Genomic DNA, 278,918 nt, shown 5'->3' with positions numbered 1-278,918 from the left:
TGGTAATGATCATTGTAGTTTTAAGTTTGTTTTGTCCCTGTCATAGGCCTACTGAGAAATAGAGTAGCTCAAATATGGAGTGCATATGCTCCTCGTAGGTGTGGTATATCTGAAGACCTCCCCCCATAGCAACAGTCAATCCACGGTGGATTTGCACTTGTTAAAGAACTAGTTCGGCAACACATTGTCTCCTTCAGATATAATATATACACTGGAGCTTCATTGATCCAAGCGCTGTTCATTCAACGTCCTTTGCAAGTTCCTCGTCAAGAAAGTATGCTGACCACGCCTATTTACCCCTCTCAAGGCATACTCATAATTATTGTTGGAGAGCTGTGCTTTGTAGTTGTAGTACCGCTTGTTACTGTCGAGAATGGCTTCATTCTGTTTGCTTACTTTCTGGACAAATAAAAGAGCTTGTATCTTGTATGACACATTGCAATACGTACATGCCCTAAGGACTGTAGGTTATGCTGCTATATATCCTACGGCTGTTGACCAATGATGTTGGTGTCGTATTAATTGCCTTGGCATCACAGACATGCCTTTTTTTCTATAATCACCAGAAAAAATAATTGCAGCAATGCGGTTGGCACTTACTTTAGGACCTCGAAAATTGTGTTCATTCCAAACCTGCGCTTTAATTATGGTAGCACTTAATTCACATTTGTAATTACTAATTATGCCTCGGTGCGCATGCGCAAGCAAGGTATATGGTAGTGTGTGTGTGGCGTGTGTAGCCTACTGATCAAATGTAGTGCAAGTAAGAGCTTCTAGTAACATTTTCTTGTCAAAATAATGCTTTGTTCTTGAGTTACATTTGCTGCCAGATTCCTAGATTATAGTAATTATGCCTCGGTGCGCATGCGCATGCGCAAGTGAGGTATATGGTAGTGTGTCTGTCTCTGTGTAGACTGCTACAGCTGCTCAATGATCAATGAAGTGCAAGTAAGAGTTTATATAGCTTCTAGTCATGTTTTCTTGGATTTCAATTCGTGGACTTGCAAAATAATGCTTTGTTCTCGAGTTATGCCTAGTTTTGCTTACTTGGAATACCATTGCAGCCTTTTTAGAAGAGTGCGTAGCAAAACTTGTTCACCGAGTGTGCTACTCTACTTAGTAGTTAGCTCTGCACTAGAACGCTAGCTATTAATTGGTAGCTGCAAGAGTGAGAAGAGAGCTGCAAGGCTCTACTGATGCAGCTTTGAACTTTGGCATCGATCGTTTTCATGATCGATCATTACCCACTCTTTGAGTTTGAATGCAGCAAAAATGTTCATCATGATAATTATAATAAGCTATTAGCTTTGGCATCTCCACCTCGGCATCAGCACCCGCAGTGTTTTCATTATATTATAGTCTGTGCTGTTACAGTAATGTTGCATGCAATTGTACAAATGCTTCCACCGATGCATCAGCACCCATGGTGCTTTCATTGTACATTGTATACCGTATTACTAGTCAGTTAATAAAAATATTTTGCTAGTTAAAAACCTAAGATTATTTACGTGTATGCTCTATCGCACAAAATAATGTTGTACATTAATTTTACATCATAATTTCTTGTTCATGATGGCAATCACCAATTCCTCATTGCCTTAAACTCTCAGTATGAGCCTGGCCGAGCCGTACAGTCAAGCCAGTCTGACCTTTGTGGACGACATAGGACTGGGTTATGGAGCGGACACTCAGGGACTGACTGACTTTAACGACTATGAGTTCACTCTACCCAGTCAGACGCAGGCCACACAGAGCCAGGCATCGCAGCAACCTGAACCAGGTGAATAAGGCCCTAAAAGTGGTGTTTCTACATGCACACACTTTACTTACGATGTATCGGTGTATTGTGGTCACTAAAGTGCTGTAATAGTGTGGCCAATGGCGCTGCTGCAGTATCCCGAATGCAATAATTATGGTCTTGATAAAGCTAAAATGCTGTATGATTTCAAATTAAAGAAACTGCTGGTTGCGAGATGTTATAATAATTTTACAACTGTAAATGGTGTGGCATTTCAGTGCTCTAGTTGCACCTTAGGTACATGTATGTAAAGAGAATTCTTTTGAGATTAAAAAGGTCGGTCAGGAAGGTACAGTCAGGAGTGCATGGTGGTACTAGTCGAAAAGTACTGTAGTTCTCAAACCTACTGTATAGTGTGCTCATAGGGTTTTACAGTGTACATGTACATGCATGTACTACATTGTACAATGTACATGTACCCTAATTATGCCTCGGTGCGCATGCACAAGCGAGGTATACGGTAATGTGTTTGTGTGTCTGTGTGTCTGTGTGTCTGTGTCTGTGTGTAGACTGCTACAGCTGCTCAAGGATGAATCAAGTGCAAGTATTTTAATTCGTGGATTTGCAAAATAATGCTTTGTTCTCGAGTTATGCCTAGTTTTGCTTACTTGGAATGCCATTGCAGCCTTTTCAGAAGAGCACGTAGCCAAACTTATTTACCGAGTGTTACTACTCTACTTAGTAGTTAGCTCTGCACTAGAACGCTAGCTATTGGTAGCTGCAAGAGTGAGAAGAGAGCTGCAAGGCTCTGCTGATGGCAGCCATTAATTATAGACTTGAACGTTTGGCATCGATCGTTTCTAACAACAATCATGGTCGATCGTTACCCACTCTTTGAGTTTGCATGCAGTAAAATATTGTAAAAATAAGCTATTAGTAGCTTTATGTTATGTAGCTTTGGCATCTCCACCGAGGCATCAGCACCTGTGGTGCTTTCATTTTCACGGTTTTCGTGTGTTGGCTTCGAATCTCGAAAATTACTGCCACAGAATCATCATTCATTTTCCATACCTACATTACACAGACCCCAAGCCACCCACTAACTTGGCTGCCTCCCTTCTCTCTGGGCTCACTTTAGAGGACAACGTGTCAGAGGACGAGGGGGAAGGAGTGGGGGAAGCACAAGAGCTCCCAGAACACGCCTGTCGCTACTGTGGCATACATGACCCATCCTCTGTGGTTATGTGCAGGGCTACCAGAAAGTGGTTCTGTAACGGACGCGGAAATACGTCAGGGAGGTGGGTGTCTGTATAGTGTACAATGTTATGTACATGTACATGCATGTATAAGTGTATGTAGCTGCACTCTGTACCAGACTGTGTGTGAATACGAGTTCCAAAAAGTCAATCTCCACCTACTACATTTGTATGCTTTTTCTTGACATGATCCTACGTAAGATACAGTGAGAAACGCTTTAAAGCTTCGTAAATGAAGAAGTTTTCTGTTTTTAACTTTTACCTACATTGTACATGTATCAACAGCCAGTCATTTTCTTTATACATTTGTATCCGCTGAGCTTTGTATCCCGAAAGTAACATTGTCTTAGACTTACTATCGAGTGCCCCTCCTCCACAGCCACATTATCAACCACCTTGTGCGGTCCCAGTGCCGAGAGGTCTCCTTGCACAAAGACAGCCCATTGGGAGATCCAGTGCTAGAGTGCTACAGTTGTGGTACCAGGAATGTGTTCACGCTCGGCTTCATCTCTGCCAAGGAGGAGAGTGTTGTTATTCTCCTTTGTAGGAACCCCTGTCTTAGGGAGAACAGCCTCAAGGAGGAATGGTGAGGACATACATGTACATGTAGACTTAAAAATGGAACACCAGGAATTTTTAGTGCCCAATTGTTAGGCAACAATTTCAGTACCTGGTCTAGTTAAGTGTACTCTAAAACGTACATATACAGTACAATTTTCATGTGACAGGTTTCATGTACAATGTAGATGTACATGTGTAGCTTTGTTAAGACAATTCATAGATTTTACCACCACACGTTAGTGGTTGTCTTTACTGGTTCCTAGCCATTCTCACCTACAGTGTATTTGCACTCCATCAGGAATCCTGCTAACTGGCAGCCTCTGATCCAGGAACGAATGTTCCTGAGCTGGTTGGTGAAGGTGCCCTCCGACAAAGAGCAGACCAGGGCCAGACAGATCTCTGCCACTCAGATCAACAAGTTGGAGGAGCTGTGGAAGGATGACTCCAATGCCACCCTGGAGGACCTGCAGAGGCCAGGGGTGGACGAGGAACCAGCTGTGGTTGCTCTCAGGTGAGTCAATGGGTGTACAACTTGTTGTCATGTCTTATCAGAGTTTTGTGTGCGTACCTGTAGTTACAAATTTGGTACGCACATTTTTGAGGGAAGGACACACATTTATGTACAATGTATGTGTCAATGTGTGTATTACAATGTACATGTGTACATGCATCATTCACCTCACTCCGTTTCCCAGGTACCAGGATGCGTACCAGTATCAGAACATTTTTGGCCCCCTGGTGAAGCTTGAGGCTGACTATGACCGCAAGCTCAAGGAGAGTCAGACATTTGACAACATCACAGTACGTTGGGACCAAGGCCTCAACCAGAAGAGGGTGGCCTACTTCAACTTCCCCAGAAAGGACAGCGGTATGTGCAAATGTTTCACCATAAAAGCTTTAATATCATCATCACATCATCATCACCACTGTACCAGGAGTACGTTAATGTACTCTTGACTGCACTGATAGGCAAGATCAGCGAGATTATTAGTTTTGATCATCATGGTGCATGTACGTTGTACTGTAGCTAGTGCCAAATTTTAACAGTATCAAGCAACAGCATGTAGAAGCAAACTTCAGTGCTTGTATGTAAGTTTAAGCCATCCTTTGCAGCAGGCTCAGTCAGTGCTTGCACTCGAAACTGTTTGGCAGTTCCTATACATAGCAACCCCGTGGTATTCGAGACAGTATCGTTTGCAATAAACAGTACGGATCGTTTACGGTGCACAGCGTTTTTACTACGTTTTAATTGGATGGTAAACTACAGAAACAGTACGGGAACTTTTTATTGACCACTACTGTAAATAATTGTGTGACTGACTAGACTGTCGATGCAATTTTCATGGTAGTGCATGCGTGGATGCTTCGCGTTTTAAACTGTGCATGGCAGTGATATTTACCCTTTTCATCACATTTCTATGCAGACATTCGCCTAATGCAAGGAGATGAGCTGAGACTGCGCTATGTGGGCAAGGCTCGGGCACCCTGGGAGGGGGTGGGCCACGTGGTCAAGGGCCCTCAGAGTATCCTAACATACTTTGCATGTACTTATACCTGTGCTGTGCTGTGCTGTGTAAGTACGTACACTCTACAGTCACTTATTTTGTGATTTAATTAAGGTACGATTATGTAGCTCTTTCATGTATGTTCATAATTTCATGTCCTCTAATAAGCACAAGTCATACGTGTACATTGTACACTAGTTTTGTTCTCCCTCTTGTATGCATTTGAGCTTATTTCATGTCAGCCCCCTCCATGCACTGCATAAGCACCTGTCTTGTACACAACAATGTGTCCCTTAACTGATAGTTCAGACTTTGTAGAGGAGGTGGCTCTGGAACTCAAATCCAACGTTGGTGTACCCCACGATCAGAGCATTCCCTTTAAAGTTGACTTTGTGTGGAAGTCGACATCTTTTGACCGTATGCAGAACGCTATGAAGATGTTTGCAGTGTCTGAGAATGCAGTCTCGGTCTACCTCTACCACAAACTCTTGGGTCACGATGTGCAGGATCAGGTCAATAGCAAAGTTCCCCTGCCCAAACAGTAAGTGCTGTAACACTAATGCTAGCAACAATATCTGACAAGATTTGACAACCACTGGCAGCGAATACGAGACTACAAATGTAACAATTTATCTGACAATCTACGAGTAATCTAAATGAGTAATAGTATCGTGTCATTCGCTGTAATACACTGCTCCCTCCCTTCCCTATCACAGTCTGTCAGCCCCCAACCTGCCCAAGTTGAATAGCTCCCAGATGCATGCCATCAAGATGGTGTTACAACGTCCATTGGGACTAATTCAGGGACCCCCTGGCACTGGCAAGACTGTCACCTCCGCCTCCATTGTATATCATCTTGCAAAAATCTACACCCCAGCGTTAGTGAAGTTCATGTACATGTAGTGTGGCAAACTTACAAAGTCATGTATTTCAATTTTTGTAAGGTTATCAGATGATTAGTAATTGCGGTTATGTGTTCATTTTATAGCGTACACTTAATAATAAATTGGGTCAGTGCTGCTTTCTGGCCTGCTACATGTTAGCAATAAACGCTTACTTGCACTTCATGACCTTGAGCAGCTGTAGCAGTCTACACACACACACACACACTACGCTACACCTCGCTTGTGCGTGCACACCGAGACATAAATGTATTACATTTATGTCTCGGTGTGCACGCGCAATCGAGGTGTATCGTAGTGTGTGGTGTGCACGCGCAAGCGAGGTGTAGCGTAGTGTGTGTGTGTGTGTAGACTGCTACAGCTGCTCAAGGATCATGAAGTGCAAGTAAGCGTTTCTATAGGCTTCTAGTAACCTTTTCTTGGATTTCAATTTGTGGATTTGCAAATCAATGCTTCGTTCTCTAGTTTTGCTTGCTTGGAATGCCATTGCAGCCTTTTCAGAAGAGTGCGTAGCAAAACTTGTATATGGAGTGTTGCTTACTCTACATGTATGTACTAGAACGCTATAGCTGTTGGTAGCTGCAAAGGCTCTACTGATGTAGTAGCCATTATTTTAGACTTTGTACTTTTTGTCATCTTTTTTAGCATCAATCATGGTCGATCATTTCCCACCCTTCGAGTTTCCCTGTAATTACAGATTAGCTGCATGCAGCAAAATTAATGCAAAAATAATATAATTGTTCATCATGACATCTGTGTGTATTAGCAATAGCTTGTTGCTCTGTTATGTGGCTTTGACACATCCACCGACGTAATTCTTTCGTTCTACAGTGTACAGTACATGCATTTTGGTCTACTAAGTATCACTGTTGCCCTCCCCATACAGCCAAGTGCTAGTGTGTGCCCCAAGCAACATAGCAGTAGATCAGCTGACTGAGAAGATTCACCGCACAGGGTTGAAAGTGGTAAGGGTGTGTGCCAAATCAAGAGAGGCCATTGACTCTCCCGTCTCGTTCCTCGCACTGCACAACCAAGTCAGGGCTTTCAAAGGGTGAGTACTAGTGTTTGGTATTTGCTATGATTGGTATCCACTGCCGTATCTGAGAGTACCTAATAATGGATTGATGATATTTGCACTTGTTGTAAAGCTCACTGATCTTTGAATGTTTGAACCTACATGTATACGTACCTTACCCTCGCTGTTGTATTGTGTGCGTACATGTACATGTCAGTGTATTCCTGTAATTCCCCCAGCCCTAGTAGTGCCGAGCTGCGTAAACTACAACAACTCAAAGACGACCAGGGGGAGTTGAGTGCCTCTGATGAGAAGAGATACCGCACCCTCAAGAGGCAGTGTGAGAGAGAGTTGCTGCAGGTGGGTTCGTCTAAATGTACATGCACATGTACTTCAGCTGCTTGTTCTGTACATGTACATGTACAGTAGCAGTAGTACGTGTGTGTACTTCATGTGCAGGCTTTTGTTTGCATTCTTGTACTGTAGCATGGATGGACTATAGCATCTGCACATGTATATACATGTTGTATTATGAAGCTTACACAGTAGTATTGGTACTAGAATGTACACTTTGTATACTGGTTTGTGTATGACGTGTCCACATGCTCAACATAATTTGTACAATAATTATAATATCACCCTAATTTATCTACCACCACTCTTACAGAATGCTGATGTGATATGCTCGACTTGTGTGGGAGCTGGTGATCCCAGACTGGCAAAGTTTAGGTTCAGCATTGTACTCATTGATGAGTCCACACAGGTAAGTGTGCTTGAGTTGGGAATGGGCTCATAGTTAACTTGAGCCCTTGCTTGAGATTTGGCTTATGGTACAACCGATACGTAGTACTCATAACATGAATGTGCTGGCTAGCTTCAATTATGTTAAACCATGCATGCATTTCAAGTAATGAGACAGATTAGCCAGGAAGGCATAAAACTTCATCACATTTTCAGCACAATATCAAATAAACGTGTTTGTCATACTGACCTGTGTCGCCCTATAGGCTACTGAGCCTGAGTGCATGGTGCCTATCGTGCTTGGAGCCAAGCAGGTGATCCTGGTGGGAGATCACTGTCAGCTCGGACCTGTCATCATGTGCAAGAAAGCAGCCAAGTTAGTCATGCAGCACAATTGCAGTGTAGTACGTTATATACATGTACATGTACAGGCTCACAGTCCTGGTGCATGCACTATTGATAATACATGTACATGTAGCTCGATCTGTACACGTACATCAACAATTATTTTTTCAGTGCTGGATTATCTCAAAGTCTGTTTGAGCGACTCGTGTGTCTCGGAGTGACTCCAATTCGATTGGTCGTTCAGTACCGCATGCATCCAGCCCTCTCGGAATTTCCGTCTAGGTAAAACATTCTCGTTTTGATCCAATTACATAATTATTATGTGTACATATGCTACTACATGTACATTGTACGTATCTGTAAAGGGTTCCTTTGGTACATGTACATTAAACCCTAGCCTCGATTCCAGGCCACAAAGAAAGGAGAAAAAGGCCTGTTTGTGCATGCTTACCAAGAATTTTGGTAATCGTACGTATTATACAGTTTCGTATGTTTTGTACAACTCGATAACCGTTTCGTTTATAATTATGCAAAAAGAATAGTGCTAAATTATAGCCACATGTACAAACTGTAGCTACATGTACATGTATACCGTATTTTGTCAAGTTACTTGTTGTGATTTACCCTCTCTTATGCTTTATGCCTTCTCTGTGATTGAGATGCACAATTATGGCGATCAGAGGAACTAGATCATCAGCAATAATTTGTGATTTGTACAGTCGATTACACTGTCAGCTTCTCCAAGTTGATTTTGATTACCCTCTCTTATGCTTTATGCCTTCTCTGTGATTGAGATGCACAATTATGGCTATCAGAGGAACTAGATCATCAGCAATAATTTGTGATTTGTACAGTCGATTACACTGTCAGCTTCTCCAAGTTGATTTTGAATAAGTGCTACTGATAAGGACGATTGAAGGATACGCTAAACTTGCATTAGCTCATGATGTGTCCCTCCCCCCATGCAGTGTGTTCTATGATGGGACGCTCCAGAACGCAGTGTCAGAGGCAGAGCGTAAGATGAAGGGTCTGGAGTCATTGTGGCCGACTGCAGACAAGCCCGTGTTCTTCTGGTGTCACTCTGGACAAGAGGAGATCTCTAGCAGTGGGACATCTTATCTTAACAGGTCTGTGTGAACTTACGCAGTGTGGTAGACTGTAAACAGTGTTAACCTACGTGTATACAATACAAATCCAAGCAAGGTTACGCCAATAATGGCTAACAAGTTAAGTGCTCAAGCTTCCTTTTATAGCGACTGTTGTAAGCTCTTCTTTGCTTGGTTTCACAAATTGTATTGTACAGTAAAGTCTCTTAAGTTACATGTACACCTTTAAGCCAAGTTCAATTTTTGGCTGTACATTGTAGGACTGAGGCCGAGGGTATAGAGAAGCTGGTAACTAAGCTGATGAAGAATGGGATAAAGCCAGATCAGATTGGAATCATTACCCCCTATGAGGGGCAGAGGGCGCATGTGGTCCAGCACATGCAGTACCACGGCTCAATGTCTCAGAGGCTCTACCAGGTACAGTGAGAAGTCGAACTTTATCTGCTGTACATGCACATTGTTTGTAATTCCTTTTTTATCTCTGTTCGGATGTTTTGTGTACATGTGCGTGTACAGGTACATGCATGATTTATAGATTTTCGCAGTGGTAAAAAGTTAATGTCTGTCTGTCTGTCACATCCATTATAGGAGATAGAAGTGGCCAGTGTGGATGCATTTCAGGGCAGAGAGAAAGACCTAATTTTGCTGTCCTGTGTCAGGGCTAACGAACACCAAGGCATCGGGTTTCTGAATGATGCCCGTCGCCTCAACGTCGCCCTTACCAGAGCCAAGTTTGGACTGGTAGTGATCGGTAATGCCAAGGTCTTGAGCAAGGTGGGGAAATGGTGTCTTGGAATCAATGACAGCTATATAGCATGTACAGAAAGTATATCAGTACATGTACATGTACATGTAATAGCGGGTTATTTTCGAGGCACTAAATTTTCGCGGATTGCCCAAACTACATGTAAGAGGATTTTATTTTCGAGGATAGAGGTTCAAATGACCACACCCCTACGGTAGAGAGGTTTCAATACCGGATGTAAACCAAGAATTTTTGTGTTTCAGAGTCAATCCTCGAAAACCTCAAAAATTTCGTGCCCCAACTATACGGTACATTGTCTAAGCTTGCACAAGACAGCTACTTTGCAAGAACTGCATGTACATGTACATGTACATGTACAGTACATGGAGCTAAATTATGCCACGAAAATTTGGGTGGGGGAGTACGGCAACTCTTACGGATTAAGCGTATACATTTAGCTTTACTATAGTCACCAAAAAATAGCAAATTCTATGCACGGCCAAAGCGTACTTCTCAGCATGTACATGTACTTGTAGCATTCCGTTAGAGAAAATCGGCGTGGTGATGAGTCTAGTCAAGAAACATTTTACATGTACATGTGTGTTACAGTGGACTAACGTAAGCTTATTATACTAACATGTACATGTATCTACCTCCCCCGTGCAGCACCCTCTGTGGAATCGTCTGATCAAGGACCACCAGGACATGGGTGTGCTAGTGGAAGGGCCACTCAACAACCTCAGGAAGAACGAGATGCATGTAACAAAGCCGCTCAAGCTTTACAACAAGAGGAACCCGGTACTTATAGTGTTGAGTATTATTGTCATTGTATGTGCCTTACAAATTGGCTGCTACTGTTATCACGAGCACACTAGATCGAATGTGGCTAAGTACTATGTTAGTATGTTGTATTCCCTACTGAACATTATCTTGTACATGTACATGTATAGCCATTTGAAAGTCCACCCACTATTATAGTACATGTATCTCCAAGGCATTGCGTGTTATACTTATTTTCTATCTAAACCGACGTACCAGTACATGTATAATATATACTCTGTATTAAAAGTGCACACACTCGCACGCACATACAGGGAGCCCACTTCATGTCTCACGCCATGTACAGTGCTAGAGACTCGTTCCCTCCTACCAATCCAGGGGGTGGTGGGCGCTACGACGGTAGGACCACCTTCCCTCATGAGCCAAGATGTGAGTACATGTACATGTATACGTTGAACATGTACACATGTAGCTGTACCTAATGTACATGTACAGTGTCACTGTGTGTAGATGTGCATGTACACTTGAATGTAATGTACTGTACATGTACATGTACATGTACATGTACATGTAGACCGTGATGCTGTCTTTCTGCGTGCTGTGCGTGTGTGTTTAATGGTAAACTAATTCACTGTTTAACTTCCTGTAGTCTCTTTTGATGACTACTACCAGACCCACGACCCGCTTGGCTACATTGGAGGAGACCCCAACGCTGCAATGGCTGCACACAGCATGTACGTCCCTCCCTCCATGTTCACTATGCCTGTGCCTCCCCCACAGCACTACCCCATGGTGAGTCTTTTGTCTTGTACTACTGTACATGTACGTACAATATACAATGTAGGTTTACAGAAAATGAGCATTCAATTGGTATTCAGTGTTATCACTCATAGAACTTTGGTCAACGATGCCTGTCCTGCAACTACATGTACATGTACTTCACATTGTTTGTTTTAATTATAGACGTTGTGTCCATATTAAAACAAACAATGTGAAGCACTGTTACATATAGTTACTGTACATGACATTGTATGTAACACCCGCCTTATAGTAGTCTCTCCGCCTTTGGCCCATTCACTCTGATACAGTATCCCACTGTCAAAACAAAAAAAGAATTCTGTTTCACAATATTTGGCATGCTGTATGATGTTGAACTTTCATGTACATGTATCCCTCGCCATAATTATAGCCAGTCACTGTTTCTGGCCTACATGTAACTACAAACGTTGCACAGTATGCATCATGAATTTCTCCTCCTGTATGGTAGTTTAACGCACATCCACACACACAGCCCCCCGCTGGACCAAGTGGCAAGGCATCGTTTGCTCAGAACTTGCTCAACAGTCAGGCCAGTCAAGATAACACAGCTGCCCCTGCTTCCCAACCACTCACCCAGAACCCCCTCTCCATGACTCAGCCCTCACAGCCACTCTCTCAAGACCTGTCACAGGTGCGCTTATGCTTGCAGTCTGGGTACTTGTCGACTTGATTAGAGGCATGATTTGAATATATATATACATGTAATAATTATGCTTATGCTTGTAGTCTGGGTACTTGTCGACTTGTTTAGAGGCATGATTTATACTTCCCTGATGTACATCAGTTTCAGAATACATCATACCAGGCATGTGCAACATGAATGCACTGGTAATGCACTGGTGACATTGTGGTACGACTTGAATTGTGCCATTGCAAATTTGCTTTTGAAATGATTGTAAATTTGGGGCTGCTTCCAACGCCTCTCAGCTTTGGTTTATCACCCATGCACATTACGGTATACATGCTGTATGCATCCTCTCTTCAACATGCCAAGTATAGTATATTCTTGTATTTTGTTGCGTTGGTGTACCTGCATTGTACATGTACATGTATTATACTGTACATGCATCCTTTCCTTCAATATTGTGTTTGCACTGTGTGAAACGTGTACTCTCATTAAAAGCCCTTTCTTCCACATGCACAGGATTTCCTTGAGTTCAACTCTCAGGATGCGACCCTCTCCCAGGACTCAGTGCACGGTGAGGTGGGCGGAGCCAAGAAGCGTGCCCCCATCATGGACTATAACCATCCTGTCTATCAGCTCTACTGAGTGGCAACGCGCTTATAAGGGACACTTCTGTCATTATGACATTTTAGTCGGATGTGAATGGATATTGGTTGGTTACCATGCAGAACATGAGAAACTATACGTAGAGCTACTGTAGGTATACATATTATTTTTTTGCAATTATGGTACCAGTCCTAGTTAGTGGTTGGATGTGCTCAATTGATGTTGACAAAATTATGGTCATAATGATAATTACGTTGTAGCGTCAAAGGTTATATTCCTCAACTCTTCCTCTGAACCTCAGGTGATTATGCACGGACAGCCTCTAGTTACAATGTTTATGTAGTAAAGAATTGAAACCTCAGTCACAAGAATAAAAATTAATGTTGACTAGTATGCGCTGGTGCAATTAATTACAAGTCTGGACGTACGCTGAATATGAAGAGTTTTGTTTGTTCATACATGTGCATGTACTTCCAGAGGGACAGATACAGTAATAAGCTTCAGACCAAGCCCTGATAAATTATGCTCGGAATAATTAGGCAACTTACAATGTTTATTTTTGGTAAAGAACATTACATTATAAACGGCTGAATGTGAATATTATGGATCAGTTAACACTGATATAATAATGTTTTGTGTCAGTGTGCTGGTTTATGTCTACGTCTCACTTTTGTCTATCACATTTTTGGATTTTTTATGAGAATAAATAGGCATGCACATTTTCAAGAATGATGAAAAACTTTTATCAGGGCCTAGTCCCAGCTGTGTATATACTCATAAAATTTAAATAAGCGTGCAGAAACAGCCCCGCCATAAACCTTTACACTTATGTACGCATGTATTGCACATACATGTAGATATAGAAAACTGTTATTTCAATCTTCTTCATCAGCCAAAAAGGCCAAAAGCCATTAATGCAACGGTTTACAATACCCTACCCTTTTTACGTATGTTGCGAGGTTTATAACTATTGTACATTATAATTATGCGGTACGTGTACGTTGCAGTTGATGAGTATTATTACAACGATAATTCTGATACTGTAACAATAAAAGTTTAATAGAAGAATTTGCAATAGAAAAACAATTAGTCTCGTTCATCTACAGCTAGTGTAGTATCAGAGACAAGTCCGACTTGGGTCAAAGTTTTCCCTCTGTCAGTGAGGGGGCACCGAGGCAGAAGGATGGTGAGCTGGTAGTCCTCGTGAGAGTAGCCGAGACCAGCCAGCCAGCTGTACAGGGACTATACAAGAAAAAATCAATAATGCACCCCAATGGCAATGCCTCTTGCAGCTGCATCTTGATTTCATGTAATTTTATACTTTTAACACAGCCTCGATTAAACCGCGGGGAAAACACGGACTGCACCTCGAGGTAGCCTTGTTTCCAATCCTTTTCTCTTGTACGTACATTATTTATGCACAAAAGTAACTTGCACTAGTCTACTAGCTGAGCTAATGGCAATATCCATGCATGCATGCAAGCTAGGGCTGTCCCAATTATTCTACATAATTTTGAGAATATTAGGTGAGGCTAAAAAAATTAGAGGTTGAAAAGGTCATAGAGGTCAATAATATCATGTAAGTGCAGTAAACATATGTCAGTTGTTTAGTTTTATATGGCGGCAATTCAGGTTTATGTTCATGTTGTCTTTTCAATGAGAATAATATATCTGGGAATAATAGGAAGAAAAATTGAGAAATTCTAATAGGCAAATTTTTGGGGCATGCAGCCCTAATGCAAGCACGAGAGGCACTGGTAAATACTATCTGTAAACAATACCTGCATGCCTGAATAGTCGTCTCTTATAACTGAGTTAAACGCTACCAGCCACACAATTAAAAAGCGAAACACGGATTGAGATCAAACTACAAGCATCAAGTCTATGCATGTACCGTTGAGGACGTGATCTGCTACCATTTCCAATCCTTATGCTTTAATTGTGAGGCATTTTAGAGGTATGAATTATGATTATGCCTCGGTGCGCATGCGCAAGCAAGGTACATCAGTAGACTCTCGTTATTTCGCTCTCTAAAGTACGGGTACCTTGATATACCGGCCATTTGGTATGGCACGGATTGCTAGCTTGATGTTGTGACTGTTAAATTAATGCTTCATTATTGAGTTATGTATGCCTAGTTTTGGAATGCCATTACAGCTTTTTCAGGAGTGCGTGCGTATAATATAGCAAAACAAGCTTTGTCCATGGAGTGTTGCTACTGTACTCTACTTAGTACACACAGTTAACTCTGCACTAGTAGCTGCAAGAGTGAGAAGAGAGCTATATACAAGCTCTACTGATACAGTAACCATACTTTTGGCAACCTTTTTAGCATCAAATCATTTCCTGAGTTTCCCTGTGTTTACAGATTTATAGCCTGCATGCAGCAAAATTACCGTAAGAACAATAATTATGATACAATAGTTAGTTTTATGTTATGTATACACAGCTTTGATACATCCACCGAGGCATCAGCACCCACAGTGCTTTCATATTAAAATGAACCCTAACAGATCGATTCACAAAACAAGAAGTATTGTACGTACATTCTCACCTTGACTTTCTGACTTGTTCTGAACTTTCTCTTTGCAGACCCATCAGGCAGTCTGAGGTTAATGGTCACCCACCCCCCACTCTCATCTTCCTCGTCACTCTCATCTTGACTATCATGTGACTGCTGCAGTAATCGTGAGGACCTGGTCGATCCTCCGAGAGGTGTACCCTCATCTTTTAGTCCACGAATTGATTTCATTTTGTCGTCCAATTCCCTAAGTTTCTGTTCTCTTCTTGGACCTGCAATCTGACGCTCATAATCATCAGCCTGCATGCATGTGGTTGCATACAAAATAGTGTGCAGCGAATATAAATTATAGACCAGTCTGTCAATTGAGTACACTGCATGTGAATTACACGAGGACTCTCATGCTTTTAATTATGTGTTTTACAGTATCACGATGACCCCTTACCAAATCATGCCTCAAGGCTACGCGACCGTGTAATATAACACGGAGGACTTTTATTACACCCTTGTAACTTTGACAACGTGTTATAATTACAGTATAGTGGACAAAGTAGCTGTGTCCTTAGAGAATGCAGTACAGTTTCTAAATGCATGCAAAACTGTGTCCATACCCTCTCGTCTTGTTTCTCCTGAGCCTTGCTCACTGCTTCTTTCCTCGCCTGGTCATAAGACGGTGAATGGACGACACCTGAGCACAATAGGTGAGGAGCGCCAATAATAATTATATACTGGGGTGTCCGAAAATACTGCAAATGGAGCATGTCCAAACTATTTGTGGTTTCGTCGTTGTGACATTATCCTACTTCCTAACGTCAGCAAAGCAGAGTTACTTGTAACTCCCTATAGCCTGCTAATGCTATTTCCTAGGACTGACATGTTTTCTACTAAAATACATAATTATCGTACTTACATGTATGTTTGCATGCAAGACCACTGTACGCAAAACTGATAAATAATGGTGCTATAATTTTTATGGGCGAAATGGCACATAATTAATTTGAACAAGTATGGTATGAAGAATAAAATTTCAATAATTACAGCGCTACCCTAAATTATAGAAGCACCAATTCGAGATTGTACTCCAAATTGAGGGCCAAGTAATTTATGGCATTATTTTTTGCTGGCGCTTAGGTTTATACAATTATATAAAAAACACAGCCTGAAATCGAGGCTACACGTACTGTGTAAAATCAATCCATTATACATGTAGTCTCAATCGTGGAACGGCTACTATAACTAGAGCACTAAAGTGCAAACCCTCGGCTGGTGACATGATTACAAAGAAACGAGAAGAATGATATAATATACAGTGCATGTAGTGATGTTATCATGTATGACTTAACTGTCCTAGCACAGAAACTCAGGAACAATAAAACTAAACCAGACTGGAGGCATGCTGAAACATTTGAGAACAGGGTTTCAGTGGCACATAGATAATATGCACTGTGGACTAGGATCACAACAAAGAAGCCTGGAGTCTCAGAGAAGTATGACTCCTGCATGGATCCCAGAGTCAGCTAACAGGGCCAGGGACAACAAACCAGTCACAATTCTATTGTAGTGACCCTTTTCCATTGTTCTTGTAACGAGATCAACTCAGTTGTAAATACGTAGGGTGCCTCGAATAAAGGCCGCGTGCAGTTTGCTAGCTGCCACGTGCAAGTTCAAGCTTTTCTTAGCTTTTGAAGCTTTAACATCGAAATCTGCCACTATTTAAAGCAAAATATTGTTGTGTGAAGGCTATCTATGCTGCAAACGCAGCGCTATGGCATCCAGGTGAGTAGATATACTCGTGACAAACAAACAAACAAACAAACCAACAGATTACTATACCCGTGACCACCCACGCGCGCCTCGGGTAATTATTATATACTATAATTATGTGAAACGCCATACTATAATTGTTCTATTGTAATTGAATAACGACAGCAACTAGGGCTTTATGTTTCACCAAGAGTACATTCATGTACTCTTGGTTTCACGTGATTATACATAATTATTAAACATTAATAGTAAGTAGTGCTGTACTACCATCTTTATTCTAACTATAGTCTCAAAAATTTATTATGATTTTCCAGGCACACAAATAGAACGAGAAAAAGCAATAATTCTAGTTTGGTGCTTAGCAATAGAACGTAGAGTACTAGTAGCTGTTTCCATGAGGCTATCATAGATCAATTGTATATACAACCTCGATTAAAGGCCGCGCTATAATTTATTTACCTAAGCGCTAAGCGTCAGCAATATTAAAACATTATACGTACATGTAGCTAGAATTTACTTAGGAGAAAAATAAAAATTCTCTTGCAGTGGTACTGATTAATACGGTGCGGGCAGGCCATTTATTAATAGTGCGACAAACCTGGATTGACATCCTCCTCTTTGGCTTTGCTCTTCCAACGAGAATACACAATCTTCCAAAGGTGTTTGAGCATGACAAAAACCATAAAGGATACAAACACACCAAACAGTATCTGGAAGAGTTTCTTCGGTTCCCGGCGATACAGAAACAGGGAAACAGCTACAGGAACAACCACAGCCATGGTCAACAGGGTTGAGTCACATATGGTCTCACTCCGTCTTTTTGGAGACATGATCTCTGGTCTAACGTAAAGGAGTTAAGGATACAGCTACACAGCTGTCTACCATGTGTACCATGTATGTACCAATATAAATGGCTCTGGACAATGGTAGCAGAATGGTTGGTGACAAATTTTGGTAGCTGAGTGTGTACGTGTACAAGGTACGTATCGTCGTATGGCTTGTGCAAGCACGACCCATACCGATTTTACTAAAAGTCTCTTACATGCTGCTATATAGCATAATTATTTCTGAAGATCTAGGATGGTGCGAGGAAGTGTGTCTCTCTGTAAGAGGCGTTTTCATGGCATGATGCGAGCCATGAAATTGAAGAGCAGTGTCAGAATGTCAAGAAAGTCTTCATCAAGTGAGTTGCAGCATACCGTACCGTAAGACCTCGATTTAAGGCGACCCTCCAAATATGCGACACCCAGGCCGCAATTTTTTGACCTCTAAAAGTAGCGACAGCTGCGTTGACATTTTTTTTAATGTCGTGTTCTAAATGTAGCCACTCCCTAGCCTCGATTGTAGCCACTGGAAAATCAGTGTTTTTAAGCGGCCTGAAATCGAGGCAAGTAGACTCTGTAAAGTTACCTCCAATTAGATGCGACCCTCTAAATATGCGACACCAGGACTTTAATATAATTTTTCAACCTCCAAAAGAAACGACCTCTGGCTTCGTACTTATTAAAAAGTGTCGCTTTAAATCGAGGTCTTACGGTGCTTATAATTATTTTCTGTTGACACAAGGCACTTTTGCTAGTACCCAGATCTCGGTGACATTTTTATAATTACAATTCCATGCAGAGGTCACTTCTGTCTGGCCAATAAAATAATAATGACACTTACGACATCACTAATTGATTGGTCTTGAGTACCGTAATCTGTAATTGATCTAATTACATCGCCCCGGCCACGTCAGCATCAGCATCATTGAGGCCCTAAAAGAAGCGCCTACCGTTACTGTAATTTATTTTTTCTGGCGCTTATAAAAAAGCTTGTTTGAGACATCAAGACCATGCATCATCCTGCATCTTCGACTTCCATCGCACTACTGAACAATTGTCTGACCCATAATTATACTGATAGCTATAGTCAATGAATATGGAACGCCACCTGGGTCAAAAATAGAGTATCAGTATCAAGGACCAGACTTTCAGCAATCAGTGATTCCAGGAAATCATATACTAGCAATCAGTAATTCTAGGAAATCATGTACTAGCAATCAGTGATTCCAGGAAATTGATTCAGCAATCAGTGATTCTAGGAAATGGATGGGCCTGCAATTGATTACCAGTACAGTACTGTGATCCTGTAAATCGATGCACACCTGCACCGGCAGTGGCTAGTGATGTCGCAATGCTTGCAGCTTTGCAGTCACGTGACCCATTGCCAAGGTGGTCAGGTACGTGTTGACATGATACTTAACTAACTACTACTTACACAGAAATCCCTTCCTGCAGCGTTTTTGCTTGGTCTTCTGTGAAGGACATTGTTGTAGGGTAGAACCGTGCAACTGCCACATGGCCGTGGCTTGTCTTGCAATAACTTTGTCATGTGACTAGACTAATCTGCCATGAGGCCCATGACTGGAGGAGCACCGATTACCTGAAATCACTGGTTTGCTGGGTGCATGCATCAGTTACCTGGAATCAGTTGCTGGCGCATCGATTCACTAGGTCTAGATGTTGTATCATCTAATCTAATAACTAAAAATACAGAACCATTAATTCATTGTAACCATGCAGATTACCTATTACTGAACTTGGTTCGCTCAATTATTGTTGCAACTCATCAGTTCTCCTCTCCCCGTGCTTGCAGGTCCCACGTGCATGTCCGAGATGACTGCAGTGATGAGCTGTTGGAAGGTCAATACATTTGACGATGTGTCCTGCACTAGTGAGATCAAGAGGTTTTTGGAGTGTGTGGAGAAAGCAGTGAGTCAACCCATAGTTTTTTGGTTTAAAGCTGCCATGTACTCTTAGGCACCGGTGATGAAAACCCAAGCTTACTATAGTTCATCAGGGGCGGATCTAGAAGATATAGCAGAGGGTCCTCAAGCACCCCCCTGACTTTGGAGAATTTAATCAGTTATCTGGTTGAAGACTGAAGTACTCCTAGACTTGATGAGTAGCTGTAGACCTAATACAGTTTTGTCTTTTAAAAGCTTGACTAACAATGACTAGCACTGCAGTGCAGACTATGAGCAGTAGAAAATAGACGTTTTACTGCAAACCACACCAAAATCACTCACGTGCAACCGGAAATTACGCAAAAGGGTGCGTGTTTTTCCTTTCCTTTCCTTCTGCATCAGATCCGTTCCTGGGTACATATATATATATATATATATAGTGTGGGGATCTGGGCTCCTTCCTCAGGCTTACACATGACGTGATGTGTAAATTATGCTGCATGTGAAGTATGAAAGATTCGTGCGTATAATAAATAATCTATAAATTATGACCTCATGCAAAGATAATAATTATTTCTGAATAGCAGGCCTCCTTATATGGTCAATCATTTGCATAAGCATATAATTATGCCTCGGTGCGCATGCGCAAGCGAGGTATACGGTAGTGTGTTTGTGTGTCTGTGTCTGTGTAGACTGCTACAGCTGCTCAAGGATGAATCAAGTGCAAGTAGAGTTTCTATAGGCTTTTAGTTATGTTTACTTGGATTTTAATTCGTGGATTTGCGCTTCGTTCTCGAGTTTTGCCTAGTTTTGCTTACTTGGAATGCCATTATGCATTGCAGCCTTTTCAGAAGAGCACGTAGCCAAACTTGTTTACCGAGTGTTGCTACTCTACTTAGTAGTTAGCTCTGCACTAGAACGCTAGCTATTGGTAGCTGCAAGAGTGAGAAAAGAGCTGCAAGGCTCTAGCTCTGAGTTCTGCCATTAATTTTAGACTTGAACTTTTGGCATCGATCGTTTCACAACAATCATGGTCAATCAGTACCCACTCTTTGAGTGTGCATGCAGCTAGCTATTGCAAAAATCATAGATCTATATAATTATTATGCAAAAATGTTCATCATGTGTATAAAAGCAGCTTTGTAACTTTGGCATCTCCAGAGGCATCAGCACCTGCGGTGCTTTCATTATATAGCCAGTGGGGGAGTTCATGGGCTAAATGGTACCCTAATCTTCTAACCCTGGCGACTGCATGCTGCATGGTGGCCTCCCTAGTTACAAGTGATACTATATTAACCTTAATTCACATGTACACGCATCATACGCATCATCACTTGTTCCTACCACGTACCACCCTTCCCCCTTCCTGTAGGGCCAAGAGCCAGCCGAGTCCAGAGTGACTACTGGGTATAGGTGGCCAACTGAAGAAGTGAACAAACAACTGAGGCATTTCGTATGGGCTCAGTAGAACTGGCTGCATAATACTATAATCATAATAATACTTCATCTACTTCACCTTGAAAACAGCCAAAATGGCTGCATGCGCTTATTGTTTATTCTACATGCATACCTGTAAATTGTAGCTATAATTAATTATCAAGCCACACTCACTTAATTATACTGTAGTCTGGGGTCTTATTCAAAATGTATGTTACCATGCAACTGCATGCTTGTGCTGGTCATGCAGCTTATAACAAACACACTTATAAGACGTAGCGTTGATTGTTTCAACGAGTGGTGCAAGCTGTGCTGTGCTAATGCCTCTCGCCATTCAGTGCTGGTCATGCAGCTTATAACAAACACACTTAGATGTAGCGTTAATCGTTTCAATAACAGTATCACAATCATGTACAAACAATTATTATGAAATGTGCAAGAGAAATTCTCTCTCTTGTTCGGGAATCGTCAATGAGCAGATAATTTGATGACCTCTCTTGCCGATGATGAAAATATTTATGATATATATAGGAGATGAGTGAGTGATATAATAATAGAATTGGGTTTATATATGCCATTGCTATACGGTCTATCCTGAACCACAGCCGCAAGTTTTGATAAGAGGAACTTTTATTTGTATACCCTTCGCATCAGTAAACACCTCCTTTGTACTACTAGTAGACACACAGTGGGATGGTCTTGGCTGAAGTTCCCAGACACAATTGTCAGGGTCCCTGCATGAATAGAAACGAGTTATTTACACATGTCTCTGGTGAAAAAACATATTGCAAAGGAAATTGACTGCCCATAAAAACATTCTCACATGCACGTAAATGCATGCATGGTATAAAACCTAATAGCCAAGACACAAGCCTCAATTCCAGGCCGCAGGGAAGGGAAAAAAGTTTCTCAGGGGGCCTGAAATCGAGGCTAGGTAGAGGTGGTAACTGTTTGAACAAAAGACTATTATGGTATGCAAACTCACGGAAAGCATTGGGCCGGCAAAGTAATTCCAGGACAAGATCCAACACATCGTCCCACATTCAACACCTGTACGTGTGAATTATAATTATGATGTTTAATTCACAAAAAAGTTTTAATCACCAACGAAACATGCAGGTCTGACAGAAGACAAAGTGCATGGCTGATATTGCATGGCAGGGTGTTTTCATTTCTCTAGCATCTAAACAAACCTTTTCTGGATTACTTGCGTTGTTTGTCGTGTATGACTCAAAGTAGTCGCTTCGATAGCAGTTAGTGTTGCCACAAGAACACTCTTTGACAATGTCTAGTGTTACAAAGCCTGCAAGAATGATAATTGTTATTATGCATGTCGCGCATTCGTTCACTATCTTGGTAAGAGATTGTACAAGTTAAGATTTAAACATGATGACAGACTGTACACCAGTAAACATACGTACCATTTGGTCCTTCAAATGCTTCAGTGACATTTCTTGTTGATACACACTGTATCCGAGGATCTGCAGTGGAAAAATTGATATAATGGGATGTCACTCTGCACAGTTTCGAGTGACACAGTCATTATAGCTAGCTATTATGGCATACGTACAAGCAATTAATTACTAACCTGTCTCCTGACAAGGTCCAACACATCTCCCCACATCAACTCGCTGGTGATATTTTGATCCAGAGAACAAGTGCACAAAGGACCGTTTCAGCTCACACTTATTGAGACAACTATGGTTTGGTCTGTAGCAAGATTTGATTGCTATTTCTATCTGTGGTCCGTCTCTGTTGTGGTATCGCTGTATCTCGAGTGCACGAGGTTGGCATACACGGTCGCAATCTTGTGCAGGAGGTATCTCACAGCCTTCTTCTACTGTATAGTTCGATTGACATTTTCCTTTGTCTATAAACATCGGTACCTTGGAATTGTCTGCAAACAGTATTCAAAACCAACATTAATGTCAAAAACTATATCAATAATGGCAACCACATAGAGACAAAATCATTACTACAAACCATGAGCAACAGCTTGTCAATAATGCAACACACAATAATGCAAAACAAGAAATTGGAACTCACCAAAGCCAACGTTTTTCAATTCCGAAACTCTAGTGCACGCTACTTCACAGAACTTCGTCTCAACATATACGCTGGAGATAGCTATGTAAGAAAATAGAGTGAATAGACTGTTCAAAGTATATCCTATAGTTAGTTGTTGAATAATAGAAGCTAGGCATGCATCCATGCAATGACTGCAATCTATAATTTTATTACACTGCATGTCAAACGTACTTGCAAATAATACAGCAGCGATGATATGCGAAGAATGAGTTCTCTTCATACTTGCAACGAGTGGATGTATATTGGTATACTTTTTGCCTTGAGATGAATGAAGATCTTGAATCGAGTGACTATTACTGGCATTCTGGCTAAATTTATAGCAAAGCTGTGACCACAACAGTTATTTGATTCCTCTCCCCAGGAGACACATGATATGCCAATCATGTGTTGTTAACAAATAAATTAGTGTGTACAGACGTTGGCATGCAGTAAAACGAATAATCTGTCATAACTTGATTTAAGATCACAGCAATTCTTCCCATTCCTGGATTTCGCAGAGGGGTAGGGTTTACACTCAACTGAATATAGAATTTAAGAGATGCTATCTATCATATTACTTTGATACACAGGTTACAAAGTAATTATGTATGCGTGTATTACACAATACCGTGTTTATCAGCTGTATACAGTATAGAAATCTAAAACCGGAAAATTTTAAATTTTTGTGGCTTAAGTTGCTTTCCTTGTTTGCATACAGAGTGTATGCGCTGGGTCCAATACAGTCTAGGAATTTTTGACTAAAGAACAAACGTCTACTATTTAATTTAATTTTGCACGGGAAATAAATAAATATTTGGAGGCCTATAATTATAGCCTATTAATTTAACACCAGCATCACATGCATGATAATGGGATAGGTAAAGTACGCACAATATTATTTATTAAATACACTAAATATCTTGCAAATAATTATTAGCATCACCACGAACAAATTATAAAGTGTGGGTTACAAAATTACACAATCACTGTCCTAAAGCTGTAAACTTTTTGGACACAATTACACAATTAAAAACATTTAATTCAGCTAGTGTTTAAACATCTTGTTGAATGCTCTCCCGAGCACAATCCTTCTAATCTCACTCGTACCTGCACCAATCTCGTAGAGCTTAGCGTCTCTTAGGAACCTTCCCGTGGGGTATTCGTTTATGTATCCGTTCCCCCCTGCATTGGTAAGTGTGGATAAAGAACTCACGCAAGTACCTCAAACAACCCAGAAGGCCTGACTCACTGTATGCTAATTAGTGCCAGTCCTTATACCACTAACAGGACAAATAACTTAGTTACAAGATCACACGTGCATATACATGTATGACCTGTTAGAAACCCACGAACTGGATTTCCACACACACACACACACACAGACAAAAGAACCAAGAGAGGAAAACAATGTACCTCCTCGTCATGTTTCTATCATCACAGAATGGTACTAGCTCAGCTAGGTTGTTCAGAAATCAGTCTGTCAACAATATTAACTCTAGCACATTCAATCTGGGTATTGGTTATAACTACAACATTCAAATTATAACAATCTCGAATTGGAATGTCTAAAAGAAGAAGTTATAGCCAGTATCAGAACACAATACCGTACTGTTGTGGAGATGAATGTAGATGAATGTACCTTAATTATACACTATACCGGTGTAACATATCGTCTGCTAAAATGATATTACTGTGACTACGAGCAGTTCGTTTTAGACGTCAGTTATCTCGAGCAATTCTACATGTACTAAGTACCGCGGATTAGCAATAAAATGTGCATCTGCCAGCGATTGATTACACACCAAACATGTGTGGCTGCCAAACAAGCTTGTCAGGTTAACAGTATATGCACTATCACTAGTTGTCAGGGAGAACAATTATGAATAATTAATTGAAGCAAACAGAAGAGGTAACAAGATCTCTGGGTGCCTACGCATGTTTTCATGTTTTGCAACACGTGTTCAGCAAGAATGAAAGAAAACTGCCGACATGCCAACAAAAACATAATAACAATCTGAACGTACACAGCTAGTATCTACTGCCAACAGAGTAATTGGTACTTTACATACATATACCTTGCACAATCAAAATGAGCCTCCTCCTAGAAGCAGACAAAAGCAAATTCAGGAATATACATTAACAGTAGAACCTCGATTATCTGGACAACATTCCAGAGGCAGGCCGCATAACTGAACATGACGGATAATCGAATAAATAAACTACGCCTTTATCCACCCATAAACAGCAGTGTCACATGGTTGTCTGCGCATGTGCAAAAGATAAGCAGACATGTCTCCATGGTAACAGCTGCAATGCGCATGCGCATTTAAGGGACACGCCCCTTTTCTGGAGAAAATCGCCAAGCCAGATAGATAATGGAGGTTCCGGATAAACGGAGGTTCTATTGTAAAATAATTACATGTACCATATATGTACTACTACGTACATGTAGATGGAGTCATGAATATACTGTAAAGACTGTGCAAGAGCGATTGGCAACATGTTTGTACCTGAACTAAGTGAATGTTTCATAACACACAAATACAGAGGCACTGCCATGCACTTACAGTGTTTATATGCAGTAGATAAATCTGTCTACGATTGTTTCCCTTCATAAATTAAAAATCACATCAGCCCGAAATTATAGACACAACAATCACACGTATAGCAAGCACAACACGTTACATATAGCTCAAACATCATTCTCCTAAATCAGTCAATCATCATAATTAGACGGTACGGCAGACAATTGTCAGGCACACCCAAAGGTTGTTAATTAGAAGGGGGATGAGGATGCAAGAAAATGTACACACTATATATAGACATGAGTACGTACGTATGACAAACATTACAGTACACATGATCTAGGTTTGAGACAATTGTTGTACTTTGAATTTTGTTGTGATGAAAGGAAATTGGCAGGGTTGAATTAGAGACCCATTTGTGTATCCTTGTTCTTCACTACAAATGATCTTAAAAAGTCCCCAAATCCTACTGCCACAGTATTCAGAACATATAGACACACTTACCTCAGACAATACTATACGTAATACTTATTATAAGAGGCAAAGAGACTTAGGATGGTCCTTGGAGTTACGGTGTTACAGTTTCATATTGTCTACAGATAACTATTAAATCCCTTACTTTAAGGGAAGTGACTGTAAACACCCCACCCTCATTGCTTGACCATGAGACAGTTATGTAAGACTTGTTTTGGGGAGCAGTTAATTTTAAACTTTATCGTTTCAATAGATTGTCTACGAACGTACATGTATATCCGTTGAAGACTTCTACGTAGGGCTATAGCAACTGTAAACACCCTGTTGCTTGACCATAACAACAGTATACGCAGGATGGGCTGAGACGTGCTTTGGCGGTATAGCAGCTTATTAGTACAAATATTGTACATGTATGGTATCATCTTGTAGTTGCATAAAAGATGAATTATAATTACGTGACGGACAAAACAAATTACATGGATATATAAGTATGTACATGTAGACACCTCATTCACAAACCAGATGTTAGTTGTTTACATATACACAGTTGATTACAGCTGCTATGGGGCCAACCTCCGCAAGACCTTCAAACCAAATCTGTCTCCCAATGTAAGACTAACTGTAATACCAGTCCGAGAGTATCAGCATGCCCACCTACCCATAGTTGGGTCCGCAGATACAACATGCCCTCAGGGCAAACCAACTATCCCAGACACTTGCCAAGAAAGCATTATTATGTAACACAAGCTCAATTAATTATCTACAAAGCAAATGAGAGGTCAATTCACTTAACGAAACAGATACTACAATTGGGCGACGTTGCTTTGTCTGCTTGTGTGAGACACACGCGCTATGGAATAATTATCAGAGTGATGCTAAGTATCTAGATCAAAGTAAAACATACCACATGACATCAAATACCAATGTTTATCCAACATAGGGTAGAATTAGTAAAGACAACCACAATTAAATTAAAACTTTTGTAAGAGTACATGCAGATGCAATTGTGCTGGCTATTACACCATAAATTGCAGTCAAACAACTTTGAACAAAGCATACTTCACAAGCCACTCGCCACGGAGTGAGAAAATTAACAGAGGTATGAGCACCATAGTTACACAATGCACACACATTCGCCCTCAAGGCAATTGAGAGATTAACACCAGCACAAACAATAATCCAATAAACACACAAAACTGCAGCATGAGAAAACACCTAGCGATCAATGACAAAATTGAATGATCCCTACACATTCTGGCAATTGTCCTATTGGACAGTTCCCATGTAATTACAAGTCTCTATACACCCACATGAAATACACACGGACCCAGAATGTGAGAATGTGCTGCATAATCATGCATACTAAACCTTCTACATATAGAGTATGCACTCACCGAGACATTGAATTGCGTCAAGGGCTACTTGAGTGGCAGCCTCAGCAGTATACAGGATCACACCTACAACAGTGACCGTGTAACCAAATCAAAAGTATTGCAACAAAGCATGTGGGATCTTTCATACGTGGCTATACTGACATCGAATATGACAACAGACTCATATATGTTACATGATTGTATGTACACGTACGTACGTATTAGCCATTGAGTTGGCCTTATGTTGATTGATATACCTACATGTACCTTGTACGTAGGACTGAAAAGAAATTGCCTGACACATAATTCTCACTCCCACTACACCCACTCACCTGCACAGTCTTTGGAGGGGTCGGCGTGTCCCCTGTCACATGCTCTGGCCACAGAGTAAACGTAGGAGCGACAAGCTGAGAGACGTGTGTACATGTCTGCCATCTTGCCTTGCATCAACTGCACAGAGTTCCATAGAGTCAACATTCATTAATGGGCTCTTACTGTCATTCAAGACAGGAGGTAATATCGATCTACACGTATATAGTGGAGATGTTACAGCAGAAGGGTGCAAATGGGGATCAATAAGTACATTGTGCATACATGCACTCGAGGTTTATTCCAAATGTATTATAGTGGAGATGTGACCTTCTGTTCAATAAGGGCCCGGTGCATATAGGGATCAATTACATAATTATAGGGATCAATAAGCACATTGTGCATGCATGCACTCGATAACTACAAACATACATTTTTCATAATTATCAGAACAAGTGCATTAGGAAAAGCTGGTTTGCAATAACACTTTGTTGATAAATTTTCCGCTTTGTAGTTTTTTCGGGAAAATTTTTCTGTTGCTAATGCACTACAGGGCCTTGCATGTTCTGGTTTCTGGGCGGAGGACTGGCGTACAATACACAATGGAGGAGTAATCTCAACACATCAGTGATCTAATTTCTTATTGCACCAGCCCAGTTGTCGAGGAATTCTGTTTACAACACTCCACTGCCGTAGCTTCCTTTTTAACACACAAGAACATACACATACTATGGAACTAAAGTCAATAGCAGCGTTGAATGTGCTGGCAACTATCTAGCCAGGGCAAACCAGCTTTTCCTAATGTACGTACATTCACCTACCTACGTTTTCACCATTCTGTCTGGCCATACTATTGTTCAAGTACATGTATCACTTTGTTAGTGCTACAATTTGCAGTTCGCTCACAATCGAAGGAACCATGCAGGGATATGAGACTGGTACATGCACACAGTGACAAGAAATAATGGAAACGGCTCAATTGTGGTACATGTTCATCTACATGTACATACTTAAATATTACATGCATATCGATCAGCTTGTAACGAGAGCTATGCATACGTACGCACTAAAACAGATGAGCTTGCATGGATTCATTTATCAACAGATAGCAAGTCATACGATTACCTTAAGGTGACATTATTTTCACAGGTAGAATTTGTTTGCGTTTTTACAGTTTTGTACATTTTGCTGGTATAATTTTTTGCGAAATGTCGATCTGAACAAGAGGGCGGCCAAATATTTGCGAGTACTAATTTTTGCGATTTTGCTCTCATTCACAGAAATAGCAGAAATGATAATACATGCGAAAATATGTCACCTTAAGGTATACCATACAAAATACATCAAATCGTTACAGATTAGTTTAACAATTTTATCCATGCATGATACACATTTGGTAGGCAGTGGGATGACTAATCAGATCAAGAAACTCCCTAATCGATCTTTCACACATGGTTGTGTCTAAATAAAAAGGTATGTATGACTTGCACCTACCTTAAGGTAACATATTATTTTCGTGAGTATTAATTTCTGCTATTTCTGCGAATGAGGGTAAAATCGTAAAATTTATACTCAGATAATTGGAAATTACAATGAATCTCATTAAAACCACTTGCGAGTAATTAGAAATGTCACAACTTGAGCAAGAATTAGCAGAATTTAATACCAGCTAAACAAGTGAAATCGCAAACAAATCTACCTGTGAAAATATGTCACCTTAAGGTATTCTGCCTCCGTACAGGGGAGTTACAATTATGGGATCGACTTGTAGCAAACAAAACAGAGGAGGCACGATTGTTTCCACACATATACCGACCCACATTTTACGTAATTGTTAACGGACTACTCCCTATAATAATGACACAAGAACAATAAACACCAGATGTTTGGGTCATGCAATCTCATTCCAGGTGCCACTACGCAGAGTGTAAGAATTAACTCTTCAAGAATTAATTTACAAATACCTAAATATTTTTAAGCATGCAAAATAGTTGTGTGCAAATTAACCACTACATAAAGGTCAACAAAGGTTTAACATGTACAGTGTACATCGATCATTACAGAGTCCAACACATATATGTGGATGTAAGTTACATGTACCTATACCCCCGAAAACCACTTACCTGAAAGTGTCCAATTTTTTCGCCGAACTGTTCCCTCTGATGAAGGTAAGGGAATGCAGTGTCCACACACGCCTGCATGATCCCCACGGGGCCAGCCGCTAGAATCAGCCTCTCAAAGTCCAACCCACTCATGAGCACGTACACTCCTCTGTTCACCTCACCAAGTACGTTCTTAGCTGGGGTGTATGTGTAGTAAGTGGGTGCATGTGTTTCATTTAGGATGTTGACACATTTTTCAAGATTGGTCTAAATGTACAGTCATGCACATAATACTTAATACCCGGTCCTATGTGGGCTTCAAATAAAGGACACTGTGGGAGTTAAACTCATGTCATCATTGTCCCTCATAAACCTATTATTTGTATAAACTGTGGGTGGAAGCATTGTTGTTTGTAAGAGGTGTTTCCTGCAGTGTGTTTTACACGGCTCTCTCTATTGAGGCTTCATTCACTGAAAACGTTCATTTGTACTAATACTGAGTTGACAGATGGCACGCCCGTATTGCTACCGTATTATTAGATATAATTATTGAGGTCATTACTGAGTGGGTAGAAAGTTGGTAGGTAGCTAGGCATTACTTGTAACTGAAGCTGAGTCTGTGGGAGCAAGTACATTACATTCTTAGACTACTATTGTACACGTCACTGCAACTAGCATCAAGCCACAATGACAAATACATACCCGTTACTACACGTTGTGTCAAGAAGCTAGTTACACATTTGGCAACTAGTACAAGTGATTAATCCAATGTTGCTAGGCGACAAACAGGGAGGCAGTGTTATGGGTTACGCACGCTTCGTGTGGGTATGGGCGTGTTGAACGGAGATTGCAAATATTACATGATTCGTGTAATTAAGACAAATTTTGTTTTTGAGATACTGAAAACACCAATTAATTTCCAATTAAGCCATTAAGCCATAAAAAAATTGCTCGATACCTTACGTACATCCATGTTATCTACAGAAAGAGGATGCATGCAACAACTCTATAATTACTTAATAGTGTTGAGCGGAGATTACGTATTATACGAATCGTGTAATTTCCAAACTGCTACAACAAGAAAACACCAAATAGATTTCCAATTAAGCCATTAAGCCATTAAAAAATTTGCTTGATACTTTACGTACATGTACATGCATGTTGTCTACAGAAAGAGAATGCATGCAACCACACATGTGTCTGTCTATAATCACTTGATATGTACATAATTATTTATATATGTGGGCAGTGACCGAATACTGTATTTCGATTCTCAGAATTATTCTTCTCACTGACAGTAATATGGCGTATCATCGTATCAGCTGGCTGATTACTTCACACATAGTCAAATTTCTGCCGTACATTATACCGTACAGTCATGTATGTACACGTACACTGCTACTACACATTCCTCTCTACGAACCTGGTACCCGAACATTGTCGAAGATCAGCTCGCTGGTGCTGGAACCCCTCATGCCCAACTTGTCCAGTTTCGGGCCCGTTGTGAACCCTTCCCACGCCTGTGAGGGTTGTCATAGCAATATCAAAACACCAAAATGATTATTAGTAAAAAATATATGGTATATTTTGGCACTCTAGTTACGGGAAAATTGGCTCATCAAAGCAATTTATTCTCTACCACTCGTACTAGTTGGATCAATATTATTGTGAACACCTGCACTTCAAAGTGATTTCATCGTGTTGCTAAGATATTTACTTCAATGGCAGATTGAAATACGTACAGTATTACATTTCGTATCACAGCGATTAATAGGACACCTGGAAAAATTGCTTAAAATGCATGTACAATTTCTGTCACCGAAGACGGTCTTGTTTTCACTCCTTAATATATCGCATTACACTGTTTTGCAACGCACGAGAGGCAGACTACTTGTGCGACACCGTGCAGTGTTTACACAACGTATATACGTCTTATTGATTTGTGACAGTGTACAGTACTTACATGTATTCATTTCAAGGAAAGACTTCGTTAACATCAGGGTTTTCATGTACATGTATGAAAATTGCAAAGTCTTCCTTATGAAATATAATTACAACTACACGAGCGTAGCAACCCAACCATGCAGTAGAAGAATTACGTGGTCAAGTTTAGCCGAAAAATTACAATCAACACTTTGAACTTTTAAACTAATCCGTGTATGTGCACATTCAAAAGAAACGTGACGACAAGAAATGTCGATAATTGCACCCTTACACTCAAGCATTTAGGCAATCCGAACAATGATAATTGAACCCAGTATGGCTTTAGGGAATCTAAATTTAACCAAAAGGAGAAAAGAACGTGTGCACTTCTCCCCCCCCCCCCCCCCCAGGCCAGCTAGTGTACATTAGAATGAACCTTCTCCACAAGGAAAGCAGTGATACCCTTCTCATTGGCTTCAGGTTCTGTCTTGGCATACACAATAACTAAATCGGACTCAGGCCCGTTGGTGATCCAGAACTTGCTGCCATTTAGTAAGTAGCCATCGCCGTCCTTCTCTGCCCTCAGTTTCATGGAGACTACGTCAGAGCCAGACGAGTGCTCACTCATTGCCAAGGCACCCACCCACTCCCCACTGATCAGCTGTGGTGTGTGTGTGTGTGTGTGTGTGTGTGTGTGTGTGTGTGTGTGTGTGTGATATGAAGATGTGCAGGGGGTAGATAAAAGAACATGTGAGGAGGTTGTGGTGTAATGTTAAAACGAACATGTAACAATGCTGAGTATGCAAAACGTTTTGATGAGGGGGCTATCCAACGAAACTCCTTTCAGATTGTAAGCATTCTCAATCCTTTGATGATCTATATGCCACCCAGATGCCATGATACCAGATAATTCAATTGGAATGAGTTTCAAAGTAGTATCAGTTACAGCAACCATGGATACCCAGGTTCCCTCCCAATGTAAGACAGAACTAAATAATAATAATTAATTACCATTGTCAAATAAACAATTTTTGCGTGATGTACATTGTACTAATAATAATGATTTAATAACTCCCACCAAATTGCTGATTCAATGAACGGTAGCTTTGACCAATCAGTGTACCGTATAGCGAGTAATTTTCGTGGGGTAAAAAAATATTCGTTATTTTCGTGGGCAAGCTGACCTCCACAAAATGTTAACGTAGGCGTGGCTTACCGGAATGTATGAATGCAGTGCAGGCAATGAAATTTTTACTCATGAAAACAACCGTTTTCGAGTTGAACGAACTTTTTACCCCACGAAAAATTACCCGCTATACGGTATGTGAAATGATTAAATGGGTAAAGATCGCTATCTATAACATCAGAAACAACACATGGGAAGCGGTCAGCCACGTTAGTCACAAGGTATAGATATTCAGTTATTCAGTAGCGGATCCAGGAAATAGGAAAAGCGGCTTAAAGTAAACACATTTTTTAAACCCACGCACAGTGGCAAGAATTATGGCTAAGGAGGAAATTGCTGAGCAGGGTTTCATACAGAGGGGTGGGAGCCCTGAGCCGTCGTCATTTCCCCCCCTGGCTAAAAATCCTGTATGAAACCCTGCTGAGTGTGTAAAAATAATACATTTTTGGCTAACCTTAGCGTTGCTAGCTATAGCTAGCTAGCAGTCAGCAGGGAAAGATCATAATTTATCTAGAAACTGATTGCGCTCTATTCTTGTGCTTTTCAGGTATGTGATGTTTAGTTGACTAAGTTGTTGATCTCTTAAAAGGGGGTTTCATTTGAAACCACTGAAACTCCCCTGGACCCGCTGATATTCACTATATTCACTAGGAGCATGCAGAGCATGTTTGGAGCAAGCGAGCGACTTGTGTATACAGTAGAACCTCGATTATCCAGAACCTCAATTATCGGCTTGGCAATTTTCTTTTTAATAATCAGAAAATGGGCGCGTCCCTTAAATGTGCATGCGCGTTGCAGCTGTTACTACGGAAACAGGCCTGCTTGTCTTCTGCGCATGCGCAGACAACCATGTTGGCACTGCTGTTTATTAATAAAGTGGCTGGATCAAGGCGTGGTTTATCTATTCTACTATCCGGCATATTCAGTTATCCGGCCTGCCTCTGGAACCAATGTGTCCGGATAATCAAGGTTGTACTGTAACATTTTTGTTGTTAAATTAATGATTAAGTGGTTGTGCATGGAACACGAGCGCGTCGTTTTCCTAGAGGGAACGTCTGGTCACTATTGCACTGATTCTGTGGCCCTTGCCCGAATGTGGGCAGTACCAATCGGATTTGACTATGTGTTTAGAGGGCGCTAACACCCCGTAATTTTAGCATAAAAATTAATGAAGGAAGATATAGATCTAATACATAATTATTAGCTCTATAAAAAATAAGAAAGCTTTCCTTCATTGCGTTGGTTCATGTTTCAGTACATCGTTTACTATCTATGACTACATATACACGCGCACTGACTGATAGGTAAGGATCACGATACCCAAAAACTAAAATAAATGATTATATGCGCACTGACCGATAGGTAAAGATCACGATGCCCAGAAACTAAAATCTATAAGCACTGACTGATAGGTAAAGGTCAGGATTCCCAAAAACTCTAAAACTATACAGACTTACTGAAGATTTCACGATGCCCAAAAACTAATTTCTCTAACTAGGAGAAACCTTAAGTATATTATGTGCACTGACTGTAGGTAAGAATCACGGTGCCCAAAAAAGAATCGTGGCGTACGGTCTACCAAACACAGACAGACAGACAGAATTGCAATGTTGATGACTAGGTAGAGACTAACATCGCTCACCCCAATAAGAGCTACACTGACCATGCAGTGTCAACAACCTATTGTCTGGAATTGTACAGAATCAGTGTACTTAGATGCTACATGTAAATTAACTGTGAGCAGGTACTACATAAACATGTTATTGTACATTGTTCACAGAACGCTAACAAAAAGACGTTCCTGGCAAGACAGAAAATTGGTTAATTAGCATGGAGTACACACAGACAAGACAAACTTGAAAAATAAAAGACCAGACTTAAACAATCGTCTAGCTTAAAAAACGGGCCCCACCTTAGGCAAGTACTTGGTTTTTTGCTCTTCGTTGCCGTTTCTCACAATCTGGTTGATGCAGAGATTGGAGTGATCACCGTAACTGAGTCCAATGGCCCCGCTGGCTCGGGTAACCTCCTCTATTGCTAATATGTTCTCCAAGTAGCCGAGACCCGAGCCCCCGTACTGCTCTATGGGGGTGAGTAGAGGGAGGGGGCGGGGCAGAGGCAAAATTAAAAGCAGAGCACAGAGTAATTTGACTAGTGATTTCTACCTACTATGAATAGAGGTCAACACATACATGTACATCATCAGAGAGTCACATAAATGTTGCCTTCAGTCTCCTCCAATGACCGTGCAACATCAGCTAAAATTTACATCATAGAATATCATTGTCAATAAGCTGTGCCAGCATAGCTATATCCCAAATATTTGTCCCCAAACACTAACTCTACTGTGTACCTGGTGCAGTGATTCCGAGCATGCCCAGATCTCCCAGCTTCCGCCAAAACTCCCTGAACTGGTCAAACCCGTTCTCCTGGTCAATCCGGTCGGCATGCGGAGCTAACTCTGCATCACAGAACTTGCGAATGGTGTCTCGGAACTAGAAAATGAATGGATATAATATTTATGTACATAATTATGTACATGTACGTATTGGTAGATATATACAACTGTACCTCAAAATGAGGCTCGAATGCACGTTTGATACTTACTTGTATCTGTTCCTCTGTCAAGCCACTGATCAGGTCGTCTACAGGGACAAAGCTGAGCGCCCTCACATGAGAAATAGGGAGTCTTGAGGGGAGACAGCGTCCAAGAAGAGTAGATGACCTTCTGACAAACCCAAACAGAGCCATCTTGATTTTGTTTATGGGGGTGTGGCTCGAACCTGACAACCAGTATGAGTGTATAGGAAAGAATCGTTAATACTCTTAGTGCAAATCAAGCTGCTACTTATTTTTGTGTCCAGATTTGTGACAAAAATGAAAAATGTGTAAGCTGCATGCTCTAGCCAGAGCTCTACCTATGTTATCTTACTTCATTCCCATGCAGACTTGCTGCAGTTCCAATGACCAGTACAATGGGGGAATCGCTTATAACTTATAACATATAAAGGTCGACCCTGCTCTTTGGCTCGTACCAGGAGTGCACTCCTGCTCCGACAATGAATGTATCATACAATGATGTATCACAAGACAAAATGCAAGATCTATGTGAGGTGCCTTAAAATTGATGTACAGTTGGCCTCTAGATTGTGCCTCACATTTCAAGTGAGGAAAACGTAGACTATGTTTATTTTGCAGCTCGGTCTGGAGGCTACATTTAATTTTAATTCTAGTTACTGGATGTGTGTAATTGATTTAAACACCTCTGACATCTTTAACAGCCTAAACTTCCTGTTGTGCTGACATTCTTGTGCCAGCATTTTGCCAACAAAAGCCCTTGACAGTGCTAATGTATGGCTTCAGCATGTGCATTGCAGAGTATAGATCTACTGTTGATATATGAATTTCATGTTAGAGCTAGAGCTATAGCATCAGTTAATAGTACATCCTAAAAGCTTTGTGTTGATAATTATTTTGTCAAGCTGACAATGGGCTCCAGGATCAGTCAGTCGAGTGGACACACAGGATCAGAAACGTATGAAAATCTAGTAGTGATAGTTTATACATGACTTGTATTACTCCTTATAGCTAGTAGCTATTCATAGTGAATAGTGATTTTTCATAGTGACTTTTCAATGGAGCATATAATTATGCATGCCAGCTCTAAATTGGTAAGGAAAATGTGTAACTTTCTATACTGTAACAGTGTGTATACTATACCGTATATAGCGGGTATAATTATTTCGAGGGTGTAAATGTTCGCAGTTTTCGCTGATCAAGCATGTACTGACAACATTTATACCTACGAATTTAATATCGCATGCATGCATGCTGCAAAAAGGCTGCTATTCCGCGAAAACACGCAAAAACCTTTCTAACGGTCATTCATTCATCTGCGAAAGTTTATACCTTCGAAATATACGGTATACTCGTTCTTTCTGTTGTTAGTATTGCACTAGCCTCGTTCCCAGCCGAGTTGTCTAGTTAGGTCACCAACTTCATTCCATTAAAGAAGAATCGGCCTGGGACCGAGGCTAGTATATATTGCACAGGAATAATACAAATATGTCAATGTGAAAAGTATCAACAATAAACCTTTGTTCACCAATTAGTACATGTTTTCTTTTGTTGAAAAGTGCTCCTCGGGCCCGTTATATTATCAATTATTGATGAAAGGATTTTTAAGGGTTCCACCCAAACATATTTTTATGTTGTGGTGTGTCCAACCCTTGTTTGCAGAGTGTTGGTAGCCATTATGTACAAACACACCCTGTGGAAATTGAATTGTGTCCTTGTAATACAAGTTCAATAAAGTGCCAGCGCACACACCTTGGTAAATGACCCACACGGAGACAATAGATATTTTAAGTGATCAAACAATGGATTATTCAAAAGTTGTGATCAGATGTGGGTTCCGGAAATGCGTGACCACTGTAAGTTCTTAAAAGTAGTGCCAATCCTACAATAATATTATTGCTGTTTTAGCTAACAGTCCAGAGTCAATTTTTTAACACATTAACTAATTTCGGGTGGTGCTTGGTGCCTTAGATTAACTTCGTGCATGCAGCTCATCCACTTTTAAGCTGAAATCATCCTTTAATGTGTTTATGACACTAGCTTCCACAGTGTCAACATGGACTGTTGTTGTGTAACTATTTGCACCATGTTGTAAACAAATGGAAGCTGTTGATTGAACCATATTTGTTGTTGATATACCACACACGCCACATCATTATCAATTATTATACAGATAAATTATACTGTGACACAATCAATAACTTAAAGATTGAGTGGGCTGGATTGGTTTCCGAGTGCAATAATTATAATAGAGTGAATGTTGATAATTATATACACATTAATTAAAAGCATGTATGATATTAGTTCGCTTGAGATGCAACGGAGCATGTATAATTATACTGTTTATAGGCTCCGTTGTTAACTTCGAAGTCAATGTCAGAGAATATGCATATGGCATTGCAATGCTTACTGCAATGCTTATACTGAAATTATAAGTCTTTGTTCAGCTTCTTCATGCAAAGTTTAAACATGGCTGTGTTTAACAGCTAGTTACTGTTTTCATTTGGAGGCTGTGTTGATGCCATAGAAGCCACTGGTAGTTATGGCTCTCACACAGTTGTTGACAAGATGCCCACTATTGCCTGGCTGCATGCTCTGTACAGCCCCCTCCCACACCTTCTAAACAACTGCTCTAGACTAAACACAGTGGGTACTCCTAGCACAACAAATTGCATGGGATATATTAATTGTTGCATTGTATAGTACGTGTTCCTTTTTCTGTTCAGTAAACCATCCTTGGCCTCAGGGCTTCGCTCATCCTTGGATCGAGGTTTACTATCATACATTCTGATGTAGTGGACAATAAGTATAACTTAATTTTGTGTATGTCATATTTACAACATTAATGCGAAACCAAATGTGACAATCTACCGATCTATTGAGAATGGTATAGCTGTAGTGTATAGGATGACAATAAACAGTGTTCAGCTCATTTCCCTCCCCATGCATACACTTTTAGCAACAGAAACTCCTTTTTTGCGGTTAACCTTTATCGCTCGTTCAGACAGACTGTGGAAAGAAGGAGACAAAGGTCACGATTAGGTGAGTTGAAAATATAACTATAAGAAACTTAGATACTATCGTATACTATTCATTCGTGTGATCTGAGCAAGAAACTCATGCATAGAAAATGCATGGACACATAGGAGAGCCTAAAAGCAACTTGCTGTTGTACCAATGACTTGTCTCCCATGCAGCATTTGTAACTCAAAATTAATTATGCAACATAATTATAGGACATGGACAGCCTCTTACTCAGAGGAAGCGAAGTTCTATGAACCGACCTGTTCTAAGGCTGCAAGTAAAATCGGACACTCTGGAAAGACATAAAAAGAAGATGTCCGGACTTCACCTCATTTCAAAGGAGAAATTGGAGACACTAGCTAGAGAGTCTGGAATGTATGGTACGTGAGTGGACAATAAAATTTAACATAGAGACATGCATGTTAAAGAATGCGAATGTCGGCCTGTGATATTTTGTGTTTCCCCATCACACACACATGTACACACACACACACACACACACACACACTATCTTCTACAGAGAATATTTTCCCCACCAGCCCCCCACCATTCACGAGGAACCACAGCAGGGGCCAGAATCACTTTCGTCAATCCACGGCGTCGCGTGAATCAATGGTCATCATTCAGTTTGTTGATGATGGGCCAATCAACTTGGCAGACGGTGGTAAACATGAAAACGATTATGACAGATTGTTGCCTAGGGGAGATTTTGATCACCTTTGTACCCTACAATACGGCAGAGTGAATTCTAATATCAGCTCCAGCACCACACAAGTTGAGGACAGTGACGACCACTTGACCACTGTCAACATGTAAGTGTTCTTTAAACCACTGTTTAAAGATCATGGCCTTATCGATGTAGCTAAAGAGAGTTCTTTTAGGGGTTGAGGTTCAGCTGAAATATAATGCCTATGCCTTAACTTACCCACACGTATACCCATGCATCTTAATTATCACGATCACAAAGTAATTTTCTGCTGCTGATGTTGATTCAATGTGTCAATATCAATATATGAGCTATGTTCCCATCTCCAGAGGTAGACGCAACTCCCAGCCCTCTCGAGTGGACGAGTCACTTAAGATGGAGCAGCTGAGGGAGAGAATCATTGAGCACCTTGAACCGTACGAATCTGACCCTTTATTTCAGCGCTCCAACTCAATGAGTGCTCTCTCCTCACTCAGAATCAACGACAACCACATGAGGAGGCAGTAAGTCGACGAAATTGATTACTCTAACACAGTTGTCTCTAGATTAGTGCAGCAATAAATACTAAACTTACTAATTACACTGATTGTAGATACCATTGTTTTCGCTTTTATAACGGTTAGATAAACATCTAGCTCAGTTCCATTCTCTTTGCGGTTTGTAAGTAATAATAATTATCTATTCACTTTCAGTCAAAGCACTGGTCACCTTGAGAATGACCTTGGTGATTGGAGTCTAGGGGAGTCCATCATGAGGACACTGTCCAAAGGAAACATTTTACTCTTTGACATCAACAATCCACAACATGAAAGGTGATGGTCTATAAAATTAATAACTAAAACAGTTGAGGGATAGTTATTATTATTATAACTTTGTTGCCTTATTGCTTGAGATCGTACCCAGTAAGCTGATAGTGACTTAAGAGGTGCATGGCATACTACCGTAGAAACTGGATTATTAGCGCTTACTAGACTATAAGCGTATCTTTATTTTCAGCGCATGCTCAACTGCAGGCTTTTTATACTCGAATTGAAGCGCTCTTCCAATTATGCGACGGTTATTAGTGACTATTCTAGTTGCTATAAATTATGCATCAGGGTTCAGTGTACACTGATTTTTTTGCAGTGAAAAGGAAGTGAATCGTGCTTGGCCTGGTCTGCAGCAGAAGCTTGCAAAATGGCGTCAATCCCAAGAAAGTTTGAACAATCTAGAACATGACTCTGATGGTGAAATGTTCTCTAATAGTGGGCGTGTATCCACCCCTCCTATTAGCAGTCCGTCAAAGGTGTGCCTTCCAAGAAAATCTTCTAAGGAGCACCTAGTGTAGTCAGTCACTTTTACCAACTATTTTTACCAGCCGCTGCCACTATAAGTTAATTGTTTACAAGTGTAATTTTATGTATGCAAGTCTGTGTTTATCAATTTGACTATCATAGCGGGTATATTTCAAGGGTATAAACTTTCGTGGAATGACAGTTTGCGGAATAGCAGCCTTTCGATCTGCAGTGCATGCATGTGATATTAAATTCGTGGGTATACATGTTCGCGGTAGATGCTTAATCAGTGAAAACCACGAGCATTATACCTTTTGATTTAGCATTAAATTTTAGCAATTATTATTCATCATGATTAATGCTAAATGCTGAGAGATGCATGTATCGATCATCTCTACACTATTATAGTTAATTCTCTCATGCACATCTGTGTGCACAATATACTGTGGAACAGCACGTGCATGATATGCGCAGTGAAACAGCAAATCTGCACATGATTATAACTATAGGGTACTATAGATATGACATCATATGTAGCTGGCATGGGTGGGTGGCTTCACATAAAACCTTGAACATGCAGTAAGTCAGTATACATTAGCACACTTCACTTGAAGGTCAGTTAAATCATGCGGGTTGATGCCATCAGGCAAGGCAATTCAACTTAATTAATTAACACATTTATAAAAACACAACCATACGATATGTATAAATACAAAACAAAAATCTCTTAATTGGGTGGAGGGGGGAAAGTGACGCAGTTTTGTATATTAATTTTTATACTATGTTAAGTAGATCTAGTACACGAACAAGCATACCTATATATAAAGCGTGTGTTCTAACTGGTCTTGCACAGTGATGTATTTAGTTAATTAGTGTAATGTCATCAGCATAAACTGGGTTGCTGTTCTCGTAATCACGACGAGCAATCACATCGTAACCTTCACTGTCAATAACACTAACATGATCATTATTTTCCATGGGATCATCAAAATCCTCTTCAGAGCTGTCAACCACCTCATCATAGTACTGTTTAATGTTATCAATGGGGCGGCCATAGTTTTTCTTGTCTCCATAATCTTCTTTAACATTGTCAATGGGATCGTACCCATCATCGTCAAGATCGTGTTGACTATACTCAGTGACATTCTCGTAACCGTGTAAATCTTCTCCATACAATGGATTCTCGACTGTCATAACATTTCCCTCGGCTTGAATGTGATTATATGCTGGGTTCAACTTGGCAACCACCGGCTCGTAACTATTATCATCTACACGTTCAGGGTCGTTGTTAAATCGTTGTGGGCGGCTGTTTTTGTGTGCATGCAACAGTGAAATTAACCAGGATGCATGTGGCAATAGGAAAAAGTCGGGATGGGAATGAGGCTATAGTGCATGGCAACCATATTAGAGGCCATATTTAAGACTACATAATCATTAACTTACAAATCATCCTTTCCTTTTCGACGCTTGTAGACAATCAGAGCAGGCACTATCACCAAGATAGCCACTATGGCGATGATGATGAGTAGGCTACCACTCACGCCACCTCCAATAGTAGCTCTCTGTTCACTCACATCTAGTACAGCTGTTGGGAAGTAAGTGTAACAATTTAAATGCTAGGGAGTGGCACACGCTCAGGTATACACTGGCTATATATATACATACCTTGGCAAGAGGGTGCAGTCCCATTCCATTTCCCTGAGCTTCCAGTTGCACCAACACATTTCCTTACAGTGTCACCCTCGGACAGCCCAAAGCCAGAGTTGCAGCTGTATGTGGCTGTACTCACAAAGCCCATGGCATTCTCAGAATAGGTTATCACTCCACTTATGGGGAGAGATAATTTGAGACACGAAAAAGCTGAAGAAAATGAGAGGTGAAGTAACTACACTTTGATTTTCAACACAACACCTGTGCAAACTGGAGTTGAACCACCGCTCCAAAGGCCATTAACACTGCTCCCATCACCACTACATCTTTGCTCGTTGTTTCCTAGCAACAGAAATCCCTCGTTGCATGAATAGGTGGCAACTGTACTAAAGGTAAAGGTGGTTGTAGTGTCACGGCTATACACTATGTTTCCGTTAGTGACAGAGCTCAGGGGTGAGCAGGTGATTGCTGCAAATAAGAGAATATGCAATTTACATAAACGTATGTTACACATGTAGACAGATTTCACTACGTATAAAGTTATGTATACATTTCCAGGTTTACCAGGTACACATGCTTGCATGTTGCTATCAATAACAACCACATACAGACAGACCAATACATCTCAACAATCATGCTGCTTGCACAAACTTGAGCACTTTATTCTCACGTTCGCATGCTGGGACTGCTCCAATCCAAGTACCAAATGGATCAGAGCCATCCCCTCCACATGTTGTCATCATATCCCCCCCACTCAGTCCGTAGCCCACATCACAAGAGAAGGTAGCCATTGTACCGTGAGTTAGGAGAAAGTCAGTGGAGAAGCCAACTCGTCCATTGATAGGTGGGGACTGGGAGGGGCAAGTGATGGCTGGAGGGGAAGTGAGTAGCCAAACGCATTAATTTAACACAGACAAAGTATAATTATATGAACCAGCATGAGATCTGACTGGTCACACCACTATGAGTACTGTACTGCATTGGGATATTGCGCTCCATAAAAACAAGACATGCTCACATTTTGATTTGTACGCTTATAGCCCATGCAATGAGCAACTATGTATCCATGCAATGTACGTCGATCAGCTACATGTATTAATTTCTATGAGATGTAGAAGCCTCAGGTATTTTTTTAATCAGAACAATGCATCCGCCATTTGGGTTTTATTCCCATAAGTTATATAGTACATCGTTGTCTAACTTCTAAGCATCATTGTAACAAGGTTTCAGCAAATGCAATCGATTATCCCCGTAAGCACTCACTTTCACACATTGGAGCAATCCCAGACCACTGTTCAATGTTAGCACTTCCTGAAATACACTGTCTAGTCCTATCTCCACCAAATAGTCCGTATCCTTCAATACAGACGTAGGTAGCAGTTGTTTGATAGTCATACGGAGAAGTTGTATCCGGTCCAAATGAAATAAATCCATTAGTTGGAGGAGCCAAGCTGGTGCACACAGTAGCTGTACAGGTATCAAAAGAAGTCAATCACAGATAGCAGTGACAACACTGTATCTCCACACTAAAATGCAATGCTCCAGCACACTCACCGATGCATACTGGTTGTTCTCCCTCCCAGAAACTGGTGGCTCCAGATCCATTACAAATTCTAATAGAGCTATGACCGCTCACGTAGAACCCCTCGTTGCAGAAGAAGGAGGCAGTCGTGCCAAATTGAAATGGATTTGATCTATCAGGGTCGTACGTGATCACTCCATTGGGAAATGGCGGCAGCATTGTACAGGTATAAGCTGCAAGAGAGTAATAACAGTTAGCAGTTCACTTTTTATAAACTGCATATAATTTCTATTTACAGTGCCACTCTTTAAATGTTTGCTCCAATTGAGCGCCAACTACAGTAGCTTTTTATGCTACTTCAAATTGTTAATGGCTGGCGTATATATATATAATAGGCTAGAATGTAAAAATAGCCTCATGGATTGGTTATCTACGTTCTAACGCTAAACGCCATTTAAGCGCCAATCTGATTACAGAATTTCTTGTATGTATGTGCCACCGGAAAATCGTTAGTTTTTTGGGCGCTATAATATCTGCATGCTTAAAAATATAATACATGTAATGTGCATTGGCAAATTTATAACTCACCAAGGCAGATTGGAGAAAACCCATTCCATACTCCATTTGGAGTAGCTCCATCTCCTAGACAGGTTATTGTGGTATCTCCACTCACTCCATACCCAGTAATGCAAGTGAAAGTAGCTACTGTTTCATAGCTGTAACTGGAATCTGTGTCAGACCCTAAGTCAGTGGAGTAGCTAACTTTACCACTTGAAGGAGGAGAGAGGGGAGGGCAAGTGATGGCTGTACAAAGAAATAATAATTATTATTGGTATATACTCAGGAACAATGCACACATGCACATGCAAACACAGGCAAACTTACTGTACGTAGTTTGATCTGTATGTTGTAATTTTAGAACGTAAAGTGTGTAATACACCATATATCGGGTTGCTTAATCGATAGCTGATTGCATTTTGAATTGCATGAATGCAGAGCATGGGAAATTGCATGCGCATGCTCAGTCTTTGCACTTCTTCCGATTGCAAAAACTCGGCAATTCATAATCAATAGAACATTGCATTCAACCCGATATACGGTATTCAACCAGACTATTATTTCTACATGTAGTCTTACCTTGACAAGTGGGTGCAACCCCGGTCCACTCGCCAGAGCTTCCAGCTGCACCAACACAGGTCCTCACAGTGTCTCCCCCGGACAGCCCAAAGCCAGGGTTGCAGCTGTACGTAGCCGTCTCCATAAAATCAAGGGAGGAGCTAGAGTCCTCAGAGTACATTATCACACTGTTCTCAGGGTAGGTCAGCACAGGGCACATTATAGCTGTATGAAGAGAGCACAAAGTGAGATGATGCACCAAAAATGTTCATTGGCACAGTTAATACGAAATGACATACTAAATCACAATAAGCCCTGTTTATTAGCTGTGTATACAATATGCTAATATGTATAAGCTCCCTATTTAGGTTTTGTTGATCTTCATGCATGTGCTCATAAACGGTACCTGCACAGACTGGAGGTGAATCACTCCAAGATCCACCCACGCTTGACCCATCTCCACCACATGTTTGAGCAGTACTTCCTGTAAGGTAGAATCCCTCATTGCACGTATAGGTAGCCGTTCCTCCAAAGTCGATAGAGCTTGTGGCGATTGGACTGTACGCTATGACTCCATTGTTGATTGGACTCAATGAAGGGCAAGTGATGGCTGCATGTTTATCAAAATAGTATGATAATTATGATAAATTAATAAACTTTGCAATAAAAGAACGTGCAACCTACAGTAGCTATCTGTACACTTGCTAATCAAGATTCTTAAAGAGAGGGGAAAAGACAATTGAGGATTGTTTTCAAAGTTAAACTTGGCACAATGTTAACGTAACCTACGTATCATGCATTACGTACGTCCACAGCTGACAACTGGCCCACTCCATACTCCAATCTGACTGGAACCATCTCCTCCACATGTTCTTGTTGTCTCTCCCTCACTCAGTCCAAAGCCACTCACACAGCTGTAGGTAGCCACCACCCCAAACGAGTAAGGTGGTGTAGAAGAGAAAGCAATCATCCCATTGGTCGGAAGTATCAGAGCAGTACAGGTGATAGCTGCAACCAAGCATTAAAGAGTGATAAATCGTTACCTATAGGACCTACACACCTTCACAAATAGGAACCACTCTACTCCAGGCACCGTTTGGACTAGAATCATCTCCTCCACAAGTTAGCATCCCGTCTCCGTCACTCAGCCCGTAGCCTTCATTGCAAGAGAAGGAAGCCATAGTACCAGATGAATAAGGTGAAGCAGAGGAAAATGTAACTCGTCCATTGGTAGGAGGAGATAAGCTAGGACAAATAACGGCTGCAAAGGAGATATAAATGTACGCATGGCGTGATTGTGCTGAACAAGCTAAGTACCATACTTTTACATGGTAATGGTGGGTTTACCCAACAGTCATACAGTACAGTAACTCTCTATTAACGGACGCTCCGAATAGCGAACTGACACTGTTACAGTATAATTATAAACGGATACAGCTCAAGGTACAGATCGACATCATATCAACTGCACCAACTACACTCCTGAATAACGAATTCTCCCATTTCCGGACTACAGACATGCATGGTTGCTGGTTCCATTAAATTTCCAGGAACACGTTCTTGGCTAACGGACAGTGGGCGGGTCACTCTCGGGTATGATCTGGAGTGATGTCATGGAGACTGCCGGAATTTACTACTGAAGCAGCCTGGTTCGAGGATAATTATTGTACAACTATATACATACATCTGTCCTTTTCATGGTAAAAAATCAATGTAACTAATCAATGCTGGATAGCCTTTCTCAATATAACACATAATCATCTTACGTTTTTATGCTCATAGTTACACATTGCAAACATCATTCAATACACTCTACAATACAAAAATTGATTGTAAGCTTTTAACTGAGTGACACTCTCCGAACAAAGGACAGAGATTTTGGTGCTAACGTGTCCGCTATTCGGAGAGTACACTGTACATGTACACACATAGACAATGAACTTCAACCGTGGAACTTTGAGAAAATGTAATCTTCCCCCTTTTGATCAATCAACCAGCTGGTATAAATGTTGGTAGACTTACTTTCACAAGTGGGAGTAGTTCCACTCCACCCTCCATCCCCTGGACTTGAACTATCACACTGTCTAGCCCTATCCCCACCAAACAGTCCGTATCCTTCATTACAGCTGTAGGTAGCAGTTGTTTGATAGTCATATGGAGAAGCTGTGTCTGGTCCATAAGAAAGTAATCCATTATTTAGAGGAGCCAGACTGGTACACACAATAGCTGCATATAAATATAGGTATCAAAAGAAGTCCAGATATAGGGCTTTGAACGAAGTACTCTCGCTGACATTACAATAGACGCTTTTCATGGCACTCAATACTATATACGTACATATATGCTGTATAATAATCATAATAAATATGTATATTACGTCAATGGACAGTGCTCTTTTCTCAAAGCCTGATCGTCTTACTTATAGCATCAATAAGCTAACCTGCACATTCTGGTTCTTGTCCCAACCAGTAACCTTGTACAAGTGAGCCTGACCCACTGCAACTTCTCATTGACAACTCCATGAGGTAGAAGCCACCATTACAAGAGTATGTGGCTATAGTCCCGTAATCAAATGGACTTGAACTGTCAGGGCTGTAACTGATCAATCCATTGGAGATTTGAGGCAGTGAACTACACATGTATGCTGCAATGAAGACATATTAGACATTATACATATTTAGCCAGATAACAAAAGTCTGTGCTTTGCATGGTCTGTAGAAAATATTTTGACAGTGACCGATTGAGATCACATGCAAAAAGCTAACTTGTTTATTTTGTCAATTCTATACGTGGTAACAATTATATGTGGTGTCACCTCTCTTTTCGGGAACACTTTCAATTTAGATTTATGTTGGCAGTGCTAATCATACACCATTGTGCGCCATACGCAGCATATGTAGGTTGTTGCTCACCACTACAAGTTGGAGATGACCCACTCCACACTCCACTAGTAGTTGTCCCATCTCCCTCACACATTCTTGTGGTGTCTCCCCTCAGGGCAAAACCAGCAGCACAAGTGAACGTAGCCACCGTCCCAAAGACATGAGGGGGAGTGGTATCCGTAGAGAAACTAATTCTTCCATCGGTGGGAGGAGAGAGAGCAGAGCAAGTAATAGCTGGAGGAAAGATGTAATAGTATTGCAGCAATGTAATTTGAGTGAGCAAACTATCCATATTCAGGAGAAATAAATTAAGCTAGCGTGTTCATATAATTATATCCCTGTTTGTCTTAGAGCCCCTTTTCTGTTAACTTGACTGCATTATACCTTGACAAGTGGGTGCAGTTCCGGTCCACTCGCCAGAGCTTCCAGCTGCACCAACACAGGTCCTCACAGTGTCTCCCCCGGACAGCCCAAAGCCAGGGTTGCAGCTGTACGTAGCCGTCTCCATGAATCCAGCAGCAGGAATGGAGTCCTCGGAATACGTTATCACACCGTTATCAGGATAGAGCAATACAAGGCACATGACAGCTGTAGACGAAACAAGACATAACTTATACAATTGCGACACAGCTTATTGTCCAGCACAACGAGTTGATAATAAATGTACGTACCAGCACAAACTGGGGCTGGGTCACTCCATACTCCGTTCACACTGAGACCATCCCCACCACAAGTTAATATACTTTCTCCTTCCAAAAAGAATCCTTCGTTGCATGTGTAGGTGGCCGTTGTCCCAAAATCAGAGGGGCTTGTGGTGGTTGGACTGTACTCTATGACTCCATTGTTACTCAGACCCAATGAAGGGCAAGTAATGGCTGCAAGTAATTAGAATGAAATACATGTATGTATGCTCACCCACTCAAATAACCTCCCTTATTTTTGGAGAAGACAAAACAAAAAGGACTTGAAGTAAATACACACTTACATAAATACCTAGTGGTATTTTCATGGGGTCAAAACATTTGTGTATTTGTGGATACATTTTCGTGGTTGTGTGCACTGCAGGCTGATGAATGGGCTTACAAAACTAGATGGGCGTGGTCAATGATCGCTTTGTTCTTGAGTAAAATATTTGTGTTCATGCAGGGATTCAAACGAAACTAAAATATGTTTTGCCCCTTGTAAATTAGCCGCTATACAGTACACATGGCTTATAATTACACTTAAAAAGAGCACATTTCTGGATGATTATAATAGTACGTACGTATGTACCTACATAATAATTATTCCAAAGATAGCTTACCTCCACAGTTGACAGGTGGCCCACTCCATACTCCCTGACTGGAACCATCTCCTCCACATGTTCTTGTTCGCCCTCCCCCACTCAGTCCAAAGCCACTCACACAGCTGTAGGTAGCCACCGTCCCAAACGAGTAAGGTGGCGTAGAAGAGAAAGCAATCAGCCCATTGGTCGGAAAAATCAGATCAGGGCAAGAAATGGCTGCACCAAAAATATGTGTCAAATGATACTTACAACAGTGTACGTTTTACATACTGTTGATACATGTATGTGCGGTATTTAGACTATAGACAACATTGTCAGTAATAAACATAAACGTAAACAATGATTTGGAAGGAATGTGCATGTATAATGTATGCATCAGCAACTGTTTAACATACCTGTACAAGATGGAGCCTCTCCACTCCACACTCCGCTAGTGCTTAAGCCTTCTCCTCCACATGTTCGAGGTATGTTTACACTGATTGTGTAACCCTCATTACAAGAGTATGTGGCTATTGTGCCATAAATGAAGGGTGGTCCAGCAATGAAAGCCACTTGACCATTGCTTGGGGGTGACAAGTTGGGGCAGGTGATGCCTGAAATTATGGATGAGTGTAATTATTTCGACTGGCTCCTTTTGCATAAGTTACTACATGTATGTACATCTAATTCTTGCGATCGAAAGTTCATTACTGTTTTGTCAGCCTAAAAGTAGCCTCATCCCCACCCCACATTCACTCCTTATTAATTGGGTCGAAGGAGGCTACATAATTTTACTAATACTCCCAAAATTGCATGCTCTTTCTTACGGTTAAAGAGTTAGGGATACTTCTGTAATCAACTCACTTCCGCAAGTGGGAGTGGTTCCACTCCATCCCCCGCCTCCCAAACTAGACACTACACACTCTCTTGTCCTACTTCCACCAAACAGTCCAAAGCCAGTGGTACAGATGTATGTAGCAGTTGTACCAAACTCGTATGGAGCAGTCAAATCAGGGTCGTAGGAGACAAGTCCATTAGCAGGAGCATTCAGAGTCGAGCATGTAATTGCTGTATGTAAAGCAAAGAGTAACAACAGAGAGGGTGAGTGGTAATAACAATCGGGTTTCAAGTAAAATACTGCAATATAATAATAATACAATTTATACAATAATTATATACAAACAATAATTATAATATTATAATTATTGTTCTACAGCTTGTAATCGAGTGAAAGCAAAAATTACACATGCAGATCTATGGTCTTCGAATCAATTAATTCGATCTTGACTAAAGCCACAATTTCCGCGAAGTGAGGTACGTATCATTGTCAACATGGTATCTAAAAATTTCTTGACAATAATTATTAATAACTAACCTAAACATTGAGATGCTGATCCATCCCAAATGCCCATTGTTCCAGACCTAGTACAGCTCCTAGTGGAGCCCCCACTCAAGTAAAACCTACCACTACAAGAGTAGGTGGCAGTAGTTCCAATATCATAGCGATTGGACGTGCTCTCCTGGCTATAAGTGATGGCTCCATTGGGAATAGAAAGCAGCGAAGAGCAGGTGTATGCTATGTATAAAACAAGTAGGGAACACTGACATACTGAATCTGCATTCTAGCCATGCAGAGTTGTCCCTACATACAGACCATGCAGGCAATATAGCTACTGTATACCATGCATTTAACAGTGATGTTATAATAAATTATTATTATACTGATCTGATCTGATCTTATACAGGCACACAAATAATTATTGGTTTAGAAAAAAATGCGGCGACTGAAGTACTCCTTACTCACCTGTGCAGATGAGGAAGAAGTCTTCACAGCAGTCCTGTAGGATGACACAGGAGATGTCACAGAAACAGCTTCTGGGCAAGCCCTGGCAGTCTCCCCCTAGACAGCAGTCAGTGAACCCAGCATTGCGGCATGAGCCTGTAAAATACGTACAGTAGGTTTATGTAGGTGGATCACATTCCACAGCAACAACAACAATCACCCTTGTGAGCTTGAAAACCGTTCACAAGCAATCTATACGTATACTATACACAGTAAAGAAAATTATCCGTTTAACTAGTACCATATTGAATTGGAGTTGTAGGGGAAGGAGGTGTCACGGTAGTGATAACATCTGTGGAATAATTGTAATCTGTCGGCTACACGTTGCATGATCGATAGAGTAAAATTGACTACGTACATTGCAATAAAAGTACTAGATATCCATTCAGTATATACATGTACAGTATGAGCTAGATGGCTTACTGCAAGTTCTTCCATTACTATCCAGAGTGTATCCCTCCACACAGCGGCAGGAGGCTGCCCTACCAGCACTAAGCAGACACAGCTGATCACAGTTACCATTGGCAGCGTCACATGGATTCGAAACTAGTATATAAGAGAATACCTCAGGTTATTAAGTGAATGAAATTGTCTTTCACAGATGACCACGTCTCCTGACTACGTCCCTACTGAAGTACTAGGTGATGTGTTTTACCATTCATCCGTGCAGGTACAGGTACATTTCATTCATAGATAGGGAGACTTTAATATTGGACAGTGTTTACATTAACCTTACGGAACTAAAGCAAACTTTAATGTACCAGAGACTGGAATCATGTATGTATAGACTATTTGAAGCGAGGGCTCCACTCACCGAGTCTTTGTCTACTTGTGGAGACAGCCTCAATCCCCATTGGCTCCGTGCCAAGGCGATTGTACACAATACTTGCAGTACTGGAGTCAGTGGTCTTCATATACACTGCATCAGACTAGAAACACATTAACATATCATAGCAAGTGTGTTCTTCATCAGACATTTCATTCAGTATTAACATGTAAGTGTATTATGTATCTGCATGCTCCTGTATATAATAGGCTATGACCCTAATTTAAAAGTAAACAGTACGATGATTGCAACTCCTGCCCCTCACCTGCCAGTCAGTCCAATAGAGAGCATTCTCGTGGAAGGTGATTGAGAACGGGTGAAGTACACCAGAGGATATCAGCAGCTGTCTATTGGATCCGTCGTATCCAGCACTCTCAACTTTATCAAGACTAGCATCAAGCCAGTAGAGGGTCTGGGACTGCCACCAAAGAACAATGTAGTTATCTTAGTACGTGCATTAATCTCTTTCCAGTACCTCATAGTCAATGGTGATGTCATTGGGCCACACCAGATTAGTGTCTGCAATAGTGGTCCTACCGGTACCATCCATGTACGCCCTCTCCACTTTACCAGGACTACCCCAATCAGTCCAGAACATATAGCTGCATGAATACGTACATACAAATATGACAGCTGAGAAACAGGGAATGCATTGCTAAAATATGGATTTACCACAGTGTATACAGCTGGCTTTGGTGCTATAGGCTGTTTATAACGATTGATCATTATAGAACCGAAGTTCCCATTGAAAAGTCACAAAGTCGGATACATGTAGCTGACTTATTTCATAAGACGGCCAAAGAACAGTTGTGCACAACAATGTATTACGTTGTGGACATGAGCACATTTTAATGCTGGAATTGATGACCAAAGATCAGAAATTTCCCTAGGTACACGGTATAAATGTAAGCTATATCCATATGGGACACCGACTCATGAATACATTATAAGAATAGTCACAACATACAATGTATTCGCTATTGCAACATAAGCATAGACAGATTGGAATTCAATCCTGCAACGTCCTTAATCAATATAGGCCCATGATTAAAGGTTAAGGGGGTATTGAATATCAGGTGTAATGAATCCGTGTAGTTCGTGAAATATGCATAATTATACGTACATTGTACATGTACCACAGGGATCGACATTATATATGTGTATATGTGTCCTTGCTCACCCATTAGCTGGGTCGAGTGCTATCCCTCTAGGTACACTAGATGATGACAGAGTGAAGAGTGTGAGGCGATGTCCACTGTCCAGATCAAGCACTGAGATAGTGTCTGGGGTGGCCTCAGTCCAGTACAGCTTGTTTGTGATCCAGTCAATCGCCAAACCATCTTTTACGAGAGGGGTATAATTATAGAGTGTTCAATCAAAAATCAGTTAGTTGCATGGAGTTGTACAGAAAGTGAGCCGATATATATATATATATTTCTTATACTTCCCTTTTACAGTATAATGAAGAACATTATGTCATAAATAGATGGACATGCACACTTTGGTAATGACGACTGTACCTGGCACTTGCAGAGATCCACTTATGACTGAGGTCACTCTCCCTCCCTCTAGATTGCTCTTGAAAATACTCCCAGAGCCTACATCAGTCCAATACAGGAAATCACGCCTAATTAATGTTGCAAAAGGGGGTCAAAGTCAGAGTAAAGTGCATTAAATTGGCTATAATTAAGAAGCAACTGTACATGACACAATGATGCAAATCCGATGACATAACATCCTGAATAATTACTGCATGCATGTCCAACTGCAGAGTACTTACCTGTAGTCATAGTCAAATGCGATAAAGTTTCTGGTAACGTCAGTGTAGAGAGTTCTCAAACTGTAGGTGCCCAGTTCCAAACGTTGGATGAATTGACGATTTGCAAACACAAGATAATCTGTAAATGTAATAAGTACGAGTCACAAGCTCACAGCTACATGTAATAACATGTACATACGCTACTGATTCACAACACACACATACTTGTCAGTGGTCAATTCATTCATTCTGATTTTAGCCATGCCTCGGTGCGCATGCTCAGGCGAAGTATACAGTAGTGTGTTTGTGTATGTGTACTACCGGTGCAATGTAGGCGTCAGTGTGTGTACTACCGGTGCAATGTACATGTAGGCGCCAGCAATAGCTTCTAGCCAGTTTTTCCTCGTGTTATAGATTCATGGATTTGCAAACCAAAGCTTTGTTCGAGTTACGACTTGTTTTTTGCTTACTCTGAAGGCTACTCCAATCTGTCAAGACTTGCGCATCAGCACCCGATTCATTATCAATCATTATTGTGTACCTTGAACTGCAGTACAGGTCCTTCCATTGCTGGTTAGAGTGTATCCATTCACACACGCACACGTGGCTGTCCTACCAGCGCCAAGCAGGCACAGCTGCTCACAGTTACCATTAGCAGTATCACATGGAGTAGAAACTATATGAGAAAATAGATAAAACATTAATTATGCATGCTCCTAATTGTCAGGAATATTGTAATACACTCCTAATGTGCTTTGTGAGTCCTACCGTATAGCGGGTAATTTTCGGGGGACAAAATATTTGTGGTTCAGCAATATTGAGACATTTCGTGGGTAATATTTTCGTGGTTGCTTAGCTTGCACTACAGGTAAAGGTAGGCAAGGTCGCTTCATTCGTGGGTAAAATATTCGTAGTCAGACCTCCAACCACGAAAACCACGAATATTTTGCCCCACGAAAATTAGCCGCTATACGGTATGGTATATTATACACGTAGTTCTTAAGGTATCGTATTATTCTGTGTTAACACATAATATTCATGCACTCTTGGTACTACATATACAATCATAATAATACATAATTATCTTGTTCACCAATTTCTTGTCTGTTTGGAGATATTGCCTCAATGCCCATTGGTTCTGTAGTGAGTCCACTGAAGACAATACTAGGTATGTTGGTCCCCACAGCCATGGCATACACAGCATCCACCTGTTAACGTGAACATCACAACAAAAGCCTTGATCAAGGATCGAAGTTTAGATGCACACACTTTAAAGCTACTACAGCTTACAACTAATTTTAAAACTACGATCTCGATGAATGCTTATCCTCAGCAAGTTAACAATAAATCTAAGCTGCTCTACAGGACATGCTCTGGCTTTGTTCTCACCTGCCAGTCTGTCCAGTAGAGGGTGCCATCGAAAAAGGTGATTGAGAACGGGTGGAACACACCAGAGGACACCAGGAGTTGTCTATTAGATCCATCGTATCCAGCACTCTCAACGTTGTCAAGATTAGCATCAATCCAGTAGAGGGTCTGGGACTGTTAAGTAAACAGTTAGTATATAGACAGCCTTCATACCGATACTTCAGTCTAAATTAAACTGTTTTCAAGTTCACAATTGTAAGCACAGTAGCTAGCACAGAAGGCAAACAACAGGAAAGAAGTATGTACTTGGATGTTGAAAGTTGAACAAACCTCATAGTCAATGGTGATGTCATTGGGCCACACCAGATTAGTGTCTGCAATAGTGATCCTACCAGTACCATCCATGTACGCCCTCTCCACTTTACCAGGACTACCCCAATCAGTCCAGAACATATAGCTGCATTGGTTCAATAGTGACGCACGTTGTATTCTATGAAACGTTTACGTGCAAGTTTATAATGTGTCATGCTAAAGTCTGTGTTTTGTGTAAAGTGCAAATTTGCTCATGTAGACTATTCATATACGTGTACATACTTATGTTTAAGCAGTATAGAGCAACACAACACAGCACGGTATAATATACCAACAGTTATGTACTAGATGGACATAATTATATAGGCAACCATAAAATACGTAAATACTAGGTTTGGGACTCACCCATTAGCTGGGTCGAGTGCTATTCCTCTAGGTATACTGGACTCCGGCAGATTGAAGAGTATGAGACGATGTCCACTGTCCAGATCAAGCACTGAGATGGTTTCTGGGGTGGCCTCAGTCCAGTACAGCTTGTTTGTCAGCCAGTCAATCGCCAAACCATCTGCAGGGAAGTAACTAACAATTAACGATCAATAAGAGCCAGCGATACTTATACGTATGACTCAAATCTCAAACTGTCAGCACAAAAATTTTTTTAGTTCAACACCATTTGGTACACCGTGATATTCATGATCGATGTTGGGAGAATAAAATATTATTGGTAACCGATTTCTCTCCTATAATTGTACCTGGCACATCTAGTGAGCCGCTAATGATAAGATGAACATCTTCTCCTTGTAGATTGCTCCTATAAATACTACTTATGGGTGTGGAGTAGGTTTCAGTCCAGTACTGGTACTTACGCCTACGAACAAGATAAAAAGTTTATCATCATGTAGCATTCAAAATACCAGAGAAGGAAGATATCAAATTAAAGCCATACACGGGTACGTAATTATACTAACACTGGCTCGTACCTGTAGTCATAGTCAAAGGCAATGTAGTTGTTATTCAAACCAGTGACGAGCGTTTGCAGGCTGAAAGTGCTGAGATCCAGTCGATGAATGAAATAGCGATTAGCAAATCCCAAATAGGCTATAGGGGTGAACGAAAATATTATGAGTTGATGAACATTTTGTTCATTCGATGCATGGAATAGAATGAAAACATCATTCTGTAAGAGGCTGCATTAAACTAACGTGCATGCGTATATAATTATCGTATATCGGTAATGATAGTTGCGCTGCATTTACCTGGAGTCTCGCAGGTCCTTCCATCACTGGCTAGGGTGTATTCCTCCACACACGCGCACGTGGCTGTCCTACCAGCACCGAGCAGGCACAGCTGCTCACAGTTACCATTGGCAGTGTCACATGGAGTAGAAACTGTTTGTGAACAAATTGTTAGCACCAACAACTTCATCAATGATTTCATAAGATAATTAAAGAGCGAAAAAATTTAGACTGAAAAACAATACGTACTGTTGGCTTGTATAGTCCGGAAAGGAAGATGTATATATTATAATTATTATATAGCACGAACTAGTCTTACCGATTTCCTGCCTACTAGCAGAGATCGCCTCGATGCCCGTTGGTTGTGTACTGAGTCCACTGAATACAATGCTGAGCGTGTTGGACTCAAGAGAATTTGCTGTGACGACCAAATCCTGTAAATAAACAAACACAGTTAAAGCAAAGGTTCAATTCATGTGTACCACACTGTAAAAAATGAAGTGTGCTGAGCACATTAAAATGTTGCGTATAGCACACTTTTTTGAAAAGCGTGTTACATGTATATGCGACATTTTAGTGTGCTCAGCGCATTTCAGTGCAACCAATGGGTACTTTCATTGCTGCACTACCAATCATGCATGCACACCATTTGAGACAGTGCCAAACTTGGGTGCAAATAGACTAGCGCTGGTACCTGATGGACTGGTTTTCTCAATACATGTATCATGCAGGGAAGTCTTTACCTCTACTGCACATGCACACACAAAAATGGACAACTGATGAAGCTACTATATACATGTACCTGCCAGTCTGTCCAGTAGAGTGTCCCATCATAGAAGGTGATTGAGAAGGGATGATACACACCCGGTCCACTAGATACCAGCAGCTGTCTATTGGATCCATCATATCCAGCACTCTCAACTTTATCAAGACTAGCATCAACCCAGTAGAGGGTCTGGGACTGCGGTATGCAAGTCATGAATCATGATTAAACTCAATTTGCATGAGCATGAAAACACATGCAATAGTTATGTATCCTAAATTCATGACTATATACTGCATGCTGTAAAATCAGTGGGGGGTATAAATAATTATGCATTGACTATTAAATACTTGTGTAACTACGTATGCAGGATAGCTGTCAATCAAGTGACAACTACGTACTATAGAACGAGCCAATCCACAAACCTGTTATACATGTATAATTTTAGGAGGAGTTTGATGTGACAAGGAGACCAACATTACTTAAATTACGTACCTCATAGTCAATGGTGATGTCATTGGGCCACACCAGATTAGTGTCTGCAATAGTGATCCTACCGGTACCATCCATGTACGCCCTCTCCACTTTACCAGGACTACCCCAATCAGTCCAGAACATGTAGCTGTCAACAATGAAACGCATCATTTTATGTTAATGTTTGCAGGTAAATCATAGTCACCACAAACAATTTATTGTATGTATATTGGGTTTCGAATGCGACGTTCTTTCGGTGCGAGTATTCGCAAAAAGAAAGAAAAGCAAAGAGTGAGCATGTGCATGCAATTCGCAATAAAAAAAATGCAGTGTCACGGCATGCCAGCAATCAAACTAACCTCGCATATTCGAAACCTAATCTGTGATATATGGTATAAGGTTCCTCCAGATCATGCAAGTTCTATAGGCAATAATTAAGGTGTGAAGATACAATGTAGTTGCTAGGTGGCCTGCCCTGTACGACGCGAGCAATTGAATGTGGTTCGAGCTTAATTGTCCCTTAGCCATAGTCAACTATCTTGGAATTAGGGTAGCTTGACCATTCCAAACTTCACCTATGCTTATAATTGGAGCTAGCAATCATGCAGCCCTTCATCTCTTCTCATTTGGTTCTCATTGCTCACCCATTAGCTGGATCTAGTGCTATCCCTCTAGGTATACTGGACTCTGGCAGAGTGAAGAGTGTGAGACGGTGTCCACTGTCCAGATCAAGCACTGAGATGGTTTCTGGGGTGGCCTCAGACCAGTACAGCTTGTTTGTCAGCCAGTCAATTGCCAAACCATCTGCAACAAATGTAGTATGAGAATCTGTATGCAGCCTTTATCGTAACTGCTTAAAATTTAATACAGCAGAATATATAGTTGGTAAAAAGCAGGCCTGCACGCGCAATCACTGGAATCAGACAATGTACAAAAAATGTAGCTGTACTTCACAAAGACACTTTTCAAAACATTAGCTCCACGAAACTACTCTCACACCTTTACACGCATGTATAGCAAAATTAAATGTACCTGGTACATCTAGCGATACACTGATAACAGTAGTGAATCCTCCACCGTCCAGGTTGGTCTTGTAGATACTACCAGTCGGACCAGAGGTAACATCCGTCCAATACTGGAGATTACGCCTTTAGAGATAGAGACATAAGCACAACTCACATACAATGTAGATTTGTAACCCAAAGATATGATTAAAAATTAATTACGAAGCAAGCAATAGACAACTTTAATGAGAGTTAAATAAATCTCAGCTCATACTATAATACCTGTAGTCGTAGTCAAAAGCGATAAAGTTCCCACTATTGTCAGTGTAGAGAGTGCTCAAACTGTAGGTGCCCAGTTCCAATCGATGGATAAATTGACGATTCGCAAAAGCTAGATAGTCTGTAGTAAAAACAAAATGTTAATAGGTGTTTGTTAGACAAGTGTACAATAGAAAGCAGCAAATAAACTGACTAGATAATGCAAACTCATTAAGTAGAGCTACATGTACGTACCTTGGGCATTCACAATTTGCAGTTCAGGTGACAGTAGGGATAAAACAAAAGCAATAAAAGCGATCTTGTATAAACCCATGGCCATTTTGTACAGTATGGTGTAAATGACTATATAATAGCGCTGCAGCTACAAGAGCGATGTTCCAGCAGGTCACAGGTAGAATTTATGGTAGAGGGGTATTAAACTGGTCTATGTCAGATCTAAATTAAACAGTCTTGCATCTTGTACAAATGCTACTCTGTTACAAAAAATCTATGGCTATAGCTATATAGCTAGACACTTTTCTGGCTATTGTTTATCCGCTGGTGCCATGAATGCAGTTAGCTATATTCACCTCTTCAAGTTCAATTATATTCATAAACATATCTCAAAATTTCTTTACATGCTTTGAATGCCTTGGCAAAATTTAATGGTTCTTTGTTGTCTGTTGCAGAGCTAATAACATTCACGAGGGCACTGGGCAACACCATGCAATTTGCAAAACTATGATATAGTACCTCGATCATTTTACAAAACAATGCTTTAGGTGATTGCATGTACTTAAATCGTCTCTCCTGGGGGAGTAACATGGGGGATTTGACCATAAACGGGTGCCCTGTACTGCGTCCACCCTATAAGCAGTTGCACACATTAAAACAACTTGCATCAGGCCGATTTTTCTTAATTTGGCTTGGGAACAAGTCCACGCAAAGTTATGGCGCAAGGCAAAGTCCCAAAACTTCAGTATCAAATTTCTTACATATAAGGGGGGGGGGGGGCGTCTATAGTGGAGTAGGAACATCTAAAAAATTGGGGAGGCCAAGAGTTAGGGTTTGGTAGATTATGCTCGAGATATTACATATTATGCTATTCTTTTATGCTCAAGTAAACAGCCTATCAAATTGCCTATTATTCTTTTCAAGTAACATAAAACTATAAATAATTGCCACATGACTCTATCTATAATAACACTATAATAGAATTTCAAGGAGATAATTAACTACCAATACTTCCAAATGTTTATACTGTGACTCATACTGACCTGTATTTCTGTGAAACCTGCCTATTATTCTCATAATTGTTATAAATGTGCCTATTATGCCAGCATAATTCTCACCCAAAAAATGTACCTATTATGCTCGAAATTATGCTAGCATAATCTACCAACCCCTACCAAGAGTTGCGCTTGAGTGCTGAAAATGTTTGAGTTATATACACCCTCCTCTTGTCTTACGAGTCCCTCCTAATTATTTACCCGTTGCAACTTAAAGAATGTCGTATAACAATTTATATCTGTTTGTCAACTGACACTGATCCCTAGTAAGTACATAATTATTATAACAATAGCATTGCAAATAGACTTAAAGTATGACTATACCGTCTTAATTCTTCTAATTACAGCGCCACCCTATTAATGAAGCGCCAAGTCTAAAATACATATAGTTGAGCGCAATGTAATTATTTTTTTGCTGCACTTAGGTAATTAGAAGAGAAATTATAATGAGGCCTGAAATCGAAATACCGTATAGCGGGTAATTTTCGGAGGACAAACTATTCGTGGTTCAGCAATATTGTGGGTAATATTTTTATGGTTGGAGCTTGCACTTGCACTGCAGGTAAAGGTATAGGCAAGGTCGGTTCATTCGTGGGTAAAACATTCGTGGTCAGAGCTTCAACAACGAAAACCACAAATATTTTGCCCTACGAAAATTACCCGCTATACGGTGCATGCAATTGATAAGTATTATACGTAGTACAACTGTTATCGCTAACTTTCTATTTGTGCACCATTGGAAAATTAATTTTTGTGGCATTGTATTAGAAAAAGGTGGTATAGTTATTAACCCCCCCCCCCCCCCCGTTTTAATGTTGCGGGGAGTGCCTTGAATCACAGCACAACAGCTAGCAATTAACGTGTATATAATTAACTAACTGTTTCAGAGCTTGTTGAGTTTGTTTGAGAGCATCAGATACCAAGCCATGCATGGAGTTGGGATTCCTTGGGTCCAGTATACAGTAGATATATAAATATATCTATATAAAACTCATGATTAATACCAAATAATGTGTACAAATAAAACAGGCTTACATCAATTTCGGCATTGTATTGACCAACTACGTCTATACAGTCACAAAAATCTAGTGCAGCTCCACTTTTGCTACTCGTAGACGAATTCTATCACAGTGCAAAATTTCTTGAGTTAATCGCCAATTTGCCAAGAATTTTGAAAGACCATTTGGAGCATTGCATATGCATTCTAAGGGTTGTATAACGTTCTTTAAACTGATAAAAGTGTGAAATACCCATTTTCTTGAAATACAGTTATAAATATGAAAATGAATTGTTGCCTTGAGTGGCCATCGAAGCTTGTCATCGTATTCTCCTCTCATGATGCACAAGTGTACTGAAAGGTGAGTGTTGAATCCTGCTCCCTCACCGTTGGGAAATATCTGAAGAAACATTTTGTAACCACCAAGATGAGAATAAAAAGAAGGGCTAGTGATTTCATAGTTAATGTTCTTGTAATGCTCGAAATTAACAATAGTGAAGTAGAAAGGAGGCACTGACGTAGGTGGACTATGAATTTCAACTTGTTTCATAAGTGATGAAACTTGTGCTTCCAACCCCAAATTTCTTTTTTGGATATCTCGATTCTCCTGTTGAAGCACTTTAATATCTTTTTTGAATGAAAGATTTTCAGTGGCCAAACTGTTTAAGTGTTCACGAAGCAAAGCCATTTCATCCTGCACTAAAGATGTCTTTGCAGGTCGTTTTGAACACCCCTCAGCCTCATGATTTCGAATCAAACCACGTCTAAATTGTCTACCACATTGGAACATGCAATCGACAATGACAAAGGAGCACCCTATTTCTCCTGACCCAGGAGCTGGGTTGAGATGTTGTTTCACCTGTCCTAACTCCCCCTGCCAATCGCAACCCTGCGTCTTCTCAGGGCAATACACTTTCATAGCCTTGATCTCTCTTGCCACACCTTTGTGTAGGAAGGTTGTAAAACTACTTTCATTGCACAGCGGGCAAGGTTTGTCGTCCTGTTGGATACGGTTGATACAAACGTAACAAAATTGGTTGCCACAGCAACTACTGACATGCGGATCACGAACAGTCAATAGGCAGATTGAGCACTCTAACGACTTTGTTGTACAAGAAACAAATACATAGTCATAACCGCCGTCTAATGAAGCCATCAGTTTTATACCAATTCTTTGGCACAATCACGAGCAGTACAAAGTTAGCAACCTGGTGGATGTATGAGGGTATTTATATAGACTGACATTCAGAGGTCTAGTAAGGCCAACTAGACGTATTACTGGTATTAATACCTGCCCATACTGTACCGTATTTATTCGATTTAAGGCAACCTTTAAAAAATAATTACAAAGCCAGAGGTCGTTTCTTTTGGAGTTGACAAATTATGTTGAAGTCCTGGTGTCGCATATTTAGAGGGTCGCATCTAATTGGAGGTAGGTCGAGGTTACTCGATTACAGGCTGCTTAAATTACATTCTAGCGGTTTGGAATCGAGGCTATGGTTTGACCTTTTAATTGAGGACACGATATAAAAAAATACAAACAAAATAATTGTCAATGCAGTAGTCGCTACTTTTAGAGGACAGAAAATTGCCAAAGATCGAGGGTGTCGCATATTTGGAGGGTCGCCTTAAATCGAATAAGTAGTCCAACAGTCAATATTAATGCACCTATCAATGCAAATCCCCACCCACCCCCTCACGGGAGAGGGTGGGGATTTGTAAGTCATTTGCAAAATAACTTCCTACTTGGGGGCAGGGCTTTTGTCAATCCGTATATTCAAGGATACAAGAATCAGTATACTACAATATGTGTTTCTTCTTTTTCTTTGTGACCTCCAATGCCACATGGACTATAGCAGGTATATAGAGCTATAGTGTGTATACGCATATGCATATGCTAGTCATTGTTCTTGGATATAGGCCCTAGTTTGTGCTTAATAGTATGGAGAAGAAGGTGGTTGTGTCTACTAGTGGTAGTATAGAAGTGCACATTGTGAACCATTCTTTTTATTAATACTTTTTATTAATATTGTTGAATCCCCTGTGTGGGGGGAGAGTCGTTTGTAGTGCTATGGACATGCATTTGTACAAAGAGGTGTTCCCTGGGGGAGTGTCTTTGTAACTCCCCTATTGACAAATCCCCACCCTATCCTGTGAGGGGGGGGGGTGGGGGGTGGGGATTTGCATTGATAGGTGCATAATTAAGGCAGATGAAGCACTCCCAATGCAATGACTTTAGTTGTACGATATAAATTATAGAAGGTTTATCTTTAGACTGACTCACCTTAACCTTGGTATCAGTGACTGAGTCGGACTGAGTGCACTGCAGCATGCATAGACTGTAGATAGAACACTTGTAGTACCCTAGCAGCACCTGATAATAGCCATGTGGGTCCGCGGGTTGGTAAAGGTTGCCAGACCACGCCCGTAATCATTAACTGGGTGGAGCTCGTTGTGACATGGGCCCGCCCAGCTAATCTCTGGATCAGCGCATGTGCTTGGCATTGTCAGAGCAGAGATTATCGAGTTCAGGTTTGACTGGTCTACCAAATTCTGTTGTGTGAAGAAAGGTGAAGGATGTCTGAAGGGCAAAGTAAGTAGTAACAATGAGATTGCACGCAATCGTGAATGAGACCTGACTCAAACGGAGTCAAGTTTTGAGATAATGTGTAGTGGGCTCTATTTAAGATGTATATGTATTTATGTCCATATCTACCGTAAGACCTCGATTTAAGGCGACCCTCCAAATATGCGACACCCAGGAGCTTCAGCAATATTCTGACCTCTAAAAATAGTGACAGCTGTGTTGACAATTTTTTTGCGTTCTAAATAGAGGTTCATGTAAATGTAGCCACTCCCTAGCCTCGATTGTAGCCCACTGGAAAATCATAAGCGGCCTGAAATCGAGGCAAGTAGACTCTGTAAAGTTACCTCCAATTAGATGCGACCCTCTAAATATGCGACACCATAACTTCTTTTCAACCTCCAAAAGAAGCGACCTCAGGCTTCGTAATTATTAAAAAGTGCCGCTTTAAATCGAAGTCTTACAGTAGCTAGCTAGCTAACCTACTATTAATGTACCCCCCCCCCCCCCCGCTAATTACAGTATTACAGTGGCTTCAAAGTTGGCAAATATTTTATTTAAAATGACACTTACGAAGCCAGAGGTTGCTTTTTTTGTAGGTTGAAAAGTTATGTTGAAGTCCAAGTGTCGCATCTAATTAGATGTAGCTCTGCGTGCCTCGATTTATGTTGTGCATTACTGGATCGAGTTGCTAGCTCTGCAGTATGTTAGTTTTCTATGTATATCATAATCTCATTGGTCAACAGCGTATGATACATGTAACATGTATCATATGCTGTTGACCAATGAGATCGATTAGTGGTGAGTGTGAGGTATAAACTTGCTTAACAATTTTCTCTAAAAATGGGCGTGTCCCTTGATACGCATACGCAATTAACAGCTGTTACCATGGACACAGCATGGTAATAGGTATGTATATCTTTAGCCTCCTTCACAAAGCCTCACTGACCGCTTGTGCATGCGCAAAATTATTGGATAATTTCTCTGTAAAGTTTCCCATTAAATTGAAATTTTACCAGAAAAATATCCTGTACAGACAAAGAATACAAATACATAATATTAAAGCTGTATAGCTAGCTAGCTAGAGACAGAGCTGTATGTTTGGTTGCAGCAGCTATTTCTTTCTGATAGAGTGACATCTACACTTAGGTTAGTATCAGATGGACATGGCCTATCCATAGGCTATTGTCAGCCTTCCCTCCATTCAGACGATTGTCATCCACACTGTTGCAGGCTGTGAGTCTTTTGTTAACATAGCAGGCTAAGGGTAGCTATTAGAATGCTATCAGACAGGCTAGAAACCTTCACAATCGAACTTCTATCTACTTTATTCTATCCACTTCCGTTTGTTGTGATGTTATTATTTTACTAAGCATATGTGGTGCATGCGCAAACAGTCGATACCAGGCCCATCTTCAGTGCGGCCTGTAATCGAGGCTAGTATATCTTCTGCGCATGCGCTGACCCCCACGTGCACTAAATTGCACAAATAGGTGGGTAGATCAAGGCATGGTGTATCTATTCGATTATCTGTCGTGCCTCTGGAATCAATGTGTCCGGATAATCGAGGTTCTACGTACATGTATCTGATAGTTGCATGCACGTATTCATCATAATTATATACAATGTTCAGATGATAGAAAACGTTCAAGTGAAGATGGCTACCAAGGTGATAGTGTCCATGGTGACTTGAAGAAACCCCGTACTGAGAAACCACCTGCAACACTCAGACTTCTCGTAAGAAACAGAGACGCAGGAGGAATCATTGGGAAGGTACATGTACATGTGTGGTGGTGAAAGAGAAACAAATTAATGATGCTATTAATTTTTATGCGAATGGCTATAATGTCGCTCCCACATTTAATCGGTATTTTAGTCTCTTTGAAAATCGTGTCGTTAAAGTTTAACTGTTTTCAAAGCACTACAGTTGTCGAAAAAACATAATTTTATGGTCATGATTGTAATTATGTTTGTAGCACTGCAATTATAATTGCACCTTTCTTCCTGACTACAGGGTGGAGACACCATCAAGAGGCTGCGTAGGGAGGTAAGTCTGCCAATTTGCCTGTCTTGTGTGGCTGCAGTTGTACTGTACAGTTTATGCAATTCTTGGACTTTCTCTCATAATACAAATGTCATTGGTACTACCCAGTATACATGTAACTCAAACTTACAATTGTTCTATGTTGCCACCATGTGTTAATTTTGTATCCTTACAATTACGCATTAAAACGTAGAGAAATTGAGCGGTAAGTACAACATTGTACACGTACAGTATTTTGCAATAATAATTACTTATTTTTGACTGTAAATTTTGCTGACCTGTCTAAATTCTGTCCAATGTTTCGCTGACCTGTTTTACTAACCTGTGTCTTTATTGTCCTGTCCCTGCCATTCAATGCCTCCCTCCCACGTCCTGCCCCCGTCCAGTTTGATTGTCATGTGATGTTACCTGACACATCAGGGTCGCCCGAGCGGTATGTCCCCTTGGAAACAGTTACCATGGAAATAGCATCCATTACCATGTACCCTAGTCCATTCTAATTATTTTATACTGTAGGTGTAATGTATGTCAGGGTTCTCCCTCATAATAGAAGAGATACATTATTTGCGGATTCATCACGTTTCATGTTTTGTTTTATTTTGCTATACATGTACATGTACATGTACTTATGGCGGCAAGATTTTTTTATATGGGGAGAACCCTGCATGCATGGCTCATCACTATGTATTGTGTTCTACCCGTGCATGTGCAAGGCATGTGACCGTATTGGAATGCATGACCCTCTGTGTGGTCGTTGTTGTGATGGGTGTGTGTGGTGTGACTGTGTGCTTGCGTTTGTAGGGTGCTCACTGTCATGGGTGAGATTGAACACTGTGTGAGTGTCCTCGGAGAAGTTCTCAAGATACTGCCAGAACAGGTTTTGTTTCGTACATGTATACAATTGTCACGCTTGATCTCCAATTTCTCTGTGTTTCTTAACTAATTGTTATAATCAATAGTGGTACATGTACTGTAAGTTTTGACGAGATATCTCCTTTTATGTGTAAGTGTTTCCAGAGCTAGCAGATCATAATTCTAACCTCTTATAACAATGATTACATGTACAACCATTTATTTGTGCGGGGCCATACATGTAGGTACTCTAATTTTCAGTATACCTACTGAACCAGTAGCCTACTGTAATTGTGCAGTGTTGTTTGTGTTCTCACCCATGCCTATTTCACAGGAGGGCTCTCGTAGTAGTGAGAGAGAGACACAGATACTCATTCCCCAGCCATTCATGGGTACTCTTATTGGCACGGGGGGCTCCAAGATCAACGAGCTGCGGAGGGTAAGACTCGTGTGTTTGGTCCTTACTATATAGATGCTTGCACGTTACCATGTAGATTTGCATGCACTATCAAGTAAATTACTGTACAGTTTACCCTTTGGTTTTGTCCTGCTGTACAGTACATGTTAACGTTCATGTGTACGTATAATGTACATACATGTAGCATGAACAGGAAACTGAAGATCAAAGCTATCCTAGTTCGTATAAACGCCATTATGGTGACGTAGTGTGTGTGCACATGTAAACGTTGGATACATTTCTCTAAATGTAACGTGTCTTTTTACCGATTATTTGTGCTGTACATACACCTCCAACCGCTTTCTCTATCTCCCAATACACACACCATGCAGAGAGTGACTGCCACCATCAAGATATTCTCAGAGCCTATGCCAGGATCCAATGAGCGCAGTATTCAAGTGACGGGGGAGGTGGATCAAGTGTGCGAGTGTGCTCGCTCATTCCTGGATGACATCAGTAAGGTGGGTGGATCCTACATGTACAAGTGGGTGTGGTGTAGTGTAGCAAAGCACTAAGCTGCTGTAACTATGTACCGCAAGTACAGTAGTTGGTGTGTCAATATGGTACCTGATACCACATAGCAGGAAATTTTCGTGGGTTCTATAATATTCGCAGTTCAATGCCAGGAAACCACACCTACCAATAGCTTTGCATGTGAAATACTAGTGTGTGGTATTTTCGCGTTAGCTGCTCTGCCCTCGAAAAAACGCGAAATTTTGCACCACGAAAACTTCCCGGTGTACGTGGAATATTGCTACCATGTTGCATCGTATACATACTTATAGTAACTAGCAGGTATTTGTGTGTCCTTTATCTCCACTCACGTGAACAATAGTTTGCGTCAGTTACTAATTTATGTATTACTGCAATGTTTTCGAGCAGTTTTTATGCTGGCTTTGATACCAGTGCTTGTATATTGACATCACAATTCTGTCAGATTGAATGGTAAAAATGTATGCAAGATTTTTATCTTCGAAACAATACGGCACAGTTGTACGATCTGCAGAAGGAGTCTCGAGAGCCTATTTACCTGTATGAGCCGGGTGCTGGGGGAGACTTCCAATCACCGGCATTCTTCAATGACTTCAGAGGTGGTCGTGGCGGGCCAAGAGGCAGGGGAGGGTTCAGGTAAGCAGGGAGGAGAAATCCACATATTTATACATGTGTGTTTTTTGGGTGTCAAGTACAAGTTGTCGTAAGATTCATGCATGATTCATTGTGTGTGTCTCTCTGTTACTTGTACAGGGGTCGAGGACGAGGATTTGCTCCGAGAGGTCGCGGAGGACCACCACCCTTCAACCCACCACCACCGTATGTTGTTGTTATTGTTGTTGTGCTTTTAAGCAGAATGTGTATCGCACATGTGATTGAGTTGTCATGAATTTTATTTTAGTCAGTGCCTTCATGTACGTGTTAGCACTGTGCATTAATTTTACACAGTGCGTTCAAACCTCCTGGCCCTGGTCCTACAATGGGTGGCCCTCGTCCTGCAATGGGTGGTGGTCCTGGTCCTGCAATGGGTGGGCCTCGTCCTGTAATGGGTGGTCCTGGTCCTGCCATGGGTGGCCCTGGTCCTGTTATGGGTGGCCCTGGTCCTGCAATGGGTGGCCCCGGTTCTGCAATTGGTGGCCCTGGTCCTGGTGTACCCCGGTCTCAGTACAACAACGCACCTCCTACAATGCCTAACCCCACACCACGTGCCGCTCCATTGGTGAGTCTATGATTGTGCAGTACATGTCAAGTCCATTAATTAATTAGGACAGTATCGTAGTACTGTACAGTACGTACATACTATGCAATTATGGAGTCAATATTAATGTGTGTTCATCGTTGCAGTTTTGCACCTAAATTGTTGCCTAACCTTTTAGGATTAGCACTTAGTGATGTATATCCCCTCCCAGGTTCCACAACAAGTTCCTCCGACTATGCCTCCCCCCAATTCTGTAGGGTACCCCCCGAGGGTGGGCTATGGTGCTCCTACTAGCACCTATCCACCACAGTCAAACCCCCCACCTGTGCCACAGCAACCACAGTCAGTATACACATACCTATACTATTTTGTGTGGACTGCATTAATTTTGTTTTTGTGACCATGCACATTTACATGTTGTTTCTTCCCAGCAGATATGCCCCCCAAGTGCATCCAAACGCACCTGTTCATCAGTTTACAGCCCCTCCCCCATCACACATGGCCACCCCCCCTGTTCCCCTCGTGCAGCAGTCTTCTCAGCAGGTCACCATTCCCTTGGAGGTGTGTGGAATATAAATCTTGTACATGTATGTGAACCTTATTTAAGTGAGTAAAGAACAACGAGCCCTACAGTGAAATGTTTAAATATCTCATAAAATCAAGTCAGTCATTCACAGCCTTAAGTGAAGGCTAGTCCATGTTCCTGTCAGTAACCCCCCCCCCTCACACACACACACACACAGTTCACTGATGCAATTCTTGGTCCTAATGGCTCTCGACTAGCTGGTATAAAGGCCCAGTCCTCATGTGAGATCACACTCAATCCTCCCACTCCTGGTACCAGTGAGAGGATAATCAGCATAATGGGCTCCAGTCAGGGAATTCAGATAGCCCAGCAACTCATGCAGAACAGGTGGGCTGCATGAATTATTGGAATAGGTCAGGTTATGTGAGTAATTTCAGTGCCCTGGCTTATACTTGTGTAAGGAAGTACGGACTATGGAACTTGAAATCATGTTAATTAAAATACTGTAAAAGCTAATTATCACTTCTGTACATAGCACATAAATTACTTTCCTTCTCTCAACACACACACACACACAGCGTTCGCCAGTACCACCCCAATGTGTGAGCAAGTCTTCCTTATTCTAACACTGATGCAACATTTTGCTTCTGAACTTTGAGCGAAAACATTCTCTACTGAATCACATTCCTTAAATTAGCCTCTCCCTTTGATTGACATTGTACCCTGTGTAATTATATTTATAGATAAAAAGTGTTTGCCAATTATTGACTAATAGTGATCATGCATGTGCAACTATGGTCTGCATGAGGGACATATAGAATATAAATTAAACTCACTGGAGAATTAAGGGCTGCATGATAGAAAAGCACCAAATGTATAAAAATCAGGCAAGCACATATATACATATTTATATGCAGCCCCTAGCTCGAGCAATCCCTCTTAGGCTCTCTATATAACACTTCTCAACAGATCCATGACACAAGATAACATCACTTGCGCATGCGCACACTAGGCATAGATCTAATTACCATCATGTGATGGTTGACATGTGACTTGATTCTTCTGCAAATGTAGAAACGCTTTCTGTTTTTCTCTCCGGTGAGTCTGTTTGTGTTCGCATTTTGTGGTTATGCATATATGCATGTACACTGCATAATGTTTTATACTCAACTCATTCTTGTGCTGAAGTGATTTGTCAATTTTCTGCTCTAATCTTTATCTTGTAGTAGATCTACAACATAATTATTGTTCTCACTATTCCACAGCATTTATTAAGTTAACTGAGCTCATCTGTCAGAATGAAGGTACTTGTTCTTCTAGCCCTGGTCGGGTTTGCTACTGCCTTTGACTTCCCAGAACAGTGGGAGGCATGGAAATCAGTGAGTCTCTAGCATCTCGATCCATGCATTTGCAACGGGACCATTTAATAAAATAAAATTCTCTCACATCCGTACGTTTTAAGTATAAAGTGACTGTTTAGTATTGAATCATTAACTGCACTTACCATCGCTACTGTGTAGCTTATTAGATCTACATGTATATACCCACCTGTATAATTACATGAATAGTACCGTATAATTTTATGTTCTAAATTCGTGGTTTGAGCAGTATCTTTTATTTGTGGCATTCGTGTGCTCAGGGATTCAACCATGAAAAAACCACATCCCCAGAAAATTAACCGCTATTAAAAGTCACCTGATCCCCCTGAAACACCAACACACTTCCTGCACGTATGTATGGCCTGACTAGCCATGGCAGACAAGGAAGATGTAAAGTGCATGACTGGACTAGCAATTTACTGATGCCATGCACCAATGCAACTCTATCACCTTCACTTACAATCAATGTACTGCACTATGGGACAGTTGCTAAAAGCTACATAGTACTTGTCTTTTATTGCATAATCTACAGTGTACTTGTTTGATGCAACCTCCCCCCCCCCCTTCAGACTCACAAGAAGGTATACGGGTCATTGGAGGAGGAGCTCCAACGTCACACCACCTGGCAGTCCAACAAGAAGTACATTGATGAGCACAACCAGCATGTCGATGTGCACGGATTCACTCTGGGTATGAACGAGTATGGAGACATGGTACGTATCAATATTAATTCTGTATTTTGTGTTTGCAATTATGGACCCTCTGAGTGTATGGCTGAGTGTATATTCACAAAGATCTATTATATTTTTCATTTTAAATTTCATTTTCCTTCATGTATCTGTATTCCAGCAAATTAAGGTCACCTTTTTTGCTCTCATGTGATTATGTGGTAATCAATTGATCAGTTGACCTCTACCCTTGTACCAATCAGGACCCAGCTGAATTTGCCAAGACTTTCAATGGATATCGCGGCGCCAACCCGACAGCTTTCCCGACAGCCCCCTGCACTGAGTATTCCCCCATGGGCAGCAGCTCTAATGGAACAGATTGGAGGAAGTTGGGCTACGTCACTCCGATTAAGAACCAGGTACATGTATGTTTCCTCCTATGTATACTCTTGCGCGAGAGCTGTATTTACATTTAGCTGTATGGCATTACGTCATTACATACTTATAGCCACAGCTATAATGAGATCCATTCTTTCTGCATTTCTTAGTAGACCAAATTTGATGATATCGTACCTGATATCATAACATAATTGTAACCACATAAAGTTCCAAATGCCCTTTTTGGTGGGTGGTGCTTTAGGTGAAAATCACCTGCTTGGGGATATTGCTATCCTGGTATTAATATCAGCTGTAGAAATACAGAGGAGGAATACCATGCAGGTCAAATTTTCATTAATTAACACCACGTGGTCTTATGTAAAACTGAGTTCACCCTTGCGCCCTGGGTTTATACGCCACCAATAGCTTGATCCTCTTTATAACCACAACAGAAATCGTTTGAGCTATCGCGCCCCAAACGAACCAGTTTGAGAGAGAAGATTTAAGTTTTTGACCTATTATTGCATTCTTCGAAATCACAAGATATAGAAAATTAGCCTTAGGATATAAATATTGGTGTACTGGCTTGCTACACCGGATAGATATAGCTTTCCAAGCACAAGCAAATAAACAACGAAAGTGCTATATAGCTGCTATAATTATGCAGCAAAGGTCAAAAACCCAAAACTTAATGAAAGATTCAAACGTGACCTTTTGACCCTGGAATTCCTCCTCTAGAAATATCATGATCTAGAACCTTTGATGTGGTCTGCCAGTATACGTGTAGGCTATAAGAAATTCTTGCTGCTATTTTTAGTCTTTTTGTCCGGCATAAATGCAGTCTTAAGTGCTCTTGCTCTGCTTAATTGCGCATTGTTGAATTCTGTGTATGCTGCATGTATACATGTAGTATGTCCGTGAATTTTGCCTAGTACATGTACTTTGCATATATCGAGTCATTGCATGGTTACACTCAATTTATACAGGACTTAAATATTTGACTAAACTTCTATATATGCCCTGGCTCTCATTCTAATTTGTTGGGTTTGTACAGGGCCAGTGTGGCTCTTGCTGGTCCTTCAGTACGACTGGCTCACTTGAGGGTCAACACTTTAAGGCCACTGGATCACTGGTCTCCCTCAGCGAACAAGACCTCATGGACTGCTCCAGTATGTAACTTGGCCTGTTTGTGTAAACAGTTTAAATTTATTGACCCCGAGTAATTGCTTAATTGCCTTTATATACTGTTAAAATGTTCACTTTTCCATGATTGTTTTCTCTTGCACAGCTGCTGAGGGTAATCAGGGGTGCAACGGTGGATTGATGACCCAAGCCTTTGATTACATCATCAAGAATGGTGGTGACGACACTGAGGCCTCCTACCCCTACAAGGCTCATGTAAGTTCACTCCATGAAGGTGTCTTCATTGGGTGTCTCGAAATTCTACAGTCTTATGCAACGGCTGAAAGATACCGTATAGCTGGTATATTTCAAAGGTATAAAAACTTTCAATGATCAATTAGAAAAGTTTTTGCAGATTTAATGTTTGTGGAATAGCAGCCTTTCTGTAGCATGCATGCATGCTATATTAAATTCGTGGGTATAAATGTTCGCGTTAGATGCTTGATCAGTGAAAACCACGAACATTTATACCCTCGAAATATACTCGCTATACGGTACTCTGTTCTGGGACTGTTGTACATGTATATATAATACCCACAATTTTGTGCCCATGACCTTAAAAACATTTAAATAATGGATTGCACAGGATGAGACCTGTAGCTTCAACAAGGCCAATGTTGGCGCTACAATGAAATCTTGCCAGTACATCAAGTCGGAATCTGAGGCTGACCTCTTGGATGCTGTGGAACACATTGGACCCATCTCTGTGGCCATTGATGCCTCTCACCTCAGCTTTCAGGTGATAGCCTATAGATGAGTATGTATGTCACTGCATGACTTAAAGTAATGGAGTATTTGACAACATGTAGGAGGGGAAATGTCGTGTGCAAGGGTGGCAAAGCGTATTAATTAGTACATGTACATGTATACGTACACATCAATAAAAAGTTCCCGTTCCGTTTGCGTAAAACGCACCGTTCCCATTTAAACGCATAAAAAACGCGCAATGAACGCATTGTAATATGCAAAAACGCTACCGTTTTCACGCATGTGCAGAAAAGTTACTGAGCAAGCAGATTCATTAACTTGTGATCGTGTAGCTACATGTAGCTAGCTAGCTTGTGTACTACAGTTTAGTATAGATTGTGTAGCGCTTTAATCCTCTTATAGATGCTAGTGTACCAGTTGTTCTCAGTCTCGCATCAGCCCCAAGACTAAGTTACTAAGTTGCCCTCCATGCAAATCCTGTGATATGGAATGACCGCTTTTGAAGACCGTCGTCTCTTCTCCAGTGCTGTATCAGTATGTATGGTTGCCATGGTAGTGATGCAACATGCCATATACTGAGCACTTGATTGTTTTGATCTGCCCACTCACTGGGCAACAAACGGCATTTATACGTTGGAATGTGTGGCTCTAGGTGCACTGAATGTGCATACTGAGGTATCTTACTCTCATTACAACCTCTCTCCATGCAGATGTACAGGAGCGGAGTGTACCACTCCTTTCTCTGCTCTCAAACCAAGCTGGACCACGGTGTGCTGGTGGTGGGCTATGGCACTTATGAGGGCAAAGATTACTGGCTTGTCAAGAACAGGTGACAATACCATTGTTGTGTACAGATGATATGCATACAGTTACTTCCCGCTAGAACTCACACATGTACACCAATTTTAACCCCCCCCCACACACACACACACACACACACACACACACACACACACACACACACACACGAACAGCTGGGGCACTAGTTGGGGAATGGAGGGCTATATCATGATGAGCCGTAACAGGGACAACAACTGTGGAATTTCCAGCTCTGCTAGCTTCCCCGTTGTCTAACTTGTGTGGTTGCTACGACAACATGAACTTGAGAAACTTTATATATACATAATAATTGTTATGGACATTGAATTAGTTAAGTGTGATATATACATGATTAATTAGTGTAAAATAAAAACTTTTTGCATTACCGTATAATGCTTGATCAGGAGCCGCGTCTCTATTATCTATGCTGCCACGTGCAGAAATGCTAGAGTCAAAGTTCACTGAGGCTACTATTTGAGAGCGGCTACTAAATGTTTCATTTTGCTAGCAAGGGAGGCTACTATTTGAGTGCGGCCTTTATACAAGAGCGGCCTCTGATCGAGCATATACGGTATGTTATGAATATTTATATTCCCTAAAATAATATTATGCATTATGACTGTACGATCAATAATTAAGTGTGCATTGAATCTTTAATCTATGATTGAACACTACTATATTAATTATATAATTATAATATGCAGCAAAGTATATAATTATGTTATATTATATCGGAGGAGGTACGTATAGAAAAAAGCATGCAATATGTTTAAAACAGGTATATAATGTTAAGGAATTAAGTAACTCAGTGTTGGTGAAGTGTTCATAATTATAGTCGTAGCTCTACTTTACACGGGACGTCATCTTTGGGCTGAAGGGTGCCACGGCTAACGACAACCAGCTTGTAGTTCTCGGGAAGGGTGAGCTTGAACGTCTGGATCAATCTAGCAAGGATCATCTTGGCCTCCATCTGTGGACAGACGGACAGATAGATAGATAAATAGATAGATAGATAGATAGATAGATAGATAGATAGATAGATACGTAGATGGATATATCAATAATTTAATATAACTATATTTGGCGAGTGAGCCATTTGAACCGACTTGGCGGTTTTTAATTTGGCGTCTCAGGCGTGGCTATATATACTACATGTATAGCAATGATGTTGTGTCCACCGGAAAACTTTGGTGATCTTTGGTAAAATCTGCCAAATTACCAAAACACACACCAAATGTTCCAGCTATACGGTAATTATATAGCTATAGTCAACGAAAGGGTAGCCTCGGCAAATGAGGGAGGGGTTTTTAGTCTATACACTATTATACAGTGAGCCTCTGAATTCGGGACACTTTTTACTACAGAGGGTGGGGAATTTGTGGGGAATTTTCCCTTTGTAGATGGTTTTCCCCATTCAGAGACTTAGTAGGAAAGAACAATATTTGTGAAAGGTCAAAGCAAAGTCATTAAAATGTTGAAAAACAGAGGCAGAAGTGTCCCTTATATTCAGAGAATTCTGCAGTTTGGACATACCATTGCAAAGTGTTTTCCAATGCATGCGCGATGACCAAGTCCAAATGGAAAGTAGACGAAAGAACTGGGTCTGGGATTGAACAAGAGCCCTCAGTAACTTGAATATATACACGTACATGCAACTCAATGTTCACTTACTGTTTGTTTTCCTGGTCAAATCTGCTTGGATTGAAAATGTCTGGATCATCAAAATACTCGGGCATTTGAGAAGACAATATGGTGCCCATCTGCAAGTGTGTACATGTACATGTACATCATGGGATCATGGCATCTAGCATAAACAAAATATCAAAACATAACGTACAAAGACCATAGTTCCAGCAGGAAGTGTGATGTCACCCAGGGTGGTATCAGTACATAGTTCTTTTGTGATTCCGCCTACTGGTGGATGCATTCGCAATGTCTCTAAAAGAACCTGAGAAAATTTAACAGCTTTTTGAAAACAATTTATACAAATAATATGTAGCAGCAATTACGTATAAAAGAACAAAATCGAAAAGCACGTCTTAACGCAATGCAATTCTTACCTGTTCTGTGTATTGAAGCCTTTCAAGGTCTTCTCCAGTGACTTCTGCTTTAGTGCCAAGCACATCATCAACCTCCATTTGTACTCTGTGGGAGTCACATGAACACGGAGTGCAAGTACATGTACACAATTATGTATATCACACATCACATGCATGTGTACAATGTACCTAGCCAGAATGTCCGGGTGTAGATGGAGCTGGGCTACAGCGAACGTGAGAAGGTTACCAGTTGTCTCTTGTCCTGTTGGGAAATAATATGTAAGAATTGAGAGGGACTACACAACTGACTGCAAGAATACACAAATAGTATTTATAATAGCTTACCAGCAATGTAGAAGGTAGCAAAGTCGTCCACTAGGTCCTCAATACTTACAGTCTCTTTAGTAGCTGAAAAAATAGTACATTGAGTACTTGTATTTGTGCTGACACATTTACACATTGATATACATTGAAAGTATCTATACCCATACATTGTGTGCTTGACATAGTCGAATCACACACTCTCCTGTTCTCTATACATTTGTAATACTTAACGTAAGGATGGAATTCAGAGAGAATTACGAATAGACACGAAACCTAAAAGAGTTTCTCAGGCATAGGGCATGCACAGACTATTATGTGAATGCTTACTTGTCAATTAAAGGGACAACCTCTCAATAAGGGACACTCTATATTGCACCATTTCTATTCAATTAAGGACATCCCTAATCAATTAAATCAGCTGAGTGAGAAAATGTTTTGTTTGGACTATTATTATTTGCTTGAACTCACAGGCTAGCCCGAGGATATGTGTGAGTATATCGTTGGGTACCTCCACTCCTCTCTCCACCATGGCTATCCTCTTCTTGATGCAGTCTCTACCAATGGTCCTGATGGCCCTCACTGTCTCTCTGTACGCCTCAGCCTCAAAAGGGTGAATATACTGTGGGGAGAGCGAACAAACTCGTACCATTGCAGCCAATAATTACAGTCAGTGAAATGAACCGAGAAGAGTAAGTACTGACAACAACACAATTATGAATGTAAGGAGTACAGGAACATGCAGGTGCGCCCCATTGGAAAATAGGGCTTCGATGAATTTTACCAGTAGTGCATGATTTTACCTATGTGCAGCTTAAATGCAAAGCGGTCGCTAATTATAAAGGTGACTAAAATGTAACTGAACTGATTTTGTGCTAAGGTTCCTGTATGTTGTGATGGCAGTTATACCTGAAAGAAAGGTGACTTCTGTCTCTTCATGAGTCCTTTGAAAACATTTGATATTAGAAATGTCAGTTTTCCTGTTCCCTTGGCTCGTTTCAGACCAAGTGACTTGTCATCCCACTGATCAGAAAAGTCTGAGCCAAAAGCAACCTGAAAATGAAGACCAAACAATGTTTCACGAGGAATTCTACAGACTACCGTATAGCATGTATATTTTGAAGGTATAAATGTTCGCTGTTTTCGCTAATCAAGCATGTATCGCAAACATTTATACCCACGGATTTAATATCGCATGCATGCATGCTGCAGAAAGGCTGCTATTCCGCGAAAATTAAATCCGCGAAAGTTTATACTCTCGAAATATACCCGCTATAATATGCATGGTACTTTGAATACACTATCATACGTGTTCACTGTTTAGTACAATGCACAAAGCTGGAGGGCTAACATTCTACCATTGATGAACGACTAAGACTAATCATATAAGACTAGATCTCATATTATTATTATACGCCTCACACAAATAATGACATGAATTTATGTACTTTAGTAATCTAACAGCAGGTATGTATAGTACAAGGGCTGCATGTACAGCAAAAGAGCATGACGTATGTTATATCATCACTGTATTTGTATACTTGGTAGCTCGATCAGTCTACTGTTAGCATGTTCAGTTGTCAATATCTCTAGCCGGTATTTCTATGGCTGTGTTTTTCTTCACTTTCAAGTTTTCTACCCTTTCCTGTTTATGGAACACTCATTTGTATACTTCCTGGGTGATTATTGTTACGTGAAACACCTTGATGTACCATTGACCCTAAGGTGATGCAATAGCGTACATGTACATGCTGAATTAACACTGCATCCCTGGAAATACAGCAGCAAAATTCGAACCATTGACCCAAAGGTGATGCAATAGTGTACGAGACTACTCACTTTGCTGATGACATAGAGTGTACATTCTGCAAGGTGTTGCTTCATGGGAACATCTGTTTCCCCGTCAGCCAATGGTCTAATACTATCCAGCAACACATCCACACACTTGTTGAAGGATGGCAGTAGACTCTTCAGGTAGCTGTAAGCAATACAATCTGGTAACATTAACACTTCACGGACTCTAACCTTTTATTGAAAGCTGGATCATAGAGCTTTCTCCTTGGCTTCCAAGTGTCATAGTCAGGAACAGATACGAGACCATTACCTAAAAACCTGCAGAGGAAAAAGCAAACAGTATAGGCCATTAGCATCGATCGAGATGTTGTAGACAGATAGGCTAATCACCTTTCTCCAAACAATTGGTTTACGAGGTCGGCCTGATCCTTTGGCTTGTTGTTCTTCACTTGCACAATAATTTCCTAATAAAACCATTAATGATTGATACTAACATGGCACGTACGTTCATAATTACCTTGGTATAACTCGGATCAATGACAACAACAAAAGCTTTCCAAAAGAAAAAAATGACATAAACTTTTGAGTCAGTCTCTTGGTACCTGGAGAGAAGCAAAATCAATACAAGTAGCTAGACTATAGCTTTAGATTATGGTTGACACACCATTTGAAGAACAGATCGAGAACAAACACTTCCTCGTCTCCTTTCTGAGAATCGATCATTTGTTGCATGTGGCCCTTGTAGAAGCTGTGGATTGTAAGTAAAAACTTATTAAAGTATGTACTTATAATCATGTAGGGTACGTACGTAGTGTGTCATATCATCTACTAGCCTCGATTCCAGGGAAAGGCGGCCTGGTATACTTTGTATGTACATGCGTGAAATAATTGACAGCAATTTCATCATACAAGTTGAAAAAAAACAGACAAAGTTAAGAATACGTATGACAAAGTGACCACAATGGCAGCTTTCAGAGACACTAATCAAAGTAGAATAATTATGCTGCAGCAGTGTTGTTCTTCTAGCTCTGTTTATCAAAGAGACAGTTCAAGAAGGCCTCCCAGACAGCTAGAGCTGCCAGCTAGGAAGAGTGGTGGACTCTTTAATACATCAGTATATAGATGAGTGAATAACTTCCTGAGTGTCGAGTTAAAGCTTATTAAAAGCTTTCAGGAGTGATCTTGTCGAACATAAAGGCAAGATTTGGTAGCAGAAGACTTGCCTGGTCCATATTACCATGCACAGCCTCATCAGGAGACCCACAGGAACACATCATGACTTTCCTATAACATCTGTAGCCTTACAGTGTAGGGTGTCGTTAAGTAGAGACTTGGCTTGATACAATAAAGGGTGTAAGACATCTTTGCACAAATACTTCTAAATAAGTTCTATGAACTTCAGAATACAAATTAAGTACATGTATACGGTTTATTTTACTGACAGTATCCACAAATACACGGATTACCTCCTTTTTGGGGTAATGTACGCGCATGCGCATACAAGGTATACCAGGCCGCCTTTCTCTTCGCGGCCTGGAATCGAGGCTAATCATCTACTATCTATGGTCATATTTAGGGCCCCAAATGGCATCAGAATGTATATAGAAAGTACCCACCCATCCTGTGATGGAGGTGGTCACCAAAATATTGTTTTGATTGGTTTAATCATAATCTAGATCTACTTTGCTACGTACCTGGCACCTATAAAATTGTGAAATTGGATAAGCTCTAATTTTCCCATACCAGTGTAGATATATCTATGTATAAACAAGCGGGTTGTACTAACCTGGAGTATTTAGGAGTAGGGATGTGGGAGTACTTGTTGTGGACATGGTAGACATAGCCAGTGAATGCCAGGAAGCACAGACACACAATGAGGACAAAAGCACCGAGTAGTAGCAACAGCACATTCATATCTCCTTTATCAGATGGTTCTTAAGGAACAGCCAGTTGACACTGTCAGAGTGATGAGAGTAGATCTAGATCTTACTGATTAAATACTCAGCATGCACTGCAGCCCCACCCTTCCACCACACACGATGTGGGTGGATCTAGCAAATATAGGTGGGTATCTAAAACCACAAATACATGCATGCAGGAATGATGATGTATACAGTGATTGAGCAAACTTGACTACAGATCTACTTGTGTAATAAAATAATGAAGATAATTATGCATACACGCCTGGTGTTAGCCTCGTCTCCACGCCCCAACTTCCTCAGGCCTGCGTATGAGGTCATGAAGCTATTAAAGGCCTGGTCACAACGACAGTCTACTCTCACTACACATGAATTTCACACACGTATCGTACATATAATTATTATCTCGACAATAATTATCAGTGTATTAATTGATTTGGCTATGAATGACAAAACAAAAGCTAAACAGGAAACATTAGGATTTGATCTTGGACGTAATCAGTTAAAAAAATAGTCGTATGACTGTAAACGGCAATAGAATCAGTGGTAACAAACGGCAGATCCTATAAAATCTTGCACCTCAAATGATCGAACAATAATATTTATCCCCAGACTATGCCAGTTGCTGTGAACACAGACACATGACTTACTGCTTGAATAGATATACACTACACCGTCACTGGCCGCAATGCCTTTCAGTTGACCAGTATCATTGTCAGAGGAGCCAAACATGCGCACAAAATTCCCCTCAGCAGTGAACACATGTACTTGATGATCTGCATCAGCGATGTACACATATCCTGAGTCATCGCAATACACAAGTCTTTGAAAAAGCTCATTTGAAAACTGTGGTGGAAGAAAAGGTCATATATGTGAACACTTTCCAAGTACGCTAACATAAACCAAATCAGTGTTTTGTTGTGGGCTATACTTGCAGGGTGATCAGTGTAACGCAAGCCTTTCACCACCTATAGAGCCGACTGCTGACAGGAAAATTGACCCTCTGATGAAAACTTCTGAATGCAACGATTATTGCATCGAGAACGTACATATTATCTTTCTATCAACAGCAATTAACACCTAATGTATATTGGGCGGTGAAATTATCCTTTACCAGTCGAACCTTTACTCCAGTTGTTTCGAACACACTGATTTGGGGACAACCCATCTCACTATAACAACAATCTGACCTTTGCTGTTGATAGCTACACCACTCGGACCTTTCACTCCACTGATCATGCACGTATGCTGGCTTCACATACACGGCTGACTATTTCAGGAGCCGTTTTGAACTCAGTTGACTTTAGCTGTGACCCTCTTTTAATTAAAGGAAGTATACCTATTATAAAAGCATATAACGCTGTGTATATAGATATGGGGTGCCGTTTGTGTCAAAATGTTAATTTTATCCACTTAATTATGCATATTAAGTGCATTGACTTAATTATACACGTAAGTGCTGACTATATAATACACACTACCCTGACTTATACATAATAACCTGACTTGTATACAAGTACTTTCACTTATACACAATTAAATGCCCTGACCTATTATACACATGCAAGTATGTTAACTTATATCGCACAAGTGCCCTGACTTATACGCAAGTATGCTGTAAATTCCAACGACCTTTTGAGAAAATGAGCAAATTTCATTATCATTTTCCATCGAGTCCAATACTCCGTTTAGATGGTAAACTACATGTATGTGGCATTAATTGATGAGGAGGAGAGCTATACGTGCATGACCAATTTTACTATGGAATATAAAATGAGATGAAGTTAAATGACGGTGTGCCATTGTTTTCATACATACGTATTAATGACTATAATTATAACTGAGTGCTTTGCACGATACAGCCAGCTTTTATGCTCATAATAGCATGCACTGACTAGAGTGTTGTAAAAATTAATGTCAGCACCACATTTGTACACAAGGCTATTAATGAGACAAGAGCTAGAGGCGTTGCAATCATGCATGGCTGGTTGAGAATGCTGTACTCTTTAGTTCATATAATTATACACTGATCTGCACTATGGTATCCCAATTCTCAAAACACATGGTAATGTCTGTTGCACTATTATAACTTTATCCCAGCGGTCTGAGGTACATGCGCAACTTTAAATTTTAAATTTATAGCTGAGTACAATTAGATACTTAGCCAATTACCATGCATGGAAGCTTGTGTTGAATATTTTTCAGTTGAGAAGTTTCCAACCACAAACACGTTTGTGGTTATGACGTTTTAAGACACATTTCATATACCACCTAAGTTGAATCAGAAGCAAATGAGGATATGGAGCGTCTTTCCATGTTATAAACACGTACAGAACTTGCATGCAGCCATGCACAGGGGAGCAGACGTGCCTCGGATTAATAAATTCCACGTAAAAAAACACAGATGCCCACAGGTGTAGAATACATACAGTTTATAACGATATCACCCCATATCTGGAGTACAGCCTCTGGCTTGGGGACGGCAATTTCATTGTGACAACAGGAGATAGAATATAGTATCTTCGAAGATCTTCTTTAAACCAATCTCCCACAAAAAACGCACATGCATGCATGGATGTGCTCCACATGGTATATGTATGGGTAGCACGAGACAGTTTTGATGGGTCAGCCAAATAATTATATATAGCTAGCGCCAACGTTCGAGTTCAAAGTTCTTAGCTTTTACACTTAATACTTGCCATCTCAACTTTTCAAGTAATAATATTATTAAAGCAGAGTGTCCGTTGTATTAGAACAACGAAAATTGCCCAAAAGAGTGTCCGGGGTAATTAGAAGTGGTTGATAAATTAAATTAGAAGATATGCGGTAGTTGTGATAGGCATGCAACCACAAAATAAGTACCTTATTGTTACTTTTATAAACGGGTACTAATTGAATTTTTAGCGAATTTTAGCGAATTTGTAATTAACGCTAAATTAAGTTGTTGTTTTTTTTTGGGGGGGGGGGCAAAACTACTGAGTTACTGAGTACATAAATTACTGAGTACTAAATGAAACCATGTACATGTATATAATATAATGATGAATTAGTTGCTACAAAACAAAAAGTGAAAATAAAAATTAATGTTGAAACATTTAGTTACGTTCTAGGTGTCCCTCGACAACCTTGGACCTCGATTGGCTCAAGAAGTACATCCTTAGCTGGTCTGTTTCTTGATGACCTGGCACCCCTAATTGCCATAATGGATGCCCTCAGTAGAGCGAAGCTCAACTGGCATCTTATCCACCCTATCATTGTATTGTAGGGTACATCTCTCTTCTCACTGAGCATCGACGACAGTCTCTTGTAGAATGTTGTCGCAGCTCTTCCCATGCCTCCAGTAGACGAGAGGACTAGTGGTGTGAAAGTCGAGTGTTCCACTTCCCGAATACACTGTTCATAGTGGTGTTTCTTTTCTAGCTCATGTCGTCTGTATGTAGATGCTAGAGAGGTTCGCTAAATTAAGTGCGCGCTAATAATAAAACACAATTAAAAATCATTTAAAAACATTTTTTTCTTTTTTTGTAATGTACTTTTGAGAGTAAGCTAAGCAAGGTAGCCTTTTTGTCATCTGTACTTGCATCTTTTGAGACATAATTATTGTGGTAATGAATTTGCACAAATCCACCAAAATTAGTCCCTAAAAACAGAGAAAAATCTGAAAACGCTAAAATTACTACCCGTCTATAATAGTAACATTAAGGTACGTAGACTCTATATAGTTTTTAAGAGCTATAATTAGGCCTCGAGACATAGCTGCACAAGGGATACGGTAAAGCTGACTGTGTGCTGTGTGGGTGTGTGTGTCTGTCTGCATGTGTGTCTGTTCCAGCTGTCGCATGCCGTACCTCCTCTGTCTGGTGACAGAACCTTAGCTGTACTCACATGGCAGAGGAGGTACGACAGGCGTGGTGCAGCTCAAGTAATTAGCCTTTGATTGAGCAATAATTATCCGCCCACATCTGCTGAGAGTAATTAAGGCTTAAGCTGCACCGCGCCTGTCGGACCTCCTCAAGAAAAAGAAGTAAGTTGATTCTGCCACTCTATGGCGCTTACTTTCCATCAGCTGAATGTCGTCATTGGAATGCATTTTTAACGACTTCTTTGTCTTTCTTGCCTTCGATCAAGAAATAGCAGCCACGTGAGCTTAACATAAAACATTAACTACAGTGGAACCCCTTTAAAGCGGACACCTTTGGGGAACAATGTTATACAAAGGTGGCCTTTGTTGAGAGGTTGTTTTGTACACAAACTGTTCATTTGGGACCTGGGTGCCTGGCCGTTATATAGCAGCTGGCCTTTATTTGGAGGTGGTTGCAGAGGTTCCACTGTGTATCACTAACTTTGTATTTTCTTCATGTGTGTATTTTCTTCATGTGCATAATGTTGTAATGTTAGATTCTGAGTTTACCAGGTCGACAGCTGTAGGGATTATTACTGCGTGCCCACACGAGGATCTGGCTCCTCTAATGGACATGATTGACCACTGTACGGTAGTTATGTACTTAAAGCTACATGTATATACTCACACAAATGCCACACCGGAGGAGAGAGAACGATAGTCGGCATCTTAGCCAACACATCGTACTATTGTAGGGATTATTCCATTTGGTTGCCAGTAGTGATGCCAGTCATTCGTAAAATGTGTTAGCCTCATTACCTAACCCCCCTGTGGCAGAGAGTACCAGTTAGCATGTTCAATCTCTCTTATTCCTTGTTCATAGGCCCGCTTTTTGGTCCGGAGGAGAGTTGGGTGTGGGGCTAAATGGGATCCCGGATGGATGTCACAGGTAATTAATTAGTGCTGATTAAATTCCTTGCTGCTTTATCTAGAAACCCTCTGGCTGTACACTCTCCAGTCACTAATCAGAGGAAGTCCGACATGCATGCATGAATCACTACAAGTTCAGTGCATTTGGCCTGGACATCATCACGTGACCGCAATGACATCAGTACACTGAACTTGTAGTGATTCGTGCACGCATGTCGAACCTTTTTCTGGTCGCTAATAACAAATTATAGCACATCATACGATTATGAGCCTAATCATGATAATTATGTATACTACTACGGTACATCTACTCCCTTTTATAAGGCTGAATCCGGTCAGGGACAATAAAAATCACTCTATGTTTGCGCATGCGCACATAGTATAGGAAATTTAGGATTGGACAACATGCATTCTCTGGGACACATTAATGGCTGGAAGTACCAAACCAACGTACTGCTCCAAAGTCATTCAGCTTCCCACACCTCAACACCTCTGGCCTAGAAGAGTATGAAATCAAAAAAATCGCAAAGATGAGATTTGCTACTAATTTTCTCAAAGGTCCAACGGATCCCTTTGGAAGAGATAAAGATTCAATTCTCAGCCTCAAAGCTTTCAAGGGATTAACTGGAATGAAAGTACTTGATCAAGAGAACGATTCAAAATGCAAAAAGTTTGTCCGAAGTGTTTATCAATCTACGTGATTACATATCCTTCTTCAATTAGTACCTCATTGAGCTGTTGGGATCACCTATATAGTGACCAAGAACAACTGCGTGAGTACTCTTCTACAGTTCTGTCAGCGAAATGTGTATAAAAGTTCCCAGTGACATTATATTTTCCTCACGATCTCGTAATCAAACAGCTGTACTAATTCTCAAGTGCACAAGAGCATTACACCACACTAGAGTGTGTACAAGAGCTGAAGTGAAGAATTGCTGAAACACTTGGTGTACGAGCAGCAGCGCTACAACTATGTTCAATCAGACAATTCAAGGCTGTGTGGAGTTACACTTTCTCATCTCAACGACTGTTGCTAAACATATCTACCCAGTGTCCTCTACTGTACAAACGACTCTCAGTGGGATGAGGGTCAAAGTTCTTTCTCTACTAGTTGATTGTGACATGAGCAAATGTATGGTGGTGAGGTTGAATCCTGCTGGACGTGCTTCCAGAAATATATTTGTAATTTAACTGGAACCACTAAAAGTTTGTCCTTGATTGTTCTGAATTTTTTGTACTTCTGCATGTGGGTATAGTCATGAACCATTTTCTCTACTTCTAGTCTGTCAATAGGACCAGATACTTGCCCAGTTGAGAATATGTTGCTTGCTCTTCAGTGCTTGAACCATGATATTCAGATCAGTGCACTTTCGATGATCTGTAATCTCTTGAACGCGTTGACCAACAGCGATAGAAATGTTTTCAGATGAGGGTACTGTGTATATACAACTCCTTGAACTGTCCCAAAATCATAACCAGCAACAACGAGAGAGACAGTACTGTAAACAGCTCTACTGCATAGCGAGGTGGTAGTTGTCTGACGTTTGCACATTCGGGAACACCATGCTCATTACACAAACACACTCGTGAAGGGTTAGAGGTCACGGAGGAAAGACCGAAATTTGCAATGATTATTTTAAATTGTAGAACCAGAGAAGTTGTAACTGTATCTTGACATCTACGTTGCAGTGCACTCCCATATATATTGTCTCCTCCATTACTTGCATAGTTGCTCATAAATGTACCAATTGGTGGATCTTGTCAACCATAATGGAACCTGTTCTTGTAAAGCATTTGTATGATGCTTTTACATTCTCCTCCACATAATTATGGCACCACCCACTTGGTTAGCTCTATTGTTAGAAAAATATAGTGAAAAGAAATTGCCCATGTAAATCCTTGATAAATGCAAAGCCATTGCACCTCCCCTTATACCTGTGTTGTTGATAAATACATTCCTACCATGAAACACTATGCTACTTGACACGGAAGCAATAGCAGTTTTTCCGTTATCAATAAAAGTACATCCATTAATAATACATGCCTTGATTTCAACAACATTTACAATCCCGTCTAAATCCTGATAAGGCTGATTGCCGATGAACACTGATCTCTCCAGCAATAATACAACCACTGACGTTACTTCATCTCTCCCAAACAAAACGTCATATTGTCTTGTCCCTCTCAATCTTCACCACATATTTATTTTCCCTGAATGTTGAATTTACAATGTTGATGTTCACAGCGGCATTTATTTGAGTTGGCACTAAATGCAATGCAACCTATCCTCAAGAAGTGTGTTTGTAATGTTCACAGTGTACTGTGATCTGCAAAAACAGCTTGGGCATCAATATACGTACCGGTGACAGAATCACTGCTTACTGGGAAATAGAACAACACCCTCTTTCTTCCAACAACGGACGAGTTTGTAAGTATCACGATATAGAGCAATGAATATAACTCATATGCTTAAAGTTAACAAATGTTCCATTTCTTTGTGCAAGTTTCGTGTCAGCCCTCACATTATTCAAATGGATATTTGTGGATACAGTGCTGTAAACATTTTAGTAGATTGCTGGCAGATCTATGATTGTCATAATTATATTGGTCAGATTCAAGTGTTTCCCAAAGTTATAGTTTGAAGTCACTGCAAATAGTCACTATATACTGCTTAGTATATCATTTCACTTTGAATTCTGCAAAATCAATACCTTTCCCCCAATAACATTATCCACAGCATGCATATTCAGCTAAGCAAACACAATGAGTACATGACTTTTGTACATGACTTTTGTACGTATTATAATATATATAGGTTTTAAATTCTCATGGGCAGGTCTCTGAGGCATCTGGCCTCATTAAATTAGGAATAAATCTAATGAAGCTATAGCACTCCATGCACCAGGTTGACCGTTCTGTTGATTTTATTACTACAAAATAGTAGTTGTCCTGCTAACTATATACACCTGGTCTTTATTCAAGGTATACGTATTTACAGCTGAAGGAACAACAGACCCAGCAGAAAAGAGCAATGACACTCGCTTCGGAAAGAGGAGCTTCAAACTGGCTAACCACACTACCCATTGAAGAATTTGGATTCACCCTGCACAAAGGTGCGTTTCACGATGCATTGGCCCTGAGATATGGCTGGAAACTAAATCGTACTCCCTCAAATTGCTCGTGTGGAAGCTCCTTCTCAGTGAACATGCTCTCTCGTGCCGGAAAGGTGGATTCCCCTATCACCCGACACATTACCGCAAATTTATTAACAGAAGTGTACCATGAGGTTAACATCGAGCCAGACCTGCAACCTGTCACAGGAGAAACGTTTCAGGAAGCCTCTGCCATCACACAAGATGGGGCATGACTATAGAAGTTGCCATGAGCGGATTCTGGGGAGGTAGGCACGCGGAAAGAACCTTCTGTGATGTGAGTGTTCAACCCACATGCTCGCTCAAACAGAAACACTAATCTCACGTCTTCAAGTGCTATCGGAAACACGAAAGGAAGAACGCCTATATATACGAACGAAGAGTCAAGGAGATAGAGCATTCCTCGTTCACACCCCTGGTTTTCTCGGCAACAGGCGGACTCGGAACTGAGGCAAACTACAAGCGCTTCGCCTGTCTCCTGGCATCCGAGAGAGATGATCCCTATACCTCGACTATGTCCTGGCTGAGATGTCGCCTCACCTTCTCTCTGTTAAGATCATCAATACAATCCACCAGGGGAGTACACTTGCACCCAGGATGTTTCCTTAGATCTCCAGGGGCGACTTTGGAGAATCCATCAGATTTTCTTCGTTAGCGGGTTGTTTATCAGCAATTAGCGAATCTGTGCTCACAAAATTGATGCTTGACTCAAGTGACAAACTATCTTTAACTCATAAATCATAGATATTCTCAAATATCTCTGCATAAATGAGAGGTACGGAAACTTTGTGGACTTCGGACAAACATTCCATATAGTGCTGCCACTACTTCACTGCATTTAAAATGTGCTGGGAAATATGCTTTGTTCCATACAGTTGTAATTATTATGAAACCAATTTGGTGTTTTTTCACACAAATCAAAAAACTATAATTTATATAGTTCTGACTATAATTATATACATGCATGTGCATGCATGTACTCTCTCTAGAGCTATAGCACTATATCTGTGTTCAAAAAGTATATAGTATCCTTGACGTTGTGTCTGCTTAAAACAGTGAGGCCAAAGCCGCAATAAGTCCAGTGAGCACCATCATTGGCACGGCAACAGTAGACGCAGCATCATTAGTACCAGCGCTAGTACCGCCGGGGCAAACTGAGAAGAAGGTGGTATTAAGAGACATAATAATTATATATGTCACAACAACCATGCATGGATGGTCAATAGTATAGCCTCCAGACCAGACCATTCTCATTGAGAAAGAACAGGCATGCATGCACCTATAGCGTTATTTTAGAGACAACCTGCTGGGAACGAGGCTATACTATAATTGTAGCTTTGCATGCAAATTGTTTTATACCAGTAAACATTTTTATACTACTATAATTTTATTATATGTAAAAAGACGTACATTGTGTTATGCTGTTTGGTAATTGACAAGTGGTGAAAAGTGCTGCAAGATCGTTGATACAGGGCAGTTGACAAAAAGCCTCAAGGTTGGTGGCAGCGGTCTGTATGCATGATACATATAGTATAGTTGCATGCATTCATGCATGGGTCGAGAAAATAAGTTAATAACAAACTTGTCAATTTGTTGCTTGAATGCATGCAGTATAGTGAACACTGAGCTTACAGCTAACATGGTGTTGCATTCTTGAAGGTTTGCATTATCTCGCAATCCATTACTCAAGCAAAGAGCATCTTGACAATTGACTGCAGCAAAGCAAGCCACCAGTACGACTACGACAAGCACAATCTTCATTGTCTAACAAAAGAAAAAGGTTGAATCACATGCATGCATGCATGCATGCAGTATTAACATTGTGTTGACAAAATAATGTCAAAGACAAGACATAGTATGATTGCCATGTAACTATACATGAATGCATGCATGCATGTATACAACAGTATATAGATGGTGAATACATTTTTTTTTATATATTATGTATATGTATTTCTTACCATTATAGAGTGTTCAATTTGGGCTATTTCTTCTTGACTGATGGAAAGATAAGCTGGTTAGTCTTCTTACTTGATGTTGCATGGAGTTGCTGGCTTGTTATAACTTGTCAATCAAATCGCTCCTTTTATACTCTATAGGAGCTGGAATCGAAAGCTTTTTGATTGATATTCATCAGATTGACTATTCTTTGCTGGAATATGGGATTGGAATCAGACTTTCCGCTGCATGCGTATGTATAGATAATTCATTATTAAGAATTGTTATTCTTGCGCTGGTGGGAGAGCATCTGGCACAATGCATACCCATTGAGTGTCGCATCTTGTAACCATGCACACATCCTGTGTGGGCCGTAAGTCCCAAAAGCAGATTTCTTTCCCAAAATCTACTGCATTTACACACAGTGCAAGTGCATATAATCCCCCTCAGTGCATTACTGTGTGTAAATGCAGTGGATTGTGGGAAAGAATGTGTGGGTGAACTATAGTTGCTGTACTCTTATAGGATATTTATTGCATTTTGTAACCACACCAGTGCATGTTTCACATCCTGTGTAGTCTAGTAGCTCTATTAAAGTCTATAAGTCTTCAGCTATATACATATTAAGTGTGCATGGGTGAAGTCCTAATTGCTGTACTCTTATCAATTGCCGGAAGTGTGTGAGAGCCCATATGAAATAATCGTACTTCTATGCAAACACAAGACTAGTATTAGGCCCTGAAAAAGTATACTCAGAATATAATTTTAGCAAAATACCGTATAGCGGGTAATTTTCTTGGAACAAAATATTCGTGGTTCAGCAATATTGAGACATTTCGTGGGTAATATTTTCGTGGTTGCTGCTTGGATTGTAGGTAAAGGTAGGCAAGGTCGCTTCATTCGTGGGTAAATATTCGTGGTCAGACCTCCAACCACGAAAACCACGAATATTTTGCCCCACGAAAATTACCCACTATACGTAGGTGTCTAAAGAATAATTGGGAATAATAGGCAATGTCCATTTTTGGTAAATATCATTACATTAAGTTTTGCATAACGACGTTTTCATGGCAAACAACAATGCTGAAGTTGAGGATCAGTTCAAGTCAGCAAGATAACAAGATAACACTGAGAATCATTAATTATTACGTTGTGTGTCAGTTATGTGCTGTGTCTACGTCTTAATTTTAATATGTCACATTTTTGGGCTTTTTATGAGAATAATCGGATTTTTTATGAGAATAATAGGCACATTTTTCAAGAATTAATAATGGGTGAGAATTTATCAGGGCCTAACTAGTATACATCATTGCACTTTTTAACCTTGGTATGCAAACACAAGTATTATATATAGCCTCGATCCCAGGCCGAGTTTTCGGCCTGGGATCGAGGCTAACACATAGTGTGCATTTGCAGCCTACACATTTTTACGGTGGCCCTGAGTGCTACTCCTAGTTGGTAGTTGGCAGTTGCTAGTTGGCAGTTGGTAGTGGCAGTTGGTAGTTGGCAATTGGTTATTTGTGACCTTTAAACTTTGCAACGAACTAATGCCAGGAATTATACTCTAGATCTGCAAAACCTGTTTCTCTAAGCCTTCATTGATGGGGGCAAGCGAACACACGTTAGTGCAGTCTAATTGCCAGCAAAGACTACATCTTCTACGCCAGTTAGCAAATGTTGTATATATAGATCTTTGCACTGCCTCTAATCTTTTAACCATAACTTTAAACGGCCTCAATAGAATCTAAGATATTATAAGTGCCATGCAAAACCTGTTTCTATAATGCCCTAGCTCCCTACCGGGAATATATAGATGGGGATTAGACTTGAAATTACCTCCCTACATGCATAGATGTGTACATAATTATATATAATATGATATTTTCGTCTTAGGCCAGCTAGATATCTAGCAATTATCAGTATCATAATTTTAACTTAGTCTACATAAAAACAGGCTATAATTATTGTTGCAAAGTTTAAAGGTCACGAACATAACAACTGCCAACTGCCAACTACCAACTCCCAACTGACACAAGCTGAGTACAATCTAGCAGTATAGAGTGGAGCAATTCCCAGAATCAGGCAACCCTGCAAAGCAGAGCTACACTTGTTTCTTTGTGAGGGTTGTAAAGTGCTGATAGTTATAAGCTTATAGCTGGAGTATTGCTGACTCAGCAATACTCTAGTACTCAGCAATACTCTCAATAACTCTAGCTGTGTAGTTTGGCAAAAACGGGGATCGGTACATTCTGGCGCAAATCGAAAAGTTCGGTAGTTTTTTTCAAGTTATCACTGCTCGGACTGGAAGCGACTTGGCCTATCCAAGTTTTCGCTGGATAGTAGTTCCATGGCCATCTGTTAGTGTGTGTAATTAGTTTTAATCAGTCTTGTTTTGTTCGTGCGTTACACGCCCTTTTACCTGACGCACTTTGATGTCTGACGGAGTTCGGCGACTTACTCTAGTTTTTATTGCTTTAATGCAAAACCATACGCATTAAATGACTGTCTGAAAACCAAAACCGACTTGTCCTAGCCTAGAAATTAGTACAACTGCTTTGAGAACCCATTGCTAATCAAGAATGTCTAGTAATGGCTCCCTATATTGCTGTTGTGCAGTTGAGTGGTCAATTGTCTTCTGTGAATTGCCTTCTCCAGCACGTCTCCGCTTATAATTAGGTGATGTAACTGGACTTCACTCTATAATAAAAGTGGTATACAATGGTCGCTATGAATTGAACGAATACAACTCCCACTGATGTGTAGGTAACTGCTATGTCGTCTATAGAGTTTGGTAACGTAAGGTTTGCAATGTACGATACTTCAAGAATTGACAACAGCATGTGGTTTGTACATTGTACCGCATAGTAGACCGTAGATGAATAATGCTAGACCAGCAATTGAGATAACCAGTATGTTTATTCTGGGCATTACTGCAGATGTTAGAGCAAATAACACGGAGAACGACTCGAATTATCAGCAAGAGACCGACCCAATACTGACGCTCTAGTTTGAGTTGACCCAGGAAAGCATCAAAAAATGGTCGCCACCTGTTTATCCATGCAACGCAGTGGCTTCAAATCCGATTCTTGTCTGAGGTACTTGTAAGTTACCATTACAAATGTAAATGGAAACCAAAGTAGAAGCAAGGTAGATAAAGCTGCAAGGAAAATGATAACATGAGGTGCTCCAAAGTAAGAAACATTTCCATCAAACGACCACACCACTCTAGTATCGTGGGGATGCTCAAGGACAGAGAATTCAAAAGCAGTGATTATTGTGCGTAGCAGTTTTGTGTAGGAGAGGAGAATCAGTGTAGCAATTGCAGGTACCGAATTGTTACCAAATAACTTACTGGCCCTTGTTGAATAATGAGAAACAATAATAATACTTAATGTTATCGACCAAACGTGCAGTGGGAAGAGGAATTGTAGCCAGGTTTTCCAGTACGCTGTCATTCCAACAAAGAAACATGTTTCGATTCCAAGGTCAAGGTTCAACCAAGCAATAAAAACATTTAAAAACAACATAAGTTGTCAGATATAATTATTTACAGGAAGCAAGATACTTTTGTTGGCCCATATGATGTTTGCATATAAAACAAGATACCATTGATTTTTGGAATGATTATTTTAAATTGTCTAACCAGAGAAGTTGTAACTGTATCTTGACATCTACGTTGCAGTGCACTCCCATATATATTGTCTCCTCCATTACTTGCATAATTGCTCAATTGGTGGATCTTGTCAACCATAATGGAACCAGTTCTTGCAAAGCATTTGTATGATGCTGCTTTTGCATTCTCCTCCACATATAATTATGGCACCACCCACTTGGTTAGCTCTATTGTTAGCAAAATATAGTGATGAGAAATTGCCCATGTAAATTCTTGAGTAATGCAAAGCCATTGCACCTAGCTCCCCTTATCCCTGTGTTGTATATTCCTACCGTGAAACACTATGCTACTTGACACGAAAGCAATAGCAGTTTTTCCGTTATCAATAAAAATACATCCAATAATAATACATGCCTTGATTTCAACAACATTTACAATTCCGTCTGAATCCTGATAAGGCTGATTGCCGATGAACACTGATCTCTCCAGTAATAATACAACCACTGACGTTACTTCATCTCTCCCAAACAAAACGTCATATTGTCTTGTCCTCTCAATCTTCACCACATTTTTATTTTCCCTGAATGTTGAATTTACAATGTTGATGTTCATAGCGGCATTTGTTTGAGTCGGCACTAATGTATAAATGCAATGCAAATTATCCTCGAGAAGTGTGTTTGTAATGTTTACAGTGTACTGTGAGCTGCAAACAGCTTGGGAATCAATGTGTGTACCGGTGACAGAATCACTGCTTACTGGGAAATAGAACACCCTCTTTCTTCCAACAACGGACGAGTTTGTCATAGTAAGTATCACGGTAGAGCAATGAAGAAAACTCATAAATTATGCTTAAAGTTAACAAATGTTCCATTTCTTTGTGCAAGTTTCATGTCAGCCGTTACATTATTCAAATGGATATTAAGAAAATTATAGGCACCAGGACCATAAATTTTGAATATCCCATCATCGTGAAGAATAAAAGTTGAAAACTCTGTCATGATGATATTTTGGTTGCCAAACATAAAAGATCAGATGCTCCATCAATAGTTGAGTAATTTGCTTCAATATTTAGAGTGTTATTGCTCCCTAGAATGATGTTGAGAAAGGTTATGTGTGATACTGTAAATCCAGTAACGGTACAGTGTGTGTGTGTGTGTGTGTGTGTGTGTGTGTGTGTGTGTGTGTGTGTGTGTGTGTGTAGGGTTGAATTGTAGTTATCGTTATTGAAGTGAAACTGGTCACAACATACACAGACTAGCTACTGTAATAACCCATGGTCATGACAAATTGGCCCCTTATTTCTAAGCTTTCATTAAGTTGGATCAGTGATACTAAAGTTACCGCAACCCCCCCCCCTCCCTCCGTCTGTTATGACTGTATTATAGAGGGTGACCTGCATATATAGGGTGATCACAATAGATTAGTGTTGAGCTCTTATCTGGTGTAGAGGGATTCTAGACAGGCTAGACAAATTAGCTAGAGACAGGCTCCTAGCTATAGGCAACAACAACTAGTTACAGACAAATTGACTTCACAGTGTAGCTTAACCAAATTCTTAGATTGAGAAGCAAAATATCAACTGACAATACAGGGTAAAACAAAGTTAAAGTGAAGTGAGGCAAAAAAGGTAAACAAAACCTTAAATACGTGGAGCGGGGCCCCAGAGGCTCGCACAACAACAAAGGGAGAAATTGGAGCACTAACAATGAGAATTGAGTGATATCAACATCAACATCAAATCATGGTTAAGGTAGTAGTACATATTACATAACATAAGGTGTTAATAAGGTTCTAATAAATGTTAATTTAAAGTAGGTACATTGACCATTAGTTTCAGTATACTAAGAAAGACACACATGCTGGCAGTCAACAAATGCCCTAGTGGAGGCACTGGTGTTCACTAATGGAGGAACTGTAACTGAGAAGTGAAGCACCTGCTTCTTTGTACACACGGCATCGAAAGTATCGTGTTTATTAATTAATGCTAGCAAACAATTCTAATTGAAAGATTTAACTTCTTGAGGAACCGTGCAGGCAGGGGAACTGCACATTGTTTGCGTTTTTCGAGGGCAGAGTAGTTAACGCGAAAATTAAAACCGGGATATACTCCCACGCACTGGTATTTCACATGAAGCTATTGGTGGGTGTGGTTTACTGGCATTGAAACTCGCCCACAAAATAGCGAAATTTTGCACCTACGAAAATGTTGGTAAAGCAGAATTAACGTGCAGTTACCAAAATGAATAGCAAAACAATTGCCAGATATGAACAATAGCTGCTGTTTGGCAATTGCAATCTACGTTATGACTGCTTAAATTATTGCAAATAGTGAAATCCATTCAATTCTCACGTTTTAACTTTATTGACGGATATTCATCTTACCTTCTTGAGCTGAAGAATCGTCTCAATCGCGAGCGTGTGGGTGGAGGGTTGTCGTGGCAATAGTACTCTCGTAGAAAAGATACCCAGTACGACAGATTAGCGGCCAGTCCGATAGAGGGGCATGTGAAGAGAGTGGGCCCGTATGGAGGGGGCGTCTGTGTGGTGTGTGAGACAGAGCATGATATACTTGTGTTCCCACTTCTAATATATACCTAATCTCAGGAGTGTATGAAGACAGAGGAGGTACGACATCCCCGAAAGAGAAGGATAGGCAACGCTAATAATAGCTGCAGCTATAGTATCTGTTGTGAGACAGAGAATGATATACTTGTGTTCCCACTTTTAATATATACCTAATCTCAGGAGTGTATGAAGACAGAGGAGGTACGACATCCGCGTGTCAAAGGAAATGTTTTAGACACACATTCCTTAGGTCAAAGTTCAATATAATAAGAAATGTGGGTGTTTAAAACACGCAGATGACACGCGGATGTCGTACCTCCTCTGGTATGAAGAGAAGTATGCGACCCCACACACATTCCATTCTATATCTCGGACTGAATCCGTCATTAACACTTGTAGTTGTGTAAACTGTTAGCCATGAATAAAATTAAATGTGGGCTGGAGGTACAAACCATGCATGTATGCTGATATCATTTTTAACTAATTAACCACTACACCTACGCACCCACTTAAGATGCGGTCTGATAGTGACGTGGTATAACATACTTGTATGGTTTACACTACAACTGCCACAGTTGGATACTCCTCTTCATACATGCACTCCTGCTAATCTATATAGCATGCACTTCAAACTATAATTACTATACTATATACATGCAGTAAGCAAGAGAGGTATATACAGAAACTCGGATAAACATTCCATGGTGCTGCCACTACTTCACTGCACTTAATATGAGCTGGGAAATATGCTTTGTTCCATACAGTTGTAATTATTATGAAACCTATACATGCACATGCATGTTTAATGTTTAAATATTCATATTGGAGATAAACTTAAAATTTGGTGTTTTTTCACACAAATCAAGCTGAATAAAAGACTATAATTTACTGAATACATGCATGTGCATGTATTCAGTTCTCTAGAGCTATAGCACTATATAATATCTGTGTTCGAATATCAGTATATAGTATCTTTGACGTTGTGTCTGCTTAAAACAGTGACGCCAAAGCCGCAATAAGTCCAGTGAGCACCATCATTGGCACGGCAACAGTAGATGCAGCATCGTTAGCACCAGCGTTGGGGCAAACTGAGAAGAAGGTGGTATTAAGAGACATCATAATTAACACAATAACCATGGATGGTAAATAGTATAGCCTCAAGACCAGACCATTCTCATTGAGAAAGAACAGGCATGCATGCACCTATAGCGTTATTTTAGAGACAACTCAGCTGGGAACGAGGCTATACTATAGTTGTAGCTTTGCATGCGCACTTGTTGTATACCAGTAAACATTTTTATACTACTATATATGTAAAAAGACGTACATTGTGTTATGCTGTTTGGTAATTGACAAGTGGTGAGAAGTGCTGCATAACCGTTGATGCAGGGCAGTTGACAAAAAGCCTCAAGGTTGGTGGCAGCGGTCTGCATTCATGTATACATAATAGTATAGTTGCATGCGTTTATGCATGGGTCAAGAAAATTAGTTAAATAAATAACAAACTTGTCAATTTGTTGCTGAGAATGCATGCATGCAGTAGTGAACACTGAGCTTACAGCTAACATGGTGTTGCATTCTTGAAGGTTCGCATTATCTCGCAATCCATTACTCAAGCAAAAAGGATCTTGACAATTGACTGCAGCAAGGCAAGCCACCAGTACGACTACGACAAGCACAATCTTCATTGTCTACAAAAGAAAAAGGTTGAATCACATGCATGCATGCATGCAGTATTAACATTGCGCTGACAAATGTCAAAGACAAGTATAATTGCATAGACATGAATGCATGCATGCATGCATGTATACAGATGCATGAATAATTTTTTTATATGTATACTATAATTATATGTATAAATTATGTATTACATGTATATCTTACCATTATAGAGTGTTCAATTTGGGCTATTTCTTCTTGACTGATGAAAGGATAAGCTGATTTGTCTTCTTACTTGATGTTGCATGGAATTGCTGGCTTGTTATAACTTGTCAATCAAATCGCTCCTTTTATACTCTATAAGGAGCTGGAATCGGATTGATATTCAAGATTTACTATTCTTTGCTGGAATAGGGAATTGGAATCAGACTTTCCGCTGCATGCGTATGTCATTATAGTTATTCTTGCGCTGGTGGGAGAGCACCACAATGCATTCCCATTGAGTGTCCCATTTTGTAACCTTCCATGCACCAGTGCATGTTTCACATCCTGTGCATGTGGCAGCTATAAGTCTTCAGCTATACATAATTAACTATTGTGTGGGTGTCGTGAAGTCCTTATATTTGCTGTACTCTTATGTCATCGGCCTATTGAGTGTCGCATTTTGTAACCACACCAGTTCATGTTTCACATCCTGTGTGGTAGCTCTATTAAGTCTTCAGCTAGTACCTATAGTGTGTGGGCGAAGTCCTAGTTACTGCATACTCATTATAGGTCATCAATTGCAGGAAGTGTGTGAGAGCCATAGGACTTGTAATTTTAACTGCTACAGTGTGTGTATCAGTGTTACTAGATATCTACTAACTTGTGGGAATAGAAACATTACCTCACACACACACCCACCCACACACACACACACGCAGGACTCACTCATTAAGTGCTCCACACTACAGCTCTCTATTTGTGTTAGTGGGTGTCAGAGTGGCTGAGTCATGATCAGTCAGTAATATCATCACTTACGAATGGTAAGCGAATAACACTTTCATAACAATTGCTATTATTTTTGTTATGCTGTATAATTGTTCGTATAAACAAGTTACTTTTAATATGTGATTATTGGGAGCAAATGGACTGTAAAGTTGTCAGTTTCGTGTCACTGAGTGTTTTAAAATTGCTATAGAAAGCTATAATTAAGCTCTGAGGCATCTGGCCTCATTGACACATTTGCTCAACATAATTTTCTTTGGTCTAAGCATGCCTACGTACCATGTGATATAATATAGGCCTCCCAAAGAGCTAATCAGTGAAGCAATAGCACTCCACCAGGTTGATCGACCGTTCTGTTGATTGAATTGCTACAAAGTCTGATTGTATAGTAATCGACTTCGCAGAGCACGAACATCTAGTCATCACTGCATTTAGTATTGTGTCATTGCTAGTAAATTTTACTTTAAACCCATAGCACATGCACTGCAAGATTTAGGTTACCACCACTGATCCTTCTCTCTGTCAGAAATGAATCAGATGCATGTGCGTACTTGTACTTGTCTGTCTGCATATACTATGGGGTACTTGAATGCTGGACTCAACGATGCGAAGTATAGATGCATGGTCAGTGACTCATACAATAACTGTACATGTGATTAGCTTTGCTTCATACTACGTATGTACATTCTATAAAATGCACCACGTGGTCTGGAATATCAGGATCATTCTGCTTCTATTTAATTAAATATTAGCACAGCAATTGTAACGCACCTAAACCATGCAGAGGAGGTCTGACAACTATAGAGACAAATGTGGGCCTGGGAACGTGGCCCTATAATTATGGTAGATAGTATAGAGATATATAGATGTATGTGCGCGCACATAATATAGCCATGCAGCTATACGCAGAGTCCAGTGAAAATAGATAGAGGTTGGTCACCTGTAGAAAGTTGTAACTTATTCTTTTGTTTTTATAACACTTGTAAAAAAAGTTGTATTCCTAAGTCTATAAGAAAGCAAATACAGTAGACTCTCGTTAATCCGGCCACCCTTGGGACCATGCAGCTTGGCCGGAATAGCGAGGTGGCCGTACTTCAGATAATTAGCCGCGGCTTAAAAAAGACCTTACCTCGAATCTAATCACTGATTTGCGGTTCTTGTCTCGAGGATAATGAAAGATAATGAATCATTCTGCTCTCTATTTAAGGTTACGGTAAACAGTTTGCTCATGAATATTCATGATTTTCTTATAATGATTTTTGTGAAACTATAAATGCCATGAGAGAAATTTGAAGCACATACATGATAAATATATCGGTGTATCAATCTGTATGACAAGTATCAATCTTCAAAACATCTTCCAGTGGAAGCTCTGAGCGATCATCAAGTTAACTAGAAACAACACAAAACTAGTAGTCATTTTAAACTTCCAAAAACACTTCTAGCTCTGTGTTCTTGCTCTTATATGATGCTTCTTACCATTCTGGAGGGCGGGTCGAAGCGTTTTTTTCTTTCCAGGCCAACAAACTCTCACAAAATAAAAATATGTAGACTAACTCCACTTAAAATGGCGGCCAGAGCCAAGGAAAACAGCCTCTTGTGAGCTTTCAGTAGCCTTTTTTCAAAATATCTCTTCGACCCGCCCTGCATATAGTGAAGCTACAGTAGACTGTACCTAAGCTATCGATTAAAAGTGTCTATTCGAGCCATGAAATGACTACTGCGTTTCAGCTGGACTTCCAGCTCGTTCAGCCTGCTAAAGACCGCAAAGTCAAATTTCCCCCACCCACTCAATTGCAATCTAGTTCAAACTGAGCAGGAGAATTATACTAAACTGCAACATAAGTAAGCAAGCATCATGGCTAACCAGAAGAACAAATGCAATTCAATAAGGAATACTAAAAGACAATTGTACAAAAAAAAATTTGGCATAAAGTTTGGCATAAAGAAAAAGGACACAGCTATACATACTGTAACTGCAGATAGTCCGAACACTGACGCATCAACTTCAACAGGAGCAGAAACAAATATTACAGCTACAGTAACTCCAGATACTTCGGACACTGACGCATCAACTTCAACAGGAGCAGAAACAAATATTACAACTACAGTAACTCCAGATACTTCGGACACTGACGCATCAACTTCAACAGGAGCAGAAACAAATATTACAACTACAGTAACTCCAGATACTTCGGACACTGACGCATCAACTTCAACAGGAGCAGAAGCAAACATCCAAGGGAGCAGAATAATTAATATTGAGCAGCTGAAAAAATATTCTGATGAGCTATCCAGGCATTCAATGCACTGCTCTGGAAGTGTTGTATTAAATGGCGAGTTTCGATATGGTTTAGCGTCCATTATCATAGCTCAGTATTCCATCTGTAAACACACAATCCGAATGGAGACATCCAATAAAGTAAAAGGTCCAAAAGGTTATCGCAGGTAAAAGTAGTTTACAGTGTGTCATCTAAAAAAATTGTGTTATTTCGATAGGTGGGAGTGTAATTTAGCGGCTGTGTGGGCACAAATGAGTACAGGTGGTGGCCATAGTAAACTACAAGAGACCATGAGTGTGGTAGGAGTTCCAGTCATGTCAAAGACCAGTTTTATTAGCACTGAGCGAGCTATTGGAGAAGTATGGGAACAGCAGTTGAGAGAAACCATGCTTGAAGCTGGGCGAGAAGAGAAACAGTTAGCTATAGAAAAAGGAAACTATCACGAGGGTGTCCCAGCAATAACTGTTATTGTTGACGGTGGTTGGAGTAAACGGTCCCACAAACATTCTTATAATGCTAAATCAGGGGTTGCCATCATTATCGGCAAAGAGACTGGCAAGTTACTTTTCATTGGCGTTCGAAATAAATTTTGTTATGCCTGCTCAAGACAGATTCCTAAAGACAAACATGACTGTTTTAAGAACTGGAACAAATCTTCTTCCGAAATGGAGACAGATATTATTCTACAAGGATTCATAGAGGCTGAGAATGTGCATGGGCTGCGTTATACTTCTTTCGTTGGTGACGGAGATGGTTCTGTCTATTCCACCCTTCTTCAATGTGTACCAGAATGGGGTCACGCAATAAATAAGGTTGAGTGCGCAAACCATGCCTGTAAATGCTATCGTGGAGCACTTGAGAAACTTGTTAAGGAGCATGCCTCATACAAAGGAAGCGGGGGTTTAACATTAAAATTGAGGAAACGATTAGTTAGTTCGGCCAGGTGTGCTATCAGAATGAGATCAACCGAAAAAGATCGAAATAAGGCGCTTGAGTCCCTCAAGAAAGATATCATCAATGGACCCCATCATTGTTTCGGAAATCATTCTAATTGTAGTCCTGACTTTTGCACAACTGCAAGAGATAGGTTGACGCAACAGTCCTTTCAGGCAGAGATTATCACTGTGACTTCTAGTACCTGCATGACTGAAGAAGAGAAGGAGAATGAAGGTGAGTCATTATCAAAAAAATACATTAGCGTAAGTGTTATAATTATATATGCAGTGGATCAGGGAACGATGTGGAGTGACACACTGGAAGACGACAACCCAAGTGTGGAAAAGGACATCAGACAAGGGGAACTCATACCACAGAATGTTGACCCAAAAATGTTCCATGACATCCAAGTAATACTAGCAAGGCTTGTAGGAAAGGCACATCAACTAATAGGAAATGCAACGACTAACCTAGCTGAGTGCTGGATGCATATACGAAGTAAATTTGATGGCGGGAAGGTCATAAACCGATCACAAAGTGGATCGTGGGACCATCGATGTATGGGGGCTGGTTTACGCCAAAACCTTGGTCCAGAGTGGGGACCTGATGTCTGGAGAAGGGTTACCCAGGCTTCTCCAAACAAAGTTTTTACTGACGTGACAGCATCTATTACTAACAGTTTGGCAAAAGATAAAAAACGAAAGGCAACAGGCCCAGCCAAAGAGCAACGAAGGAAAAGTAAATATTTGAAACTAGATGACACACCAGCAGCTCGAAAGGCATATGACCGACATGACGACGGCATTTCACCTGATGATACTACAGCAGATGTTTCTCCTGCCCAGCTGCAGATCATGGTCGAGAGTTACTACGAGCGAAGAGTCAAAGTTTCTGAGAAAAGAGTCAAAGAAATTGAAGGGAGTACTAGAGAACAATCTGATAGTGATCAATGGAGACAGGAACGAAGACAACGAATTACAGCATCAAAAGTAGGAAGTATTGCAAAAATGAGAGAGACTACAAAAAAAAGCAAAAAGTTGAAGAAATATTGTACACTACTTTCAGAGGCAATGAGGCCACACGGTACGGATCACTAAATGAGTCAACAGCTACATCTCAGTACATAACTCACCAACATGGAAATTGTCATCCTGGCGTTACAGTACAGCAGTGTGGACTGTTTGTATCTCATGTAAATCCCTGGCTAGCTGCCACTCCTGATGGCCTAGTAACTGATCCGAGCAGTTCTCGAGAATCCCTCAGGGTTACTAGAACTGAAAAACCCTTTCAGTGTACGCGATGAAACTATCGATGATGCTTGCTCCAACAAAACATTCTGTTTGGAAAAGAAAGGGAGCAAATATCAACTAAAACGAAAACATGGGTATTATTATCAGGTGCAATGTCAGCTATACTGTACAAATACAAGCTGGTGTGACTTTGTAGTTAGAACAACGAAGGACATACATGTAGAACGAATCTACAGAGACCCTAAGTGGTGGGGACTACAGCTTACAAAATTGAGGAAGTTTTACTTTTCTGCTCTTTTACCAGAATTGGCATGTCCAAGGCATAGGAACGGAGGGATCAGGGAACCTGTACAGCACCCACAGCAGGAGTAGCTAGTTCTTTGTGTAAGTTTTATACTTTATCATCTAGATCTAACTCTGAGTTTGTATCACAAACAGTTACTTCTATTATTTATAAACTCACCTATAATTATAATAATTTTAGTAGCAGAATCATATGACAATCAGCTCTAAGTCTGTCACTCATCCTTTGGCTGCACTGTACTGTAATACTTGTTATACACCGTATTAAATGAACTCTGGACACTACTGTGCACATGACTGTACTGTGCTGAGTGCAAAACCCATGTTTACACAACTGTCACCCACAATCAACCACAATCAACAATATTCATAGCATAAGCTATTGCGTGGGTCAACTCCAATTTTATTTACTAAACCACACCCAAAACATCATATCCGGCCGTAATACACATATAAAATTACATTGAAAATGTTATTTGGGACAGCCAGCACTGGCTGGTAAACGGAATAGCGAGTGGCCGTACTTCAGGTCGAGTTTTGTGTAGAAAACATATAGCTAGCCTGCATTCCGTGCCAAACCAAATGGCCGGTATATCGAGGTGGCCGCATTTCAGAGAACCGGAATAGCGAGAGTCTACTGTACTATTTTTAACCTTCTTTGTCTAAAAGAGGCTGCATCATGCAGTGAAGGAAAAATACTCTGACGAACTTTTATTTCTACTTTTTTTAGTCGTGCTCTAACACATCACTTAATTCTATAGTCTCTGTTTCAATATCTGCTATCAAAGGTTGCATCATCTTAGTCTACAAATTCAGACTAGGGCGTGCTATCTTTTCATTACGCAATTAAATTCATTAATTGCGGAAATAAGTGTCATGCAGCTCACGTGTATGTTATACGTTACAGTGTTACTGCTCGTATATCTTTATTGATGATGTTATTAGGATGGGATTTGCAAGGTTTAATACATGAAGAAACAACCAAACCGGGTGCCTAACAATACAAGATAGACGAATAAATCTAAGATAGGAGTGCAACACGTTATGAAAATGCTGATTCAACATTGCCGGTTAGGCTCAGGGTTGTCGGACCGTATAAATATAAAAGATAAAAGGATATAATTATATAGACACTGCATATGCAGTGGCGAAGGAAGCACAATGGGGGAGGGGGGGCTCTATCAGCCCCTAGAGCCCCCCCTCTTCAGGGGCGTAGGCAGGAATTATAGGGAGGGGGTCAGTGCTTTCAGTCTTCTCACGCCACTGCTGTGCTGAATTATTGGCTTACCAGTATAAATAGTTATACCATGTAATTGAAATGTGTATAGACATGCTACACATTCAGATTACATCACGTATGACGTACAGCAACTGCTCACATACGGTAAGAGTCAGGTTGGAAATCCTTACCACAATCATGCAACTATAGTGAAAACGAAGCCATAATTAACCACAGAAATTCCTGCAGGCATAGAGACTTTAACACGTGATTATAATTATTCCTTCGCAAAAATAAGTGTTGTTGTTGAAGGTTGAAGTTTCACGACTATATAGGTCTCTGTCTCCTCTATAGATATGGCCACACAAGCAACCATCAACCATTGTCCTGGGTACTTGTCATTACAAGAAAAATTTGAAGCATTGGTGTCCACATTCAAAGCTCAACCTGCTGCATACGCTGATACCCTCTTCTCCAATGGCTACATACCAGATGAAGTTCTCGAGTACACTAGACTGAACGGAGTATTGGACTCAGAAAAGTCTCGGAAGATTTTAGATACCTTGATCCACCGAATCGAGCTTAATCCCAGTGTTTTCCACGGATTTATCGCTGCCATTGCAAGCCCTTCTACTGACGATGTTGTCAAGAAGCTACTGGATACTTACAAGCGTCACAGTACTGTAATAAGCCATGTCAAACAGCCACATCTCTCTCAACCCACACACCAGCACCCTCCACCTGAGGCTCCAAAGTCACTCAGCTTTCCTTCCCTGGATACCTCTAGCCTAGGTGAAGATGACAGACTTGAGCTGGAAGAGCATCTGAAAGCTGATACAAGGAAAATGGTAACGAGATTTGCAGCATTTACTCTAATTATCAAAAGGTCATTTGAAAATCAGCATATCCCATTTAAAGATTCTGTTCTCAGCTTGGAAGCTTTCAACGACAACATTGGAGTGAAAGTACTTGATCCAGATGATAAGCAAAAGATAGAAGATGCCAAAACTTTATCCGAATTGTTATTACTCTTCGTAATTACATATCTTTCTTCAATTATGAGATAGTACAGTACTTAATCGAGCTGTTGGGATCGACTGACGATCAGAAACAACTGCATGAGTATTGTTCTGCGCTTAATCAGTTCTGCCAAAGAAATGTATTTGAAGTTCCTTGCGAAGTTTTCTCCTCAAAATCTCGCAGCCAAGCAGCTGTGTTTGTCCTCAAGTGTACAGAGCATTACGCCACACTAGAATATGTACAAGGATTGAAGTAGAGAATTGCTGAAACACTTGGTCTACGAGCAGCAGCGCTACAGCTATGTTCAGTCAAAAAAGGATGTGTGGAGCTGCACCTTCTCATATCTATGGCTGTTGCCAAGTGCATCTTCCCAGTTTCCACTACAGTACAAGCAGGTCTTACGGAGATGAGTGTCAAAATTCTCACCTGTGACAGTACAGATGGCATGGAACAGTACGTTTGTATTGTTAGCTACATGTATATGTTGCCCCTGATATTCACATGCAAGTTTTTTCAGAAATCTGAGCAAAGTCCAACTGGAATGTGTTGGAGATATGGTGAAGACGTCTAAACACAAAAGAATGGCCCAACTAGCTATAGAATCTAAAGCAGACACTACTATAAGTAAGTGTTAGCCAACAGCTAGATCTAGAGATGTGTCCACCATTATATCATGAATCCATCTGATTTGTATTTCTCCAGATACTGCCTTGAAAAGAGAGTCACAGCTAAAGGCAGCTGACACTCATGGACTCGGCCAGAGGAAGCTGGATCGTGTGATCAGTGGAGTGAATAGGCCTAGTGGTATAGCGATCAACAGCAAGGGCCAGATTGTTGTTAGTGAGATGGGTCATCCCAAAATCAGTGTGTTCGAAACGACTGGAGTCAAGATTCAATCATTTGGAACAAAAGGAACTAGCAAAGAACAATTTGTTTTCCCAGTAGGTGTTGTTGTTGATACAAAGGATAACATTTATGTTTTTGATCAACATAATCGTTATATTCAGAAGTTTTCACCAGAAGGACACTTCCTGTCATCGGTTGACTCCATGGGTAGTGGCAGGCTTTCGTTACGTCACTCAACAAGTTTAGCCTACAACAAGAACAAAGATTTGATCTATGTTAGTGTAATTTCCAAAATCCAAGTATTCACATCTGACCTTTCCTTTCACAAGACTTTTCAAACAGGTTCTTTCTATCCAAACTGTTTGTGTTGCGATGATTCGGGTTATTTGTACATGGCTAATTCAAATACAGTGCAAGTGTTCACTGCTGAGGGAGAGTTAATTGTCCGCAAGTTCGATTCTTCAGAAAATCTTCCTGGTCAACGGAGCTTTTTGAAGGGCTTTGCAATCAATGATGGTGTATTATACACATATTCGAGCAATGGTCTTATATCCATGTTTACAGTAACTGGGGATATTGTTGGATCATTTGAGGTGCAAGGTTTTAGTAATGGATGTGTACCGCAATGGACACGTAAAGCCATAGCTGTTAATGGCAATGGGACAATCTTTTTAGTTGATTTTGTCTACAATCAAATCCTTATTTTACCCCGTTGATGTCCTTAAGATAATTATAGCTGGCAAAAAAACTGTACTTGTTGTGGACATAATAATCAATAGTTGCATGATAATTATAGCAAGTTGCGCAACATAAGCATACATTTCATAACTTTTCTCTCTTTTTTGCCTAGTAATGACCACAGCGGTTAAAACACCAGGAAATCATTCACGTGTGAACTTGTGGATAAGAAATTCACCATGCAAACCCTTTTTTTGATCTAACATTCCAAAATCAGAGCTCGTTCAGACTATAAATTATATAGATAGTGTGCCTAATTCAGTTGAGTAACGCTTGACACAGTCGATCATGTACTGGGCTGGCTTTGTTGGCTACAACATACTACAGGCTATACCAGTGCATGTATACGTACATGTATGACTGAGCTCATAATTGTGCCATAATTATGTATTAAAGACTTAGAGTGCTGCAGTTAGGTAGCTTTGAGTAGCTAGTTTTAGATAGCTAGTGCAACTATTCAGTTACACCCTGTTCTATTAAACTTAGCTAGCTCGCATATATGCAGCTGCTTGCTTGTTTTAATTATTCCGGACACTTCGCATGCTCTATAAAAAGCTGTTCCAATTATACCTGGACAATTTCCAAAATACTTATTTTTTGCTGTCCGATAAATTAGAACATATTATAGGGTAGTAGAATCTACTTTGCATCAATGGACATGCTCAGCTGATATTACTTGTGCGTAAATTAATGGGGAGCACCATTCAATTAATGTTCGATGTTGCATTCAAAGTGAATGAGTAACTAAGCAGTTATTAAAACACAAGGGGCTGTTTAAGAGTAGTTCATTCACTGTAAACTAAAACTTGGGAAATATGTTCGATGTTGCATTCAAAGTGAAATGTTATTCAGTAACTAAGCAGTTCAGTATTAAAACACAAGGGACTGTTTGTCCTCTGGGGTGACAGTAGTTCATTCACTGTAAACTAAAACTTTGGGAAATATATTCGATGTTGCATTCAAAGTGAAATGTTATTCAGTAACTAAGCAGTTCAGTATTAAAACACAAGGGACTGTTTGTCTTCTGGGGTGACAGTAGTTCATTCACTGTAAACTAAAACTTTGGGAAAAATGCTTGATGTTGCATTCAAAGTGAAATGTTATTCAGTAACTAAGCAGTTCAGTACTAAAACACAGGGGACTGTTTGTCCTCTGGGGTGACAGTAGTTCATTCACTGTAAACTAAAACTTTGGGAAATATTCGAATCTGACCAATATCATTATACCATGCCTGGCTGGAATTATAGTGTTCATTTATATACATGCATTCTATACAGAAGCAACATAATATCGATAATTATACCAGCTAGCTACTAAAATGTTTACAGCACTGCTACTGTCGATACTTGCAGCAGCTATACAGGTAAATTCAGTGGAGTATTTTGTTGTTCCTGCGGATCAAAGCAACACAACATGTCCAACAAACAACTGTCATACTCTACAATATTATTGCCAGCAAGGATCCGAGTTACTTTCTAACAAAACAAATGTAAGTTTAATCTTTTTACGTGGTAACCATGCTCACAATTTTCAAATTTTTCCTGTATTGCTTATTGCTAACACAAAGCAACTATTATTAAGAGCATACTATACAAACGTTACCAATGAAACTGGTGTCACTAAACTAGTCAGGGTGTCCATACACTTTCGTAATATTACGTCTCTGGAAATTTCTTCGCTCTCAATTTTTAATATAGATGTGTGGGACATTATCGCAAGAACAATACTCCTCCGTAATCTTCATGTTGAAGTTAAGATTATTAGGGTAACTGGCCAAAACGTTCTGGTTAAAAATTGCTTCTTTTTAAGGTCAGTAATAGAATCATGCACAGAAGAAACCGGTACGGAACAAATGATGTCGTTAAAACTGGTAAAATCAGCATTAATCGAGACAAACATAAAAAATAAGTATCAGTGCAGAGTATTGAATGTAATACTAGTGCATAGTACTGTTTATGGATTTACAGTATCAAAAATAACCTTTCTCAACATCATTCTAGGGAGCAATAACACTCTAAATGTTGAAGCAAATTACTCAACTATTGATGGAGCATCTGATCTTTATATGTGACAGGCTCTGGGAAAACCAGACTATTGGAGCAGAATTTAGTATTGAGCTACAGCTAAATTTATGCCTACAGTATAAAATCTCAAATAAAATGTTATTGATGTATAAGTATCTACAGTCCTTCTACTACCTCTCTGTAAAATCTGATGCTCTAAATCCAACTCTTTCCATCGAAACGCTTCGTCCAAACTTTCGCTATTACCTTATTTTTCCTAATTAAGCAATCTTTGAGAGCCGTTTTTCTCGATACTACATTTTACGGCTTCGAGTTTCCAACGCGCATAACTCGGGTATGAAACTAGGTATGTGAACACTAAGCATATCATTGTGTAGGCAATGCTCTGCTCTATCATTTGGTACATTAATCACCAAAATTTTAGTCTGCTCCAATAGTCTGGTTTTCCTAGAGCCTGTCACATATGTTTGGCAATCAAAATAAATTGAATATCATCATGACAGGGTGTTCAACTTTTCTTCTTCACGATGATGGGATATTCAGAATTTATGGTCCTGGTGCCTATAATTCTATTAATATCCATTTGAATAATGTGACAGCTGACACGAAACTTGCTCAAAGAAATGGAACATTTGTTAACTTTAAGCATATGAGTTATATTCATTGTTCTACCGTGATACTTACTATGACAAACTCATCCGTTGTTGGAAGAAAGAGGGTGTTCTATTTCCCAGTAAGCAGTGATTCTGTCACGGGTACATACATTGATTCCCAAGCTGTTTGCAGATCACAGTACACTGTGAACATTACAAACACACTTCTTGAGGATAATTTGCATTGCATTTATACATTAGTGCCGACTCAAATAAATGCAGCTGTGAACATCAACATTGTAAATTCAACATTCAGGGAAAATAAATATGTTGTGAAGATTGAGAGGACAAGACAATATGACGTTTTGTTTGGGAGAGATGAAATAACGTCAGTGATTGTATTATTACTGGAGAAATCAGTGTTCATCGGCAATCAGCCTTATCAGGATTCAGACGGGATTGTAAATGTTGTTGAAATCAAGGCATGTATTATTAATGGATGTACTTTTATTGATAACGGAAAAACTGCTATTGCTTCCGTGTCAAGTAGCATAGTGTTTCATGGTAGGAATGTATTTATCAACAACACGGGGGTAAGGGGAGGTGCAATGGCTTTGCATTACTCAAGGATTTACATGGGCAATTTCTCTTCACTATATTTTGCTAACAATAGAGCTAACCAAGTAGGTGGTGCCATATACGTGGAGGAGAATACAAAAGCATCGTACAAATGCTTTGCAAGAACAGGTTCCATTATTCAAAATCCTTTACAGTTGACAAGATCCACCAATTGGACATTTATGAGCAATTATGCAAGTAATGGAGGAGACAATATATATGGGAGTGCACTGCAACGTAGATGTCAAGATACAGTTACAACTTCTCTGGTTCGACAATTTAAAATAATCATTGCAAATGTCAGTCTTTCCTCTGTGACCTCTAACCCTTCACGAGTGTGTTTGTGTAATGAGCATGGTGTTCCCGAATGTGCAAACATGGATTACATATACAGACAACTACCACCTCGCTATGCAGGAGAGCTGTTTACTGTATCTCTCGTTGTTGTTGGTTATGATTTTGGGACAGTTCAAGGAGTTGTATACACAGTACCCTCATCTGAAAACAATTCTATCGCTGTTGGTCAACGCGTTCAAGAGATTACAGATCATCGAAAGTGCACTGATCTGAATATCACGGTTCAAGCATCTGAAGAGCAAGCAACATATTCTCTTATACTCACAACTGGGCAAGTATCTGGTCCTATTGACAGACTAGAAGTAGAAAAAATGGTTCATGATTATACCCAGAAGTACAAAAAATTCAGAACAATCAAGGACAAACTTTTAGTGGTCCCAGTTAAATTACAAATATTTCTGGAAGCATGTCCAGCAGGATTCAACCTCACTAGCTCACCACCGTACATTTGCTCATGTCACAATCAACTAGTAGAGAAAGGGATCACATCTTGCATAATAAAAAATCATACAGGCTTAGTTTATCGCAGTGGAACTATTTGGTTGAGTGCCAATCATGATGAAAACTTGACCACTAGTTTCATCATTCACAAATATTGCCCTCATAGCTATTGTAAACAGGACAACATCTCTGTTGACCTTCGTTCCCCTGACACACAATGTACCTTTAACCATTCCGGTGTGCTCTGTGGTGGTTGCTATGGCAATCTTAGTCTAGTGTTAGGCACATCACGATGCCTTTCCTGCGACAATAAGCATGTTTCTCTATTGATAGTGTTTATAGTTGCTGGTTTTGTTCTTGTGGCGTTCATTAAAATTCTGGATTTGACCGTTACCAAGGGAACAATCAATGGTCTCTTGTTTTATGCAAACATCATATGGGCCAACAAAAGTATCTTGCTTCCTGTAAATATATCTGACAACTCGTATTCATTTATGTCGTTTTTAAATGTTTTTATTGCTTGGTTGAACCTTGACCTTGGAATCGAAACATGTTTCTTTGTTGGAATGACAGCGTACTGGAAAACCTGGCTACAATTCCTCTTCCCACTGTACATTTGGTCGATAACATTAAGTATTATTATTGTTTCTCATTATTCAACAAGGGCCAGTAAGTTATTTGGTAACAATTCGGTACCTGTACTTGCTACACTCGTTCTCCTCTCCTACACAAAACTGCTACGCACAATAATCACTGCTTTTGAATTCTCTGTCCTTGAGCATCCCCACGACATTAGAGTGGTGTGGTCGTTTGATGGAAATGTTTCTTACTTTGGAGCACCTCATTGTATCATTTTCCTTGCAGCTTTATCTACCTTGCTTCTACTTTGGTTTCCATTTACATTTGTAATGCTAACTTACAAGTGCCTCAGACAAAAATCTAATTTGAAACTACTGCGTTGGATAAACAGGTGGCGACCATTCTTTGATGCTTTCCTGGGTAAATTCAAACTAAAGCATCAGTATTGGGTCGGTCTCTTGCTAATGATTCGAGTCGTTCTCCTAGTGTTATTTGCTCTAACATCTGCAGTAATGCCCAGAATAAACATACTGGCTATCTCAATTGTTGGTCTAGCATTATTCATCCATGGTCTACTATGCGGTACAATGTACAAATCACTGCTGCTGTCAATTCTTGAAGTATCGTACATTGCAAACCTTACGTTACTTGCTATCACAAAGCCCTACTTACAGCCAAACTCTAAAGACGACATAGCAGTTACCTACACATCAGTGGGAGTTGTATTTGTTCAATTCATAGCGACCATTGTATACCACTTTTACTATAGAGTAAAATCCAGTTACATCACATATAAGCGGAGACGTGCTGGAGAAGGCAATTCACAGAAGACAATTGACCACTCAACTGCACAACAGCAATATAGGGAGCCATTACTAGACATTCTTGATTAGCAAGATATTAATAGTTGAGAACCCAGACTAATCTGTTGTACTAATTTCTAGCTATAGGACAAGTCAGTTTTGGTTTTCAGACAGTCATTCAATGCATTTAAAGCAATAAAAATCCAGTGTACAATGCTAAACTATTATGTGACCGACTGGGAGGCAGAGAACTGTACGTAGATCACACTGCTTTGCTGGGTTGCGTATAGGCCCAGGCCCCCAAATCTTGTGGGCAGGGCAAAGACATCTGCAAGGCAAAGGCAAAGACATCTGTGTCATTGGGGAGAATTTGCCAAATTGATGTTTTAAGGCAAGATTCATGCTGCTCTGCAGTTGCTATACAATAAGGGCAAAGGGGATTTCTTCATCTCAAAGACAAAGCTGGAACACCTGCCACCCTATCAACCGTGAAGGATGTCCTAATTTCAAAATATCCCGATGCAGCTAATTAGAGCAACCTCTTCCAGATTGTCATCTAGTCATATATTTGAGTGCATTAATACAGCAAATGGTCCCATCTCTCCCGTATCGTGCCGAATTTGGACAGCAAGTTTCAACCTCTGGAGAACATCCTGCGCACTAGCTGTTTTCATCTCCATGCACCATTGCCTTCCTCTATATCTCTTTCCTTGGCAATCTGTTGTAGAAATTACAACAACGGTAACGAATCGTTATGATGAATTAGATGAAGTTGTATGTGAGCTCCTCCCTGACAAACAAACTGTAGTCTAGGTAACGGCCTTATCAGTCAAGTAGGCTAAAAATCTGTGTCCTTTGATGTAAGCTTTGATGTCTCTTTGTGCATATGTAGTTAAAAAAAAAAAAAAAAAGAAACCTTTGACTAGCTAGGGAGAGTAGCAGCAGTAGTAGTAGGAAGAGTAGCAGTAGTAGTAGCAGTGCAAGCAGGACTAGACTAGATTAAAAAGTTGGTGGAACGAATAACTGACCGTTTGGACGTCACCTGGCTGCCAGACTTTCATCTGGACTCTTCCCCCTGAGTAGCTGGCCTTTCTCTAAGCCACAAAACTGAGCAAGAAGCTGAAGAAGCAGCTAGACAGAGACATGTACCTAGCCTTGAGAATTGGGAGGCGTGGCTCAACTAGTTAGCCCAGCCCAGAGGAATTGTTACCGTGGGTACTGAACAACCGTAGAAGTAGGGCTACCCCTGGCTTTACTGAATTAACTAGCTGTGTCTGCTGTCTAGTTGGACCAGATTTAGCTAGATAATGGGGTAGAGAATAGTTGAGCGGTGCTGTGTGTAGCTTGAACTGTACTGGCTGGCAAGAATCTAGTAAGCACCCTATGCACTGATAACTCGTCAGAATGGAGGGTATGTTCTAGGGATCTGGACAGCTGTACATCCAAAGGAGCCAGGGAGTGCCAATCATCTTCTCCCAGTCTCTGACACGCTAAACAAAACGAGCTAGAACTGGGAGTCCCAGCTAGAATTGCTAGCCGGATCTAGACTAATAGAATGACATGGAGGCGTGGTGAGGCCGGATCCACACTAATTGATCGACCTAAAGACGCTCCTGTTCCAGATTTCACAAATGGCAAGGAAAGGGATAGTAGACTAGAGAGGCCCACCTCGAGGCAAGGTTTGCGTATGCGCACTAGTATCTATAACAGTTCATTTAGTCTAGAGAGTAGATTACCACAAATGTGTGAGTAGTTGTACTTAAATGTAAATATCTTTTGATTGGAGCATTTCTAAGAAATGGTGTTGATACCCGTGTGTAGATGAATGACTGAACTACAACATATCCAAAAATGTTTCCATGGAAACATAAGGTGGTGGGTTTGTGGTGATTAATAGAACAACAGCAAATTGTTATAGTGGGTAATCGGTTAGAGTAATAAAACACTAACCTTAAACAGCTAAGGTCTTAGACTTTTATCACACAATTGTTTAATGGTTTAGGTATCCTGGCCATCCCTTTATGGGTCTTACAAATGTTCACAGTGTTTATAATTCATGATTTACCGGTTTTTAGGTACACTTTTAGTTAGAGTAATATCTTCTGAAAATTTTATACCTTAGCTTTAAAAGTTCTCTGGTAAGTTTACAAATAAATGGGCTACATTTTGATACCAAGAATATCCTCTATACTTATTCCATTGTTGAGATATCACTGAAAAACTACATATTCTACTATTTTCTACCGTTTTGATGACATCACAAGCTGCTAACCACAAATCGATGACACTGTAATTAACCACGTAAGTGGGCGTACAATAACTGTACGCCCACTCTTAATTACTTTTGTGGTTGATTAAAGCATCATTGGTTTGTGGTTTGTAGCTGCTGATGTCATCAAAACAGTAGAAAATAGTAAATTATGTAGCTTTTCAGTGTTATCTCAGCAATGGAATAAGCATATAGGATGTTCTTGGTATCAAAATGTAGCTCATTTATCTGTAAACTTACTACAGAAATTTGAAAGGTAAGCTATTAATTTAAAAAAAGTTATTACTCTAACCAAAAGTGTACCTGAAAACCAGTAAATCATGAATTATAAACACTGTGAACATTTGTAACACCCATAAAGGGATGGCCAGGATACCTAAACCATTGAACAATTATGTGATGAAGTCTAGGACCTTAGCTGTACTAGATTACTGTTTTATTACTCTAACCGATTACCCACTATAACAATTTGCTGTTGTTCTATTAATCACCACAAACCCACCACCTTATGTTTCTATGGAAACATTTTTGGATATGTTGTAGTTCAGTCATTCATCTACACACGGGTATCAACACCATTTCTTAGAAATGCTCCAATCAAAAGATATTTACATTTAAGTACAACTACTCACACATTTGTGGTAATCTACTCTCTAGACTAAATGAACTGTATACTGTTTTGTCAGTGTAGAAACTATCCGCGTTTCGTCCGAAGTTTAATTGAGACTGCCTATACTGTAGTGGAAAAAAATGGCCAAAGACACAAAAAAGAGGCAAATGATTGTTTGTGATAATCCTGCTGCGATACTTGAGGCTATATGACACACAGTACACTACTTCTTTAGCTATAATATGGTACAAAAACATCCTATTAAATAGCGAAAAGCAATGTTCTGTACCTCTAGCTACTTCCTAGTAATCCAAAAAAGTTCTGTTATATCCAGGGACATTAAGAAATTGTGGGGGGGGGGGCTTGGAATAGTCTAAAATTTCCAAAACAGCCAAAATAGTAGTTTTCTAGGGGGTAGGGGGCGAAACACGGCTGTATCTTAGCTCAGTATATGCATTTTATATACAGCTTATGTGAGCACGTGATCCGTTTCAAATCCCTTTTATCTATGATTGCAAATTTTTACCATAATATTGACCTTAAACGAGCATCCGCATTAGCAACTTCCCGATCCCGGAGCGAGTTTTGAGTATAAAAAGAGCTGCCCAGGACGCGACCTTTGACCCAGAAAATTTCATTCAAGCCTTAGTAACGAGCTGTTTTTTTCTCTTGCGCAAAAGCGCTCAGAACCCATTCATACACACCGTGAACACTAAAAAAAAAACACACAGAAGGGAGGGGAATAACATTCCTGGTGGGTTTTCTTCTTTACCAGAATCAAAAAGACAAAAATAAAAATTTATGATTATGGCTGACAAATAAATAATGCTCAGGTAGGTCTGTAGGTACAGTAAAAGGCTATGTCTATTCAGCTCCAGGTTAGCTACAGTGAGCATTACTCCAGTGAACTCTTCCAAAGAGTTTTCCTTGCTTTCTTGCATATAAATAGACGGCATTGAGGCTTGAGACTACGCCATTGTGCATTGTAGAAAGTTGACGAAATTGATTCTGAAAAAGAATTTATATCAGCATTAATTAATGTCAGTATATCAAACAAATGTTTGCTATCATTTAGAGTTGTAGAGTAGGGTGCAAACAAGTGAGAGCTCTCCCGGGTAGGGGTTGGTAGTGCTGGCATCATTTTGGGGAAGAATTATGCTGGTATCATGGGAACATTAGTGAGAATAATAGGCAGGTTTTGGAAATACAGGTCAGTCGAGTCAGTAGTATAAACATCTGTAGGCCTGATGAAAGTCGCGAGTACATGGGATGTGGAATAATGTGGGAATGAATAATAGAACTACCAACCCCTAGCAGTGAGTCTTCCTCCAGAAAAGAGGCCAGAGAGGTAACGATATAATTATTGCTTGATACAGTAGTAAGACTTACATTTTCTATATACATAGGTTGATGCCAGGAAGACTGTCCTGTCAACAAGTGAGGGTAGTCCTTCAAAGCGACCTGAGAAAAGATGAACGTTATTAATAATAATGACTCTATGTATGAAGGTTATTATACAAATGTCATGGTGGCTATGAGCATGATGACCCACTAGTAATTGAACAGAAAAAACACCCGTCCATTTTGTCACTAGTCCCCCACCCTTCACCACAGCCACAACACCCAGCTGCTGTTTGTGCGATATTTAAAACTTACAATAGTAGTACAATCAATTTCCGTTCTTCAGGAGGTGCTTGGACGATACCCGAACCCACTAGGTGTTCCCTGGCCTTACAGACTTTCAACACTTCACTTCGTTACTATATCCATGTAAAATGAAATGTTAATGTTAAAAAGCACTCGTAGGTCAATAAAGTCACCTTACTGTATACTATAATTATACTACTTACTTTTATACTATAGACTAGACTATTTACCTTCTTCAACAACAACATCAGTTTGCCAAATCTTCATGTTTTCCAAGGCCAATGAACCTCTGGCAGCAAGAAAATTAAACGCTTAGCACTGTCAATTCTATCAACAAAGACCTGCTTGGTATCTTCAGTCTCGAACCAAAGCTCCTGTGGACCCCAGTAGGCTTCTTCTGAGGTTGAGAACACTTAAACTTTTGACAGCCATTTTTTGTTTTAAGTTATGTCATGTCTACTATCTCGTGAGAGCGCGGAAGAAGGCGTATCAAAAGAAGACCGTAAGAATGTAAAGAATGTGCATTATACTGTCAAGGGCGTCTTTTTGCAAGACTCAAGTAAATTCATTTTCGCCATTTTCCCGTTGCATCCGGTCGGAGCTGTCCTGGGCACGCCTTTTTATAGTCAGCATGCTCGTTTAACATAATGGGGAATGCTCGTGAATCGGGAATGATTATAGTGATTATGGTGATATTACACTCACTACAGTGATGACACCCATTATAGTAATTGCACCCATTACAGTGATTACACCCATTAGGGGAATGATCGTGAATCTATAAAGCAACGATTAGAAAACAGTATTTTTTGTCGCCTTCGAAAATCGCCTACAAGTTTTATTTTCAACTACTGTCTCATTAGTATGCAGTTAAAGCAGTTCAGTGTCTGGTTCGCTCAAACAGCTCATTTTTGTGTCCACACACACACATGCACACACCCCTGCTGCGCACGCATGGAGTAATAACAGCAACAAAATGCTCATAGCATTCACCCCGTGCATTGAGCTTCATCACTCAGCGGCAAACAGATTATAACTTTTTATCGTAATGACCTCAACATTATGACCTCAATATTAGAATGATTGTGAAACTAGAAAAGCAAAGACAGTGTTTTTTGTCGCCTTTGAAGATCGCCTACAAGTTTCAACTATCATGCAGTAGAGTCCATGAAAGTGTCTAGTTCACTCAAACAGCTCAATTTTGTGTACACAACACACACACGTGACCAATCACTCTATATATCCCTGCGTGCTGGGCACAGCATAGGGTAATTTTATAACATATGCATGGCCATGCAGTCCTGTATATATACTATTATAGTCTAGCAGGGGGAATTATAATTATAGATCTAGTAGTATATACATATTATACTGTACAGTGTATGCATGTTAAACAACAGATTTGACTAACCTCATCCCAACTCATGCAGCAAAATCTTTTGACAGCAGGAAAACTCGTCTGCCCGATGCATGCTTGCACTATATATATAGCTTCTCGTCCATCATGTAATGAGAGGAAACCCAATAGGTGTAGATTTTATACAGCAGCTTCAGATAAAATTAGGTACAATCATGATATGTACATGTAAGAAAACCATACTGAAATACTCACCTCTAACTATTGCATCCTTCATGCAGGACAGTGCCATAATAGTAGATCTATAGGGCTAGCTAGCTAGTGTCAACACTTATACACGCATAATTATATTCTATTTTCCTACACAATTCCACAGCTGCCACTCACTAGAATTAGATCTATACTGCACCTAGTACCTATTCTTGGTATCTATATACACTGTGTATATATATATAAGGGCAATAAGACATCACAACAACTACAAATGCAACATCAATAACGATAACCACTAGAAACACAACGAGCCGTTTGAGTACATGGAATGCTCTAAAGCGAGATGAAAGATGAAAATAATGATCAGTGACAGATATATAGAGTAGCTACAATAATGGGAAAAGTGCTTGAGATGCAATTCCACACTGATTATTGGAGTTCCTAGTCATCTTTATGTAGCCGTCTTTGCCCCATGATTTACCCCAGCTGTGTGTGTGTGTGTGTGTGTGTGTGTGTGTGTGTGTGTGTGTGTGTGTGTGTGTGTATGCGTGTGTGTGTGTTAGAGCTAGTGTATAAATAATTATGTGCATGTATAGTAGACAAAAATGTTTGCACACAGACACTAGCCTCGATTCCAGACACTAAGCAAATAAGCCATACGCAGTGGCGTTATCCAGCTAAGGGCTCAGGGCGCTCTATATAGCACCCCCTATAACTTACTGTTATCTGGGAGCTATTTATAAACGGTGCATGAATAGCAGACTGAAAGCTAGATCTATAGCTAGAGCTTTTGCACATCTAATGGTTAAGACCACACGTTGCACATCTAATGATTAAGACCACACCTTAAAAACGTTGTCATGCGCAGGGAAAGCGGGTGTGGCTTCCTGTATGTGGGCGTCTCAAAATTTTCGCACGCTCTCACGCACCCTTGTACTGCATTTCCTAAAAACGCCACTGATACGTATATACCGTGTAGTAAAACAAAATGCTGAATGGAACCAAGAATTTCTGAATAAGTGGATATTGTATTAAACATGTACCATTCTACAAAGGACATCCTTGCAGCATTTTTATGACACTTTTCATTCCCACTACTTACACAAGTAGCTATATGTATGTATAGTCACCTGTTTTTTAACAGCCAGTAGTCTTTCCCATATTCGTCGGTGCCGTAGCCCACCACCAGCAGGGTATGAGTGAGGTTCTCCGAGGAGCACTCAGGCTCATCGTAGATACCATCCTGGTAAAACTGCAATGTGAGTAAATTCCGTAAAAGATTCAGATGGGACTTTAGAGGCCGTAATCTCAGATGGACAAAGGCAGAGTTGAACTTGGAGCATAAAAAATGTTATAGCCTCATGCAGATCACATACACAATACACATTACATTACACGGCAATTAGAAGAAAGTAAAGTAATGATCACCAATATACCAAAGAGAAGATCGATACTCTAGTTACCGAGAATATACCTGGAATGAATAATGTTTCGAGTCAATTCCCACGGTAACTGGTCCAACCAATCCAACTGCAGTCTCTAGGTCACTCTCCATTCCCCTGTGTATGCGCACCATCCCAGTACACGCGCTAGTTGAGCCACTGAAGCTGAACTGACACAGCGATTGCTGCGTGAGGAACCAACATTTATTGCTACGTACAGCATTACAGTAGAGTGACTCGCAAACAAAAACACATTTTGTTGTATAGTGATCAACAATGGCATACGTCCATTGCTGACAAATACAGATTTCACCACAAGCACCAGAATAATATTACATGCAGACTATCCCTACAACTGTACTGTATCTGTACACCAATGAAGCCAAACTCTACTCACCCTGGCAAAGTAGGGGTAGGTGGTCTCAGTGTCCAATCCTCCACTGTCAATGATGTACATTAGAGACGAGAGTCTAGAGCCACCACTGCAACCACGATTACCATACGGAACTGGGTGTGTGTGGAGGGGAGGGAAATGGCGTAATGTGAATGTCTAAGTGTGCCCAAATGAAGACGGAGGCTTTGTTGGACAACAGGATAATGGTGATACTCTGAGTATTCATTGTTGAAAAGGGAGTATATTATAGTGTTAGAGAATGTATAAATGTTGTGTGGGGACGCTTCACTATTATAATATCTGATATACACATACTAGTCTGTACAATACAAAACACCATAATCTAATTACATGTTTACATTGCACCTACGTACAACCATGCATTAGTTTAAGTTAAAACAAATTCATTCACATTAATTTAACATGAAGAATTAAGTATGATCCAGTAATCAAGTGGACATAGCATGCTCGTACGTACAACCCTAATGAAGTAGCTCACTTGAGCAGTCGACAATGTTCTGCTCACTGAGTTGCACAATCTTTTTAGTGGCCAGTGCATTCATACTCTCCAGGGCACCTGTGATAGCAAACGCATAACAACTTCTGCACCGACCCTGCAGGGATATCAAAGTTCGTCAAGACTTAAAAACCTCAATATACTATCACAGAGTGTTCTGAACGTTAGAGTTTGGGTTAAATGATTAACGTATATAGTGGGTATAATTATTTCGAGGGTACAAACTTCCGTACGCACATAGTGGAGAGCCATTCTCAGATTAACGTACAAATAATAATGGTCATAATTATTCTCTCCATTAAAGGTGAGAGGCAAAGCTGCAACAATTGTAACACAAAGGCTTCAACAGAGGTACATTATACACATAGAGCACTGTACGTGATGTTGAAAGTGTGCGTAAATCAGCACAAGATGAATACTAATTAATCATATCCAAACACTTTTTTATTGAAAGTGTGCGTGAATCAAGATAAGATGACGTTAATTTATCTGTTGATGTTGAAAGTGTGCGTAAATCAGCTACTAATCAAACTGTTGATATTGGAAGAGCACAAGATGAACGTTCAAACCCTGGTGACGTTGAAAGTGTGTGTAGGATAACATAAGATGACACCATTGATGTTGAAAGTGTGCGTACGTAAATCAGCTACTAATCGTTTGAAAACTGTTGATATTGAATTAAAGTGTGAGTAAATCAGCACAAGATGAATACCAAACGTTCAAATCCTGGTGACGTTGAAAGTGTGTGTAAGATAACACAATTATTTTATCACCCGACAACACGTGACTTATTGTATAGTGTGTAGCTTTTTCAAACAGTACGAGCAAAAACACATGGGGCACTTGTGTCACCAATTAATGAAAACAATAACTAACAGGTGACAACACGTAAACTACATCTTCTTGCATCAGTAATAATTATTAGGAGTGCTTGGTAAAATTCATACTGTGCACGTGGCTTCATTCTTTTTTTAATTGGCCACGCACTCCTATCACTGACCCAAACTATATGCAGGGTGTCATACAGGGGGGAAACCCCCCTAAAATTTGCATTCAGGTACTAGTTGGGGTCCATAGCTGGAAATTTTACATACTAACAGGGTATTGAAGATCCTTTTTTTAGCAACATTTTTACTTTTCTTATTTACCCCCTCTACTTCAAAATCCTGTATGACACCCTCACATGCCAGAGGTAATTCCCTTTCCGATCACTTTGGGCGTATGGCAGGTAAATATGGTGAATGAGGCTATTGAACTACGTATTATTGGTGATTATTATAATATGACGATCATGCTGCATGACATTATTGATCTCTATCAAACAGTGATTTTTAATTGCGACCCTCCTTGTTCACCAAATCGTTAAAATTAAAACCAAATTTACCCGCTATACGGTGCAACAAAACATATTACATTGACCATGCAGAGCAGAACCTAGCATGTATACCTTGGGCAACTTCGAACATATAAATATAACAGGTGCTATAAAGATTAACACTCCATACAACCTTCTCAAGTAGAGCTCTAAAAACTCAGCAACTCATCATGACAATACGACAGCGTTAGTATTATGTAAGCACTTAAACTAACCTGATTTTTCACATCCGATACAATGCCTTGGCTCCTCCAGTTGATTTCGACTGGCTGACTTGTGTTAGCAAATTCCTCCGGGTCGAAAAAGGAGACCCATGCTAAGTGCTTATTTGGGTCTAGGTAGTGAGCACCATCTATGCACTTGGTGTAGTACAGATACTCTTCAGCCGACTGTGGGTGTGTGTACATACATAATTATATACATGTGCAAGTGTACCAACGGCGAATAGCTAGTGTATATAGAAAAAGAAGAGCAAAGATGCTCAGTTTCTACTGGAATCTTACTACAGCCAAAACAATAGAAGTTGAACAATGTAAACTGTACTCAAACATTAGATCAGCTTCTTGGCTTATGTATACAAAAACTATTAGCAATGTGTGACAGACCATGCACTAGTGTAATTATACCAACACAAAAAAGCAAGACGGGAACCTCACCAAGTCTCCAAACTGATTCATGGCTAGGTTGTACCCAAACACATTCTTGAACTGGTTGTGATAGTCAATGTAGACTTTGTTGGACTTCCACACAGCGAACCTTTCCATATCCCTCCTGTCAGTGGGATACCGTTTATTATGACTACGTTTCCATAGTTGCCATTCCCCTCTCAACACCAGCTCACTGTGAGCTCTCTCAAAGTATGTGTGGTTGATGAGGTGCAGATAAGGCTGTAGTCTCTCTGGTAACTGGGTCTTTGGGGCAAGGGCTAAAGCTAAACTGGCTAGGGTAACTAGACAAACAACTCTAGCTATGACAACATATGTTGAAGCTGCCATTACTTTTGACTAAACTGAGAGAAATTCTTAATATTTAATGAGATTCATCAATAATTATTATTGACACAAGTACAAATTAAAAGCTGTGTGTGTGAATGAAATTGGCCATTCAGAGAGTTGCACAGGAGTACAATGGTAAAAGAGGGTTGATCATTCATCACAAACTATGGGACATGAAGTGTTCAAGGACTTCCTTCACTCTGCGCATGTGACAGTCACATGTGTGTGCAAAAAATAGGAGCAATCTGTATCAAGCTGCTATACATAGTGATACTACATGTACATGCATGTACATGCATGTATACATCTACCTAGCTATAATTATGTATCACAGGACATGGCAACAACATTAAAATTGCTATGATGAGTAGGAGACCCATACACATCATCAGTGAAATTGACCAGTAACAAGTCAAAAGAGCATTTTCATTCCAAAAAATAGCGTTACGGAGTAGTATACTAACAGCAACATATGTGCACAACACAGACTGTGTATACCAATATCAGATCACCATGGCTACATGCACAAATTAATGTATGAAACTCACTGTGTTTGAAGCTTATCACTTCTCTCTAGTTTCTGCAGAGCAATCTTTACTCCATACTCCTCTAGGCAGTTCTGGCGGTGGACGTGGTCTATGCACAGAGAATTTAACTTATACATCAATACTGAGAACTTTCATTTGAAACAAAGAAACTTTAACGGCAACAAGATAGACCCATGCAGATTTTATCATTGAAACTCATAATTATTATGGATACACCATTTACTGTAGGAATTTAATACTGGTTAGCGATTGTTATAAGTTGCCATTGACACTGATAATTAAAACAAGATGACACTTCATACGATTTACTGCACTCTATAAAGAAAAGGCCTACATGTACGTGTAAAGATTGGACACATTTGTACCGTCTTTACCTGGCAATGTTGAGTTGGCTAAGTTCTTAACGACCCGGCATGCAGCCAACAGAACTGAGTTGGATTCATTATGATGCTGTAAGGGGGAAGGGAAAAACATTGTTACACCATGTTGTATCATGGCTAACTAGGGTGTATTTATTTCTATACCTGAGGGCGCAGCCTGCATGAGATGCAGTATACATGCATACTAGTAGTAGGTACATGCATGTATACTAATCATAGTGCACATTGTATACTATATAGTACCGCATAGCCGGTAATTGTTGTTGTCAAAATGTTTGTATATAAACTACCAAATTTATAAATATTTGTGCAGCTCAGAATGATGACATATACCTATAATTATTGCACACAAAGTTTTAATTTTCGGATGATGATCTACAATACGAAAATTTCCACATACAAAAATAACCCGCTATACGGTTTATAGTATAACTTATGATTGTCCTTGCAACCTAAAATACCTAATGAAATATCAGCCTACGTTTCTTACATTACTTTGAGAGCCAAGTGCTATGCTAAATATTGAGCTATTGCAACAATTTGAAGCACAATGTACGGCTAGTTAATTAGTCACACGTACAAGGCGTCAACGCTTATATATACAATGGATGCACATTATGCACTATTGTTCTGACTATTGCTTGCTTACCAATAATCCACTGATGCACCTCATGATATCTTCAGAGCCAGTCAGGAGGTCACGACCTTTCACTGACAAGTTACACACATTGACTAGCACACATAACACCTGCTCTCGAATCTCATTGGACGGATTATCAGTCAGTAACGTTACCATGGCAGCCAAAAGACCACTTCCATGGTTAAACACTGCACTTTCAGCATCGTCAGAATCATGAATAATGTTGATCAATATTCCGAGAGCCTTCATTGTTAGTTTGGTGTCCAGGCGAGGAGAACATAGCCTGGGTGCAACAGTCAAAGGTGAAAGGTATATAGTGCGAAGTTTGAAATCAAAATTGTACATACTATTATTTTCTCTGAGAAGATTAACTGCAGTATAATTATAATAGATGACTTGACTAATCAAAATGATTCTGATTTGGATACAATCCACCTACACGACTGTGTTTAGAGCTTCAACACGGTGTACATGTAGAGTGCACTAGAAATTAGACTCACTGGAATATTCTCTGGTATCCAAAGGACTTAGTGACTCGAACTCTGACCTCTTTATTACAGTCGTAGGTGGCACTCTACATGCATGAAGCAAAGATCGAGGTCACTTCAACAACTTAAAAATAAGAACTGGGGACCGAGGACCATTACGAGTGAGAAATTAAACTTGTATATGTACTTAAATTTTACGTTCACCTCAATACAAACTCTGGATCGAAATTAATGCATTATAATTATAGCTACAATCACATGAGGGGAGGTATATACATGTACATGCAATGACACTCAGTAAACAGGTGTTCATTAAAGTACACATGTCATGTGCATGTACAGTACACACATGGTCATACAACAGTACAACCTTTAGCAGCTTGAAGCTCACCATGAGAGCCCATACTGCGTTGAGTTGTATGGTGGAGTTTTCATGGAAGGAGAGAACAGAGAGTCTCTCAATGATGCCTCCCTCCACCAGTTTCTGCAAGGGGCGGGGCAGATAGCAAGCACACGCAGATGGTCAGACACACGTGAAACTACATGTATCTGTACATGCATGTACGTAGGACTTAACAGGATTCAAATTTATAGATCATGCAGTTATGTGTAAGTACCTACATGTACATGTACGCGTACTTGATAGTTGGGGCCATTTGAAAGTAACTGCAGCACACACACACACACACACTGTACTGTACAAGTGCATACACCCCCCCCCTCCTCCAAATTAATTGCACAGCCACAACCGAACAACGAACCCTATCACCGAACACAATGATACAGTGAATCGAGTACCTCTCTGCTGGGAGAGAATGCCAGGAGTAGGTTGCACATGACACCAGTGGCCATGACCAGCAGCTCCTCTTCTGCCAGACAGAGCACTTCCAGACAAGGCTGCCACATCTCACAATCACTCAAAGTGGTCCGCAAGAGCTTTGTGGAACGAGTGAGGCTATGGAGACATCTACAATGTGTGCATGTATTTGTGTTAATATAGTCCATGATCTTATTGATAATTCTAATCCATGCATGTGAACAATAAGACTCACTTTCCCGCGGCCACTCTGACGTGAGAGGGACCCTCCCTCAGCGCTTGAGTGACCAATCGAATACAACCGTGTTGTGAGGCGACCTTGAGTCGTATCTCTTCCCTGGACGAGGCCAGACTGCTCAGAGCCTGGAACACCGCCCCACACAGACACTCAAACTGAACCAGGTGATCCTGTACACAGGGACAAAAGTGCGACAGCGGTGTTTATAGTTTGCACATACAATAAATCGGTTGAAGTGTATACTAAAATTGATCAGGAGTATGTACGTTAAAAACGCTTCAAAGTATTGCACTGATATGTAATAATTATAATAAACTTCTGATCATACATAACACCACATGGCTAGTTACAATAACTATTAACCTCAGTGACCATTTCGTCCTCTGGGTCAGGTGACTGGGTAAGGTAGTCCACGAGGGTGGGAATGAGTCGGTCGGACTCAGCACAGAGCTCTTGGAGGGCAGGGTGGGGGGCCGTCAGATAGGCTATGGGGGTGCACGACTGATTAAACTATTCATCTAAACACAAGAATAAAATCGTAATCCTCACAGATAAACTTTGTGGTCGTACAATCCGACAAAATCTATGACTGTATAGGTCTACACGTGGATCGCATCCATGCGGTACGTGTGGTATAATAATTATGAAAAGGATATGACGGAATATGCACTGTCAATCGTACGTCAGTAAACCTTACCAAGAGCGCTAATAGCTGGTGTCCTGAGAGAGAGGGGGAACTCCTTCTTGCACAATCGGATAAGGCCTGGTAGTGCCCTCAGAGTGATCGTGGGGCTGTCCGGGAGCAAGGACCCAGCAAGACACAGATTTGTCAGACTGTGAGTATAATTATGTGAGTACATAATATGTACATTGTACAATCATGTAGGTACAATCTCAGGAGGTATCACTAATTACAATGTAAATATGCGATATGGTAGCTAGCTGCTCGAATAAATGCTATTTATTTAGTTGTAATTTTTAGCACTAGGATACTGACTACGATATCAGTATCCTATTATTTTATCAGGTGACATACAGCTTTGGTACGTGCATTGTACATGCACTGTGTGTAAACGTGCATACTTATGTAGTACATAGTATGTACAATTTAATTTTCAGTACAACTGACAGCTCTAGTTTTGACTGACCATTGAGCTGCTGCCAGTTTTGTTTCGTTGCCGTGGTTACAGGTTAGTACAGTTGATATTGCCGATACTAGTGGCTGTCCATCACAACAATCTGTACAAATACACCACACGAACTTATGATACTAATACTGTACATAATAAGTGGGCTAGTACATTTAATCTGCGTACTCAGGGTTAGCGGTAAGGTACCTTCGTATAAATCACACTGTGCACTGTACAATAGAGAAATGTCCTTGTCTATGCGTACAAGTACATACCAAACCTCAAACCTCAGAACAAAAAAGTAGGACATCCTCTTTATATCTACATGTATTGTACAATGGAAAAGGGCATTCTATACAGTTTCTACCTCCATATTCGTACACTACACAGCATGGTGAAGGTTGACTACACTGCAGTATACTCACATGTGGCGACCAGCTGTGACGAGTGCTTGTTCTCGTAGACTAGTGCAGAGAGACAGCTCAGACAGCACTGAACACTCTGGGTGTGTGTGTGTGTGTATGTGTGTGAGAGTGAGTGTGTGTGTGGGAGTGTGTGGGAGTGTACAAGATGGTGTTCCAACTACATGTAACAATTAAGGTGAGGATTTAACGTTGATTCATGACGATACGGAATTCTTCAAATTACAATCTTGATCATCAATATAATTACACAATTATACTCAAAACTACGAAATCCAACATGACGATATGGAATTATTATCCAAAATCTTGGTTTTAATACTGAGGGCCCGGGTAAAGGAATTAAGCCAGAAACCTTGAAATGATTACGGCTATCACCGAAGAGGTCAGATGAGTTGTGCTACATGTATATGTACGCTACTGTACAAGTATTTTGGAATTGAACAAAATTCACTTTTTCTGCTCCTGACAAGAGACAGTGTGCGAGAGAGGTGATGGCCCCCAGTGAGCACAGAAGGTTCTGATGGTCGGGACACTGCAGACAGGGACACAGTGAAAAGTAAAATTTCTTAGCATTGCTGAGTTCATGCATTCATAGACAGTCACATGTGCAGCATGTCCACATTATTGAGAGCTCTTATTACCCTAAAGTGATACTGCCAACATTTTTTAAAGACGTAAAGCTTAATCGATAGCTAGTATGTACCTGGCAGGCTTTAGAAATAATCATTGCTGTAGACTGTGACACTGCAGGTACTTCTGAGAGCAAGGATATGAGTTTCTTAGCAACAGTGACATCATCAAACAGAGGGGAGGGTGGGGCGAGACCAGAGCCATACAGAGTCCGTAATGTACGGATACACGCACTCACTATACTTGAGTTAGAGTGACTTAGTCCTGAATGAAAAATACAATATTAAATTTTTAGCATCACTGAGAATTAGTGACGAGCATGTGAAAATTGCATGATATAATTATAGTCAGTGCATGGGGAAACAAAATGAATGTTACTGCCTGGGATCGAACCAGAGACCTTGTGCGTGTGAAGCACACGTGATAACCACTACACTACAGAAACAACTGAGAGTATGGATACATCGTATGAACAGCTAGCACTCCCAGCTATTATGGCAGTGAATGAGAAAGAGAACTATTATGGTAGTGAATGAGAAAGAGTACAGCTCAAACTGACCATACATGAGAAGGGGTAAAGTAACTAACGAATAAGGAAAGTCTCCCTGGCTGGCCATGAATTAATGGACCCACCGTTAATGAGCAGGGGCAGTGCTTGTGTGGAGAGGATGACAGATACGTTGTTGGCTAATCCATGAGAGAAGCTCCCTAGAGTGACCACCACCTCATGCACTAGCTCTACAGTCGATGTGTCGTCTTCAAGCAGACCAACAAGCCTGCACACACACACACACACACACACAGAAAATACAATCATGTATGTAACTCTGAATAATGAGCTTATACAACACTTAAGAGGTCCATTACAAGTATTGATTGATGTACGCATACTTTAATGCAGTAAGCTATAGGAAAGTACCTTGGTATGACCCCCAACATCATGAAAGCATTCTTCCTCTTTTTGTTACCAATGATGCTGTTCTTAATCTTCCTGCAAACACAATGGATGTTATAATTATTAAGCCACAACAGGGCCGTGTGAATAGACCGATCTATGGTATTGGTATTAGTACCAAAGCACTGTCACTGTGTATACACTGTACGTTAGTTAGAACCACATACTCAGCTTTTAGATACCACGTGTAACGGTAAGTTTCGTTATTGTTACCCAGTTGAATATTACTTCGTACTCTAAATAATTATTTGTACAGCTCAGAATATTGTCACGCCCACATCCTGACAACTGACGTTGAACCTATTGTGCAAAAATTATCTATTTTCGTATTAATGCTCTAAATACGACAAATACGAATTTCCATGATGTATGAAAATAACCTGCTGTACGATTTTGCAAGCATCAAATAATTATGCGAACTTTGTGACTTAGCAAACATTTAATGGCAAAACATAAACCGCATGGTAATTAAACACGATCTTTGCCAGAACGCAATAGTTTATCGCAAAGGGTCAATTTTTCTGCTGATTCACCAGCAAAATATTCACGGTAATAGAATCTATGGATCAAGTGGAATATACGGCACTAGATGTGGGCGTGGCAATAACGCTAAGGGTTAGAGTTAGTGTTGCCACTTGACAACAAGTCTTGTATACATCTAAGTGTGTCCCATGTGTTGGTAGGAGCAATAGTGCAATACTGTACGGCTTCAAGAGACTTTGAGATCATAAAGGTATCAATAAACCTTTCAATTGTGAATCGTGGAACGTTTGCTTTTGTGTACCAAAAGCATTGGTTTCCAAGTACATCAAAAAGCAGACAATTGCCGACCGTGAAAAACTAATAGTAGGCTATGTCAGAGCTATCACACCCTCTCACCTGGTGCACTCTAGCCGCACCGCCTGGTCGTGAGAGAAGAGACCATCCACCAGAACTTGGGGGGAGCCCCCCACCTTTAGGGGGACAAAATTATATTAATTGTATACAATCCGTACACGTAAATGCATGTAATTCTTTAATCAAATCATAGCTCTTGTCTTTGTGTATCATATCTACACGTCCAAAACTGGATAATATCAGAACTACTTCATTCTTCTCAAGCCACATGTGCTGGTCACTGTTCATGTTCACACCCACTTGACAAAGAACAAACTTTGCTGACAGAGCAGAACAAAACAGCACGGTGTGTTTACCATGCCAGACCCTTCTTTTAGTGAAGGGGCGGGGCAAGTGAGACATCTAAAAGTAGCGACAGTTGCGTCGACAATTAATGTCACGTCCTAAATGAAGGTGAATCATGTGTAGCCACCCTAGCCTCGAATCTAGCCTACTGGAAAATATTCTGATATCGAGGCAAGTAGACTGAGTGGAGCTACCTCCCGAATTTATAATAGATGCGACCCTCTAAATATGCGACACTAGGACTTCTTTCAAAAGCGATCTCTGGCTTCAAAGTCTTACAGTAAATTGAGAAATAAACTTGCACATAGACATTTATTTGTCCTAGATGGAATCCATATAAAACATTTCCAACAGGGGCTATACAGCTAGCTAGATATAAGGCTATAGATACCTGGCTCTCTGGCTCTCTGTAACCTACCACTTTGCTTGGCATGCTATATATCTGATCTTGATCTCACACACACTGCACACTAGTCACACACTCCAGCTCCACAGACTCGTACTCTAAGAGAGTTCCCATTTTGTGGCAAATGTCACTAGATCTACATGTATAATTTATATCTGCCACTTCACTTTTAATAGTACATGTAGATCTATAACCCTTTACCTAAACAATTGAAACTCACAAACATGGAATGCGCATGAATATCATTAATTTCACAACATTGAGCAAGTAAATACGTACCAGGTTAGCCTCGATTCCAGGCCGCTTGTTCAAGCGGCCTGGAATCGAGGCTAGTACCAGGTGTACACTAAAACCATTTTTTTTCTGCAGATCTTGCACAACACATTGTTTTTCCCCCCAAAAGAGCTCAGTGACGACCAAAGCACGTAATCTATGATATGAGAATAGAGACCGAGTGTTCGGCTACTGGTTCTAATTTTTTATTGGTACTGTTTGTAACCAAAGCTGGATGCAGTTTCATATATAAAAGATGTGGTATTTCAAGTGCATGGGCTATGGTATAAGCTATAATATAATGGCATTCATTTCATATAATCTACAGGTATAATAATATATAGGGCTATAATAAATTTATTCACTTAGTTTTGTCATGCACACAATATATAGTAATTGTAGTGAATGAATTGTAGTGAATGGAGATATAAACAACACATTTGAAACTGCATAATTGAACTGCATATACCTATGTATCTACGAACAATAAAGATCAACACATGCATGACTCCAAATCAAACTAAACTGCATTTTTTCCGTCTTCTTCTACACATTTTAACCCCACTAGTACTATCCCTCAACCCAGCAAATTGATTTTTGCACTTAGAATGGAAGTTTTCGATCCAATTAATACCATCCAACAGTTCTGCTTTCTTGGTATGCCCGACCGGAATGATAACAATCGTTTTAACAATATCTTCTGGCACCGATAAATATCCTTTCAGATATTCTCTGATACAGTCACTCCATTGTTGTATCTCCTGCTGAAAAGCGTCCTCCTTTTTATCGCTTTCCCATTCAGGGCGGTATTTATCAATGATGTTAGCAAATGTCAGAGCAATAATTGCATTCTCCCAGTACCTAGATCCAAAATACGTAGTTAACTTCCTCATAGCACGTCCACAACTCTGATCGTCATATGCAAAGCGAGTATCAGTGGACTTGATACAGTGAACGACCAAGCCTCTTGTGATGGGGCATTTGCGTAATTTTTTAAGAGCACTCTTTTTGAAGCGACCAGGAGTATCCCATAGAGTAAATCCGATCGTCTTATATTGGTATTTGATTGAAGTCACTTCTGTTGTGTCTACATCACAAATTCCAGCATGTTCACTCAGCTTAGGCCTACGATTTCCAGTAAGGCCATCAATTAGAGTTGACTTGCCGGTACCAGTGACACCAGTCACTAGAATATGATAGACACCAGACTCTTCACTGCTTGCACTGCTTGTACTGGAGGAAAAATCTTCCCTAGTTTCTGAAATAGATGTAGGGGTACTTGATGCCATAATTATAGCTGTAGTAGAATAAATGAAGCTAATATAGATTATAAACCTTACTAGTACAGACTAAGCAGGAAGTGTATGAGGTCAAAATTGCATATAATTGATGCATTCAGCATTACTAGCCATAGATCGAAAAATCATATTTGACTGGTATATATATACTACAGATAGATCTAAGTGCTAAGATAAAACAATGGCCACAAATAGCCAGAGAATGAGAAGCACTAATGTACCAGCTTGTAAACTAGCTAAAGATATGACTGTCGACAGTATAAGAGTTCCAACCCTTGAGTTACATGTAACTGCAGATACGGCTTTCAACAGTGAAAAAGTTGCAACCCTTGAGTTCACTGCAGATACAAATGTTGGCAGTATGAGAGTTCCAACTATTGAGTTGACTGCAAGTAATGTCAACAGTATTGAGCTAGCTGCAGATACAAATTACGATGCGCTATCAGGATCCGGCAAATCAGACTGTCTTCGTGAACCGACTGAAATTGAATCACTGAGATGTGGTGAAATTAATCCCAATTGGAATGAAAAATTTATTCCTCTGGAGACCGAAAAAATCAGCCAACAAAGAGTTACTGAGGTATACGAAAACTGTACGACTGTAAACATTATGATCACAGGACTGACAGGATCAGGAAAGTCAGGACTAACCAATGCTTTTCTTGGAAAGAAACGAGGAGAGGAAGGTTTCGCTGAAGAAGGAAGTGACATCAGGAAGCGATGTACAGTGAGAGTAGAAGGTCGGCAGGCATGCAGAGAGCAGCCATTTTCATTAAAAATTTGGGACACACCTGGACTCAAAGATGGCACTAAGGAGCAAGAGAAGTACCTGAAGGAAATGTATGTCATCTGGAAGCGATATAGTTTTGGGGACCTGATTATCTATTGCATCAAAGTAGACACACGCTTTGTCAGTGGCAAACATAACCCGAATCTTAAAGCTATGAAGAAGCTACAAAAGAAATTTGGGAATGAGTTTTGGAGAAAAACAGTAATTGTCCTCACGTTTGCCAATCTTATAGAATCTTTGAATCCTGAATGGCCTGACAATCACGAAGAGAAAATAATGGCATTTCAAGCAAAAATTGACGAGTTCAAAACTCAGATCAGAATAAACCTAAAAGATTACATTGGAGTAGCCACGGAGATAGCTGACAACATACAAGTAATCCCTGCTGGTTATTCCACGATCCCTCTTTTATTCGACGAGCGACGCTGGTTTTCTCTTCTCTGGTTCCAATGCCTGAACACCATTCCAATCAAGAAACAAAGCGCATTCCAGCAGGTGTTTCAGGACAGAATTGTTCGAGGAAGGGAGGCTGATGTACGAGGCAACGAGCGTAAAATCGTACTCACAGATGCTTTTGTTCCAGAAAAATTACTAGAACTAGAACGAACGTATGAACTGCGAGGTGGATTGATTGGCATGCTTGGAGGCCCATTTGCGTTGCTTACAGTTCCACTGGGAGTTGTGTGCGGAAAGAAGCACGCAGAGGCAGTGCATAAGAAGCAACTCAACAATACCGAGAATTAGTTACGATTACTTGTATTGCATGAGTACTTAGACTATAGCACCAGACTGTATATGTTATAGCACTACTGTTTTTTATTTGTGGGTGTTTTGTGTTCAAGGAGTGCTGCAATAATATTATACTGCTTTCCCTAGCTGGGGAAACAAGAAAGCGGGGAGAATTGACAGTTACTAGGCACGGACGAGTGATAATCATCAGTATCCATGGGACAATGCTTAGCAACCAAAATTCAGGTTGAATCTGCGCATGCGCGACATGCGGTTGCTTTGTCAATCCGTTACAGCTGTGTATAAGTGGACCATGTTAACAAATATGATTGTATAATAGCAGGAGTGCATGAAGAAGAGTATCCAACTGTAGCAGTTGTAGTGTAAATTAACCACGTTTCGGTACAAGTATGTCATACCACGTCACTATCATACCGCATCTTAAGTGGGTGCGTAGGTGTAGTGGTTAATCAATTAAAAATGATATCACGCATGTGGTTTGTACTCCAGCCCACATTTAATTTGCTAACAGTTTACACAACTACAAGTGTTAGTGACGGAATCAGTCCGAAATATAGAATGGAATGTGCGTGGGAGTCGCATACTCCTCTTCATACACTCCTGATAGAATGAAACCTATATATAATTGACTTGACTTGAATTACATACAGCGCAACATGATATATTTAGCCATCGCATAAATATAGCGTAGTTACAGTGGCGGATCCAGACAGGTTCCATGGGTTCCATGGAACCCCCCTTTCACACAAGAACACACTGGAAATCAACTTACCAAGCTAGCAACTCAGTTTGAATGATCGTGACCTGTGTAGTTACTAGGCTGATATTTCATGCAATTTATATGTGGGCAGGGATCTCTAATGCGCATATGCTCATTGCTTAGGAAAAGTGATTTGACCTTTTTTTCTCAAAATTCCTGGATCCGCCACTGACTGTTAGTATCACACTACTAGCACTTAGGCCCTGCAATACTGACGATCAATTGGATTGGAGTCACACCAGTCGCTCAAGATAATCTAGCACTGCAAAAGTTTAAAAAACATGATAATTACAGAAATCTTATTTCACATAATTATACTCCGACAGTGATTGGTCTTCTCTTTGACCATAGACATGCACGCATATACTGGACTGATCTTACGTCTGACTTGGTATTACATGCACATCTTCTTGACAATAAAATTAATACTAACAGAGCGACACAGTTGTTTGGTAGTTTTCCATTCATAATTGTTGTAATTGTGTTAATAGTGCAGACAACTCCACACAACAACAATGGGGACAAAACCACCGTGAATATAGTACAATACGAAACCGATATATACGGTATTTATAATTATGCATAATAATACCCTTTTGCATGGAAATGCTATCTTTTATTTAGCTGGTAAGAGTATCATCCCTTCTAATGATGTATACAAGATAGCACTTCCATGCAAAAGGGTATATATAATTAATATGCATAATTATAAATATCATATAGCGGTTTCGTATTGTACTATATTCACGGTGGTTCTGTCCCCATTGTCGTTGTGTGGAGTTGTCTGCACTATTAACACAATTACAAGATAGCCTGCATTATGCACTGCTTAATTAATAAAGAATCCAATGGTATATGAAACTATATATCCTACTTTCATGCAGGTGCTATAGGATATTCCCAGGGTATAACTGTGACAATTCCCCCTGATATTTTAATTTCCAGACATGTTTGGTATCATGTAGATAATTTTGTGGCTTGTTAAAAAAGTGAGTTTGAAAGTGAGTTACCGTGCATGGTAGGGGAGTAGATGCTCATGCAGCGTAGCATATTTTGCATAATTATAGCCAATCACATAAACACTCATACTTATGGTTACTATAGGGAGATTTATGGCAACGTAAACCACCTAGCCCTTGGGCTTAGTGGGTTTACTGCCATAAATCCCTAGAACCATAGCATAATTATATGACGAAGTTATGCTAAACGTAAGACACTTTATTGAAATACGTTACACGTATTTCCAATAACATGCATCACCCAGTAATAAGAGAGCAGTTTGTGGGAGTACATTTAACCACAAACATGCAAACAATTATAACCACAGAACCGCAGGGCATTCAAAACGCAACATTACTTTACTAAATACAGTCGGCCAGCATCCATGCATATATGACATTGTGGCACAATACGTATACACTACACAATCATTGTATAGGTTACCGTATTTTTTTATAATGTATACCGAATACATGACAGTGTACATGTATAGAAGCTCCATGTCCAAAGTATAATCGCGGCTCCTAAGAATGAAGTAGCGAAATCGAGGCTTTATTTCATTATGCCCTCGAGGATAGTAACCATCTATTTTGCCAAGCCCCACTTCAATAAAAGCACCAACCATCTTGTTCTCTTTGCCCATCACTAGAAAACCATAATTGCTGGGGAGAGATGACAGAGAGAAATTGATCACCTGAGATCGCGAATCACGTGACTTTCTACAGCCTTATAACTAGCTGTATACTATAGCTACCATGTCTATCGATTAATGAATCATTTAGACATAATTATAACTCACATTTCAACACAGCAATCTTATTACACCGTGTGTGCGCTCATGTGAAGCAGCTGTAGAATGATTAGAGTGTCTGTCCGTTTGTGGCTGTGTGTGCAATTAGGACAAAGAGATAAGTTGTTAATTGAGCGAACTATAGACATGCATGCACTTTCATTGGAGTGCTTTAACTGCTGATATAACATGAGTGGTTGAAAAATAATACGCTACCTATAATTTTTATGCTTGAAACTTGTAGGCAATCCTCATATGGTGACAAAAACAGGTTTTATGTGCCGATATAGCTCTATAAGTAAACAAGACGCTCAGGAGAGCACTTATACCCCGCGCGCATTAATAAGGTCTTTTTCTGGCGACCTAGTTGAGGTTATCTAGTTGAGGTTATCTGCAGGGAATGAGTACACATGGATGGCTTTAGAAAGCCACAATGATCAGATTTGGGGGATGCATGCACCAGGACTGTGAGCTTGTATGCATGTAGCCTCCTTCAGAAGAGCGGCCTGGGATCGAGGCTAGTATGCATGAGGGCGAAACACTGTACATGTACACTGTATAACACACTATTATGTACAGTACAGTAATTGTGCCGCATAACAACATTGTATCTATAAAATAACTTGGCTGCTTTCTTGCACATGATGACGGGTCCGAGCTGACAGTGATCTCCCACCAGGATCACTTGCTTGGCTCCAAGCACGATATAGGCACCATGCACTCAGGCTCAGTAGGCTGCCTATAGCAGTGACATGCACGTATATATATGCATGAATGTGACAACAAGCTTGTTGTGTACTGAAAATGTGATGGAAAATATGAGGTATTTTATTTTGCAAGTGCTTCCCTAGTGATGTCATTAATCTCAGGTAATTGGAACACACTGAACTTGATGCATGGCCTTCAAAATTATTGTGAAGTTGTAATGTTCTCAAAGTAGTAAAACCCATGCTACTAGTAAGCCCTATAGAACATGTTAAAATCAGGCATGCATAAAAATTATATATAGTAGCTAAGAATACGTTGAAAAGCCATCTAAGTACCTTAGCCATCTTGAAAGCCTGTTACCAGCTAGTGGGTTTCATGTGCCCTTACAGATGCAACATAATGATGTAATTGGTTTAATAACTGTAATGTTTTACTAAATTAATGATCAATCGAATTGGATTCACTCCGAGACACACGAGTTACTCAAATAGACTCCGAGATAATTCAGCATCGAAAATTAAAAAGCAAAATCACTGTAAGCTAGGCTGTTTTTGTGTACATTATTATTGTGAGCGCCAATAGACTGAAAGTCTATACCGGACATGCTGATCTTTATCGCTTTACAATAGTACCAATACAGCCACAGAGTTCAATCAGTTTGTACATTCTAATACCCACATTGTGTACAGTTGTTTCAGGGACAGATAGTAGTGATACAACCATATAATTATGACGTGTACTTGCATAATTATAATTATGGTGTTGTAATAATATTAGTTTTACTGTCAGCACTAACAGATTAAATGTTCATTACTGCTTGACTGCATTACTGCATATGCATGGTCTTTATTAGCCTCGATTCCAGGCCGCTTGAACAAGGCCTTGTTGAAGCGGCCTGGAATCGAGGCTAGGTCTTTATCCCATCAACACAGCTACATCTTTCGTTTCGTTTCTACATGCATTCTACTCATTGTGTACATGCAGTAATTATTGTGCTGCATAACTAACATTGTATCTATGAACTATTAAACTTAATTGGTTGCTGCTTTCTTGCACAATCATGATGACAGGTCCGAGCTGACAGTGATCTCCCACCAGGATCACTTGCTTGGCTCCAAGCACGATAGGCCTCATGGCACTCAGGCTCAGTAGGCTGCCTATAGCGGTGACACAAGTATGAAGTATATGCATGCATGGTAATGTATGACAACAAGAATTTGTTGTGTGAACATGTGAGTGAGGTATTTTTTCTGCATGTTTTTTCTTGATGGCCTTTCAATGTATTCTTGGCTATAATTATGCATGCCTGTATTTGAACATGTTCTAGCTTACTGGGTACTACTTTCATCCATAGTCAATGAGAACATATTGCATTACAACTTGAATAATGTCCTGTTGTTAATTATAGGTACGATCACGGGTAGCTGGCTACACAATTACACAATAATTAATTACACTTTCACATTCCACCTCTACATGTACATCAATCATGTCAGTCCTTAAAGGCCATGCATCAAGTTCAAAATTATGTACAAAATTATGTATACATGTAGACACTAGTGGTTGTAAGGGCACATGTGCCCTTACAAATAGCAGCATATGTAATTGGTTCAATAAAATGGATTCCAAATGCATGCAGTACTGAATGACCAATCGAATTGGAGTCTCTCAAACAGACTCTGAGATAATCCAGCACGGAATTAAAATAACTGTAAGGCTTTTGCATAATGTTGGAACAATATTTTTATGTACATGTTATAGACATTATGTACAGTCTATACCTGACTAATCTTTATCGCTTGACAATACCAACACAGCCACAGAGTTCAATCAGTTTGTATATCCTACTACCCACATTGTGTACAGATGTTTCCCTGATAATAATTATAAACTCTGTGCTGTGTCCTGCATGCTGACCCTGCACGATCTAGCTATCAGTAATATTCCATTTTGTAGTGTTCTCATTGTACACGTCACCTGTACTATGGTTATCTCAGGTGATCTGAACCCTCCTGCTGTTGTGGATGTACTGTCTGGGCTGCTGCCCCCATTGGGAATACAATGGTAACTGCACATGCATGTGGGGGATTGTGAGCCTGTATAATGTGCAATTTCAATGTGCATGACGTGCCCATGCATCCTCAATCTCATCAATACACTGTAAACTATACAGTCATGCGTGGTTATTTTTTGTCTAGAGGGGTGGTTAGTCCCACCCACCTGTGACCACCCATGCACCAAGTGTGGGAACATCTGCAAGCTTGTAAGTTGTAGGTGGGATACTGCATGCATGTACATCGTGTCACTGTATGCATGTGCATGCACTGTACAATATACAGTACTAGTGCTGCATAACTAACTTGGCTGCTTTCTTGTATGATGACAGGTCCGAGCTGACAGTGATCTCCCACCAGGATCACTTGCTTGGCTCCAAGCACGATATAGGCACCATGCACTCAGGCTCAGTAGTCTATATATAGGGCGACACAAGCGTGAATTCAAATAATTGGAAAATCAGCGAGGTATTTTTTCTGCATGTGCTTCCCTATAGCTTCCATCATTAATCCTAGATCATTGGAACACACATAATTTTAAACTTGGTGCCATGGCCTTCAAGGACATACATGACTAGTGTACATGTATACAGGTGCATATATACCGTATAGCGCGAAATTTTCGAGGCACTTACATTTCGTCGATTGGCCTCTAAAAGCATTTCGAAAACTTGGTGTGTCGATTTCCAGCAACCTTACTAAATGTCTTGGTCTGCATGACCACATCAGCTTCATGTGTACAAATCGGCCTAAAGCAAACCCAACCACTCTAACGTACTGTATAGGCCTTATGAGTGCAGAAACGATCTCACCAATCTATCTTACAGTGCTTCCAGCCAAGCCAGTAGGTAGAGTCGATGATGAGGGAACAGTTATTATGTGATACACATACATACAGCCCTCAAGTCACGCATCCTACGAGGGTCAGAGGAAATGTCACACACACGTACTTAGGGACGAAACTACTTCTAACAACAAAAGGAATACACGTACAGAACTGTACATACAAGACAGAACCAACCTCCAAGTTCCAATTTTTGTGGCAAAGGTCACCATCTGGATATCTACATCCAAACAACACAACACTTTTTATGTATAATTATATGATAACTTATAATACCAACATGCACCCTCCATTCAATACATCTATAGTTCAAAGATCGATCAAAATATATATTATAGCTAGGTGGTATATCTACAGGTATAAGTAAAACATATATACAAGCAATAACGACAAAAATTTACGCTAAATGTTGTTTCAGTCCATGATCTATCTCCTTGCACTCTGCAGTGCTGTAAACAGAGAAGCACAGCTGCTTTCGATGACTCTCTTTCCTTTTTTCTAGCTGTAGGGGCAAAGTCAACACATACTGTGTACATAATTATGTACAGTTGATAATGGTGTGTCCTTGCATGCACACTATACATACAGCAATGAGTATTTCGCGTTTTGATGTAGGCATCTGTTTTTCTTAACGGGAGTCATAAGCTAATACTGCATGACTGGAAAATTTGGTGAATTTACCAAGGATCACCAAGATAATTTAAAACCGCCAATTACTGATGGACGCAACGTCATTGCCGTATAGTAGCCACACCTGAGACGCCTAATTGTTAAAAACGCCATCCAAATTTTCAGTAATTAATAATTATGGAGTAGATCTACATCGTAGATAATTATTGCTGTAGTTTGGGAGTTGGGCGATAGGTTGCATGCAGGATGATTGATGAATTCAAGGTTAGAGGTACAGACTCAGTTGAATACTGTATACAAGTGTTCAACTAACATGTCATTGATTCACCTTTCTTACATAACCTTCTGCTTCAGTAACAATGGCTGCATACTGCTTCTTGAAATCTGAGAGACACTTCTCGACCTTTTTCTCATACTTAGAATGATGATGCTGTGTGTATGTTATTTCAGGTGCATATATAGACTGGCTATCTGAAAATAATATGAGAATTGGGCTGATGGCAAGTTAATCAGAAATGACAGTACATACATTTTATTCGCTCTTGGTAGTGTAGCCGAACGAGGAATACGGTGATCACATAAAGCCATGGTAAAAGCTAGGAGTACATACAAAGAGATCGGAGTGTCGAACTACCGATAGCTCTACACAAACACTGCGCAACATGACTCGCAGGTGATGAAGTATCATAAAAACTGCTAGTAAATGTTAACCATGATTTTTTAGGGGTGTGACACTTTAGTTGCGAACAATGATATCATGATTTTTGCTAGTTGTTTGCGTTTAGCGTTGAGAGCTGCTCACTGCTCACTGATAATCAATATGAGGAAATTAATTTACTCGTTTCCCAAGTTGGATTGATCCTCTTCATTTGCACTCGTTACACTTCTTAACAAATCTTGTGGCATGTGCATTGCGTAATGGATACACAAGCTTGCGCAAGTGTTATCAATTGCGAGTAGCTCTTGTGTAATTGATAGGATGTCACGTTACTTGTGCACGGTATTTGTGGTTGTGTACAGCGCTATATTAGTGTGTGTGTGTGTGTGTGTGTGTGTGTGTGTGTGTGTGTGTGTGTGTGTGTTTGTCTATTCCAGCTATAACTGCTCAACAGCTGCAATGCAACGAAACTAACAGCTTCTATAGGCTTCTAATCAGTTCTCTTGGATTTGATTCGTGGATTTGCAAACTAAAGCTTCTTTTTCTTACTTTACTTTACTTAGTGAAAGTTATTGCTCTTCAGAATCGTGCGTAGCATCATCTGTTTGCACACACTTTCTGTATGAGTCAGTCTCCCACTAATTAAAATGTTAGCTAGAAAAGAGCTGCGCAGCAGCCATTTCACTCCTCTATCATGCAAGCATAGCATATACAGAACAGTTGCACATAGCAATGCTACAAGAGTTCACGACCACTTTAAATAGCCAGCACAATAAAGCAACATGTACAGCTCAATATGGCGATACTAAAGACCGGGGGGGGGTCTGTACGTAGTACACAATAATGAAGTTAAAATTGACGTCACTTTCATTCATGCAGTAGTATGTACCTTCACAGCTGTTGGTTTTATCCGAGCAATGTACTCTAAGCAAACTTTCCCAAGGGTTTCTTTTAATGACAAGAAGACATCACTGATCACATCCATAGATCTGAAGCAAAATATTGTGGCTGACACAACATCTGTTACAATTAAGTCCAAAAGATTGCAAACTATAATTATATAGTATACACAGCTGCAGACACGTCCTATAAATTTTGTATATAATTATAGCTCCAAGATCAGCATTCACTTAACAATAATTATTTGTCTAAGTTGTGTCACACTATCTCAACTTGTATCGCATTTGCTGTGCTCCTTGACTGAGGATCTCAGGGCTCCCATTCACAAACAGTAATCTACAAAATTAATATCACACACTCACGACTACATGTATATATGACTGTGTATACGCATGAGCACAATGCATGTAAGCACATATAGTATACTTGCTTTATAGCGTGTTCTACTTTTAAATATAGAATCGTTTCTGCATATATAATTATACTCACTTGATGAATTTCTTAAACTTCTCCCAGCTACTTAAAGACACAGGTCTGTAGAATGGTTTGAGTAGTACATTTCAATGGATTAGTATACAGTCGTGCTTTAGGTTACTTTCGAAGTTGTTAAGGGGGTGTGCCAGGGGTGTATCATAATACTAAACTCCTGCACAATACTTTAATGTCAGATGCAAGACTTACGGGATATAGATTTCACTCTTTAGGTCTCCAAGATTACTCCTCAGCTTAGCAGGATTCTGCACATGGGACCGGTCAGCTAGCGCTTCAGGACTTTGAGGTGCTCCACCTGCAATAATTAATTACATGGTCTAACATGTACGTATGATATCTAGCTGAATGGTTATAGAGCTATAGTAGCCATTTCGTACGAATGTTTGACAAACAGTATACGTTATAGTTATAACACGGGCACAAGGGATGTATGGAATATATTGCACTGAAGCACGAGGGCGTAAGCCCCGAGGGCTGAGTGCAATATATTCCGTGCATCCCGAGCGCACGTGTAATAACTAGTTTATATCCCGAGGGCATAGCAACATAACACTGTATTAGTAACACAATATAAACTGCACAAAAAGATGACAAAGACAACTCTAGACACAGCTCCATCTCTTCTCTCTCCTAGACGCCAGTATATGCAGCGTATAAGATTGGCATGACCGACGAATGGCTTGACACAAAATTGTTGGAGTTCCAACGCTGAAACCACTGCAAAACAGCCCCACCCCGCTACTGCTGCAAAGAAACAGCCCCACCCCATTTACTGCTGCAAAGAAACAGCCCCACCCCACTATACTACTCAGTGTAACTGCTGCTCGAACAGCCCCCTCCAGCTCCACTATCCTCGGCATCACAACCAAGCCAAAGAAGCTTGCCTCTACACTGCTGCAAAACAGCTCAAGCCCCCTGCAAAAAGAGCCGCTTCTAGTGCTATGGTGAAGCCAGAATTGACCGTGCATCAAGAAGTGGAGGACTAGGTCTAGGAACACAGAATCTTCACAAAATGAGCCTGGGACGATTTTAAAACCTGCATGGTTGCAAAGAAGAAACTCCAGCAGTGCTGAACATTCCTGCATGGCTGGACTTACTTTGATACTTGTTATTTCTCATGATACAATATTTATAATTTAATTATGCCAGAGGGGCGTTTTGTGGTTAGTGCATTATGACTTTGCGGTTAGTGCAATATGACTTTCAGCAGTGCATTATGCTGCATATTGCACTTGGCAACAACGTAGCAACGGGATATAAATAGAACATACGATGTATACAAAAATTGATATTATGTGCATGGGGTGGGTTTTCTTACCTTTATCACTCTTTCTTACAGTGTGATACAGATTGTTAGCTCTAAGACACAATTCCCTGTATGTGTATTCCACTTGATCATTCCATGTAACCAGTGCATGTGGCAGAGCTTCGAAAATGAAACTGTTGTTAATGACTGATTCGATACTTGTGCTTGCTTGCTGGAGGAACATTTCTAGATCTGCAAAGGAAATGTACACCATGCAATCTCATACAACTATTGATTATAGAGTATCTATAAGAAAAAATTTCTCTAGCACCGAAGTGTTAAAATGCCTCGTGGAATGTTTTGTTTCACTTAAAGTGTTACAATTAATGGAAATAAAAGTCTGATGGATATAGAAGAATTTTGAAGGATAGAAGCATAGTAGTAGTATGTATATAATTACATGTAGTATCTACGTGCATTTCCTAGTCAATAAATGCAATGTGAAAAAATTGCTAGGATTGGCCAGGGGAAGCATCTAAAATAATGAAGAGGGAGAGCTGAATATCAATCCTCACAACGTCATAAACAGTGCATCTAGCAAATCACATTTATACATGTACTATGTTTCAAACACGGTCATTTACACTGTCAAATTACAATTAATTGGAATGTTTACATGTACAGTATTAAAAACCAAACGAAAATCTTTTGCTTAAATTAGCCCTTATAGGGATACCGGGAGAAGAGACCATTTTGAGGGTAAGACTGGGATAGTTAACAGGTATACTTTTATATGTCATTTGCATTGTTAAATTTGCTTGCGTGTGTGTATTTATGACATTGTGACATATTGACATACGCCCCTTCCTTGTTTCCACGCTTTTTGGTGCTTTCCCCGGCCAATTTTAAATGTGTTTTTGGGATTTATCCCCCCTTTTTTGTGTTTACAGGAATAGATCTAAAGAGAAATTCAAGAAACATTGGTCGAAATTCAAGAAGAGAAGAGAGGACAGAAATGAGCCTTTATTGAAAATAGCCAAAAATGTTGATGAATGTTGAATTTGTGAATTGAATGACAACGCTAGATATCAGACAATCCTAGTTTTAGGAATCCTGAGAGCTATAGTACAGAGTGTTGCATGCAGCATGGAGCATGGGCCTAAAAAAAGTCTTTTGTACGTAGCACCAGCCACGCCCACCTGAGAAGTAGCCACAAGGTATTGTGACGTTGCTGTGCATCATGTGAGACAATCATTAAAGATGGCAGAATGTCCTAGAAAAGAGAAGTCGAGCCTGATAGGTCATATCTGCCTTGTGAAAGCGATTGCAAAGCACTTCTAATCTAGGTTGTATAAAATTATGTCGTTTGGAAACTAGGTGCAGAATGCCCTGGAGATGGCTGTACTTGGAGAAACTGCTCCTTGAGAAAGTTAGTCCCTCAGATCATTCACCCATGCACTTACTACTACAAAGTCATGCAGTCAATTGGATAAAATGTGGTGAAATTCAGTTTTAGCAAGAGTATAATATAATAGAGAGGGAGTATCGAACGTAGGCATACTGTGCATCAGATGTATGCGGAGAGTAATGTGACTTCCTGTATCTGTCATAGACTGCACACTGGCCAATCCAAGTGTGGGTGATGTCATCTATCAAAAAGTAGATTACGTCACATACACAAACATTCCAAGCCCATGACAGATACAGGAAGTCACGTTACTCTCTGCATACACTTGACGTACAGTATGCCTACGTCTCTCCCTATTATATACTCTTGGTTTTAGTGCACTTTTTCAAAGAACCTTATAATTTTTGGATACTCATGCATAATTATACCCCGTGTGCATGTGCGTAGCAGGGGTGGTAGAGTGAATGGTGTGTTTATGTCGGCTTGTGTGTGTGGCCACAAAAATGAGCTGTTTGAGCAGACTAGACACTTTCATGGACTGCTTTAACTGCTAATGAGACATGCAGTTGTTGAAAAATAATAGGCTACGATAGTTGAAACTTGTAGGTGATCTTTGAAGGCGACAAAAATCTAATCGTTGCTTTATGATTCACGATCATTTACCATAAGGATAATGTTTAGTAAGGTCATTACGGAAAAAAGTTATTGTTGTCGATGTGGTCAACGCATGGGGTCGTATGAGTGTCTTATTATACATACACAATGAAGGTTAAAGAAACTATAGCTATGCAGCCATGCAGTTTCCAGATCTGATCTTTCCAGCACACACAAGTGAAAGCGTGTGCTGAAAAGCTACAAACGCTCTGCCAATCTTAATTTCAACCTACTTATTAATTGACTTGTTCGCCAAACACACCCGTTATACGATATTGGATTAACACGCTTGTGTAATCTCGCGTGTAAATCTACAACTCAAGGCCATACTTTTACTCGTTGCTAAAAATTACAGACTGTGTGAATACTGTTTCTGCATTGTGATATGTATAGCGAGTACTGATAGTAAATAAACATTACTAGAGTATACATGTGTTGGGTACAGTAAATTAAGCCTGCATGTCTATTGTAGTCACCATCATCTATAAGACATAATAATGCAATCAACTGCCAGGGTTGCCACAACCTTGTTACAAGGTTGTGGATCAGTCACAAGGTAGCCACAAAGTGGCCACAACCTTGTGACCACCTTGTGTTTTCTGTATGAGTGTTCAAAATTACCACATGGCATGATTGCCAACTTACATACCGCTATCAAATTGACTGGGCCCAAAAGCATCCATTGGATCTTGTATTCTTGCCGCACACTTCTTTTGAAAGTCATCAAACAAGTTCTTCACTACAACATCAACTATCCGACTTAAGGTGCTGCTCTGCAGTACGTATATACACATGTTTATAAAGCTGCAAATCTAAAGTGGTGGAATGAACTCACAGACAAATCCACATCAAACCGTTCTTCCAGCTCTTCACATACTCTTTTTTGCGTAGACACTGATAGGTAGTGACTCAATTCTTCCTTCTTCTCAATCACATGAGTTACCACAGGCTTTACACAAGCCACCTTTTCACCTTCAGCTATAGACAATTATTTACTTTTGTACTTACACATTATTACTACGTAGTACAGCTCTATATACATATATAGTTTGGGAACAAATTGATAACCAAGAATCTTTACTTTTTATTAGTCTCCTCAACCTGTCAGCATGTCTTTCCAGCTCGTCTACAGCATGGATTAGACAGCCTTGGAACCCAACAAGTACTTTTGTTCTCCAAGTTGACACACACGTATCACTCATCATTCTTCCAAGTCTGCACATGTAAGGGGCCGGTACAGAAGTATTATACATGTATAACCAGTATATTAAGATTGGCAGAGCTTTTTAGTATAATTATGTTTCATGTATTATCTCTCATGATCAAATTGTTATATTTTTTATCTTCGCGGGGAAGGGCCAGATCTGAAAACTGACTGCATATAGCTATAGTTTGTTGTGCAAATGTTTTCTATGAGTGTCTAAAAACGTTCACATGCGAACATACTGTCATTTAAAAAACTTCACTAATAATTGTCTGACTGACTATACATGCATGTAAGGTAAGGTATTTTAATTTAAGGAATATTTTCTCTGATTACAACAATCTGCACGGCATTCTGCACCCGGTTTTCCAAATGACTACAACCTGCATGTGATGAAGTTTTTCGGGGAGGGTTGGCCAACTATAGGGTCTATATATGTATGGAACACTCAAGAAGTATTCTGCACTGGCACCGGAGCTAGTGATGCATGGAAGAAGAAATTCTAATAAGAGTAATACCGCTGATCGAATAATTGCACACAGGTCATCAAAAGTGTCAAAGAGCGATGCAATCAGTATGGTGGCCAGTGTATCCACTCGTGCATGCAGTTCGAGCAGATCGTAGGAGACTGTCCCGAATGTATTAATTATACCGGACACACACTGTAAAAAATGGAGTGTGCTGAGCACACTACAATGGTCGCATATAATTATAGCACACTTGAAAAACCGTTACATGCGACCATTTCATTTTTTTACAGTGCAGAGAACAGAAGCGCTCACTTAAGTTTTTACACCACCTACCTACGTAACTCTTTACATGCAGTGATAGTACATGCAATTATTAATCGTGGTTTACTACAAAGCCTCACATCATTCATCACACGAAGTCCATCTTCGCACAGCGTGGAATACCACTGCCTAATGAGGTTATCTCCGACAATCGACCCCAAAAGCAATATACCAAGTTAGCAAAAGACTGTAGATTTGTACAATACCAGTAGCCCCTACCATCCAAAGTAGAGAGGAAATGCAGTGAAACTATCAAGAGTTTTTCAAGAAAAATGGAGATCCTATCTATATTATACATCGCCCTATCTGAGGGATAATACATCCAAGTTTCTAATGGGAAAAGAGGTAATCTCAACATGCAGTTATCAATTTCGGAAAGTCAACTCACACCATGCACGCATTTCTGAACCAGAACATTAAAGCTACAAAGAACAATTTTAATTCTCACCATGGAACTTTCCAACACTGTATCTCTAGGTGACACTATTCGGGTAACTGATTGTAAAGACTCAGGCAGTCTTGACATTAAACTTTATTGACATATAATTATATATAAACCATTAGGATGGTCTGATATCTACATAATATACTCACAAATTCAACATACATCAGCAAATAGTTATCTTCTTGTAACTATTAATATTTTACAGTAGAACCTTGCTAATCCGAATAGAGCCGGACCAGACCCCATTTGAAATTTCCGGATTAACGGATGTCATTAATGAATATCATTAACGAAGACACTTTTGTACATGTATTATGATATTACTGAGGGAAGCTGCAGTGCTAGCTAGAATGGTCTTTTATCTCAACTTTTTCTTCAATACAGTGAGTCTTGTGATCGAGCTCTAGCTCTTTTCGTTTTCTTTGCAGTGTTCTTTGCAGTGGCCACAGTTTATTAATAAAATTATTACTGATTCAGCAAAGCAAGTTAGATTGCGCATGCGCAATAGTCTATTCTACTGACAGCCCCTCCTTTTTTTCAGTTTGCCATTTTGTCCAGATTAGCGAGGTTCTACTGTATTTGTATACAAAAATCATAATTATTTGGAATGTGAAAAAGTACTAGAATTGGCCTGAGAAAGCATCTAGAAACAAGCAAGCGGGGAAAAAGCCATAGCAGTCCGTTACAACGTCATGAACATGCACAGCTATAGTGTTGATGCACATTTGCATCACCACGTTTCCAATTGACATTAACTAATTGTTGTGTTGCATATGAATGACGTTGTATAAAAGATTGACATTAACTATGGCTCTCTCCTGTGCTTGTTTCACACTTTTCGGTGGTTTCCCAAGCAGTTTTCACATTGTAAATGTGTTTTTGGAAAGATACATGGGATAATTAAACTATGGTACATGCATGCAGGTTTTTCTGTATAATTATTAGGTCATATATGTTTGGGTAATGAACACTAGTACCTTTCTTTCAGGAGAGGAACGCCGCTGGCATCTTCAAGACATTTCACAATTTGTGACGATGGTAGATCAAAAAGAGCTTGGTTTCGACTTATCCCTTGTCCAGTTGCCTCGACTTCAAGATAAGGATAGTCGAATAGCGACCTTATCGCATTATCTCTGTGTCTTTCCTCCATATCCGGATATGCGTCCGCAAGTTTTCTACTCTTTTCATACCAGCGGCAACTGATGGGTAAGACAATGTCTGCTCTGACATTGGGGATGTTGGTAGCTTCACTGATCTTCTCACAAACAGCCTTAATTAGTTCTTCAGGCTTCCTAACATCAGAACCATCCATGTTTAAGTAGGCCATATCCATTTTTGTGAGAACTACAATCAATCGTCCATCAGAGAATGCACCTGCATACATGTAGTCATTGGTACGTATGTATAATGCTACGGTTCAAACTTAACTCCACACGAAAAGCAAGCTCAAACCTCATGACATTACTTACTAAATATGTACTGTATATACAATACTAGTGTATTCTATGTTACTTCACACAATATTATTATGTTGGTACAATAAAGCCACAAGTCATACTTTTGTCACGACTCTTCAGATCCCTGAAGAAATCAGCATTCACAGTTCCTCCTATAGAGTCAACGGTAGTGAGAAACACATACGCTGCACTGGGGGCCACAGCTGCCATGGCAACTTGCTGAACACACTTATTGTCCTCTCCAAACCCAGGGTTGTCAAGGAGAAATGCTTGCCATCCTTCCTCAACTCTACCAAACAACTCAGGAGCTGATACACTCACTACCACACTGTCAGGTATCTGTATGTGAACATACAGGATTTTGAAGTAGAAGGGGAAAGTCACCATTGCTAAAAAAATATCAAGTTATTTCAATACCCGTCATCGCCGGCTATGGATAAACCCAGGTGCCTGGAAAATTATAGGTGAATTCTGGTGGGTTTGGGGTGGTAAACTTTAGGGGGATTTGAGATAGAGGGGGATATCCCCCTTTCCCCTCCTGTATGACACCCTGATGAAGTAGAAAATGTTGCATATTTGTATAACTGAAATGAACTGGTATAATTACTGCTTGTTGATGAGTACTAAGATCAGCATTTTTCTGTACACAAAGCAACTCCTGGTGTGCAGATTACTTCCCCATATCGCACACCTGGAAGTATTCCTTAAGGTAACGGTATATATATACTGTTCCATGCACTGTAAAAAATGAAGTGCGTTGAACACACCATTTTTTACAGTGCACCCATGCTCAATTTGCGTAGGTGTTCATGCAGTCAGCTATAGTAAATGGAGCTCTCATCTGGCAATTGTCACTTGGCGTCATTTCCTAGCCTAAGAAAATCCTCCCTAACCATAATAGTCTGCTGTTTCTTATTATAGTAATTTATATATAGGGGCAAGCAATTAAGGCCGCTCGAAAAATTTCCTCTCAAGAGAGTAAGTTGCAACAAATATACGGTGTATTTGTAGCTGTTTTTGTATAGGCTAATACCATATAGCTGGTCATTTCCATGGGGCAAATATTCGTGGTTTTCGTTTGAAAAGCTCAGACCACAAATGTTTTACCCACGAAATGAAGCGACCTTACCTATCTTTACCTGCAGTGCAAGCAGCAACCAAAAAAATATGAAAGCACCGCGGGTGCTGATGCCTCGGTGGAGGTGCCAAAGCTACATAACATAAAACTACTAATAGCTAACTTTTATACACACATTTATCATGATGAACATCTTTAATTTTGCTGCATGCAAATAGTGGGTAATGATCAACCATGATTGTTGTGTTAAAAACGATCGATGCCAAAAGTTCAATGTCTAAAATTAATGGCTGCAAGTCAGCAGAGAGCCTTGCAGCTCTTTGCTCACTCTTGCAGCTACCAGTAGCTAGCGTTCTAGTGCAGAGCTAACTACTAAGTAGAGTAGTAACACTCGGTGAACAAGTTTTGCTACGGACTCTTCTGAAAAGGCTGCTGCAATGGCATTCCAAGTAAGCAAAACTAGGCATAACTCGAGAACAAAGCATTATTTTGCAAATCCACGAATTAAAATCCAAGTAAACATGACTAGAATCCTATAGAAACTCTTACTTGCACTTAATTCATCCTTGAGCAGCTGTAGCGGTCTATACACACACACACACACACACACACACACACACACACACACACACACACACACAAACACACTACCGTATACCTCACTTGCACATGCGCACCGAGGCATAATTATCTACGAAGTGACTCAACCACAAATGTTTTGCCCCCCGAAAATTACCCAGTATACGGTATGGCAACTGCAAAGTAGTAATGGGTATTTTTTGCTGTATACGGCTTGGCCTCCAGGAACAAAATCTCTTAGAGATGCCCTCTAGTAACCCATTGCAGTGATGTAATTATAATTATGTCAGAGTACATGTAAGACTTTTATATACAATCGTGCATGAAATGGCTAGTAAATAACATACACTTGTAGAAGATTCAAAACAAGACCAAGGTGGCAAGAGAGGTACCTATCATTAGTGGGCTAGATCCTTCAATATATGCGGCTGAAAACAAGGAGTGGAAAGATGACTCTTCACTAGTAGAAATGTGCACATTGCAGTTTATATAATTATGTGTTGGCTATAATTTATATGATTTGTGACATTTGTGTGAAGTATGAACTGAGTTGAAGATTCTATGAAAAGAACAGCAAAACTGCAAAAATGAAAGCACCGCAGGTGCTGATGCCTCGGTGGAGGTACCAAAGCTACATAACATAAAGCTACTAAGCAAGCTTTTATACACACATTGATTATAATTATCATGATGCAAAATCCAGGGAAACTCAAAGAGTGGGTAATGATCGATGATGAGTGTTGTTAAAAACGATTGATGCCAAAAGTTCAAGTCTAAAATTAATGGCTGCAAGTCAGCAGAGCCTTGCAGCTCTCTTCTCACTCTTGCAGCTACCAATAGCTAGCGTTCTAGTGCAGAGCTAACTACTAAGTAGAGTAGCAACACTCGGTAAACAAGTTTGGCTACGTGCTCTTCTGAAAAGGCTGCAATTAGACTCGCCAGCCAGCCCTTCCTCGGGGTAAGGGACTGGTGGATTGCCTATCTGAGAGTTGTACCGTTACCTGAATCTGGTAATGACCAATCAGAGTGCAGTATCAACGTCATGTGACATTCTTACGCCCACAGTATTGCTTAGTTAATTTCTTTGTGGTAGAATGCATGATGATAACAAAATAATGGATGGGCAAGACTGTGCTAGTGCAAGATTAAGCTTATCAATCAAGCTGCAATTGAGACAAATCCTCCAGTGACTTTAGTATGTAAATGATTTGCACCACTTGTCTTACATTGGAGAAAATCTTTCCAGTCTGGGGATGGAAAAGGCTTGACAGTATAGCCTTCTACCACAAGTCTCAATGTTTCTTGGTTTCTCTGCCACAAACTAAGCAAGGGGAGCTTATTTGTAATTGTGTAGCTATTTGCATCCCACGTATATCAGACATTACAAACCACATGATGATGTCATACATGATGTCATGCAACTCATTAAAATTCCACCGGCACAACTCTCAGATAGGAAATCCACCAGTCCCTTACCCCGAGGAAGGGCTGGCTGGCGAGTCTAGGTTGCAATGGCATTCCAAGTAGAGTAAGTAACCGATCTTCGCCAGATACCTATAATCAGCGGCTATATATATAATTATTGCTCAGAGCCTCCAAGTAGAGACTTTTCTTTTCAGTATTAATCAGCTCATTTTTCCGTATTTAATGATGATTTTCAGTACAAAACATGGAAATGAGATGAAATGCTGTTTAGTGGCTTTGTAATTGCCCCGCCCCTTCAATAAAGGGGCGTGGCAAGCGAGACTTGGCTTTACAAATTATAGCTGTCTTTCAGTATCAGACTCACTATACTAGTATAGAGCATAGAGCTACTACAGCTGTAGGGATGCTACTAGATCCTTCACTGTCACTATAAGGCCAGTTAACTTATTCTGTAAGCTGACAAAAGGTCACTTCTAGTCTTCTAGATCTACATGTATATCCGTATTTTTGCAGTTAATTCCGTATAACCGTATTAGAAGACAGAAATCCGTATAAATACGGAAAAAACCATATACTTGGAGGCTCTGATTGCTCGAAGCACAAGACGATTTTGCAACAAAACTAACTACATGGACCTACAGATGGGTAAGAAAGTAACAGCTCCCAAAAATTTGGAAAGAATAACTTGCTTGCGGACGGATCGAGTGGTGGTTATGAGAAGTGAGTTGCCGAATTGATCAATTGTCGTCAGTGAGACATTTATCTCCGTCTTTGCACACTTACTAAGCACTGAAACTACCAACACTAAACAATACTTCTTGGCACAACTCTAACTAGTGAGCACTACTTGCAGGCAAAGCAGCGTTAGCTGCAGATCGAGCCCCACCCAGCTAGGCATGATGAAAATGTTGCAAAAAATAATGCTGATTCAGCAATAATTATGCACATAATCTTCAGTGCGGCCTGGAATCGAGGCTAATCCCTTTAATTATTGCTGACTGTGCATGTACGACATGTGCCGGTTGCTTTGAAGCTTGTCAACAGATATGTGCATGTATGACATGTGCCGATTGCTTTGAACAACCACATGTCGTCAGTATACCTAGTCTCACAAGCCACGCCCCTTCATACAAAAAAGGGTCTGGAAATGATCTGGACTTACTTCGGCTGCCAGAGTGCGTGGTCCTGGAAACAGTGCATGTGCATGTGGAGTTGTCCCAGTGGAAATTAATTTCATGCCCACTCTATAGTGGGTGTGGTTTTATGATACAAGTGAGTTGATGATCGACGTTTTACAAATCTATAATCTAATTGACGGCACCATAGATAGTAGAGGAGAGGGATTGGAAACGCATACGTAAATGCCCGGCCCATGCGTGTCACGGTTAAATTTCTTCCTTTCCTGCCTCCGTCACTAGAAATTGACCTTTGTCCTATGATAATTTTAGTATTTTAATCTTTAACAGCCAAAAGACAGGCAGGAAGGCTATTACTGACTAGCCAGAAAGAGACATGAGACAGGCAGGAAGGCTACTAGGATCAAGTTAGGCTACTAGCTTCCATTCGTGTTTCAGAAGTTAGTATTAGAGGAGTTTTCGCCATTGTATGAAATAGTTTACAGTGGGATCAGACACAGTGTTAATAGAAGTTCAAGAACATGTTAACTTCTCTTTTATAGATCTAGATCATAAACAATTCATTATACAAACAATTTAACATAATTATTGTATGTCTACTCGTGATGTAAAGACAGAACTAATGATGCAATTTTCTGTGGTTCAGTGAACGTGCTACAGTCTGCCGATGTAAACTCTGAAGAAGCATCATCAGATGCACACAATCTGAGATTAAAAACAGTATCAGTTTGAGATAACAGTTACCTTGGGTCTTCCACAACTGACACTTCCGTCATTTATTCTCTCATAACTCTTCCCCAAAAAACTTGCCGATCCATTCGTATAATTACAAATAAAGTGTACAATAGCATGTAGTAACATTAAAGGGTCACTTCTAGCCTATATACATTTGCTACTTCAACACCTACACTTCCACAAAATCCCACAAGTGAAAGTCATGAGTGTGATAATAAATTTGTCAGCAAATACTACCATGGAGAGTCAATCACAAAGTTGCTACATTTAAAAAACACTTAACATACCACTGTACTTGTCTTCAATCTCAAACAGGCTGTACTTCTTTTTGGAGAGATAAAAAATCCCACAATCCTCAGCCAGTCAAGGAAAGCTTAAAAAAACTCATGAAACTCCTTTAGTAGACACTTCTAGGTTAAGGTTACAACTATACTAGGTACTAAGAGCATAGTACTAACTGGCATAGCCCTGTGCAATATCCCTGAGGCCAAGGCACTTCTCTGTCCTTCTAAAAAGATGCCTTGCTTCAGTTACCGCTACAGCATTGCGTGGGCGTAGGCGAGACACGGATGGGCCGAAATTGTACTGAGTCCCACGCATGCGTTTCCAATCCCTCTCCTCTACTATCTATGACGGCACCAAGATCCTGGCGCAGGGGACAACTCCACTGTTGCCAGACCCTTCTTCGTAAGAAAGGACTAGGGTATACCATGCATGCAAGCAATAAATGCATTATATTCCATGGATACTCACAGACAAGTATCAGTAATACAACAACACACTAACTCACGATTTTATTTTTCCTGGCATGTTCGTTTAGCTTCTTAATTGTCTTTTGAATACTGTCTGCTCCTTTTCTGTGATGCACCATTGTCCATTCATCATTGTCAATTTCGACCAGAAGCAAAGGGTAAGTATCCTGTATTAACATATTTTAGCTACGGATAATAAGTTTTCAAATGCTAAGTGAATTAATTAATGTCTACCACACCACCATTCATGAACCACCACAGCAGGAAATTTTCGTGAGGTGCAAAATTTCGCGTTTTTGAGGGCAGACAGTTAACGCGAAAATTAAAACTGCATGGGGGAAACTCTCACGCACTAGTATTTCACATGCAAAGCTATTGGTAGGTGTGGTTTTCTGGTATTGAAACGCGAATATTAGAACCCACGAATTTTGCAAGCCAAATAGCAAACATTTCCTGCTATACGATATGCTGCATCAGGAGTACTCCTGGCTGCATCTATAGCACAGTATAATTATACTATAAGCATACTATACACCTCGTTTTGAATGCGAGGTTCTTTCGATTGCGACTTTTAAGATTTCCAATTGCTATAAGATCGTACACAAAAGACACGCAGCATGCATGAGCATTGAATTTTGCATGCAATTCCGCATACAATTCGCATTAGTTAGAAACGCATTAGGGAAGTTGTCATTCTCAAATTAAACTATGCGCATTCAAGACCAGGTAGTTACGGTATATGCATTGATGACATGCAGCACATACTCTAGAACTTATATACCTGGTGAGAACGAATCCTGACTGTCACACTGCTCTCATTCATCATATTCTCAGGGAGAATTCTGCATATACATGTACAACAAACATAACAGGGGTTAATTGGAACAAAAACTCTTGTACCTATTTCCAAGAAGTGTATTGATCAGAGTGGTCTTTCCAGTGTTATGGAGACCAAAGAAGCTGATCTGCATGCTTCTTTGGGAGTAAATATTGTTGATTGTTTTCAGTTCCTCCAGAGTGGGCTTACTCAGCAAAGACATGCTGTGTTTTTTGAGCACTTCAAAGATGTTCAGTACCCTCTATATATACAGATTTGAATAATTGTTTACCAAGAACCTGAATTTTAGATTGAACGCATATACCTGGAAAGTATCCATTGGATCAGAAGCAGTATGCAAAATAGGCCGAGGAATGTAAGAACCCACACTCTGAGAGGCGAGTGGTGCTCCCAAACTACCTGTGTTGTGAGCATGAAATGAAGGCACCACCGAATTAGGAACAATGAATATTATCTAAATAAAGACATAATTATGTCAAGCAGTGTTGTCTATATACACACCACAATAATGCTATCACGGTTCACATGCGCACTATATACAGTGTACTACATTGCTCCCAAAATGTCTAATAATTATACTGTCTTTTTACTGCCCAAAAAATCCAGTGGTGCACAAATATATATACAGTTGAGCCTCGGTTATCCGAATCCCGGTTATCCGAATCCTCGATTATCCGAATGCTAGAGCATAGTGCAATCTGAGCATGCACAGTAGGAAATTGCCCACGTGGCTGGCAAAAAGCCAGCTTTTGATTATCCGAATATTTCACTTACCCGAATGGGCCCGGGGACAAAGGTGTTCGGATAACCGAGGCTCAACTGTAGCACTATTACTGCTAGATCTATTACTGCATGTTTAGTGCCTATATAAAATTTCGGTTAGCCTTGATTTGGAACTTTGGAGCTAGAATTAATTTTCGTTCTTGGCGCTTTTCTTAGGGTGGCGCTATAACGAAATTTCTTTGGGAAAAAACGAAGCCAGATGTAGCAATTAACCATGGATACTATAAATTACTATGAATTAACATTCAGCTGTATCTAATAGGATATACATTTGTTTGGGGAAACAACACACATTAGATCTATATAGACTAGTTCCAGAACAATTCCCAATTGCAAAGTGGCAAAATGTAATACAACACTAATACTAATAATAATACCTAGATCTACGTCATTCCTGGTATCGACTATTTCCATTTCAAATTCACGAACTTCCTTGGGTCCTCCTGTGGAATCGCTGGACAATTCCTCCTCTCTGCTATGTGTGAATGGATTCTCCTCACTCAAGCCTAGATGTAGATCTAGTCTTTGAGAGCTCATACCGTACAGATCCGAGTCTACTGTAGTACATGCACAAGTCAAGTACATGCACAAGTACAATAAGCTATACTGTCAGGAATCGTTACAGTAGGGTAAACCCAAGGGAATGCCCCTTGCATGTCACACACCTTTGTGGGTTTCATTGAAGAGGAAGAAGTAGCTACCATAGATAAGAGTTAAAGAATCTTTAATTATCTATAGTCGTTACCTCCTCTGGTCTAGATCTTTTACACATGCAGTATAATTATGGCTTTACTATCTATGATTATGGTAATGGCAATGCACTGACTGTGCATGCTGCGCTGGTCTCTGATGTTCATTGGCATGAAGAGCTCACGTCAGACTTTCCCGATAGAAATCTTGAGCATCTTGCATTCCATCCAGTCAACTGTTATCTAAAAATAGCTTATTTCTGAAATGTTTGTGCTTGAAACATTCAACAATTAATGCATGGGGACCAGTGAGTGCATGTGCGGCTCTGCCCCTGGCCCTAAAACGCTAGCAATTTGGGGTTATATATATATATATATATATAGGGGGGGGCCATGCACTAACAATTTAGGCCCCACCCCTATATATATATATACTGACGTTTATTTTGAGCAGTGGAGTCAACAGTAAAACTAATAGGAGGGGTTTTATTATTCGATACAGAATCAAATAAAGTACTAACAGGCTACATGCATGTACAATCTGTGCTCCCTTGCCTTGGTCACTAAGAATAACAGTATAGAGTATAGGGTAGAAAAAAAATTATGTGCAAAATATAGTTACCTATATAGTATATATTATACGTAGAAGTCTCATTCAGCCGCCCTTCCTATAATTAAAGGAGATACCTGAGAAAAACATTGGTTTTTGTTCATGTTGCAAGATTATAAAATGGTGTACTGTACAGATAAACAAAAGTAAAAATTTGCAATGCTTCTCTCAAGGAACAATGCAAAACAGTCGATGGAATAATTATGTCAATATTATACTTATAAATGGATCAAATAGTTTCTGAGTTCCTATATAATAACTAGTGTTCAAGCTGGCGCTGTGCTAATGCCTCTCGCCATGTTTTTGCTTAAAAATGGACATAACATTTTTCTGGGGAATACTACTTTACTCCACTTGTCTACAAAAATAATCATGTATACGATGACTATATTAGTATAGGTATCTTGACCTTCAGAAATGAGTATATACAGGTTCACAGTATCTATATGCTATAATTAAGGTGGAGAGACGCTAGCTGCTCTAGGAGTCAAAATAGTTATTATACTTTGTTAGAAAAATGCATGGGAAAACTTTGCCACATACCTAAAATGAGTCAATATTGCATGTTCAGTTGATCAAAACAATCAGGAAGCTGTTCCATATGATATGCGTCATTGATTCTCCCCTTGCAATAAACCTGCTTGAACTTGATAATTTATAGGATTTTCCATCCGATCAGAAAAATTATAAGAGGTGTCGTTTTCTTCAATATTGATAATGTGTACATTGTTTACTTAGTTAATTTGTACTGTAGCTATGGTTTCTGTTATAGGTATGTTAAGTAGGTTAACTGTGGAGCAGAGCCTCCATTTGTGTTAACAATAGATTCTTTGTTTTAAAGAGGCCCTGTGTGTCTCTCTTGTTTTTGGTGCATGTATGATCTCTGTTTTGTCAGTTGTTACTTTTGTCTATCTTGTTTAATGTTAAACCCTTGTCAAATCTTGAACTGACTCCGCCGCTTAGCTAGTTCTAGCACTCAACTCTGCCAACAAAGGTGAGAAAGATTTCAAACACAGGCATTCAATGACTTGCAATTGTATAATTATGGTATCATTGTTGTGTTTTGTGGCTGCTTATACCAGGACCTCAAGGATCTAGGAAGCAACAAAGAAGAAGATTTTGTTTTCAATTAATTATAAGCGGAAGTGCATAATTATTTCATAAAGTTAGCTTATCTATATAAAGTCACTGAGAAGAAAAGACTTATTACATGCATCTATTGTTGTATTATGTGGCTTTAATACCAGGACCTCAAGAAAGAAGAAAATTGGATCTGTAGTTCATGCAGTGTATAATTATAATATTTAAGAAGAAAAGACTTGTGTACATGCATATTGTTATCTATAGTAGTGTTTTGTGGCTTACCAGGCCCTCAAGAAAAATATGATTCTGCCAGGAGGATCTGGATCTGGGGAATGAGCGCGCATGCGCATTACATCCATAGGAATAATTAAAGGGTGTGTCCAAAGAGATCAATTTCACAAATGGCTACTGCTAGCTAGCTGTTTTAACAGGTATTTTCTGAGTCTTGTAGCTAACAAAAAGCTAGCGCTTTAGTGCAAGGCTAACTCATATGTTGAATAGAAAGTTTGTGCGGACAGATGATGCTATGAAAGATTCTGAAGAGACTGCAACAGCCTTCAATGTGAGTCAAACTAGCCATAACTCGAGAAAGAAGCTTTAGTTTGCTAATCCACGAATCAAAATCCAAGAGAACGTGGCTAGAAGCCTATAGAAGCTGTTAGTTTTCGTCGCATTGCAACCGTTGAGCAGTTACAGCTGGAACAGACACACAGACACACAGACACACACACACACACACACAGTCAGCTTTACCGTATCCCTCGTGCGGCTACGCCTCGAGGCATAATTATATCTAGTATAGGACTGGTGCATGTATCTATAAATTGACTTTCAAGAACCAACAAAAGCATAATTATAATTTTATGGAGCTTGAGGTCACTAAGGAAATCACAACAATTTTTACCACTTTCCACACGAAAGAAAAACTTCTCTATAATTATAATGTTATAGAAACTAAAATTATACGAAATCAATGCACATCAGGACCAAAATTCAAAGCAACTAGACGTCTATAGTGGAAAAAATAGAAAGTACAGAAAAGAGCAATGCTTGAAAACCATGCAAGTGGTACAAGATCAGTATAGTACTCCTTTATAGAGGAGAACTGAGATAGATGGAAAAAAAGAAGTATCTTCAGGACATTTATTTCCTCCACTTCAAAATTTTGTATGACACTCCTGACTCCCAGGTAAATAAAACTATTAGTATATAATTATACTGGCCATAATTATGGTAGACATGCACAATGTTTGTTTTCTGCATATAATTATACCGTTGGAGAGCTCTCAGAAGAAATGTTTGTGGTTTGTGCATTTCAATGCCAGGAAACAATATTAATACCCACCAAGAGCTTTGCATGTGTAATATACCGGTGCATGCTTGCGAGTTTATCTCAGGCTCTGCCCTTGAAAAAAGTGCTTTTTTTGCACCTCACAAAAATGTCCCGCTATTATGCAACAACTTTCTGTGATGAACTGCTGATCCAAACTTGTGAATATAATTATGTACACGTATATAATTATACATGTACAAACAAAAGTGATAAATTTACACTCTATGTACATAAGTTACTGTAATAAGTTTATGGCAAAATTAAAATACTTGAAGTCGTTCGTTGTCTCGATCTGCAACTACGATGTTTCCGTGACTGTCAATATCTATTCCAGCTGGACGATAGACTTCTCCTTCTTCTTTCCCATTTTTGGCGAAAGAACAAATAAACTCTCCATTTGTTTTAAATACCGAGATACGATGTCCGTACATCTCAACAACATACACTGTGTCTGTATTGCTCACAGCTAAAGCGGCTGGGTTAGTTAATTGTCCAGGACCACTGCCGTATGTACCAAATGTTCTCAGCAACTTTCCATTACTTTGGAATACCTTCACATTGTGACTGCCAAAGTTAGCTACGTACGTATTGCCGATACGGTCGAATGAAACATCAAGAGGATGATTGAAGTCATTAATGCTGATAATACTGTGGAACGTAAGGTCTGGGTTTAATACTTGAATTCGATTGTTATACTGGTCACCAACATATATCTTGTCGTTGGTCTTGTTGTAGCCTATTCCAGTTGGTGTGTTGAACTGAAGCCTCTGATCACCTTTAGTCCCAGCTTCTTTGAGAAAATCTCCATTGACGGTAAATTTTCTAATTTTGTGATCATCTCGATCACTTATGTAGATATTATCATATTTGTCAACAGCCACTCCCGCTGGAGCCTCGCCTTGTGAATCAAATACTTGAATCTGTTTAAAATCATCGTCATAGACTAGTATTTGTCCACTGCCACGCTCGGCAACAATCACATGACTGTTGCTATTGACAACGACACCCCAGGGTTTGTCCAAATTGCTAATCATTCTGCTTGGTGCTCTCAGTGTGTGCGGCTGAGACATGGCTACCACAGTAAATGGACTACCTTGAACGTGTTTGCCATTGATGGTCAGGTTCATTTCGTGTTTACCTCTGTTTATGGGTGTGTAAGTGATTTCGTACTTGTTATCTCTCCTGATAATCTCGCATTTGATCGGGGTCTGGGTGACTGCTGCAACTACCTCAACGTTTTGATGTGGTCTCTTGAGATGAAGTTCCAATTTCACTGCCTGTTTTACTCGTACACTGGTTATGTTTTCCCCTTTTAGACTGCAACTGTCGATCACCTCATCATCATCATGCATTTTTAATGACTGTTTTAAGGGTTCTTTTTCAAATGTAGTCAACTTCATTGTAATCTCTTTTTCTTGTTGAATGGCGTCGAGTTTGAATTCAGTTGATATCTGTTCAAGTCTCTTGAGTACAGGAGTTTTTATTTTCAGCACTTCGCATTCTGTGCCTGTTTCAAGCGCCCCTTCAGCATACTCGAGACAGCTGGCTAGTTTCACCTGAGTGATCTCCACCTGGTCCCTTTGTGCGGCCAGGTCTTTTAGCTTCTGCTGAGTCAACAAATCCAGCTCTCCCACAAGCTCCGTCCTTCGTTGATCTAACAGTCGGTGTTGTTCATCAATCTCTCTGTGTATGTTGGCTTCAAGGATGGCTCTTTGATCATGAGTATTTTTTGCAAGGGTATCGAATACCTTCAGTGCTTGTTGGACTTTGCCTAGCTTTTCTTTGACAGGTGTGATACCTGAGACAAGTTCTTCCTTGTGTTTAGGAAACACGTCAGCAACTAGGTCGTAATTGTGGTCTTTATGTAGCCGGATAGTGCAATCGGTACAGATAAGATCCTTGCAAGTTTCACAGTAAATCTTGAGTTCATTTTTGCAATGTTTGCTGCAAGTGAGTATCGCTTTCTTGGCTGTGATGACTTTCGTGGCTTCTTCCTGGAATTCCTGAAGGCTCACTATATGATGAAACCTTGTCAGCTTCAGCGCTTGATGGGCTGCTTGGCAATTATTGCATAGTAAGTCTTCACAATCTCGGCAGTATCCGGTTGCTTTCCCCTCCTCACAATTGCCACATTGTGTCTTACTCAATTCTGCAACTTTACCAAAAGCATCTCGTATCTCAAACAAGTGGTCGATGTGGAAATCTGATTGTAGTCCAGCCACTCCCTTTTCTGACAGTGGGACAATGTGTCGACAGGTGGGACAAGTGAGGGAGCGTCCATCCTTGGTCACTAGTTTCTCCAGACATGGTGACTTGCAAAATACGTGATAGCATGGCAAGAGTTTCGGTTGTTTGTAAGTGTCGAGGCAAATCAAGCATTCTAGTTTTGCGTCTAGTTTCTTAATCGCGTCTTTTGTCACTAGTTCAGACATTTTCGGTTGTACACAAACTGACATGCAAATTTCAACTGTTTCTGTGTGTATGTATGTGCATTATAATATTTGATAGCCATGTACATGTACGTGTGAATCATAATTATTGGCCATGCCAGAAATACACGTAGTCTTTTTGGTTGATCATGTTTTAATGGAGAGTCTATCTTTTTGAAAATTCTCTTATTATAATTAGCGAGTCCAAAGGTCATTCAATTACTTTTCATTTAAAAGTACAGTGTAAAGTATGGCACAAAATACCGTGCTGAAAGTTGTTCTATATATATAAAGCTCATGCTGAGGTTAGAAATGGCTGTATGCAAATCAATTTCATTGTTGTTGATTTGGTTAAAAAGTGTTGTGATTGAAGGAAATCCAGTACAGACTACTAACCTCTGAGCTTGGCATACCTGTTGATAATGTGAGAGTATGGGGTGCCGTTTGTGTCAAAATATTGATGACAAAAACACAAGGTTTTGGTGGTATTTAGGAAAGAACTTGAGGGTTATTTAGCAAACAAAATGTACCTACTAGAATACGGTATTATTATGATAATCTAGAACAGAAGAAAGTACTCAGTCCTTTCCTAAATACCCCCAGTCATTTACTAAATACCCTCAGTGATTTGCTAAATACCTTGTGTTTTTGTCATCAATATTTTTACACAAACGATGGACACCCCATATTATGAGAGTGCTGTGAAGTTGTGTGTTTTGTCATACTGCTGTAAAGAGCTTCCTTTTATTACCAACATTGGTGATAGTTTGTATATAATACGTGTATTTTTAAAGCTACTTAATTGTCTATACTCATATTAAATACAAGCCTACTAGCTAGCTTTGTGTTGATTTTAGTGGTACCAGCAGTGCCTCATGAACAGCACTAGATCTAGAACAGAAGAAAGTATTCTGTTGTTTCGAAACTATGCCTATAATTATGTACACTATATAGATGTATTAAACTGTGAACTTATTGTTTATACATTAAGTCCACATACTTTAAAGTTCAGTCAACACCTCAAACTTACAAACTTAATGAGCTCACAACCACTACAATGTACCTCAAGTGAAAAATGGGTGCATTTCGAATAGACTGATTCTTGAGATTGTTCGTCTACGGGCAGTAAATCGATTATCTTGGGATGAAAAAAATAATTTATAAGTCTAAAAGAGGAATCTTCTAAAAGCATCCTGTGAGCTCTCTGCAAACCTTCTCACATTAATATCAGCATCTCCAAAGCAACTCTTTAAAATCTTCGGAGGTAGATCTACTGGTTGGTATGGAAATAAAGTATAATTGTTTTGAAGGTGACGAGGGCACACTCGCAGGGCACTGGTATGATGAAGTTGTGATTGGTATAAACTGTATGGAACATGAAGTCATTACTACGAAGAGCTAACTATTTACCAGTTTGATTTACTAGAATTTTGATCCAAAGGAGATTGTAATTTTTGTATCATCACTATTTTTACTGGCTATACTTGAAGTATTGAATGTCAAGTTCAAACAAAAGAGAGAGATAGGCAACGCCCCACGTGATACTAGGTAAATGCAGTGTGTGACGTCACACCCTCTGGTTGGAGGCTTGTTGTGCTCAAGAAAGTACACGATGATCCCTATATCTGCTTAGTTTTCTCGTAGGGGGCCTAAAAGAGCAATCATGCAGGCACCATGCACACATACACTACTGATAGCTACAGCTGCTATGTTAGTGCAGAGCTTTCTTTTGATTTGTGTGAAAAAACACGAAGTTTGTGTATCTCTATCTCCAATATGAAATAATTTTATAACATGACTTGTAGGTTTCAGTGTGTTTATATATATAACTGCATGGAACAAAGCATATTTTCCAGCTCATAATGCAGTGAAGTAGTGGCAGCACCATGAAACGTTTGTCCAAAGTCCAGAAAGTTTGTGTACCTCTCCTGCTTTTACTGTACATGGTAATCTAGTTTGAAGTGCTCTAAAACACAGCTTAGGTATTAGAAAGTGGAACACAAGTATCTTTATCTATCTTGTGTGATCGAAGAGATGGCATTTGAAGGACTTGGGAACAGACCTGTTATGATTTGTAGAGAGTACTCACAACCCCCTTTTGGAGCTCACTTCCTCATCACCTTGCATAAGTACATTGTAGCTCTAAAAGACTTGTCTAAGTGTATCTGGTGTCTCCTCAATCAAGAGCACAGCTTGCTATAATACTAAAATCTTTATTGACATTTTAAGTACACACACCCCTTTTTGCTCATTACACGCCCCCTTTTAGCAACTAGCCTCATCCAACAAAAGTGTTGGGCGTTGCCTATCCCTCTTTTTCGTTTATCTATGGTTCAAACTACGATGCACTAATATTGACATTTTAAGTACACACACCCCTTTTTGCTCATTACACGCCCCCTTTTAGCAACTAGCCTCATCCAACAAAAGTGTTGGGCGTTGCCTATCCCTCTCTTTTGTTTATCTATGGTTCAAACTACGATGCACTAATAATTATTAGGTGCTTTAGGTCAAAAGCTTTCCAAACATATACCGTATAAGCCCTCTTTAAGGCGCCACATTAAAATAATTACGCTGGTAAGGGTGGCTGTATTCAGAGGTGGAAAATTAGTTTTGAGGCTGGATGGCGTTTCTTTAGAGGGCCGCCTTCTAATTGGAGGTAATACGGCCATTTTTACCAGCGTAATTATTTTAATGTGGCGCCTTAAATAGAGATTATACGGTAGTGATAATTTTAAATGATAAAAATGTGCCACGCCTCCCATAAAGTTGAAAAATTGGGTACACTACCTCTAGTGGGTGTGCACGCCCTGCGTGAGTTTCACATAGAAACTTGACCAGACGTTCTTTTCTAAAGCGTGGCCTGGATCTGAGTTGAAGGTAAACAAAGTGTTACATATCATTTTGTAGCTGAAAGCATAGATACAGGAAAGGAGAGATTGGAAACGAAGGTACCCTCGAGTAACATCCATGCATGATATTTTTACATTGCAAAAGCCTCGAAAACTATCCGCTTTTCTTTGCCCTTGAAACTAGGCTTTTTTGAAAACACGCCTATTCTGTGAGTACGTATAGTGTAGTAGGGTCAGGTGGTATATACGGCACCGGATGTAATTTTGAAGGGGGAGGGGTTCGGGTTAGCTTAGGGAAAATAACAAAAATTAGGGCGTTTCCACATCATATCCGGTGCCGTATAAGCCACCTGATCCGTGTAGTACTTGCTAATGACTGACCACACCCAGTAAAAAGAGGCATTCCAGGCCAGCTAGTAAAGTTTATATAACTGTGTCCAATCCCTCCTTAATTTCCAGTATCTATGCTGCACTGAAACGAAAGTGAGCTGATGGTATATAATACAGACACTAGCTGTTTAGATTTTTTTTTGTTTGGACTCGCTAATTACAGCTAGGGTATAGCTTTACAGCACATGCAGGTACTCTACAGTGAATGATACTCACTTTCAGTTTCTTTTAATCAGGTCTTTTCCTTGTTTTGTTTTGATGTCTTCACAGGATCAGAGAGATCGTGTGATGAATATGAATAATTAATTTGTGGTCACACAGTGACGTGCAGCCTAGTAAACATGGCTAATTATCATAGATATTCTTAGCTTCGATTCAAGGCCGCTTTAGAAGCGCTGTAAAGCGGACTTGAGTAGAGGCTAAGATATTCTCTGCTATGCGCTAATAAAAGAGACGTATATACACTCTTTGGACTTTTGGTACTAGATCTATGTACGTACATGTATACTAAAGCCTAAGGGCATGCAGCAATATATTTTTTATGGCTCATTGAACCATAATAATTGACTTTTAATTTATTATTGGAAATAAATTTACACTACTTCAAAGGCTATATATAAAACAAAATAAAATGAACATGCAGCAATGTAAATAGTCAAAATCGTCCACTTTGGCTCATGCTAAATCTGCCCCCAGGGCGCAGCTTTAGCGACCCCCCTCTATCGAAGCCTCCCATTGGTGGGTTCTGTAGTCTGAGTCCCCTGCCGAGGGAGAGGGAGCCTCGGGCACTCATCACTCCAGGGGGTGGCTGCTGCTGAGTCTTCCCGTTAACCTTCTTCAACTCTGAGGAAGAAACAACTAGCACTGAACACAATGGAATAGTGACAATTTGGTTGAAAATGTATACTACATGTACTTTGTACTGCACCGTTATGAAAATGTGTAACTCCGGAAAATTATATGGCTTATGGGTACTACACTCGTAGTTACTATTATTATAATCAATGGAGATATATACTCACCTGATATGGCAATCTGTATCTTCCTCCTTGCCCCGAGTGTGTTGACCCCGATCTCCTTGAGGTCTGATTCGCTCATAGTGAGAAAGGTGTCAAAGTCCAGCTCCTCCTCTTCGAAGCGCTCCTGATAGTGCTCCAGTCCCAGCTGCTGGAGGAGACTAGAGATATCTGTGAGGTGTGTGTGTACAGGGTGGGGGCAAGGGGAGAATGTTTGAGTGCCTATAAACATGTAAATGCATGTAAAACTGGTGCAGGATGTGCATCCATACCATCCATACACATGCTGAAGTATTTCCTGCACTTCATCATTACATTAAGGCAAGGACTGACGGAAAACTAATGGCACATTACTATTATTGTGTACATGTACATGTACAGGTTGAACGTACTGTTTCTAATAGAATAGCACACCCTTAGGCCTATGTATACATTAATTAGTAGACAAAAAATCAGCAGATGCATGAACACACACACAAGACATGTGGTATAGCTGACTGACCAGTCACTCCCTTGTAAAGGTCCTGCTCCGCCTGTAACCCCTGAACTCTCTCCTGGGACGCCTGTCTCATCAGCTCTGCATACCCACGCTGCAAAGAATAATATAGGGTACTGCGCTGCATACAACTTCTGGACCATTATACGTAATACAGCAATGAAAATCGTTCACCTGTCTTAATAACACATTACATATGCAAACAAAAGTGCGCACCAGCTCAGTCTCCTGACGCAGAACATACACACATTTAACATAGATAGTCTCCACTACCGTACCCTCGCGAAAATACGCCCACCCTTTTCTGCAAGAAGTCTAGGCTTATTAGGGGACTGGGCGTTTAATCGCGAACGGCGAGTTTTTATTCGAATATACACCCACCCGCGGCCTCAAATCGAGGTTTACACTTTGTCAAGATAATTCTATTGTTTTTAATACATAGTATGAACATTTCATTGACAACAACAATGTTATAAACTAATGCATGAGTATGATAAAGCAAGACAAGAGAATGAACATGAAGAAGTGGACTCTGACTCTATTCGTTGCTTGTCACTTGTGTCGATGTCAGATGTACGTAGCAAAAAGTTCCCAAAGGATGATAGGTCATACTCCTACAGAGCAGCTATCAGGTACTTTGTTTCAGAAATCCAAGGCAAGGTAACCTGCAAAATTGGCCTGGGACTTTGTGTTTTCTTTTCTCTGCATATAGGACTACTTGTTCCCTTATACATCTTCAAGAGCAAACAGATCCATACAGAGAAAGTTATATGTCTGATCTTGGTCCAGCAAAGAATATAGTCTTACTAGCTACTACCTAAAACTAACTTTCTTCACTAAAATTAATGGTCAACATGTGGCATTTAGCTACTGCGCATGCTCAAACTCTTCATTCTGGGTGGGCTTATAATCGAGTGAAAATACCCTCGTGCAAGAACTTTGAAGCAAAAGAGGGGATGGGCGTTTATTCAAGATGGGCTTATTTTCACGAGGGTACGGTATATATAAGCACAACAGTGGACATTGTAACAGTACACCTTTGTCGCAGCCAGCTCCCACAGACTACTGTACGGGTGGAACATTTCGAGGTGTTTTTAATTTAACGTTTTTCGTGTGTGGCTGCAGAACACGAAAATTAGAACCCGTGGAAGGCTTTGTATGCGCATGCAAAATAGGTGCCACACCTTATTCTACGAAATGTACTACCTGCGAAATTTCTAAAGACAAAGTAAGACGAAATAGTGAATTGCATGAAATTTTACACCTGTACGGTACGAGTACCCACCTTAGTGAGTGACTGTAGTCCACGTGGTGAGGTGGGGGACTGGGTCTGAACACGTGACCCAGGAGGACCTGCCGGCATGGACTCCGAGAAATAGTTGCCGGCCCAATAGTGGGTGGGGTGACGAGGCTCACTAGGCTCCACCTTTTTCTTCATGGCTGCAGGGGATTGTGGAAATTGTTAGTACTACATGTAGTATACATGTATGTACACATAGATTTGCATGCATGTATGACAGTACAAATTTGACATGACAAGAAGTGTACATGTAGTAAGCACTACCATTTTATATGCTAGCTACATACATGTACTAAAGAATTATTAGCATTAAACACTGTTGGTTGAGAAACAGGGTTCATTGAGTTGTAAGACATGCCTTAAAACCAGCTCACCAATGGCAGCCTCTTCTCTCATCTTCTCATACTCGAGAAATCGTTTAGGTGTCATCTTGTGAGGTGTGGCTGAATTTTGGCCCAATGGGGTCGATGAAGTGCGAGGACGTGTTTCTGTTGGGACAGGTGACAGCTCTGTATGGAGTAATTTAATGTGTGAACACACGTCCACATCAATGTGGGGCATTTTAATTATGCCTACTACATGTAAGTCCATAAAGCACCTTTCCTGATGTCTTGACTGGACCCTGGTCTTGGCTCAGGGCTCTTGGAGGGAGAGCGTTGGTCAGGGCTGGTCGAGCCAATCTCCACCGTAGGCTCCTCACTGATCGGAGATATGGTGGGCAGAGCTCCATTAGCATGGCGAACAGCTGTATGAATGTCAAGGTGATCGAGGTAATAGACCAGTGCTCTTTTCATGCATTAGTACAAAAATGTGATTCACGAAGATACCATGTACATATACAATGTACATGTACATTCGCAATGCACTAATACATGTATATGTACATAAAGGTCTGTTTGTACAGTGCGTGATATTCTAAGCCCATGTACAACGTACATCCAGAAAAAATGAGTGGAAAAACAATTATTGAGTATAGATGCGATATACAGGTTGATACTACATTATAAGTACATGCACATGTAAATGAAACTGTAACTCAAGAACCACATTAAAGCAAGCTTACACGAATGTCACAATTGTGCTGAACTTAACATTGTGACGTCCGTAAGCTTGCTTTAATATTAGAGATACTCACGCTGTGCGTCAGTAGTGGGGGTGATGTTGGGTGTGGCCTGTTGCCCTGGCTGATAAGAGCATGCGAGCATCTTGAATCTGGCGTCATATATCCACTGGATGTTCTGCTCGATGCTCTTGATGATGACTGACTGGAGCTGCCCTTTCTTGGGCTTGACACTGATAAACACATCGTGACGCTGAGACAGCTCACCAATCAGAGCTGGGAGGATATAGAGGATAGAAGCATCACACGCTAAATTAGCATTGGAGGGAGAATTTGTTACGTACATGTACATGCACATACAGTGTACTATTGTAGCATATATTCACACAATGGACATGTACATACGAATATGTGCATGTACTACAATTAAGAGCTGAATCGGATCAGACAAAACATATCATGCCAGGCTGTTTTTACGAAAATTCCTATGTACATGCATACAAGAACAACTGTATGTTAGTGGGCGACGCTAGGAGACTAGTGAGTTGAGTAAACGTACAAGAGCTGAGCACGTCCTTGTCTGACTCGTGGATATCAAACATCAGCACCACTGGCAGACAACCCTGCAACAGGACACATCATGTATACAACTATCTAGAGCACCGAAGTGTTGACATGAATAATATAGAAACCAGAAGAGTATTACAATACATATACAGTTAGTATAGTAACACGTACTGATGAGCAATAAAATTCAAAGTAGACTCTATAGAGGTGCATGCTGAAACTTTTGAATGAAGTTTTAGTATGCACGAGACATGCATGCACTGTGGACTAGCATGCACTGTGGACTAAGATCTCAGCAAAGTCAGTCAGCAAAGAAGCCTAGAAATATGGCTCCTGGTATATTCTGGGGGCTAAGAAGCAACCCATCATAATTCTAGCTTTCTAACTTTAGTGACCCTTTTCCATTGTTCCTGGTACGGGATCACTTCAGCTGTAAATACATACCTCAAATAAAGGCCGCGTGCAGCTAGCTAACCATATCCATGCAGCCAACGTGCAAGTTCAAGCTTGTTAGCTTTTGCTCGCTTTTAACTAGTAACACTAGTTGTGTGAAGGCATCCATGCTGTAAGCGCAGTGCTATGGCATCCAGGTGAGCAGGCTCAGAAATCACAAACAAACGACTACTGTACAACCCGTGGCCATGTTAACGAGGCAAAAGCGACTACCTTTACAGTCATGTACATAATCATTAATAGTGTTCCTACATGTCCTGTACATGACATGCTGGTACATATTAGCTTAGCCCGTATCTGTGTTTATAAATGCACCAATCAATTCATACCAGTAATTCATTTCTTGCTTGTAGCACAGTATCCACTGTCCCGTTCACTACCACTTGGTTACTACGGTAACGAGCATGGGGATCTGGAAACTGAATCCTGTACAAGCAAAAATATACAGGTGACAACAAACCCCCACTTGATCCTGTTCAGTGCAATATCTTACTAGGGTGACTATTGTACACGAGTATACATGTACATGTTAATGTTTAGAGCACTATGCATTAACCACAATGGAGCCTCGCCCCAACATGCACATGTACGCTACATGCAACTGCAGTTCTTTAGCCAAGATATATACATTACTTGGTTACAGCATAACCATAAAAGAGCAAAAAAGGGATGATTTAGGGGAATGATAACAGATACATCTTGACTGAAAAAACTCAAAACAAGTGAAGTCAAAACAACCATTCGTACCACGTGCAGTAAGAGGCTAGATTATAGTTATGAATACAGCAACCGAAATACCATGTACACATACATGTACATTGTAGCAAGTACAGTGAATCATTAAAATTCTCCCACCTACGAAAACTACCCATGCAACTACCAAACGATAAACAATGTCTCACGTGGTGTTGCTTCTCTCCATGATAGCCCTGATGTTCCCCCCTCCATTCCCAATAAGTGTGCGATGATGTTGTAGGGACACGTCCAGGCTCAGACTGACCATGGGGACGTGGTGACTGTCTCCAAGGATGAACTGCACCACTCTGTTGACGGCCAGCTTCATACCATCTGCCTGTTTCACCGTACCTCGAATTACCACCAGCACACTGAACGCACGAGGTTGCTGTAGGGAAGACGGATATAGTACTTAGGAAAATGCAATGCAAGGCCAACGTGAGAATTGACATTAAGCAATGTCTAATGAACATAAATCAACGGCATAGTTACAGCATAGTTACAGCGTATACTAGATACAGGAAACTGGAATGAAGCCTGTAAAGTGTTTGCTTTCAATAAACACAATGATTATTATAATTAAGAGAAAGTGCAGGATGAGGTCATACACTTAATAATACAAAATATGCAATAATTATGTTGACACTGGGTACATTTTCCCAGCCGAATTATTCAATTTTGAAAAATAACAATAAAAACATAATAATTATTACACCATATTCAATAGATTTTAAGTTGAGTCCCCTACCACGCTGTGATTGCATCTCTACCTACAGTATACACTCTCTAAAAATAAGGACACCTCTTACATTGACATACATGTACTGTACATGTACACTGGGATCAATTTCAACTTCTTGGGGCTTGAATGCACATTCATGTTGTCAACATACAGTACATGTATTAATTCGCACACTGTAAGCTCCGTAAAGATGACATGCACATAAACCAAAAACCCAATAACAAGCACTTTTAAATTATATGGTTTCCACTTGCCACAAAATGTGATATATATTGGTAGAGACAGAGCCTAAAGCTACTCACAGGTTTGATGTGAATGTTGACACTGTAGGCTAGCATCATCTGCTGGAGGTCGGGGGAATTGGCATCCACATAGCCGGACAGGGGCAGTGTGAATGTCATCACCAGGGGAACCAGACCCTGTGCAGAATGGAATACACATAATTATTACAGGAACAAAAATAGAGCCTCATTTTAACCAGAAATGAGCTGTTTATAAGAACAGGTGGAAGCTGTGGTCAATACATATACATGTAGGTTCAGCATCATAATCTGTGAGCATCATAATCTGTGACCAGTACCAAGAGTTCATTGAACTCTTGCCAGTACCAAGCAGACATCCAGTGACCACCACTCAGTGACCACCGCTCAGTGTAACCAGGCAGCCATACAGTGTGCTATAATTATAATAATATGTTCATAGAGAAACAGAGTTAACATGCAGCTGAAGTGAGAATTTGAGTAATGTAAAACACTTGGCATTGCCGGTCTAAGATAAGCAATTCACCTGAATTAATAGACACAACAGCATTAAAACACAGGGCAATGTTTAGACAATAGTTAACTGCTTATCGCTGCGATGGCACACATTGCATCATACGTGTACATAAACATACACGGTTACAGCAACTATCCAATTTGAATACAAGCCTGTACAATAAAATTTGCTTCGACAAGCTCTTACTAACCCAATAAAGAAAGATACAATGTACATTAATTTTGTAGGCAAAAGCAGGAAGTACATGTACATGTATATATAGTACAGTGACGACAGAGATCACACTCACCCGTATCTGCTTCCTGGCAGCCTCCACGCCGGTGACCTCCCCCGTCACTGACACCTGACTGCTCTTCTCAGCACCAGAGTAGAGACGGTTCGAGTCAGGGAAGTGGATGTGGCATTTGGTCTCACTGTGAACTGCAGAGGGGCATACGTGGGTATATACTCAATGTACTATATTAAAATTACACGATCAATTCAGTGCCTGAGTGGGTAAAGTTGCACTGCTAACGTAATGTATTAATTGTTAACTTAAACAAGCACATGTATTGTATGCTTTTTTGCTCTATGTACTTGTACAACATGAAATACAGTAAAAGATCAACACAGCTCACATCAACCCCACTACACAAGCTGTATTATCATAAGTGAATGAAATGTACATAACGTCTCGATTATTATAAGCTAGATGCCGTTAGTTAAGACAGATACATAACTGTATACTGCATGTTAAAATTATCTATGAAAGATACAAACACAATCAGCTACCTTTCTTGATGTTGGCTCCCTCCTTCCCTATCACATGGGAGTGCTCAGAGCATGGGATGTCAATTTTGAGGGTCACACGCGACGACTTGGTGTCCAAGTCGGTCAAAATGAGCTCTCTAGCTTTCTGCACAGACGCAGGCAATCCCAGCACCTTCACCTGAGGATCTGTGTGGGGTGTGTGTGTGATGTGTGTGGTGGGTGGGTGAATGTAAGTGTGTGTGAGTGTGTATATGTGGGTAAGTGTCTAGGTGGTGCGTGGGTGTGTGTGGGTGTGTGTAGTTTGGTGAACGCCAATTTAATGAGTATGACTGTTATTTGACAGATGTGGTATGTGTACTAATGCTATTGGGTGTACCCACACAGTTTAGCATGTGCAGGTAATCCACACCACATGTATGTGCAATTATGCGTACCGAGGTCATTACCACAAATTAGGGAGTGTGCTGTTACGGTACCTTTTTTAGACTTTGCTCCAATCTTGAGTCGTGACGGCCACAAAATAAGGGTACTCGTCTCTTCTTGTATACGCTTGAAGTAATCTTCAGCGCTCTCATTGTCTCTCCCTACTGTGGCCGGGAGGGAAAATGAGTGGCAATGTGCATTACATGTACGTACCATAGAGGTGTAGTCACATTTACTACATGTACATGAGGGTATTATTCTGAATGAGCTCAGGCAGTGAATGTGAGATGATTTACGTGCACATTGCACACACGTACATGTAAGCCAGGGATTGAAACAGTGTGCACCTGACATGTACATGTATAGGTAAAATTAATATGAGCAGGTGAAGAATATGGTATAGACTATAAGTAGAGTGCTTATACAGAAACATCAATCCAGAATAATGATGCCTTAACTGGCGAGCCTTTACACATATGCACAATGTGTGTACAAACACTGTCAACTGGTTATCGCAGGCACACCAAACTCAAACAGCACAGATAAAATACAAAACTACGTGTCTCCTGTACACACGTTATTACCATAAGACGTAGTAAAAATTCCCAAAAGTGAATACCTTTGATGAGTTCTTCAAGCTTCCTCCTGTCTACAGGGAATCGTTTTTCAACATTCTGAGTGTTGTCAAGGTAACGCATGTATTCTTCGCTCACGGAGCTGGTCCGCTCCAGTGGTCGCTCATCCTTGTCTTCAACAAGGCTGCCTGGAAAACAACATATTCATCTGTAACTTCAAACGGACGTGCAAGGCCATCTTTAGGTCGAGGATCAAGATAGTACCCTGACTGTGTAACATCTGATAACACGAATTTATTAAATTGCCTACGTCTCTAGCTCTACAAAAGACAGTCGTCCCTAAATAAAATATTCATGCACAAACCATCCGAACAAAACCACAATTACTGTGAACAACCTATAATTATTCGATAATATTCTGCTATTATTTTATAAATTACAGCAGCTTCACTAGATTACTACAATATGTATAGGCTATACCTGTGGCATCCTTTGTACTGCTTGTGGACCTAGTTAAGGTGTCTTGTCGCTGCTGGGAATCAGGATCATCATCCTCTGTCGGAGGGAGGTTTAAGAATTGAACGCTAGGCCTTTTGGTTACTTTATCCACTGCGCCCGATAGGACAGCTTCGTTGTTGGCCATGCCCTATTGTCACATAAACTTATATCTTCATGTATGGTGCTTTAAATACAATGCAGTTTACAACTTAACTGTAGCACCGTCGAATCGTTCCTTAATTTTCTTGGCCACTTTTCTTGTGATCACTTCCTGAAATTGAGGATGTGAGTATGCAACAATTCAACACCCACCACTTAGCCTCAAGGTGGGTGGGGCTCATACATTCCATGTTGCAAGTCAAAAAAGATAACTATTCACACCAACACCACAGAAACTTCTGGCAGAGAGATAATGCACTGTCTGTCGGTAGATATTATCTCACAACACAGCACACCGACTGGATGGTGGGGACATTAATGTGTATAAACTGATTCAGGTATATTGATACATATCCTTTTATGGTGTCAATGGTCACACCATAGACAGACATAATTATACATAAATCTATTAAATAGCTGTAATACTTTAATACGTGTCAATGTCCAATGTGTTTATCAACTGGGGCTGATTCTGTTCGTCGCAATCATTGCTTCCCAGTTCTTCAGTTGCCCTTAAATGGACATGATCCAAGAATTCATCATCTATTTCAGAATCTGTGTTCCTTTGATTCGTGCAGCACCTTATTTTAACGGTGGAATACAAATGGAACAAAATCACAGCAATAAGTTGAACAAAAACAATGCTGATAGAGATGTACACAAACAGAGCTCCATCAATAGCCACTACATTTGCGAATAGTACTGAAGAGCTGAGGGTGATGAGATTAAGAAATAGTAATCTTTCAAACAGTGATAGTTGCCAGTTTTCATACGGGAACGGGAAACAAAGTAGCAATGTAGTAAGAACTATTATTGCAACGAGGTTTATGTGAGGATCGGAGAGAAGATTAAATATGACCAGGGTTACTCTAATGAGGAGCAGTAATCCAAACCAATAGCGGTGCTTAGATTTTAATGGACCAAAGTAAGCATCCATGTATGGCTTTAGTCTTAGGCTGTCTGTCCAGCGTAAACATCTCAGGTACGATTTCTTTTGAAGGCACGAAAAGAATAAAAGAATGAAAGTGTACGGTAACCACAACAAGAACAGTGCTCCTAAAGCAACCACAAAAAGAGCCAAATGCTTCACCCCAAAATACTGCAAATTCCCATCCATTGACCATACTATCTGCACATGAGTTGGATATTCAAGAATGTGGAACGACAGCATTGAAATTATGGTCTGCAAGAGTTTCGCATAAGATAAAAAGTACAGAGTAGCCAGAACAGGAACTACATTAGCACCAATGAGTTTAGTTGCACGGCGTGAGTATTTAGTTGACAGGATGATAAGCAGAGTGATTCCAACAATGGTAATAAAATCATGTGCAAAAAAAAGCCATGTCTTCCAAAATGCATCCAACCCTTTAATAAAGCAGACATCTATTCCAAATTCAAGGTTCAACCATGCTATGAATGTCTCAAGCACTGGTTCGTGCTTTTGAAAGAAGATGTTTCGATTTGCCCAAATAATGTTTGCATATAAAATGATACCATTTAGTGTTCCTTGCTTAACTGTGAGGTCAAGAAGTTTGATAAGTGCAACTAGCAAGACAAAACCAACAGCAAAAGGCAGAATCAAGGCTACATGCCAGTTGTCATTACACTCAATGCATAGTGAAGACCCGATTGAAAGACTAAGGTTGCCTTTGCACTGACCACAAAGCGTCCCAGAACGGCCGTTGACACATTGATCATCAGGTAAAAGCAAATCGAGGGAAATGTTTTGAGTCCTGCAATAGCCAGTTAGACAGTAGACATTTAGCACAAGTTGATAGGTACTGTTATCTACACCTGGGAAAGAAGCGAGCCAATTAAAACCATTTCTGTACACGAAGCCTGTATGATTGCGAATAACACAATGGGTTATTCCGATGCTCAACAGTCTTGCATCACATTCACATCTGAGCGGAAGAATTGTTGAAAGAATGAATCCAGGTGGGCAATCATCTACTGTATAATTTACAAATACAGGCAAAGACATTACAACATTTTCCACGTCTCCTGGATATGGATACATAAAAAGGATTTCCTTCACATAATTCCTGTTACCGTATTTGTCCACAGTGGCCGCACTAGTTGTAAGTACTAAAGAGAAGTTTGATAACGGTTTAGAATACACTGTGTATGTGAGGGCATTGCACTTAGAGTATAGCACCTTTTGAGTGTATTGGGTTGTATCAATACTGTCTTCACCGAGAGCATTTGCGAAAACTGTTCCGGTTGTGGCACCATAGTCTTTTCCTACTATAACAGCTGCTATCTCCACTGTTTCTCCAGGAAATACACTTCCTTCTTGCGCAAATATGTACGATATGAGCAGACAAACAGGTGTATTGAAACCACAAAGACAAACTCTTGAAGGATTAGAAGCAACCAGTGATTTCAAAGGATCTAAGTTTGAGTCGGCATTGACAAACTCAAAGAATAATGTGTAATAGTATCCACTATAAATCGCAAAATCAGAATTTGGTGCCACAAGGCAATAATCCGTGACAGACGCTCCATAAATTGCCAGTCCACCATTTGCAGCTGTATTGTTCTCAAACTTCAAGTGCACATTCAGATCCCTAACATCATCAGAAGACAATACCTGAGGGAAGACATAAAAGCAGGGTGTATAGGTCACCGGTACAAAGGGAGCAACTTGATCGACATACACACCACCACCCACATCGTTTGCTCTATTACCGACGAAAGTTACATTGGTATTATTGTACAAATGCAGTTGTGAGTAGAGCAGCGACATCCCTCCACCTTTGTATGCAGTATTGTTCACAAACTGTACATTACCTTTGACGTGTAGGTCATTCGAACTCAATCTAATACTTGCACCAACATTCCTTTCAAAATACACATCACTTAAACTCACTGCATTGCATAATGAAACATCAACTACTCTACCATAGTCAGCATGTCCGTGATTCTCAGTGAAAGCGGTATTGCTAATTTCTACACCAGATTGAATCGAGCCTTGACAAGCTACAATCAATCCAACACCATTTTCAGGGATATAGTTGGTATTTTGAGAAAGTATGCTGTTACGTACCACCACAACAGCATCACTATTGATACTTATTGCTCCAGATTGACACTCGGTAATTTCACATTTATCCAATTCAACACGAATCAGATTATAGATACGCATCACTAAGATACCCAGACTACCGGTTTTCGTTATGACAGTGTCGTGAATGCATAAGCTCATGTTATAGATTTCGGCAATTGCTATCCCATACAGATAGGAATTTGAGATCGTTGAGTTCTCAAGAAAAAGCTGAACATTGGAGCAATCGTCGTCATGATGGCCAACCAAACTGTTACTCATACCTATAGCAGTTGAGGTTGAATCTTCGAAGGTGCAGCTTTGTATGGTGATTTTAAGCAGGGCTGAATTGACCCTTATATTCAAGGATCCTAGATAATAAAGGCAGTTTGAGAAGTAAAGGTAGTAGGGCTGTAATCGATTTTGTTGGTACCAACCGGAGCTTTCATGCAGTACATCACCATAAGGACTAATGAAGTTATAATGCATAAAAATGCTCGAAGATAAAAACTCACAATTTGTAAAGGTAGCCACTTTAATATCATTTACTTTCGAATAATCTGGTTGAACAGGATACGTAATATTGATCGAGATGGTTCTAAACGTGTTGCTTGAAAATTCAATCCGACTAATAGTCACAAGATAAACAGTAAAATAAAGAGTAGGTAAATCATTACCGAAAATAATTATATCCTGCACTTTCAGGTGCCTGAATCCTACAAACATGATTTTGATTTTATGAGGAACAACAATTGTTGGTCTAAACTTGGAGTCGGTGCTTGCCATGTAAAAGGACAAGCTTTTCTTGTAATCTTCCAAAAAGAAAGACAATTCTAAATTGTGGGTTCCATTCAGAAAAAGCAAGGAAATATTGTTGTGGCTGTTGAAGAATAATTGAGAGCCTCTCACATAGTCACTCAAAATATGACAAATTGATTTCTCGGGACAATTGGGGTTGGGTAAAGGGGTTGGTGAGACAAAATACTCCACACCACTGCAACTAAATCTACCAACAATGCATACGGACAAGACAATAATAGTTGTAAGAAAAAACTTCATCCTGCAGTTTGCATACATATGTACCTTCGTAGACAGTAGGAGCTATTACAAGACAGTGCCACGGTCTCACGGTCTCACGGAGCAAAAGGAGTTGGGCTATAGAGGTTTGCACTCAGACGTAGGTAGGGATTGTCGAATTTAGTCCACTTTATAATAGATTCCTCTTTTTATGATAAAACGTGCACAGTAAGTTGATACGCAAAAATTTTGTCTATCACTTACATCATTGAAATCTGCATATATAGCCCTATTTGAACAGAAGTGTACACGTGAAAAAACATGCAGCTGTCAATTTGTCAATGCCAACTGTCAATGCCAACTGTCATCAGTCGGAAATAATGCAAACGATAAACTATAATGTTCCTGCAAGTTTCCTACTTTCAATATTGTATTCAAAGGGATCTAATCGAGTGATACAATTAAGTCACACATCATAAGTATATATAGTCCAGTGCACATCATATAATTATACATGCACCCTGCATGGTATTTAGTTTTGTCCCCACACCTACTATAATATATACGGCGCCTTCAGCAAACATTACATAACTGTCGTCAAAAGCCATTTCTTAAAAAATAGTTGGACACTGAAACTAAAAGATTTTCTAAGAGAAGCGGTGTGTTAATTGTAAACAGAGAACAGCCATATCATTGTTACATGGAATGCTGTATTGTAAAGCAGACTGTTCCTGTCTTCTCAATCGTCCAGAGCCAGAGACGTCTGGGGAATCACTCGTCCATGACTCACAATCATCACCTGCTTGATTATCCTCAGGTGTTAACGGGCTTAACCAAATGCCGAACCTAAAGAAAAAACAATCACATAAAAGCTTACCAGTATACACTACAATGTACGTAAGCTTACATACACTATAGTGTATATTATAGCCAAAAGGCACCACCCGATGCATGTATGCTTGATAGTCGGCCAATGTCGGATATACTATATCCGTGTGTTGTCCTATAAAACTATGTACGTCCACTTAATTTATCAATGAGCTTTTTACAATACAATTCAGATGTTCACTTACTCTTCAGCAAGAGGATAACCACTCAGTGTAAGAGTTTTCTGCAGACTGATTTGATTCTTATAGTGAAGGTTTTTCCACGACTCATGCAGTATCTCTCCCTGTGTATGGGGAGACAAATAAGGGCACAGATGGCACAGGCTGTTCATTTCACTACAAGAATACGGTATGGCCTTCTAAGCAAAGCACAGGTCAAGGGCATCCAATTACGTGTTTACTGTGTTTTGCAAGTACCAAACATAATTATGCTTTCAAGCCCTGCAAAAAGTATGTATGTGTCAATATTTCTGCTGATTACCTTAAAATGTGTCGCATTCCCAAAAAGGTATTTCACTCGCAAAGCATAGTAATACAGTAATTCATTGGATGACAATCATGAGAGGATTGATACATTAAGAGAGCTAGGATAAAGGATGCATTTAAGCCACAATTAAGCAGTCGCTTACGTACCTGTGAGTTAATGATTGGAATGTTGTCGCTTTGTTGCAAACTGATGATCTTTCCTATCGACCTTCTGCTTGTAGACAGCAGTGCCACAAAGACACCTGGCACACCAGCCCTGACAGCCGAGTCTTGGCAGGCTATGTCCGCTGATAACGTCTCATTGAAATAACTGCGATGGTGTTCGTTCCAATTGGTAGAATCAATGTGAACCTTTCGCATTTTGTGTGTCTTAACAGCAAACAACAAAGCCTGCATGTATAATTATGTATGTACATGGATAAACGGAACGACTATAATTATTATAGGCACGCACACATTAATTTCACATAAGAGCAGAGACTATACAAATACTATATATACGATGATAAGTACATGCATGAATAGGAACTCACGGCTAACGGTGTACATCTAGACACATCAAGTTTGCACTGCGGTGTACAGGATACCCTGCCTGCATACCTATCACACATAAACACAGTAAATGATATCATGCGTACATACTACTTAAAGGATATAGCAACTTACGGTAATTTAACGACACTCTGACAGGTGCTCTCTCCCACGTCGCTACCGTCACACTCCTCCTCTCCCTCTATCACTCCATTACCACACTGTTAGAATGAAATGCATAATTGAGTTAAGAGATTGCATGTGCTACAAAACAATATACATTACCCTGAAACACTGATATCACATTTATACGTATGACTGTATGAAGCACCATCGAAAAGTACGACATAAACTTTAATAATACGGCATTGCATGTGGCTATGCCAACATCCACCTACGTATACGCAAGTGTTACCTCTCCTGGAAATTGATCGTTAACGTCCCGTCTTGATCTTGAGGGCTGTATGTGGTTGAGAACAGGTGCTAATATTGATTGACTATACATCCATAAAGGGCACATACATGGGCGCACTCCTATAAGTGTACACATAAGTATCTCACAGTGAAGAAAATATATTATCTTTACACGCAGTGCCTGATAATCTATTAAGGCATTCAAAACAGAGAATGACGTACTAGATTATTTCACTAACACTAGAGCTAGTGCCTTACAGTGAAGAGTGACAACCATCCACCATCTGTATAGATGTACATTATACTGGTCTCTGAGTCGAAGGCTACTGCTCCCAACACTCCAGTCAACTGAGACTCGTTCAACATTGAAAATGATGAGAAGATTGAAACCTTTAGACAAACGAGGGATACGTATCATAATTATAAATGTATGTACGTATGCTCAACGAGTTGAAACAGTGTATGTTAAATTAGTCTACAGAATCAACAGCTAGCACTTTGGTTGCATACGTAAGTGAATACTAATTATAGTTTGAAAGGGGACCTTCAAATAAATGCAAAATTTGTATCCTGGTAGCCGGTAGACTATTACACTACGTACTAAGTAATGATTTTAATATGATACCAACCATTAGAGAGGCATCACGTCCATCCAGACCAGGTGGTCCCTTCCTGCCTGTGCTGCCCTTCTCTCCCTTCACTCCATTGTCGCCGAGACAACCCTTGAGCCCCTCATTTCCGACGTCTCCCTTCCTGCCCTGGAAACCACGGTTTCCTGTGAGTCCAAGAGCACCGGGAGGCCCACGCCCACCCCTCAGGCCAGGCTTTCCAGTTCTACCAGCATCACCTGTTTTTGCACAGTGAAAATACTACAGTAAAACATTTAGCTCTGCTGGCAGACTTGTATGCCCTATTGCACAACATAAATGATCAAGATACGTGGAAGTACATGTACCTCTAAAAACATTTTGTTGCGAATAAATTTCGCGCTATACGGTATGTCAATGCATGTTGCGTCCGCTATTAGCTATGTGTGTGGAACATTTTCGTGGAGGATTACTAACCCTCGAAAACAGCGAAAACTAAGCACCTCGGGTAGTATAACACAAACACACACAGAGTTCAATACTAGCAGGAAGTCAGCTCACCCATATCTCCTTTGTCTCCTGTGTCTCCCTGTGGACCGTTGGCATCACCTTTCTCTCCACGGTCTCCCTTGTTACCATTCACACCAGGACCTCCTATGCATCCTTTGGGACCTACACAAACACAATAATTCAGCATAATTATTGATTTATAAACATACACATTATTTTTGCTCAACCTGTAACCTATCTAAAGGAGCATTCCAACTGACTCCCATAGTTTAATAGTTTGGCGGAGTCCAACCAACTGCGTAGGGTTGGGCACCACTCCAATCTGAGTTTTGTTCCACTGCAGAAATTTTGTAGCCCAATCAGATTGCAAAGTTCAAGTGCTGAAGGCGTGGCTCATTAATGAACGAGTCAGTAACTAGTAATTCTCTCAAAATGCAACAATAGTAGACAAGCCAGCTTGATCCAGGAACATGCCAGGTCAGTTAGAGCTAGTGACATGCAAAAGAGACTCTTGCAGTAGCATTCTAACTGAGCTACAATGTATAAAGTTACCGCCCACTTGGGATTAATCATATTTATGCTTAGCCACACCCTAAAGCTAAGTACTAGTGGAACAAAACCCAGATTGGAGTGGTACCCAACCCGACACAGTTGGTTGTACTTCAGCCCAACTAATAGTTTAACTACAATAGAAAACCTACGTATGCAAAGCTCAAAGTAAAACACGAAGCTGATCAATATACCGTGTGACCAAAAGCATGCATGGTGATTTACACATTATATAGCTTATACAAAACCAGCTAGACATTATGCAGACATTCACTCACCCTCGTCCCCAGTGTCTCCCTTCCTTCCACTCGTTCCATCAGGTCCCCTCATACCCCTCTCTCCGGGGGTTCCCCTCAGACCGAGGTCACCCTTCTCCCCTTTGCCACCCATTAAACCAGGCTCACCACCCGCAACTGGGAGAAGAAGTGCTTATAATAATTCTAGGCAATTTTGGCTAATTTCAGGAACTTCTCCTGAGTCAACAAACTGAACAGAGCTTACCAATAACAGTTCCAGGAATACCCTGATTTCCTCTGTCTCCCTTCATGCCGTCCATACCCTGCACACAGTTAAATTATATCATGCTCTCAATATAGCAGTATATTATACTGTAATTCTATAGTATTGCAGTCTTGTATCATAATTTCTATCAATTTCGTTTCCTCTACTGTTGTGTATATATATCATCGTAGTTATGATACTATTTCTGTACCTTGTCACCCCGTTCTCCATCACTAGCATTTCTGCCCGGCACTCCATTAATGCCTGGTGTTCCAGACGGTCCCACTGGTCCTGGTTTGCCTGGTTGTCCAGTACGACCAGCTATTCCCCGCTTTCCCGGGATTCCCCTAGCTCCCGGGACTCCCTTTACACCATCTCCACCGGGTTCCCCATTTGGACCACTTGGGCCAACTACATATAACAATTTCATACTTAAGGATTGGGCTTGTGCGCTGAAAGCATGCATACATACATAACTACTACAATGATCGAAACTACAAGAATTTTGATGAAGGAACATTTATGTATGCCATAAAACTGAATGTAGGCCTATCTTACCCTTTCCTGGAAGTCCCCTTCTTCCTGGCTGTCCAGCTGGTCCACTCTTGCCGGGGATGCCTCGTCCCCCGGGCCGACCAGACTTCCCAGGGATACCCAGTCTCCCTGGTATCCCTGAAGGACCACTTTTACCGGGGATACCTCGAGCACCTGGTGAGCCAGCGCTGCCGTTGACTCCATATGGGCCAATGGGTCCCACTGGGCCATTTTTGCCTGGTATGCCTCGCATGCCAGGTATACCCTGCAGGAGATGTCATAATAATACCGCATTATGTGACCACGAGTATAGATATCATGCCAGCAATTAACCCAAAACATCGGCACTTATAAATCATCTTATTTTGGCACGTAGTGAATGCATGCACACTATATATTCCCTCGATTAACTTATTTCCTAACTACATGACGTTTCAGGGTGTGGCATTTATGTGAGACCAATGTTTAAGCCCCCTCCCCCCCGGTATTTAATGGAGACCAGGTGCTCATAAATTATGATAATACAATACCATGCATAAACAACGTGGTTCTACGTAAGTGAGTAGGTATAATGACTCACCGTTTTGCCTGGCAGTCCTCTCTGACCTGGTGCTCCGTTACGACCGTCATCACCAGGTGGACCAATCACACCAGGCACAGCCTCTTTACCAGGGATACCTCTACTGCCAGGAGTGCCAGAGGGTCCCATCTTACCAGGAATACCTGCGGGTACATGTACGTAAATGCATCAATAACATGTGTTGTTTTCGAACAAAACTATTGATATTACATTAACTACAAACTCTACAACATTGACTAGACAGCCAGAATTCTTTAACAATTGTTCTCAGTTGCATATTTTTGAAGTCATAAACATGATAAACACTGGGCTGCTTACAAAAGCTGGTGGATAAAAGTATTGCAGATAAACAGCGAATATACCTACGTAAGTTAGTCGCATAATTATTTTTCCTCCTGAAAATTCACAATCATTGTTCACAGATTTCTAGTCTAGTGCTGTAATCTACAACATGTTACAAGCATTGACGGTGCTCGGTATACTACTGCTGGTTCCAGCCAGTACAGAGGAGGATTGCCCTACATGGTTTGAGCGGTCAGACCATGGATGCGAGTGTGCAGCAGCGGCATCAGATATGATAGAGTGTGAGCAATACTCCAACAGAACCAGCGTGCTGTTCGGATATTGTCTGACATTCGATAACGGAACATTGTCCTTTGGAGTATGCCCATACAACACCTACAGCAATGAGCTCTACCATACGGTACCAACCGATCCGACTAAGTTGACTCAAGACATGTGTGGACCTCTGAATCGCACTGGCTTACTCTGTAGTGAGTGCCAACCAGGACTGGGACCAGCTATGTTCTCCTATTACAGAGAATGTAAGGAGTGCATAGCTCATCCTTGGGGATGGATTCTGTTTGCTATCAGGGTGATTGTTCCTATGACAACTATCTGTACGGTCATGATTGTATTCCGAATAAACTTAGTGTCACCTACATTTAATGGATTTGTATTAGCTGCTCAACTTATCGCGAGTGACAATCCGTTTGTCGTAAATGGATTTGAGAAATCTTATTCCATCACAAAATTCGTAGCAGACTGCTATGGACTATTTAGCCTGGACTTCTTCAATACTCTTCATTGTATTTCTATACTTGCTTATAACTTTACATGACCGAGGTTGTCGAGTACTATATGTTTGTTGGAGGCCATTTCATACCTGCTTTGCAAGAATTCGTACAAGCTGGAAACTCAAAGGCTCTGTTATAAACGTGTTTGTCACTTTCCTGCTTCTCTCGTACAGCAAGTTTTGCTCTACGTCATTGTATTTGCTACAGCCAGTAACGGTCAGAGAAAAGTCTGAAAACATGATTGAACGGCTTTATTACAAGGTGGAATACACAATTTATTCGAAGGAGTATCTGAAATTTAAATTACTAGCAATCACTGTACTGATAGCAATAGTTGCTTTGCCAGCTCTATTAATTACGCTCTATCAGCTTAAGACTTTCCAGAAAATTCTTTCCTTCTGTCGCTTCAATGAGGTTGCTAACAACTTACAAGGTTGTTTTAAGAACGGTACTGAGCCTGGAACAAGAGATCATCGCTGGTTTACCGGGTACTACTTAATGGTTAGAATCATACTAATATTTTCAGTGAGCAGCAGAAACCATTACCTTAACTTCATCATTGTATCAAGCTTTACAGGCCGGGTTTCTTGTTGCTACCTTACGTCCTTATAAGGTAAACAGGTACAACACCCTCGATTCATTGTTTTGGCTATCAGCAGTATTTATAATGACTTGGAATTTGGATCAAAGCATATTTGAACCTTTGGAATTGGCGATATTTAATATACGTTCTTGCTTGTACTCCACTTGTGTACTTCTTTTGCTACGAATTGTGGGGAGTCATCACTTTTGTCATCCGATTTTTTCACCAGTATGTAAAAAAAAATCTACAAGCAGTAACGAGCATTCAAGAAATGGAGCGTGATGGTAACATGCTTCCACATCGGTTCCTATACCCAGATGAGTATTCACCACTGGTGAAACAATTTTGCCAACAATTATACATTGAATGCAAGTATATCGATGTGCGTAACGTAACGATTATTATAGCTGCTCACAACTTTTGGAAACTTAGTCTGTTATTAATTTATATGCTGCCATTACTTAGTACTCTGGGCTAAAGTTGTAGTATAGAATTTATATATTAATTATGTAATCCTGATAATTATAATGAAAACACCGCAGGTGCTGATGCCTCGGTGGAGATGCAAAAGCTACATAAACATAAAACTACTAATATATACACATAATAATGATGAACATTTTTTAATTTGCATGCTGCATTCAAACTCAAAGAGTGGGTAATGATCGACCATGATTGTTGTTAAAAACGATCAATACCAAAGTTCAAGTCTAAAATTAATGGCTGCCATTAGCAGAGCCTTGCAACTCTCTTGCAGCTACCAATAGCTAGCGTTCTAGTGCAGAGCCAACTACTAAGTAGAGTAGCAACAATCGGTAAACAAGTTTGGCTACGTGCTCTTCCGAAAAGGCTGCAATGGTATTCCAAGTAAGCAAAACTAGGCATAATGCGAGAACGAAGCATTATTTTGCAAATCCACGAATTAAAATCCAAGAAAACATGACTAGAAGCCTATAGAAACTCTTACTTGCACTTCATTGATCCTTGAGCAGCTGTAGCAGTCTACACAGACAGATAGACAAACACACACACAAACAACACACACACAAACACACTACCATATACCTCGCTTGCGCATGCGCACCGAGGCATAATTATAGCTACATTATTATAAGGGGATTAATGTTGATTTATGTAGCTACAATCACACCAAATGCAGCAAATTATTGATGATCATGTAACCTGCAGCCAATGACATGCAGTGCATCAAATGCAGTACAGCTAAGTGTGCAATAAAGTTTCTGCACCTTTTTCAAATACTTATGATGAGTACTTATGATTCATCATTATTATTGCATTAATTATCTAAGTGCACACATTAAAACACTTATCACTAGCTAAGTGTGATATATAAACTTAACGAAAGGATCACGTACATTGTATATTTGGAAATGCTCTCTTGCGGGATTTATTATTATAGATAGTCCGAAATTCAACATATAGGTATACCAGCAATTATACCATTACTCATTAATGTATACATGCACGCACACATGTACGTTTAATCATATACTTTTTACTATAGGGTAGGCTCAACACGCTGAGATCGGTAGAATGACGCTCGGGAATATCATGCAGCTATATAACAGTGAGGAGGAATGTCTAGTGGGAGTGTCCCTTACAAGCAGGTTAAGTATCTCACGTGCATTTAGACCAGCTAGTATACCTATAGCAGATGTATTTCGAGGGTATAAATATTTGTGGTTTTTGCAGATTAAGCATGTACCGCAAACATTTATAACCGCGAATTTAATATCGCATGCATGCATGCTGCAAAAGAGCTGCTATTCCACAAAAATTAAATCCACGAAAACCTTTCTTAAAGGCATTTCCGCGAAAATTTATACCCTCGAAATATACACGCTATTACGATACTAAACTCTGCTAAAAGAACAGTTAAAGTGGGGAGAGTTCTCCAAAATTGGTTAGAAACATACACTGAAATAAGGAAGGGGCTTTTATTAATGGGACATCATACGATCGTAGCTAGGATATTGTTCAAATGTGGCTAAATACTAAATCACTTCAGCACAAGCGAGATCTAACGGGTGCATAGCAACCCTCTCCCCTCCTATTGCTTCAGTGACTCATTCATAATACGGTATATGCATGCTGTATGATGTAGGAGCTATTTTGCTATCTCTGTACAACTCGCTAAAAACATCAAGCTACTCAGTCAAAATGAGAACACTACATGTATAGCTAAAGCAAGCACATTTGATATTAGATAACTGTTTCTTCACTATAAATAGTGATAAAAGTGCATGTATATATATATATACATTGTTCACTACCGTCTTAGTTAAAGAGAAGCTTTAAAACTTCAGATTGTCAAGATTCATCCATTGAATCAGTGCTGTCAGCTGTACTCTCTTCGCTCGCTGTTTGTGATGACGAGGCACTCCCCGAAGCAGTATTGTCAGCTGTATTCTCTTCGTTTGCTGATAGCAAAGACTTGTCACTCTCCGAAGCAGTGTTGTCAGCTGTACTCTCTTCGTTCGCTGATAGCGAAGACTTGTCACTCTCTGAAGCAGTGTTGTCAGCTGTATTCTCTTCGTTTGCTGATAGCGAAGGCTTGTCACTCTCCGGAGCAGTGTTGTCAGCTGTATTCTCTTCGTTCGCTGATAGTGATGACGAGTAACTCCCCGAAGCAGTGTTGTCAGCTGTACTCTCTTCACTCGCTGATAGCGAAGATTTGTCACTCTCTGAAGCAGTATTGTCAGCTGTACTCTCTTCGTTCGCTGATAGCGAAGATTTGTCACTCTCTGAAGCAGTGTTGTCAGCTGTACTCTCTTCACTCGCTGATAGTGATGACGAGTAACTCCCCGAAGCAGTGTTGTCAGCTGTACTCTCTTCACTCGCTGATAGCGAAGACTTGTCACTCTCTGAAGCAGTGTTGTCAGCTCTATCTTCGTTCGCTGATAGCAAAGACTTGTCACTCTCTGAAATAGTGCTGTCAGCTGTATTCTCTTCGTTCGCTGATAGCGAAGATGAGTTACTCCCCGAAATAGTGTTGTCAGCTGTATTTTCTTCGTTTACTGATAGCGAAGACGAGTCACTCTCTGAAGCAGTGTTGTCAGCTCTACTATCTTCGTTCGCTGATAGCGAAGACTTGTCACTCTCTGAAGCAGTGTTGTCAGCTGTATTTTCTTCGTTTGCTGATAGCGAAGACGAGTTACTCCCCGAAACAGTGTTGTCAGCTCTACTATCTTTGTTCGCTGATAGCGAAGACTTGTCACTCTCTGAAGTAGTGTTGTCAGCTGTATTTTCTTCGTTTGCTGATAGCGAAGACGAGTTACTCCCCAAAACACTGTTGTCAGCCGTACTCTGCGATGGTGAAGATTTTCCTGGTTCGGTGCTCTCAGCTGCACTCTTTTCGTCATTATCTGATCGCTTGCTTCGTGTAAAAGCAGATTCACCTTCCTCCGATTTCATTGTTTGAGGTTTGCCCTCAATTAAGAGAACCATGGCGACCAGAAGAGTTAGAGCAACAATGATATATTTCATTCTTGTTTTTTTTTTTCATTCAGTTCAGTTTTTACTGAAGTGAGAATTCTACTTCTATAGACCTTTCAAAATTAATGGGTGGATGTGGTGATTGGTGGATGAATAACATGTACGTGTTAACTACATGCATACTTTACTACATGTGAAGATTCAATTGTCACTGTGAGACCTTCAGGATGACATAAATAACAGAAGCCTATAGGTGACAGGCTCTGAGAAAACAGACCAATTGGAGTGGGTATTGGTATTGAGCAATAGCCAGTTTATAGACTACAGTGTATAATCTCATATATATTTTTTCTTGGCTTATAGTTATCTACAGTCTTTCTACTACCTCTTTGTAAAATCTGATGCTCTGAATCCAACTCTTTCCACCAAAGCGCTTTGTCTAAGCAGCCACCATTACCTTACTTTTCCTAATTTAGCAATCTTTGAGTGGGCGTTTCTCAATACTGCTGTTTTACAACTTCCGAGTTTCCAACGCGCATAACTCAGGCATGGAACGAGGTATGTGCAAACTAAGCATATCATTGCGTAGGCAATTCTTTGCTCTATCATCTGGTATATAGATCGCAAAAATTATAGCTTGCGCCAATTGGTCTGTTTTCCCAGAGCCTGTCACTTTAATTTATTAGTTTAACTTTGAGACGCATTCTATCACCATTATCACCTATTAACAAACCTCGATAATTATTATGCCTCAAGGCGTAGCCGCATGAGGGATACGCTGACTATGTCTGTTCTAGATGCAACTGCTCAACGGTTGCAATGCGACGAACTTCTAGCCACGTTCTCTTGATTTGTTGATTTGCAAACTAAAGCTTCTTTCTCGAGTTTTACTCACAGTGAAGGCTGTTGCAGTCTTCAGACTCTTTTATAGCATCGGCTGCCCGCAAAAACTTTCTCGAGCTAGCCATGCTGGTTCATTTTCAACAACAATAATAACAACATTATATACAAAGCAAACTTAGTCCAATACATACCTCTTCTAACACTCTAATACCTAATACTTTTTGAGCGAAACAAAAAAATGGCGAGAGGCATTAGCACAGTACAGCGCAGCTTGCATCACTCGTAGTTGTACGATGTAAATAAATGCATGCGTGTACGTAATTGCTGGTGCGGAACAAGTTAAATACAGCGCATGAGAGGACGAGATAGTATGCATGTATATTGCAGTGAACCTTGTGACAAAGATTCACTTATATCATACGTGTACATGCACTTGGATCTACATAACACACACACATACCTCGTGCTCCATTGCGTCCGTCTTGTCCATCCTCCCCCCTGTCCCCTGGTTCCCCGGGAGTTCCATCAATGCCAGCTGGCCCCATTTTTCCAGGGATCCCTCTGCTTCCTGCTCTACCAATCTCACCCTGTGCAGTGTATCAATTAGAACTCTATTGTGCACATAGTTGGTACATGTACACACAACTTGACTGTTAGTGAGGCCACCGATAATATGTATAGCTCAACTACATTATACATGCATGAATGTATAATTATTATGCCATAAGCCATAAGAATTCCCGGAATAATCTCTCTAGTATTACAAGTAGAATTATAATGCATAACTATAGGTTGTACTGCAGCATAGACTCACCAGATCGCCTTTCATTCCCTATAGGTGGAGGAAAACAACAAAGGTCATAATAGGCAACTATCAACAATTATTTCATCTTACTTTGTCACCAGTGGATCCTGGCTCGCCAGAGGGACCAACGGGACCAATTGGACCCTGTGGATAATTATAATATAAAGCCAATTTTGACTAGCTCTCCTTGTAAACATGTAACATTATTATACTCATAAATCATGGTACGTTGTTTCTGACTATTAAATTAACTATGGTTGCATTGAACAGCCAATAACCTGAAACTAGCTTGGATACAGCCATGTCAAGCGTTTTCATTATGAATCATTCATTTTGGGCTGATCAATAGTTGAACCTCACCATTTTTCCAGGAATTCCTCTCTGCCCCGGTCTCCCTGGACCTCCTGGTGTGCCTTGAGTGCCTATCATACCCTGCAGTATACGTACGTACACATGGGTTAATTCTTCTACCAACAAAAGACGTACAACATATTGTATACCTAAGGCATTGTAACACTACTGAGGTCTCGACTTAATCATAATCATGCAGTCATATGCGACTGACCTGTGGACCAACAGGGCCTTGATCTCCGGGTAAACCCTGCAATGAGAATTAATATACAATAATACAATATTATTATTGCATACACCATGTACGATAACTGAGCTACTATTCTAAAGAAAGCACCTATACACTGTAAACAGACAATGTATGCATTTTCTGTACAAGGTTGTGTACCATTTTTCCAGGTATTCCTCTTGAGCCTGCCCTGCCAGGCATGCCCTCTTCACCACTCATACCAGGAGCACCCTGTACGTGTATACACAGGACATTTAAACCATAGTTGAATGAAATGATAGCTGTATAATAATACGTTCACGGATTATCGTCTATACCCATTGAATACAAAGACACACACACATATACATGTATCTATGCACACTCACTGGCAGTCCTGGTTTCCCGGTTCTTCCTTCCCTACCAGTCTCTCCTGGAGCTCCATTCGGACCCTAGAGAAGATAGAAAAACAGCTTTACAGTATATATCAGGAGACAGTTTGAGTGGCCACATATACTCAACAGACATTAACACGCACTCATGAACACCCACCGTTTTCCCTGGGAGCCCACGACTTCCAGGTCGTCCAGAGTCACCTGGGTTGCCATCAAGACCAGAACGGCCCTACAACAAGTACACATGGTAAACACAAACAAAGCTAGAGCACATTAGTATAATGTGAGAGCTGTACCATCTTTCCAGGGAGTCCAGACCTCCCTGGTTCACCCCTCACACCGTCTGTACCATTCAGCCCCGGTTCTCCCTAAAAGGACGAACGTATACGCAGTGGAAAGTTATGCAGTAAAAGTGGACAAACAATTTATATTGAAGTCACTGTACAGTGACGAGTAATTATGCCTGAGGTCGTCCTCACCATTCCTCCAGGTTGTCCTCTCAAACCAGGCACGCCCTTTCCTCCCCTGGGACCAGTTTGACCCTGAATGGGATAGTTTGATCGACTGAATTCTATAAAGTTCAGAGTTACTCATAGACGACAGTGAGTACGTATGTGTATGGCTTTGTTTGTAACGTGTCAGTATCAAAAAGCAACTGAATCTGGAATTGCAAACAGGTTGTATAAATTGCAAGTTGCAAGGTGTTATTAAAGCTGTGTAAGTAGTTCTTACTGGTTTCCCAGTCCTCCCCTCTTCCCCCGGTAGGCCCGGTTCACCAGGTACCCCCGGCTGACCATCACCGCCACCTGGACCCTGCACTCCTGTCATTCCCTTCTCGCCAAGTGAACCTCTCAACCCCTGTACGAATCAACTGTTAACAGCAAGCTTTTACAGAGTAATATGGACATGGCTAGGGATTTATGGCAACGTAAACCTTACCTCACCCTCGTGCTTGGTGGGTTCACTGCCATAAATCCCTAGAACCATAGTATATAACTTATAGCTAAAAGTGGGCTATTCTATCATTGATGAACGTACTGGCTTTCCTGTTCTTCCGGTCAAACCACTTCGTCCAATTTCGCCCTTTGGACCTTCCAGGCCCTGTAATAATAAAGCTCAGAAAGATGAAAGATGCCAACCATAATTATTGCATGCTTGCATGTAACATGCATGCTGGAGTGAATGTGCTACTACACTGCAGGTATGTCATTATAGATATCCCACCATTTTCCCAGGTGTTCCACGTGCTCCTGAAGGTCCATTAGTTCCATTCTCACCCGGCAGTCCTGGCATGCCCTGTGTGCGTATACGTGTAACATTGATTAAATCTTACATATGCGTACTGCCACTTAGATACACAAATTCATATTCATAAATATTGTGCAACAAGACAAGACTATAATCTTCTGCTCAGATGTGATTGTTATTTACACCAATAAATGCGCGATGAAAAAATACCCAAATGGACCCTGAATCTCCCTGTGGCTGTGGTTGCGCTAAGCCCAATTAACCCTTGTTGCTATATATACGTGTGTACGGTATATAGGAAGTACGCTTTACAGATGCAGGTTAGAGTTTATATAAAAAGAGCTGCTAATGCGATTAATCGTTATCATATAGTACACTTCCTTACTAGTTTCCCGGGAACGCCCCGACTTCCAGGCTCTCCAGCTTCTCCTGACGTTCCATTCAGTCCAGGCTGACCATTCAAACCCTGCACGTACAACAACAAACACAAATCCTTTTTCAAACAACTAAAACAATTATAGTCATAAAATTAACTACGTACATGTAGGATGAAAACGACTAAATCAGTAATTAACAAAATGATAATTAAGATGACTCACATTTTTTCCAGGCCTCCCTTGAGCTCCTGGTATCCCATCATTACCTGGTGGTCCAGGCAACCCATCAGCTCCAGCTGTGCCCTGTAGAGAGACACGATTGCAAACATATTTATTACTGTATAAGTACAATGCCATGTACACGCAACCTATTCCACGTCAGGCAAGTAAATACATACACACATACACACACACTAAAAACAGCAGATACACGATGCATCATAAACAGTCTATACTGCATGAACTGACTGCATGGTCATACATTTGCTCCAGGCAGTCCAGGTTCCCCAGACAACCCTGGATCTCCACTGGGACCAGCTGGTCCAACAGGACCCTACAGAGGAACAAAGATGGCGTCCACTAGCTGTCTGTATCATCTGGGTACCTACCGTTAATCCGGGGGGTCCCTTCCTACCAGTAGAACCTTGTTCACCAGGTGGTCCGGCGGGCCCCTATAAGTTAAAAGCACCATTCCGGCTAACACATGATAACTTGTTTTTTTTCCCGTAATCATCAGTAACATGCACAGCAAGTAGTTGTATGTATATGCATGTACATTCGCCTTAACATTTGAATTCGAATGTATATGTAGAATGACACTAACATACGTACCTCAGGTCCTGCTTCTCCCGGGTCTCCTGACACTCCTTGCTCCCCCCTTTCACCTGGAGCGCCTGGCTCTCCCTACAACCATGGCAACATTCCCTGAAATATAGCTATAGGAATCCAATAAACGGTTAACTCACTGTCAGTCCTGGAACACCTTTCCGTCCAGTTCCTCCCTTCTCACCCGGCACTCCAGCTATACCCTATTGGAAAAAACAAGAACATGTATCCTGTGAATCTCATTGAAAGTACAAGGAATGAATTGTTAGCAACATGCATGCATGCGAATGCTGACAGTGAATCATGCGAATGCTGACAGTGAATCATGCAAATGCTGACAGTGAATAGCAGGAGTTTTGAGTCTTAACACATTTTAATAAATTCTGCTCGTTGATTATGTGTAAAATTTTTTGCGATTTACTCTCATTCGCAGAAATAGCAGAAATTAATACCCTCGAAAACATGTCACCTTAAAGTACTAACTATTGGGGAATACAGTAAAGTAGTGGTATAACTTTTAGCATGCATTTCAGAGGCCTTTTGATAGTGTTCAATGAGTATTACAGTCTGCCATGTGCTCACCATCTTCCCCGGTCGTCCAGACATCCCAGGCACTCCAGGGTCACCATTGGTTCCAGGAGGACCAGCAATACCCTGTGCAGTACAGGAAATTATTCGACATACAAAATGAATAAATGCATGCTAAGTATAGGATATACCACACCTAAGAGGAAGATATGGAGTGCATATCCTCCGAGTAGGTGTGGCATATCTGACTTATACCACAGCACTATAAAAGGACCTCCCCCTAGCAACAATTCAATCTACGATGCAGACTGCAAAAAAGAACAAGACTATGCCAGATTTTGCAGCCATCAAAGAGATAGTTGAGCAACATGTCGACTCCTACAGATGCTCAAGAGCTTCCTTGGTCCAAGGGTTGACCATTCGACGTCCCTTACTGGAGTTGCAAGCTTTTCTTGGATAAAATGTATCTGAACCACGCCCATGGACCCATGGAAGCTTAGCCATCTTGTTGTGTATTTCTAACGTCGCTTTGAGTGTTAGTACCGCCAAGCATGGCTCTTTTCTCTTTGCTTACTTTCTTAAATAACACAAAACATTCATAGAGCTGTGTACATGAGCGGAACAAACAATCATTAAATACCAATTTACTCACCGTCAATCCTGGCAATCCTTTTGACCCTGGTGTTCCAGGTACTCCAGGCTCTCCTTGAGTTCCAGGCAATCCCTGCATGGATGGTAATGCGATAGAACAAGTGAGACTATAAAGCAGTACAACAATCGAGCCACTTACATCGTCACCAGGAGATCCTTTGCGACCGGACTCACCAGGTGGACCCATAGGTCCAACAGGCCCGGGAAGTCCCTATACATTGGTATGATGAGAGGAAAATATTGTGTGAAACACGTACAACATGCAGGCTCATGTAACTAGTAGTATTGTGCATACATCATTTATATATCCATGAACGTACATGTGTTGTGCGTAATTCCCTACATAAATGTATGAACAGAAATGTCATGCTTGTATAGTTATACACAGGATTTGAGTGCTTAGAAAAAAACACAAGATCAGAATATTTAAATGCAGTATTATATATCCACTAACAACACACCGTCTTTCCAGGTCGACCAGTGGATCCAGGAAACCCGTCAGCTCCAGGTAGACCAGGAAGACCGTTTTGTCCCTGGTGATGGAATATACAGTATATATGACACTGAGATTTATAAATGCAGTATTATATATACTCACGTCTAATCCAGGAAATCCCTTCCTACCAGGTGGGCCTTTTATACCTTGTGGTCCAGGTAAACCAGGTAATCCCTACATTTTGATTCATAATTATTCCAAATTACATACGTAGCACACACAACGAGTAATCAGTTACAACTTTAGGTAAGTTTAAAGTACTACACCTTTATTCCAGGTTCTCCATTACTTCCAGGAATTCCCTTACGGCCGGGACGTCCTAACTGGCCTGGCGGACCCTGCACGGTTCGTTAAGTGGGTAGACATGTGACAACAGTGCTCATTGCGATGCTTGAACAATATTATATGTAAGAAACCTATGTATATTGAGTACAGTTAGCACAGTTACCGGGCTACTGATTATGAAAGGCATTTAACGTAACTCACATTAGCTCCAGGGGTGCCATTGACACCGGGTAGTCCCATCAAACCAGGAAGTCCTATCTCACCCTATATACATATACATGTACGTATACCAAAGAAGAATCATAAAAGGTACGTAACTTACAACAACGAGTCAGCAAGTGCAACAATAACTGGTTCAGATCAAAATAAATAATTATTATTGGCCTTGCGTACGACTTAAAATGCAATTTACGTACGATTATCGCCATGCTTATCATTGTATCTACATGTACCTGTCTTCCATCTGTTCCGTTTCTTCCTGGTGATCCATCCCTACCTGGCAATCCCAGTGGACCAACGGGCCCCGGATCACCCTGCACAGAGCACATAATTATACATCGGGTCAGAAAACTGATGTTTCATACAGTGTGCATGAAAACACAGCGTCTGTTAAGGCTGTAGTAGTACTGTACTAAGAAGCTTAATCTTAAAATTCCTGCACTAGCTACGGCTACATGTACTATGTATACCGGGTAATTTTCAGGGGGGGCAAAACATTCGTGGTTGAGCAATATTAAGTCACTTTGTGGATTGGTTGCTGCATGCGGTTGAGCAATATTAAGTCACTTTGTGGATTGGTTGCTGCATGCATGCTTAAAAGTAGGCAAGGTTGCTTCATTCGTGGGTAAAAGGTAAAATATTTAGGGTCAGAGCTTCAACCACGAAAACCACAAATACTTTTGTCCCACAAAAATTAGATATTGAGAGACGAAAGCAAATATCATCAAAGGGAGATGGTCAATTGTATCACAATACTCACTGGACCTCCTTTCCGTCCCGGAGTGCCAGGATCACCATTAGTTCCTGGGGGACCCTGGGGACCATCCACACCCTATAGAAGTACGTACATGTATATAATGAGACATTAATCTTAATCATAAAATTAACACCCTACAGTGCATGGAAACTGTACAAATCCATACAAAGCAATTGCCCAGAGTAAAGCTTGAATATGAGCGTACCAGCATGCTTTCTTCATCTGAACCATGCCGCATTAGTATAACTATTGATTACCGGGTTTCCGGGAAATCCTTTCATTCCAGCTTCTCCATTCTCTCCAGGTGAGCCAGGCAGACCCTATTCGAAGAATTGTATGTATAATTATGTAGTGTTGAAGAGAGGCCATTATTATTATTATCTATTACTACGTACATCTCTTCCAGGTATTCCCTTCCTCCCGGGCGGTCCCATTGGACCAGTGTCTCCGGGACTACCAGGTCCACCAGCTGTACCCTGCATCATAAGCAAATACAATGTGTAAGGGATGGAAGATACTTCATCGTTGGTTGTTGCTGCAACTGTTGGTCACATCTCCCCGATACATGAATACGTCATGTATCACTTTGTACATAAGCCATGCTGTTCCCTTTTAATTGAGCTGAGATAATACCAGTTGTACATGTACCAAGCAATAAAGTGGTCCATACACTGTACATTATACTGAGCACCACACAGGGAAACCAATCTGTTCATTTGGGACCTTGTGTGCCTGGCTATTAAGTATGTCATAGTTAATTTTAAGCGTTTGTATAATCATTACAGAATAAAATATGCTTGAACAGTGTAGGAGTGTGCTGTAATAATTAAGACAGCTACACAATTAATTAAGTACCTCATCTCCAGGCAGTCCTTTGCGTCCCGGCTCACCAATTCCTCCCGGTGGTCCAGGATTACCGTCAGTACCGTTGTTACCAGGGGAACCAGGCTCTCCCTAGATTTTTATAAAATTGTATGATTTGAGTTTGAGTAAAAAAAAAACAACCCAATAATTAAAAAAGGATGTAGTGTAATAATGTGTGTACTGTCATGTAGATAAGTTCATAGATCCATGTTTTGGTAACTAAAGTGCGAAGTGCAAGTAATGGAAAGTCAGCTACAAGTATCATACATGTGCATGTATGTAGGTCCCCACCTGTGGTCCAATGGGTCCTAGTGATCCAGGTGACCCAGGCAGGCCTTTCCTGCCTGAGGGGCCCTCTGGGCCCTACAATGGAAGTGCATATCCTCAATTTTAGCATACATTTTGTACATCTTGAAAAGTTCATCAATACACTGTACGTACATGTACGTCTAATGTTAATTACAAATACTTTGGTGGCAAAATTAATTGTTAGTTAAAGGTAAGATGTGCCATACTTGTGGTCCGATTGCTCCGGGCTCTCCAGGATCACCAGGGGAACCAGGAATACCATCCCCACCCTGTGTTGTCAATACAGATACATTAAACTCACAAAATTATTAATAATGAATAAAAAGTGATTGTAGAGTCACAATATAAATGACGTGCTGTGTTATTTCATAGCAGCTCCAGTTACCATTTTCCCAGGAGTTCCAGATCTCCCAGGGGGGCCTATTGATCCAGGCTCACCAGGAGGTCCATCAGTGCCCTGTGAGGTGATAACAAATAGTAACCAACAATTGAAGTCAGCTGTTCTCTGCCCAATCATAAGCATACATATATAACCATTCTCTAGCAGCTCTTGTAAATACTGATGGAATATATAATGTGCACATAGAGACACAAAACACAATTCCAGTACATCCCCTGTGCTCACATTAGTGCCAGGGAGTCCCAGGTCTCCAGGAGCACCAGCTGTACCAGGCTCACCAGGAGGGCCTGTATCACCCTGTAAAGGAGTGGGGAGGAGTGCTGTAACGTAACTTACAGGTTGAGGACTTTCAAAAGTTATCAAGTACTCGGCACACACATAATTACTTTAACCATAATAATACTTATTCGGATCCTACTCTAAAAATGTCCCACTTTAAGCATGATAATGTACTGTTACAAGTAGGTACACGTACGTTTATTCCAGGAAGTCCCTTTCTTCCAGGCTCTCCCACTGTTCCATTCATACCGGGGTTACCCTGTGTTGATGAGATTTAGAAACAAATGAAGTGGTGGGCACGAACAAACATCTTGTAAGTACGTACACATTAGCTAACAGACAAAATTATAATAATTATGTATTAGTAAGAAACTCACAGTGTCTCCTTTGTCTCCAGGATCTCCCGGAAGTCCTTTCCTGCCGGAGGGTCCCTGCAATACTCACATTAATTAGCTCCACCCCACGCCAATCAGAAATAATGGCTAGGGCAGTTCATTTGAAAAAGTAGGCCTACATATAGGACCTGGTGCTATTAGTATAAATGTACAATAATTATATCATATAATCATGCCACTTATTACAACTTTAAGTGCTACCAATGGAACATCTAGGCAGACTCCACAAATCAATTAAGAAGTACCAAATCGAACTTACAATAACTCCAGGAGTACCGTTCAGTCCGGGGACGCCAGGCAGGCCAGGCAATCCAGGAGGTCCCTACAAACAGACAAAACATCAAGTTAGTGGACTGCTAACTCAAACACTTGAGGACTCAGAACACGACACTCTATTGAATATCCTACACTGTACTCACCACTACAGTGACGTTATCTCCGGGAGGGCCAGGTTGACCAGTCTCACCAGAAGAGCCCTGTATAGAAAACATATCAGTTACAGCTACGTAGTAGAGATCTCACATAATTAGATGGGCACAGTATCATCTCTACTAGAAGACACACACTATCCGATCTATAATTATAATAATTATACCGTCTGTATCACCACAATTTCTACAGGCACTGTATACAATATCCACAGTGAACTTTATGACAATACTCACATCAAGTCCGGGTACTCCTTTGCTGCCTCTGTTGCCAATTGATCCAGGTGGTCCGGGAGGTCCAGATGGACCAGGTGGGAGCTAAGAGTAAAGAGGTGACACAGAAAGTTTATTGCTGTTTTTAAGTTTCACTATTATAATTGAGACATTAGTAATTGAGACTTATAAATACAATATCCCAAAAAACATTAATCCCCATGATGTAAAGTTTTTAGCTTGTTACAATGGAGCTGATTGCAACCTACCACACTACATCCAGATACAGCGACATAGGGACTGTTGGAAACACGCAACTGGTTCACCTGCAGTCATTAACAGCAATGACATCATCTCACCCAATTAGATAATTAAATCAACATACAGAGACAGGCTGATTGAATATGGTAACTGTTTGTCCATTGACGTCCAAACTAGAGAGCTCCTCTGGAATAGTGATCTTGTCCAGTACCTCACAGTTTACTAGCACTGTTAGTCTCTGCCCGTCCAGTCGCAGACCAATGGAGCGATAGCCGGGTGAATCAGGGATGACCACACCCACTGGCTCCACCATCCCTGGCAAACGAATGACAAGATTCTGCACTGACAGCCCAAACCTGAGTGGGCGCAAAGCAAACATGAATTTTGCAATTGATAAGCAATTGTGTATGTGTGTCTGGCATAATTATCAACGCTCATTCGGAATAATTATGAGGAAGTGACAACTAAAGTAGAATTTAATCAACAAACTGAATGGTCATAATGGAGTAATATTATTTATAATGGGACATTTAATGTTAAGATGACAGTCTGGTATCGTTCTGAATGAGGTGAATTTCAACCAAATCTGTCACAGCTATCAAATACCATACATACAGCTAGGACATATACTTATACCACCAATCAAACTCTCCAATACTAATATTATTGCTACTTACCTCACAACAGTGCTCAAAGAGACGTCGAGTTGATCACCGATCGAGATCACTGACCCAGAGTAGCCGGATGCCTCAAGCACAGTGAAGAGAGAGAGTGAGCTCTGTGAGTCTCCACCCAGTATCTGCCATCGAGTGCTGTCAGTAGCGGCTGAGAGAGGTCTGGTTAGAGAGAAAGAGTCCATGACTCCACTGGGGCCGGGGGAGAGGGAGGCTCCGTCTTCAGACAGACTGCCATCACGTAGCCCCGCTTCAGCAAGCAAGTCAACTACGAGGGGAGGGGAGGGAGTGATAGGCTTCAGCAAAATTATTGTGGATGAGAAACAAGGATTTACGTTTGTAAGGATCGACGTCATTAATTTTACTCATAATTATTATAAAAATTCCGTACGCACCCAACCAGTTACTATAGTAACAGCAGAGTATGTTATCTTCTTGAAGCACAAGCAAACACATACAGGTAATCTCTTTCAACCTCTATGATGAGAATGCTTAGAAGCCAATCAACAAGCACCCACTTCACAGCCAACGATATTTTATTACACCGCCATATGCTCCGTGGTCAGTTATGATTCATCACAAAAACATAATCTATCATAGTAAGCCATGCTTGTATCACTTATAACAGGCCAATTGATACATGTACACGTACATTACCTTTATACGTGCATAGAACATCAAGTTTTGTCGTGAATGGAAGGGTGCATGCATGGTCGAGTTACTTAGACAGAAATTGACTGAACATTGGACTTATATATACCTCATACGTTTCTTTTTACTTACTGGTGACTGGAATGCTTGCGATTGCTGGACACAAACTTGAAGCCATAATGGCCATCATGAGCAGGGATTCCCTCACTCCTGGCATTGTGCACAGTCACTGCATAAATGAAACAAGTCTTTGTTATAGCGACAACTGACACAGAAGACGATCGACTGTTCACTGTTTTTCTACTAACTGTTTTTCTACTAACGTACTGCAATAATAATTAGAATGCATATACATGCAACACTGCATACATGCAGGTACTGCACATGCACCAGTACATTGACGCTCATCATCAGCTAGGCTTCTGTGTGCATTCTCAACTAACAATAACTCTTACAGTGCAACCACATGCAAGAACACACAGAGTTAATCTCAGCTGGGAACATCTGCCCCACACTGTGCAAAGACCTCCTAATGTTACCACCTCAAACACCTCACCACTGGATTAAAGTGGCACCCCAACCCACTGCTGTATACATAAAAATGTATTTAAGCCATTATGTCATGCATTGCATACTGCACAATTTTTTACATTATACTAGGTTAACTAAAATTAATAACAACGTCATGCTGCATCCAATTTTAATTTCTAAGGATATCATTATGGTGCGTGCACAATGTTAACAATTTATGACATTGCAGCAAGTTATGGCACTGCTTTTTACTTCATAGTAACATGTTGCATAAATAGTGAGAAGCACCTAGATACAAACAGCTTCTCTCTATGCTTGATTTCAGCTCAGTATTAACATAAACTGTAAACAGTGACAATTACAACAGTTCTCATACCTCAAGTTGATAGCAATTCTGCAAACAAAGCAGTTCTGCAAACAAGACACTCTAACAAGACACTCTTAACTTTAACTTTAGCTCTGTATATCATACAACACAAGAAACAGCATCCAGCTTGCTGGAGCTTTAGCAGGCAACAACTGGTGGTCAATATACTTGACCACACTACTTCAACTGTACTATACTGCATGTAAAGCAACTAATGCGTGGGTGTTGAACGCTGGTCATTGCTCTCGTGACCACCAACACACTTAGACTAGAGTATGTGGAGGATCTAGTACACAACAGCTTACCATTGCTTGCGTCTTGTCTTCTGGGAGAAACACTGTGTCCTCGATGTACGTCCATGTCTAAGTCAGCATCCATTGGGAAGAAACAGTTTACCTGGATTGATCTTTTTAACAGGCTCTCCTCTCTATTCCACGTGGGTTTGCGATTTATGGCTTCTTCTGCGCATGCCCCTAAGGAGAACAATGTTGGTGATCACAAGAAGTGGATGTCTGAAGCCCTGAAGATGGCAGAGTTTGCCTTGAGACACAAGGAAGTTCCAGTTGGCTGCGTGATAGTTTATGAAGGAGCTATAATTGCAAAAGGCTGCAATGAGGTGAATGCTACACGAAATTCCACCCGACATGCTGAAATGATTGCTATCGACCAACTGCTAGAATACAGCTCAAAATTGAAACTTTTATCGTCCGACATATGCAAAGATGTAACTTTATATGTTACTGTCGAACCTTGTATCATGTGTGCCTATGCTTTGAGAATTGCCAGAATCTCTCGAATTGTGTTTGGATGTTCAAATGAACGGTTTGGTGGATGCGGTTCAGTGCTCAATGTTTATGACAACAAAACATTGCAGAAAGGCAGCTCCACTATTCATGAAGGTGTTCTTAAAGATGATGCAATAACTCTTCTGCATAAATTTTATGAAGGAGAAAATCCGAACACCAATTTATAATTTGCATGTAGATCTAGTATATAGATAACAGCCTGTTCCTAGCATACTTTTCAGGGCCTATAATTATATAATTATACAGTGCACAAAATACATCAGATATCAGGCCATGCATTATAGCCTCGATTCAAAGCGGACTTGAGTCGAGGCTAGCCATGCAGCAGTGTTAGAAATACAAGAGATCATCAGTGATGGGGGCGGGCCACGCCCATCTAGACTAGAGAATTTCTTTTTAATCCTACCATGTTCTAGATTCTATATCTAGTACATGGTAGGATTAAAAAGATATTCTCTCTGGATTGGTAATCTCTGCAATGGGCATACATAGGGCTGCCAGAGTTGGTAACTTGAGTGCTGTACAGGATGCCATTAGGAAGGGAGAGGATATCAACAGTGTGGATGAGGTAAAACGTTATTTAAGTGAAACACTGCATGTAGATCTACTGATAATAATTGTGGTGACTAGACTCGCTGACCAGTCTCACATCCGCAAGTGAAGGGACTGCCTATCAACGAGTTTTCTTCGTTACCCAATGCCAAGCGGTCAGGCTGATCAGATTCACTTTTTGTAGCTAGGTTACTGGTAGGTAGATATTAAATGGTTGTCATATTAAAAATTTTTGGGTTTTCTGGTAAGGCCAGGCAAAGTAGTAGTAGTTTCTCATCGCATGGTTTTTGTAAATTGATGAGGCCATGAGGTCACATTACCTCTTCGTTAGAGGAGGTCCAACATCTGTCATGCGTGCACAAATCACTACAAGTTCAGTGCATTTGGCCTGGACATTATCACGTTGCTAGTAGTTAGCTCTGCACTAGAACGCTAGCTATTGGTAGCTGCAAGAGTGAGAAGAGTGAACTTTTGGCATCGATCCTCGTTTTTAACAACAATCATGGTTGATCATTACCCACTCTTTGAGTTTACATGCAGCAAAACAAAAAAAGTTTCATAAAGTGTGTATAGTAGCTTTATGTTATGTAGCTTTGGCATCTCCACCGAAGCATCAGAACCCGCAGCAGGGGCGGATCCAGGGATATGGAATAGGGGGCTCACCCCCCCTTCCTCCTAAGAATTATTAGTGATCTATCAGCTACTTAGCTAGCTAGCTATTAACTCACTCACTGCATGCACTGGATCATGATGTAGCTACCACACCCAGTTTAATACTGAGCGTGACTGAGAATTCTTGATGATGAGTCATGTGGGAAACACAAAAATAGATCCAGACTCTCTCCTCAGAACTAAAATAGCTACACTGTAGAGCATTGAAAAACAGTTGACCCTTTTTTTTTAGAAAAATACTTTGTGATTCCCCCCCATCAAAATTCCTCGATCCGCTCCTCGTATATCGGTAACAGTGCGAAAGCAATGTCATGTGACCACATATTTTGTTGTAGTTGTGCCGGCTGGAGCTAGCCTCCTTCACAGGCCTGCTACTGACTGTTTGCGCACGCGCTATATTTTCCCGTAAAATAAACTTCGATGTTTGCCCCTGAATGAATACATGTATACAGACAAAGAATACACGTACATAGAACTTTAATTATAGCTAGCTAGCTAACTAGAGACAGAGCTGTAGGTTTATTTTCTACATGTAGGCTTTCACCAAGGTTAGTATAGATGGGCGTGGCCTGTCCATATAGGCTATAGTGTCAGCTTTCACTCCGTTCAGATGATTGTCATCGACACTGTTGCAGGTTTAGCATAGCAGGCTAAGGGTAGCTATCAGAGTGCTATCAGATGGACTCAATCAAAATCTGTTCGTTGTAACGTCATTGTCATATACGTTGTTATCCTGCCTTAGCCGGTATCTGTCTATTGGTTAGCGCGTGCACAAGCAGTGAATACCAGGCCCATCTACAGCTCGGATAGTGACGTTGAATCTATTGCAGTAGAATAATTTCGTAGTTTTAATTTTCGTATTATACGAAAATAACAGTATATGTCTCTTCACCAGACTAACCGGCAATGTTTATGCTCTCACTCTCGTAGGGTGGATATACTCCACTCTGGTGGGCAGCCTGTGGAGGCCACACTGACTGTGCCAGAGAGCTGCTCTCATCTGGAGCCACCGTGGACCTGGCTAACAAGGTGAGACAATCAATATGAAATGTTATTTTTAGCTGCTGACGAAAAAAGACCACTGCTCGAAAGCAGTTTTAGTAAAGCAACATACATGTAGTGCTCTACGTCTATTACAGTACGTGCCCCAAACATGTATGTTTGATGGTAATAATCAATCCTGAGTCTCATTTCATAGTGCTTTCGGTTTGCATGCCCAAGAGGTTGTAGTGACTGATTTAACACAAACAACCCAAATGGTTGAGAAGAGTCACTCTGTTAAACATGGCCTTGAATTGTTATGCCTCGTTGCACATGCGCAAGCGAGGTATACATGCAGTAGTGTATCTGTCTGTGTGTCTGTATAATACTGCTACAGCTGCTCAAGGATCAATAAAGTGTAAGTAAGAGTTTCTATAGACTTCTGGTTTTCTTCGATTTTAATTAGTGGATTTGCTTTGTTCTCGAGTTATGCCTAGTTTTGCTTACTTGGAATGTCATTGCAGCCTTTTCAGAAGAGTGCATAGAAAAACTTCTCCATGGAGTGTTGCTACTCTACTGCACCGCTGCAAGACTCTACTGCACAGCCATTAATTTTAGACTTGGGACTTTTGGCGTCCTTTTTAGCAACAATCATGGTCAATCATTTGCCACTTTTTGAGTTTCCCTGTAATTCTGCCTGTTGCAAATTGTTCATCATGATAATTATCATGTGTGTATTACGCAGCAATATAATAGCTTTGGCACATCCACCGAGGCATCATGTCCAACAGTTTCAATAGAATTAAAATATGTATGATGAACATTTTTATGTACATGTACGCGTTGTCAACACGTTGTGTTTGTTGATGAACCCTCTTTTTTTCTTCAGTATGGGGGCATTCCATTGTCTATGGCAGCAAGGAAAGGTCATCATCATGTCGTCCGAGAGCTACTCTCATCAGGAGCCGCAGTGGATCTGGCTGACAAGGTGAGTATCTGATACTTAATTATAGGCAGAATGTTCATGATCACATTATTTTAGTGATGGTTGTGCCCCAAAGTATTAATGTTTATCATATACATGTACCCATCACTCTTGGATGTGGTTCGAAATTTAGGGCATATACAGATTGAAAAGTACTGTACATTCATATTGTGTTATCACTGCCTCCAATCTTATAGTATGGAGTCACTCCACTCATGGACGCAGCCTACGGGGGATATTTAGATACTGTAAAGGAGCTACTCTCATCAGGGGCTTCAGTTCACTGCACAAATAAAGTGAGCACATGCACGAGTACTCGCTTATAATTACGTTCAATTTTACATGTACTGTACACCTGTACTTGCTTATTATTACGTTCATTTTACATGTACTGTACACCTGTACCTCGTACAGTAGTTAACGACTGACCATGCAGATCGAGCTCTCATTTGTACCTTAACAAAACTAATTTCAGTTCTTAGTGTGCAAGTACCGTTGCCAGTATCTATTTGTCAGCTAAGTACATATACATAACTATTAGACCACTTTACCTCTTGCAATGTACATCTCATCACTTTATACGATCATCATCACAGAACGGAGAGACTGCTCTAATGATGGCCAAGAGATCAGGTTATTCGAATCCTGGAACAATTAAGTTGCTTATGGGAACTACTGAATCACAGGTGAGCTCATAATATCAATAGTGCGTACACTGATCATGGGCGTTCACTTTTATAAATATTGAAGTGTATTGTGTACGTGTATGCAGTCAGTCATTTGCCGATTGCGTAACAATCACACACACATGCATACTCAGTCACCTCCGAAGTCTGTTTGGGTCCTCCCCCAAAACTGGGCTGTTGTCACTGACACAGAAACGTTAGTGACTATTGCACAGTTGAGTCACTGGCTTACATGTATGAATGTGAGTCATTTTTAATTAGGAAGAAGCCAGTCTACCAGAACAAGACAAGAACAGAAGATATACGCTCCACACCACCTGGATGTAAGTGTACTGTGTGTTTCTGCTGTACCCACCACATATGCATGGTGCTTTGCATGTGTTTACGTATTTTCTGTATAGATCCCCTCCACCAAACTTCCGCACACCCTGATGTCACTTTCTATGACAAGCCTCAGGAGAAGGAGTTCACCTCCAGTGGTGGATATGCCGACTTTGACAATGGAGTTGAAGTAACTGTTCCAGCTAATGCTGTTCCAGCAGGGACCTCTGTGGGCATTAAAGTCCAACCCAGCCTTGCCCCCAATGATGTGTTTGTGATGCCTAAAGACATTCAGTCTGCAAGTCCATCCTACTTGATCTCTGGTGAAGGTCTAAACGGAGAGGTGACCCTGAGCATAGAGCATCATGTATGAGTGTCCACCCAACAAGAAGCTGATGATCTCCTGTTTCTCCAAGCTGACTCGTCTCCCAAGAGATCTGGTTCAAAGAGTATCTATGAATGGCAGAAGGTACCAGAGGGCAGGTCTGAGTTTACTCCAGGAGGGAACAAGGGGACATTAACGATGGTCACACGATTGAAAAAGTTTTTCAAAATTGGCCAGAAAAAGAGAGGTTATAATTATTTTGACTGTTCGTGTTTTGCATATACATTATACACAGCCCAAACATACCACAGTTGACACGCACACACAATTCGAATAGCTGCTAATCTCTAATACGTATGCAGGCGTGAGTAACAGTAACCTCTACACTGTCAGAGTTTACCGGTCTCCTCTACACACAACTGGGGACAGAATGGCTCTTGTCATTGTCAGCTTCTTCCATCGACTTTTTTTTGATGTGCGTACACTTTAATATACATTCTTACAGTGTAATTGTGTGCTTTTGCATAGTTATGCCTCGGTGCGCATGCGCAAGCGAGGTATACGGTAGTGTGTTTGTGTGTGTCACTGTGTGTGCGTGCGTGCGTGTTTGCATGTGTGGACTGCTACAGCTGCTCAAGGATCAATCAAGTGCAAGTAAGAGTTTCTATAGGCTTCTAGTCATGTTTACCTGGAATTCGTGGATTTTCAAAATAATGCTTCGTTCTTGAGTTATGCCTAGTTTTACTTACTTGGAATGCCATTGCAGCCTTTTCAGAAGAGTGCGTAGCGAAACTTGTCCATGGAGTGCTGCTAGATCTACTCTACTTAGTAGTTAGCTCTGCACTAGAACGCTAGCTATTGGTAGCTGCAACAGTGAGAAGAGAGCTGCGCATGCAAGGCTCTACTGACACGATGCAGCCATTAATCTTAGGCTTGAACTTTTGGCATCGATCGTTTTTAACAACAATCATGGTCTATCATTACCCACTCTTTGTGGTCTGGATTTTGCCCAGAGGAGGAATGCCAGGGTCAATAAGGTCACGTTTAATGAAAGATTAAACATTCTTGTTCTGGGTTCTTGACCTTTGCTGCACATAGCAGCTAGCGCTTCTTGTTGTTTAGTAGCCTCCTTCACAAGGCCTCAACAAGGTGCGGCCTGGCATCGAGGCTAGTTGTTTATTTGCTTGCTTAGAAAGCTTACTATACCTTAGATCTATCTAGTGCCGCAAGCCGGTACATCAAAATTTATATCCTAGCCACAGAAAGCATATCTTGTGGTTTTGAAGAATGCAATAAAAGGTCAAAGGTTGCAATTAAATCCTGATCTCGCTGATTCGTCTGGGGCGCGATAGCTCAACCGATTCCTCTTGTGATTATAAAGAGGATCAAGCTATTGGTGGTGTATAAACTCAGGGGCGCAAGGGTAAACTCAGTTTTACATGTAAAACATAGGGCCACGTGGTGATGACCTTTTGACCCTGGCATTCCTCCTCTGGATTCTGCCTGCATGCAGCAAAACTAATCAATGCAAAAATAATTATAATGTGTGTATAAACGCTATTACCGTATAGCGGGTAATTTTCGTGGGGTAAAAAATTCGTCTATCTCGAAAACGGTGATTTCGTGAGTAAACATTTCATTGCCTGCACAGCATTTATACGTTCCGGTAAAGCCACGCCTACGTTAAAATTTCCAGCTTGCCCACGAAAATAACGAATTTTTTACCCCACGAAAATTACCCGCTATGCGGTAGTAGCTTTATGTTATGTAGCTTTGGCACCTCCACCGAGGCATCAGCACCCGCGGTGCTTTCATTTATTTAGTACCCTGAAAAGAATAATTTATTTAGTGACAGTCACTCTTGTTTCCCACAGTTCTTACAGAAGTTTGAGGCTGACGTCCTTCCCCAAGAATATCCACTCTTGTCAACTAGCCCTGCTCACCGGACCATCAAACAACCTCTCTGCTTTGTCAAAGTTGATGCAGTACTGGAACTTGTTTGTGACCCAACCTGGAGGAGTGTGCCTGACCAGAAAATGGTGAGTGCTTTGAATATAGTTATGGTAAGCAATTTAGTAAAAACCCTTGCTAAGAATGTTTAAGGGGATTTGGTGAGTGCTTTGAGTAATTAATTGAATCAAGCAGTTGACTACAAAATCATATCATGCATATCTTCGTTTTTCTCATGCATATATACTTCACCAATTTTTGCAGATCTCCCGAGATGAAGTGGACCTACCAGTGATTGGTCAGTTCTTGCCAGAGGAGCTTCACTGCTACCCACCCAGGATAGTGTGTCGGTTCTTCCCTGAGCAAGGAGCTGTCTCCACCACATGCACTCTCTCACTGCATGGCTTTGACAAACCAGTCAGTGTGGATATGGCACTCCTCACTCCTCAGAGATCAGTGGACACTAGACAACTGAAGGTTTGCTCTATTAAAGACAGGGTATTAATGTTAGATGCATGCACTGTAATAATTATGTTACTTACTTGATCTACCGTATAGCGGGTAATTTCGTTGGTGCAAATTTTCGCCCATTTCAATATTACGTATTTGTACAGCAGTGACGTTGAACCTATTGCGATAGAATAATTTCGTAGTTTTAATTTTCGTATGATGCTCTCCAATACGAAATCTACGAACATTTCCACCATACAAAAAATAACCTTCTATACGGTATGTTGTACATGTATGTGTACAATCTCATTCACTTACAATGCATGTGTGATTGTAGGAAGCTACTGAAGGACTGAGGAGAACAGTTAGTGAGATGACCACCTCACAGATTGGATGTACTGTGGAGAGTGTACTGTTACTGGTGGTGAAAATGACAACAGCACTTCAGTGAGATGCCCACTATTTTAAATGGTCGCACAGTAGAATTTACGATATCTCCCACCTCAGGTCATCTTCTTTGAGTGAGCTGGCAGCCCACACTGACTCCATACTGGCAGAGATAGCGTCTGTCGTTGTAGTAACCAGGAGGGCTGTCAATGAGTGCTCAATACAGAGCATCAGTGAGAACATTGCAGCCAGTCTCTCTAAGATGGAGACTTTATCTCACCAGCTTTGTCTAGTGGCCAAGGTCAAACTCAAACACTGTCAAAGTGAGAAGCTACTAAACGCGCGTCTCCACAATATCGAGTGTTTGAGCTTCCTCTTATTCAATGTTACAGACCAGTCAGAGGAGACAGCTGCTCTTGTTGACCTGGTTGAGAATGGAGCAAATCTGTTGAGAAGTGTGGACTCTCTACTCAAGGACATTCATACACTCAGTGGATTCAGTGGTGAGTGTAAATTAATAGTCGGAGTCATGGTGATGCTGTGTATTTAGTACCGTATTAATCGCACTTTATTTTCGAGGCACTAAAATTTTGAATATTGCTCAAGATTTTATTTCGTAGAGAGGTCTTGGTTTCGAGGTTAGTCCGCAAAATGTTATTGCCTCGAAACTAAAGCGCTGTATGGTATTAATATGTATACACGTACCTTATATTACGTGTATGTGCGTATCTTTATAATTCTTCAATACCATATTCTATAATTATACTGTTGGGTATGGTGTACTGTAAGCCATGTACCTGGTCTGTTAGCCTGTTTGTATATTCTGTACGTTCAGTATTTGTACACAATACCATATAGTGCTTTCCTTATACAGTGTGTTTCATACCTGGTGCTCCAATGTGGGGGTGTACCATGCTGTAAACACACTTTCTCCTGCAGGTAACGCTGGGTACAATGTGCTAGTGAGGTGCAGTGAGAAGATAGTCGAGTCACTCTCCCAAGAGCCCAAAGCCGTAGCTGTTCGTTTGCTATCAGTCGGACTCATCACTGAGCGTGTGTTGCAAGAGACTAACCAACTGAACGAGATCAATGCTGACAAAGCCAACAGATTGTTCACTGCCCTGCTGGGTGTGGTCAAACACCACCCCCACAAGTACCATGAGTTTGTCTCCACTCTCAAACTCAACCCACTGCACACTGATTTGATCAGAGAATTAGATAGTAAGTAGTCAACAACATGCCGTGTACGTGCATGTGTACTCTTGATTTACATGACATTGAAATTTGCTACTGTTGTGTTTTTACCGATCGCTGTGTCCTTACATATATTACACATTGAGTATTTTGAACTAGGTAGATCTACGTGCATCGATCATTTTGTTTGCTGTGTGCAACAGTGACCGCTTGCATGCTATAATCCGGTAGTCCTAGTCACAGGGCTCCTCTTTAATTTACCATCAATTCCTCTCTTTTAACCTTGCAATTGAGATCTAAAGGGGTGTCTCTATATTACAAGACTCTGGATTGCATTTAACCTCCATGAAATCTGTGCTTTTGAGAGAGTAGTCTTAATTATTTTGTCAACAATAGTACCGGTACCAGTGGTGGAAGTTCTACTGTGCATGCATGGAGGAGCCTTTTTGCTTTTTAGGATGATGAGATATAAAGTGAAGATATAATTATATTGATTTGCGTAATTAGCCTTGTGGACTGCACTTTCAAATGGAACGCAGTTGTGGTTAAGTGTAATTTAAAAGTTGTACAAAGTTGATAAATCGACGCATGTAGTACAACAGCGTAAATTTTCACCTGTGTTTTTGGTACGCCCCCTCACTCAACTGTGTATGGGTGTTCTTAATTAAGGGGGGATTCGAAGGGGCCCTGGTTTTAAGTTGATGAGTGCTAACAATTATACGTTTTACTTGTAGCAATGGTAATTTCATAAAAGTTGAGCAGTATAAAACATTAGCATTAACATTTAACAAGCCTAGGCCAAATATTTGGTCAGTATTTAATGGATAAATTCGACCTAGCCTGTTCTTGAGGATCAATCGTTTTAATCATGTAGGCAACGTATATAATTATCTATTTCTGGAGCTGGGATACTTGAATAAGCTGCATTCATGGCCCGTGAGGGTAGAAATTGTTACAAACTATAGTGAGTGTGTGGTTTTACTTGGAAAACACCCTAGTTAACCACCCATTTTTTAGGGCAAACCTATCACGAGATATTCTCTGGTGGCATTTCAGTTTCTACTGAGATTACTCAGTGTCCATATCATCTTCTGACTGCAGTACTATACTGTATCAGTAGCTAGAGATGGTGCAAATAATTTATAATGTGTGTAGTTTGCATGTGTCTGGAATCGTTTGAGAAAACGAGAAATCATTGTTCAAGATGATGTTGCTCTCTCTCATAGCCCTCGATTCTGTAGTGCAGTATTCAAATGGCTGATATGCTTGTCGCCGCTCAATCAAATAGCTGGCGTGGTGTCAGTATTATTATGCTGCTCGTATGGTCGCTGTAAACTTGTCTTAGCTATCAGTAGTTTTACAGTTCCTCGGCTGAAAATGTCACTCAGCCGAGAGTTTGAATTCTTCCTTGTGATAACAAAAGTTCAGGAGAGTTAGTTAGTACACAAGTTTTAGGTGCATTACACAACAAAGAAAACTGTTTATTCTCTGAAACCACAAATATTTCCCAAATCACACTACATGCATCCCACAACCTCTGTCCCACAACATATCTCATGATCCATTGGAATCCCAGAACCAAACTTGTCGCACTTCAAGAGAATGGTATGAGGAACATGATACACAAAAAATTACAGGGAAAAAACAGCGCTTTTTGAGAAGTCAGAGTTCAAAGAACACTAATTAGAATACCTAAAATTTATCAAGTGAAGCCGTACAACATACTTAAATGATACGGAATTTCTTAGGCAACAAGATGATATACATTCTTAGTCTTGAATGTTAATGGTTAGAAAGTTACAGTTTAAACAGCAGCCAGTTTCTAAAAGTGGGGTTTTTCAATCTCAGAAGCCATTATTGTTTACAAACCCAAAATCTGAGATGTTATCATACCATTCCTCGTACATACATGTATACCAAGTTTCGTGCAATTCTGAAGACGTCACGCTTTAAATTTCGTTGAATTGGTATGGAATGACCCTAGTGCAACTTGGATCATTATAAAGTCATCTCAACTTAATACTGATACTGGATAGATGCTCTCCTCCCCCATACTAAGATTGTACATGTATATAGTCATAGTAACCCTAGGCGCTCCAGCCCCTGGAGCCCCCCCCCCCTTTCCTACGCCACTGCTTAGCCCAGAAGAGTCATGCCATACTTCTAAGTCTAGGCTTCTTTGCATGCTGTGATATCAATCCTAGACTTAGTCCACAGTTTGTCTCAGTCATGTACCACTGTGCAAATGTTTCAGCATGCCTCCTGTGTCCAGTCTGGTTTAGTTTTTTATTGCTCCTGAGTTGTAGACAGTACATGCATTGCATTTTTTTTATATCACTCTTGATCTTGTGGTTTCTTCACTTTTTAATGCTAGCTAGTACAATCAAGGTCAAAGGTCATTCCAGTGTTCCAGTCCAGTATCCAGTGCAGTCCAGTGATACAGTGGTTTTCCTTACCTTTGCATACTGCAAGAGCACTGCAACCACAATGTAGTAAATATAATATTTTGGTTGGCTTCTGTTACGATTGTTAGTAACAAGCCAACAAAATTACTTGCTATGGCCTGCAAAATGCAAACTGTAACTGGTTTAATTTGGCAATTTCAAAACTGCCAAATTAGTGGACCTAATTTATGGGGTGCCGTTTGTGTCAAAATGCTAATTTTATCCACTTATGCAGAAGTACACTGACTTATACACAAGTGCACAGACTTATACGCAAGTGCACCGACTTATACGCAAGTGCACAGACTTATACACAAGTGCACCGACTTATACACAAGTGCACAGACTTATACATATAACCTGACTTGTACAAGTACTTTGACTTATGCACAAGTATGCTGACTTATGCACAAGTGCACTGACTTATGCACAAGTGCACCGACTTATGCACAAGTCAGGAGCGTAGCCAGGATTTCTTGGAAGAGGGGGCAAAACCTATCAGTCGCGCGCAGCGCCGAAATTTTGACCGGAAGCCACGCCTCTTAATTATGACATCATAATTGACTTCTCTATTTAGTTGGGTACCGGTGTCATAAAATTTTAGGCCCCCCCCGGGCCTAGAATTTTAACATTTTAGGCCCCCTCTTAAAATTTTAGGCCCCCCATTAACAGCACAACAGCGGTAACATTATGTGACAGTGCATTCTCAAAATACACCAATACAGTCTTCTATGGTCTTCACAGTCTATGCAGTGCCAGTTACTGAATGCAGCTCTCCTCACACACACATTTCATGCATGTACAGTAGTATACCACTGGTCTCACAGCCATCACACTGCACCATGTCATTCTATGAATCAGGCCTCATGCAGCACGAAGCACATAGGTGCCAACTGTCCCGAATTGGTCAGGACTGTCCAAGATTACCCTTGTCCCGAAAGGAAACTGCTATTGTGATTCCACCATGATACAACAGTTTCTCTCTTGACTTCTATCTGTGATTCCACATTACTTGAGAGCTGAGCCAGTGATGCTATTGGGGCATCCCCACAACAATTTACATCTTCTATGTATAGGAAAACATGGAGGAAGATATGAATTGTTGTCTTTGCACTGAAATTGTGTGTTTTATACTTTTTTGTCCTGAAATTTGGCTGAGAAAGTAAGCACAAAGTTGCAAATATGGTGATAGCTATGCAACAACATCGATTGTCTTACAGGCAGTCCAACATTGCAGAGCTGCATCAAAGCATTTAACTCTTATAGGTAAAGCATGAGTAACTTGAAAGGTAAATCTTCCTTCACTTTGAATTCCATGATAGAATAATAATGCAAACATTTTTGCTACTTTGATACAGAGTCTTTGCATGCATGCAGTCTCTTTGATGCTTTGTCAACTAATAGAGCTAACCTTACCATATTATTATATCTCTTTGACTTTGTTCTATCGTGCAGAAAAGGATCTAGAATGTTAACAGTTTGGACCCCCTGGGGGGCCTAAACTGTTAACATTCTAGACCCGGGGGGCACAAAATTTTTAAATTGTAGGCCCGGGGGGGGCCTAAACATGGGGGGGCCCAAAATTTTATGACACCGGGTGTGGCCTGATGTTTAGTTTAGCAAAGAACAAGAACAGTCTATAGATTTAGACCAGAATAGCTCACAGTTTAGGGACTAAATCGTTTTGCTTGCCTACTAGCTAGCTAACTCAAGGGGTTACTACTCTACTTTCACAGCACTCCTTCTATAATTATAATGCTTGAGGTCAACAAGCTGCTTTTGGAAATATCCAATTTTGAGCCTAGTAAATCAATCCCTTGAGATATACTGCAATCTGATTGGAGCTGGTGGAATTGTTGGAATTCCAACAACAGAATAAAACTGTGGATAGGCTTGATTCCCGACCTCCTTCCGGGCAACGGTAGAGGGCGGCGGCGCCCGACTAGTGCCTAATTGGCCATTTTAATTAGATTCTTATGAGCGCACGTGATAAAACCTGACGGTGGATGACGCGCGTCCAGCCTCCTCTGAATAGAGACACCTAGACTGGGGGCGACAGCCGCCCGAGCTCGCGCACGCGAGCGGCTGTCGCCGCCAGTCTAAGAGACACCCATCAATTAATGCTGGAATTCAAATATAGACTATCAAACTCATGGAGCGGGAGAGGAAGACTCTGCTTGGCCTGGAGGAAGGAAGGAGACCGCCACCGCCAGCAGCAGATGGTATGATATTGGCTCAGATTATAAACTGTATGTTTAGGCAAAGTAGATTCCTTGTTTCTCATCAGCCTCCCGCTTGTGATAAAAGTAGCCTACTCGACTTTCATCTACCGTAATCGTTCTAATTATAGAATCGCCCTGTTACCTTAAGGTGATCTATTTTCGCTAGTATTAATTTCTGCTATTTTTGCGAATGAGAGTAAAATCGCAAAAATTTGTACTTGAAGATAATTGGAAATTGCAATGAATCTCATTAAAACACTTGCGAGTGATTAGAAACGTTACTGCAGAACAACCACAAAGCTGCGGACCACGAAGTTATTGCGGAACAACCACGATATTAATTAATTTCATGAGCAATTAGCAGAATTTAATACAATGGAACCCCTCTATAACGGACACCTTTGGGGAACAATGTTTGGCCCTTATACAGAGGTGGCCTTTGTTGAGAGGTTGTACAAACTATTCATTTGGGACCTGGGTGCCTGGCCTTTATATAGCAGCTGGCCTTTATTCGGAGGTGGTTGTTAACAAAGGTTCCACTGTACCAGCAAAATGAGCTCAACAGTGAAATCGCAAACAAATAATTATGTCACTTTAAGGTAAATACAAGCATCAACTGTATATGTAGTTGCATGAGCGTGGCCCGACCGTCCCTGACGGGAGGTTGGGTTTCAAGCTAATGTCAGGATTTGTCTTGCTGCATTATGTAACACGCTGATAACAGCTATGAATATTATTATTCTGATGTGGATGTTAACCATACCTTGCTTGCAGTTGCACAACCAGACGTGACGCCGACCACACTAGAAATACAGTGATCTGATTGGGCTGCAACCAAAGACAAATCCTGACATTGCCCAACTACACCAACTGTCGAATTCGCTGTTCTAATTAATATGGTGCTTAGCTAATTAGAACGTACGTGTATTCTCCCAATGGCCTAAAAAGTTATTTACGGTTACAGTAAACCGTTTGGTCATTAATTATTCATGAGCTAGATCTTGATCAAGAATGAGCTGGAAGTCCAGCTGATCGAAACGCAGTAGTCATTTCATGGCTCGAATAGACATTTTACTAGATAGCTTAGGTACAGCTAGTTTACTGTAGCTTCACTATAAGTATGCAAGGAGCCAGTTCTTTGAGCTGAGTTTGAGCTTTGTTATCAACTGTTTCGAATTCACTCGAATTGGTAAGAAATAAGAACCATTCTAGATCTGTAATTCTTTTACAACTCTAAATAAGCACTATTTCCATATTCAAATTAATTTTTTTGGTGCTATAATTAGAACGATTACGGTATTGCTCTAAAGCATTGACACACCCCTTAATTTCTTAATCATGGGGAAAGTGAAGTTCCATGTGCTTTTTAAAACATTGGAGAAAAATATGGAAAAGCAATGTGCAGGTTTTGAACCAATCTGTATTTATTGTGCTTCTGAGAATGTTCATGACTGTGAATCAAAAAGAGATCGTTGTTTATGCTGTGTAAATTCATAGATTGAAGAATTAGAGGGAGGATTGGAGACGGAGTGGTGCACGTGATGCTTTTACATTGAATCTGCAGTGGAGCCTCGAAAACTATCCATGCTACGCCCTAGCTACCGTATTACTAGAATGTTTTGCGAGCATCAAATATTTGCGAACTTTGCGCGATGGTTGATAAATTCGCAACAATAAAATCCATAAAATCTAGTAAATACACATGTTCCTTACCAGAACGCAATAGTTAGATCGCAAAGGGTCAAATTTTCTGCTGATCTGGCTCATTCGCAAAGGTTTTTCACCAGCAAAACATTCTAGTAATACGGTATGGTAACTCCCTCAAGTTGTATTTCCTCGAGACGCCATCTCTTTCAGCAATTTATAACACTCCTATAGTCTGTGAGCCACGTGTAGTACTTGTTAATGACTGACCACACCCAGTAAAAAAAGACACTCCAATAAAGTTATATGTTCCCGGTCCCAAGGCTGTTTTAAAGCTAATGGAACATGTAGCGTGTCGAGCGTGCTGGTTATGACTACTACATTGAAATATAAGTTAGTTGCATGGACTGAGCACAGTTACTTTATGCACTGTGTATAGAAATAGGTATTGTTGTGATTGCCTGCAGCGTAGCGCAGATGTTACTCGAGGGTACCAACCGTTTCCAATCCCTCTAACTCAGAGGAGGTTGGGCGCGCATCATACTTTGTAATGATAGATCATGTGATAAATGATGAATTAGTCATGTCAGCACTTTCTTTCTGCTGAGTCCACCAGTAATTTTGTTTGCGTGATAGTGTAGATTCCGCAGTAGGAAGATGGAAGGCAATCCCCTGTCAACACTTGAGGCCACAGCATCAGCTGGTTGATTTTCACCTTGGTCAATAGCAAGCTTTTGCTCTGAACACTGCTGAGCCTGAGAGGCTAATGTTTGAAGAGGAATTCTTCTCTTCTGAGGCCGTATAGGTGTTAGCAAAGTGGGACTGGAAACATGCTTCGGTGTTTTAATCTAGATAGCTGCAGCCAAAATAGCAACTCTTCCTGTAAAAACTAGTCTAAGTGTTAGAGCCACCTTTCACAATATCGCCACCAGCCTACCACCCTTACCTAATCAATGTACACCGTCTCAAATATCAAATGAACATTCATATGGACAGCAACAATATAAATACGATACTACATAAAATTAATATAGCAATTAATGTTTGCGTGTCATGTTTTGAACAATGTCACTCCATATTCCTCTTTTTATAATCTTTATTCCACAATACCAACCAGGAGACCGCCAATGCAATACAAATTTCGTCCAATCTAAACAATTCTGTCCTCGTGCATTGCTTGGTGGACACTCTCTAATACTTCTCTAACGAGGTATCCTTATACGATTCCATTTTGAGCCAAGAAAAACTTGAACTGCTATGGCACGTGTGTCGTACCGATTCGATGCCTCGTGTAGTACTCTTACTTCAATGGGTATGCTTTGACTGTGTAGTCGTAGTCGATTTACTTCAGCCAGATGCTTTTGATACTGCTCCTCTTTTGCAGATCCAATACACTTAAAAACAAACACCTTCTTGGTCATTGACATCATCAATTAGGTGATCGACATCAGCAGCAGCAGCTGTACTATTTGTCGTAGACATTGATGGTATATCTGGTGGTAAAATATTCCAAACAACAAACACTTCGTTAATTGTTGAACGTGTTAAAATTACCAAGCTCTACATTTGACCTCATAAATTCATCCATAGGAATAAGAAAACTATTCTTACAGCCAGTGCACACAACCGTGCACACTGGTATCATATAGTGTTCGCCTTCACTAGCTCAGAAGTTTCTCGAATGTATCCATCATAGCTAGTCATGCTGTTGTCCTTTGCGTACTTAAAGTGGGTAAATTTGACTTTTAGGACTGGAAAACTAGGCACAGTATAGTCAATTATTACCTCTCCTCGGTTATGTATGAACAGAAGAGTATGATCATCAACCTCTTATCCACAACTCTGAGGCTTTCCAACAATAGCTGCAACTGCCATGATGCCCACTCGCGATCGCACGCCGTAGCTTGCTGTGTACATACGCGAGCAATCAGCCAACTCCACTTGAAGTACGTCTCACATGATTTTAGGACTCTGAATGACGCGCGTCCAACCTCCTCTGCCTCTAACTCTTCAATCTATGTTAAATTCCAAGAACGTTAGTTTTTCTGTGGTCATTCTAAGAATTTTGACAATAATGACCTGCCCTTGACAAAATTGAGGAAGTGGCTGATGAGAAACAACGAATCTATATACTTTGCCTGCATGGCCTTAATTTAATGACTGTGTGCATTTAATGACTTTCTAGGCAGTTTGTTTAGTATATTATTTACTCTACACTTAGTTATAGTTAATCTGTACAGGAGGGTCCCCGTCAGCACCCCCTGGAGGAGCAATAGCCCCGCCCCCATACCCCGGCCGAGGAGGATATGGGGGCGTGGTCTCCCAACATCCATTTATGCCACCTTCTTATAACATTGCTAACCAGATTGATGTGAAGCCACCTAACTACATGGTCTTCAACACTTTCGTTGCAGTCTGTTGTTGTCTCTTGTTTGGATCAGTGGGTCTCTACTTGGGATCGCAAGTAAGGGCAGTATATTTGTCAAAGGGAGTGTAGTATTTTGTACTACAATATATACGTTGCAAAGTTTGACTGAGACATAAATTATTGAACATTAATGTCTCAGAGATGATGTCAGTAAAGGTATGATTTCGCACCTCAGGGGCGGATCTAACTGCATGGTAGCAGAGGTGTGCTCAAGCACCCCCTGACCTCCAAACTAACGGCCATTATATCAAATTTGACTGTAAACAAAGAGCCGTAATAGCGAGAGTCCACTGCATGTACCCAGAGGAAGTTGGTCACAATCATATCAAAATGTTTTACGGAGGAATGTGTGTGCACAGAGACAGGAAACTTTCAGAGAAAAGTACCTATCCTAGCTAAGCCAAAAGGCTGCAAACGCTCGTAGCCTTACTAGTAAATGATGCTAATAACACTCAGTGATACTAGAAAGTGAGTAGCACACTGTAAGCTAGTCTTTTGTTAATATAGCAGGCTAAGGGTAGAATCAAGAGTAGATAAGAGTATATAAGAGTGTTGAACTCCTGTAGTAAACGTGAAACTGCATTTGCCTTAAATTGCGTCATCACTGCTGACAAAGGCTGTTGAGTAAACTGAGTGATTGACATTGAGTCCAGTCCATTAACTATCACTTGCCCACCGGATTGTGAAATCGGTGAATGTATTGCCAGTATAGGTAAATTGTTTGGGACTGTGGGACTCAGTGTAGGACAGTACATGTAAGTACCGCAGGAGCATAGCCAGGATTTTTTGGAAGAGGACTGCATGTGGTCTGTGGTTTGTAGCACTGCCTGTATCAGGAACTGTGCAATCAGCATGTGTGGTTTCTGGGAAGTGTTGCTAACATAACAAATCATTACTAGAATGTTTTGCGAGCATCAATCGCGAATTTTGCGAGAGTTGATCAATAAAATTCGCAAAACCAAAATTATTACTAGTAAATACACACGATCCTTGCCAGAACGCAATAGTTAGATCACAAAGGGTCTAATTTTCTGTTGATTTGGCTCATTTGCAAAGATTTTTCACCTGCAAAATATTCAAGGAATAAGGAATACGGTACTGATTACTATCAAGTGATGACGCAATACAAGGCAATTGCTGTTACTGTAGTTCAACACTCTTACTCTTGGTAGAATGCTATCCTATGGGCTAGAAACCTTCAATTGAACTCTGTTCGTTGTGATGTCATTGTTTTACTGAGCATATACGATGTTATCCAAAGCCCCCAGATACCGGGGTGAGATTTAGCGCATGCACAAGCAGTCGATACCAGGCCCACTTCCCTGATGAAGTGTGGGCGTTTTACAACATAGTATGACAGAGTCAGACAACAACACGTTAAACTTTGTATAGTAGTTGCTTACTCCCCTTCATGTACTCTTGGACTAACAGGAGACGTAATATAAGAAACAAGAATGCTCAGGAATGCAAAAATGAGATAAAAGTACCGACTCGGCGGGTTGTGTTCTTTTTATGGCTTCTAGTGCATTTACAGTGGAGGTTACAAAGAAAATTAGAAGATTAATTAACGTGACCAACCTCCTCTCATTGTTTTGTACAATCGCATTAATACTTTGCTTTTTCACAGATTGAAAAACATTGGAAGCAAGGCAACAGAGAGTTAGCTTATTATCGCTCTAAGAACGCCAAGAGATGGGGCATTGGAGGGATAAGTTGTGGAGTCGTCATTTATATCATTATACTGATTTATATTGCCATTTTCTCTGTCATCATAAAAACTGTCACCTATTAGAGAATTTAAATTTATGATTTCACAGTATAGGTTCGTTAAACTTTGTATACATATCTTCGTTACAAGAACTACCGGTATTTAACTATCTAACTACCAATTAAGAGTTCATTAGGAAGAGTACGCAACTCCAATACCGTATAGCGGGTAATTTTCGTAGGGTAAAATATTCGTTATTTTCGTGGGCAAGCTGACCTTCACGAAATTTTAACGTAGGCGTGGCTTACCGGAATGCAGTGCAGGCAACGAGACTAAATGAAATTTTTACTCATAAAAACCACCGTTTCTTGAGTTGAACGAATTACTGTACACAAAAGGCATTCCTCCAGACCTACGTGACAGATACTAGCTGTTGTAACAGCAACTAGCAGGAAAGGCAATGAATAAAATTAGTAACTCATTGCCTTTCAGGAATAGCTTTGCTGAGATGGCAGACAAAGACACTCTCAGGCAGCAGGTAGAGAGAGTACACAACTGCTGCTAAAGGCTGTGGACAGACTCGAGTCTCCAACTTCGAGGCTTGGGTTTGGGAAGCAAACATATAGAGCTCGAGCTAGACGGCACTGGCAAGGCACTTAAGATTGACTGGTTACTAGACCTAACCCTCCCCTTGCATGTTGACTCAAGTCTGTCCACAGCCTTTAGCAGCAGCTTTGTACTCTCTACTACCTGCTGCATGCCTGAGAGTGTCTTTGTCTGCCATCTTGCCTCCACCATGTGCTTAAAAGTGGAGGCAAGAAAGAAGATCTCACTACAGTGCATGTCTGCCCATTTGTTGCCTGCTGCATGTTGCTCTGCATTGCTTTCCGAAACACAACAAACATCAAATACACCTCTCTGTAAAAAGGAACCTGTCTTACAAAATGAAAAACTCTATAAAAATTGCACCCCTATTTTTTTAAACACACCTTTGTAAAAAAACATTAACAGCACCCATTTTTACACTTCTGTAAAACAGTATCAATTTTTTTAAAACACACCTAGGGCCACTGTTAGTTACATACTTGTTTCATATGAGAATACTAGCTCGACCCGATGAAGGACGGAGTCTGAACAATGATTTTTTTGATGCACTGGCTTTTTGGTGCACAACTTGCACATGGCCTTAATTGAGGAGGTGAGCAAAACCGAGGAGGGAGGTTGATCTGACACAAGTATGCAACTAACAGTGCGTGGCCTAGTTTAACTTTTTACTGCTAATTTTGGCGGCAATCACCGATGCAGCCATGGTTTAAACTTTTGGCATCAATCGTTTTTAACAATCATGGTCGATAATTACCCACTCCTTAAGTTTCCCTGATTCTGCAACTTTTTATGCAAAAAATATTCATCAAATCATGATATAATAATAATTATGTGTTAAAACGCTATTAGTAGCTTTATGTTATGTAGCTTTGGCACCTCCACCGAGGTATATATCAGCACTCGCGGTGCTTTCATTGTATTGGCATAATTATGGCAATTCTTGTAATTCTCCGCTAACTGTCCCCCTCTCTCCCCGTGCTGTGATATATGTAGGACATACAGCTGATAGGATATACATTTTTTTCAATTACCGTAAGTAAGCTTATAGTGAAGGATTTCAATAATTAAGCACCACAATTATAATTGTACACACATGTAATCTGTTTAAATAGAATCAAGAAACATCTACTACAGAGTGATAAAATTTTGCAAAATTAAAAAGGAATGCAGAATGATAACATTGCACATAATTCTGTACATGGTAGCATACATTCAAATGTAATTGCCACTAACACACACAAGTTAGTCCAAGGCTAACAAATTTCCCTAGCTCCTTTTACCTCTACCTGAAGCCAGAGGAGAACTAGATTGAACAGCACCTCTTAGATCAAGGTGAGAGCTCTTTCTGTACGAGGAAGGGGAGTGAGGGCTACGTACATTCAGGTCCAAGTCGTGACTGGTCCCAGTGACCGCCAGAGTGCTCACACTTGGGGAGGGTACCAGACCAGAGGGTAGTGGAGCATTGAAGTTCACCAACTCACTACTGGTAAGTGAGGCGTAGTAGATACGGTAACAGTTCATTTGGTACTGGAGAAACTCATACTTGTCAAACCACACCTGCACAAAATGGAAGTACTCAACCATGTTTACCAAGCACATTTTGTTTGCTATTCAAACTTTTACTTCTACAATGTACTCAACCATCTTTATACCTGTAGTAAGTTGTGCTTGGCTTTGCTACCAGTTGGCTTGTAGGCTTGGTGCTCCTCCATCTCCTTCTCCAGTGACTTTATTCTCGCCACATGAGACTCAACCTGGAGCAATAATTACACCAAATAATTCATTGCTATCACTTTTCTGTGAGTTCATTAAGCACTGATTTACGAATACGTGTACTGTATACTCTTGTTCGGCGAAAGTTTGGGAAGTCATAAACAGGTGCTATACATGGAACTTTATACAGAAAGGAGGATTTACAGTATTGTTTGCCTGCTTAGGCAATACCTAGTTATTAAGGTACGAAGCCTATAGGAGTGATACATGCACAATGACTACACTAAAGGAAATGTATAGAGCCATGTCTAGTTCAAACCCTCACTTGTTGGTCAATTGTGTTCTTGGTGGGGGCAAGGGGGAAGGTGGGTCGAGAAAATGTGGCACTTGACGACATTGGGGCAGGTAGAGGAGCCGAGGAATAGAGAGCAGATGCTTTGTTTATGGCTCCTATCCACTGCTGCATGTCTGTCACATCACTATAGCACGGGGAAGGGGACAATGAATCAGTCAGTATACATGACATATATGTACTACTGTATAGCGCGAAATTTTCGAGGCACTCATATTTCGTGGAATGGCCTCTAAAAGCATTGCGTTGCACAATGTTCGTGGAATGAACGAATGACTGCTTACCGGAAGCCAAGCCTTTCATCTTTGCACGTTATAACAGATAATTCTAATTAAAAAACAATTTTCGTGGACTTAATAGGATTACTAACCCACAAAATCAGCGAAAATTAAGCCCCTCGAAAATTTCACGCTATACAGTATGTGCAGGGGCGTAGCCAGGGGGGTGGGCTCATGGTGCTCAAGCACCCCCTTTCTATCTTAGGTCATAAATAAGAGGTGTGGTAACAAAACGTTTGCGTCCAATGGCTAAAACTTCACCCTCTGTCATATATTATAGCACACCCTTCCCAAAATCCTGGCCACGCCCCCTGGTGTGCCCCACTTACTTGGCTTGTAGGAGGAAGGAGTGCCAGTCAGACGTAGTCACTCTTAGCACAGAGTTCTTCTTGTTGTAGTCAAAGGCTCCCATGGCCAGACAGTGGCACACTGTTATGGCTCCACTGGTGTCCTCTAACTGAAGCTCTCCCTGTGGCTGAAACAACAAGAGCACAGTAATAGTTATACATGTACATGTGTACAGTTGTACATACCTCTCCAAAATAAAGAAGGAATCCTTTGAGGTATGCATAGTACGGCCTCCAGTTTCTCTTTCCTCTTTGCACTGTAGAGAGTAAATTGTGGGCAATTGAAAAACACACTACGGTCATAGTAAAAATGAATGCCACCTACCTTTCTTATGTGGTCCTTCCATAATGTTCTTTCTCAGTACGAATCCCTCTTTCAGGAGAGGAGCATTGTCTGACAACTCCACCTCAACAAACGTCCCAGGAATAGTCACATGATACACTCTCACCTTTTGGCACAAACAATAATTATTAAAGGTAGGGATTGTTGTGGACGTGTTATGCACTCACTGCTTCTTCATCCAGTAGCTCGTCACTGTGATTAGAATCAAGCAGCTCTTCTTCATCATCTCTGTTTGTGTGCGTGAGTGGGGAGGGGAGGGGGAGGGTAAAGATGTGTAGGGAATTACAGTACAGATAGTCAAGCGACTTACACGGCCCATTCCAGTGGTCTCTTTCTGATGTTGTTATAGTATTTCTGCATATAGGGAAGACAAAAACAGGTCACACAATACATCTGCACTGTGCTATACAAAATGAGCACTTGGTACACGATACGTGTACAAATTAATGATCTCAACAGCTCACTTTTAGAACGTCCCTGGGTAGTTTGACATCTATTCCTCCGAGGTTAGTTACAAAGTGTGCAAAGCTCATTTTGCTTCTGCCATGCTGCATGGAGAAAATGAAAAACCATAGGTCACTACAATACTAGTGACAGTAGATTATACTCACATCAGTGTGAAGGTCTGTGTTGAGCAGTAGCAGCGCCACAGTCAATCCATGGACACTGTCTGTACATGTATTGGAGTAGATGTACATATAGGTGAATTGGTAAGGATCACACACCCTACTTGTGCTTGAAAACAGTGAAAACACTGGGGAGGCTAATGACTTACACAAACGTATACAATGTGGGGTTGGGGGGGGGGGGGGGGTTTGAAATGCGTACTTAGTGCATGTAACTAACAATAATCCTTAATCTGCACACATGCAATACCTGAGTTAGGGAAAACGTCAGGGTTTGCAGAGAAGTATCGGTCTGAGAAGTGTACCATGACTCTCTCCCTCTCTTGTGACTCCCCAGTGAGCATGAAGGAGGAGAGGAATTGACGGAGACTCTCATCCAGGGACAGGCCCTCAAACTCAAAGAACTTCAGGTACTCCTTAGCCACAATTAGACCAAACTCTGACCTGTGACGACGAAAAACATGGACTTGTACATTCTTAGAGTGCACACTGTATGCACATTCTGTGTACTAAGTACTGCCAATTTCTGATGATAATGATGTTTAGTCTAAAATTTGTGTTAGATGTATTATTTTGGGCTTTTGACCAACCACCACTTACGGGTCAGCCAGTTTCTGTGCGATCTCACTCTTCTTGAACCCGTCCAGCATGTACAGTCTACGAGCCAGGGACACAGCCATTGTGTACGGGTCATCCTTTTTAGACGGGTGACTTCGGTTGGGAGAGTTGCGATACATCTTCATCAGCTCTTCTTTTTTATGCTCGTCCACTAGAGGGGCCTGAGAATCAGAAATAGGACAGGTAATTTTGAGATATGAGAAATAATTTGCAATTTTCAAACCTGTACAACACAGAATTGCCTCTACATGTACATAAATTTCGCGCTATACAGTACCCACGTTGCAATCCGCCCTTAGCTATGTTCGTGGAACAATTTTCGTGGAGGCCTTGAACATTCCGTGCTATAAGGTATGTCACAAATTTAGTCATCTAAATGCTCACCCTTCCTTTTCCTGGTGACTGCTGAGACGAGCTTGACGACTGACTATCAACTGACTGAGCTCGGGGCTCTTCACCTTGTTCTTTAGTGCCTTCATCAGTGGGTGTGGCTTTAGAGGTCCTCTCAATTTCATCAATGAGAACAGCCTCTGACAATGATGCCCTGTTGTCCCCCTGCAATGAATTTTTTAACCGGGGCTACTCTACATGTACACTGTGCCTTAGGGTGACTGCAAGTACATACATGTACAATATGAGGACAATACATTTGATATTGGAAGTTCTTCAATCACTGCATGGAGTGTATATATGTACTGTGTATACACATAATTATAAGTAATAGCCTATAGCTAGGGCACACTGTACATGTACATGTCTTGTAACCACACAAATTGTTAGTACACATCCACACCCTACGTACATACGCATAAATATGGTCACGTTAGAGTACCATTCAATTACCGGCACAAGCTAATTTATACATTATAATGAGTGTTCAAGCACTAAAATGCACCGGGGCGGGGCATCTCTGGCTCGCTCAAAAAGCATTGGGTGTTATGAAAGAGGAGCTTCGAGAAAACGTATAGACACACAAATAATTTACATTTGTACATGTAGCAGCAGCGTACATGTACATGTTGATTGAAAGTAGGACTCACATTAACTGGACCAGACCACTTTGGAATCTGCACGGCACCTCCAGAATCGCATTCTGTTGTAGCATTGGACTCGAGTTCAGTCGACCTCAACCCCGTGGAGTCATGTGATGAAGTGTGGGGGGTGCCGTTGGGTGTAATGTTCTGTGCTGGTGTGCTGGTTGTGATGTGCTCTGGTGATGGACTAGCTTGACTGTTGGGAGAAGTTGAGGTTTTTTGAGGGGCCTGTAAGGATGGGGAGGGGCATAATCATAATCACTAGGTTACAGGGAGGTGATAGTAAAGATACGATGGTGGACGTGCACTCGATGCTCACATGTTTTGGTATCAATGCGCCTTCCCTGCCCTCAGATCCATTGCTGATTTGAGGAGAGGTGTCTCTGGGGGGAGTCTGTCTACCACTGGGGAAAGGGGAGGGGGATACATTTGAGTGCATTGACTTAATAACACTGAGCCACAAAAACTACACTGTGTGTAACATAAAGTCACTAGCTCCAAGCACATTCTCACCCTCTCCTGGGAGAGAGCTCCCTCTCATTTTCCAGTTCATTGTCCATTTTGCGTATCCCAATGATTTGGTTGTGGTAGACCTGTACTATCTCTCCACTTCCCTTCACATTCACTGACGGCTCCACTTCTATGATTCTACAGTGGAGAGGGTAGCATGTTACACTCTTCATTTTGACAGTCAACAAGACAGGACATTGACACAAAGAAAATCAACGATACCACATAAAATAAAGTCACTAAAATGTACCGTACGTAATAGATACAGCATGAGACCAAGTGTTTATGAAATATACAGGCACAAGCCCGACCGACATATCACAATGACCCTTTACCAAATCATGCCTCGAGGTTACGCAACCGGGTAATAAAAATAATATAACACGGAAGAGACTGTTTGATTTTATTACACCCTTGATACTTGACAACGTGATATAAATGTATATACATGTACAACACCACCTCCAGTAAAAAAAAAAAGAACATTCATTGCCTTGAATTTTGATTGGATGCAAAGAAATTTTTACACACAATGCACTACCCCTGGTCTCACTTGCTCATAATCTTCTTCTTCCTCTCTTCCTGTCCTAGTGGTCCCCCTATGGAGGTCTTCTTGACAGGTTTTCCATCACCAGGCCCCTCCCCACTGGCCGAGGCACGCTCCTTACGGATCGCTGCTCTACGTTCTTGTTTACGGAGGAGAGCTATCACCTGAGGGGGGGGGGAGGGGACACACAAAATGGGACACATTACATACTACACAATTCAGATGGTACTGCGCATACACAATGGAGATGGTACTGCGCATACACAATACCTAGAATTGTATACACAACAAATTTGCAGGGAATTAAACTGACGGATTTGGTAAGAATTGCCCAAATAGAATCCTTGCAGACAGCACTAATCAATTGCAACTGGCTTCCAAATTGTATTGTTCAGTATAGTGTATAAAATCTTTGGGAAAAGGTTTGGCTCTTACAAGCTTTTGTTAGGGGTTGTTTTGTATACAAACTGTTCATTTAGGACCTGGATGCCTGGCCTTTATAATAGCAGATGGCATTTCCTCAGGGGTTGTCATTAAGAGGGGCTCCAATGCGTAGGCCTATAGTATGGATAATGGTAGACCAGTGTGAACACTCACCTGTTGTCTCAGTTCCTCATCCTTGAGTAGAGTAAAGGTTGATGAACTAGGAGCAGTGCGGATCTTGTTCACCACTGTGAGTGTGAGTGTGTGTGTGTGTGTGTGTGTGTGTGTGTGTGTGTGTGTGTGTGTGTGTGTGTGCGTGTGTGCGTGTGTGGAGTGTGCTTGTGTTGAGGGAGTTGAACAAACTGCTTTCCTGACCACACTTCTATCTACATTTGTACATGTGCACTAATATAACATGAATGGCTACAAGAACAAATCTACTTGCAGGTCATGCAGTCGCCTATATTAGCATATCTGTGGTAGACTTCTATTGTGTACATGTCATGCTTTCTCAGTTCTGTACTTTCTAGTGAGTGTGAAGTACAATGTATGTGTGTGGGGGGGGGGGAGGGGGGGTGTGTGGGGGGAGTACTGTAAGAGAGCCTAGTATAGGTACAGTGTACATGTATACATGTAGGTGATGTACATGTATGGGTGAAACTTAAAACAGCCAGTAGAGGGGAACTTATTGATTGACCTCAATGCCACACTACCAGGAAGCTACAGCACACACAATGAGAGGGTGGGGACTACACAAAAAACACCACAGACACTACAATGGAACTGAGGGGCTTTCACATTCAGTCAGTGTGTTTGTGTGTGTGGGAGGGAGGGCACTCACAGTCTTTAGGAGTGAGTTCTCTCAGGTCTTCTCCATTCAAGTTAGTTAGTTTGTCACCAACTTTGACCTACATGTATGTACATGTACATAGTGATAAACCAAAGACAATGCATTGTGTACAGTAGTGAACACATGTACACTGAACAGGGCTCATCACCATTGGAGGTGGTAGATATACCGTATATCTTCTAATTTATCGGACACTTTTAATTACCCCGGACACTCTTTTGGGCAATTTTCGTTGTTCTAATACAACGGACACTCCAGTGCTTTAATATTACATTTGTTCTATATCCGGACAATACTTTGAAAAGTTCACCATTCACAGACGGCAAGTAAGACAAGACTTAGAGTGCTGCAGTTAGATAGCTTTGAGTAGCTAGTTTTAGATAGCTAGTGCAACTATTCAGTCGCACACTGGTCTAGCTAGCTCGCATGCAGCTGCTTGCTGGTTCTAATTATTCCGGACACTTCGCATGCTGTATAAAAATCTGTTCCAATTATACCCAGACAATTTCCAAAATAATTATTTTTGCTGTCCGATAAATTAGAAGATATACGGTATGCATGTAAGAGAGCACATCATCTATAGGGCTTCCCATCACAAACACCGTACTGGAATATACTCTAAGACAGCCATCACCCATTGCTAGTCCACTCACCAGGTTTGTTCTATCAGCTGGTCCCCCTGGGTCCACCTCACACACCACGGCTGGGAACTTGGTGCCATAGCCCCCAAGAATGGAGAGTCCAAACGACCCTAGCTGGCCATTAGCATCTCGTGGCCTCTCCAACTGAACCTGGTACTCCTCTGTCATACTGCAGGTATACATAAGAGGGTATCAATATTACCATATATCGGGTTTCGATTACGAAACTCTATAGATTGCGAATTGTTAGTTTTCGCATACATTGTAGATTGCAAACGAAAGACTTCTAAATGGAAAGAGGAAAGAGCATATGCACACAATTAGCATACTTGTATGCAATTCACAATAGTTAGAAACGCAAATAAGAAATAGGCATGCACTGTGTCATTTGCAATTGAATAACTAACTACGCATTCATGAAACTCGGTATAAGGTAGTTGGGGGAATTGCAGCCTTGAAAAAATGTCTCTGATTGTGTTACCTCATTTTCAGGCCAATCTTCTGTGCAGATTCAGCACCTTCCATTCTTCACTACATTCATTATCTCTGTGAGTGTCTCAGGGACTATTTCATGGGGTCTAGCTTCTATAATATTGCCATAGTCTGAGTGAATGCTGTGCTAATGTGTTTGGGTATCTAAACTAGGCATAACAAATGTTATGATGAAGTAAATACACACTATTATTGAAGTAAATGTACACCACTACGGAATGCTTATGAAATCATAATTATCATTGTGTTGCAGCCAAGATATGCAATCAGTAACAGTAGAACCTTCTTTAGTGGCCGTCCCTGAAAGGAGGCCAACTGCGATAATTATAAAGACCAGTCACGAGCCCTAAATTTTGTGTACAAAACAACCCGTGAACACAGGCCACCTGGCCACAACTTTGTCCCAAAGGTGTGTTCATTATACACATAAAGGGGATTTTACTGAATTAAGCACTTGAAGAGCCAGTATAAGTGACTAACACTGCATGACTACTCAGTTTGCTTTGTGAGGCAAATCACAGCCAAAGGTTTCCACATGAAATAAATGCCAAGTTCTGAGCAAATACACAAGGAATTGTAACATAAACAGGACGCAGTGATGCAAGATAAAGGGTATGTACAGACACTAAGCACTGTGTTGCCAACAAATTTACAGAAATTATCCAAACAATATCTAGGAATTCAGGCAGTCCACAGAGTTTTGCAAACTAGTACCACACATTATGCAATCAAATAACGAAACACATAGAATCAAAGGAGTCACTTACATGTGTTTAAGGGTCAGTTTCGTTACTTGGCGATGGGTATAACAGAGCTACACGTAATTGTTATTCCTATGTGGGTACAAATGCACACATAAAAGAGAAAGTTTGGCCTACACACAATCTATACTGGCTCAATATAAGCTCGTCAGGTGTACAAGTACAGTAAGCTAAACACTGAAATTGATATCATTGCAGTCTATACACATCATGCTATCATCTGCATGCTGTAATTACACACACACGCGCACACACAACGTCAACATGCACACACCACACACACACTAACACAAAGTACCTAATGTTCTATCAGTATCACTGTGTATAGTACAGTGTGTTCAAATCACAATGAACCGTATCACAGGTTCTCACACAGCGTTCAATACGTTAGTTATCTCTCGAATTGTGTGTTTGAATAAAGCCAGTGTACACTGTCACAACAGATGTCCGCTGTTCAGCTACAATGGGACTACAGTACGTGCACTCAGCACACATTAGTAAACACGGTAACGGATTATTAAGCCAATTTATAAAGGATTACACACACGGTAACGGACTATTAAGCAAAGTGAATTGAGTTATAGAGGATTCAAAGACTGTTAAGGAAAGTTCTAGGAGCATATACAGTTGGTGTAATGGGACAGGCCGCAATGTCACAGAACACAAGGGGTTTGTCTCGCCTACTGTAGCATAGTACGGCATACACATGACGGTATTGAAACGGCTCGGCTAAAATAACTTAGTGGATGGAAACCTTATGTAGGGTTTGATACTTGAGGCTACATGTGAGGGTAGACAAACACAAAGTGGCCATGCTGTGACCACTGGACTACACAGTTGTACATGCACTAGCTAGTCTTTAATACACAGTCCAGTATGCCTAGTTACAGTAATTGAAGTATTCACCTCTCAAAAACTCACTTCAGACAAATTCCCACACGTTAATTTCTGGTTCAAGGGTTACTGTTGCGTCTTGATATGATAGTGTAGTCCTTTCTACTTGCAACAGGTGATAATTAGCTCGAGAGAAGATGATTTGTATCTGGCTTGGCAACCCCAAAAGAATATTAATTTACGGAGAGGAGTGCCTTCTCCGTATACGGATAATTGAGGGGTTTTCCCGATCACACATGTTCCAAGAGTTGGAGCATGCGCAATAAGCTTTCTTTCTTCTCTTACAACGTACAAGGTAAGTATGCTATCCAACCTAATCATGGTTCTGTGTAGTCGTGTATATGTTTGTAATGACTTAAGAAGACACGTATAAAATAGTATTTCTCTCAGAGAAAGCTTGAATTGTGGAGCCCTAAGTTAGTATAATGTTATAGAATTTTGAGACCCTACTGGTGTTAAGAAATGTGTCCAGGGAAGTTTGTAGAGTTTGTTAATAGTATTTGTAATTTTCATACTACCAAGTAGATAGAGCCAAGCCGTTACCGGACATAATCGAAGCTTCCCTGTATACAACGTTATTCTTCATTGCTTTAGAATGGCTAAGAGAAAGACTCGTCAGAAGGAGGAGGAGAACATCCAACTGGGGCCTCAGGTGGCCGACGGAGAGCTTGTCTTTGGTGTGGCTCACATTTTTGCCTCATTCAACGACACTTTTGTGCACATCACTGACCTCTCGGGACGGTACGTGTTACTGTAGTGGGAAGGGTCTCATCAACGCTACTAAACATAATTATAATATTACATTTGTTAGTTATAAGTTCTGCGCTAAGCTTGTCCCCCCTTTGTCTGAATTAAACTACATGTTTATCGTAATTGTTAATTTTCTATACTCTATACGCAATAGCACAGTGTTGTATGATTTAGTAATGAGCTCTGACTGGTGTACCGTATAGCAAGTAATTTCATGGGGTAAATATTCGTTATTTTTGTGGGCAAGTTGACTTCCACTTGGCGTGGCTTACTGGAACTCATGCAATGCAGTGCAGGTGTGAAGTCAAACGAAATGTTTTACTCACGAAAATCACCGTTTTCGAGTTAAACGAATTTTTGTTACCAATTACCCGCTATACGGTATTGTGTTCTAAGTTTTTTCCTTTCCTATAGGGAAACAATCACCCGGGTGACTGGTGGCATGAAGGTGAAGGCAGACAGAGATGAGGCCTCCCCCTATGCTGCTATGTTGGCTGCCCAGGACGTAGCCGTACAGTGCAAAGAGAGGGGGATCACTGCATTGCACGTCAAGCTGCGAGCAACGGGTGGAACCAGGTGAGTACAAAGTATGCATTTTTAGAAGAGCTGTTGGGGAACACTTTCATAAACGAGATTGGTTTGTACATGTACATTTTCAGTAACCCCGCTGCTACTGGCAGGGTTTCATATAGTTCGGGGGGGGGGGGTGAACCTTCCCCCCAAAAATGTTGGAAATGTGATTGCTATAAGGTAGATCTACTGTGATGCGTTGGTTAAGCATGGTGTAATCAACAAAAGTGGGCGTAGCCAAACATTTTGCGACGCACTTATGCACGCCTAAATCCCCTCCCCCCAAACACCCACACACAGCCCGATAGTAGTCCTAGAATCTACCATTCACCTTGCTTTTATTATTTGGCACTCTAATTCTTATTAGGATTTATTTCTGTGATGATTATTACCAGGTGTGCACATGTACTACCTCATTCTCTCATGCAGGACCAAGACTCCTGGCCCTGGAGCGCAGTCTGCCCTGAGGGCTCTGGCAAGAGCTGGAATGAAGATTGGCAGGATTGGTGAGTCTCGTCAATAACTTGTAATTGTTCGTTCGTGTCAATATAATGTTAAAGCTGACTGACAAGATTTGCTTAGGTATCATTTGCTAACGGTATCAGTAAACTGGCTTTTGCCTTTAGTCTGTGTGTAAATATAATATGTGTAATTATGTGCCTTGAGAAATGTGCCTTGAGAGAGAGGTAGTAAAAGTGAAAGTATTGCGTATTGTTACAGCTAGTGTAATGTCTGTGTACTTGTCAAAGGTTGTAAGGGCGTGCTGTAGACATTGCTGGTGGTCAGGTGTTGATCGTCCGGAATGTTCCATTGTACTAATGTGTGATTGTAGCGGCTAGGCTGTTTGGTGGTGTTGTGTAATGTAAGGTATTTCAATAGAGCGAATTGCTATGCTGTGTGTTAACGGCTGATAATATTATTATGTTAAAAGAGGGCTTTGTTGTCTGTGGAGCTAGTGATTAAAGATTCCTTGCACTCCTCTCCTTGACTACTGCCATGGCGAATGTTTTGAGCATTAATTTTAACAACAAACCTTGTATTAGCTCCATTTTGTCTGGAGTACATAAGAGATATTACGTTTGTTTTATTTTTAGCTCTGTTACGTGTCATACAGGGGGGAGGGGGATATCCCCCTAAAATTTGCATTCTGGTACTACATGCAGTTGTATGACTGAGTGTTCATAGCTGAAAATGTTACATACTAACAGGGTATTGAAATAACATTTTTTTTTGTTTTTAAAAGCACACCTTATTTCCCTCCTCCCCCTCTACTTCAAAATCCTGTATGACACCCTGCCCACCCACACTCACATACCCTTACTCACACACACTCACATACCCTTACTCACACACACACACACACACACACACCCTGCAGAGGATGTGACACCAATCCCGTCCGACAGCACAAGGAGAAAGGGTGGTAGAAGAGGACGACGTCTATAGAGACATTGCGGTACACTGTGCGTGTCAGTAAATGGACAGCTCATAATTTTCGTTGTGCCGTCTTGTTTATGATTGGTTGCTGTTCTGCCACTGTTTACTAATTTGTTATTATTCAGATAAAATTAATGCTTGTATAGAGAATGCATTTATTTAGCTATTGCTAGAATATTTTGCAAGGGAAAAACCTTTGCGAAAGAGCCAAATCAGCAGAAAAGTTTACCCTTTGCTATCTACATGTAACTATTGCATTCTGGAAAAGATCGTATGTCATAATAAGTCAGATTTTGCTTGCGAAACATTCTGATCATTAAATAGGAGTGGTTCTAAATGGATAAGGCTATGGAGAAGCCGTAAAGAATGGATGTATTTTTCTGAGTCAGGATGACATGATTTATCTGTTGTTATAGTGATCACCCTTGGGCAGACTAACAGCTAGTGCCTGTAATGAAGAGGCGCTGGGCCTGCATGCGTTGAAATGTGTTAGGGGCTACAATAGACAATTGATACTTGTGATGTCATCATGCTGTTTGGAATTGTGATATGTTTAGTCTATAGTGGTTGGTCAATAGAAGCCTTTTTCTTTGCTGCAACACATGTACTGACAGAAAGTACTGACAGAAAATAATATTGTATTAAGGGAATGGTGCAAGAAGGAGATAGGACAAACAAATTAAGATAATTAGTCTGATAGGCTAGTACTGTCTTGGCTGTCGTCATGGTGATATGCCATTCTCGGTAAGTATTTGAAGATAGGATAAAGCTGACTCCCTCAGAAATACATTGCAGGCATTTTGCCAATTGAGTGCTGTGGCTAGTGCCTCCTGTGATACTCGAGGGTCGCTGTGCACATGTGAGTACGAGCTTCTTTCTGCATGTGTGCATGGGTGTATGAATTAGGATTAGGCTTTTATATATTGCTAAGGTCAGAATGTACATATATCTGAAAGTCTTTAAAACTCAGTCATACTTGAGATTCTATACTTCATGCTCTCTACAGTATATACTCATTATAAAGAAATTTAATGCTTGTTCCCTTGGCGATAACACTTTAAATTTAAATCAAGGGACTCACTGTAATGGTATTTCTTGGTATACACTCCTAGATTGAAGTTGAATTTGAGTCCCAGGTGTGGAGGGAACCTTGTGGGTGGGGCAGTGGGTGTGTCCTCAGTGTCCTCGTCCCTGATGAAGGCCACAGTGGCATTGAGCAGTAGGGTGATAAGCTCAGTCTCACTATCAGTAGGCTCCAACTGTAATCATGTAGGCATGAGAATCAAAGTAGTTAAAATTATGTCCAATCAATGTGGCCTGGTTTGAGATAGATTTCCTACGTGTACAAGTGTAGTCGGTTACAGAAAATGTGTTTGTAGGCAAGGTGTATTGTCCAAATTGTAACTTTGTATGCCTTCTGTTCATTAAGTTAGCACAAAGGGTGAATCTTAAGATACTACCAAGGGCGTACAAATTTAAAGCGTGGGTAGATGAATGTGCTAAAATAGAAATTTCTATTTTTAGCATTTCATACATCCGCCCACGTTTTGAATTTTGATTGCTACGTGTACTAGTAGTCACTCTCGTAATTCTTTTATACACCCTTGATACTACTGCAAGTTAGGCAGAATGGAAACAAGGATTCCGAAGCTGCTATATACAAGAATCATTGTTGAGCGTCAACAAATTCAAATGGTTGGACTTCCACGTACTACAATACTTACAGATCAAAACTCTTTATTCAACCTTTTCTTTCTATTAGACGTCATTACTATACTTATAATTATGTGACAAACCTGAGGTGGTATGTCAAATGTATAGTAGTAGGCACAATTGTTAATGATTTTCAGTTGACCAGAGCCAAAAATGAGCTCATTCGTACTTCTGTAAAACGCTCTCACTCCTCTGAAACCAGTCCAAAAAATCAATCTGCGAATGGAGCGAAACGTTCTTACAATGTGTCCATTCACTTCTACTTTTAGGACATGGTTTTTGTAGAGTATGGAGCCTTCTCTCGGGACACGTACACAGTTGCCGACTAGAGGAACCACGCTCCTCTTGTCCTGCAAATCACATTAATTGTAGCAGTAATTGTGTACTATATGCATGCCTCACAAAATTGGAAAGTCCATGGAAATACTTGCATGAATTGCTATACATTAGCTTACTATCGAAAGTAATTTACTTTATATACTGAGCGATAGGTGCAGATAACTTAATAGTTCCATCAGCCATATTTATTATACAAAATGTGTATACCGTATAGCGGGTAATTTTCGGGGGACAAAATATTTGTGGTTCAGCAATATTGAGACATTTCATGGATAATATTTTCGTGGTTGCTGCTTGGATTGTAGGTAAAGGTAGGCAAGGTCGCTTCATTCGTGGGTAAAATATTTGTGGTTAGACCTCCAATCACGAAAACCACGAATATTTTGCCCCACGAAAATTACCAACTATACGGTACTGTTCATCTTCTACTAAATTACAGTAAAATAACTATTAACACCTACCACTGTGGCCCTTTTTTTCCTGCCTGCAATAGTCACATTGTCGGGAGGAGGAGACGTACACCCAGGCTGGTTTCCCAACTCAGGCTGAACACATATTGCATCTATCTGAAACCCTGGATAACGTCCTCCTGCATTGCTCCTAAACTCCACTCTTAGCGGAGCTGCTCTTGTCCAAGATCTTTGTGCTTGAGATCCACACAATAGAAAACTACCTTCAGAAAAATCCTCGACGAACACGTAGTCTAGACAGAAATCGGTTTCAGCTGGCTCTAAGTCAAAGTTGCCAGCTCTAAATCCAAAAAAGAGCACTTGCCCTGCTGGACAGACGAGATGGTATTGGCACTGGCGATTGTTCTGGTAATTTCTTGGAGGGTTGCGAATATTTCCCGGGCTCCAGAATTTAGTTTGCAACGCACCACCCTGTGACGGCTGGAGGGTAATACTAAAGTTGGTTCTTGGAATGACAGTAGAGTTGCAACCAATCGGATTGCATGGATCACCTTCTACCCGTGTTCGGTAGCATTTTCGTTGGCTGTGGTGGATGGGTTCAGTGAGATTAGGCAATGCATGCATATGGTCACAGGACATCGAAGAATGTAGTATTTCTATCCACACACTTTTGGGCAGCAGTGGTATATATATTAACTATGGTGGTTTACAGGGTCAGAAGATTATTAAAGTAATGTATGGCTGGTACCAGTATATATACACATGTACCACATGTACAAAACTTGTAACACAGAAATCATATAGTAAGGCACACAATTTCTATAATGCATGGCTTTGCATAGCTAGGGTAGAATGCGTTTGCAAACTTACTTTCTCTCCACAAACCCTTGTACACCACAGTCAATGTAAGCACTCACATCAAAATCAAAACTTCTCACAGAGGAAGACAGTGATGCTACTAATAGAGTGAGTAACAGAATTGAAGACATTACTTTATCCTGCACAGCACAATCACACTAAACAAAACAATGCCCAGCCTTTAGACAATCACTTTATTTTATAGCAACAGTGATTGATGTTACAACATGGCCAGGAGTGATGTAGACAAACCTGAAGACAAAGCATGTATTATGGGAAACAACAATAAATTAGTAGCCAATTATACACCCACACATCAGGCACCCTGACTGCAGTTTGGTAACTATTGCCTGAGGGCATGCACATGAGGTTGTTGTGGAGGGGGTGGAAAGGTGAAACCTATTGCTCAGGGTAACAACCAGGCAAGACACAACACAAGTGGTAACATATGTTACGTATAATTATTAGTCTACCAGATAACAATTCCTTGAAGAAGGAGCGAGATCACTTGTACACACATCACAATGCCGTGTCATGCATGTCCTTATATGACTATAATTCTAGCCGTGTGTTGTTTATCCAGTACGTGGTGTACGCCACAATCACAAGTACCCAGACACAGCCTTTTAAGACTATATACATACCGGTTTAAGCTTCTTTTTACCATTAATATAAGCTAGGGCGGGTACAGTATATTATATACACAGACCACTTTTGATCAGCGTACTATAATTATAATGTGGGACGTGGTGCGCGTGCTGGACCGAAGGGGAATACATATTATATAATTATAAAGGTATCAGTAATTAGGCATTTTAAACTACATTATGCACATGCAATCACCAGTGTCGACAAAACCATCCATGCAACTCTTACTTGTCAAATAATTATATAATAATAGTTCATGAGTTAGTGCTCCAACAATTGTAATATCGTAACAACCATAATTGACGTATAAACTGAGTATAATATTATAGGAAGTTCTCTAATAATTATCTATGAAGGTTACACACCCAAAAATCCTATTACAACGAAATTGAAAAGCGATCAAGAGTTTACAATAATATATGAGAGCGTACTAACTACGAGTTCCAAAATTGCATACGGTGTGAAAATAAAGAGAAGTGTTTGTTTGTGTGTGTGTGTTGGAGGGGGGGGCAGTCAAGCTTGAGTGGTTGCTAGTCCCTCTCCGTACAGACTGTGACTCATGGTCGCAGTGTGGCCAGCGTATGGGCCAACGTGGGGACCTGTAGAAATGGGTGGAGCCGTGTTAGTGTGTTCGGATATTACAGTTGGTGCAAAAGTGAGCACTAAAATTAATACTGACTTGCTAATAGACTACACTCACGATTGACAAATTACTTTAATATTAATCACTAAGGGATAAGTTTAAAGGCATACTACCAGCGTCCCAGTACTCAATGTATATAATTCTAATCTGTCTTTCTAGAAGCAGTAAATTATACGTACTGACGGCTAAGATATTTTGGCATGTATAAAGAGAAACAAATTAGAGCACTTACTCATCTCATTGGACCCAGTAGACTGTGACTCTATCCCTGAGTCCAACACAGTCCTAGCAGACTTCAACCTCTCTCCACCATCTAGACCCGAGAGTGCATTGTCGAGAATGTTTACAGCATTGGAGGCGTTCATCTGGGACAAATACTGCCTCAACTGTGCAATGGTGCCGTCACAAGCCTGCATAGTAGTATACATGATGTCATTGAGTTGTAACAGGACTTACATGAAATAATACCACTTGTACATATGTATTCAAGGATCATGTACATGTAAGGTGGTCTATCCTAATACATCACTTAAAATGATCACACTATTACAGACCACCTGTTTATTGAGGCCTCGTTTACAGGGCTATAGGTGGTGGCAATAGACAAGTTTCACTGAGTACACACTGCAACAATAACATGTGTACAGTGAATAGAAAGCTCCCTAAAACCAGCGTTGAAGTTATTGTGAGAACAAATCTAGGATGTTTACATATTAGTTATGCATAGTGTTAATGCTATAAACAGTCAAATTCTGAACTATAGACACCACGTTAGGAAATGAGTGGGCTCCTCGGTTCCTGTTTGTACCAGCTAATACTGTATTTGGTGCCAGAACACCTCGAGGCATGCAAATGGTGCATCAGAATATCAGAAAACCAAGTTGTACATGTAGGTACATGTACAAAACCGACAGTTTCAATATGGCACACCCACCTCGAACATGCTGAGAAGTTCTCTGGTGGGGGAGGAGCAAGTGGCAAAGCCGGCCTCAAATTCTCCAAGGTTCATGAGTTTGCCGAGCTGCTTCCAGAGGTCGTTATGGTCCAACACCACGGCCAGGGAGATACGTTGGAGATGGTCCAGGTTACGAAGATCACCCTCTTGTTTGATGCTCACAGCTTCCATCTGGGCACTCAGTTCACCTGAAGGAAGATTTGACAATTCACGATATAATTATTGTACAAAACAACAAATTGACTGTATTACATGTAGCCCTCACACCAAATGCAAGTGCAGTAGATCTACACTCATGAGTGCCATTAATTTTCAGAGCTGAAGTTAGCATGCTATTAACAGCTGTTTATCTAAACATTTGAGACAGGTCAAAATTAAATGGTGAAAAACTACATGTACATTTTTACCACTACAAACACTGAAGCTAAAACAGATGCCATGATCACTGTATATACACCTAATCGTACCATCAGTTTTTCCCATGCCCTGGTCAGCAGCTTCATGGAGGAGCTTGGCAACGGTGTCATGGTTACGATACTCTGCGTACATCTGAGGGGTTTCCCCTTCCTGGTTCTCTGCCCCCACCTCGGCACCCCCGGCTATCAGGAGTGACACAATGGCAGCCCTGTAGAGGGGGGGGGGAGAAGGATGCCGTACATGTACACACGAGTGAATATGATACACTACAAAGTGGTAGAGAAGCTTACACGTATTACAGAATACAGCAGAATGTGAAGTTGCCTTCACTAGCTACATAACTAAGTTTGTACAAAGGACTTACGAACACGGGCTTGTTTCGTACTTACATGTAGTACATATAATTATAGTGCAGTACCACATACCTTCCCAGTCCAGAGGCAACGTGGAGTGGAGTGTTCCCAGAGAAATCACAACAGTCAATATTGCAGTTGGCCTGTGAGAAAATACAGTTACACACGATGAGTGTATAATATCAATTAATGTACTCTCAGTGTACAGTGACTGTGTACATGTACCCTTTGAAAGTAGCTGAAGACCACCCACTGTATCATAACTAAAGTTGGCACTTAGTAAAGCCATTTCAGGATACATAAAATTACTAACTACTGTACTCTATAATCATGCCTACCTCAGTGACAAGATAACCAGTCATGGGGAGGTCACCACTCTCGACGGCGTGATGGAGAGCAGTCTTGCCTGAGCGCGAGTCCTGCACATCGATGTCAGCCTTGGCGTTGACTAGCTGTTTGAGGACCTGGGTGTGACCAGCCTTGGCCACCAGATGGACTGGGGTCTGGCCTGAGGGGTTAGGAGAAACAATGGGTAATAGCACAGAAGGAAAATACTCGTAGCTTTAAATAGAGATGCAGAATAAAGGCACAAGATACAAAAGTACACTGTACAGTCACCATACAATGCAAACAGGTTTGTAAAGCTGATTTGAAAACAATCTACATGTAAGAGAGATAGGATTACTAGGCCAGAAAGAAAGAAGGATACAAATACAGTACAGGTCAGTACACAAACCATGTACATGTACATATACAGTGTACAGTACAGTGAGTGTAAAGTGACTCACCACTGGAGTTCCTGATGTTGACCTCTGGGATACGACAACCCTCAGTGTTGATGTGATTGCTCCTATTAAGCAGAGCCACGGCTCCCTGCATGAAGCCCATTCTACAGGCCAGGTGCAGTGGGGTGTTCCCCTCACGGTCACACACGAGGGGATTGGCATTGGCCTTCAGGAGGTACTGGATCACCTTGTGCTGACGAGTGAGTACTGCCAAGTGCAGGGGAGACTGTGTGTGTGTGTGTGTGTGTGTGTGTGTGTGTGTGTGTGTGTGTGTGTGTGTGTGTGTGTGTGTGTGTGTGTGTGTGTGTGTGTGTGTGTGTGTGTGTGTGTGTGTGTGTGTGTGTGTGTGTACTACATGTACCTGACATATAATCACTGAGCTTACATGCTTGGTAGGCTCAGTATTATTAGCAAAGGCCTGTTCAAAATTGTTCAGTGTGTAGTTTTGAAGACCCTTAACATGTCAAACATGCTTTGCCAACATACAGCTGTAGCCACCAGTGTGTACAGTACACAGCCTACACTCAGTGAGTTTGTAGCGCAACAATATATCACTAACAGTACCACAAATCATCTCATGAATGTTAATTTCCTATGATGTAAGACAGCCACTGAGCCAGATGCTGACATACACAGCAATAATATCAATAACAAGCACACAATGTACATGTGTGTATATACAGCCAATCTCATAACCAAAGGCTTAGACATGTACACAAGCAAAATCTGGCCACAATTGTTCTTTTGAAATTAATTATTGCATGTATTGAGTCCGACTATCAATGGGGACAGCATCAGATGAGCTAGGCCACTCACACACAGACACACAGACGGACCTGGTCACACACACACCCTCTGCCCACCTGTTTGAGGTTGTTAAGACAGTCCACGACGGGGGTCTCGGTGGGGGGAAGCTGGGGGAGGACGTCCAACAGCTGTAGCACCACGTCCTGGTGATTGTGGATGATGGCCAGATGGAGAGCTCTGTAGACGGGAGGGAGAAGGAGAGGTAAAACTGAATTCTTAGTGTTGGTGTGTTGAAAATAGTTACTACATGTATATTTGCTACATCTTCCTGTACAGCAAATACATGTACATGTACTTTGATCACAGCACCTACACAGTTCGGTAATGACTATGATTACCGTATTACCTAGTGCCTACGTATACTATTCACATTGGGGCAGTAGAAAAAGCCAATTCCTACATGTACACCTAAGCAGCTACCGTACCTCACATACCACACACCCTCACAGCCCCACTCACTCCACACACCCCCACATACCCTCACAACCCCACACACCCTCACTCACGTGTCTCCCTGCTGGTTCTGCACTGCGGTGAGGCTTCTCTGTGCAGCCAGTAGGTACCTCACATCTCTAGTGGTGGCCCAGGCTAGCAGAGCATTGAACATCCTCTCACAGACAGCAAAGGCGGCCTGTTGTCGATCAGCAAGATCTTGACCGGCTGCCCTGGCCTCCTGCTCAGCAGGATTGTCAGTACGACCCTCCAACTGGTCTAAAGGGACATACAGAGGTGTGTGTGTGTGTTAATAACTTACAGTACAATTACATGACATATACTAGTGAAGTACTTTTGTAGTGCACTGATTTTACAATTGTGTACATATTTTCTTGCATTTTGTAATGTCTAGAAGCTCCTAAGTACACGAAAACTAAGCATTTTGGTGGTTCTGTGCCAACATACACGGGAAAGGGATAGCTAGCTATGGTGCCAACTTCTCTAGCCTAGCCACCATTACACAATGCAGCTTAGTGAGCCTTTTACACACCCACTGTCAGACAGGGAAGAAAGGAGTGGACAGACTAAAAGGCTACTCAATTATCATCCCAGACAAAGCACCAGCATAGTGTAAAGAGAAGCTAATCCACACAACTGTCTGACCCACTTCTATCCTTTTTTACGGCATTCCTGAAATATACATCTTTTGTATGGACAATACAATTTTATATGTACAGTACTGTATAGCGGGTAATTTTCGTGGGGTAAAATATTCGTTATTTTCGTGGTCAAGCTGACCTCTACGAAATCAAAAACGTAGGCGTGACTTACCGGAACGCATGCAATAAAATTTTACTCACGAAAATTGCCCGCTATACAGTACTATAATTATAATTATAAAATAAGCGAAACTCCGTGGCCTGCATAAAAAGGTTGAATGATATTTTGGGACTGGCTGTAATAATTACGTGACTATAAAATAGATTGGCTTCACTGTGCAATGCTCACCAAGGCAACACTACTACGGTACATGTACATCAACACCAAGTTACAGCCCAGCACAATGCTAGCACTACAATACAAGCTATGCACTACACACAACCAGCACAGAGAGTGAGGGAGCTCACCAATGGGCAGTCCAGAGTCCATGGTCTCCAGGTCCTGGAAGCCACTCTCCTCCCTCTCAGTGTCCAGCAGAACTGGAGAGTAAGTTACAGCAATGAACACACATACATGTATCAAACATACATCTATCATTATACAGGTGTATAGATATTATGTGAGCGCGACACGAGCTAGTGCATGGAAACAATTGTCTACTGTACATGTATGCTAAGATTTTATGCGATAAAAAAAAGCATGTCATTCTAATCATGTACAGTGTAGCTGGCACACATGTGTAGTACATGCACTGACTGACTCACTTTTTGAGCGAGGTTCTCCTCGTTGTGTTGGGGGAGGTGCTCTACGAGAGGCAGAGCCATGGTCCACTGCAAAGGGTGCATGCAATACACGATTATCATGTGGATCATGCGGTACACAGTGGCCATGTACACATGCACATAAAGCTTTATACGTGATAGTTCTCTTGATCAAAAAGTCCTCATGTACATAGTGATACCATATTATATCGCCTTATAAAAGACTTTAAAGTTATAATTATCCTGAACACTTTTCTGGGATATTATGATACAGCAGACACTCTAGATGCTTCACTTTTCTAGATACATGTATAGGCAGGAGTAATGTACTCCTGACATAGGCAATCCCATGAAAACTTAAAATACATGTTTTATCAAATTGGAACCATATACGGTGCCACACCCTCACAGACAAACAATACACCCACTCACTCTCAACTGTGTCTCCATAGCCCGCATCCAACTTCTCCTTCTTAAACCCTCCCATTCCAATCATGGCCGGCGACACACCCTCGTTGGAGGACCCACTACCACGCCCCCTAATCCCATACTCTGCACCCATCATCTGAGGGAGCTGGGGAAAGTCCATGCCAGGAATCATCATCTGAGGCTGAGGCGGCTGGAACGAACTGTGGGGGAAGGGGAGGAAGGGGGTAACTAGACCTACAGTAACAGCATGTACTATACATGGCATACAAAGGAGTCCATAAACGCAAGACAGGTTTCACTCAAAGGCAGCTACAGCTATTATGCATGTACTGTAGAACTTCACTTGACTAGTACATGTAGGTACAACGTTTTTACGTATTGTCTGAGTGTGTTAAAGCCTGTCACTCGATTCAGATACACAAGAGCAGGTAGTTATCACACACAGACTGTTGTAAGCACCACTCATACTAACAAGCCATTGGTCACAACCACTACCATAGCTTGGCTTACGGTGCAACGTGGAACTTAAACAACCTCTACATGTGGACACTTTTGAGATATAATTATAGAGAGAATGTGTCCTGAGTTGAGTTAAGTGCTCTAACTAACTCTATGAATATTTCAGGGAGTCCACATTTACTATAGAGTACACAACACACGGTACAAACTAGTAATAGTTCATGAATGGTTTAGTTAGTGCTGACTTTACAAACACATACTTCATTGGCATTGCCGATGGGTATGCAGCTCCAGAGAAGTTGTAGTGGTCTGGCTGTTGGGTGAATGGAGGCATCGGATTGGACGGTGGGTTACTGTACGAGTTGGACATTGACTGACTGTCATAAATGTCCATACCCAACTGGTTGCTAGAGTGCAAAAAACAAAACATTAAAAGATGAAAGAAAATACTACATGTACATATACATATCTAGTGTATGAGCTCTCCTAGCATGAAGCACGCAGCTACACTGCAAGCCCTCAAAGCTACATGTACATGTATACACTGTCAGGTTACAGGCAACGTGCGTGTGTGTCCCTCACTACATGGTTGTGTCTCCTCCTGCTCCACCGGAGTAACTGGTGCCCCCACCTCCACCACCACCATTGTCCTTGTTGAGCAAGTTGCCAAAACTCATGTCACCTGCACAGAAAGAGGTACTGACTTTCTATACAATGACGTGTACATGGTACTACTACAGTTTGCATCGACTTGGTCATTAACCATCTACTGTGCACGTGCATAGATGCCCTAAGCCTAACTTCACAAAATAAATGCCGAATGCAGATAATACAGGTAGAAAAATCAGTAAGTTTTACTGAATAAAAAACAAAAAAAAGTTAGAGGCAGTAAAGAATGAGTGAGGGAGATGCTCAAGAGGTTAACACAATTCCATATTGCAGAACTCACCTCCTCCAAAGAAGCTGCGTCCCAGAGTGCCCCCCATTCCACCACCAAACCCGGCCGCTCCATCACCAAAGAAGTTGCTGAAGTGTTGCAGCTTCTTCTTACGCTTGGCTCCGATACGCTCCTCATCTGTTGCAGTATAGAGTGTGTGCAGTTGTCAGTCAACTCTACACTACACACTAAACTATACACACAGACATACAGTATGAGCATGCACTGTACATGTACACAATAACTGGACTAATATGTAGTTAAAACACTCGTGAAACGTCAAGAGAATGCACCCACACATGTTAGTTTATTGCCGTATAACCATGCAATACTCGATTGCTTGAAAGGGCCATCAAGGTTTGATCAAGCATACTTAAAAGGTACACATACGCAAACGTACAGTCGCAGAAAGCTATAATTAAAGGCTGCACAATTATACACACTGAGTTATTTGTGAACCAAAAATGCCCAAAACTCACCAAACTCTTGAGGTAGGTAAGTGAAAGGTTTTGGTTCACTCATCTCGTTATCAGAGGGGCGTCTCAGAGCAACGAGCACATTAACTGGCCTCTCAACGGCCAGATTGTAATATGGCGGGGTTTGAAACACGACAGCATACTGGTGATGGACGTCGTTGGGTCCGAATCGTCCCTTAGCCGTCCACGGTTGGACTGGGTTGGACGATCCATCACCTCTTTCTTCATAAAACACGACCTCAATATCGTCTAGAAAGGGGAGGGGGAGTGACAAACAAAAAATCAATCTATACGAACATGTATTAGATCAGGCAAGTGGTTGTTACTCTAAACCTAGGCCAAATGGGTAGTTAGTACCAACCACCACAGACCAGTGAGTGTGGCTACCTCCCTGACAGAAACTTCCCACTTACTCTTCTGAACTTTGTCACAGAGGAGGAAGACATCGTCACCTCCCTTCACTGAGCCGTGGGTGCGATCCAGTCGACAGATCTTCAGAGTACCGGCCGAGGGGGCCTCTGTATGAGCACACAAACAGTTACAAGTTAGTATGAATAACACATTATACAGTATAGTACATACATGACGTACATGTACATGCATACATTATGTCCAGTAATTGTTGTACACACTGCACATGTAAGATGGAATTGGCCATCTGATATCTACAAGTAGCTCACTACTGAATGCAACATTCATTATACATGTACGTAATAGTCAGTCCAAAATAAACAACATGTCATACACTTCGTTACATGTACACTTTAAAACAGCACAAAGTAGGCTTTGTACATAAATCTATATACAATGTCACTAGCCTATGCTATACTAACAGTTATACTTGAGGTCACAGACTTACTGCTGTCGTAGACCTTCTGACTGAAGACTGGGTCCACTGGAATAGTGAACTTGCCCTGGCCATCTATGAGGAAGGCCTGGAAACACAACCTCACCACCGACAGGTTCATGGTCTTAGCATACTGACTAGCTTGGGATTTAATCTGATCTAGCTCATCTATGTGTGGGGTAACGGTGTATGGTGTGTGTGCAAAAATGTACACTGTATAAATTTTATTAATAAAATATGGTAAAGATCTTCACAACAGTAGTCTGTGAGCAAACTAGTAAAAATAACTTTCATACCCAGTGATCTTTACCTACTCACCATGTCCCAGTGGTATATCCCCCCCAGAGAAGTCTCCCCGGCTCACACGCAGACCATCGATGAGTCTCCGAGTGAGGACCTCCGGCACCTTTTTCTTGGTCACGTGGAGAATGCCCATATTAGGGAACCTGGGACGTGGATAGACATACATGTAATTATGAGAAGATCCAGTCATTGACAAAATCCAGTCATTATACATTTCCATGGAAAATACAGGTACCTATTTGCTACGACAGTCTATGCCAAGTTCCACATTAAAACAATGCTAGACCAGCTGTGCACAGTAGGCTAAATAAGACGAATCCCCACGTTATTTCCCTGCTCCATATACATGTTGTACATGTACAGTTATGCCAGGAGAGCAGTGCCAGCTCCCAAATTAAGTGTTGCTGAGGTCAGCTTACAATAAAATACCTAAGTTCACTTCAAAGAGAGATTTAAGCAAGCGTAAGCAATTTAACTAAAGATATTGCACAATGTGTATGTGGTGTCAGCACGAAGCACATTCCTATGTAAACATCAAAGACACTGAATGCTGAGTTGTTTGCATGATTTATAGCTCCATAGACAGAAACTCATAACTAATAAGCAACATTGTCTACATTGTAAGTTATTCCTTTGAAAAGTGATCATTTCATGGGAATAGTCTAGTCAAATAGTTTGCAATAGATCAACAAACGCTGATGTTTTTCGTTGCCTAGGATAAAAGGAAATACATCACTATTCCAAGAGCTGCTCGCTAGAATAGCTACAATCACCTAGCAACCACTACAAATAGCGTGTTATAATGTACCTAGGAGCTATTACATGCAGTGAAATCTATAGTGGTCACCCTCAAGTTGTGTGAACCATTATGGATCCAGTACAGATAGTATAATGCTCACGACACTACTTGCATGCCTACAAAGGACAAACAGTAGTTCTCTTCCCAATGTATAGAGCATTCAAACGTACAAATGTAGTAAAGAAGCGTGCACATTTCATATACATGCACAACATGACTACGTGTACATGTACAATCAAGAGCACATAAATAAATGTGTTCCTACTAATGTGTACATGTACGTTTTAAACATGGCAATACTGCATATGAGAGAGTCTCTATTGTGTGACCATTCTAATTACAAGTTATTGCGTCCGAAAGTCTTCATAGCATATGTTGCAATAGACCACCTCTTTATTATGACCACGGTTGGTCAGCCCAAGGTTTCAGTACATGTACAGGACAAAGTGCTTCCCAGGTTAGTGTATTGAGCACATGTAGAGAGGTGCACACGTATGCTGCACACACAAGATGTTGAGGAACTTACTGTGCATACATCTCTGTCTCTGGGCCCATCTCGAGGGTGCAGCGTCCATCTTGAGTGTTCTTACCCACAATGGAGTGAGCGTGGGGGATGGGTGGCTCGTTCTCTGAGACCAGGGACACCATCACACGGGCACGACCTCGGTAACCAATCAACTGTGTATGTGTGTGGAGGGGGGAGAGAATTGATTCGAACTGTGCACATCTAAGACACTGTACATGAATGCAACTTAGAGGGAAATGGCTACAGTGCTAGTACTATAAGTATGTGTGTGGAACTCGAACTGTCAGACGCAATTAGCGATCAGTCTCACACAATTTTATAGAATAGTGGTGTCAACTGTAAGCAAGACTACAGTAGTAATGACAATTAAGTATGCTATAAAGTGATGTATTTACTTAAACTGTAATGTACACTGTACAATACAGTAATTACACAGCACAGCCGCATACTGTACAGTACGTAACCTGTTGTTATGACTACAGTGTCCTAGCTATGAGACAGTGAGGCCAGAGCCTAGTAAATAATGGAACTGAACAATTTCTTCAGTCAATAAAAAGGGATTATCCACTGTCCACCACATCCTAACACACAAACACACTGACGGCTTCCGTTTGATACCAACTTCCGTTTGATACCAACTTGAAAATAAAAACAGTTGATTGTCAGTTTATCCACACCTTCACAATTGCACTGATTTTATAACCGTAAATGAAAACAGTGAAACTCAAATGTGATATATAAATGCAAGCTAAAATATAAATACAAGCATACACTCAGACAGTGTTAAAGTGACCCTGCATTATGGCACCTAACTAAAGTCCACAATGACTCCATGACATGCTTCAGGCAGGAAGTCTAGAAAGCTGCTGCTGTGTTGTATACAAGCACACACACACACAGCAGCATGTACAGTATGTTAAGTGGGGAAACCCCTATCATTACTAACTAATCACCAGCCCACACAAACAGCATTTGCAGACAGTGGGGGCTCTAGTGCATCTCATGAAAACTAACAACAGATTAAAAGGTTGATACAGCCACCAAGAAAATAGAAACTACATGTTACATGTATGCGCACTCCAGTTGCTAGGTTATTGCACAGTTGTATAGAGCTACTACTAACTCGCACCTCTAAGAGTTACTTCAGGACAGATTTGTTGGACAAATGCAAGCTAGATACATGTACGAGAGAGTACCATAAAAGCAGCTATATACATACACAGCTCTTTGTATAGCTGTCAAAAAGTATTTATATTCCTTCGCCTAAAGACTTGAAAAACCCTTGGGAAAAATTCTACTGAGCTCAGTACAAAGCAACACAAGTTGTCAGCAAAAGAGGGACTACATGAGAAGGAATAGAGAGTGCACTACATAGAAGAAAGCTTACCCATACATAGATGGTATAATATGTATGTGTACATGTAACAATTACATGTAACTATATGAACATTGCTAGTACTAACGCTGGGCCAAGACACAAGACACACACACACTCAGCAATACTCACCCTAACGGTGGGGTATGTCTTTTGTTTTCTGTTTTTCTCTGAGTTCTCTCCCGGTAGTCCGCCATGACTCTGTCCCTCACAGTCGTACCGGAACCTGAACCCTCGCTATATGGGAAAGAATATAGCAGGAGACAGTAAAACAACTTCTGACCTAACATGAGTCTAAAGCATCTCTGTAACATGGGAACGATACAGTGTAAGATGAGCTGCACGTGTACTATCCTACATGTACACTGCAACAAAATGTACATTAGTCAGTAAGAGTCAATGATGACTGTTGTAAATGCCATTATGGGATAGGCCAGGCAGTGAAAAACTTACAATAAAGATACAAGACTACAGCCAGTTGTGATGGGTGGACACAATGTTTATCATACTGATTACATCATCGTATCTCAAGAATCATTCACCACGTTCCCACTATTTTTGAAGTATATGTATATACAAATGCAAAACAACAATCAGAATCAACTTGATAAGTCACTAAATATTTGCCACCTATTGACAACAATGAAACAAGCTATACTGATAAGCGCACGAAACTTATAGGGCAGTAGTGCAGCAGGTAATTTTCATTGGTGCAAATATTCGTATAAACTACTCATTTAATATTTTAAATATTTGTACAGCTCAGGATAGCGACGTTGAACCTTTCGCGGTAGAATAATTTTGTGTCTACAATTTCCACCATACGAAAATAACCCGCTACACGGTATGCTCTGTTGACCAACTCACCGCTTTAGGTTGCTCAACAATTTCCAGTCGAGGCTTCTGCATAGGGAATCCCCCTCCTGTAGGGATTACATAATAAAATGTACACTGTCACGTATAATTATGTACACATGTACCAAACAATCACAGGCAAATTACAGGTGCTTTCATCAGCTACATGTAGTGGATTTTAACGTTCTTAATTCCAAATTCTAATGCAAGATCTTCAAAAATAACATTATTTTGATAACAAAAAAATGGAGCTAAAAATCCCTAAACCAACAAAATAGGTTACAAGGATATTCATCCGCTGAGTATTGTGACTTAATTAGGTGTAACTTCTGCCACGCTGTGGTATTCATATTGTGGGTAAAACAAGCTAGTTTTGATTAGGGAGATAGCTGGACAAACCACAGTGATGTCATTGGTAATAAATAACATTGAGATTAGTGTACAGAATGATGTAATCATTATTAAGGGAAATTTAAGCTTAGCCACACTCTCTCTACAACATCCTATTCAGCCCATGTGGTTGACACATTTCATATACACTTAAATTTCACGGAATATAACAAATACACAAGCCTTGGGTATTAACAAAATAGCTGTACACACTTGACAAGATTTTGAAAAAGTGGGATTTAAACATTACGATTTCAGTATGAACACTTGTCACAACTGACACATCGGTGTTAATATAAGTCTAAACAAGATGTGCGTGTGACTGTGTGTGTGTATATGCTAGTATTGACCAAGACATGTATTAAAGCTTGCATTTTATTAAAGACTAGACTAAAGGCTCAATCTATTTTTATTAACGCTCTTTATTGCTAGTCTACAGTTAAGTTGTAGCCTGCACACACACACACCTACAACCCTCACCATTCTGTAGTGCATCCATTCCTGGCAATGCCATGCCACAGTCAAACTTGTCAAACTTTTATAGGGTGCGCTAGCTGCTCTGGTCTCAATGTACTATACTTATACTACAGTGCTTAATATCTTGTTTCCTTCCTGATTGGTAGGTGCTTTTCCTTTTATACTCGCGTTTGGTCCCTCTATCCAGTTAATTGTCAAGCTTGCAACACTTCGCTCCAGTATTTTAAACCGCTTTACGACTATAAAACAGTTGGGAAAAACCCAAAAGAGACTGTCAAAGAAAATCCCCTTCTTTCATTAGTGAATTCCATATCCACCTACTCAACCAATCGGATTACTGTGAGGTCAAAGTTCAAATAACATCATAGTGACATCATGATCATTCTAAATAAGCGTAAGAAGAACTTGTAGATAGGTGGGAGGGGCTGCTTTGCACACTCGAGCTAGCTCAGTGAGCCCAGCTAGTAGTTTACAGCTTGTCTGATAATTACAAACCTAGTAACAGTACTTAGTCCTAGCAACAGCAACTAACACTTAGAGCTAGCTTCAGTCTTCAGCGTTGATCTCACAGTAACATGGCAAACTCCTTTATCCCTAAGGGCCAAGAAGGGCTTCTCCTCAGAGATCCACTAACCTTTGGATTTTCAGCCCCATCTGGAGCCAAGGACTACAAGCCAATTTACTCCAAGGTAGCAATAAAAATTCACACTAGTTAGATCACAATCAGCTAGCTGTAGGTGTGACTATATTAATATTAACAGGTAAAGAGCTAGCTATTAATTCTACTGCAGCAATATGATCATAGCCACAAGCTGAACAAGTATGACCGAGAAGCCCTGCAAAGTGGAGGCCTTCCTAAAAAGATAGGATTCTACACTAGGAATAACCCTCATCCAGGTATAATATGCATAGCTAGATAAACTAGGTCAAGTCCTGGCAGTTGGGCTTGTTCAATTTTGGTACTCGTCTCAATAAGTACATCTAAGGTACCTGTACAATAATGTTTGTAGTACGTGCTCGCCACATCAAAGGCCTGCTGGATGCTCCTATCTGCTGCATTGAGGACAACACCGAGCCAAGGTACCTGATGTCAGCTCCCTCCGGTCAGGACTTCCGGCAGCAGTATTATCCCCCAGCAAGCACCAGATTCAGTGCACGGGGACACCTACTACCTGCAGTAGGAGTAGGTGAGAAATCTAGGTATACGCTAGACAAATCGCATGTACATTATTACACTAATAATGACTCTATTTTTTCGTGGGGTAAAAAGTTTGCTCAACTCAAAAACAGTGATTTTCGTGAGTAAAACTGGTAAACCATGCGTGCTTCGTGGGGGAAATTTTCATGAAGGTCAGCTTTCCCCGAAAATGTTATCCCAACGAAAATACCCGCTATACGCTTCTCATGCAACCATAGCAACCAAATCTATAATTTTATTATGGCTATTAGCACTAAGCCTTTGTAATTAGTACTTTATGTTTTTTTAGCTTCAAGTTAACTTTTAGTGGCTGCAGTTGGAACCCCTATAAAATATGAAAGCACCGCGTGTGCATGGAGGTGTCAAAGCTAAAGCTACTAGCTATAGCAATAGCTTTTTTACACACATTATAACATTTAAAAATTACTGCATGGGTATATACCGGCAGAATCCAGAATCACAAAGAGTGGGGGTAATGATCGACCATGATTGTTGTTAAAAACGATCGATGCCAAAAGTCCCCAGTCTAAAATGAATGGTTACATCAACAGAGCCTTGCAGCTCTCTTCTCACTCTTGCAACTACCAATAGCTAGCGTTCTAGTGCAGAGCTAACTACTAAGTAGAGTATAGCCACACTCCGTGGATAAGTTATTCTATATACGCACTTTTCTGAAATGGCTGAAATGGCATTCCAAGTACCTCGAGAACGAAGCATTATTTTGCAAATCCACGAATAAAATCCAAGAAAACATGACTAAAAGCCTGTATAGAAACTCTTATGTGCACTTCATTGATCCTTGAGCAGCTGTAGCAGTCTACACACAGACACAGACACATAAACACACTACTGTATACCTCGCTTGCACATGCGCACCGAGGCATAATAAATAATGGGCACATTAAAGTTTTGGCCAGTATACTGGGACCTGCATGGGTGTATTGTCTGGCCTTTATATAGCTTCATGTTGGTCGTTAGCCATTATCTCTTCCATACATTTTCCACTCTATCCCACTGCGTGCAGTTCCGGTGACTTTTGCGTGGAGAGATGAGCTAGAGAAAAAGGCCAACAGCGCCATCCACCGAGCACTGGGACAGCCCCCAACATCCCGAGGAGGAGGGGCTGTAGGCCGAAGAAATCTAGTCAGCCAGTTTGACCACATGGACGATAGCAAGGTTAATGATACATGCATATAGAGTGACGTAATTTTCAACTCTCTTAATTGCTAGGCACGTATATAGCTTTCAGTTAATGATTGCTCTAACATGAAAATCTGTTAATTTGTAATATTGTTTTTCCACAGCTGCTCGATCTTATGTGCCAGATACTGCAGACTGACTCCATCCCAGCTTGCCAAGCATGGCTTAAAGCTGCATCTGATAGTGGTATATATAACGTTTTGATGCATGTATATAGTGGTAGAACAAGTGACACGATGCGATAGAACCATTTGATATTATACAGTAATTAATGCATTCGACAACTTGCATGACACACATACACACACTCACATATAGAAAAGACCATTGTACTGAACATGATAAGAATGGCTGCGACTGGTGAATTTACTTCCGATACTACCAAGAATAGACCATGTACGAGTGACTCTGATGTACGCTACATCTGGGCTCCCGATAAAAGTCAAGCCAGAGGAGGACATGGGTTGTTGAATAATGATCATGACTCCTATCTGGAGGATGAGGATTTCAAGTTTTCATTTGAAAAGGATAATGATGAAGACAACAGACCTGGTATGGCAGTAGTCCCCTTAAATTTGGCGATTTTTTTGCCAAATAGCCAAACTAAAACGCTTGCCAAATTTTCCCGTGTATACAGTATACAGAATTTGAGAACTATGCTCCTATACATTAGCTAGATTTTTGTACATATTATATAATGCACCAGTTTGGGCCAGTTCATTTACACAAACACCTGTTCAATTTACAGGTCTTTATGATGTTGATAACAGTGCCCCATTCAAGTTGCCTGAGAACGATACAATCGTCAAGACAGCCAGACAACTCTCCAATCTTGCTTCCAGACAAGGATCGCGCTGTGGAACGGCCAATGTCATGTTCAGAGGTCTCTCAGCAAAAGAACCTCCTTCTCCCTCAAGAAACGCCCAACTAGCCATGGCTGAAAACCTAAGCAAGTCAACATCTGAGCAGCTCCAGAGTTACCTCAAAAAACACAACCGTGAAAAACACTCACGTTCAGCATCTCTCTCCGGCCCTGTGGCAATAAGGCCGACCTCAAAGAGACCTAGATCGCGTAGTGCTACAGTTGGATCAAACACTGCTAACTATCCCCCTGCTCCTGTGAAGCTAACGGTGACCAAAGAGAGGCTCAGAGATGGTATTGGATCACGAAAAATAACAGCTAAGCTACAATACACTTCACATTGTGGCTCACAATAATCTGGATGAACGTAATTACATACAGTCAGTACGAAACGTTTATTTACGCTTTCAAACATACAAATTAAGCAATTACATTTTGCACATATAATTATTGAATGGCAATAATTGTATATTTATCTAGATAATGTTTGTGCAATCTTTATGACTGCATGTGTATATACATTTCAATTGTTCAACAATTTTGCAGGGTGCATGGGTGTATATATAGCTATAATGGTAACCATAAAAACATGTCCACTAATGGAACCATTCAACATCGCCTTGCTACCTCCCTAACTCTAAACCATTAGTTGCCATTAGTGATCAATAGCACATTTTTATGGGTTAGTTGATTGCTCTTCAATCACAATTTGCACATGAATACGGCTATATATCACCCGGATCCCAGTACACCGCAAGGACTGCAACACCCATGCAGCAAGGATTCCTATATACTGCATTAACAACTTTTGAACGGTACATGGGTGTATTATAATGGTAGATCACTAATGGAACTGTTCCACATACATTTCCCTCCCTAAATCATTAATTTATGTAGCAAGGAGATGTAGGATGGTTGCCATGCATTAGTGATCAATGTCACATTGTTATGGGTGTGTTACCTATTACACCCACCAGTTGAATCAATAGAGTCATGCCCCACACTATGATGAGAAAGACTATATACCGTATAGCGGGTAATTTTTGTGGGGTAAATATTCGTTATTTTCATGGGCAAGCTGACCTCCACGAAATTTAACGTAGGCGTGGCTTACCGAAACGTATGAATGCAGTGCAGGCAATGAGACTAAACGAAATTTTTACTCACGAAAACCACTGTTTTCGAGTTGAACAAATTTTTTACCCCACAAAAATTACCCGCTCTACGGTAATAATTATACACAGCAACCATATAAGACTTAGCCGAGCTAAGCTGATCGTAATGTTACAATGGTTTCCGCAGTGCTAAAAACATACTGTGCATGCCACCGTACTACATATAGGGTTATATGAAAATTAAGTGTGGATGTTCACACAGCTCTCCATTCCATGGCATTGATCGAAAAGTCACCTGCTAAAATTAGTAAAGTGCATGTAGCTATGCAGTGGGGCCATGCATGAGAAACCAGAATAAGCCTTAGCCTTAAAATTGATATCAGAATAACACACATGCATGCATGCATGCTGTTATTGCAGGCTTCTGTTATGTGTTCTTTAAGTTAACTTTGATTTTGAACCTCACAATAATAAATTGGCACCTTCTGACTACCTAAAATTTGTTTTGTACATACATTGGCAAAAGGAGTGTTATCAATTAGCTCATGAATATAATAAATTGATATGTATAGCTTTGTAATCAGAAACTTATTGAGAAAAGGGTGTTGTTGTCCTAGCAACATTCTTTTGAATGACTTTTGAACAATCATACTAGTCCATCACCATAATAATTATATCTACCACCTATATAGGTTGAATATCGGCTTTATAAAAGTGGAGTTTAAGCTGGTATAGCTATCATAAACCAAAAAGAAGAAATTCACCGATCGTGACAAGAGAAGAGGAAAGCGAGAATGAAAGCCATCATTGTTGCTCTAACCCTCCTGGCCGTCATGGTTCTCCTAATTGAGGGCAAACCCTTGTCTATCAGGGAGAAGGGCCGAGGTGTGCAGAGACGTTTGGAGAAGCTCAAAGAGAAACTTATCAGCGAAGAGTGTGAGCAAGTGTGCCCACCAATGCCTGGTAACAGCACGTCAAATCTGGAGTGTGCTCGCTGCATTGCCACAGGATCTCCTCAACTCTCTGACTTCCTATCAGCTGTTGCACTAGCTCGCTCTGGCAAGAATTGCTCAAGCAGGGTGAAGGTTTTCCTAAGAGAAAAAAGACATCGTCGTAAGAAGTCCAAAAAAAACAAGAAATCAAAGAGTGGAAAATCTAAGAGTGACTCTAGTACAGGATCAGGAGATGAAAGTAGTGATAGTAGCCAATCGGACAGTAGCGATAGCAGCCAATCGGACAGTAGCGATAGTAGCCAATCGGACAGTAGCGATAGCAGCCAATCGGACAGTAGCGATAGTAGCCAATCGGACAGTAGCGATAGTAGCCAATCGGACAGTAGCGATAGTAGCCAATCGGACAGTAGCGATAGCAGCCAATCAGACAGTAGCGATAGTAGCCAATCAGACAGTGATGAAGGATCCGGAGATATTTCCCCACTCGTAGAGAAAAGACAAACAGAGGAAGAGGATGATAATCTCGTCAAAATATTTGCTTCTCTGATAGGAGATTGTCGTGACAAGTGTGGCAACCTCAGTCGAGGGTGTGGAAAGCCTGTGCTGCCTTGTTTGAAGTGCATCATCAAAGAGTCTGACATGGATGAAACTCTGTAGTGAATATCATTGTCATTTTCAGCCATATACCATGGTCCAATTAAAATTGTGCTTGCATTTAATTTCTAACATAATTATATTCTATGAACTAAAGGTTTCATTTACAATGTATAGTAAGGAGTTGCAAATTCTCGAAGAAAAAAAAATTAAATTTCAGTGTAATTAACATTTTGTGTGTGAAGTAGAAGGGAAACATCATGATGGCTTGCAAACTGAATGAAAACATTAAATGTTCCAAGTAGCCAAATAAAAAAACGCTTGCTAAATTTTCCTTAGATCTATCTATATACTCATCAAAGAGTCCGACATGCATGAAACTTTATAGTGGATAACATTGCATTTGACAATTTCAGCCAAAATTAATACTATGGTCCCAATTAATGCCAAAATTGCGCTTGCATTATTTCTGACGTATAAATTTAAAAGTTCTATTTTAATTAGGATTGCAAATTCTCAAAAAAACTAATTTCAGCATATCATTTTGAGTGTATAATTTAATATAAAGTGGAAGGAAAACATCACGATGGCTTGCAACTGAATGAAACTGCAGTAAATTTATAGCCAAATTAAAATGCTTGCCAACTTTTCCTGTTATACAGTATACAGATTCTGAAACAATACTCTTAGCTAGCTAGATTTTTGTGAGTATACATATTATACTAGGTATATGCACACGCATGAACATGCAGCCTCACGTAGAGTTGTACTTAATTTTAGGAGAAAAAAGAATCCAAGAGTAGACTTAATTGCTAGAGAGTGTAGAGAATGAGATTTGTGGATGTATATATAGATCAATGAAAATAGCAATTACTTTGATTTATTGGTTAGAATCAGTCTCTCTAGAACTCTGCTTTCAGTAGTAGTGTCGTTGTTGGCTACATGCAGGATCATGCCAATAGTAAATTTGAGATTTGTGGATGTGTATAGATCAATGAAAATAGCAATTACTTTGATTTATTGGTTAGAATCAGTCTCTCTATAACTCTGCTTTCTCTTTCTAACAGTAGAGTCTAGTAGTGTCGTTGTTGGCTACAGGATCATGCCAATTGGAACCGAGGTAATAAAGATTAACCGACCACTCAATTCCCATTATCACTGAGCGTGACATACATACGTGTTATACTTGTTGCCTTTTGACCTCTGAGATCAAACGAATAGCAGGTGCCTGCAGTATGCACTGGGGCAAGTGTCCTTTTGAGACCTGAGCCCACCCTTCACCAATACCTATTATAGACGGGTAGTAATTTTAGCGTTTTCAGAGCTTGCTTAGTATACTCTCAAAAGTACATTATACAAAAGTACATTACATTATAAAGAAAAACTTTTTTTTTTAGATTCGTAATTAAAATGCGTTGTATTATTAACGCGTACTTAATTTAGCGTTAATTGCAAATTCGCTAAAATTTGCTAAAATTAGTACCCTTTATAATAGTAACAAATCATGACACACTCAGTGAGACATTTGTGGTTCCTGTGGGAAATTTACTATTATGCATGGTTTGGGTGCAGTTACTATACAGTATCCAGCCACCAAAAATAGAACAAAACAACCAAATCATTTTTTTTTCGTATCTATATACAGCAAGTGGTTTCTATGCTGGTTTTTCTATATGCAGCAAAAGGTTTTTATGGCAATTCGTGACACAAGCAGTTCAGCTATTGGCCCTTTGTAGTAGATAATGATCTCGCTAAAGGCCCTGACCACCACTATACTGCAGGCCAATAAACAGCTTGTGGCACCAGTTGTCCAGGAGTGCATGCATTTCATGCACTCTTGATGGTGGCACTCATAGCCATGTAATAACTAATACACACACACACAGTAACACATACATAATTATACGCATACATACAAATGTTTTCTGAGATACGATGGCAGTACATTACCGTATAGCTAGCTGGTAATTGTCATGGGGCAAATATTCGTGGTTTTTGTGCTTGAACACAAATATTTTACCTACGAATGAAGCGATTTGCCTACCTTTACCTGCAGTGTAAGCAGCAACCATGAAAATATTATCCACGAAGTGACTAAATATTCGCTCAACCACAAATGTTTTGCTCCCCGAAAATTACCCGCTATACGGTAGTTGCCTCCCGCTAAGGCGCTCGGCAATATAACGTACCAGTTTGTGTTAATTTATTTGTACAAACATAATTATACTAAAATTAGTGAAATGCATGTAGCCATGCATATGCAGTGCATGGCCATACGGGAAACCAGAATAGGCCTCAGCCTAAAGAGTGCATGCACATAATATTCCCGTATCGATTGATGTGTATACTGATTGATGGTACATATATAGATTCACATTCATCATAACCACTTAAAAGGGATATCAGCTGAACTAATAACACATGCATGTATATATTGCAGGCTTCTGTTGTGTGTTCTTTAAAGGCCAGAACTAATAAGATGACTGCAGTAGTCAAAGAACACTGAACCTCACAAAAATAAATTGGCACCTTCTGACTTCCTAAAATTTGCAGTTGGCAAGAGGTTGTGTAATCAATTAGCTCATCTGAATATAAGTATAGCTTTGTAATCAAAATCTTATTGACATTAAAGGTGTCCTAGCAACATTCGTTTGAATGACTTTTGAATAGTCCATCACCATATATATACATCCACCTATATACGATGAAATATCAGCTTTATAAAAGTGACGGTAGCTATATCATAAAACAAAAAGAAGAAATTCACCGATCGTGACAAGAGAAGTGGAAAACGAGAATGAAAGCCATCATTGCTGCTCTAACTCTCCTGGCCGTCATGGTTCTCCTAATTGAGGGCAAACCCTTGTCTATCAAGGAGAAGGGCCAAGGTGTGCAGAGACGTTTGGAGAAGCTCAAGGAGAAACTTGTCAGCGAACAGTGTGAGCAAGTCTGCCCACCAATGCCTGGTAACAGCACGTCAAATCTGGAGTGTGCTCGCTGCATTGCCACAGGGTCTTCTCAACTCTCTGACTTCCTATCAGCTGTCGCACTAGCTCGCTCTGACAAGAATTGCTCAAGCAGGGTGAAGGTTTTCCTAAGAGAAAAAAGACACCGTCGTAAGAAGTCCAGAAAAAACAAGAAATCAAAGGGTGGAAAATCTAAGAGTAGAAAATCTAAGAGTGACTCTAATACAGGATCAAGAGATGAAAGTAGCGATAGTAGCCAATCAGACAGTAGCGATAGTAGCCAATCGGACAGTAGCGATAGTAGCCAATCGGACAGTAGCGATAGTAGCCAATCAGACAGTGAAGGATCCGGAGATATTTCTCCAATTGCGGAAGAAATCGAAAGCAGTAAATCAAGAAAGAGAAGCAAATCCAGCAAGAGTGACAGTTCTAAAAGCAAGCGATCTGCGAGCGAAGAGAGTGAAGATGGCAATGATGACGAAACTCTAACAATGATGAAATCAAAAGGTGGAAAGTCTAAAAGTGAATCCGATACTGATGAAGATGAAAGTGGCAATGGTAGAAAATCAGACAGCGAAGAATCCAGAGTTCTTTCTCCGCTTGTGGAAAAAAGCGATAAATCTAGCATGAGGGACAAATCAAAGAGCAAACAATCTGTGACCAATTTTAGTGAGAGCGAACAGAGTAAAGATGACAACAATGAGTCTGCTGATGAGTCATCCAATTCCAGTGAGAGTGAAGAATCTGTAAGTGATGAATCTGAGAGCACTGCCGAATCTGATAGCGAGTCCGAAGCAAGTGAGAGTGATTCAACTTCTGATGCCTCAACTGCTGTAGAGAAAAGGCAAGCAGAGGAAGAGGATGATGATAATCTCGTCAATACATTTGCTGCTCTGATTGGAGATTGTCATGTCAAGTGTGGCAACCTCAATCGAGGGTGTGGAAAGCCTGTGCTTCCTTGTCTGAAGTGCATCATCAAAGAGTCTGACATGAATGAAACTATGTAGTGAATATCATTGTGCTTTTGCCAATTTCAGCCAAATACTATACCATAATTATATATAGTCTAATTATAATGCAAAATTGTGTTAATTTCTGACATATAAATTTATAGATCTAATGAACTAAAGGTTCCATTTACAATTTAAGTAAGGAGTTGCAAATTATTGAAGATCAAATTTCAGCAGCAATTTCAAAGTCAACACATCTGAGCAGCTCCAGAGTTACCTCAAGAAACACAACCGTGAAAAACACTCACGTTCTATCTCTTTTCGGCCCCGTGGCAATAAGGCCGACCTTGAAGATATACCTGTAATTATATAGCACACGTAGTGCTACAGCTGGATCAAACACAGCTAACTATTGGTATTCCCCTGTTCATGTGAAACTAACGGTTACTAAAGAGAGACTCAGGATGGTACATGGATCAAGAGCTGGGTGTGGTCCTGGGTGGAGTTACACCTGAGACTGACAAGGAGGAGGGTGGAGGTGTAGTGCATGGTCATGAAATATAACAGCTAAGTTACAATACACTTCACATTGCATGTGGCTCGCAATAATCTGGATGAAGGTAAATACATATAGATCTACATTCAGTATACAAAACGCAAATACAAATTAAGCAATCACATTTTTGCACATACGGTCATACCGTATTACTAGAATGTTTTGCTAGCACAAACATTTGCGAATGTTGCGATGGTTGATCAATTTGCAACAATAAAATCCGCAAAATTTTTTTTCACCTGCAAAATATTCTACGGTAATACGGTAATTAGTGTACGGCAATAATTATATGACTGTGTATATACATTTCAATTGTTTCAACAACTTTGCAGGGTGGTGTAACTAATGTATCTATAATTATAGCTAATGCATTGGGTAAATCTATAGTAACACACAGTGAGTTGATCACTAAATGGAACCATTCAACATCGCCTTGCTATACATTTCCCTAATAACCCATGATGAACATGCATATAGCTAAAAGGAGGATGGTGGGTTGCCATGTATACTATAATTATTAGTGATCAATATCACATGTTTTTATGGGTGTGTTAATTTTGTTTCAAAACATACAATCAAACATGCATGCTATAATTATTGCATACAAAACTCTGTTGGTGTTCTTTAAGGACAGAACTGAGATTAATTGGCATCACTGACTTCCGGCTTTGTGTTACGGTTGGCAAGAGAGTGTGTAATCAATTAGCTCATCTGAATATATGTATATAGCTATGCAATCAGATCCTTATTGACAAAAAGGGTGTTGCTCTATTAGTAAACAACTGATTAGTCCATCACCATATCTACCCAACTATGTTGAAATATCAGCTTTATAAAAGTGCATGGAGTTCAAGCTGGCAGCTATTATAAACTAGGCCCGGAAAAGAAGACAAATTGAAATTCACTGATCGCGATTGACCAGATAAGTGGAAAACGAGAATGAAAGCCACTATTGCTGCTCTAACCCTCCTGGCCGTCATGGTTCTCCTAATTGAGGGCAAACCCTTGTCTATCAAGGAGAAGGGCCGAGGTGTGCAGAGACGTTTGGAGAAGCTCAAGGAGAAACTTATCAGCGAACAGTGTGAGCAAGTGTGCCCACCAATGCCTGGTAACAGCACGTCAAATCTGGAGTGTGCTCGCTGCATTGCCACAGGATCTCCTCAACTCTCTGACTTCCTATCAGCTGTCGCACTAGCTCGCTCTGACAAGAATTGCTCAAGCAGGGTGAAGGTTTTCCTAAGAGAAAAAAGACACCGTCGTAAGAAGTCCAGAAAAAACAAGAAATCAAAGGGTGGAAAATCTAAGAGTATAAAATCTAAGAGTGACTTTAATACAGGATCAAGAGATGAAAGTAGCGATAGTAGCCAATCAGACAGTAGCGATAGTAGCCAATCGGACAGTAGCGATAGTAGCCAATCGGACAGTAGCGATAGTAGCCAATCGGACAGTAGCGATAGTAGCCAATCAGACAGTGAAGGATCCGGAGATATTTCTCCACTTGCGGAAGAAAGCAGTAAATCAAGAAAGAGAAGCAAATCCAGCAAGAGTGACAGTTCTAAAAGCAAGCGATCTGTGAGCGAAGAGAGTGAAGATGGCAATGATGACAAAACTCTAACAATGATGAAATCAAAAGGTGGAAAGTCTAAAAGTTACTCCGATACTGATGAAGATGAAAGTGGCAATGGTAGAAAATCAGACAGCGAAGAATCCAGAGTTCTTTCTCCGCTTGTGGAAAAAAGCGATAAATCTAGCATGAGGGACAAATCGAAGAGCAAACAATCTGTGACCAATTTTAGTGAGAGCGAACAGAGTAAAGATGACAACAATGAGTCTGCTGATGAGTCATCCAATTCCAGTGAGAGTGAAGAATCTGTAAGTGATGAATCTGAGAGCACTGCCGAATCTGATAGCGAGTCCGAAGTAAGTGAGAGTGACTCAACTTCTGATGCCTCAACTACTGTAGAGAAAAGGCTAGCAGAGGAAGAGGATGATGATAATCTCGTCAATACATTTGCTGCTCTGATTGGAGATTGTCATGGCAAGTGTGGCAACCTCAGTCGAGGGTGTGGAAAGCCTGTGCTGCCTTGTCTGAAGTGCATCATCAAAGAGTCTGACATGGATGAAACTATGTAGTGAATATCATTGTGCTTTTGCCAATTTCAGCCAAATACTCTAATTATAATGCAAAATTGTGTTAATTTCTGACATATAAATTTATAGAACTAAAGGTTCCATTTACAATTTAAGTAAGGAGTTGCAAATTATTGAAGATCAAATTTCAGCAATTTGAAAGTCACAACACATCTGAGCAGCTCCAGAGTTACCTCAAGAAACACAACCGTGAAAAACATGCACTCGCGTTCTATCTCTTTTCAGCCCCGTGGCAATAAGGCCGACTTTGAAGATATACTCAGAGATGGTACATGTAGTGGATCATGACTAAGTTACAATACACTTCACATTGCATGTGGCTCGCAATAATCTGGATGAAGGTAATACATAATAATACAAAACGTTTATGTTTCCAAATACAAATTAAGCAATCACAGTTTTGCACATACCGTATTACTAGAATGTTTTGCTAGCACAAACATTTGCGAATGTTGCGATAGTTGATCAATTTGCAACAATAAAATCCGCAAGCATTTTTTTTCACCTGCAAAATATTCTAGTAATACGGTAATTAGTGTACGGCAATAATTATATGACTGTGTATATACATTTAAATTGTTTCAACAACTTTGCAGGGTGGTGTAACTAACGTATCTATAATTATAGCTAATGCATTGGGTAAATCTAGTAACACACAGTGAGTTGATCACTAATTATAAATGGAACCATTCAACATCGCCTTGCTATACATTTCCCTAACCCTATATGCCATGATGAACATGTATATATAGCAAGGGCATAAAAGGAGGATGGTGGGATGGTTGCCATGTATACTATATATTAATAATCAATATCACATGTTTTTATGGGGTGTGTTAATTTTGTTTCAAAACATACAATTTTATACAATCAGTTCACACATGCAATATTGCATACAGAGCTCGATCTGTTGGTGTTCTTTAAGGCCAGAACTTAGATTAATTGGCACCACTGACTTCCGGCTTTGTGTTACAGTTGGCAAGAGAGTGTGTAATCAATTGAATATATGTATATAGCTATGAAATCAGATCCTTATTGACAAAAAGGGTGTTGTTCTAACAACATTCTTTTGATTGGTCCATCACCATATCCACCCACCTATGTTGAAATATCAGCTTTATAAAAGTGCATGGAGTTCAAGCTGGCAGCTATTGTAAACTAGGCCCGGAAAAAAAGACAAATTGAAATTCACTGATCGCGATTGACCAGATAAGTGGAAAACGAGAATGAAAGCCACTATTGCTGCTCTAACCCTCCTGGCCGTCATTCTCCTAATTGAGGGCAAACCCTTGTCTATCAAGGAGAAGGGCCGAGGTGTGCAGAGACGTTTGGAGAAGTTCAAGGAGAAACTTATCAGCAAACAGTGTGAGCAAGTGTGCCCACCAATGCCTGGTAACAGCACGTCAAATCTGGAGTGTGCTCGCTGCATTGCCACAGGATCTTCTCAACTCTCTGACTTCCTATCAGCTGTCGCACTAGCTCGCTCTAACAAGAATTGCTCAAGCAGGGTGAAGGTTTTCCTAAGAGAAAAAAGACACCGTCGTAAGAAGTCCAGAAAAAACAAGAAATCAAAGGGTGGAAAATCTAAGAGTAGAAAATCTAAGAGTGACTCTAATACAGGATAAAGAGATGAAAGTAGCGATAGTAGCCAATCAGACAGTAGTGATAGTAGCCAATCGGACAGTAGCGATAGTAGCCAATCAGACAGTGAAGGATCCGGAGATATTTCTCCACTTGCGGAAGAAATCGAAAGCAGTAAATCAAGAAAGAGAAGCAAATCCAGCAAGAGTGACAGTTCTAAAAGCAAGCGATCTGTGAGCGAAGAGAGTGAAGATGGCAATGATGACGAAACTCTAACAATGATGAAATCAAAAGGTGGAAAGTCTAAAAGTAACTCCGATACTGATGAAGATGAAAGTGGCAATGGTAGAAAATCAGACAGCGAAGAATCCAGATTTCTTTCGCCGCTTGTGGAAAAAAGCAATAAATCTAGCATGAGGGACAAATCAAAGAGCAAACAATCTGTGACCAATTTTGGTGAGAGCGAACAGAGTAAAGATGACAACAATGAGTCTGCTGATGAGTCATCTAATTCCAGTGAGAGTGAAGAATCTGTAAGTGAAGAATTTGATAGCGAGTCCGAAGCAAGTGAGAGTGACTCAACTTCTGATGCCTCAACTGCTGTAGAGAAAAGGCAAGCAGAGGAAGAGGATGATGATAATCTCGTCAAAATATTTGCTGCTCTGATTGGAGATTGTTATGACAAGTGTGGCAACCTCAGTCGAGGGTGTGGAAAGCCTGTGCTGCCTTGTCTGAAGTGCATCATCAAAGAGTCTGACATGGATGAAACTATGTAGTGAATTTCAGTTAAATACTATACCATAGTCCAATTAATGCCAAAATTGTGACATATAAATTTAAGGTTCCATTTACAAAGTAAGTAAGGAGTTGCAAATTATTGAAGAGATCAAATTTCAGCAATTTCAAAGTCAACACATCTGAGCAGCTCCAGAATTACCTCAAGAAACAACCGTGAAAAACACTCGCGTTCTATCTCTTTTCAGCCCCGTGGCAATAAGGCCGACCTTAAAGATATATACCTGTAATTATATAGCACACGTAGTGCTACAGCTGGATCAAACTATTGGTATTCCCCTGCTCCTGTGAAACTAACGGTTACTAAAGAGAGACTCAGAGATGGTACATGGATCAAAAGCTGGGTGTGGTCCTGGGTGGAGTTACACCTGAGACTGACAAGGAGGAGGGTGGAGGTGTAGTGGATCATATGAAATATAACAGTTAAGCTACAATACACTTCACATTGCATGTGGCTCGCAATAATCTTGATGAAGGTAAATACATAATTATACATTCAGTATACAAAACGTTCAGTATGCTTCCAAACATACAAATTAAGCAATCACATTTTTGCACATACCGTATTACTAGAATGTTTTGCGAGCACAAACATTTGCGAATGTTGATCAATTTGCAACAATAAAATCCGCAAAAAATTTTTTTTCACTCGAAAAATATTCTAGTAATACAGTAATTAGTGTACGGCAATAATTATATGGCTGTGTGTACAATTGTTTCAACAACTTTGCAGGGTGGTGTAACTAATAACACATCTATAATTATATAGCTGATGCATTGGGTAAATCTAGTAACACACAGTGAGTTGATTACTAAATGGAACCATTCAACATCGCCTTGCTATACATTTCCCTAACCCTATATATATATACACCATGATAAGCATGCATATAGCAAGGGCATACAAGGAGGATGTTGGGATGGTTGCCATGTATACTATATTAGTGATAAATATCACATGTTTTTATGGGTGTATTAATTTTGTTTCAAAACACAACTTTATACAATCACACATGCATGCATGCTATATTGCATACAGAACTCTGTTGGTGTTCTTTAAGGCCAGAACTTAGATTAATTGGCACCTCTGACTTTCGGCTTTGTGTTACGGTTGGCAAGAGAGTGCGTAATCAATTAGCTCATCTGTATATAGCTATGCAATCAGATCCTTATTGACAAAAAGGGTGTTGTTCTATTAGTACAGCAACATTCTTTTGATTAGTCCATCACCATATCCACCCACATATGTTGAAATATCAGCTTTATAAAAGTGCATGGAGTTCAAGCTGGCAGCTATTATAAACTAGGCCCGGAAAAAGAAGAAATTCACTGATCGCGATTGACCAGATAAGTGGAAAATGAGAATGAAAGCCACTATTGCTGCTCTAACCCTCCTGGCCGTCATGGTTCTCCTAATTGAGGGCAAACCCTTGTCTATCAAGGAGAAGGGCCGAGGTGTGCAGAGACGTTTGGAGAAGCTCAAGGAGAAACTTACCAGCAAACAGTGTGAGCAAGTGTGCCCACCAATGCCTGGTAACAGCACGTCAAATCTGGAGTGTGCTCGCTGCATTGTCACAGGATCTCTTCAACTCTCTGACTTCCTATCAGCTGTCGCACTAGCTCGCTCTGACAAGAATTGCTCAAGCAGGATGAAGGTGACAAATTTAAGTGAGAGCAAACGATCTGCGAGCGAACAGAGTGAAAATGACAGCACTGAGTCAGACTCTACTGATGAGTCATCCAGTTCCAGTTCCAGTGAAGAATCTGAGAGCACTGCCGAATCTGATAGCGAGTCCGAAGCAAGTGAGAGTGACTCAACTTCTGATGCCTCAACTGCCGAATCTGAGAGCGAGTCCGAAGCAAGTGAGAGTGACTCAACTTCTGATGCCTCAACTGCCGAATCTGATAGCGAGTCCGAAGCAAGTGAGAGTGACTCAACTTCTGATGCCTCAACTGCCGAATCTGATAGCGAGTCCGAAGCAAGTGAGAGTGACTCAACTTCTGATGCCTCAACTGCCGAATCTGAGAGCGAGTCCGAAGCAAGTGAGAGTGACTCAACTTCTGATGCCTCAACTGCTGAATCTGATAGCGAGTCCGAAGCAAGTGAGAGTGACTCAACTTCTGATGCCTCAACTGCTGTAGAGAAAAGGCAAGCAGAGGAAGAGGATGATGATAATCTCGTCAAAATATTTGCTGCTCTGATTGGAGATTGTCATGACAAGTGTGGCAACCTCAGTCGAGGGTGTGGAAAGCCTGTGCTGCCTTGTCTGAAGTGCATCATCAAAGAGTCTGACACGGATGAAACTCTGTAGTGGCACTTAATTTCTGCCTAACTAACTCAGTAGTTATAATGAACAGTTCTCTAATCATAATAGATAAATTTGCCACAATTTCAGCCATCCAATGCCAAAAATAGTGCTTGCATGCATTTTAATATATGGATTATGAACAATAAAATTATAATAATACACTACTATAAATATTTAATTTTGCTGGCAAAGGAGGCTATACGTACTATTTTAGAGCGGCCTCTGATCAAGCATATATATATTTGGCTAAGAACGAATTAAAAATTTGCATCAATAATTTTTTGGTCTAAACAAATTTGACATAATCCATCAAAATTTGCTTCATAAAACGAAACGTTTAGTTTCATTCATGATCTGTTATAAATCGAGGAAGGGTATAATCTCAATCTTGTCTACATTTTTATAGTTCAAAGATTTGAAAGACCGGCTGAAATTTCCCCTTGTCAACTGTAATGCATCTATAGGACAGCAGTGCCTGAGGGTGTATAATAGACAATCGTGATTATCGATGTCGTATCACACACACAAAATTGGTGCTTTTTTCGAGGTCTGCTATAAAGTTAAGAGGTATGGCGTACACTAAATGATGTGTGGTTTTAACGCAGATGCGTGACTTTTGTGGCAAATCAGGAAAAAACACACATAGTTACGCACTCTGCATCTTTTATTTACAGTGATAATTATAGCCGGTTCAATTTCTTGCAAGTATATATAAGTGCACGCATGCATGGATAAGATATTAAAACACGTATATATATATACAGCTTGCATAATAAAGGCAAAGATGGACATATTTTATAGGTTATAAATATTTATCCATGCAAGATGTATACGTGCGATGGTGCTTTACACTTCATACATGCACCATCTGTAAACATCTAATTGCAAGCCAACATTGCTTTGCAGGGCAGGGTCTTCATTACTTTGCAGGGCAGGGCCTTCATTACTTAAGGCAATTACGCTTCAATACAAGATTGATCCCACCCATGTAGCTACACACAAAACATAATAATGCTTTTGTTGCATTTTGAGTGGGCAGATCAAAGGGAACACTGTGCCAATATCTGCCATATGACACAGGTCACTATCTATAGATACTGGCACAGTATGGCTGAAGTTACTTAAAGCCCACCCTCCTCCCAGTTACCTGAAACGTCCCTTTTATAGTATAACACTGTTAACAGTATTCAGTGGTAGGCAGAAGACGTTTTTCATGTGTCTGGTGCATTCCACAGCCGCCACAAGTAGTTGCAAACTAGTTGTCCTATAAAAAGAGTGATGTGTACTAGGCCTTGCCCAATTATGCTGCCATAATTTTGAGACTAATAGGTGCATGGTACATGGTGCATGCATGGAGCATTGAGCTATCATGTATTACCGTATAGCGGGTATATTTCGAGGGTAGAAATTTTCGCGGATGGACCATTACAAAGGATTTCGCGGATTTTATTTTCGTGGTCTGAGTTCCAGCCTTTTGGCGCATGACATGCAGCTGTTACCACCACACCGTTAGCCTCGAATCCAGGCCTAGCCTATAACGGTGAGGCACCTCTTATTGTCGATAGGTGTGGTCAATAATACTGAACACGCCTACTATTCAATAAAGATATAAATTTTCGTGGGTATAAATTTTCGCGGTAGAGGCTCAATCTGCGAAAACCGCGAACATTTATACCCTCGAAATATACCCGCTATACGGTAGTTATTGCCCAGCCAGAGTGCAACATGCCATAATTATATTGGACTGGAGCAACATAATTCCGAGGGCATTATGTCAGTCCAGTGCAATATATGGCATGTTGCACAGGGCGCCTGTAATAACTAACTTGTTGCCCAATGACCCGGTCATATAAATCGTAATAAAAGACATGTGTTTTGAAGGAATTTAGTGTATTCATTAGTTTTGCTGAATTCCATAGTAAATGTTTAGGTTTTCTTCCCACTAGTAGTTATAAAAGTAGTAGCCTATAAAAGGGACCATATGAGTTATTGGGTGGTGGGATGGTGGGTATAAGTCTCAAATGGATATCTCTTACTGCATTTACACACAGCGCATGCAAGTGCATATAATCCAGTGCAATATATGGTTGCCATGGTAGTGATGCAACATGCCATAATATTATACTGAGCACTGCATGGATTGCTTTGATCTGCCCACTCACTGCTGCATGGGCAACAAGCCAGCCTAATAGCAAAAAATAATAGCCTATTAGGCAATTTTTAGTAGAAAGTACGATTTTATAAAAGCACTATATTATAATTATAGCCTCAATAGCATGCATTAATATACTGACTCGTTGATGCTTTTTATTGGGTAATAATTAAAGACTAGCTATAGTAATATTATAGGTAAGAATTAAAGACTAATAGGTACAATGCATGAGACTTGGAGACTAGAATAATAGGTAAAATTTTGAGCATAAAATTGGGCAAGGCCTAATGTGTACACGGAAAGGAATGCAACAAATCAGTTGTTACACAGCTCACTCGTGCGCATATTGGATATATTGGCTCAGAGTGCCTTTGCCCTCGAGGCCTGCGGCCCTCGGGCCTAAGTCACTACTGAGCCAATATATCCCATGTGGCACTCGTGCATGTGTCACAACTATTACATATGCATGCATGTATGAGGCAATTAACAAGTCAGAATAACAAAAGAGAAATTGAAGGCATGCACTAAGTTAAATACATGCATCAGTTTAATTGACTGAGGCAGAGCTATAACAAACCAGTGCATGCATGGGGACACTGTATATAGACATGCAGTGCCATGCACAGAGCAAGCAATCTCTCTTAATGGCTATGATTATATGTACTGCGAAAAAAGGTGAACTGAAATAATCATATCTATATAGACACCCAAATGACTCAATGGCCATCCAAGTCTCATTACAGCTTGCATGCACATGCAGACTGGTATAAAAAACTACGTAATACAGCCAGTAATTATAACAGGTATAATTATATGTTCGAGGGTATAAACTTTCGTGGAAGCACTGCTAGAAACACTGTTAGTGATTAATTTTCGTGGACATCAGCGTTTGGTTGCATGTGTGCATGCGATATTAAGTGTACATGGTATATATACAACAGTGAAAAAGGCGAAAGTTTATATGCATGCAGATATGCATGGTGTGCTGATAATTATACTCTATAATAACATGCTTTCTAATTGAAAGCCTATATATAGCTAACATTGCATGCTTTGTAGGGCAGGGCAACCTCAAACATATAGCTAATTAAGGCAATTATGCTTAAATACAAGATTATTGTGTACACAAAACATATCACAAATCATGGTTTATGTAGCAACAAGTCAGAATAACAATTTTTATCGCAGAGAAATATGGCGCTATAATTATTAGTGCCATAATTCAAGGGGGTATACTTTTTTGCATTAAGGAGTATACTTTTTTCATTAGGGGGTATACTTTTTTATTAGGGGGTATACTTTTTCATTAGGGGGTATACTTTTCATTAGGGTATACTCTTTTCATTAGGGGGTATACTTTTTCATTAGGGTGTACTCTTTTCATTATAGGGGGTACACTTTTTCTAGGGTATATATTTTTTCATGAGAGCAGTATACTTTTTATTAGGGAGAACATTATTCAATAGGGTGCATGTGTATACTTTTCACTGAAAATAATGGAGCCCTTATTTATGGGCTCCTGATAAATCAATGGCCATTTCCAGAAGACCTTTGACTTATTGATCGACCTTTGACCTGAACACAGAGGAGGCTGGAACTATTTGACTTTTTTTTTTTCTTTAAAATTTTTTATGCAAAAAAAGCATACAGGGTTTACAACAAATAGCGCTAGGCTAATAAAACGTTGTCTACCTGGGAACGAACAGACGAACAAGGCAGTAAAAAAAAAAGAGAATGTTATAGGTTTGTTCAGAGCATGCATGCAGTAACTACGGAGTGCAGGTATACAAACGGTGCAGGTGGTTTTTAAAATGAGCGGGGTCTGTGCCGAGACAATTTCATCAGGCAAGGCATTCCAATGTTTGATGACATCTATGAAATATGAAAATTTGTGTGCATCTGTTGGTACAAACGGGGTGAAGAGTTGGACTGAGTTTGAACTTCTTGGAGATGGTTGTGGGTGGGGAGTGAAGGCTGTTGGAGGGATGCATGATTCTTTTCTTAGGATTTTAAAGCAAAGCTTCAACTTTTGCATGCGTCTTCGGATAGACAGTGGCTTTAGGTCCAGGGAGGAGCACAGAAACGGGTTGATGACCAGTCTTGAGTTATAACTCTTCCCGCAAATTTCTGAACGTTTTCCAGTAATTTTGTGGATTTGAGTTGGTGGGGGTCCCAAACTGCCCCGCAGTAGTCTAGCTTCGGGAGTACAGTGGTTTGATATATCTTGTGGCGAAGGTGTTTTGGGGCGTCATGAAAGTTCCTATGTATTCTACCTAGCAGTTGTTTAGAGTTAAGGTCACTAAATAGCCAAACAGACTACTTCAAGTCTAGTTTTAGTGTCTGTATAAGTTTTAAAACGTTATTCTGCAGGGGGGGGTCAATTTTATTTCACCAATTTTGTTCAAAAGCAGAGATACGATAAAAAGTCAGCTCTTGTACTAGCCTCGATATCGTGAGCGGCTTGTTCTCGAGGTCAACACACAACTGGCTTTGACTTTGCAATACAAGTCTCAGAAGATACAAGTATACCCCTCTCATGTATATATACCAATGAGAAAAGTATATCCCTAATGAAAAGAGTATATATACCCTAATGAAAAAGTATACCCCCTAATGAAAAAAGTATACCCCCTAATAAAAAAGTATACCCCCTAATGAAAAAGTATACACCTTTGAATTATGGCACTAATATAGCGCCATAGAGAAATGCATCACTATATAGTATACTGCATGGGGAAAATTTCCGGACGGAAGTAGTAGGCGGGACTGTACGTAGCAAAAAAAGCATGTGGA

The 278,918-nt window shown here is 40.5% G+C and overlaps 36 protein-coding genes, 1 long non-coding RNA gene and 1 other non-coding gene across 62 annotated transcripts in view; 18 read left to right on the top strand and 20 right to left on the bottom strand.

Annotated features, from left to right (window-relative positions):
• LOC135336813 (regulator of nonsense transcripts 1-like) overlaps positions 1-12,993 on the top strand; it is a 13,385-nt gene extending 392 nt beyond the window's left edge. Inside the window, exons 2-22 of the mRNA XM_064532682.1 lie at positions 1,611-1,780; positions 2,823-3,036; positions 3,374-3,580; positions 3,854-4,066; positions 4,251-4,423; positions 4,980-5,078; positions 5,370-5,601; positions 5,777-5,938; positions 6,849-7,013; positions 7,217-7,337; positions 7,645-7,740; positions 7,985-8,094; positions 8,235-8,345; positions 9,032-9,190; positions 9,430-9,586; positions 9,758-9,943; positions 10,581-10,712; positions 11,009-11,123; positions 11,344-11,486; positions 11,986-12,144; positions 12,658-12,993. Coding sequence (XP_064388752.1) covers positions 1,612-1,780; positions 2,823-3,036; positions 3,374-3,580; positions 3,854-4,066; positions 4,251-4,423; positions 4,980-5,078; positions 5,370-5,601; positions 5,777-5,938; positions 6,849-7,013; positions 7,217-7,337; positions 7,645-7,740; positions 7,985-8,094; positions 8,235-8,345; positions 9,032-9,190; positions 9,430-9,586; positions 9,758-9,943; positions 10,581-10,712; positions 11,009-11,123; positions 11,344-11,486; positions 11,986-12,144; positions 12,658-12,783 — 3,249 coding nt within the window. The 5' untranslated portion in view covers position 1,611 and the 3' untranslated portion in view covers positions 12,784-12,993. The remainder of the gene's footprint in view (positions 1-1,610; positions 1,781-2,822; positions 3,037-3,373; positions 3,581-3,853; positions 4,067-4,250; positions 4,424-4,979; positions 5,079-5,369; positions 5,602-5,776; positions 5,939-6,848; positions 7,014-7,216; positions 7,338-7,644; positions 7,741-7,984; positions 8,095-8,234; positions 8,346-9,031; positions 9,191-9,429; positions 9,587-9,757; positions 9,944-10,580; positions 10,713-11,008; positions 11,124-11,343; positions 11,487-11,985; positions 12,145-12,657) is intronic.
• Positions 12,994-13,755: 762 nt separating this feature from the next.
• On the bottom strand, positions 13,756-18,004 carry LOC135336817 (UBX domain-containing protein 8-like). The gene is made up of 4 exons (XM_064532686.1): positions 17,628-18,004; positions 15,877-15,953; positions 15,299-15,565; positions 13,756-13,986 (listed from the first exon to the last, which is right to left on the bottom strand). The coding sequence occupies exons 1-4, from the start codon at positions 17,857-17,859 to the stop codon at positions 13,831-13,833; spliced, it is 732 nt and encodes a 243-aa protein (XP_064388756.1). The 5' UTR covers positions 17,860-18,004; the 3' UTR covers positions 13,756-13,830.
• Positions 18,005-18,036: 32 nt separating this feature from the next.
• LOC135336819 (small ribosomal subunit protein mS37-like) lies at positions 18,037-21,367 on the top strand. The gene is made up of 3 exons (XM_064532688.1): positions 18,037-18,212; positions 19,667-19,782; positions 21,130-21,367. The coding sequence occupies exons 1-3, from the start codon at positions 18,110-18,112 to the stop codon at positions 21,223-21,225; spliced, it is 315 nt and encodes a 104-aa protein (XP_064388758.1). The 5' UTR covers positions 18,037-18,109; the 3' UTR covers positions 21,226-21,367.
• A 198-nt stretch (positions 21,368-21,565) lies between these two features.
• On the bottom strand, positions 21,566-24,041 carry LOC135336816 (uncharacterized). The gene is made up of 7 exons (XM_064532685.1): positions 23,454-24,041; positions 23,241-23,321; positions 22,783-23,091; positions 22,616-22,675; positions 22,388-22,497; positions 22,180-22,244; positions 21,566-21,928 (listed from the first exon to the last, which is right to left on the bottom strand). Exons 1-7 carry the CDS (start codon positions 23,500-23,502, stop codon positions 21,784-21,786), a joined length of 819 nt encoding a protein of 272 aa, XP_064388755.1. The 5' UTR covers positions 23,503-24,041; the 3' UTR covers positions 21,566-21,783.
• A 136-nt stretch (positions 24,042-24,177) lies between these two features.
• On the bottom strand, positions 24,178-35,941 carry LOC135336814 (isovaleryl-CoA dehydrogenase, mitochondrial-like). The gene is made up of 9 exons (XM_064532683.1): positions 35,761-35,941; positions 35,507-35,648; positions 35,066-35,235; positions 32,404-32,628; positions 31,468-31,564; positions 30,066-30,241; positions 27,966-28,083; positions 27,655-27,717; positions 24,178-24,443 (listed from the first exon to the last, which is right to left on the bottom strand). The coding sequence occupies exons 1-9, from the start codon at positions 35,902-35,904 to the stop codon at positions 24,307-24,309; spliced, it is 1,272 nt and encodes a 423-aa protein (XP_064388753.1). The 5' UTR covers positions 35,905-35,941; the 3' UTR covers positions 24,178-24,306.
• A 514-nt stretch (positions 35,942-36,455) lies between these two features.
• On the top strand, positions 36,456-40,888 carry LOC135336815 (uncharacterized). Its single transcript, XM_064532684.1, has 7 exons — positions 36,456-36,688; positions 38,690-38,772; positions 38,967-39,134; positions 39,275-39,566; positions 39,790-39,963; positions 40,153-40,272; positions 40,586-40,888. The coding sequence occupies exons 1-7, from the start codon at positions 36,642-36,644 to the stop codon at positions 40,785-40,787; spliced, it is 1,086 nt and encodes a 361-aa protein (XP_064388754.1). The 5' UTR covers positions 36,456-36,641; the 3' UTR covers positions 40,788-40,888.
• Positions 40,889-41,381: 493 nt separating this feature from the next.
• Positions 41,382-59,601, bottom strand: LOC135336812 (uncharacterized). Its single transcript, XM_064532680.1, has 45 exons — positions 59,266-59,601; positions 59,035-59,152; positions 58,781-58,896; positions 58,393-58,552; positions 57,770-57,896; positions 57,314-57,472; positions 56,831-56,945; positions 56,533-56,664; positions 56,257-56,374; positions 56,029-56,144; positions 55,682-55,841; positions 55,295-55,421; positions 54,986-55,138; positions 54,690-54,804; positions 54,138-54,272; positions 53,618-53,735; positions 53,358-53,464; positions 53,018-53,177; positions 52,313-52,439; positions 52,103-52,255; positions 51,826-51,940; positions 51,435-51,557; positions 51,253-51,303; positions 50,973-51,107; positions 50,544-50,744; positions 50,033-50,236; positions 49,585-49,782; positions 49,208-49,405; positions 48,576-48,779; positions 48,289-48,492; positions 47,935-48,138; positions 47,463-47,666; positions 47,045-47,248; positions 46,083-46,283; positions 45,830-46,030; positions 45,429-45,632; positions 45,044-45,247; positions 44,495-44,710; positions 43,939-44,139; positions 43,648-43,851; positions 43,055-43,255; positions 42,646-42,852; positions 42,400-42,594; positions 42,178-42,319; positions 41,382-42,040 (listed from the first exon to the last, which is right to left on the bottom strand). Exons 1-45 carry the CDS (start codon positions 59,348-59,350, stop codon positions 41,596-41,598), a joined length of 7,467 nt encoding a protein of 2,488 aa, XP_064388750.1. The 5' UTR covers positions 59,351-59,601; the 3' UTR covers positions 41,382-41,595.
• Positions 59,602-61,276: 1,675 nt separating this feature from the next.
• On the bottom strand, positions 61,277-63,717 carry LOC135336809 (TNF receptor-associated factor 4-like). 2 transcript variants are annotated; one of them, XM_064532677.1, is made up of 2 exons: positions 63,581-63,717; positions 61,277-62,504 (listed from the first exon to the last, which is right to left on the bottom strand). In XM_064532677.1, exon 2 carries the CDS (start codon positions 62,450-62,452, stop codon positions 61,385-61,387), a length of 1,068 nt encoding a protein of 355 aa, XP_064388747.1. In that variant the 5' UTR covers positions 62,453-62,504; positions 63,581-63,717; the 3' UTR covers positions 61,277-61,384. The 2 variants fall into 2 exon arrangements, with proteins under 2 accessions (XP_064388747.1, XP_064388748.1); XM_064532678.1 differs by having other exon boundaries at positions 61,277-62,296; positions 63,581-63,691.
• Positions 63,718-63,736: 19 nt separating this feature from the next.
• LOC135336808 (far upstream element-binding protein 2-like) lies at positions 63,737-70,213 on the top strand. Of its 4 annotated transcripts, none has more exons than XM_064532675.1 (14): positions 63,737-63,889; positions 65,514-65,653; positions 65,895-65,927; positions 66,311-66,357; positions 66,726-66,801; positions 67,111-67,215; positions 67,566-67,694; positions 68,240-68,361; positions 68,479-68,544; positions 68,674-68,944; positions 69,135-69,265; positions 69,355-69,484; positions 69,667-69,836; positions 70,028-70,213. In XM_064532675.1, the coding sequence occupies exons 1-14, from the start codon at positions 63,874-63,876 to the stop codon at positions 70,053-70,055; spliced, it is 1,464 nt and encodes a 487-aa protein (XP_064388745.1). In that variant the 5' UTR covers positions 63,737-63,873; the 3' UTR covers positions 70,056-70,213. The 4 variants fall into 4 exon arrangements, with proteins under 4 accessions (XP_064388745.1, XP_064388744.1, XP_064388743.1 ...); XM_064532674.1 differs by having other exon boundaries at positions 68,225-68,361; positions 69,358-69,484; XM_064532673.1 differs by having other exon boundaries at positions 68,225-68,361.
• Positions 70,214-70,431: 218 nt separating this feature from the next.
• LOC135336811 (procathepsin L-like) lies at positions 70,432-74,976 on the top strand. The gene is made up of 9 exons (XM_064532679.1): positions 70,432-70,547; positions 70,715-70,828; positions 71,398-71,541; positions 71,760-71,915; positions 72,929-73,043; positions 73,163-73,272; positions 73,643-73,795; positions 74,475-74,593; positions 74,739-74,976. The coding sequence occupies exons 2-9, from the start codon at positions 70,748-70,750 to the stop codon at positions 74,836-74,838; spliced, it is 978 nt and encodes a 325-aa protein (XP_064388749.1). The 5' UTR covers positions 70,432-70,547; positions 70,715-70,747; the 3' UTR covers positions 74,839-74,976.
• Positions 74,977-75,247: 271 nt separating this feature from the next.
• Positions 75,248-80,759, bottom strand: LOC135336807 (cholesterol 24-hydroxylase-like). The gene is made up of 15 exons (XM_064532672.1): positions 80,524-80,759; positions 79,402-79,485; positions 79,255-79,339; positions 79,128-79,201; positions 78,969-79,055; positions 78,783-78,921; positions 77,853-77,996; positions 77,415-77,565; positions 76,968-77,030; positions 76,812-76,884; positions 76,644-76,728; positions 76,421-76,531; positions 76,255-76,343; positions 76,117-76,186; positions 75,248-75,553 (listed from the first exon to the last, which is right to left on the bottom strand). Exons 1-15 carry the CDS (start codon positions 80,649-80,651, stop codon positions 75,413-75,415), a joined length of 1,524 nt encoding a protein of 507 aa, XP_064388742.1. The 5' UTR covers positions 80,652-80,759; the 3' UTR covers positions 75,248-75,412.
• Positions 80,760-89,458: 8,699 nt separating this feature from the next.
• LOC135336803 (uncharacterized) lies at positions 89,459-90,701 on the bottom strand. Its single transcript, XM_064532669.1, has 4 exons — positions 90,541-90,701; positions 90,212-90,343; positions 89,990-90,089; positions 89,459-89,733 (listed from the first exon to the last, which is right to left on the bottom strand). Exons 1-4 carry the CDS (start codon positions 90,541-90,543, stop codon positions 89,627-89,629), a joined length of 342 nt encoding a protein of 113 aa, XP_064388739.1. The 5' UTR covers positions 90,544-90,701; the 3' UTR covers positions 89,459-89,626.
• Positions 90,702-97,511: 6,810 nt separating this feature from the next.
• LOC135336800 (uncharacterized) lies at positions 97,512-104,125 on the bottom strand. Of its 2 annotated transcripts, XR_010394940.1 has the most exons (6): positions 104,111-104,125; positions 103,692-103,895; positions 98,580-102,769; positions 98,255-98,386; positions 98,023-98,122; positions 97,512-97,783 (listed from the first exon to the last, which is right to left on the bottom strand). XR_010394940.1 is itself a non-coding variant. In XM_064532668.1 (4 exons), exons 1-4 carry the CDS (start codon positions 98,580-98,582, stop codon positions 97,686-97,688), a joined length of 333 nt encoding a protein of 110 aa, XP_064388738.1. In that variant the 5' UTR covers positions 98,583-98,736; the 3' UTR covers positions 97,512-97,685. The 2 variants fall into 2 exon arrangements, 1 of the variants encoding a protein (XP_064388738.1); XM_064532668.1 differs by lacking the exons at positions 103,692-103,895; positions 104,111-104,125 and having other exon boundaries at positions 98,580-98,736.
• Positions 99,146-108,741, top strand: LOC135336799 (E3 ubiquitin-protein ligase TRIM71-like). Of its 2 annotated transcripts, XM_064532667.1 has the most exons (4): positions 99,146-99,379; positions 105,686-106,804; positions 106,869-106,975; positions 107,054-108,741. In XM_064532667.1, exons 2-4 carry the CDS (start codon positions 106,698-106,700, stop codon positions 107,911-107,913), a joined length of 1,074 nt encoding a protein of 357 aa, XP_064388737.1. In that variant the 5' UTR covers positions 99,146-99,379; positions 105,686-106,697; the 3' UTR covers positions 107,914-108,741. The 2 variants fall into 2 exon arrangements, with proteins under 2 accessions (XP_064388737.1, XP_064388736.1); XM_064532666.1 differs by lacking the exon at positions 99,146-99,379 and having other exon boundaries at positions 105,329-106,804.
• LOC135336796 (uncharacterized) lies at positions 101,875-103,698 on the top strand. Its single transcript, XM_064532660.1, has 2 exons — positions 101,875-102,793; positions 102,848-103,698. Exons 1-2 carry the CDS (start codon positions 101,875-101,877, stop codon positions 103,654-103,656), a joined length of 1,728 nt encoding a protein of 575 aa, XP_064388730.1. The 3' UTR covers positions 103,657-103,698.
• Positions 108,742-108,758: 17 nt separating the features above from the next.
• On the top strand, positions 108,759-114,280 carry LOC135336802 (uncharacterized). The gene is made up of 2 exons (XR_010394941.1): positions 108,759-109,424; positions 109,633-114,280. It is a non-coding gene; the product is annotated as an uncharacterized LOC135336802 (long non-coding RNA).
• A 2,652-nt stretch (positions 114,281-116,932) lies between these two features.
• Positions 116,933-124,179, bottom strand: LOC135336798 (procathepsin L-like). 3 transcript variants are annotated; one of them, XM_064532665.1, is made up of 10 exons: positions 123,831-124,179; positions 123,390-123,563; positions 121,782-121,896; positions 121,286-121,395; positions 120,921-121,073; positions 120,577-120,698; positions 118,107-119,932; positions 117,886-117,989; positions 117,619-117,690; positions 116,933-117,237 (listed from the first exon to the last, which is right to left on the bottom strand). In XM_064532665.1, exons 1-7 carry the CDS (start codon positions 124,167-124,169, stop codon positions 119,833-119,835), a joined length of 1,113 nt encoding a protein of 370 aa, XP_064388735.1. In that variant the 5' UTR covers positions 124,170-124,179; the 3' UTR covers positions 116,933-117,237; positions 117,619-117,690; positions 117,886-117,989; positions 118,107-119,832. The 3 variants fall into 3 exon arrangements, with proteins under 3 accessions (XP_064388735.1, XP_064388734.1, XP_064388733.1); XM_064532664.1 differs by lacking the exon at positions 117,886-117,989 and having other exon boundaries at positions 118,107-119,424; positions 119,489-119,932; XM_064532663.1 differs by lacking the exon at positions 117,886-117,989.
• Positions 124,180-124,184: 5 nt separating this feature from the next.
• Positions 124,185-139,231, bottom strand: LOC135336794 (armadillo repeat-containing protein 8-like). 4 transcript variants are annotated; one of them, XM_064532657.1, is made up of 20 exons: positions 137,885-139,231; positions 137,678-137,761; positions 137,345-137,540; positions 131,300-131,373; positions 130,385-130,456; positions 130,099-130,241; positions 129,539-129,729; positions 129,287-129,367; positions 128,836-128,911; positions 128,429-128,519; positions 127,978-128,114; positions 127,644-127,765; positions 127,278-127,450; positions 127,024-127,192; positions 126,617-126,709; positions 126,238-126,311; positions 125,747-126,020; positions 125,092-125,167; positions 124,718-124,805; positions 124,185-124,369 (listed from the first exon to the last, which is right to left on the bottom strand). In XM_064532657.1, the coding sequence occupies exons 3-20, from the start codon at positions 137,519-137,521 to the stop codon at positions 124,327-124,329; spliced, it is 2,154 nt and encodes a 717-aa protein (XP_064388727.1). In that variant the 5' UTR covers positions 137,522-137,540; positions 137,678-137,761; positions 137,885-139,231; the 3' UTR covers positions 124,185-124,326. The 4 variants fall into 4 exon arrangements, with proteins under 4 accessions (XP_064388727.1, XP_064388726.1, XP_064388729.1 ...); XM_064532656.1 differs by having other exon boundaries at positions 137,678-139,231; XM_064532659.1 differs by lacking the exon at positions 137,345-137,540 and having other exon boundaries at positions 137,678-139,229.
• Trnav-cac (transfer RNA valine (anticodon CAC)) lies at positions 129,838-129,910 on the bottom strand. Its single transcript has one exon. It is a non-coding gene; the product is annotated as a tRNA-Val (tRNA).
• Positions 133,676-135,244, top strand: LOC135336797 (uncharacterized). Its single transcript, XM_064532662.1, has one exon. The coding sequence runs from the start codon at positions 133,761-133,763 to the stop codon at positions 135,111-135,113; it is 1,353 nt and encodes a 450-aa protein (XP_064388732.1). The 5' UTR covers positions 133,676-133,760; the 3' UTR covers positions 135,114-135,244.
• Positions 139,232-141,590: 2,359 nt separating the features above from the next.
• Positions 141,591-159,125, bottom strand: LOC135336793 (uncharacterized). Of its 2 annotated transcripts, XM_064532655.1 has the most exons (17): positions 158,863-159,125; positions 158,007-158,101; positions 157,765-157,943; positions 157,646-157,706; positions 156,903-157,031; positions 151,261-151,498; positions 150,680-151,076; positions 148,344-148,477; positions 148,098-148,240; positions 147,912-148,035; positions 145,273-145,452; positions 144,144-144,249; positions 143,952-143,996; positions 143,736-143,798; positions 143,452-143,551; positions 142,233-142,334; positions 141,591-141,776 (listed from the first exon to the last, which is right to left on the bottom strand). In XM_064532655.1, exons 1-17 carry the CDS (start codon positions 159,068-159,070, stop codon positions 141,672-141,674), a joined length of 2,409 nt encoding a protein of 802 aa, XP_064388725.1. In that variant the 5' UTR covers positions 159,071-159,125; the 3' UTR covers positions 141,591-141,671. The 2 variants fall into 2 exon arrangements, 1 of the variants encoding a protein (XP_064388725.1); XR_010394939.1 differs by lacking the exon at positions 141,591-141,776 and having other exon boundaries at positions 142,295-142,334; positions 143,727-143,798.
• Positions 159,126-162,329: 3,204 nt separating this feature from the next.
• Positions 162,330-168,236, bottom strand: LOC135336789 (E3 ubiquitin-protein ligase TRIM71-like). 2 transcript variants are annotated; one of them, XM_064532650.1, is made up of 3 exons: positions 168,088-168,215; positions 167,420-167,498; positions 162,330-164,673 (listed from the first exon to the last, which is right to left on the bottom strand). In XM_064532650.1, exon 3 carries the CDS (start codon positions 164,654-164,656, stop codon positions 162,461-162,463), a length of 2,196 nt encoding a protein of 731 aa, XP_064388720.1. In that variant the 5' UTR covers positions 164,657-164,673; positions 167,420-167,498; positions 168,088-168,215; the 3' UTR covers positions 162,330-162,460. The 2 variants fall into 2 exon arrangements, with proteins under 2 accessions (XP_064388720.1, XP_064388718.1); XM_064532648.1 differs by lacking the exon at positions 167,420-167,498 and having other exon boundaries at positions 168,088-168,236.
• A 168-nt stretch (positions 168,237-168,404) lies between these two features.
• Positions 168,405-177,545, bottom strand: LOC135336788 (protein bicaudal C homolog 1-B-like). 3 transcript variants are annotated; one of them, XM_064532646.1, is made up of 17 exons: positions 177,478-177,545; positions 177,246-177,411; positions 176,810-176,953; positions 176,244-176,354; positions 175,789-175,953; positions 175,307-175,437; positions 174,543-174,659; positions 173,666-173,886; positions 173,093-173,189; positions 172,303-172,366; positions 171,819-172,019; positions 171,282-171,428; positions 171,058-171,192; positions 170,669-170,823; positions 169,390-169,477; positions 168,894-169,058; positions 168,405-168,714 (listed from the first exon to the last, which is right to left on the bottom strand). In XM_064532646.1, exons 2-17 carry the CDS (start codon positions 177,406-177,408, stop codon positions 168,527-168,529), a joined length of 2,292 nt encoding a protein of 763 aa, XP_064388716.1. In that variant the 5' UTR covers positions 177,409-177,411; positions 177,478-177,545; the 3' UTR covers positions 168,405-168,526. The 3 variants fall into 3 exon arrangements, with proteins under 3 accessions (XP_064388716.1, XP_064388717.1, XP_064388715.1); XM_064532647.1 differs by having other exon boundaries at positions 176,244-176,351; positions 177,246-177,536; XM_064532645.1 differs by having other exon boundaries at positions 177,246-177,535.
• Positions 177,546-177,706: 161 nt separating this feature from the next.
• LOC135336786 (uncharacterized) lies at positions 177,707-181,961 on the bottom strand. Its single transcript, XM_064532644.1, has one exon. It carries the CDS (start codon positions 181,543-181,545, stop codon positions 177,850-177,852), a length of 3,696 nt encoding a protein of 1,231 aa, XP_064388714.1. The 5' UTR covers positions 181,546-181,961; the 3' UTR covers positions 177,707-177,849.
• Positions 181,962-182,077: 116 nt separating this feature from the next.
• Positions 182,078-212,890, bottom strand: LOC135336785 (collagen alpha-1(I) chain-like). 4 transcript variants are annotated; one of them, XM_064532643.1, is made up of 60 exons: positions 212,749-212,890; positions 210,087-210,180; positions 204,774-204,870; positions 203,994-204,258; positions 203,441-203,672; positions 203,325-203,381; positions 203,080-203,160; positions 202,834-202,890; positions 202,674-202,736; positions 202,397-202,450; positions 202,216-202,278; positions 201,966-202,037; positions 201,726-201,797; positions 201,547-201,609; positions 201,323-201,394; positions 201,023-201,121; positions 200,563-200,643; positions 200,425-200,487; positions 200,171-200,242; positions 199,644-199,724; positions 199,393-199,455; positions 199,173-199,244; positions 199,009-199,080; positions 198,872-198,943; positions 198,550-198,621; positions 198,412-198,483; positions 197,814-197,885; positions 197,372-197,434; positions 197,238-197,309; positions 197,015-197,077; positions 196,888-196,959; positions 196,629-196,709; positions 196,415-196,495; positions 196,006-196,077; positions 195,820-195,882; positions 195,514-195,639; positions 195,261-195,323; positions 195,078-195,149; positions 194,939-195,010; positions 194,776-194,838; positions 194,567-194,638; positions 194,393-194,428; positions 194,188-194,259; positions 193,918-193,971; positions 193,837-193,854; positions 193,483-193,609; positions 187,065-187,207; positions 186,509-186,749; positions 186,162-186,361; positions 185,951-186,008; positions 185,728-185,862; positions 184,952-185,062; positions 184,433-184,650; positions 184,062-184,193; positions 183,805-183,849; positions 183,525-183,610; positions 183,392-183,458; positions 183,006-183,248; positions 182,559-182,656; positions 182,078-182,331 (listed from the first exon to the last, which is right to left on the bottom strand). In XM_064532643.1, the coding sequence occupies exons 3-60, from the start codon at positions 204,856-204,858 to the stop codon at positions 182,133-182,135; spliced, it is 5,445 nt and encodes a 1,814-aa protein (XP_064388713.1). In that variant the 5' UTR covers positions 204,859-204,870; positions 210,087-210,180; positions 212,749-212,890; the 3' UTR covers positions 182,078-182,132. The 4 variants fall into 4 exon arrangements, with proteins under 4 accessions (XP_064388713.1, XP_064388712.1, XP_064388711.1 ...); XM_064532642.1 differs by lacking the exons at positions 210,087-210,180; positions 212,749-212,890 and adding exons at positions 205,549-205,583; positions 205,845-206,244; XM_064532641.1 differs by lacking the exons at positions 210,087-210,180; positions 212,749-212,890 and adding an exon at positions 205,845-206,243.
• Positions 190,790-193,343, bottom strand: LOC135336791 (autotransporter adhesin BpaC-like). Its single transcript, XM_064532653.1, has one exon. It carries the CDS (start codon positions 192,228-192,230, stop codon positions 191,055-191,057), a length of 1,176 nt encoding a protein of 391 aa, XP_064388723.1. The 5' UTR covers positions 192,231-193,343; the 3' UTR covers positions 190,790-191,054.
• On the top strand, positions 206,725-215,003 carry LOC135336790 (uncharacterized). Of its 3 annotated transcripts, XR_010394938.1 has the most exons (9): positions 206,725-206,913; positions 208,500-208,598; positions 209,440-209,538; positions 209,733-209,831; positions 210,132-210,221; positions 210,356-210,417; positions 210,483-210,544; positions 210,623-211,114; positions 212,742-212,881. XR_010394938.1 is itself a non-coding variant. In XM_064532652.1 (8 exons), exons 1-8 carry the CDS (start codon positions 211,066-211,068, stop codon positions 214,881-214,883), a joined length of 1,254 nt encoding a protein of 417 aa, XP_064388722.1. In that variant the 5' UTR covers positions 210,911-211,065; the 3' UTR covers positions 214,884-215,003. The 3 variants fall into 3 exon arrangements, 2 of the variants coding, with proteins under 2 accessions (XP_064388722.1, XP_064388721.1); XM_064532652.1 differs by lacking the exons at positions 206,725-206,913; positions 208,500-208,598; positions 209,440-209,538; ... (2 more) ...; positions 210,356-210,417; positions 210,483-210,544 and adding exons at positions 211,230-211,342; positions 213,082-213,294; positions 213,605-213,714; ... (1 more) ...; positions 214,047-214,157; positions 214,594-215,003 and having other exon boundaries at positions 210,911-211,114; positions 212,742-212,906; XM_064532651.1 differs by lacking the exons at positions 206,725-206,913; positions 208,500-208,598; positions 209,440-209,538; ... (2 more) ...; positions 210,356-210,417; positions 210,483-210,544 and adding exons at positions 211,230-211,342; positions 213,082-213,294; positions 213,605-213,714; positions 213,775-214,157; positions 214,594-215,003 and having other exon boundaries at positions 210,911-211,114; positions 212,742-212,906.
• Positions 215,004-217,478: 2,475 nt separating this feature from the next.
• Positions 217,479-225,441, top strand: LOC135336792 (uncharacterized). The gene is made up of 3 exons (XM_064532654.1): positions 217,479-219,514; positions 223,399-223,622; positions 225,214-225,441. Exons 1-3 carry the CDS (start codon positions 219,445-219,447, stop codon positions 225,376-225,378), a joined length of 459 nt encoding a protein of 152 aa, XP_064388724.1. The 5' UTR covers positions 217,479-219,444; the 3' UTR covers positions 225,379-225,441.
• Positions 225,442-226,948: 1,507 nt separating this feature from the next.
• LOC135337127 (PH and SEC7 domain-containing protein 1-like) lies at positions 226,949-236,516 on the bottom strand. 5 transcript variants are annotated; one of them, XM_064533032.1, is made up of 22 exons: positions 236,357-236,506; positions 234,664-234,767; positions 234,195-234,351; positions 233,533-233,599; positions 232,866-232,939; positions 232,275-232,432; positions 231,725-231,859; positions 231,531-231,615; positions 231,218-231,439; positions 230,562-230,732; positions 230,160-230,338; positions 229,810-230,003; positions 229,545-229,603; positions 229,398-229,481; positions 229,244-229,287; positions 229,101-229,161; positions 228,916-229,039; positions 228,777-228,847; positions 228,573-228,718; positions 227,939-228,092; positions 227,553-227,654; positions 226,949-227,457 (listed from the first exon to the last, which is right to left on the bottom strand). In XM_064533032.1, exons 2-22 carry the CDS (start codon positions 234,705-234,707, stop codon positions 227,167-227,169), a joined length of 2,622 nt encoding a protein of 873 aa, XP_064389102.1. In that variant the 5' UTR covers positions 234,708-234,767; positions 236,357-236,506; the 3' UTR covers positions 226,949-227,166. The 5 variants fall into 5 exon arrangements, with proteins under 5 accessions (XP_064389102.1, XP_064389104.1, XP_064389107.1 ...); XM_064533034.1 differs by having other exon boundaries at positions 236,342-236,503; XM_064533037.1 differs by lacking the exon at positions 234,664-234,767 and adding an exon at positions 235,442-235,507 and having other exon boundaries at positions 236,357-236,503.
• A 30-nt stretch (positions 236,517-236,546) lies between these two features.
• Positions 236,547-239,221, top strand: LOC135337129 (small ribosomal subunit protein uS11). Its single transcript, XM_064533039.1, has 5 exons — positions 236,547-236,624; positions 236,924-237,070; positions 237,494-237,655; positions 238,079-238,155; positions 239,028-239,221. The coding sequence occupies exons 2-5, from the start codon at positions 236,925-236,927 to the stop codon at positions 239,093-239,095; spliced, it is 453 nt and encodes a 150-aa protein (XP_064389109.1). The 5' UTR covers positions 236,547-236,624; position 236,924; the 3' UTR covers positions 239,096-239,221.
• Positions 239,222-239,631: 410 nt separating this feature from the next.
• Positions 239,632-242,633, bottom strand: LOC135337128 (uncharacterized). Its single transcript, XM_064533038.1, has 5 exons — positions 242,419-242,633; positions 241,600-242,131; positions 240,883-241,149; positions 240,168-240,345; positions 239,632-239,963 (listed from the first exon to the last, which is right to left on the bottom strand). Exons 1-5 carry the CDS (start codon positions 242,535-242,537, stop codon positions 239,809-239,811), a joined length of 1,251 nt encoding a protein of 416 aa, XP_064389108.1. The 5' UTR covers positions 242,538-242,633; the 3' UTR covers positions 239,632-239,808.
• Positions 242,634-243,290: 657 nt separating this feature from the next.
• On the bottom strand, positions 243,291-257,045 carry LOC135337126 (nuclear factor NF-kappa-B p105 subunit-like). The gene is made up of 23 exons (XM_064533031.1): positions 256,747-257,045; positions 255,889-255,944; positions 255,154-255,258; positions 253,647-253,798; positions 252,337-252,464; positions 252,031-252,186; positions 251,585-251,689; positions 251,175-251,420; positions 250,708-250,833; positions 250,341-250,440; positions 250,019-250,165; positions 249,303-249,499; positions 248,874-248,939; positions 248,577-248,648; positions 247,521-247,725; positions 247,071-247,191; positions 246,211-246,433; positions 245,761-245,930; positions 245,495-245,565; positions 245,120-245,277; positions 244,632-244,840; positions 243,930-244,107; positions 243,291-243,653 (listed from the first exon to the last, which is right to left on the bottom strand). The coding sequence occupies exons 1-23, from the start codon at positions 256,778-256,780 to the stop codon at positions 243,568-243,570; spliced, it is 3,111 nt and encodes a 1,036-aa protein (XP_064389101.1). The 5' UTR covers positions 256,781-257,045; the 3' UTR covers positions 243,291-243,567.
• A 117-nt stretch (positions 257,046-257,162) lies between these two features.
• On the top strand, positions 257,163-260,529 carry LOC135337125 (uncharacterized). The gene is made up of 7 exons (XM_064533030.1): positions 257,163-257,432; positions 257,535-257,640; positions 257,754-257,930; positions 258,966-259,117; positions 259,246-259,327; positions 259,460-259,693; positions 259,890-260,529. The coding sequence occupies exons 1-7, from the start codon at positions 257,319-257,321 to the stop codon at positions 260,357-260,359; spliced, it is 1,335 nt and encodes a 444-aa protein (XP_064389100.1). The 5' UTR covers positions 257,163-257,318; the 3' UTR covers positions 260,360-260,529.
• Positions 260,530-261,817: 1,288 nt separating this feature from the next.
• Positions 261,818-262,890, top strand: LOC135337092 (dentin sialophosphoprotein-like). Its single transcript, XM_064532991.1, has one exon. The coding sequence runs from the start codon at positions 261,913-261,915 to the stop codon at positions 262,726-262,728; it is 816 nt and encodes a 271-aa protein (XP_064389061.1). The 5' UTR covers positions 261,818-261,912; the 3' UTR covers positions 262,729-262,890.
• Positions 262,891-265,388: 2,498 nt separating this feature from the next.
• Positions 265,389-266,727, top strand: LOC135337091 (dentin sialophosphoprotein-like). The gene has a single exon (XM_064532989.1). It carries the CDS (start codon positions 265,463-265,465, stop codon positions 266,636-266,638), a length of 1,176 nt encoding a protein of 391 aa, XP_064389059.1. The 5' UTR covers positions 265,389-265,462; the 3' UTR covers positions 266,639-266,727.
• A 1,191-nt stretch (positions 266,728-267,918) lies between these two features.
• Positions 267,919-269,383, top strand: LOC135337090 (dentin sialophosphoprotein-like). Its single transcript, XM_064532988.1, has one exon. It carries the CDS (start codon positions 268,077-268,079, stop codon positions 269,268-269,270), a length of 1,194 nt encoding a protein of 397 aa, XP_064389058.1. The 5' UTR covers positions 267,919-268,076; the 3' UTR covers positions 269,271-269,383.
• A 1,131-nt stretch (positions 269,384-270,514) lies between these two features.
• LOC135337248 (dentin sialophosphoprotein-like) lies at positions 270,515-271,724 on the top strand. The gene is made up of 2 exons (XM_064533142.1): positions 270,515-270,837; positions 270,916-271,724. The coding sequence occupies exons 1-2, from the start codon at positions 270,515-270,517 to the stop codon at positions 271,643-271,645; spliced, it is 1,053 nt and encodes a 350-aa protein (XP_064389212.1). The 3' UTR covers positions 271,646-271,724.
• A 1,203-nt stretch (positions 271,725-272,927) lies between these two features.
• Positions 272,928-274,063, top strand: LOC135337089 (uncharacterized). Its single transcript, XM_064532987.1, has one exon. It carries the CDS (start codon positions 273,023-273,025, stop codon positions 273,974-273,976), a length of 954 nt encoding a protein of 317 aa, XP_064389057.1. The 5' UTR covers positions 272,928-273,022; the 3' UTR covers positions 273,977-274,063.
• The last annotated feature ends 4,855 nt before the right edge of the window (positions 274,064-278,918 follow it).

Source organism: Halichondria panicea, chromosome 6 (assembly GCF_963675165.1).
Source record: "Halichondria panicea chromosome 6, odHalPani1.1, whole genome shotgun sequence".
NCBI lineage: Eukaryota > Metazoa > Porifera > Demospongiae > Suberitida > Halichondriidae > Halichondria > Halichondria panicea.
Note: the sequence above shows the minus strand (reverse complement) of the source record. Positions and strands in the feature narration are given on the sequence as shown.

What these genes read in the sequence shown, in the direction of transcription:
- LOC135336786 (XM_064532644.1), bottom strand. Translation starts at nt 181,545, where the DNA reads ATGTATGCAAACTGCAGGATGAAGTTTTTTCTTACAACTATTATTGTC.
- LOC135336791 (XM_064532653.1), bottom strand. Translation starts at nt 192,230, where the DNA reads ATGAAATATATCATTGTTGCTCTAACTCTTCTGGTCGCCATGGTTCTC.
- LOC135336789 (XM_064532648.1), bottom strand. Translation starts at nt 164,656, where the DNA reads ATGTCAGTTTGTGTACAACCGAAAATGTCTGAACTAGTGACAAAAGAC.
- LOC135337089 (XM_064532987.1), top strand. Translation starts at nt 273,023, where the DNA reads ATGAGAATGAAAGCCACTATTGCTGCTCTAACCCTCCTGGCCGTCATG.
- LOC135337125 (XM_064533030.1), top strand. Translation starts at nt 257,319, where the DNA reads ATGGCAAACTCCTTTATCCCTAAGGGCCAAGAAGGGCTTCTCCTCAGA. An exon ending in ACTACCTGCAGTAGGAGTAG is followed by an intron (nt 257,931 to 258,965) that starts GTGAGAAATCTA and finishes CACTGCGTGCAG; the next exon opens with TTCCGGTGACTTTTGCGTGG. An exon ending in TAAAGCTGCATCTGATAGTG is followed by an intron (nt 259,328 to 259,459) that starts GTATATATAACG and finishes ACTCACATATAG; the next exon opens with AAAAGACCATTGTACTGAAC.
- LOC135337090 (XM_064532988.1), top strand. Translation starts at nt 268,077, where the DNA reads ATGAAAGCCACTATTGCTGCTCTAACCCTCCTGGCCGTCATGGTTCTC.
- LOC135337127 (XM_064533032.1), bottom strand. Translation starts at nt 234,707, where the DNA reads ATGGAAGGTGCTGAATCTGCACAGAAGATTGGCCTGAAAATGAG. An exon ending in AGAACTCACTCCTAAAGACT is followed by an intron (nt 232,940 to 233,532) that starts GTGAGTGCCCTC and finishes TCACACTCACAG; the next exon opens with TGGTGAACAAGATCCGCACT. An exon ending in TCCTTCCTCCTACAAGCCAA is followed by an intron (nt 228,093 to 228,572) that starts GTAAGTGGGGCA and finishes CCCGTGCTATAG; the next exon opens with TGATGTGACAGACATGCAGC.
- LOC135336794 (XM_064532656.1), bottom strand. Translation starts at nt 137,521, where the DNA reads ATGGGCAAAGAGAACAAGATGGTTGGTGCTTTTATTGAAGTGGGGCTT. An exon ending in AGGACGAAATGGTCACTGAG is followed by an intron (nt 127,451 to 127,643) that starts GTTAATAGTTAT and finishes CCCTGTGTACAG; the next exon opens with GATCACCTGGTTCAGTTTGA. An exon ending in GGTGCATCAGTGGATTATTG is followed by an intron (nt 125,168 to 125,746) that starts GTAAGCAAGCAA and finishes TCCCCCTTACAG; the next exon opens with CATCATAATGAATCCAACTC.
- LOC135336819 (XM_064532688.1), top strand. Translation starts at nt 18,110, where the DNA reads ATGGTGCGAGGAAGTGTGTCTCTCTGTAAGAGGCGTTTTCATGGCATG. An exon ending in GTCAAGAAAGTCTTCATCAA is followed by an intron (nt 18,213 to 19,666) that starts GTGAGTTGCAGC and finishes CCGTGCTTGCAG; the next exon opens with GTCCCACGTGCATGTCCGAG. An exon ending in TGGAGTGTGTGGAGAAAGCA is followed by an intron (nt 19,783 to 21,129) that starts GTGAGTCAACCC and finishes CCCTTCCTGTAG; the next exon opens with GGCCAAGAGCCAGCCGAGTC.
- LOC135336815 (XM_064532684.1), top strand. Translation starts at nt 36,642, where the DNA reads ATGGGCTCCAGGATCAGTCAGTCGAGTGGACACACAGGATCAGAAAC. An exon ending in GGACACACAGGATCAGAAAC is followed by an intron (nt 36,689 to 38,689) that starts GTATGAAAATCT and finishes ATACACTTTTAG; the next exon opens with CAACAGAAACTCCTTTTTTG. An exon ending in TAGAGAGTCTGGAATGTATG is followed by an intron (nt 39,135 to 39,274) that starts GTACGTGAGTGG and finishes TATCTTCTACAG; the next exon opens with AGAATATTTTCCCCACCAGC.
- LOC135336797 (XM_064532662.1), top strand. Translation starts at nt 133,761, where the DNA reads ATGGCCACAAATAGCCAGAGAATGAGAAGCACTAATGTACCAGCTTGT.
- LOC135337091 (XM_064532989.1), top strand. Translation starts at nt 265,463, where the DNA reads ATGAAAGCCATCATTGCTGCTCTAACTCTCCTGGCCGTCATGGTTCTC.
- LOC135337092 (XM_064532991.1), top strand. Translation starts at nt 261,913, where the DNA reads ATGAAAGCCATCATTGTTGCTCTAACCCTCCTGGCCGTCATGGTTCTC.
- LOC135336816 (XM_064532685.1), bottom strand. Translation starts at nt 23,502, where the DNA reads ATGAAGAGAACTCATTCTTCGCATATCATCGCTGCTGTATTATTTGCA. An exon ending in CGCTGCTGTATTATTTGCAA is followed by an intron (nt 23,322 to 23,453) that starts GTACGTTTGACA and finishes TTTCTTACATAG; the next exon opens with CTATCTCCAGCGTATATGTT. An exon ending in TTGCCGGCCCAATGCTTTCC is followed by an intron (nt 21,929 to 22,179) that starts GTGAGTTTGCAT and finishes CTATTCATGCAG; the next exon opens with GGACCCTGACAATTGTGTCT.
- LOC135336798 (XM_064532665.1), bottom strand. Translation starts at nt 124,169, where the DNA reads ATGGCAGCTTCAACATATGTTGTCATAGCTAGAGTTGTTTGTCTAGTT. An exon ending in TATCGGATGTGAAAAATCAG is followed by an intron (nt 121,897 to 123,389) that starts GTTAGTTTAAGT and finishes ATATCCCTGCAG; the next exon opens with GGTCGGTGCAGAAGTTGTTA. An exon ending in TACTGGCTGTTAAAAAACAG is followed by an intron (nt 119,933 to 120,576) that starts GTGACTATACAT and finishes ACACACACACAG; the next exon opens with CTGGGGTAAATCATGGGGCA.
- LOC135336793 (XM_064532655.1), bottom strand. Translation starts at nt 159,070, where the DNA reads ATGTACTTGACTTGTGCATGTACTACAGTAGACTCGGATCTGTACGGT. An exon ending in TCAGGATTCGTTCTCACCAG is followed by an intron (nt 157,032 to 157,645) that starts GTATATAAGTTC and finishes ATGTTAATACAG; the next exon opens with GATACTTACCCTTTGCTTCT. An exon ending in GCCCAGTCAATTTGATAGCG is followed by an intron (nt 145,453 to 147,911) that starts GTATGTAAGTTG and finishes TTTCCTTTGCAG; the next exon opens with ATCTAGAAATGTTCCTCCAG.
- LOC135336792 (XM_064532654.1), top strand. Translation starts at nt 219,445, where the DNA reads ATGGAGCGGGAGAGGAAGACTCTGCTTGGCCTGGAGGAAGGAAGGAGA. An exon ending in GCCACCGCCAGCAGCAGATG is followed by an intron (nt 219,515 to 223,398) that starts GTATGATATTGG and finishes TAATCTGTACAG; the next exon opens with GAGGGTCCCCGTCAGCACCC. An exon ending in GTCTCTACTTGGGATCGCAA is followed by an intron (nt 223,623 to 225,213) that starts GTAAGGGCAGTA and finishes GCTTTTTCACAG; the next exon opens with ATTGAAAAACATTGGAAGCA.
- LOC135336788 (XM_064532646.1), bottom strand. Translation starts at nt 177,408, where the DNA reads ATGGCCAACAACGAAGCTGTCCTATCGGGCGCAGTGGATAAAGTAACC. An exon ending in CAGTACAAAGGATGCCACAG is followed by an intron (nt 176,954 to 177,245) that starts GTATAGCCTATA and finishes GTTGTTTTCCAG; the next exon opens with GCAGCCTTGTTGAAGACAAG. An exon ending in CCCCACTACTGACGCACAGC is followed by an intron (nt 171,429 to 171,818) that starts GTGAGTATCTCT and finishes ACATTCATACAG; the next exon opens with CTGTTCGCCATGCTAATGGA.
- LOC135336817 (XM_064532686.1), bottom strand. Translation starts at nt 17,859, where the DNA reads ATGTCTCCAAAAAGACGGAGTGAGACCATATGTGACTCAACCCTGTTG. An exon ending in AGAGGAGGATGTCAATCCAG is followed by an intron (nt 15,954 to 17,627) that starts GTTTGTCGCACT and finishes TATTGTGCTCAG; the next exon opens with GTGTCGTCCATTCACCGTCT. An exon ending in AGGAGAAACAAGACGAGAGG is followed by an intron (nt 15,566 to 15,876) that starts GTATGGACACAG and finishes ACATGCATGCAG; the next exon opens with GCTGATGATTATGAGCGTCA.
- LOC135336796 (XM_064532660.1), top strand. Translation starts at nt 101,875, where the DNA reads ATGAGTACAGGTGGTGGCCATAGTAAACTACAAGAGACCATGAGTGTG. An exon ending in AGAAGAGAAGGAGAATGAAG is followed by an intron (nt 102,794 to 102,847) that starts GTGAGTCATTAT and finishes TTATATATGCAG; the next exon opens with TGGATCAGGGAACGATGTGG.
- LOC135336808 (XM_064532673.1), top strand. An exon ending in TCAAGATACTGCCAGAACAG is followed by an intron (nt 66,802 to 67,110) that starts GTTTTGTTTCGT and finishes CCTATTTCACAG; the next exon opens with GAGGGCTCTCGTAGTAGTGA. An exon ending in CCTGTGCCACAGCAACCACA is followed by an intron (nt 69,266 to 69,354) that starts GTCAGTATACAC and finishes GTTTCTTCCCAG; the next exon opens with CAGATATGCCCCCCAAGTGC.
- LOC135336800 (XM_064532668.1), bottom strand. An exon ending in AATGCAACACCATGTTAGCT is followed by an intron (nt 98,123 to 98,254) that starts GTAAGCTCAGTG and finishes ACATGAATGCAG; the next exon opens with ACCGCTGCCACCAACCTTGA. An exon ending in ACCAAACAGCATAACACAAT is followed by an intron (nt 97,784 to 98,022) that starts GTACGTCTTTTT and finishes CCTTCTTCTCAG; the next exon opens with TTTGCCCCAACGCTGGTGCT.
- LOC135337126 (XM_064533031.1), bottom strand. Translation starts at nt 256,780, where the DNA reads ATGGCATTGCCAGGAATGGATGCACTACAGAATG. An exon ending in GAGACAGAGATGTATGCACA is followed by an intron (nt 252,465 to 253,646) that starts GTAAGTTCCTCA and finishes TCCACGTCCCAG; the next exon opens with GTTCCCTAATATGGGCATTC. An exon ending in ACGCAGCTTCTTTGGAGGAG is followed by an intron (nt 250,441 to 250,707) that starts GTGAGTTCTGCA and finishes CTTTCTGTGCAG; the next exon opens with GTGACATGAGTTTTGGCAAC.
- LOC135336811 (XM_064532679.1), top strand. Translation starts at nt 70,748, where the DNA reads ATGAAGGTACTTGTTCTTCTAGCCCTGGTCGGGTTTGCTACTGCCTTT. An exon ending in TGAACGAGTATGGAGACATG is followed by an intron (nt 71,542 to 71,759) that starts GTACGTATCAAT and finishes TGTACCAATCAG; the next exon opens with GACCCAGCTGAATTTGCCAA. An exon ending in TCACTCCGATTAAGAACCAG is followed by an intron (nt 71,916 to 72,928) that starts GTACATGTATGT and finishes GGGTTTGTACAG; the next exon opens with GGCCAGTGTGGCTCTTGCTG.
- LOC135337248 (XM_064533142.1), top strand. Translation starts at nt 270,515, where the DNA reads ATGAAAGCCACTATTGCTGCTCTAACCCTCCTGGCCGTCATTCTCCTA. An exon ending in AAAAGACACCGTCGTAAGAA is followed by an intron (nt 270,838 to 270,915) that starts GTCCAGAAAAAA and finishes TACAGGATAAAG; the next exon opens with AGATGAAAGTAGCGATAGTA.
- LOC135336785 (XM_064532643.1), bottom strand. Translation starts at nt 204,858, where the DNA reads ATGCCAGGAGTGAGGGAATCCCTGCTCATGATGGCCATTATGGCTTCA. An exon ending in AAGGTGTTCCAGGACTGACA is followed by an intron (nt 197,310 to 197,371) that starts GTGAGTTAACCG and finishes CCATGGTTGTAG; the next exon opens with GGAGAGCCAGGCGCTCCAGG. An exon ending in GAGGAATACCTGGAAAAATG is followed by an intron (nt 194,429 to 194,566) that starts GTACACAACCTT and finishes TTCTCATTGCAG; the next exon opens with GGTTTACCCGGAGATCAAGG.
- LOC135336790 (XM_064532651.1), top strand. Translation starts at nt 211,066, where the DNA reads ATGGTCACACGATTGAAAAAGTTTTTCAAAATTGGCCAGAAAAAGAGA. An exon ending in TCCATCGACTTTTTTTTGAT is followed by an intron (nt 211,343 to 212,741) that starts GTGCGTACACTT and finishes TGTTTCCCACAG; the next exon opens with TTCTTACAGAAGTTTGAGGC. An exon ending in GTGTGCCTGACCAGAAAATG is followed by an intron (nt 212,907 to 213,081) that starts GTGAGTGCTTTG and finishes CAATTTTTGCAG; the next exon opens with ATCTCCCGAGATGAAGTGGA.
- LOC135336814 (XM_064532683.1), bottom strand. Translation starts at nt 35,904, where the DNA reads ATGGCTCTGTTTGGGTTTGTCAGAAGGTCATCTACTCTTCTTGGACGC. An exon ending in TGACAGAGGAACAGATACAA is followed by an intron (nt 35,649 to 35,760) that starts GTAAGTATCAAA and finishes TTCATTTTCTAG; the next exon opens with TTCCGAGACACCATTCGCAA. An exon ending in CTGCTTTCCTTGTGGAGAAG is followed by an intron (nt 31,565 to 32,403) that starts GTTCATTCTAAT and finishes CAACCCTCACAG; the next exon opens with GCGTGGGAAGGGTTCACAAC.
- LOC135336803 (XM_064532669.1), bottom strand. An exon ending in AATGCAACACCATGTTAGCT is followed by an intron (nt 90,090 to 90,211) that starts GTAAGCTCAGTG and finishes TCATGCATACAG; the next exon opens with ACCGCTGCCACCAACCTTGA. An exon ending in ACCAAACAGCATAACACAAT is followed by an intron (nt 89,734 to 89,989) that starts GTACGTCTTTTT and finishes CCTTCTTCTCAG; the next exon opens with TTTGCCCCGGCGGTACTAGC.
- LOC135336809 (XM_064532677.1), bottom strand. Translation starts at nt 62,452, where the DNA reads ATGGCTTCATTAGACGGCGGTTATGACTATGTATTTGTTTCTTGTACA.
- LOC135336807 (XM_064532672.1), bottom strand. Translation starts at nt 80,651, where the DNA reads ATGAATGTGCTGTTGCTACTACTCGGTGCTTTTGTCCTCATTGTGTGT. An exon ending in CCTACTCCTAAATACTCCAG is followed by an intron (nt 79,486 to 80,523) that starts GTTAGTACAACC and finishes TACAATCCACAG; the next exon opens with CTTCTACAAGGGCCACATGC. An exon ending in TGCTACCTTCTACATTGCTG is followed by an intron (nt 76,885 to 76,967) that starts GTAAGCTATTAT and finishes ATTTCCCAACAG; the next exon opens with GACAAGAGACAACTGGTAAC.
- LOC135336799 (XM_064532667.1), top strand. Translation starts at nt 106,698, where the DNA reads ATGGCTGTTGCCAAGTGCATCTTCCCAGTTTCCACTACAGTACAAGCA. An exon ending in AGTACAGATGGCATGGAACA is followed by an intron (nt 106,805 to 106,868) that starts GTACGTTTGTAT and finishes AAGTTTTTTCAG; the next exon opens with AAATCTGAGCAAAGTCCAAC. An exon ending in TAAAGCAGACACTACTATAA is followed by an intron (nt 106,976 to 107,053) that starts GTAAGTGTTAGC and finishes GTATTTCTCCAG; the next exon opens with ATACTGCCTTGAAAAGAGAG.
- LOC135337129 (XM_064533039.1), top strand. Translation starts at nt 236,925, where the DNA reads ATGGCTAAGAGAAAGACTCGTCAGAAGGAGGAGGAGAACATCCAACTG. An exon ending in CGAGCAACGGGTGGAACCAG is followed by an intron (nt 237,656 to 238,078) that starts GTGAGTACAAAG and finishes TCTCTCATGCAG; the next exon opens with GACCAAGACTCCTGGCCCTG. An exon ending in AATGAAGATTGGCAGGATTG is followed by an intron (nt 238,156 to 239,027) that starts GTGAGTCTCGTC and finishes CACACCCTGCAG; the next exon opens with AGGATGTGACACCAATCCCG.
- LOC135337128 (XM_064533038.1), bottom strand. Translation starts at nt 242,537, where the DNA reads ATGTCTTCAATTCTGTTACTCACTCTATTAGTAGCATCACTGTCTTCC. An exon ending in CAAGGGTTTGTGGAGAGAAA is followed by an intron (nt 242,132 to 242,418) that starts GTAAGTTTGCAA and finishes CATCCACCACAG; the next exon opens with CCAACGAAAATGCTACCGAA. An exon ending in TACCAAGAAATACCATTACA is followed by an intron (nt 239,964 to 240,167) that starts GTGAGTCCCTTG and finishes GCACACATGCAG; the next exon opens with AAAGAAGCTCGTACTCACAT.
- LOC135336812 (XM_064532680.1), bottom strand. Translation starts at nt 59,350, where the DNA reads ATGGCCATGGGTTTATACAAGATCGCTTTTATTGCTTTTGTTTTATCC. An exon ending in GCCACCTGTCAACTGTGGAG is followed by an intron (nt 48,780 to 49,207) that starts GTAAGCTATCTT and finishes AATTACTTGCAG; the next exon opens with CCATTACTTGCCCTTCATTG. An exon ending in AACTGCACCCACTTGTCAAG is followed by an intron (nt 48,139 to 48,288) that starts GTATAATGCAGT and finishes TCTTTCCTCCAG; the next exon opens with CTATTACTTGCTCTGCTCTC.